Here is a 288,358-nt window from a genome sequence, read left to right on the forward strand (position 1 = left end):
AAAGGCTACCCAGTCCAGTATTCTGGCCTGGAGAATTCCACAGAATGTATAGTCCATGGGGTTGCAAAGAGTCGGACATGACTGAGTGACTTTCATTTATCTTTAAAAAAAAAAAACAACCCACACTGAAATTTGAAACAGTTACTCTCTTGCCTTTTTCAGCATAACTAGGTTCTATTAATTGTTTTTCATGTACCTCTCCTCCTTACTTTCAGCATCTCAAACCCCTATATTTTCTCAGGTTGTATCAGGTCAAGGGGTGAAACTGGTCAAAATGATTAAAGCACAGTCTGGCAGGCTCTTGCTTCCTACGAAACATACATGTGCAGCCCCATAACTGTCCCCCCGAAACTTCCCCCAGTTACTTTTAGGAGTTCCTAGGGAGTGAGTCCTAAGCCTGTCCAGTCTCTGCATGGCCTTCGTTCCCTGAAGGAGCTCCTTCCTTTTGGTATTCTTTCCTGCTGCGGCCTCTACTGCTTGTGAAGCCAGGTACCGCCACCTGGGTACCATCACCTCAACGGGGTGATTGATGCTGTCTCTTGCCAGGTCCCAGAGCCATGGATGCTATGTTACAGCCCACAGGGTCAAGGGAGGCACTGCCAAGGTGACTTTGCTCCCTGCACGAGCATGCCTTCTTCTCCATCTCCCTTCCACATTACATTTCGCAGATAGCATAAAAGAAGAGCTGTTTGTGCTCAATGCTGTATAGAATTTACAGTGAAATACTGATGGCAAGTTTTGCTAATAGCCACGTCCAATTTCCTGTAATGATTACATGGGGACTGGAACCTGGCAGATGAGATGCTAAACTTCAGATTGCCCCTCTCCCACCAGCTAGCCTTTGTTACCGGGTTGACTTCTCTTACAGTCTTTTACTTTAGGATGAATTTATTTTCAAGTGATGCCTTAGTGTTTCCTAAGGATACATTCCTGGTGGGTCCAACCAGACGCACTCAGATATATGTGAATCCCTGTAGGGGACGCAGTGGAGACCTGAGCTAGGACACCTTCCTTTCTCTGCCGCCTCCTCCCCTCTCTTGCTCCCTTCCTTTCTCTCTCCTACTGCCTTTTCTCTCTTTACACACACACACACACACACACACACACACACACACACACTATGCATCTACTCAACTCTATGCCAGGCACTGTTCTAAGTACTTCATATAGAGCAGCCAGAGATCTGACAATGGGCCACTCTCCTGAACATTCTGCAGTGGCAAGTGCTACAGATGGGAGGCCGAAGGTGTGCTGTGACCTACAATGACTAAAGGATACTCCACATAAGGCTATCAGGGAAGGCCTCTCTAACGAGGGGAACATGGCTCAGTGGTAAATATCCGCCTGCCAATGCAGGAAACACAGGTTTGATCCCTGATCTGGGAAGATACCCCAGAGCAACTAAGCCCACTGAGTTCAGTTCAGTCACTCAGTCGTGTCCGACTCTTGTGACCCCATGGACTGTAGCATGCCAGGCATCCCTGTCCATTACCAACTCCCAGAGCTTGCTCAAACTCATGTCCATCGAGTCGGTGATGCCATCCGACCGTCTCATCCTCTGTCATCCCCTTCTCCTCCCTCCCTGTGGCACAACTAAGCCCGTGTGCCACAGCTGTTGAGCCTGTGCCAAGAGCCCGGGAACCAAAACTACTGAGCCCACATGTGGCAAGTACTGCACTGCGCCCTAGAGCCTATGCTCCACGACCAGGGAAGCCAGCGCAATGAGAAGCGTGCACACTGCAACAAAATGCAGCCCCCGCTCACGGAAATGGGAGAAAAGTTCACGCAGCAATGAAGGCCCAGCACGGCCATAAATAAAAAAAATAAAAAGAAAAAAGAACTGAGCAACATCCTTTCCTCTATTAAAAAAGAAAGACACACCCATACTTAAAAACCTGGTACCTAAGCAGTCTGTGCAGAGAAAATGGCAGTACTTATACCTTTATTTATGGCAACCCACTCCAGTTCTTGCCTGGAAAATCCCATAGATGGAGAAGCGTGGTAGGGTACAGTCCATGGGGTTGCAAAGAGTTGGACACGACTAAGCCACTTCACCTCACATACCTTTATTTATTGTATGTTATCCTCTTAGAGAGCACCTCTTGTCCCTAGAGATGCACAAAGTGGGATTGTACCCTGAACCCACTCCCAGGTGACCTGTTCCCCTCACCCAGGTAGCACGCTGGGGTTCTTCTTGTCACGCTATGAGGGACCCTGACACACAGGGCCCTCAGCTGCAGGGAGCCTCCGTAGGTCCCTCCTGGGGTGCAGCCATACTCCCAGCTCACCTGCACACTCTAATGGGGCCTCTGGGCATATGGTTTTCAGAGTTTCTAACCTCATCCCACAGGGAGGGGAGCTTCAGGGATGTCCCAGCCCAGGCGCAGGATCGTGGTGAGAAGGCAGTGGAAGTCCACATCCTCCTTATTCTCAGGGAATTGCAGATGCCACAAAGTTCAGTGCAAAACGTTGAACAGCGGGGGTTTCTCCAATCACTGTGGGCTGTTTCCGACAGAGCAGGAGTATAGAACCTGGATTCCTCGAGATGGCTCTGAGCAGGAGGCTCTGAGATTCCTCAGAGTAGACACTGGCCACCACAGGCTGGACCTCCTCCGGCAGCCTCTGATTCCTCCTGGCTTCTGAGACTCTGCCATCCAGCATCACTGACCTTCACCCCAGGCTCCCCCAACAGACACAGGCCTCCCCACCCACCTTCTCCCAGGCCAGGCCTGGGTCAGAGAAGACTGTCTGCCCTTTGGATTCTCTCCTGGCTTATTTCTCCACCTTGTCTTTGCTTATCTTCTTTTCCTCATGAAGATCCCTTTAACTTCCTTTCCAGCTCTTCACTGTATCACATCCAGCCAATTCTTCATGGCCCACCTCAAGACTCATCTTCCCTGGGCGGCACCATCCAATGGCTATTGCTCCCATTCATCTCTTCTTTGCTGAATGCCCACAAACACTCCTTCCCAGGTGGTAAAGAGCCCATCTGCCAATGCAGGAGACATAAGAGACACGGGTTCGATTCCCAGGTCAGGAAGATCCCCTAGAGGAGGGCATGCCAACCTATTCCAGTATTCTTGCCTGGAGAATCCTGTGGACAGAGGAGCCTGGCGGGCTACAGTCCCTGAGGATGCAGAGTCAGATAGGACTGAAGCGACTTAGCATGCATGCCCAAACACTCCAAATCTTCCTCTTCCGCCCCCCTCCCAGTTCCTTTTCCTTCTCTTACTTCCCTCCCCCACCCCTCCCCCTTTCTTCCCTCTCTTCCTTCCTTCTAAATAAGAATTAGCCTATTTATTAATGTGAGTGTTCCAGCTTTGAGCAAATGGGTTAGGTGGGGGTCCATTCATGGAGGTAGGTATGGATCTTAGGAAAAGAGATTTTGAGGAAAATGTGAGCTCCTGTGAGCATTCTGAGTCCAGACTGCCTTTTTGATGGTCTAAGGATGTTGTCCAGGAGAAAGGATGGGCTGAGAACCACCTTCTACTGACTTGCAAGACTCAGTGGTTAAATTTCCAGGAATTTTAAACACGGTCATTATTAAAAATTAAATTGCATAAATGTACAATGAAGTAAATTAAAAAAACAAAGATAATAATGACTCAAAACTCATCACCACCTCCATTTTACTATTATCTCTGAGGTTAGATGTCTATTGGGCTTCCCAGGTGGCTCAGATGGTAAAGTGTCTGCCTGCAATGCAGGAGACCTGGGTTCATTCCCTGGCTCAGGAAGATCCCCTGGAGAAGGAAATGGCAATCCACTCCAGTACTCTTGCCTGGAAAATTCCATGGACAGAGGAGCCTGATAGGCTATAGTCCATGGGGTCGCAAAGAATCGGACACAACTGAGCAATTTCACTTTCCTTTCCTTTCCTTAGATGTCTGATGCATCTGTATGGAGGAAATACCATACCTATGACTACATACTCATGCCTCCAGGGATGTCAGATTGGAGCTGGAAATTGGCCCGGTTTGTGCTTCTGAAACTACAAAAGTTGGCAAATGTTGTGAATCAAGGCCTTCCCCACTCTGCAAACCAGTAGTTAAACATTTATCACCATATCACTAAGAGGCAACTGGATAAATGAGTCCAGGCTCAGGAGACAAACCTGGGCTAGAGGTACTGTTGGGGGAGGTATTAGAATACAGACGTGGGGCTGCCTCCTGGGCTGGTGACAAGGGTTCACGCTTGGAAGATCCTCGTGCTTAGTTTATTGTTCTGCTGCTTGAAGTTTTGAATTTTTGAACGAGAGGCCACGTGTTTTTATTTTGCTCTGGGCTGGTATGGGTATGGGAGCAGGGAGGTTTAAGTGGTCTGGGGGTTGCTAGACTTATTGCCATTCTCCCCTCAAAAGTGATTTTCTGTCCTATTTACCGCTTGACAGCACATCTTCACTGATATTTTCCTCTCAACCTGTGTATTCTTAATAATCCTTAAAAAAAAATTATTTGGCTGCATTAGGTCTTTGCTGTTGCCTGTGGGCTTTCTTTAGTTGTGGCTGTCCATTTCTAGAGCATGGGCTCAGTAATTGCCGTGCACAGGCCGAATCTTCCCAGAGGAGGGATCGAACCTGTGCCCCCTACATTGGCAGGCGGATTCTTAACCACTGAACCACCAGGGAAGTCCCACCTGTATTCTTCACAACCAGCTCACAAAATTTCCTTCCTCTATTTTCCCTCTGTATTCTTCTCTTCTCTTTGGTCTTTTGAAAACTGTTCACTTTCAAGGCATTGATGTATTAAGTAACTTTCCTTAATAACATTTCTGCCCCAGATTGCAGTGTCGCGTACATTCAGCTCTCAGATGGTTATGTCATGGCGGTTAAAGTGGTCCTGGCATCACAGAAAATTGGGTTTGAATTTTCCCATGTGACCTGAGGCTTCTCTACTTCTGTTTCCTCATCAGAGGAAAGAATGTTTATCTCTGAAGGCTCTGAACATTAAATGAGATGATCTATCTAAAACGTCTCACACAATGCACATGATACGTGTTCAATTAATGGTAGTCATTATGACCATACCTTTTATTCATAGATGCAGAATTAGGTACGGCCTGTAATGATATTTGCACGTAACACATAGTACTAATGTCTTAGGAGGAACAGCGGAACATTGGCAGAGACGAGCTGGAAGATTTCACCTTTATAAAGAACATTTTCTTGTTCCACAATATATATGTCCCAGAGCAGCTTGGACAAAGCAGCCCTTTACTAAAGTTCTCACCCCACACCCCAGCCTCCCTGTCCCAGGCGCTTCTTAACCCACAAGTTCAGTTCAGTCGCTCAGTCATGTGCGACTCTTATTCATACACGGATCCAACCGACACAAACAGCATGGATGTAGGCTCCTTTTCTTGCTATAGAATTACACACGCACATGGTAGGGACTCAAAAATGCTGGGTTTTTCTCTACACCGCTGTATCCCCCAACTCCTAGCACAGCGCCAGGCACCCAGCAGGCGTCGGTTTATAGAGTGACAGCTTGATACTGCGACCCGGGCTTCGTCTTCTTCCCCCTAAAACACTCAGTTTTTCGAGTCGCTCCCGGACGCCGAGGGCAAAGCCTAAGGGATCCGCGAGCGCGCCAGGCCTACTTTGCCGACTTCGCTCCCTGCGCAGGGCTGCAGTTACTATGGAAACGGCGGGAAATAACAACGCCGTTCCCCCTGGGATGAGGGAGGCCCGCAGAGACAACGGCTGCGGGAGGAACAGCAGCAGCGACGCGCGGCCCCCGGCGAGTTCACCGCGGTGCCAGCCGAGCCGCAGCGCCGTGCCCCCGCCCCACCCCCACCCCGCCCTCCTGTGTCGGTAGGTACCCGGGCCGCGGGCGCCTCCCGGGGACCCTCCTCTCCCCCAACCCCTGCCACCTTGGGACTTGATTGCGCGCTCCTGTTCGCTGTGTTCAAAGGATGCCCACGGGAGCTTCGCTGGGGGCGGCGCAGGTCTTGGCTGCGGGAGGGGCGGGGGCGAGGGGTCTCGGACGCTCGACTCTCCTCTATCTCAGTGCACTTTAGGCATTTGTTTCCCAGCGAGGAAAAAGCTGGGCAGTTTCAGCGCAAACCCTAATTACTTGATTTCGGGAACAAACAGGAGATTGAGAAGTGGGAGCCAGGAAAGAAGTTTCGGCATATTTATAATTATGTAGTTCGTGCACGTGCTCTGTGCTCCCACCTCTCGCCCACCCGGGCGCACGCAGTCTGCCTGTTTCCCGCCCCCGGCGCAGCTCCGGTGCAGAGGTGGTTACACCTTGATTCCGCCGGTAGCGAGAGAAACAGGTGTGCGCGCGCACGGCGAGCGCTGATTGGTGGTGCAGACTCGGGTGAACCACTTGAACGTGCCCGGTGAGTCCTGCAGCGGCAGGGTCTCCGCCCGGTGGACGCCGGGCGCGCGCGGTTGCTTCGCGGTGACCCGCGGGCTTGTCTGTTTCGCGTTCGTTTCAGGACGCGACCCCGCGCCGCGCGTGTGCGGTGAGGCCGCTGGGGCAACCGCGGTGCCTCCCCTCGGAGAAGCGAGCCGCGCGGGAGTCCCGAGGGGAAGATGAGCCGCACCAGTGCCAGGTCCGGGCACCTGTCGCAGCCGGTCGTGAAGAGCGTGCTGGTGTACCGCAACGGGGACCCCTTCTTCACGGGCCGCCGCGTCGTCTTCCACGAGAAGAGGGTGTCCAGCTTCGACGTCTTCCTCAAGGAGGTGACGGGCGGCGTCCAGGCGCCCTTCGGAGCGGTTCGGAACATCTACACCCCGCGGACCGGGCACCGCATCTGGAAGCTAGACCAGATCCAGAGCGGGGGCAACTACGTGGCCGGGGGCCAGGAAGCCTTCAAGAAACTCAAGTGAGTCCGTCTGTCCCCGCCGCCCATCGTTTCAGGGGTTGCTAAGGTGGAGAGGAGTAACCCCCATCTCGGTGGGCTCAGGGGCTGTGGCTGTGCGAGTTGGTGGCCCTCAAAGCTCCCGCTGCAGTTGCATTATAGGTTGAAAGCGTGGTTGGAGAAGAAAGCTCACTTAGGGAGCAGTAGGAACAGACTTTAAAGGTGTGATGATGGATGAGAATCTTTAAAAAAAGTATTCAATGACTAGCTATTTGGAAAGAGTAGCACATACGTCATGTTAGATATTTCTCATTTTATGTTCTTTTTCCACTTTTTTCTTGGGACCTATCATTTTATTTTTAATTTTGATTGGAGTATAGTTGATTTACAGTGTGGAAATCTATCAATTTTGTTGAAATAATGTTCTTAAAAATGACTCGGAAAAACTGGATACTGAAATGTCACCAGTGGAGAAAGTGCTCTCTGCACATTCTCCTCACTGTTGAAATTCTTTAGACTTCCATTCCGAGTAGAACTGACCACGCCCCACTTTGTGCGGCCCCTCCTCCCACCACCTGTATATTAAGGCGATTGCCTTGATGCTTGGAAAAATTTACTGGCTTACTATATTTGTCTGTAAGCCTGTCACCAGATGCTTGGTGGTTAAATCTTGAAGGACAGGAGTCGTTAGTGATGCTTGTCCCCAGTTCCTGGCTGGGAGCTCACTTACTGTGGGTGTTCAGTGTATTGGCAAACTGTGCCTTTGGTCTGTGAAGGGAACAGAGATTAAGACACAACTTGCTCTTTTGGAGGTCACAGTCTAACAGGAGACAGACTCTGTGCACACCAGCAATTTTAATGCAAAGTACAAAGGGGTGAGTGCAGTTGGAAAAGTAAAATTATATGGGAGTTGAGAAAAATTATTCCTCGTGGGGGTGGGTACTGTGGGACAGTTAGAATCTAATATTCCATGGTGTGTTTTTTTTGTGTTTGTTTTTGTTTGCAGTTTTACTGAGGTAGATTTCACATAACATAAACCACAGTGGTTTTAGTATATTCAAAGAGTTTTGCAACCATCCCCACGAACTAATGTTAGAACATTTCCATCACTCCCCAAAGAAATCCTGTACCTTCCCAATTTCCCCGTCTCCCCTTCTTCTGGTAACCACTGATCCGTAGTGATTAGTTTCTCTGTCTCTATGGATTTGTCCATCCTGGGCATTTTATATACAGACAGACCTTGGAGATATTGCATGTTCTATTTCAGACCACTGCAGTAGTGCACTACAGCCAGTCACAGGAGTTTTTTGGTTTACCAGTATATACAAAAGTTGCGTTTAAACTATACTGCAGTCTGTTATGTGTGCATATGTCTAAAAAAAGTACATGCCTCATTTAAAAAATATTTTATTGCTAAAAAATGCTAACCGTTATCTGAACTTTTAGCAGGTCATAGTAGTAACATCAAAGATTGCTAACCACAGATCACCATAACAATACACTAATATAAGAAGTGTGTAATATTGTGAAAATTACCAGAATATGAGACAGAGACCTGAATTGAGCAAATGCTGTTGGAAAAATGGCACTGATAGGCTTGCTTTATTCAGGGTGGCCACAAACCTGATTCAATTTGCAGAAAACCACAATATCGGTTAAGGGCAATGACACAAGGTCTGCCTGTAAAAGTAGTCATATGTGACTTTGTGTGTTTCTGTCTTCCTTCACTTAGTATCATGTTTTAAAGGCCCATCACATTGTAGTATGTATCAGTACTTCCTTCTTTTCATGACTGAATAATATTGTGTAATATAGCTATAGCACATTTGGTTATCCTTTAATCGACTGATGGATATTTGGTTGTTTCACTTTTGGCTATTATGAATAACGCTACTATGAACAATTATGCATAAGTTTTCATTTCTCTTGGGTATATACCTAGGAGTGGAATTGCTGGATTGTATGATAACTCTGTAGTTAACCACCCCCACAATAGTTTTTAATGTATTTTAATTAAAAGTCACCTTGGGCCTCAGGATGGTCAAAAAATCTTTACCATAAAATCTGTGCTTGTGAATTCTGGTTTTAAGTGTATAGAACTATTTCCCTAAATATCACTAAATTTGTGTAATATAGTGCCCATGTGTTTGTTTAGGTTGAGTTCTAAGTGTTCTGCTTTTTGTTATGCCAGCTATTCTTTTTATGGGAGGTGAGGGATGTATTTGGCCTTAAGTTCCCTTCTCTGAAACCTCCTTTAGTATGCTTTGTCTAACTTTCTTAGAAAAGCGCTAAATGAAACTATGTTTCAAAGAAACTTAGAACTTAAAACTGAGAATCAGGAGACTTGAGACTGAGCCGTTTATTAGCTCTGTATCGTTGTGTAGTTCAGTTGATAATCCTTGTGAATTATCAGTTTCCTGATACAGAAAAGGAACATAACCATTCCTACCTCAGAGGGTTATTGTAGAAAGTAAATGCTGTGGATGTGAAGGTGTTTTGTAAACACCAAAGTGTTCTACGAAGGCAAAGCATCTCGGCGTCCAGGCTCTTTCATCATATACTTCATTAATTTTTAAAGTTAAATAACTTTCATATAAAGCAATTTCATGGGGATGGAAACCTGCTTCAGAATCTATTAACAGCTCAAAGTTCAAGGCTCACTTTAATAATAATTCATATTCTCCTTTGTTTATTTAGCATTACCAGCTCAAAAGATAAAAACATGTACAGTTCCAAACCAAATAGAAAGTGCACTTCCAATCATTCTTCACACACACACACACACATACATATATAATAAGAGATTTACACGGCTATTTTTGCTTTTCACTCACACACAGAAACCCAGAGTTTGTTGTAACAGTGTCCATGGTGTATTTTCCATGCTGACAGATGAATAATTTATTTGTGTTAAAGTGGTAGTATCTATGATTATAGTGATAGAAGCCAAGAAGATTTAAATGCTGAATATATTTGCTGAATATACAACTAGCAGTTTTCAGTTGATATAACAAATTAGGAAACTGGCAGAACAACGGAAAATCCAAACATATTGAGGGTAATTCATGTCAGGTAGACCCCATGATGCTGGGTAAGATAGCCATGGTGGAAAATATTTTTCAAATGAAAGTGATCAACTTTCTTCTTGAATATCTTTTACTCATATTTCTTCTAAAATTTTTGAAACCATGATTAAACTTCAGGTAGCTATCAAACTGTTTATTTTATAGAAGAGACATCTAGAGATTGTTATTTTCCGCAAAGTTTTCCTTATGCATTTTGGGAAGTTGATCCTATTGCATTAATCCGGTGGATCTGAGTTGACTTTCCTGCACATGACAGTTAGAATGTGTTGTTATTTTGTCAGAAACCAGTCCCTGAAGATTTCCAAAAGACCCACTGTATGCTAAACAGAGGGAGAATTTGCACTGTCTTATGCAAGTAATAACTGTTTATGTAAGGGAAATAGATGATAATTTCTAGAGGCATGATTGACTGAAGCGTTCTATCCAAAAAACAACAAAATAAAACGTAGCCAAAATTAATTCTGATATAAGCTTTTTTGGGGGCGTCTCAGCAATTATGGTAGTTGAGGTAGAGAGTGTATCTTTCTATGGTTGTAAATTAAATGCTAGATTTACATTTATTTTTAATATTAAAACATTTATTTAGCACCTTCTGTGTATGAAGCACAATGGGACCAGATCACAGTGATGGATATATAGCTTGGAAGTTGACAAAGGTATAAAGCTTTTAGGTTGTGCTTATGCTATAGCTAAAGAATGGTCAGTAGTTAATGTATATAGCAAATAGTAATGGAATAATAGGGGTCTCCAGAGGTTAACTAGTTCACCCATCTGTCTCTTAGCTGAACCAGAGCCTAAACCATCCCACATGGCTGAGCATTTCTGGATCATTAAAGTGCTCTCCTAGGGAAAAAGCTTTCTCAGCCTTTCCCAGTTGTTTCTCGAATGTATGGCATCTGTATGACTGTCTTTGGCCTAAAGTCTGTGATTCATAGAACCATTAAGGAGCTTTATACACAAACTGCTCTTTGTATTGAAATTGATATAAAAATGAGAAATAATGTATATGCAGTAAGTAGCTAGCCATGGTGGGGAAAAATGTTCCACAACAGAACTATGTATCTCTAAGGCTTCAATTTCATTCAGGGTTAGAGTAGACATGTGTCAGCTCTGAAAGCCATTCCTGTGACTCTCATGGCTTTAAATTAGTAGCTATTGACTTTTGCTTTTGGCTTAAGCATTTCTTATGGCTTGCTTTACTTTTTAATAATTTTTAAAAAGAAATTTACACAGCTGATTCAAAAGTAATAAAAAGAATCCTTATTCTTTTTATTCCCCCTAGTTACTTGGACATAGGAGACATCAAGAAAAGACCAATGGAAGCTGTGAGTACAGAGGTAATGCAAATAATAGTAACAGCACCGCTTTGTGTTTCTCACGCTGTTGTCTTTTAGAGATTTGGATGGCATTCTGATCGTAAGAGATGAATTGTCTAATGTGTATGAATAGGACATTACATGCTTTAAGGCAAAGATAACTCTTCCTTTGGACCATTAGTGAAAACAAACAGGCCGAATAGTTGTCCTCAGACATATAGGACAAGATACAACATGCTTTTATTCTCCCATTTTCTAGCTGTGTATTATCTGGTTGGAATCTGTAGGTGTTTTCCCTGTCAAGTGGGAAGAGACTGTTAGTAACTGTGATACCAGCCTTTGCCAAAACTACACCCTGCGCCGCCCCGCCCCCCCCCCCCCCCCAAACGACTCCTGACAGCTCAGTGTCTGAAATGATCAGGATCACCCTGATTGACCCGGAAGCTTTCAGGGGAGCGTGTTAAGACTTGCTGTAATATCAGGAAAACACCTCCATTTTAACTGGCATTCAAGTTCACCTGAGCAGTGGTCACCAAAAACTGGCATGAAGACTGGCAATGAGCCTTGAGAAATAGGTGTTCCTAACACTACGTTCCCAGAGAAGGCAATGGCAACCCACTGCAGTACTCTTGCCTGGAAAATCCCATGGACAGAGGAGCCTGGTAGGCTGCAGTCCATGGGTTGCAAAGAGTCGGACACAACTGAGCGACTTCACTTTCACTTTTCACTTTCATTCATTGGAGAAGGCAATGGCAGCCCACTCCAGTGTTCTTGCCTGGAGAATCCCAGGGACGGGGGAGCCTGGTGGGCTGCCGTCTATGTGGTCGCACAGAGTCGGACACGACTGAAGCGACTTAGCAGCAGCAGCAGCAACACTACTTTCCAAGTAGCACCTGGGACCCCTAGTGGAATCATCCCTGGTGGGTATTCTACTGGACGGATTCTTAGCTCACGGATGGAAAAATAGATTAAAAACAAAGTTAAGGCAACAGCCTTAACTGTCCCAGTGAGAGGGAAAAAAGATAGTTAAACCCAGACTGGGATTCTGTTCACCAGACCGGACTTCGCTCTCCCATTTTGACCCCCACGTTGTTGATTGCTCCTGGTGGGTGTGTTCTGCCAGTGAAGAAATGGCTAATGGTGAAAGGAGGTCTTCCTTTTTCATAGTGCTGTGAAATATCCTCAGCGAAATATCCCCAGGGAATGTCCTCAGCTCTCTCCATTTCCTCTTATACTGTGTTTATGCCCAACAGGATCATATAGGCCTCTCCAGAAAAAAACACATAGGAAAATATTTTAATTGTGCAATATTTTTAATAACATGAGGTTAAGTTCATTATTTAAATAATTTGCGAGAAGAGGTGGTAACCCCAGACATTGTTTAAATAATTAATATTGTTTGTACTTTTGATTTTCAATGTGTGAAATGAATTGACCCAATGTGTGAGAAGCTGACACAATGTGTGAAAAGTTGAACATGAACGTGATAAGATTTATAGCTCAAAATAGGCAAAAATAGAAAAGTTTCAGGCAGTTCTTATGTTACAGGGAGAGAATGACCGATGGTTAGAATCTGTAGCAAGTAGTAAAAAAAGACATTAGGAAATTAATTCCGGATATAATTTTGTTCGAAGGCCACACAACTGGTTGAAGTAAGTCACCCTGCTTGAGGTTGGTGACTAAAGCCGACTTTCTGCAATAGGATTTAAAATGTGTGAATTCCTAAAAAATGTAGGAGTGTGTATTTATTCTGGATTCTAGTGCCTTTGATGAAGACGTTATGCCTGGAAAATGCAAGAGGTGTGCAAAAAAAATTAGGAATATACTTAAAAAAAATATTAACCTTAACAGAAGAAGCATTCACAAGGACTCTGTAGCTAATTAATTATTTGCTAATTGTTCTTCCACTTTGGAGCAGTAACTATTGATTTCTCTTTGGGCCAGTGCCCAGGGTACACAGACAAGGTTTTGGTTTATGAATACACATGTTACATGTGACAAACCCACCTCTCATCTCCAACTAGATGTTAGCATCTCTCCCTGTTCTGGAACACCACATCTCTCCCACTTTACTTCTTACTGGTGATACCCACCCCTTCTTATTTCCTCTAACTTCGTGGGATATGCTGGAGCCTTTCATGTCTCCATCCTTCCCCACACAGTCTTGCAAAGGGGAGCCAAAAAGAGACATTTTGAGGATGCAAAGGAGATGGGAGGAAAAGGTAAGAAACTGTGACCTTCAGCACTTTCCTTTACCTACCCAAGTCCCCTCTCTCTCTCTTTTGTCCTCCCTGTTCCCCCCCACCCCAATCTTTGCTTCCCTTGTGGGTCAGCTGGTAAAGAATCTGCCTGCAATGTGAGAGACCTGGGTTCTATCCCTGGGTTGGGAAGATCCCCTAGAGAAGGGAAAGGCTACCCATTCCAGCATTCTGGCATGGAGAATTCCATGGGGTCGCAAAGAGTTGGACACAACTGAGTGATTTGCACAATTTTTCTCCCAGTCTGAACAGTGTTTTCACTTCCCTCACTGTGCATTTCTACTCTTTTTTTTTTTTTTTCTTTGCCTCACCTTTGCTTGGCAAGCCAGATCTTAGTTTCCCACAAAGGGTCAAACCCATGCCCCTGCAGTGGAAGCTTGGAGTCTTAAGCACTGGATCACCAGAGAAGTTCTATGCATTTCCAGTCTTGGTCTTCACAGAGACCCTCCTCCCCAATATCCACACCACGACCACACTCAAAGCCTGCTTTGAGCAAAGGAACCCCTGCTTTCATTGTCAGAAAGGGAGAGTTTTGGGTTCTTGGCATCCAAAACGGGGAAGCTGAACGCATTTCCCGATAGAGATCTCACTGTCACTGTTGGTTTTATAGCCTTATTGCTGCTGTTTTAGGTGGAGCATAGGTCAGAAAAGCTTTCGTGGGCTGCACTGAGAACCTCACTTTTGTCTGTGGAATTCTTACTGGGCATAAACACCTCCCTTTTTTTCTACAGGTGATTTACCATCAAACTTATAGAGTTACAGGAGACACAGGTTTCGATCCCTGGGTCAGGAAGATCCCCTGGAGGAGGAAATGGCAACCTACTCCAGTACTCTTGCCTGGAGAATCCCATGGACGGAGGAGCCTGCTGGGCTACAGTCTATGAGGTTGCAAAAGAGTCAGATTCAACTTAGTGATTAAACAACAACTATAAGAACACCCACAACATGTTATAGTAGAAGGACCTTCACAGTTTTGTAGGGTATGCGGCCTTGGGTCCCAGCTGTGGTGGCTAGATTTTCACATGTGGAAGGAGCACCCAGCCAATGGGTGCTTGGAGTCAGTAGCATTCCTCCCCTCCTCCCAGAACACCAGAGTCCATAATATGATTTGGTTCTTTGTTAGATGGTTAATAATTTAGACGCAATGGTATCCACTTGCTGACTGCAAGTCATGAAATGGGGCATGCCACCTTGATGTCCTAGGGTCTATTGTGGTTTCTGCCATTGCTTTTCTGTTCCATGAGGCTCATTGTCGAAAAGACACTAAAAGGACATCTAGTCCTTCTCTGTACCTGTGTCATCAGGACAGAAAAAGGCAGAACTCTAATGCATCCATTCCACTAACCTGAAAGAAGTATGTGGTCTTATTTGGCCAATACTTTTTGTAACAGGAGGAAAGGAGAGAAAGCAGGAAGATGGATGGAGAAGAAAAGGAGATGGGAAAAAGGAAAAACAAAAAGGTGGCTGGTGGTTTGGACCTGGTCCAAAGTTGGGCAGCGCTGTGGGTTCTGAGCCAATGTCCTTTCCCTTGGAGAAGGCAATGGCACCCCACTCCAGTACTCTTGCCTGGAAAATCCTATGGACGGAGGAGCCTAGTAGGCTGCAGTCCATGGGGTCATGAAGAGTAGGACACGACTGAGCAGCTTCACTTTCACTTTTTACTTTCATGCATTTCTCCAATGCATGCAAGGACATGGCAACCCACTCCAGTGTTCTTGCCTGGAGAATCCCAGGGACAGATGAGCCTGGTGGGCTGCCGTCTACGGGGTCACACAGCATTGGACATGACTGAAGTAACTTAGCAGCACCAGCAGCAGTCCTTTCCTTTCCTCTCTACATATAGCTCTTGCTTTTACTAACAGCCAGCTCAAGAGATCTTCTAGGCTCTCCTTGGACTCCTGCCTCTATTCCCCTGTCATTGTGTTGAGCTGTATTTTCATCTTTCTTCCCACTTTCCCTGTATCAGTGGTTTTAATGAAGACTGTTCTCATCTTCTGACCTTGGTGTTCATCCCTTTATTTATGTCCTCTCAGTCCTCTCTTTGCCTCCTTTCACCTCCGCTCTCTCTCCGGTTTTAGATCTTGTTCTGTGCTTCCATGTTCCAGCTTCCCCCTTGCCTCTGTCAGGGAAGCAAGCAACCTCCTGCACTGGGAGCCTCTGGTCTGCATGTGGACACCTTTCCTCTTCCTTACCAGCCCACACTGTCCTTTTGGCCTTTTGCTTTAACTGAAGGAGGTTCTTGATTTTCTACTTTATCCATTTAGCTTTCACGTGATCACACTTCCGTACGGGCAGGGAAGCAAGATTAACAGGACATACATAACCTCTTCAGTTCAGTTCAGTTCAGTCGCTCAGTTGTGTCCGACTCTTTTCGACCCCATGAACTGCAGCATGCAAGGCCTCCCTGTCCATCACCAACTCCTGGAGTTCACCCCTACCCATGTCCATCGAGTCGGTGATGCCATCCAACCCTCTCATCCCCTGTCGTCCCCTTCTCCTCCTGCCCCCAATCTTTCCCAGCATCAGGGTCTTTTCAAATGAGTCAGCTCTTTGCCTCAGGTGGCCAAAGTATTGGAGTTTCAGCTTCAACATCAGTCCTTCCATTGAACACCCAGGACTGATCTCCTTTAGGATGGACTGGTTGGATCTCCTTGCAGTCCAAGGGACTCTCAAGAGTCTTCTTCAACACCACAGTTCAAAAGTATCAATTCTTCAGTGCTCAGGTTTCTTTATAGTACTCTCACATCCATACATGAATACTGGAAAAACCATAGCCTTGACTAGAGGGACCTTTGTTGGCAAAGTAATGTCTCTGCTTTTTAATATGCTATCTAGGTTTGTCATAACTTTCCTTCCAAGGAGTAAGCATCTTTTAATTTCATGGCTGCAATAGCCATCTATAGTGATTTTGGAGCCCAGAAAAATAAAGTCAGCCACTGTTTCCACTGTTTCCCCATCTATTTCCCATGAAGTGATGGGACCAGCTGCCATGATCTTAGTTTCCTGAATGTTGAGCTTTAAGCCAACTTTTTCATTCTCCTCTTTCACTTTCATCAAGAGGCTCTTTAGTTCTTCACTTTCTGCCATAAGGGTGGTGTCATCTGCATATCTGAAGTTATTGATATTTTTCCCGGCAATCTTGATTCCAGATTGTGCTTCTTCCAGCCCAGCGTTTCTCACAATGTACTCTGCATATAAGTTAAATAAGCAGGGTGACAATATAAAGGCCTTGACGTACTCCTTTTCCTATTTGGAACCAGTCTGTTGTTCCACGTCCAGTTCTAACTGTTGCTTCCTGGCCTGCATACAGATTTCTCAAGAGGCAGGTCAGGTGGTCTGGTATTCCCATCTCTTTCAGAATTTTCCACAGTTTATTGTGATCCACACAGTCAAAGGCTTTGGCATAGTCAATAAAGCAGAAATAGGTGTTTTTCTGGAACTCTCTTGCTTTTTCGATGATCCAGCGGATGTTGGCAATTTGATCTCTGGTTCCTCTGCCTTTTCTAAAACCAGCTTGAACATCTGGAAGTTCACGGTTCACATATTGCTGAAACCTAACCTCTTACCTCCAAGAAATTTACAGTTTTGCTGAAAGGACAGATATGTGAACATTTCCAGTACTGCGTACTAAGCAATTCAGGGGTCCAACCCTGTTTGTGTTGAGCTATTTATTTCCAGTGCTTTCAGCTATCAGGTGGCAACAAAGTCATCCGTGAACTCATCAAAGGAAAGCATCATTCCTGACTTGGAGTTGTAGCTGCTGCCGGCCGGCTCCTCCATGTCGCCTCCATGTAGCGAGTCCTTTAGATTACAACATTCTTTGGTGGTTATTTAGGGCCCAAAATCTGTTTCACTGTGTAAGAGGCCCTGAAGCACATTCTCTACAGTGGAGACAAGCAGACAGCGTGCAGAGCACTTAGGGTGTGCTAGGAGCTATGACTCACCAGGTGTAAAATGAGTACTTTCAGGAGTTTGGAGTCTAGAGGATGAGACAGGGAAGTAAGTCAATTATTATTATTGAGGGCACATGTGCTGGGCTGGAAGAATGTTTAGAGGACTGAACAAGGGTGGATGGGTTTACATAACCCATTATCCATAAGTTTATGGATTAAGTTTAAGCCAGTTTTGAAATGGTTTCAAATATCTTTCATTTTTGGCCCACTTTTCTTAGCTTAAAGTTTTGAGAATGTCCCTTTCTCCTCATTGATTAAGGAGGATAATTTAATATTTATGTCTGTATAGGGATCAAAGCCTGTCTCTAATAAAAATAGTGAAAATCAACTGGATAGAAAAGCAAGAAAGGCAGCCTTGCCATGAGTCAGGCTCGGAGGACAGACAGACAGCAGGTCAGCTACCTGCACTATCGCCCTCCAGACTCCTCTGTCTATGGGATTCTCCAGGCAAGAATACTGGAGTGGGTTTCCATGCCCTCCTCCAGGGGATCTTCCCAACCCGGAGATCAAACCCAGGTCTCCTGCATTGCAGGTGGATTCTTTACTGTCTAAGCCACTAAGGAAGCCCAAGAGTACTGGAATGGGTAGCCTATCCCTTCACCAGAGGATCTTGCAGGCAGATTATTTACCAGCTGAGCTACCAGGGAAGCCCACAGTTAACAGAGAACACTGCTTCTCCCAGTCATGCTCTCTCTGTAAGATGCCCTAAGGGCCTCCTTTCCTGTGATGACTGCATTCTTGCAGATGACACTCTAGACTTGCTGTACTGCTCCTGTTTTCTACTGGACATCTTTATTTTTTGGCCAGGCCACACAGTTTGCAAGATCTTAGTTGAACCCTGGGCCACAGCGGTGAAAGCACCAAGTCCTGACGGCTGGATCGCCAGGGAATTCCCTACCCGGCATCTTTAATTGCTAAACCGCCCTCACCTCATAACAGCCCCTAGTTAATCCCCACTCGTAACTTCACCTCCAAACTGCCCTCAGTCCAGAAGTGAATCTGCTTCCTCTAGATTCACCTTCAAATCCTCCAGTGAGAACCAAACCTTGGGAAAGATGATTCCCTTCGCCTCTTTCTCAGCATCATTTTGTGACTTCTCCAAGTGCCATCCCCCACTGCACCAAATCAACAAATCTGATTTTGTCTGACTACAGATTTGTTCCTGTTTCTGATAGTCTTCACCTGATGAGGCTTTAACACATGCATCAGAGCTGCTGGTTAGATTGGAGTCTCTGGGAGGTCTGCTCATTCTGTATAATACTTAGCATTAAGAGGCTGGTGTGTGTGTGAGTCGCTCTGTCGTGTCTGACTGTTTGCGACCCCATGGACTATAGCCCACCAGGCTCCTAGGTCCATGGAATTCTCCAGGCAAGAATACTGGAGTGGGTTGCCATTTTCTTCTCCAAGAGATCTTCCTGACACAGGGATCAAACTCAGGTCTCCCACATTGTAGGCAGATTCTTTGCTCTCTTAGCCACCAGGATTCTCTAATATGCTAGTAGTCATTTTAATTCTCTATAGCTTTGAACATTCCTTATCATAGTTAAGGGAGATATTTGTTTTCCTTGTGTGCCTGGTGATTCTGTGTTTCATGTATGAGTGGGATGTCTCAAATCACTTATACGTCTTCATGGCCACTATCTAGCATTTCAGGGATAAAATTAGTTGTAATTAAACCTTTGTGTATTTATTGTCTCTTAGAATCTGCTCAGTCACGGTTATAGCCTGCCAGGCTCCTCTATCCATGGAATCCAGGCAAAAATACTGGAGTGAGTTGCCATCCCCTTCTCCTTTAATGTCTCTGGTGTACATTTAGTCTCTAGTATACTTTGCGGAGAAGGTGATGGCACCCCACTCCAGTACTCTTGCCTGGAAACTCCCATGGACGGAGGAGTCTGGTAGGCTGCAGTCCGTGGGGTCATGAAGAGTCGGACACGACTGAGCGACTTCACTTTCACTTTTCACTTTCATGCACTGGAGAAGGAAATGGGAACCCACTCCAGTGTTCTTGCCTGGAGAATCCCAGGGACGGGGGAGCCTGGTGGGCTGCCGGCTACGGGGTCGCACAGAGTCAGACATGACTGAAGCGACTTAGCAGCATCAAGAGTATACTTTGAAACTGTATTGAATGAGTGCTATTTACTTAACAAGGATTTATTGTGTGCCTGCTATGTCCTCCCTGGTGAAAGGTTAAAGCGTCTGCCTCCAATGCGGGAGACCTGGGTTTGATCCCTGGGTTGGGAAGATCTCCTGGAGAAGGAAATGGCAATCCACTCCAGTATTCTTGCCTGGAGAATCCCATGGATGGAGAAGCCTAGTAGGTTACCGTCCACGGGGTCACAAAGAGTTGGACACAACTGAGCGACTTCACCTTCACCTTCACCTTCTGCTATGTCCCAGGGACTATATGCTTGTCACCCGAGAACCAAATAATGTGGCCCCTGTCCTCATGGAGTTGACTGCTCTTTAGCCGTCCTTGCTTGTCATGCCTTACTTTTAACTCTGCCAGCATTGATCTTTGCTGTAGGTCTTGTGGATTTCTTTAGCTCATAACCCTACATTTTAAGGGCTAAACAGTTTTTGAAGAAAAATCAGGGCTCTGTTTGGTTTTCTTCTTCATTTGCCTGCTCTTCTTCACCTGCTAGTGGAGAGCCAGTCATAGGTGCAGTAACAGCTAAACAGAGAGAGCTGGTCAGGTCTCACCATCTTCAAAGTGACCCATCCATGATGAAGTATGCTCTCTGCAGTTGGGAGAACTGCTATCTTAAGCAGAAATCTTCAGATTAAGATCTAAAGACACTAATGAATGTCTTCTCAAGGAGTGGATCCTCTTGAATACCCTTCTCTCATTTTATATTTTCATCAGTGGAGAATTTGGATAAACTTTGTTTCTTCTTTGTTGGGAGGAGTGCTGCAGAAGAACCTTGGAGAGGAAGAAACAAAGGAAGTGAGGTTTTGAAACCTCAAAACTTGACCTGGTCTGAAACTGTGGGAGCATGTGTTGTACTTTGGGTCAGTCACACCAGTGAATGTCTTTAAGATTTTGAATATCATTATTAAAACTTCACATTTCAGGTTAATCATTAGGCATCATCTCCATAAAACATACTATGAGGTTTGCTACTTAAAGGCTTTGGGTTGGGAATGGGTTTCTAGACATCAAATCAGGTGTAATTATTAACCTTACTGTGGGAAAGCTTGGGACTCTGTGGTTTAACTCACTAATCTTTAGCCTTGGAATTCTAGGTTCAAAGAGGGGACTATGAAATAGTTAAACTCTTAAATGTTGCTTTCTTTAACTTCGGGAAAGATTTCTAGATTATGTTAGTCAAGTTTACTAATTTATAAAAACATCAAAGAAAATGAAACTCACTTTTGTGAGTTCTTCCAACAATAATTGAAGCCCTTTTCCAGTCTTCTATTTTACATCTCCCCCCATCTCTCTAACATAACTGCAGAGTAAGAAGGATTCTTTTAAGGACAGCCAGTTTACATCAGTGGTGATGGCAATTCCAAGGTGACTATGACCTTGCCAAGGCTCTAGGAAGACAGAATTTTCTGTTAAAGAACAACTGACATATTTCATTTTTCTTTCACACTTTCCTGTCTTATCTCTTTTCTTGGTATTGAACTGTGTGTGTGGGGAGGGGGCGTGGGGAATAAGAGGAAGAAACAGAAGAGTGTTTGTGTCAACCTAGAAAATATTGATCTAATGAAAAATATGTTAGTAACCCATATCATATTCAAAAGCAGAGACATTACTTTGCCGACTAATGTCCATCTAGTCAAGGCTATGGTTTTCCCAGTGGTCATTTATGGATGTGAGAGTTGGACTGTGAAGAAGGCTGAACACCGAAGAATTGATGCTTTTGAACTGTGGTGTTGGAGAAGACTCTTGAGAGTCCCTTGGACTGCAAGGAGATCCAACCAGCCCATTCTGAAGGAGATCAGCTCTGGGATTTCTTTGGAAGGAATGATGCTAAAGCTGAAACTCCAGTACTTCGGCCACCTCATGCGAAGAGTTGACTCATTGGAAAAGACTCTGATGCTGGGAGGGATTGGGGGCAGGAGGAGAAGGGGACGACCAAGGATGAGATGGCTGGATGGCATCACTGACTCGACGGGTGTGAGTCTGAGTGAACTCCGGGAGTTGGAGATGGACAGGGAGGGCTGGTGTGCTGCGATTCATGGGGTCGCAAAGAGTCGGACACGACTGAGCGACTGAACTGAACTGAACTGAACTAACTGCCTAAAAGATTTTAGATAGGCGGCCTGTGCCAAGAAGAGAGCTATTACCAGAGATAACTTTTTATATCAGAAAGACTTCTCTGTATCATGGGGTCACAAAGAGTCAGACACGACTGAGCGACTGAACTGAACTGAACCCATATCAGTTCTGAATAAAAGTTAGAAGCTGGGGTCTTAATTTTTCCATTAAACATGTGCTGTGGGATTGCTCCATATATCTTGCATTCTCTGCTTGGCATTTAGGTATGATTTAGAATGTCTATGAAATTGGAAGACATACAAATTAGAGCATGTTTATATTTTTTATTTATAGTAATAAGCTGTTCTAAGCAAAGACAGACATTTAACAAGAAAACATTTATAAAATGATTATCAGCCTTTTAGGAAAAAGTATGAAAAGTATCTAATAAAATAGTAAAATTGCTAGCTAACTGTGAATATTTAAAAAAATCACTTAATTGAAGTATTGAAATACTCTCAATAAGACATTTTATTTGCCCCCAAGATAAAGTCCTTTTGGCAACACCAACAGCATCCCCTGTGGAACAGAGAAGAACATCTTGTTCTTATGATGCATGAGATTTAGAAACACAGATGTTGAATTTTAGGGATATGTATTATAATTTGAAGTTCCGCCAAGGAATACCAAACTTTTCATTGATGGATATTATGCACCTACTAGAAAATCAATACTTAGGTTCACATTTTAGGGTAATTGTAATGAGCTTATTGCATTTTCTCATGAGTCAAAGGGACAATTCATAATGGAAGCATGATTTTTCCATGTGGTAAGAATAATAAGAAAATGTAACCAGATAGCAAGTATGGCTGAGGAAGACAAATTGTGCTCAACCATTTATTGAATGCTGCTCAAGTATGCTTTTACATTGAGAATGTTTATCAAGAGCCTACTGAATGCCAGGCAGTGGGCTGGATTCTAGCCCCATTAAGACACTGAGTATGCACTAATCAGAAACAACAACAAAGGAATTGTCATTAGAAGAGACTGAAAAGAGTTTTGAAAAAGTATAAAAGGGTGGAAAAGTAATACCAGCGGTTGTTAATCTGAAGAAAGACAGCTATTTATTTAGACCTGATTAATAATTAGCTTCAATGCTTATAAAGAATGTGGTGACTAGATCTTTTCCATCACAGCTGGGTACCAAAAAAAGGGGAAACAAAATTAAGCTGTGGTGTGAAGTTTGAAGGATTTCAGTCAGATTGAAAGAAAGATTTTAAAGAATTGGTAAAGATTCCTAGGCATTTATTGAAAGAAGGTATCTTATCTCTTTTTCATCTATTTTAAAATATAAACCCATTCGTTCCTTTGGCTGGCACATTTCGGTTGTATACCAAGATGACAGGGTTAACTGAGGTTGCCCTCTCACCTAAGGTTTGGTGGGGCAGGTGGCTGTCAGAGTCTTCCTGGGAAGCCCAGGTTGTCACACTCCCTCATGGAGGCAGTTTGAATTGTCACTTTCTGTCATGATCTCTCAAGTTTCAGAGAGTTCTTCAGGGTCAGTAAGCAGGTGGTGCTGTGATTTGCTGGCACTTTCAGTCAGAATTTTTAAAAAGCAAGAAAATCTAAACCCGCACCACGAGAGTAGAGGGTTTGGAGAAGATTCCTGTTTTTGGAGTGTGGTTTTTGTATTTATAACTAGAGTTAGCCTAGTATCCTGATAGATATAACAACCATCCAAAGAGATGTTTCTGTTTTCTTCCACACATGGTACATCCAGAAAAGAAAACCTGAGAGAATGATGTGTTAAAGTGCAACGCATGTAAGAATTAAAGATTTTAAAATTTAAAAAATAAAAAACTAAAAAAAAATTAAAAAATAAAAATAAAGGAAAAAAAATAGGGCTAATTCCTGAAAAAAAAAAAAATAAAGTGCAACTCAGAAGAATCGGTAATAAGAAACTAAGCATATGAGGTCACCCTGTGGTGATGTCTCCATTTTTGATTAGGATGTAGAAACGTGTCAGTTTAAATTATATTTCTCTTTAATTTAGAACAGATTTGCATGTGTGTGTGTTTACTCTTCTTTTTTTGAAATTAATTTATTTTCGGCTGTGCTAGGTTTCGTTGCTGGGCAAGCTTTCTTTAGTTTAGGGGAGTGGAGGCTACCTTCTCCTTGGTGGTGCACAGGCTTATCATTGCAGTGGCTTCTCTCGTTGTTGAGCACAGGCTCTAGGCCCACAGACTTCAGTAGTTGCAGCATGCAAGCTCGGTAGTTGCAGCTCCCGGGCTCCAGAGCACCGGCTCAGTAGTTGTGATGTGTGGACTTAGTTGCTCTGAGGCTTGTGGAATCTTCCTGGATCAGGGGGTCAAGCCCGTGTCCACTGCATTGACAGGCGGGTTCTTATCCACTGTGTCACCAGGGAAGTCCCGGGTTTAATCTTAAACACCTAACTTGTAGAAACTTTGTTTCAAAGACCCAGAGTAGCACAGAGCAGCGATAAATTCGTGGACTATTCCTGGTGGAGCAGCATGGTGAGCACACCGTGCTGATGAAGCCAGGGACTTGGACTCGGACCCCACGGTCCCCTCTCAATTCCATTAGGTCCTTGGCCCAAGATTGTCCCCCTAGTATCCAGCTGTCACCTTAAGTCTGGCGTTGGTTAAAGCATAGATCAGAATATATGTGAGATTCAGCTTACATCTGTCACCATATTGGAGATCAACTAGAAAGGTCTGTGTCCCAAAGGTAGTATGCTAATAGTCTTATCTTTATGTACAAAATAAAGCATATTTCACTGTACTTGAAAATGGATGGATGGAGGACATAAGGCAGTATTTTTAAGGTTAGGGTGATTTGTTTGCATTTGGTTGATTACAGCATGAAGAATAAAGGCGTATCTAGCTTGGTCAACAATGAAAATTCCCATTTATAATTGTGAAAGGCTCCAAAGCAGCCAGCCAGATCCAGCTCAGATGTCATCGCATGATTACATAGTTTGGATGTTTGGTTTGTTGAAAGAAGGTTGATTTCAGTCCACCTGTTAGCTGGGGCCAAAACTAGATGGTGAGGGCCTATGGGAGAGTGAAAACTAAATGGATGCAGTGTATTTGCAATGTCTAATGTTTAACGTGGGACCTTTCTCTCTAGGAAATTTCTAATGGCAGTCAGTCCTTGATGCTTTGTGTTTTTTTCCTCCCTTTCTGCCAGTATTTTTGAGTTTCAAAGATTTATGAACCTCCATGCCTATCTTTGCTATTTCAAATTATAAAATGTAATGTAACCAGGCAGCCAACTTTTAGCAGTATTTATAAAAGGAGTTATCGAATGTTACCCAAGTTGTGTTTTGTAAATTATATGCTGACTGATAAAATGCCATAGTCACAGCTTGTTTTTCTAGAACTGAACAGAGAACTCAATTTCCAGTACTATGAGTTTTGTGTTAGCTTGCATGGGATCTCCCACAAATGATTTTTTAAAAAATGATTTTCAGTATCAAATTTAAAATTATATATATATATTTATTATAGCATAGAGAGTTTTTTTTTTGTATGGCTTTTGCAAATGTAGCTGATTTTTCATGAACTGTCAATTGGCTAATATTTAAATTAGTCAAATAGTATGTGGAAATTGGATTGAATTAACTTTCCTCTAGCTGGCACTTCTTCTAATCAGGTCGCTATTCCCTTGTGTTAATCCTATTTCAGTTATTTTATCAATAATATTAACATTGTCTTCTCTTCTTGCCTATTGTCTAAACATGCATACATAGATATGTGTATAATGAAGTACAGGCAATGTGATTTGCCAATGGGGTTTTCAGCATTTTTACTGATTGAGTCTTATTTATTCCTAAACTTTCCTCCTCTCCTCTGCTTTCCTAATTCACTTGCTTGTATAGAACCATATTCATATTATAGTTCCCTGATTAGGAATTTCTTTTTCTCTAGTTTATGGTATCAAGTTAGCGGAGTTGAGTGCATCAAATTTGGTGTCAAGAGAATATGTCCAATGCTTATTATAAATGAATTTATCCTAGAAAGGCAGTCTTGGTTATATGTCTAAATTGTTATCTGTACCAATGTCCGTTTAGCTTGTGTTCCAGGCCCTATGGGATTACTCCGAGTATATAGACAGAATTATAAAATCATAATGGCAGTCTTTCTACTCCATCTAAATGATCCTAAAGGATTATGTTAAAAGAAGAAGGCTTTGTTTGCAGAGTCTGGAGAAGGGGAGTCTGGCAATGAGTTGCTCCATGTCTCTGCTGTTATTTCAGTCCTCCTTGCATGTGGGAGGGTTTGGAGCTCAATGGAATGACACTAATCACAAAGTTATGGCTCTCACTTTTATTTTTTTAAACTTGGAATTGGCTTTTATTTATTTTTGAACTCACCAAATGGCATGTGGGGTATCAGTTCCCCGACCAGGGCTTAAACCCCTGCCCTCTGGGATTGGAAGCACAGAGTCTTAACAATGGGCCACCAGGAAGTCCCAGCTCTCACTTTTTGATAGTAAAAAAAATTAATATCACAGATTTTTTCATCAGAAAAGTTCTGACCATTGATTTATGTGCCAGGCATCATGCTAATGTGACTTACAACAGCAAAGAAGTCAGACAAGGCCTCAGGCTTCACGACGCTTGTGTAGTGGAGAAGACAGATAGGCAAGCAAGCACTTGTAATGGCATCTGCTGGATGGGAGAGGGCGGAAGGGACAGGGTGCTGGAGTGGCAGCTACCATTGGGAATCCTCAGAGCTTCCAGGAAGAAATGACATTTGAGGCCTAAAAGAGATGAGTAGATGTCAGCTAGGCAAACAGAGGGAGGAACAGTATTCCTGGCAGCGGGAACAGCATATGTGAATGTCTGCAGATGAGAGATTATGGCACATTTGGAAAACTTACACATTCTGCTTGGCTGAAGCATGGGATGGAAGGGTTGGAAAAATGTATGAGCCAAAGAGACTTAGTAAGTAGAGAGAGACCAAGTCATAAAGGTTTTTAAAAGGAGTTTTGACTTTCTCCTAAAACCAAGTTGGAAGTTGTTGATAGGGTATCAGCAAGGAATTGATATGATCACTTTTGCTGCCCCAGCAAGGTTGGAGGTCAGGAGACTTAATGGAGATAAATGTGGTGCTCATGATGGGCGAGGCTGTGGAGATGGTAGAAGGATCAGAGTCGAGAGACAGGACTGTGACTGGTTGGATGTGGGGTGAAGAGAGATGAGTCGGATGCTTCTTGGATTTCTGGCTCAGGCAACTGCATAGATAGTCATTGCCCTTCACTGAGATGGGGGAATGGTTTGTCTTTTGATAACACTGACAATCAGATATATTTGAAGTATTAACTGTTTGAACATTGAGCCAACATAAAAAAAAATGTTGGAAGATGCACCAAACCAGAACTTATTGTGAGTGTGAACATGTGTGTATTTTTCTTTACTGTGTGCTTGGGTAGTGTTCTTCTTGCTGTTTAGTTGCAAAGTTATGTCCAACTCTTTTGGGACCCCGTGGACCTTGGCCTGCCAGGCTCCGCTGTCCATGGGATTTCCCAGGCAAGGATACTGGAGTGGGTTGCCTTTTCCTTCTATAGGGGATCTTCCCAACCCAGAGACCAAACCTAAGTCTCCTGAATTGGCAGGTGAATTCTTTACCACTGAGTCACCTGGAAGCCCTAGTAGAGTTCTAGATACTATATAAAAATTATCTAGTTTAATCTTTACAGCAACCGTATCAAGTAGGGACTGTGATTATTCCCATTTTATGGAGGAAGAAATTGATGACTGAGACATGGTCTTATAGAGCTCAGAGTCAAGAGGGACTGTGAGTAAATATATTGTGTTAGTGCGAAGGGAAGCATATCCTACTGAGTTAACAGAATTTAATTGATGATGACCATACAGTGTCTTTTTGCTCTTGAAAGGGAATTTGGAGGGCAAAGGGTTTTGTTTATTTACTGTACTTTGATTTAATAATGATAGAAAGAAAAAGATATACAAAGAAGACTGAAGGAAGTAAGTCCAGAAGAGAGGCACAATTTTCTTTTAATTTCCTTAATATCCTTATTTAACAAGTTATCATTAACCACAAAATTGCCTAGTTATTTTAGCTGTATTCTTAATTGACTTTTTTTTTTGCCTTTGTTAATATTCCCTATAGTACAGATATTTATGTTGAATGTTTCCAATACAGTACTTGAAATGGCTTTGGCATGTCTACTCCTAAAAGGATTCCCACAGGAAACCAAAAATATCTTTACATGGAAATTTACTACAGAGTGGAAGAGATTGGAGAAAGAGATAATGAGCCAAGAACCACGAATGAGTTTTTAAACTTTCATCATGTTCGCTGGCAGAGGACCAAGCAAAGGTCACGTTCTGATGGCTTAGCTACAATAGGGCTGATGAAGTGAACATCAGCTTTTTTCACTTTGTGTGGCTGGTGGTGTGGGGTCTACCTCTCTCCCAGCTTCCTGTGGTGGGAACTGTATTCATTCATACAGAAAGTGCATTCAGATGCCGGAAAGCTGACATTTGACAAATAATTGTCACACATCTTTTAGTGGTCCAACGGCAGCATATCATTTGTTTCTGCCAAAATCAATGCTAATGTTTCTTAAACCTCTGAAAACATACAAATCTTCTTCTTCAGAAGGAGGTTATCCATGGTCTCTTTATCTATTGTATCTTGTTCCTAGTCAGGATATCTAGATGATGTTCTTTCTTTTCCTGGTTCTACTACTTTCTCAACTCAATATTTTGATATAAAGATAATTTATTATTACTTCATATAAGTCAATGAGATAAAGGGGGTGGGGAAGATGCAGTGATAGACAATATCCAAGATATACATGACATCACAAGAAAAGAAATGAAGGTATTTCTTCAGAGAATCATGAGACTACAGATAGTATTCATGACTTCCTTTCCTACCATCCTTAGCTGCCTGACCAGGGATTGAACCTGCACCCCTGGCACTGGAAGGGGAAATCTTAATCCCTGGACTGCCTGGGAAGTCCCTCATCCCTCTCACCTTTAGTTAACGCTTCATCTGCTTAGGATTCTTAACCAGTTGGGTGGTCCAAATATTTGTTCTGGAGGGATCTGAGCTCTTGGTAATGTTGTCATTACAGGATTGCTGATGCCTTCCATAACTTCACTGTTTTTTAAAAGAACTATAAATTACATTTAACATACAAAAGAGAAATCATAGCTACAGTTTGTAGAACAATAAAATGAACATCTGTGTGCTACATTCAGCTTAAAAAACAGAACAGAATATAGTTAAATCTCCTCTCGTCTCTCTCTCCTTAGTCCCATTTCTTGCTTCTTTCCAAAATGTAAACACTATCTTGAATTTTATATTTATCCTCCCATTGCCTTTTGTTTTTCTTTATAGTTCTACTACATATATATATAATCCTAAACAATATATAGTTAAATTTGGAATTTATGTAAATGAAATCATACTCTTTTGCAACTTGTTTTTTTTTCCTCAGAGATATTTGTGGTATTCATCCATTTAATTTGATTTTCTGAAATTTAATTTGTCAGTAGAACTGAGTAAACACTTATTACTAATATGTAGATTTATTTAATATTATTCATCTGATAAATTTGAACACTCACATGCAGATAATCTAAAAAAATGACTTCATATAATTATGAGGAAGTAGTTGAAAGAATTTAGATATTTCTAAATGTATTAAGTATTTTTATTATGTCAAAATGTATGTAGAGCAAAAGTAATTTTAAATCTAATTAATAACTATTGTGCTTAATTTTTAAAAATTAAGTCATATTTATATTCTTTCCAAATATTATTTTCCCTTCTTTTAAATGGTTTATATTTTACATTTTGGATATCCCCACCTTCTTCTCTCAATTAAAAAAATTTTTTTTTCATTTCTTTATCTTTTTTATTTACTGTTCTTTAAACTCTTCCTGTGTTCAACTTCTAGCCTTTACTTTGCTTATTAAACATGATTAAAAAAAAACTTCAGCTGCCAGCTTCTCAATTCATCTCTGTCCAGTGTGCTTCACGTCTTATTTTCAGAGATTAAAAATGTATGCTGTGATGTCTTGATTAATATGCAGATTTTTTTGATCAAGTGCAGGTGTCATTGGCCACCTCTTTGCCTCCCCACTCCAATCACCTTTTATTTCTTGATAATATTTTTATTAACATGTTAATTTTGGTGAAAAATACTCCATATCATTTTAGCAAGTGGCATTTGTGGTTGACTTGAATTAATGAGTAGAATAGGAAATGGGAAATGGATTTGAAATACCAGGGAGTCAAAACTATAGGTAAGATAAAAACAAATCACAATTAGCAACATTTAATGAATGAAAGAGCTGCTTAAGAAATGAATGAATCATTGAATGAGTAACTAGGTAACTCCTTGTAATACCAAGCTGAACTGACTGTCATCTGAATATCAGAGTCTGCACCATGTTTAGATAATTTTAGAGATTGTTATTAAATTAAGGATCCGTTTTAAACATTACCATTTTATATATGTGTATATGTATCATGCATTCTCATTAGAGGAAATATAATTTTCTGTTGCTGTGTTGAAGACTATTTTGCTAAAAATGGTTGGAGTCAGGTAGCTGGTAAAGAATCCACCTGCAATGCAGGAGACCTCGGTTTGATTTCTGGGTAGGAAAGATCCCCTGGAGAAGGGTTAGGCTACCCACTCCAGTATTCTTGGCTTCCCTGGTGGCTCAGCTGGCAAAGAATCCGTCTGCAATGCAGGAGAACTGGGTTCTATCCTTGAGTTGGGAAGATCCCCTGGAGAAGAGAACAGCTACCTGCTCTAGTATTCTGGCCTGGAGAACTCCGTGGACAGTATAATCCATGGGGTCACAGAGTCGGACACGACTGAGTGAATTTCACTATACACTATACTATAGAAGATGATACAAAATCTTTTCCAATGTAACTGGAAGACATACAGAGAATTCACTCTGTAATTTGTCAAAAGTAATTCCTATTTCCTTCCAAGAGGAGAGATGTGGATGTGATTTAGAAGTTAATCAGAGTTAAAGGGCCTCACATGGTGCAACTGCAGACAAGCCTGTGTCAGTTTCATTTGTTCTTTAAACCACATAAAGGTTTTTTTTTCTTAATTGATCTGAGATACATTTACTTTTCAGAAGCAAATACTTGTCAACTTTGTGATTTCTTCATTATTTAAAGAAATTGAAAACAAGACTTTACCATAGAATTACAAAATACAGCGGTTCATATCGACTCTTTGCACTGCACCCGCGCGAAAATCTGCTGCTTTCTTTTGATGTTTCTGAGTCATCATGCTGCCCTGCCAGACTACTTATCTAGAAGAGAGGGTGGCAGTCATTGAGGAGCTTGTAATATGAGACAGGTAGGGCTGATAAGGGTATAAGACAATTTAAGAAACATTGAACTAGGACATTGATTGATTTATTAACATTGTGTAAAAGCAATGGTCCCATCACTTCATGGGAAATAGATGGGGAAACAGTGGAAACAGTGTCAGACTTTTTTTTGGGCTCCAAAATCACTGCAGATGGTGATTGCAGCCATGAAATTAAAAGACGCTTACTCCTTGGAAGAAAAGTTATGACCAACCTAGATAGCCTATTGAAAATCAGAGATATTACTTTGCAAACAAAGGTCCATCTAGTCAAGGCTATGGTTTTTCCAGTGGTCATGTATGGATGTGAGAGTTGGACTGTGAAGAAAGCTGAGCACCAAAGAATTGATGCTTTTAAACTGTGGTGTTGGAGAAGACTCTTGAGAGTCCCTTGGACTGCAAGGAGATCCAACCAGTCCATTCTGAAGGAGATCAACCCTGGGATTTCTTTGGAAGGAATGATGCTGAAGCTGAAACTCCAGTACTTTGGCCACCTCATGTGAAGAGTTGACTCATTGGAAAAGACTTTGATGCTAGGAGGGATTGGGGGCAGGAGGAGAAGGGGACGACAGAGGATGAGATAGCTGGATGGCATCACTGATTCAATGGACGAGAGTCTGAGTGAACTCCGGGAATTGGTGATGGACAGGGAGGCCTGGCGTGCTGCGATTCATGGGGTCGCAAAGAGTCGGACACGACTGAGCGACTGAACTGAACTGACTGATAAGCAATGGCTCAAGGCATGTTATAGGACTGTGAGTGAAAGGAGAACTGGAGGAAGTTAAGTCACCAAGGAGAACTCTCTGTCCGTCTCTGGCTGCAGTTTCAGTAGCTCTTTGAGTGAAAGAAGGAGACATATGGAAAGCTGGGAGCCCAAGAGGACAAGCTGATGTGTGTGTTGTTGTCATACCAGAAAGAACAAGGGAAGCGTACCCAATTTTTACCTTCTTTTTATTTTAGTATTCCCTTCCCCCTCCCCCAATATTGTGCTTTTAGAGTAGAGAAAATGCTCCAGCTGCTTTTTATTGTAATTCATTTTAATAATGAAAATGCCCAATTTCTAAAATTGCAATTTAAGCCTTTTGGGAACACAAACAATCTTCCCCCTGTGCTTGGGAAAGTTGAAAAATATGATTAACCCACAGCCTGTGTATGCATGCATAGTCACTTCAGTGACTTCAGTGTCTGACTCTTTGCAACCCCATGGACTGTAGCCCGCCAGGCTCCTCTGTCCATGGAATTTTCCAGGCAAGAATACTGGAGTGGGTTGCCGTGCCCTCCTCCAGGGGATCTTTCCAAACCAGGGATCAAACCTGCGTCTCTTACATCTTCTGCATTGGCAGGTGGGTTCTAGCGCCACCTGCAAAGCCCAACCTACATCCTGACCTCTGAGTAGTGACCCTTTAAAGCATCATTCCGTTGGATCCTATTTCCCTCCGCCTCTGTGGCTGTGGTTCTTTCCTCTCTAGATGCTTTCTGTCCCTCTTGAGTTGTGGGATCCTACCTGCCCCCATCAGTCTCTAAAGAGGTGGCCCAATGTTGAATCAGGAAGATAGCCTGTCTTACACAATCACAAAGCAAATTTACAAGATTCAAATCCCTTAAGTGTTCTTCGAGGTGGTCCACTTTTAAAGGTCAATTTTTCAGATAGTTTGGGAGGCCAAATTCCTCCTCCTTTGAAACTAGACAGAATGATTTTACTGCAAGGTTGCCCAACCAATACTGTTTATACAGAGTGACTCTTTCCTTTGACTTATTATTCTACTCCCCACGGGTGTGAAGATTAGGATTTATCACTACATGCATATGGCAGATTTTACAATCTTTGGAACAGTATATCTAGAAGTTACATTGAGTCCAGGGTTGTTTGGTCGTTGGTAACCTGGAAACCTAATTGCAACAACAAGCCATCCAAACAGAGTTATTCTTCTGAGTGCTCATAATGAAAGTAATACCGGGAGGGATCAGCCAGGAATGGACTCGACATCCCTGGCAAACAAAACTGACTTCTAGCTTATGGTTATCGCTAATTGGGGTACAGTAATTCTGAAGCATGTTTAGTGGAACTTTAAAAAAGAAATAGTTCCACAGTTCCTGGTAATGTGTTCACTGAAGACTTCCTGCATGAAGAATCATTCTTTTTCATTTACAGGCTAAAATAGCTGGGTGTTTTCCTCCATATCCAAGCAAGTGTAAGGGTTTTGTTTTCTTAAATAAACGTACTTTATTTTCTTCAGTATTTCATACTATTTAAGCACTACAGCAAAATGGAAAGGAACACCGTATGGTAACTTGAATACCCCTTGCCCATTTTATTCATTCATGTCTTCATTTTGGCAGTATAAATACAAACCCAGGTGGAATAGAAGCTAATACAGGGAAGACAGTGTTCCATGTGGAAAGGATTTTGTGTCATCTCTTGGATTTCTTGAGCTATTTGTGTTGAATGTAATTAAGGCACAAAATAAGTGAGGCCTCTTATAAAACCTAGATTAATCATGGAAATAGATTGGTTTCAATTTGGGGGTGATAGAAGGCATCCCTCACCAATTTTCCATTCCTTTTGGAACGTTAGGTGGCTAATATTGTTGCTTACTTGTCTCCACTGTATTTTCAGTTCCAAGCTATCACCATTCTTCTTTACCTTTTCTTTGTAGTTTGGGGATTGCGGGGTATAAATGAGTTGAAATGAAGTAAAAATGCAGTGGTAGTTTTTTCAAGCTCATCTTCCAGCAAACACGAGTTTATCAGAGATGTCCCTGAACTTGTTTTTCTTGTTAATATAACAGCTGATGCTCAGGGAAACAGACAAACAAACAAACTTGGTAAAGGCTTTCCAAGAAGTCTGTTTCACGTGGCAAGGGAATGAGGGTAAACATTCTTCTTCAGTTGTATTATTTATTATTTCACTTGTGTTTCCTCCTCACTCCCTACTTACTGGCTCAGTGGTAAAAATCTACCTGCCAATGTAGGAGATGCAGGAGACGTAGATTTGATCCCTGGGTCAGGAAGATCCCTTTGAGAAGGAAATGGCAACCCACTCCAGCGTTCTTGCCTGGAAGAATCCCATGGACAGAGAAGCCTGGTGGGTTACAGTCCATGGGGTCACAAAGAGTTGGACGCAGTTGAGCTACTGAGCAGGCATGCATGCCCTACTCAGCTCTACATCTATATGCATTTTGGGTAATCAAACCTGTTGAGCCTGAATTGTCTGTCCACAATTTGTATGCTTCCATCAGTAGATGAGTGCCCATCCATTTTTATCTAAATGCTTCAGTTTAATGTTGTTTTTTTTCATTGAGAGAGGGCAGGGCTTAGTGGAAAGAGCATGAACTTTGGAACTAAATAGGCCCAAGTTTCAATCCTAATCCTCGGGCTTAATGTACTGTCTCCTCATTGGATAACAGGAAGAAATGATCTCTGTCTTGAAGTTGTAGTTATTAAGAAATATTAAGTAAATATCTACCATGTATCAGATGCTAAGCTGAACAATTGGGGTGAAGAATGAGAACTATGTTACCCTACTTTCCAGGGAAGAGCTTGTTGTTTTGCAGGAATGACATGCATGCAGATAACAGTAGTAAAATGTGATAAAGGCACACGGTGTGCAAGCTCACTGTGGATGAACACAATGGAACGCAAAGGAATGCAATTAATATTGCGTTGTAAGGGGGTCAGAGAAAGAACACTTCAGAGTGGAGCTAGATCTTGAAAAATCAGTAAATTCAATAGACATCTTGAGGGTGAATTATGAAGGCCATGAGCAAGTACACGTACGTATGTATGTGAAGTTGCTCAGTCGTGTCCGACTCTTTACGACCCCATGGACTGTAGCCTACCACACTCCTTTGTCCATGGGATTTTCCAGGCAATGGAGTGGGTTGCTGTTTCCTTCTCCAGAGGATCTTCCTGACCCAGGGATTGAACCCGGGTCTCCCGCACTGTAGGCAAACGCTCTTATCATCTGAGCCACTAGGGCAAGTACATAAATGCATAAAATTTCATAGCTGCATTTGCCAATAGTTTGAGCAATGACCTCTATGGTAAGCCATGGCTCTTGAACTTGACAAAAATGTGCTTTTGGCTATAATAAGTCCGCAAGGTAGTGATCCTCAATTCTTGGGTTATTCTAGCTATACAAATTACTCCTCTGCCCAAAGATCATTCAGATACTCATTTATGGACCCAATGAGTTGAATTCATAAGCATCGCATATTCAGATATCCAAAGCACAGCTAGTTTAATGTCCCTTGTAGTGTACTTTACAGGAATCCAAACTCTTTATTACCTTGAGATCTAATAACTGTAAAGGTGAATCTCCACAGGGGAATCCACTGTAAAATCCACAGTTGTCAACAACTCAGTGCCAATAGGCAGGGGACTTAGAATTACTCTGTGACTGAGCAGGCAAGCTTCTCAAGTTTCTGTAGATGTGGAGGGGATGTATGCTCTTGAAGAAAGTATTTCTCTTTGCTTCCTGAACAAATACTATTTGTTAGACATCTTCTGACATGCAAACTATTCTTGTTCATTGTCAGGGAATTTATACTACACTCAGAAGGTAGTCTATATTTTCTTCCTTGAAAATGGAAGGATATTCATCTGGACCTCATTTCTTTACATTTGCCATCTTAGCCATCTGTTGGAGAATAACAAATATGGGGCATTAAAGTATAAATCAAGCTAAATATATATTAAGCAGAGACAAAGAAATGTAAGTGGGAAGACATATTAGCACATTCACTAGGCTGTGTTTTCTTGTTGTTAAAAGAATATTCATTTTGTTTGCTAGTAACACCCCATATCTTCATTAGTGTTAAGGGATTCGTTAAAAATGGGTCACTGCAATGAAAACTAATGATGTATGTGAAATTCACATAAATCACATGCTGTCAGTTGCTAAAGATGCTGAAGACACTAGAAGAGATTAGTTTGAAGTAAGTGTAGGGTTCACAGAGAAAGTGTCAGTAGAAATGAAAATAAGATGCTTATTATGTAAAGTAGAAAGATCTCAGGAGTTAGAGTTCGAAGTCCTGGCTGGGTTGCTATATGGCCTCAGTGTCCTCCACTCTGAATTCTTGATGACAGCAGCACCTGTTCTAACCTGGGTTTCCTTTTAATTCAGTTCAGCTCAATTCATCAAACACATACTATGCAGTTAATTGTAAGCTCTCATAGTCTAGGAACCCTGACTGACTTGTTCAGGATCATGTGGGGGGCTCCATATGCTGTTGTTGCCTGCAATGTGCTGCAGAAACAGAGATGTAGAAAAACACAGTCCCTGGACTGACAGAGTGAACTGTCTGAGGAGACGGGGGGTAACAAATCCTATAACCAGAATAAGCAAGGGTTAAATTAGAATGTCAGTAGAAGTTCTGCATACATTCTTGGTTTTCACTGATAATGAATGATACCATTTTTTGATATCATGTTTTTTGTTTTTCTCCCACTAGACTGATTTCTTTATCTGCTCTCCTTGTAAAGATATATGTCAGTCCTTTTAATAGCTCTTAATGTCTGTGTAATTTTCAATGTTATGGATCATCTACAGTAAACTTTAAAATTTGGACTGGTTTTTCTACTATCCTAGAAGTGATGAGGGGACATCTTTTTGCTGGTTTATGTATTCTAGAAATAAACATTCATGTAGATGTTAGTTTCAGTCAAAAGGGGAGATAGTTAATACCTTGGCAAATTAAAAAAGGCTGATTTAGGTTTTAAATGACTTTCGTATTACTGAATGCTTTGATTATCCGTATCTCTTTTCTTCTCCATCAACAGGGAGAATTGGAAGTTTTGTACACATGTGCTTAGTAACCAAATTGCCAATTATGCATAGGTACATATGCTGCATCCATTATTTCAGGTGACCAGAACAGAAATTTTCTCTTTTTACCTTCTTTCTTTTTTGGGGGCTTTGGAACTTTGCACGAAACTTGATCAACAATTGAAATTGCACTGTCCCATGTGTGATGGTAATAAAGAGAAATTATATTAGTTTTGTGGCCTGAGTTTTGCCACAGCAGTGGAAAAGGGAGACCTGAAGTAATAGCAAGTAAGTATTATGGTATTAAGAATAGGGAGGTAGGACTTTCCTGGTGGTCCAGTGGTTAAAACTCTGTGCTCCCAATGCAGGGGGCTTGGGTTCGATCCCTAGTTGGGGAACTAAGATCCCACATGCCTCCCTCCCAGCACTGCCAGGAAAAAAAAAAAAAAAACCCCAGTAAATGTCTTTAAAAAAAGAAGAAGAAAAAAGGAATAGGGAGGTTGTGAGACTGACATGGTTTTTAGTCTTTTAAGTTTGATTTATAAATCAGAGATATGGTCAAATAAATGTGACTCCTCTCCCACTTAATAGTGTAGTCACTAAGTCGTATCTGACTCTTTGCACCTCCATGGACTGTAGCCTGCCAGGCTCCTCTGTCCATGGGATTCTCCAGGCAAGAATACTGGTGTGGGTTGCCATTCCCTTCTCCAGAGGATCTTCCTGACCCAGGAATTGAACCCAGGTCTCCTGCATTGCAGGCAGATTCTGTACCATCTGAGCCATCAGGGAAGCTCCCATCTCCCACTGACATGTATAGTATTTTTTTTTTTAAATAAACAGGGCCTTGATATAATGCTAATATAAACCCTATTGTAAGCTGAGATCTGAGTGTGGTAACAAAGAAGAGAGAGAGATGTCATGAGAAAAATGTGCTGGATTTTCTTTTGTCATTTATTTTAAAAGATAATAACAATCCTCTCCACCTGCTAAATGTACCTTGGAGTAACAAAATTTTGTGGAACACATGTGTTTAAAACTTTTGGACTAGGAGTGCTAATGTAACTGAAATCTTTGACTCATTCTTTGCATAACTGCCTTGTAGAGATGGGGACAGCAGGACTCCCCTGTGATGTCTTTAGGATGTGAGGGACATCTTGTCTTTCAGGGTAGAGGACAAAGCCTCCTCTGTCTTTTCAGGTGGGTCAAAGCCTAAGTTATCCTCCCAAGGTAGATGGTTTGAGGTTTCAAGACTTTCAGAGTTTCTCCAGAGGGCGTCAGGACCTACATTCCATGCTGCTTTTCCAATCAGAAGGACTTTATAATTTATTATTTATTGTAATGCACAAATTATTCTTGGAGAGAAGAGAATAGGAGAAAATATTTGCAAGCAATGTTACGGACAAGGGGTTAGTCTCCAAAATTTATAAACAGCTCATGCAGCTCAATATCAATAAAACCACAAATGACCCCATCAAAAAATGGGCAGAAGACCTAAAGAGACATGTCTTTGAAGAAGACATACAGATGGCCAAGAGGCATTTGGAAAGATGCTCAATATTTCTAATTATTAGAGAAATGCAAATCAAAACTACAATGAGTTATCACCTCACACCAGTTAGAGTGGCCATTATCAAAATATCTACAAACTGTAAGTGCTGGAGAGGGTGTGGAGAAAAGCGAGCCCTCTTACTCTGTTGGTGGGAATGCAAATTGGTATAGCCACTATGGAGAGTGGTGTAGAGGTTCCTTAAGGAACTAAAATAGAGTTAACATTTGATCCAGCAATCCCACTCTTAGGGGTGTATCTGGAGAAAGACATGGTTCAAAAGGATGCATGCATCCCAGTGTTCGTGGCACCACTGGGTTTACAATGGCCGAGACATGGAAGCAACCTAAACGTCATTGACAGATGAATGGATAAAGAAGATGTGGTGCACAGATACTGGGTTGGCCGAAAAGCTCATTCAGATTTTTCCACAAGATCTTACAGAAAAACCCAAACTTTTTGACCCAGTACAATAGAATAGACTATTACTCAACCATTAAAAAGAATGAAATGATGTTATTTGTAGCATCATAGATGAACATAGGGATTATCATACTAAGTGAAATAAGTCAGTTCAGTTCAGTTCAGTCACTCAGTCATGTCCGACTCTTTTCGACCCCATGGACTGCGCCACGCCAGGCCTCCCTGTCCATCACCAACTCCTGTTTACTCAGACTCATGTCCATTGAGTCGGTGATGCCATCCAACCATCTCATCCTCTGTTGTCCCCTTCTCCTCCTACCTTCAATCTTTCCCAGCATCAGGGTCTTTTCAAATGAGTCAGCTCTTTGCATCAGGTGGCAAAGTATTGGAGTTTCAGCTTCAACATCAGTCCTTCCGATGAATATTCAGGACTGATCTCCTTTAGGATGGACTGGTTGGAGCCCCTTGCAGTCCAAGAGACTCTCAAGAGTCATCTCCAACACCACAGTTCAAAAGCATCAAGTCTGACAAAGACAAATATCATATGATTGATAGCTTATATGCAGAATCTTAAAAAATAGTGCAAATGAACATATTTACAAAACAGAGAAAGACTCACAGATTTAGAGAACAAACTTATGGTTACCAGGATGGGAGGGGGACGAGGGAGGGATAGATCAGGAGTTTGGGCTTGACATGTACACACTGCTATATTTAAAATAAAATGCCTTTTCATTATTATTAAAAATTTCTTTTTAAAAAACCTGAACTGTTCATGGAGTAATTAAAGATGGTGGCCTGTGAGTGAGTCCCTTTACTTGAGAAGGAAAGGGGCAGTATATGAGGAAGTGAACATCTTGTTCCCATACTAGGTGGAGTGTTTGAGTTTGAACCACATGGGTTCTCTGAAGATTTTGGTTTTGGATTAATTCAATTCACTTCTGGGACCTCCTGATTCCAAAGCTTTCCTTGCAGCAGTCAGATTGAAGTAGAATGAACTTGGCCTTATTTAATTGCCTTTGATATGAAGCCCTTTCTTCTGTCCGTTGCGTTGCAGCCCAAATAGTTGAGATACCATGCTAAGTGTGTGCTAAGTTGCTTTAGTCGTGTCCGACTCTTTGTGACTATACGGACTGTAATCTGCCAGGCTCCTCTGTCCATGGGATTCTCCAGGCCAGAATACTGGAGTGGGTTGCCATGCCCTCCTCCAGGCAGTCTTCCCTACCCGGGGATTGAACCCGTGTCTCTTATGTCTTCTGCACTGGCAGGCAGGTTCTTTACCACTAGCGCCACCTGGGAAGCCCAGTTTAGATACCAGAATGACCCAAATGCCATTGTTCTTGAATGGGTTGCCCTCATCCAAGCAGTCCAGATAGAGAAGGAAATGAAGTATGAAAAAGATGGGACAAAGAGGGGACAGACTTTGATTTTCTTACTAACAGTGATTTACAAGCGAGACACAAAGGAATCATAAACTATTTTTTTTTTTTTTTTTAAGATCTTAGGTCTTAATACAAGGTCTGGGCCAAATATAGATTTTACTTCTTTGTGTGTTTTACTTAAAAGAATTACACCGTCATTTGTCTTGGTTCTCCAGCGAAGGTATTTGGTTCTCCGGTGAAGATATTTTTTTGCAGAGGTGGAGGGGGGTGATGGCAGGGGGTGGGAGGGGTGGGGAGTAGGGGTCTGGGTTTGGGGGGCCTGGAGATAAGCCCACAGAAGGGAGGGTTCCTTACAGAGGGGAGGGTCATTGTACCATCGATAGTCTTGAACTGCTTTTTGAGAAAGAAAACCTCACTGAACCTTGAACATTCTTCTTTATCTACATCATGGGCTTTGACCTCCTGCACGGTGCAATTTTGATGTGGAGGTGAGGTTCTTTTGACCTAGTTCTACCCTAAGGGATGGCAAATATTTTCCCAATTAAGTGAGGTTCACTGGTTAACAACAAACCATTGTTTCTTATTGTTCTGAGCTAGTAGGCCTGGTATGTGAAACAAGATCCTCCCTCCACCACTTTTTGCCAACAAGGGACAAAACTCAAGACTGATCTCAGAGATAACTGTGCTTGCTTCTCTGTTTTAGTGGTGCAAGAAATTATTAATTTAGTGTCAAATTTAGGGTGACTTTTGTTGTTGTTGTTGTTCTTCCAAATTGTGTCTCTTGGTTTAATAAAGTAATAGAGGGTCAAGTTTCTTTGAAAAAGAAACCAAAAACCAGATGTAAGCATATGACACAAATGCTTAAGTTTACTCTAGTTACAAGTGACAACCGTTGCTGATTACCTCAGGAAGTATTTTTGTACATTACATTTTAAGTGCAGAGTTGGGCATAGTTATTGAGAGAAAACAGGGTGAAGGAGGGGAAGACTGGGCAAGGGAGGACTCCTGTGTATCAGATCTTTAGTTGTTGTTCAATCACTGAGGCGTGTCCGCCTCTTTTGCAACCCCATGGACTGTAGCCCGCCAGGCTCCTCTGTCCATGGGATTTCCCAGGCAAGAATACTGGAGTGGGTAGTTATGGTAAGGGATATTTACGATTATACTTGTTTAGCTTTTTATTTTGAAATCATTTCAGATAAAGGTTGCCAAAGAGTACAGAGAATTTCTTATATGTTTTACTTTGCCCAGCTTCCTCAGTTAATGTCTCCCATAGCCATAGAATCACTACTGAAAGCAGGAAATAAAAATTGATACAATGACCTAATTTACAAATCTTATTCAAATTTAGGAGAGTTTTGCGCCAAAGTCTTTTTCTCAGGTCCAGGATCCCATCCAGAGTTCCTCACTGCTTTTAATTTATCATGTTGCCTAAGTTTTTACTAATGGGTTTACTAATGGCTCCTCAGTTTTTCATGACCTTCACAACTAAGGAAATGGCAACCCACTCCCGTATTCTGCCTGGAGAATCCCGTGGACAGAGGAGCCTGGTGGGCTACATACAGTTCACGGGGTTGCAAAGAGTTAGACACGAAAATGACTAACCTTTTCACAACTGTGAAGGACAGCTCTTTTGTAGGATGTCCCTTTCGTTTGGTTTGCTTGATGTTTTCTTGTGATTGGATTGAGGTTGTTTATTTTTTGACAAGAATTTCAAGGAATGATCTTGTGTCCTGCTCAATGCATCCCATCAGAAGGTACTGTTGGAGAAATGTAACATAAATGTTTTCAAGATAATAACTGGTCCAAAGTGTGAGGACTTGAAAGCACCATTGGTCACACACTGTTCATTGTCAATTCATCTGGTATTTGGGGTGACTATCTGGGTTAATTTGACTATCTGAGTTAGCTTTATCCAGAAGAAAAGCTATAATACTCATATCATTATGAAAGGAACTAGCTTGCAGCTTGAAGTAACGTATCCACTGAAATTCGGCTTCTGTGCCCCAACAGAAAGTGAAAGATAAGGGTGTTATCTCCCTTGATATTTATGTACTAGGTCTTTAAGAGAGACATTATCAGGTCATAAAGTTGGCAAAGGCCTATCTTAATCTTTAGAAAGATTGTGCATACCTTTCAAAGAGAGGAGAAAGTGCTTATAATTGCAAGTTTTCTAAAGTATATGCTCTAGGAAGAAGTTGGGAAGGGAAATTTCTTGATTGCATCATGGAGAATTAATCCTTTTTTAGTTTATATTTTTTCTTAGATTATATAATGCTGATATGTCTTCTGATTAATGATATCCGTTTTGATCTCTTGGTTAAGGTGGAATTTAATAGCTTTCTCCACTGTAGAGTTAGTGTTTTTCCTTTGTGATTATCAAATATTTTGAGGGGAGATGCTGTGAAACTATGCAAATATACTTTTTCTTATCATTCAGGATTTTACCCACAAATTTTATCATCCACAGATGGTTCCTGCCTGCGACAATTATTACAGTGCTGTTTACCTAATGGTAATTTCCTATGTCCCTAGTGCCTTCTACGTGTATTTGTTGGAATTCTAGCATATGGGAGAGTTGTCCTTTTTCTCACATTTATTTGTTCATTCATTCATTCAGTTATTTCTTTATACCAATATGGACTTGTGGATATTTATTTTATTCTCTGGGATAAAATCCAGCCCAACATGTTTCATTTTGTTACTTAAATTATTCCTGCTTTGCCCATGGGGACTCTTTCAGGATGGCTTCTCTGTGGCATGGTTCAGACAATAAAGAATCTGCCTGTAGTGAGGGCACCTGGGTTCATCCCTGGATCAGGAAGATCCCCTGGAGAAGGGAGTGGCTACCCACTCCATGGACAGAGAGAATCCCATATGCAGAGGAGCCTGGTGGGCTACAGTTCACAGGGTGGCAGAGTTGGACACAACTGAGCAACTAACACTAGGTTAACACTTTTTTGAGCACTTCATTACTTTCTTGGCTTCCCTGGTGGCTCAGATGGTAAAGAATCCACCTACAATGCAGGAGACCTGGGTTCGATCCCCAGGTTGAGAAGATCCCCTAGAGAAGGGCATGGCAACCACTCCAGTATTCTTACCTGGAGAATCCCCGTGGACCCGAGCCCGGCAGTCTACAGTCCATGGGGTCTCAAAGAGTCGGACACGACTGAGCAACTAAGCACAACACAATTACTTTCTAGCATCATAAGATGTAGGTTAATAGCTCTCTTAGTGCTTATGGAGGACTGCAGGTAGATCCTGTACAGTTGGCACATTCTTCAGTGGGAATCCTGGGGACTAAATGACTTATTTAAATGCAGGTGGAGGTTGTACTCTGCCCACCTGGACTGCTCCTGCGTGCTCCACATTGCTAACTTTCATCTTGCGTTGTTATGTATACACTTCCAGCTGCTCTGCATTCTTAGTGGAAATTTTACAGTCCACTGCCTGGATTGGTTTGGTAACCAGAATCCCATTTGGGAAAACAAACCAAACAAAAATGACAATGGTGAAATAGTAAGCAAGGGATAGTAAGTTAAGAAGAAGTATTAAAGAAAAGTCTGACGATAAAAACATTTTTTTTTTTTTCAATGCTTTGTTAGTGGTGGTTCCCGTAATTTCTCCTAAGGGTGCTCTTGAGTTAATTGGTTATTTTTTAACTTTATGAGGGTCATATTATTCTCTTCAGCATGGCATTAGGGAAACCCATGCTGACTTACTTATGAATGCCTTAAAAATGACTCAAGTCCTATTTGGTTTTGCTATAAGATAGAGTTCTCATTGCAAATAATTATTTTAGAATAAAGTTAGTAAATGAGAGGTTTAACAGTATATATTCAGAATGCTTAGGATTATCTGGTCTTTTAAAATATTCCACAAAGCACAGAAGAGAGAAAATTACACCAGAATGCCAATAGTTTAAAAATTTGTGATGTGCTGGGAAGTTAATTTGGTGGTTCAAAATTTGATGAAAACTGGTGGTCATTTGTTTTTGCAGACAAAAAGATTTAGCAGTATATACACATTTAAATATATGGTTACACTTGAGTTTTTCAAGAAAGGTATTACTAATGATGGATATATTATCTTTTGGGTCACTTTTAAAAGTTAAAAAAAATTTTAGACATTATGTTTTAAAGCAATTTTAGGTTCACAGCAAAACTGGGTAGGGGGTGGGGCGGGCAGTACAGACATCTCCCATATACCTTCTGTGTGCATGGGCATAGCCTCCCTCTTATCAATGCCATCCGCGAGAGTGGTAAATTTGTTACCAAAATATATAATGACTTGTAACTTTGTGGTCACTTTTATGCTAAAGAGAAATCTTTTACCTTGCTGTTTTGAATAGTCATATTCTTTGTGAATTTGAGTTGTTTTCCTGCTTCAGTGAAGAGAGACATTCATTTAAGAGAACAGTTCAAAAGACAAATATGCAAACTGATGCTAAGATATCTGTTATTGGCAGAAAAATGACCCTCTGAATAAGATGATAATTCACACCTGACAGATGAATCCTAACCTTTCTTCTGGGAATCAGCCCCTGGACTGGGTACAACAACATGGGGACCTGTAGAGTACCGAGGTAGAGATGAGTGGTTTCATCAGCTCAGAGAAACTAATTGGACCCTTCTGGGAATGTTCTAAACAGCTGGTTCATTATAATTAGAGACATCTCCTATAACTAGATTGTCGCTGAAGTTAGAGTGGTTGGAATTTTTCATTATTATATAACTATGCTGATGAAAATATTTCATTGGCTGTGCTGATTTTGTCACTGCCTTGCCTTTCTGGAATTTCTAAAATTTCAAGGGTTAACAGATTTCAATTTTTATTCCATTGAAGTCCCATAAATTGTACTGATATAATCATGTAAGGAATATTTTACAGGTAGCAGCAAAGGGGAGAGAAACTTGAATGATCTTGAGAAGATACTGGAACCACTGAATAAGGGTGGTCTAGATATGCCAATATATAAAAATGTTTATGGGTATTTAGTTGTATATAATTCAAGAAAAATCTTATTTAAATGGGTGCAAATATGTGTCTGCTATTTCTGCCTTGAGCAGCATTAGTAGGAATGCACTCTAGGCTGGAAATCAGAAGTGGACCCATGAGACTGTTGCTTTGCTTTCTGTGTGACCTTGAGGGGTGGATAGGGTCATCTTTTCCTTTCTATATAATTGGAATAATACTAACCTCTTCATATTATTTTGAGGAACAAACATCACTATAAATAAAAGCACTTAATAAATTCTGATGTATTTTACAATTATAAATTTATCTGAAAATAACTAACAAAGATATTGTGAAAAGTCAAGGTAAATATGGACAGTGTTTGATGCAGTTCTGGGCATGGTATGTGCTCAAAATAATTGGTCCTAATTTTATTTAATTTTTTTCTGAAGATATCCCCCTCCCACACCTACACATACACACACACGTGCACACACATACACAGTGGACTATTACTCAGCCACAAAAATGAATGAAATAATGCCATTTGCCACAATATGGATGGACCTGGAGATTATCATTACAAGTGATGATCATTAAGTCTGACAGAGAAAGACAGATATCATATGATATCACTTAAATGTGATATCTAAAACAATTGCACAAATGAACGTATCCACAAAACAAAAGTAGGCTCATATCCGTAGAAAATAAACTTATGGGTACCAAAGAGGAAAGGAGGGTAAACAAATTAGGAGTTTAACATTAATATACAAGCACTATTATATATAAACTAGATAAACAGCAAGGACCCACTGTATAGCACAAGAAACTATACTCAGTATCTTATGATAATCTATCAAGGAAAGGAATGTGAAAAAGGATTTACACATGTGTGTGAATCACCTTGCTGTACGCTTGAAACTAATACAACACTGTAAATTAACTATACTTCAATTTAAAAAAGTATTTACTGAGTGAATTCTATGTCCACAGCACCATGAATGGATATTTGAGTCACAGTTGAAGTTCTATACTAAAAATAAACAAATAAAAGAGAGATGCAGTACATGAAAATATTGATAATATAAGGGAAATATGTTATACCTGTGGAAAATGTCTGAGAGGTTCAGACAAGATGATATGGAATTTCTGAGGAGAGAATTATATCCAGATGAGTGAAGGGTAGGTGGTAAGATAGTTAGATTAGAGAAATGAGGTTAGATTATGAAGAAGTGGGGCCAGAGTATGAAGTGTGTGAAGAAATGAGGTTAAGAGTATGAAGAAATGGGGCGAGCTCAAATACGATCTCAAATACCCAAGTCCAGGATGCATGGACTTGGTCTAAAGTCAGTGGTGGCCTCTGGAGGAAGATGGAGTTGAAGGCTCTTTGTGTGGGTTGAGCTGTATGTTGCCAAGGAGTAACTTCAATATGTTTTTGTCTCTAAAAGCCTAAGTCTTCTGGATTTAGTTATAAAAGGACAGTTTTTATATGGACAGTTATAAAAACATGGTATATTTTTTAAAAAGCAGTTTAAAATTCAATCTTTTAATTGTATCGAGTTATTTATTTATTTTTTTTTTACCAGAGACCAGTGGTCTTTAGATTTTCATGAGGGTGTCCTTTAACAGCATCATTTCCTCAGGTCCTTAGCCTCACATTGGTTTACTTGGCCTGGGGTTTCAAGAGGTGGTGAGTGCTGAGTTTTGAGGCTGGTGGAGTCTCTGAAGCATTCAGCCTAACAGCCCCAGGGAGTGGTATTGCCGCTTCATTAATTAGCTCATGGAGCATCCCTTTGGGCAAGTTTAGCAGGATTATTCTTATTTTTACAGAGTAAGAAAATGAGGTGTGAGGCATTGAATTGGCAATCAGTCCTGGAGTTCAGAATTTCAGGCCTTTACTCAGTTCCTCAGTTTGTAGATCTTGATTTTATCAATCTGGGTATGTATTTTCACAACCACAGTTTTAGTTTCATTGAGTTTATTTTTAATAAAAATTAATATTTTTAAGGTCATGCAGGTTTTAACTTGAATTTGACCCAGCTGCAGTAAGGTCCAAGTGTCACATGGAATTTGACTAAATTAAATGATAGACATCAAATTCACATAACTTTTTTTTCCTGCTTATTATTATTATTATTTTGCTTTGGTATGGCCACTTATGATATAAACACAATCTAAATAAGATACCAGAGGGAAAGTGATATATTGGAAGGTACATGTGCTTTACGTCCAAAGACCTGGCTTGTTTCATTCTAGCAGAGTGAACACAAGTCGCTTTGCCACCTTGGACTCTGAAATATTTCCAAATTTATGTTTGGACTATTTCCAAAAAAATGTTAGCCAAGTATTTAGTCTGTCTGTCTATCTATTTCTTTATCTATCTACCTACCTAGTTTCCACTCAGGGAATGACTCCTGTCTCTGATTCACCAGGCTAAGCTCCTTCTCAAACTGGGTTTTTCTAAGACAGCGTTGAACCCTGTGCAGAATCAAGACGAGAGGAGCGCTATAAGCATGTCCTTCGTTTGCTTGGTAGTGGTTCCCTCACTCACTGGTAAAGCCAACCAGGAGTATGCATTCTGCTGGGTCCAAAATGAAAGTCTGGGTTTTGCATGGATGCTGTTTCATTTAACTTGCTTCCATAGTCACAGACCGCACACCTAACACTGGCCAGGATGGTCATCAACAAGACATTCCTGGTCCATTGGGGGTCCGAGTGGGAGCACCGGTACTCTGTCCTTTGGGGCAGGTGTTGATACTTAATGTTATTTTCATCTTTCAAACATTATTTTCAAAGGGCATGGGAAAGTGTACAGGCTAATAAGAAAATGTACATTTAAAAATATATATTCTAATTCATTATTACGCTTCTTATATCTAAGCCGCAGTATCTCTTCTGCTGCTGCTGCTGCTAAGTTGCTTCAGTCGTGTCCGACTCTATGAGACCAGAGAGATGGCAGCCTACCAGGCTCTTCTGTCCCTGGGATTCTCCAGGCAAGAACACCGGAGTGGGTTGCCATTTCCTTCTCCAATGCATGAGAGTGAAAAGCAAAAGTGAAGTTGCTCAGTTGTGTCTGACAGATTAGCACCAAGTGACCAACACTTGATTCCTGATATGAGCTCTTGGAAAGTTCCTTTTATATGTAGTTGATTTGCTTAATTCTTTTGTGATTTAAGTTATTATTTAAAATGACAATTAGAAAAATTGCATTTTTAGTGAAAAATGGTACTTTTTTCCCCTCAATAATCCTATTTGTTTTATACAATGGTCTTACATATTTTTTTCAATTCAAATATATTACTTGGATTGTGTTTTCAAATTCTTTTATTACCGTATCTGGAAACAGACATTAGTTAATTACATATAATGATTCAAAGAAATGTATATTTAAGGTTAATCTTCAATTCGCACTGGTTAATCATGAACATTTGGGGAATATTTTTGTCATACTGAATGAGGAAAGCAGCTTATTCAAGACAGATGGTTTGATTTAATTCAAGAAACAATATATACACTTAGAATAAAGTTATATAATTATTCAAAAAATCATCTATTTTTGAATTTCTGTGTATAGTAACTATAGACAAGTATGCAGTCAAGAAAAATAGCATGTATCAGACAACTCACAATGCATTTTCAAAGTTATTTGTTTTTATAATGTATTCACCTTCATCTTTAATTCAACAATCCAACAGGGTATTAAGCAATAAGGTCAAGCAACCATTTGAAAAAATGACAATTGGTATGAAGTATGTGCTTAGTACCTTACTAGTTAATATTGAGAGTTACTGTGAAGTAACAGTAGGGACAATAAATTAAAAACTACATTAAGTAAAGTGTATGATATGTTAGATGATGGTAAATGCTATTTAAAAAACAAAAAAGGCAGGGAAGGACAATAGAGAACCAGGGATGTGGCAGAAGTTTTAAGCCCAGTGGCCAGGGCGGAGTATTCAGAGATGGGCAGGGTGTCATGAGGAAGATACTGCACAGATGTGGAATCAGAAAGACCTGTTCTTTACACATGCAAAGGTTCATTTGCAGTTAAATAATTCTGGAATATTTTCTGGAAAATAGCATATCTATTAGTTCAGCTAAGTTGCTCAGTATGTTCAAATCTTTGCCTCCCCAGGGGTTGAAGCACGCCAGGCTTCCCTGTCCATCACCAACTCCTGGAGCTTTCTCCAATTCATGTCCGTCGAGTCTGTGATGCCATCCAACCATCTCATCCTCTGTCGTCCCCTTCCCCTCCTGCCTTCAATCTTTCCCAGCATCAGGGTCTTTTCCAATGAGTCAGTTCTTCGCATCAGGTGGCCAAAGTATTGGAGTTTCAGCTTCAGCATCAGTCCTTCCAATGTCAGGATTGATTTCCTTTAGGATGGACTGATTTGATCTCCTCGCAGTCCAAGGGACTCTCAAGAGTCTTCTCCAGCACCACAGTTTAGAAGCATCAGTTGTTCACTGTTCATCTTTCTTTATGGTCCAACTCTCACATCCATTCATGACTACTGGGAAAACCATAGCTTTGACTAGACGGACCTCTGTTGGCAAAGTAATGTCTCTGCTTTTTAATATGCTGTTTATGTTGGTCATAGCTTTTCTTCCAAAGCTATACTATAGTATGAGCTAAATAAATCAAGTGACTTGGGATCAATCAAGAATAAAGCTTGCAGTACATTCCATTAAACTGAAAAAAACTGCCTCTTCTTTATTGCAGCAGTTTCTCAATTCTAATAATGTATTCTGTAGATACACTGTAAAATAATGTATTCTACAGATACAAGAGTATATTCTACAGATAAACTCATTGCAAGATTCAGACTTAAGTAGAAGAAAGTAAGGAAAACCACTAGACCATTTGGGTATGACCTAAATCAAATTCCTTATGATTATACAGTGGAAGTGACAAATAGATTCAAGGGTTTAGATCTGATAGACAGAATACCTGAAGAACTATGGATGGAAATTTGTAACATTGTATAGGAGGCAGTGATCAAAACCATCCGCAAGAAAAAGAAATGCAAAAAGGCAAAATAGTTGTCTCAGGAGGTCATACAAATAACTGAGAAAAGAAGAGAAGCAAAAGACAAAGGAGAAAAGGAAAGCTATGTCCATCTGAGTGCAGAGTTCCAAAGAATAGCAAGGAGAGATAAGAAAGCCTTCTTCAGCAATCAATGCAAAGAAATAGAGGCAAAGAATAGAAAGGGCAAGACTAGAGATCTCTTTAAGAAAATTAGAGATACCAAGGGAACATTTCATGCAAAGATAGGCACAATAAAGAACAGAAATGGTATGGACCTAACAGAAGCAGAAGATATCAAGAAGAGGTGGGAAGAATACACAGAAGAACTATACAAAAAAGATTTTAATGACCCAGATAACCACAATGGTGTGCTCACTCACCTACAGCCAGACATCCTGGAATGTGAAGTCAAGTGGGTCTTAGGAAGTATCACTACGAACAAAGCTAATGGAGGTGATGGAGTTCCAGTTGAGCTATTTCAAATCGTAAAGGATGATGCTGTGAAGGTATTGCACTCAATATGCCAGCAAATTTGGAAAACACAGCAGTGTCCACAGGACTGGAAAAGGTCTGCTTTCATTCCAATCTCAAAGAAAGGCAATGCCAAGGAATGTTCAAACTTCCGGCACAGTTGTACTCACCTCACACACCAGTAAAGTAATGCTCAAAATTCTCCAATCCGATCTTCAACAGTACATGAACCGAAAACTTACAGATGTTTAAGCTGGATTTAGAAAAGGCAGAGGAATTGGAGATCAAATTGTCAATATCCGTTGGATCATCAAAAAAGGACAAGAATTCCAGAAAAACATCTGCTTCATTGACTACGCCAAAGCCTTTGACTGTGTGGATCACAAAAAAAACTGGAAAATTCTGAAAGAGATGGGAATACCAGACCACCTTACCTGCCTCCTGAGAAATCTGTATGCAGGTCAAGAAGCAACAGTTAGAACTGGGCGTGGAACAACAGACTGGTTCAAATGGGAAAGGAGTCCATTAAGGCTATATATTGTCACCCTGCTTATTTAACTTATATGCAGAGTACATCATGTGAAATGCCGGGATGGATGAAGCACAAGCTGGAATCAAGATTGCTTGGAGAAATATCAATAACCTCAGATATGCAGATGACACCACCCTTATGGCAGAAAGCGAAGAGGAACTAACCAGCCTCTTGATGAAAATGAAAGAGGAAAGTGAAAAAGCTGACTTAAAACTCAACATTCTAAAAAGAAAGATCATGGTATCTGGTACCATCACTTCATGGTGAATAGATAGGGAAACAATGGAAACAGTGACAGACTTTATTTTCTTGGGTTCCAAAATCATTGTGGATGGTGATTGCAGCCGTGAAATTAAAAGATGCTTGCTCCTTGGAAAAAGAGCTATGACCAAACCTAGACAGCATATTTAAAAGCAGAGACATTACTTTGCCAACAAATGCCCATCTAGTCAAAGATATGGTTTTTCCAGTAGTCATGTATGGATGTAAGAGTTGGACCGTAAAGAAAGCTGAACAGTGAACAACTGATGCTTTTGAACTGTGGTGTTGGAGAAGACTCTTGAGAGTCCCTTGGACTGCAAGGAGATCCAATCAGTCTATCTTAAAGGAAATCAGTCCTGAATATTCATTGGCAGGTCTGGTGCTGAAGCTGAAACTCCAATACTGATGCGAAGAACTGACTCACTGGAAAAGACCTGGATGCTGAGAAGAATTGAAGGCAGGAGGAGAAGGGGCTCCAGAGGATGAGATGGTTGGATGGCATCTCTAACTCAATGGACATGTATTTGAGCAGGCTCCGGGAGTTAGTGATGGACAGGGAGGCCTGCTATGCTGCAGTCCATGGGGTCACACAGAGTCAGACACGACTGAGGGACTGACCTGACTGACAGATACACTTACATATTCATGCAAATAAATATTGTGAGGAAATCTGTCATGACATTATTTGCAACAGCAAAAGTTTATTACCTATTTTGGCCATACCATGTGGCATTTAGGATGCCTTCCAGGGGTCCAGCCTGTGCCCCCTGCAGTGGAAGCATGGAGACTTAACCACTGGACCACCAGGGAATTCCCTGCGAGAGCAAAAGCTTAGAGGCAACTGGAAGGATTGTCATTGAGGGACAGATTAAATAAATTATGGTACATTCACAGTGTGGATATACATAACTTCTATAAAGAATGAAGCAACCTTTATCAATGTGGAACAGTTTCCCTGGTGAATTGTTAAATGAAAAAAAGCAAGATGCAGAAGAATAGGCATAGCAAGTGATCCCTGTTTTAAAATTACATGTATAAAATGTCTATGTAAAACAATATGCATATGGAGATGTAGGCTGTCTTTGAATGAACATCGTTAAGTTAGTTGCAGCTTTGTGGTTGGGGAACCGGAGGTGGGGATATTCCTCCTTTTTACTGTATCCTCCATTTTACCACTTGAATTTTGGTCAGGTGCATACATTATCTGTTAAACTTTAAAAAAAAAATCAACATCACTGTAAATGTTAGCTTAGGGCCAAGAATCTCTGGGTTTAAAATGAAAGAAAATTATTATGATTGATTAAAAATTTTTATTCTAAATTAGTTTTTTAAAAATTAAATTTCAATAAACATTTATATGCAACTAATAGGAGTTGCTAAGCACTGTTTTAGGCACTGGCAAGTCAAGGATTTTACCCCTTGTTCGTCTCAAAAAGGCATAATTTGGCAGAAGAGAGTCGCATAAATTATTTAGGGTTAATTTATCTCTAAAATAACTACTAAAGTGCAAAGCAAGTAGAGGTTCATAGGTATGGACAACTCTGACCCTTAGAATGTGTGACTTTAGGCAAAGTAAACGATTAAACTCTAGTTTCTTTATTTGTAAAATAGGGTTAAATAATAAGTACTTAGTTCAGGGCATGGTTTTGATGTTTTAATGATATAGAACGCATTTCCTTAGTATAGGGCTTGTCATTAAATATAGTGCAGTAAATGTTGGCTATTTTCATTTATCAGTTCCCTTTCAAATCAGGAAGAAAAAAAAAGCCCTCTAAGCAAGTGTGATCATCAATCCTGTAGTAGCTGTAGCAGTTTGAGACAGGAAGGTAAAGAAAGATGAACATGGAAGGACTGGTGATAACCAAGCTGGGTATTGATGAGCGAGTGCAATTTCAGAAGCTGGAAGAAAGGGGAGGGCATTTTAGGCAGAGGCAAGATGAGCAGAGGTGTGGAAGAGGATTCCGAGTGTGTTTGGACAATGGATTGGGACTCGGCTGGTTCGACCTAGAGCACACCTAGGCTAGGGGTTGGGAAGGAAGGAGCATTTGGCGGAAGATGAGGGAAGCAAGTAAGCAGTGTTGGTCATGGGGGGACCTTGTAGGCCAAGCTTAAGAGTTGGGATTTAGGGCTTCCCTGGTGGTCCAGTGGTCAAGGATCTGCCTTTCAAGCAGGAGACACAGGTTTAATCATGGTCTGGAAAGATCCCACACGCCACAGAACAACTAAGTCCATGTGCCACAACTGCCGAGCCCGTGCTCGAGAGCCTGTGAGCTGCAACTGCTGAGCCTGTGTGCTGCAAATGCTGAGGTTCACGCACCTTAGAGCCGGTGCATGAGCAAGGAAGCCCAAGCGCAGCCAAAAATAAATACATTAACTAATAAAAAAAAAAAGAGTTGGGATTTATCTTTCATTGGAATCCAAATTGTGGAAGACTGAGGAGAGGATGGGGTAGGAGGAAATAGGAAGAGGAATGATGAAGAAGAGAGAAAGGGCCACAGGGTCAAGGGAGGAATTGAAGACAATGGGGATGGAGGGCCTTAGATATTTAATGGAACAGGTAGCAGGGGACAAAATCAAGACATGCGGGCTTAGCTTTGTAAACCGGTCAGGATCCTTCTGAAACAGACAGCAAAGGAGAAAAGTGGTGAAGATGTAGATGAAGTGAGGATGGAGGGAAGTGAGGTTGAGAGCCTTCATGCCTGTTGAGCTTTATTCTCTTGAAGTTTGGAAGGAGATGATGTGCTGAGAGTAAATGTGCCTGGAGTGAGATTTTAGGATTTAGGGTGAAAGGTGAGGATTTGGACAATCCACTGTGTGAAATGTAAGAAATAGTTGATTTGGGAGGAGGAGAGGCTTGACCAATGCCAAAGCCTTGTCTTCCTCGAAGGTGCCTGAGGGGCCGTGTGGTTCTCGATACAACAGCTTGGACCCTGGAAACAAAAGGGCCCAAAAAGATGACCAGACCTACCCAGATGCAAGGGGGTTGGGAAGGGAACATGCTGTTTAGAGTGTGGCTGGTGAGCAGAGGAGGAAGTGAAGCTGAGAAAAGTTGATGGAGTCAGTCTTAGGAGAGCAGGAGGAGGTTAAGTGCCTGGCACGGACCCAGTGACTCTAGGGAGTGGGTGGATGGGCAGAGATGACCAAACACTCTGTCGTGCCTGGAGGGGGAGGGCACTTCATTCAAGATTTTATACTTTTATGTACTTTTATTTGACAGAAAGGAACTGTTTTAAAAATGGTGTTGGAATTCTCACAGTAGCTCAATAGTTTCAATTTTTGGTACAGATCATGAGCAATATGCCCCGGGCTTAAAGGAAATTTTTCTTGAGAGCTCTGTTAAAGGTATATGCCATCGATAGAAGGTAAGCACAGAGGGTTTATATAAGTAGGGGGGGAAAAAAGCAAGGTTTTAACAAAGGCATCTCAGTTCTCAGCCAGCTTCCTGGAAACCTCTAGTTTTTCCTCATAGGAAAAAAACACTAACGTAAGTACAATGATTTCTATTTCTTTATTTTTAAAGGTAAAACCAGTAACCCACAGCAGGATCAATGTGTCATCTCGCTTTAGAAAACCACTTCTGGAACCCTGCACTATCTTGTAAGCTGGAATCCTTCATGTTTTGGGTCAAAATTAGTGTGGTGGTTTCCTTTTGGTTTGGGACTTCTTTTGTAGTTTAAAGGCATAACTGTGTCAAATGGTTTACCTCTGGCTTTGCCTTTTTTTCAGCTTAATTGCAAATGGAGACCTCATAAACCCGGCTTCTCGACTCCTCATTCCTAGAAAAGCCTTGAATCAGTGGGATCATGTACTGCAGATGGTCACGGAAAAGATAACTCTGAGGAGTGGGGCTGTCCACAGGTATGTCAGAGTAATCTTCTTGCAAGTGTATGGGATTCAGAATTATTGAGGATATTCCCATGAGGCCCTGGAGACACTGGTCCCTAGATCTGAATTTCAGGTCACTAGTTTGTCTCTATGTGCCTCAGTTTCTCTGTCTGTAAAATGAGCATATAATTATTCATCCCTTGTAGGGTTATTTTCCAGTTTATATTTTTGTTACTTTTTATGTTGCTTTTCTCATGCAGTTATGTTAAATTTTGATGCAGTCAAATTTTCAGGCTTTCATTATGATCATTAAGTTGTATGATTAACTTAGGTTCTCTTCACTCCTAGATTATAAAAAATTATCCCACATTTTCATCTTTCAAGTTTTAACTTTCGTTTAAACCTTTGATCCTTTTGGATTTTATTTTGGTATCAGGAGTAAAGGCAGATCTCAATAGTTATGTACTGATTTTTAAAAAAAAGATATATCATTTTGTCTTTTGACACATACACAGATGTAAACACACTCAATAAATGCTCTGAAGCATGCAAAGATATATAAACACAATTGCATGCCCAGATACACCTATTCATACGTATATTGATGTGAACAAATTGATAAATAGAAATAAAATACAGGCAAGGACAAACACAGAAATGAGAATATAGTTATATGTCCCCTGAACATGTGAATACTTGCAGAGGCTTAATTCTTTTTTTCTTTTTTAACTTTTAATTTTGTATTGGGTAGAGCCAACGAGCAATATTGTGATAGTTTCAGGTGACATCAAAGGAACTCAGCCATATAGAAACATGTATCCGTTCTCCCCAGCCTCGCCTCCCACCTAGGCTGCCACATAACATTGAGCAGAGTTCCATGTTGGAGAAGCTTACTTCTTAGTGTAATGCCGGACATGAGTGAGATTTGCATGTTGCTCACTTGGGACACCCCCACCCTCCCTTAACAGAACATGGTGGGTTAAAAATATCTGCTGGTGGTTTAGTTGCCAAGTCGTGTCTGACTCTTGCAACACTATGGACCAGCCCACCAGGCTCCTCTGTCCATGACATTCTCCAGCCAAGAAGACTGGAGTGGGTTGCCATTTCCTTCTCCAGGGAATCTTCCTGTCCTGGGAATTGAACCTTGGGTCTCTTGTATTGCAGGCAGATTCCTTACAACTGAGCTAAACAGAACATGAGTAATTCTTATGGTTGGACCATTCCTGGGCATCAGTATACATATCAAAACCATCCCACACAAATTCGTTCAACTCCCTGTTTATAATTCTCATGTTTTGTATCAAAGGAAGAAAGCAGGTCAGCAACAGTCGCATAAAAGAAGGCTAAGCTCACAGGCTAGAATTTATTCAGTGTCCTTTACCGGTCTGTAGAGAAAACCAGTCAAATCTTGGCTGTTGCCAGATCCACAACTTTGCTGTCTTTTAATTTCTAGCTGTAAAAGTTAATGATGGATTCAGATCTTCCTATTTTGAAGGTAAATGAGAGAAGAAGAACATATGGGTCTAGGCCTCCATCTAGGGGCTGGTTTCCAACAGGTGCTCCACCAGGGGCAGATTTACCAGTAAGGGCTGCTGGCAGTGTCCAGAGTCATAGGGATTAGAGGTGGCTACTACTCCCATCCCATGGGAAGAGGCCAAGGGTGCTGTTGACATCCTACAGTTCCCAGGACAGCCTCCCACCTCTCCTACAATTATCAGATCCAAAACATCAATAATGTCCAGAGGCCTTGGTCTAGGTCAAGGCAGGAAAGCCAGATTATCTGGGTTAAGTGTTGGTATTTAGACTTGTAGGGATAGAAGTGCGTTACTTTAGCATCTTCATACTAACTCAACACTAACACACTTTAGGGGGTTAAGTGGCTGCTTTTATTTTACTTCTTGACTTCATATGATATGGACTTTCACATAATCAGTAAATAAACAGACAGAGCAATGGATTTATTTTTTTCTTTGCAAATGTCACTACCCTTAATTTTGTGATATAAGAAGTCTGAGAACTTTTAAAATGATCATCTTAAAATCCTTCCAGTTCCTAACTCTTTGTTTATCACCTTCAAAAACATGCATTGTCTTCTTTGTGGCACGGTTTTCTAAGCTGTCTGTTTTTTTCTTACTCTTTAAACAAACTGTGTGGACACTTTAAATTGTCTAGCAAGATTATCACTGTTCTCTTAATAAGTAACACATTGTAGTTTGCAGCAACAGTTTTACAGTAAAGGGAGGTTCTTGTGAAATCCTTTGATTCTGGGAAGATGACGGAAGGCAAAAAAAGAGAAGCATGCACGCTATGCAGTTCTGCATCATTAATGCTGGCAATGGGTTCTTTTACCTCCTGCCCTCGCACCGCTTGTTTTCTGACCTAGTTCTGTATGTTTCTATGTAAAATTCTGTCTGATGGCTGCTCTTGGATGTTAACCTAAACAGTGCATTAAGAAAATAAATTTTCTAAGTGCTCACAGAATATAAAGAGAAGAATCAACCTTCAGTGGAAGCCAAGCTTCATTTAAAGTATGACATTCTCGAAATAGCAACCCACTCCAGTATTCTTGCCTGGAGAATTTCATGGACAGAGGAGCCTGGCAGGCTACAGTCCATGGGGTTGCAAAAGAGTCGGACATGACCGAGCATGCGCACACACACACACACACACACACACACACACACACGCATTCTCTACAAGTTAATTCTCTCCCTCTAAGCTCTAAATATGGCAGCAATAGGGGATCCTTATGTTAGACTGTCAGGTTTCTGTACAGCTAGACCGTAATTGCATCTGCACTGGTACTTAGCTGAGTCTTAAGACTTTGAGACATTTATAATTCAGTGTTTAGCATAGTATCAAATGAGCCAATTTAGGAATAGAGTTTTTAATTGACTGTGATTTTAGCGGTTCTTGAAATGCTTGTTAACATTTGAATTGCTGGCATTCATATTTTGGCAGACTCTACACTTTAGAAGGAAAACTGGTTGAGAGTGGGGCAGAGCTGGAGAATGGGCAGTTTTATGTGGCTGTCGGCAGAGATAAATTTAAGAAGTTGCCTTACAGTGAATTACTTTTTGACAAGTCGACGATGAGAAAGTCTTACGGGTACGTTTGCATCCTCACTCATGTCTCATAGTTTAGTTATCACTTGAAATAGCATTGAATCTTATGCTGTTTTTTAGAATCTTGTTTATCGGTTAGAAAGGAAAGGATGTCCAATACATGTTGATCACTATTCATTTTGCTGTGATTGGAGGTTGAGAACTATTGCATAAAAATATAATATTGAGGAATCTGTGATAGACTATATAGTAGTTTATAGCCATTCACTTATGAATTTATAATAAATATAAAGATTTTTTTTGTGTGTGAAAAAGGTACAGGGCAGTGAGCTTCTCTACAACATATGCTTTTAGAAGTCTTAAAAATGTTAACTTTATTGAATAATTTTTCAGTTGATGCGTAGAGAAATATCTACAGGTGGTTAAGAAATAATATTTTCTACTTAAAAATAATAATGGTAAAATACAGAAATTATATTTCTTTTATACAAATAAGTCGAGCGCTGGGTGTATAGTTATTTCAGGCAAAATTTTAAGGGTTACCCTTATAATTGCACACAGTGCACAGAGAACCCTTTTGCTCTATGAGATGTCGTACATTTGTGAAGAATGCTTTCTTTCAGCCCAGCAGGTGGACTGCCCAGGCATGCGTTTGCATGAAGAGCCTCAGCCCCTGCTTGCAGGGACCCTTGGGCTTGCTCATGGTGCCCTGCGGTCCATCGCCGCTGCTTTTCCATGTCTACTTGGCTGGAAAACTGACTTTGTGTAGTTGCTCCTAATCGGATGGGTGACATGTGACAGAGATAGAGCAGCATGTCACCAGTGTGTTCTCCATCGATTTGTCATCCCGTGTAGCTTGATGGAGAGACTAATCAAGGGTTTCTCAATATGAAATAGGTGGAATGGAATTTCAAGGGTGGTGTTTGAAGTATCGCAAAGAGCACATTGCTTTCTAGCACTTTAGAACTATTTACCAGACTTACTGCCAACCATCCTTACCCATCCATGAGGTCAAGTACTTCACAGCATTGCTCTGAGAAGCAGCGCGGGGTTAGACTGCTATGGGTTGCAGTACGCACCGCAGTGAGAGCTTGTGCTTGTACGTGATGGTGGTGAGAAAACTTGCTCACGGGGGCCTTTCTCAGGCAGGTCAGTGAAGTTTGCCTTTACCTCTGTGGCTTCTTATTTTCAGAGAGGTTCAGCTGGGTTTTGACCTGGATCTTTTCCTATAAAAAGACATCTGGGAAATACTTAGGGCCAAAGAGCAGTTTTTAAATTTTTTGGTGAGAATGACTGGTTTAGAAACTCCCTGAATATAAATGCCAGTGTTTTACCATTCTGTGCTTCTACCAGATATGATAGACATGATAAAAAAATTTAAAAAAACTTTATCATTTTTAGTTTTGAGCACAATCTGGCAAAATCGTCACTCAGCTTGGGAGATGCCTTTTTTTTTTAAAAAATTTGAAATGCAAATAAAAAATTTAGGGATTTTATTTTAAGTGGTATGAAAAAGTTAAAGGTGGTACTAAATTTATTTGTAAGTATCAACTAAAATGCTATACAAGAAAACATTAAGAATCTTTTGGACAGCGGAAACTAACACAACATTGTAAAGCAATTATATTCCAATTAAAAAAATAATCTTTTGGAATGGAATTTGGAAATGTTTTGGTGGTCTTTGTGAAACTGGGAAAGTCAGTGGTACTTTTTGTGGAACACTGATGTCTATAAATAGTTGAGTTCCAGGTCGGGGTGACAAACAGAGGTTAATTATCTTGCTTTGTAAATTATTTGTGAATAATATTCAGATTTCTAAATTGTAATTTGTTTTTACAGGCAGAAAACCTCCTCACTACCTCCAATTGTAGGATCCAGAAAGTCTAAAGGCAGTGTGAGTATCGTATACTTTGCTCATTAATGTTCTGTTTTTCTGTACCGTAACAGAGAGGCTGTCTGTTGGGTTTCAATTAAATTCGAAGAAATAAAATGTAGCCACCTTATAGTAGATAAGCAATTATGTGAAACAACATTAGAACATTAATGTTACAACTAAGTTTCTAGAGGAGAGCCAATATTTTTTAAATATGGATTTCAAAAGAGATTATTTTTTTCCTAATATATAGACTTGATAAAATTTATACCAACTTGAAATCTAGGCAATAATGCATAAATGAGAAGAAATGCTGTTTTAGGTCACATCACTGGTCTGCCCAGCGCTGTTTTCTATCACTGACAAAGACTAAAAAGAAAATGTATGTAACAGAATGGCAATCCTCAGTTATATTTTTAAAAAAGATTGAGAATCACTCTAAATAGTTAGCTCCTTATCAGAATCTTTTTCATCCACCATTCATTCATTTATTTGTTACTTCAGCATCATCTATTGAATACCCATTACGTGGGAACTGTGACAAGCATTTAGTAGGTAACTTCTTAACCTGTTTGTGTGTTTTGTCTGTACCCCCTCATGAGGATGAGCTTCATGTCCTGCTGGAGTATTGCGTTGACAGGTCTTCTTAGCTGAAACTTCTCTTTCTGCTCTTTTGGTTGAATTTCCTGACCTGTAGAGGTCAGAATTGATCTGATATTCTCCCTTTCTGAATTAAATAAGCAGAACTCTTAACTGGCGTCTTGTAAAATAAGTGGCTGCTGGACAATGATATTGTCTCCTAATGATGAGTTAGATATTTCTTCCCCTCCCCTTTTTTCTGTAACATTGTGTGAAATTCTTGAAAAAAAGTTTTTTTTGTGTGTGAAGAAATAGTGCTGACCTTGGTCAAGTTTCTGAGCTTGGATGCCTGAGAAAATGGTGGTACTATAGCTAATTAGAGGGCAGCTGAGGAAAGAATCACCTGCTTAATTTCTAATGCATTGAGTTGTCAGTGTCTTCATGGAGTCTAGCTGCAGACTGTTCAGCAAGCATTTGTAAATGGCAGAGACTGAGGACATCAGATGAGAATTTGCAAGTTCATCCACGGGACGGTCATAGTTGAAGAGCAGAGGCGTGTCATGGTGACGTCCTTTCCTCACACTCATCACAGCCTGGCGAGGAGCTGGCTTCATCACACTGTTGAGTGGGAGGATGGGGAGGTGGCAATAGAGGGGGTTGGGGGCACAGCTTACAGTGAGAGCCGCAGAGTACCCATAACTTCATGAATATGGAGAGCAAGGGGAGAGAGAGTGTTCCAGTAACTGAAAAATATATTGTAACCATCATAAAGCTAAATGTGTGCTTGCATACTAAATCAGTTGTATCTGACTCTCTGCGACCCTATGGACAGTAGCCCGCCAGGCTCCTGTGTCCATGGATTCTCCAGGCAAGAATACTGGAGTGGGTTGCCGTGCCTTCCTCCAGGAGACCTTCCCGTCACAGGGAGCGAACCCGTGTCTCTTAGTTTTCCGCACTGGCAGGCGAGTTCTTTAGCACTAGCACCACCTGGGAAGCCGTAAAGCTAAATAAAGTCCAGGAATTTAGATTTGGGAGACTACCCTTCTTTTCTTCAGGACTATGGAGAGGAATCTCTTCCATGTACCATGCACAGAGGAGCTCATTAACCCTCACAGTGTAGCTGGAAAGGTGATGGTTAAACAGAGACCAAGTGTAGTTGAATAACTGACTCAGATCACAGGAAAGTTCATGTCAGAACCAAGATTAGGACTCAGGTCTTTACATTCACAGTGACTGAACTTTGAGATTAGGTGCCAATTATTCTTCTGAAATTTAGAATGATTTTTTAAAATTAAAAATGTGTTTCCAATTTTCAGATCCATACACAGGAGGCACGTGTGTACCTCTTCTTGATCACTTGTTTGGAAGTTCTTTCGAATCTGTGCTGTGAATACTGGGTCATCTAATGATGACCGGCTATGTCTTCCGTGTGTCTGGCCTAGAACTAAGCCCCAGGAAGATAGTATTGAGCAAAAAGACACAACACTCACTCTTAGCTCTGTCCTACTCAAGGAGACAAAGTTATACAAATGATACCACAAAGCAGTGTATAATTGCAAAGTGTGATTAAAATGAGAGAAAAGGATAGAACGATATGCAGGAAAATAAAAGGAGAATTTATTTTATTTTATTTTATTTTTTTCTTGTTGTTTTTAAAAAGGAGAATTTAGATATGTGTGTCAGGAAAAGGTCTCTTTAAGGAAGGGACCTTTAAGGACTCAAAGTTATGTTTTGAGATGAGTTTCTATCTCGTACACAAGCAAAGACCCAATGTTATATTGCCATGCTCTGATTTAGAATAACACAGTGATAGTAGAGTCTGTCTCTTTTCTCACAATGCTTTCTCACGAAGCATTCTGTAGATTCATCAAGCATTCTGTCCATTTATCCGGTCATCCAGCCATCCATCCAACACATGTTTAACAAGCACCTACTGAGTGCCAGGAATCCCTTCAAGCAGCTGGCAGAGTGGTGACAAGCGTTCAGACCGCACGGAACTTTTATTCTAGTGCCTGTATGTGTGTGGGGCGGGGAGGGGTGGGAAGAATGGGGGTAGACAGACTATCAGTGTCTAAACAAATATATAATTTCAGGTGGTGATCAGTGCCATGAGGACAATAAAATGTGGCAGAGCATTTGCTGATATAAAATGCTCTGAGACTGAGACTTTAATGAGGTAAAGCAGCCAGCCATACAAGGTGGGGGCAGGGGAGAAAGAGCCTCCATAGCAGGCCCTCAGGAAAGAGCTTGGCATAAAGAAAGGGGACAGAAAGAAGGCTGGGGTGGTCTGTGATGAGATTGGAGAGGCAGGCAGGGCCCAGTGGTGCAGGCCGTGTGTGAAGTTTGGATTTGATTCCTTACCATTTGAGGGGCAGAGGAACGGAGTGATAGCATTTGATTTCTGTTTTTGAAAGATCATTCTGGCTGTGGTGTCTGCAGAGAAGTGGGTGGGGCAAGAATAGAAGCAGGAGGCAGTGGGACGGCTGGAGTCCTGAGTGATGCAGGCGACTGGGACAGAAGGCAGCGGGGGATTATTGTATGTTGTCACTGATGGCTGCATTCATCCAGTAGCCATTTATTGAGTCCATATTATGTTCCGAGCACTAGGAGAAGGGGGACGACAGAAGATGAGATGGTTGGATGGCATCACCGACTCGGTGGACATGAGTTTGAGTAAAATCTGGGAGTTGCGTGATGGACAGGGAGGCCTGGCGTACTGTGGTCCATAGGGTTGCAAAGAGTTGGATATGACTGAGTGACTGAACTGAACTGAACTGTTTTAGTGCTTGTGGGGAAGGGGAGGCAGAGATTCCAGAGAAAACCATAAATGTCTGAAGCCTCCATTCTGGAGGAGGAAAAAGACAAACTAATACACAGTTGGTATTAATCAGGGATAAACTTGAAGAAACATGTATCAGGATATGGGGGGAGAAAGTTAGAGAGGGTGCAGTACCCCCTGGGTGGCCAGGGTGGGCCTCTTGTAGGAGATTATATTCAGCAGAGGGGCATAATCCTCTGGGCACACAGTGAGGTTCCACGAAACCTATCTAGTGGATTTGTGAGTGACTGGCCGTGAACCACACGGAGAGAATATTCTACATCGGGCATTCCAAAGTCACAAACTCACGAACTTTTTAAGGGAAGGATCAGTTTGCTCCTTTCGTTTAACTAATTGGTTCCCTGGAGAATGTACATATTTTCAAGATCCTTAACCACTTGGCATGGAGTTGGGGTGAGTGTGAGTGAAGGGGACGATGGGTGAGCTGGCTTACAACTTAAGGAGCTACTTACTGTTCAGTTCAAGGGAAGGCATCCCTGAAATCGTGATGCAAATCAAAGGGGACCCAGAGTTGGACTTTTAGGAATTCTTTTCTCCACAAGCTTTCTAGGAATGGCTGTATTGCATAAGGAAGGGAAGTGTGGGTGGGAGCCTGATAGAGCTTAAAAAAGAGAGAGAGAAAGCTGCTACACTCTCCATAGAGGACCTGCTGTGCAGAAGTGATGGGTCAGCAAGGCCCCACCCACCCTTGTGGAAGGAAGTGTAGGTAATAGGGTTTGGGGTAAAGGTGAGGAGGTTCGGTGGCGGGGTCCAGCAACCCTTTCAAAACAGCCAGGCAATGCCCTGTGCAAAGCAGGAAAAGACCAGAAGTCACCACTCATACAGACGCGGGGGGTCACAGAAACAAGTACTTTGAGATTCTAGCCTGGAAAACAAAAGGAAGCAATAAGGGAATCCTCTGAAGTTGTATTAAGTTTGAAAAATTAACCCACCAGAGGGAGGGTGTCTCTAGGTGTGAGGTTTCAGCGCACAGAGTCCAAGCGCCCTCTAGTGGAAGAGACATAAAATCAGGGACATGCTTGAAAGTTGGAGCCAAAGACTACCTTACATTGTCGTCTGCTGCCGCTGCTGCTGCTGCTGCTGCTGCGTCGCTTCAGTCGTGTCCGACTCTGTGCGACCCCATAGACGGCAGCCCACCAGGCTCCCCCGTCCCTGGGATTCTCCAGGCAAGAACACTGGAGTGGGTTGCCATTTCCTTCTCCAATGCATGAAAGTGAAAAGTGAAAGTGAAGTTGCTCAGTCGTGCCCGACCCTCAGCGACCCCATGGACTGCAGCCTTCCAGGCTCCTCTGTCTATGGGATTTTCCAGGCAAGAGTACTGGAGTGGGGTGCCATTGCCTTCTCCGTACGTTGTTCTCAGTTGTCCTTAATTCCCAAGTGGCTAATACATCTTGTGATCAACAATTTACAGATTCAAATATGGCAATTGCTCAGGTTTTGGTGAGAAAACATGATTATCCATGTATCACAAAGTCACAGGTCGATTCTGAAGTTTCCAGAACTCCATTTTGCCTTTTGGGAACCTGTGTCCAGTTTGGATAAAAAGATTTCTCACACTTCCCATCAGCAAATACACAGAGAAACACTAGCCTGAGTCTGAGTGTGGTCCCCTGCTCACAAGGTCTCCTGGATGCTCCGCTGAAATACACACGCTGTGAGTGCTGCTGTGTGCGGCAAATCCCTCACAAAATCACTTTACGAGGGATTTTGTGATGCATTATGGCTTTTGTGTCTTTGGCACATGTTCATGAAGGCTTAAAGTGAGTTTACCGTGGTAATGACAGAAACCTGAGTTGACTGGATCTTGTTGGGAAGAGCCTAGGGAATTATCCAAAACAGTCCCAATTTGAGTAGAGCAAGGGGGTGATCAAAGGGCTCTTTTTAGTTTTCTGTTGGTCTGAGCCAGAGGTTTGCTATTTCTATCAGGTATTTTGATATGTGTGTGAGGGGAAAAACAGGACAGTGCTTGAGTGATCACATAGGGTCTAGTGTTTGCATGGGATGCCCTGTAAAATGAGGCTGCTGCTTGATTTCTTCCACTTAGAGATAAAATCGTAATCTATTACTTCCAGGTGACTTTTTAAGGGAATCAAACCATATGATAGCTGTTTCTAGTCCCTTGGGAACTAGCAAGTGTCAGTGTAGCAGAAAAGTCAAAACTGGGTAACTTTGAGAAAGTTAATTCCTTTATCTGAAAAAATGCCTATCTATGCATTTGGTAAATATTTGTGTTTATGAGTATTTCACACACAAGCTACTCAGTAATGTTATCTTATCAACTGACATAGCAGTATGAGATGACAATCTTATTCCCTATGCCCCATAAATAGCAATGACTACCCCATTTATGAGTCATATGTAGAAGTCTCAAAAAAGAAAGGAAGATCCCTCTTCTATTCCTCTGCCCTTCCCTGTCTCTATATAATTTGTCTATGTATTATCTATAATTTATATAATGAACTATGTAAATAGATAAGTATATAATTTATACTATATAATTTATTTGTATTTGTATTTATTGAACATGTTTTTACTTTTTAGATGCATCTGGTTTTCTTTTTTTATTGTATATCGGCGTATAGTTGATTTACAGTGTTGTGTTAGATTTAGGTATAGCAAAGTGATTCAGTTATATACATATATCCATTTTTTTCAGATTCTTTTCCCACTTAGATTATGACAGAATATTGAGTAGAGTTCCTGGTGCTATACAACGTGCTTTCTTTTTAAAATAGAAAACATCTGACTTCTTACCCGTTTTCTAATTACAAAGCAATTATTTTTTTCTAAGTTTAATTTGTGTTGTGTTAGTCACTCAGTCGTATCTGACTCTTTGCAACCTCATAGGCTGTAAACCCTCCAGGCTCCCCTGTCCATAGAATTTTCCAGACGAGAATCCTGGAGTGGGTTGCCATTCCCTCCTCCAGGGGATCTTCCCCACCCAGGGATCGAACCTGGGTCTCATGCATTGCAGGCAGATTCTTTACTGCCTGAGCTACCAGGGAAGCTAAGTTTAGTTTAGTTCTTGTCAAGTGCCCGGCAATTAGTCATTAATCAGTATTTGAATGCATGAGTGTCCATTACCAAAGCTATGCCTCATATAGTTATTGGAATCAACTAGTCTTTCTTGATGCTCCAAAATCGGTCTTTTGAGTGTCCCTGGCAACCCAGTCCAGTACTCTTGCCTGGAAAATCCCATAGACTGAGAAGCCTGGTAGGCGACAGTCCATGGGGTCGCAAAGAGTCGGACACGACTGAGTGACTTCACTTTCACTTTCATCAGAAACGCAGTAAATCAGAACTTCTTGTACATTCAGCAAGAGAGTTGATGCTTAAAATCATGTGAATTCTCAGTCTCCCCAGGATGCAGTGTCTGCTTCTCCCTTGTTTTACCCCTTTTGAAGAAAAAAACAACAACCAGAAAAAACCCTGTCATGATGAGATCCAGAGTTTTGCTTTCTTTGTTTCATTTTAGTCCTGATAAATTGAACAGCATCCCTGAACATTCTAGTAGGCTTGCTAGAAGGGTTACTCCTCTCATTCAAGGCTTTTAAAGTTTTAGAATCTTGAGATGAATAGACTAATTTGAAAATAGACTAGAATGTGAGACCAGGCTGATGGTTCCTTCTCATATGATGGTTTTGGAATCTTCACTGTAATCACATTAGCCATTTCTCCTGCCTGGCAGTTTATGGCTTTGCAAGAAATAATCATTGAAGAAAAGGAAAGAAAAAAGACGTCAACTCTGGTTGCAGTTAATGCAATAATTAAGTGGAAACTGTATGTTTAAATTGCAGTTGGAATAGGAAATTAAATTATGCAAAAAAGTGTTATAGATTTGGACAAGTTTTCATACTGTTAATAAATCTATGCATAATTCGTTTTCTTGTAGGCTATGACAAAATAGCATAAATAACTTCATTTGTAAAGCTGTGAAATTTTCTATTCTTAATTGGCTGATAGCTAAAGCTATTTAAACACTTCTGGATGACTGAATATCTAAATGTTTGAAATGAGCAGTTATAATAGGTTTCTAGGCAGATTTGTTTATTTAACATTACTACATTTATTTTCAGATACTAGCATAGTACAGATGTTGCATAAAATTGCACCCAATATGGTGTAAATTTGATATGATTTTTAAGAAAAAGATAGTAACTCTCTGCTCTTGGAGGAAGCCCTCTGATAGTCCTTGAATAAAACTACATGCCAGACACTGTTTTTTTTTTTTTTTTTTTAGTTGGTAAGTCGTGTTCAACTCCTTTGCAAACCCATGGACTGTAGTCTGCCAGGCTTCTCTGTCCTCGGATTTCCCAAACAAGAATTCTGGAATGGGCTGCCATTTCCTTCTCCAGGGGATCTTCCCTATCCAAGCATCAAACTCACGTCTCTTGCATTGCAGGCAGATTCTTTACCACCAAGCCACAAGGGAGGCCCGCCAGGCACTATACCAGTTACTTTATAAATGTTACCATTTCATTTCATGTAAGAGACCTAACAGCAGGCACATTAACCCCATTCAATTGATAAGGGGTCCGTGGGGTTGCAAAGAGTCAGACACGACTGAGCGACTGAACTGAACTCAACTGAACTGATAAGGAAATAGGTTCCAAGAAGGTAGGAACTAGTTACCTCATGGTCCCATTGGTGCTTGGTGGCAGTGCAGTGACTCTGAGTCAGGGTCTCTAAAACTCACATTATTTCTGCTACCTGCAGCCTCACACCTCACACACTCGGGTAGGTGCAGCACCTGAGTGTCCTAAGGCCAAGGCTGTCTTGTTAGGAGGGAATTTCTTGCACTGAGAATCAGCACAGCTGTTCCCTGGGTACAGGGGCCACCACGGTAGTGGCTCTTAAGCGGCTCCCCAGGAACTGTACGTGCGCCCACCACAGCAGCCGCTGAGCTCAACCTCACCTTCATGCTGGGAAGCCCCCTTTTCAGAGGCAAGGTCTTCATTTTGAGATGCACGTGGGAATCAGAGGCAACCACCATAGGTGTGGTCAGCGGGGTTGTCTTGCAGGAATGGTGGCGGGGGGTATGTCGTCTTGAGCTGCTTGTGTCTATGTTGCTCTGGATTTGTGATTCATAGAGATGGTGGATGTCACCAACAGATGAGTCAGTATTGCAGGTTTTCTTTAAGCACAGTGCGCACCTGCTTGTATGATGATACCTGTGTGCTCACTGTGACAACTCGTTAAGAAGGTATTTCTCGATTAGCTGATCAAACTGGGTTTTGTCATCATTCCTCATCCAGTAGTTATCTGCTGATTCTTCTGAAAGGTGCAGGAGGAAGAGGATGGTTGAGACAGCGGACTGGCTCTGGTCCTCGCTGGCTATATGACCTTGGCCAGGCTTAACCTCTAAGCCTCATTTGCTTGTCTATACGATGGGGCAATAACAGTACCTGTTTCTCAGGGTATAAGGACTGAGTGAGACAGTTTCATAGCAACACCTGGTCCATATCAATACTCAGCAGTTGTCAAGTGCTATTACTTGTTTAAAAATATTTTTTGATGTGGACCGTTTTTAAAAGTCTTTCACATTTATTGCAATATTGCTTCTGTTTTATGTTTTTTTTGTTTTGTTTTTTTTTTTTTTTTACTGCAAAGCATGTGAGAGATTAGCTCCCTGATCAGGGATTGCATCTGTACACCCTGCATTGGAAGGAGAAGTTATAACCCCTGGACTGCCAGGGAAGTCCCTCAAGTGCTATTATTTTTATTCTCCTTCCCCTGGTAGACCCTTCCTCTGCCACTGGGAAGAATTTAATGTAGGTAATGGACAGAAGCAGAATCGGCACAGAACGCCCACCGCTGGCCCCTGCCCCCTTTTATCACGTTAGTGACTTGTACTTGTCACTCAAGGTGTTCATCAGCCAATAGTTAAGAGTTAATCTTTTGCCACGTAGGGAAATGATCGCCAGTCTAAGTCGACAGTTGGATCCAGTGACAACTCGTCTCCTCAGCCCCCAAAGAGGAAAGGGAAAAAAGATGCGAATTCAGAAAAACCCACGAAAGGGAAACAAAATGCCAAGTTAAAGAGTTCACCACAAACAATCCCAAACAGTGGTAAGTTTGTTATTATTATTATATTGTTATTACTGATGATCATTATTTTAAGGTTGTGATAGAGTTTTAATTTGTAAGTAGATCTGTTTGTTTTCCTGGACTCACATAGTATTTGTCACTTATGAGAGTTTTCAAAGAAGACTTTCTGTGTATGAGAGATTGCTGGTGTTTTTCACGCTTAATTTCTAGTTGTAATTAGCAATTGTGCTATGAGGATATGCTTCAAGAGAAAATATTTCTTGAGTGTTCTTATTGAGAAAGGTAAATTTTACCATCCTGTGTTCCAGCTAAAAATGCTTGATTACCATTTTTACCACCTACTTGTGATCTCTCTTATTTCTGTGTCTACAGCTCTTGTTCACATTTATTACTAACTGCTTTTAGTCACAGATCACTTTTTCAAAAAGATGTTTCACTGATATCCAAGAGAACACCCACACAACTTTACCAATAATGGTATGTACTGAATTATTAATAGTTACATACCTTGCATTACCAGGTGAGAGACAGTATAAAATAATTTAAAGCATTTTGCATTAATACAAGATTATAGGATAAAAGTGTGATAAACTAGGGCTTCCCTGGTGGCTCAGCTGGTAAAGAATCCACCTGCAGTGTATGAGACCTGGGTTCGATTCCTGGGTTGGGAAGATCCCCTGGAGAAGGGTATGGCTACCCACTCTAGTATTCTGGCCTGGAGTATTCCATGGTCTGTATAATCCATGGGGTTGACTAAAGAGGCATGCTGTCAGAATTGTGACCTTTTCACGTTAGCTTTTTATAAAGATAGGCTCTTTTTGGTTTCACTCCAAGCGTGGTCTCAGTTGGGTGAAGACATGAGTGTGGGGTGATCCTGTGGGCAGCTGGGCTGGCTGGGACACGGCTGGAGGAGTGACTGCTTCTCCCTCCCCCTGGGATCCACTCACCTCTGCAGGAAGACATGCTGGGCTGCTCTGAAAAAGGGGTGAATGGGATCAAGGTTCAGATTCATGGCCAGAGCTCTGTCTTCCTCCTGAGAGCTCCAGCTCATTTCAAAGTCCATACAAAGCGTCACATTAGAATCACAGCTCACATGGGGTTCACAGCTAAGGAGACAGCACAAATTTGTGTGAGGGCTTAGAAGATGCTGCTCAGATGGTTACAGGGTCAGAAGAGAGACGTGCAAGACGAAGTTAAAAGAGCAGGTGAAATGAAGGAGTCGATTCCACAAGAAGAAAGTGGAGGGGGCTTAAGGTTTCAAAGATTTAAATGATAATTAGCTGGAAGCCCAGAGTCCTAGATTCTTGTCCCAGTTCTGCTCTTGACTTTGGGCAAGTTATTTAACTTTCTTTGGCCCCATTAGCTTTCTGCAACATGTGGGTTCATATAAAGATTTATCTTTATAGTTTTAATTTTATCTTTAAGTTTGTTCAGTCCTTTCCAGTGACCATGAAATGTGGAAGCCAGGATAAAATGTAGTCAATGGATGTTTCATGAATGCTTGTTGTATGGAAAAAGTGAAAGTGTTAGTTGCTCAGTCGTGTCTGACTCTTTGAGACCCCGTGGACTGTAGCCTGCCAGGCTCCTCTGTCCATGGAATTCTCCAGGCAAAAATACTGGAGTGGGGTTGCCATTCCCTTCTCCAGGAAATCTTCCTGACCCAGGGATTGAATCCAGGTCTCCTTCATTCCAGGCAGATTCTTTACCATTGTTGTATGGCAGGCATCAAAGGAAAAAGCTAGCCTGAAAAAGCATGCCTTACATGTGAACATTAAAAATAATAGAGGGTTTATTTTAATCAGTATATATGAGACTGCAAAACCATCAAGGCCATGGGATATGTCTTACTAGTTTATTTTTTTCAATCCCCAATAACTAGGTCTGAGAGATGAGACACTTAATAGATACTGGTGAATGAATGATGGAAGTTACAAAATAGATGTCTCTGTAATATTTTAAAACCCACTAAGAAACAAGACTCATGTTAAACTTTTCATGAATCATTTTCGATTAAAGGCTTCCATGAAATGTTACTTGCTTATTTTCTGTGTGGCTCTTAGTAGCTTATGAAAATCCTAGGTCCTACTCTCATTTTATTTTTTGAAAATCTTTAGATTTAGCAGTTTTCCCTCAAGAGAGAGGGGACCATCATCTCTTCAGGTTATTTCACTCATGGAAATATGGAAACACAAGAAGCTGAATCAGCATTTCCATGTTTTACAGGAAAGTAACCATTATTAAAAAGTCAAACTATCAGTGTTTTTGCCTTTGTTTTCATAGTTTTCTCTTTTTTTAAAGATTTTTTCCCCCCATATTTTCAAGGATCTCTTTAAAAGATTTGTTGTTGATGTGGGCCATTTTTAAAGTATTTATTGAATTTGTTATAATATTGCTTCTGTTTTGAGTTTTTTTTAGTGTTTTGGCTGCGAGGCTTGTAGGCTGTTAGCTCTCCGACCAGGGATCAAACCCGTACCTGCTGCTTTGGAAAGCAAAGTCTTAACCGCTAGACCGCCGGGGAAGGCCCCACAAATAGTTTTCAACAATAGTTTTATCTGTGGGAGTGAAACTGACCAAAACATGTTGAACATGAAAACAAGTCACATTTTTAAAGTGCTAAGAAAAGGCAGAAGACCTCAGCTATTCTTCCCCAGTCTTCAGAGAATCTGCACTGGTTTTAATTGCCCACGTTAAGTGTACATTTTGCAATGTGGTTTTATAATGTGTAGATAGTAGGTTTTCACTGCTGTATCTCGGTGTTACATAAGACAATGGCTGGTGTCTTTTAAATGAAGGTTTGGGGAATTTTTGTTCCCAGTAAGAGGCTTTTGGGCTTCCCAGGTAGTGCTAGTGGTAGAGAACCTGCCTGCCAGTGCAGGAGACGTAAGAGACGCAGGTTTGATCCCTGGGTCAGGGAGATCCCCTGGAGAAGGAAATGGCAATCCACTCCAGTATTCTTGCCTGGAGAATTCCATGGATAGAGGAACCTGGCGGGCTACAGTCCATGGGGTCGCAGAGTCGGACCCGACTGAAGCAACTTAGCCCGTACATGTGCACAAGAGGCCTATACCGTGGATTTAGAAGCATATACAGGAGTTTAGATGAAGCATCTTGTATCTTTTCATCTTGATAGAAAGAACATATGACCTGGAAAATGAGTCTTGGCTTCCAAAACAATTTTCCCAGGGAAAATGAAAAAAAGCTTTTGTACCATTTATGAGATTAAATCATCATTTGATAAGTTTAAGGATATTAGCTTAAATCCCTACTTTTGAAAATTGAGCCATTTCTCCTTATCAGATCTCCCTCCAGATGTCTTTGGCTTTAGGAGATTTTCTAGGTTATATTAGCAAAAGTATTGGTCTTTATTTCTCTCTCTCTCTCTCTTTTTCCTCTTTCAATCTCCAAATTCAGTTATTATTGCAGTTGCTTTTTGCTTTAATAGCATCTGTTTTAGTAATTAGAACCAAGTGTGTGATTTTGGACATTTGTGCCTCCAGAGGGCTCTTATTCTTTAGGAAGGGAAAAGCAATAAAAACTTGAAACAAAATGAAAGGGAAGGTATATAGAGAGCCAAGATAATGAGCCAAAAATGCAGGAAATTAATACTGCATTGCATATTTGAAAGTTGCTAAGAGGGTAGATCTTAAAAGTTATTACAAGAATAAAAATTTTGTAACCATGAATGGGGACAGATTTTGACTAGACTTATTGTGATGATCAATTCTCAATATATACAAATATCACATCAAAGAATGCAAGAATTCTATTTTAGGGATGAGACAGTTTTTGATGCTTAAAATATTTTAAATTTGGAATGATGTAATCTATCCAATTTTATTCCTAAGTGTTAAAATTTTAGAGTTAAGATGCATAACTATGCTTCCTTCACAGCATATGTTAAATTGTGAAGATTTTTTATCAGTGTTCTTTAGTGTTCTCATATTAATTAAAAAAAAGAGAGACTTCATAGGCTATCTTGAATTTTGCAATCATTGCGATTATAGTTGTACATTTTGGCCTTTTATGTTTCTGCTGATATTTATTGATATTCTGATATCTAGTGCTTCAGGAATGAGCAGTGCTGATAACAGTCTGTAGATGGCAACCTGGGTCTAATTTTATTTCTTTTTCTATTTTCTTCATTTTTTTCCCCGACTCAGTTTCTCTCTATAATAGGAAAGCTTAATAATTCAGGCAGAGCTTTGACATATTTCTTCAGGGAAACAAATCTCATTTTCTTTTGGTAGCCAAGATGCAAAGTAAGATTGGTTGGTGATTGATGAAGTTGGGTGTGAAATGCATTTTTAGTGCTGCATTTAAATACCGGCTTAACTGACCAGCGTATGTTTTCCTTACACTTTCCACCTGAGTGGTGCCTGAAGATAGGTTACAGAGGCTGTTAACTAGTTATGGTCTCCTCTCTGAGAAAAATTTTAATAATGACTGCTTTAAAGTGTTTTGGGATTGATTGTATTCATTGATATTTTTAATAATTTTTACATTAAAAAATTTAGTGATTTTAGAACTCTTGGAACACAGGAAGTATAGTGGGTTTAAGGCTCCTTCGAAATACTGGGAAAGCTATAGAGAAAATAGCTTAGTCTGTACTGCTGTGGTTTATGTGGTATTGATAGCTATATATTTTTTAAAGCAGAGTATTAAAATGTAAGCTTCCCCGGTGACTCAGTGGTAGAGAATCTGCCTGCCAGTGTAGGAGATGTGGGTTTGGGAAGATCCCTGGAGGAGGAAGTGGCAGCCTACTCCAGTATTCTTGCCTGGGAAATCCCATGCACAGAGGAGCCTGGTGGTCTATAGTCCGTGGGGTCTCAAAAAAGTGGGAGATGACTAAAGTAACAACAATTAGAATGTAAGCAAAACCAAGACCTGTTCCTTCTTTTTCTTTTTTTCTTTTGCCACGCAGTGCAGCAGGCGAGGTCTTCATTTCCCTGCTGCTGCTGCTAAGTCGCTTCAGTCGTGTCCAACCCTGTGTGACCCCATAGATGGCAGCCCACCAGGCTCCCCCGTCCCTGGGATTCTCCAGGCAAGAATACTGGAGTGAGTTGCCCTTTCCTTCTCCAGTGCATGAAAGTGAAAAGTGAAGTCGCTCAGTCGTGTCCGACTCTTAGCGACCCCATGGACTGCAGCCCACCAGGCTCCTGGATTTTCCAGGCAAGAGTGCTGGAGTGGGGTGCCATTGCCTTCTACCAGAGAGCAAACCTGTGCCCCCTGTAGCGGAAGGACAAAGTTCTAACCACTGGACTGTCAGGGAATCCTCACGATTAGTTTTCTTTTGAAGGATGCGATTCCCTTTCTGTTTCCACGTGTGGGCATCCTTGTAGAAACACACGGGCTAGTACCCTTGATGTAGTTCCTGGCTTGTTCCCAGCATCGTTCAATGAATTTCCAAGGATCGTGTGATGTTTAGACTCATGAATGATGAGGGGCAGGTGCACGGCTGGGGAAGGATGTCTGAATATTGTGACTTTGCTGGGTGACCGCCCTTGGGTAGTCATGCTCTTGAATTTTTCTAATACTTACAACCTGCATGGGGTTTGCTGCGTCGCTCTGAGCCTGAAGCGTTACAGCAGTCCATCCTCAGAATCGGATCAGGGAACATGGAAACTTGAACTGCTTTTGTTCAGCTGATGAACCAGCTCAGGTGCTTGCATGGTTCCTCATCACAGGCGACTCAGGATAAAAATGGGAAGCAAGGGACTTCCTGGTGGATTCTGATATCAGGAATGTCTGTGATGCCGATAGTGGGAGGTGACAGGGTGGAGGGAGGGGGAAGAAGTAGTCATGGGATTTATTGCATTTCCTCCTCCCCAACTTCCTCTTTCTGTTGCCAGCCCTGCAGTGAAATAAAACCAGGAGAGGGGCTTGGTCTATTAGAGAATCAGCAGCAGCGAGGGCATCATTTACACTCGAGACACAGATGAGCTCTGGGTGGAGAAGATGCCCTGGAGGAGGAAAAGGCAACCCACTCCAGTATTCTTACTTGGAAAATGCCATGGACAGAGGAACCTGGTGGGCTACAGTCCACAGGGTTGCAGAGTCGGACACAACTGAGCTCACACACGTGTATACGTACACACACAGATAACCAGCCAGCAGAGTATTGTGCTCAGAGTAGCACACAGTGTGAGAGTGTGTGTGTGTTTGTGTGTGTGTGTTTAGGCTGGTCCATTATGCCTACACTTGTGGTGACGACTGAAATTATGGGTGACAAATTCCAAACGCAGAGTAACGGTGCAACTCTGAAGTTTATGTCCCATCAGCGTGGTGGTCTTCCTTCAGTCACTGTCCCTAGTTCAGTGTCAGAAACCTTGTGTGCACAGCACCAGGAAAAATAAAAATGCATTAACATCTCAGATCAAAAACAGAAGCAGAGTCTTTCTGTAGAGTCATTGAACACCAACAAATAATAGCAAGAAAATGGATTTAAACAGTACTTAGGTATTCAAAGGAAATGATAGTTCAGAATTCTAAAAAAATTTTTTTTTGTATGAGATGAAATTTCACAGTCTGAAAATGAATGATTATTCCTCCATAACTGTAAAGCTACCAAAAATATCCAGTTGAACGAATAGATAGTTCCCGTGTGAGATGAGCCCAACTTGTATTAAGAGCGAAAGGGAACAATGACTTTTACTTAATTAAAGAAGACCATCTTTTGCTCCTCACTGGCATCAGAGTTCTCAGTGGCTTCATCTAATTTCGGAATGAGTGGTATGGGCTGTCATTGTTCTGAAAGATGAGAGGGTTAGCCATCTAGGACAGAAACTTAAAAGGAACCAATAAGCGCTGTTACTAACAGACTCCATATTTTCTCTGGTGCTTTTCACCCTCGCATGTTTTGGATCCATTACGCTTTCAGCTTGGTAAGGTTTGCTACCTGAAACAAGAGTTCCAGATCTAATCACCACGACACTTGATAGCATTTGGATGGATGAGTTCACCCCTTAGGAATTTTTATTTTCTGAGCAAACATCAGATGGAAGGGACAAAAGGAATAAAAATTTTCTGTAGTAGATAGATATAAGGCAATTTTTCACTTGTGAGGCAGGCAGGTTTGCTGTCTAATTTTTAGAAATTAGTTGAGAGAATCATCAAATTCTCTTTAGACTTTATTCCCAGGTTCACCCTGAGGTTCTAATTTAGAAGAACGATTATGGTTATTTAGCATTTTCGTCATAATGAAATGTTAATGAAAATGAATGTGAAAACACTTCGATAAGGTACAAAGTGCCTGAAGAGGCTAGTGGTTAATAGCAGTATCTATGTAAGGAGATATGAATTAGTTTGAAATGGTCTCCACGTCAGAAATGAAGAACTTTAGTATCTAGAATTAGGGAGCCTGGAGATGGGGAAGTGAGGAGGGTCCTCATTGTTTTTTTATCCTTTAATTTTTAAATTTTATTGAAGTATAGTTGATTGACAATGTTAATTTCTGTTGTACAGCAAAATGATTTAGTTATATATATATGCATATATATCTTCTTTCTCATATTCTTTTCCATTCTGGTTTGTCACAGAATATTGAATACAGCTCCCTGTGCCAAACAGTGGGACCTTGTTGTTTATCCATCCTATATATAATAATTTGCATCTGCTAATCCTAAACTGCCAGTCCTTCCCTCCCCAGCACTCCTCCTCCTTGGCAGCCCCAAGTCTGACCCGTCATCTGTGAGTCTGTTCCTCTTTTGTAGATACATTTCTTTGTATCCTATTTTAGCTTGTACATATAAGTGATATCATATGTTATCTGTCTTTCTCTTTCTGACTTACTTTGCTTAGTGTGGTAATCTCTAGGTCCATCCATGCTGCTGCAGATGGGACTATTTTGTTCTCTTTTATGGCTGAGTAGTGTTCCTTTATATATATAAATCTATACCACGTCGTCTGTATCCATTCATCTATCGATGGACATGTAGGTTGTTCCCATGTCTTGGCTTTTGTCAATAGTGGTGCTATGAACATAGAATTGTGTGTATCTTTTTGAGTTATAATTTGGTCTGGATATATGCCCAGGAGTGGGATTGCTGGATCATACGGTAGCTCTATTTTTGTTTTCTAAGGAACCTCTCTATTGTTTCCCATGATGGTTACCCCAGTTTACATTCGAGAGGGGATCCATTATTAATTCATGTTGCCCCAGGTAACTGCCTTCTTGCTGCTTCCCTTCCTCTCCCTTTAAAGACTCACTCGCCACCCTGGTCTGAAGCTCAAAGCTAAGGAAATCTCTGCAGAATGATGAAAAGCTCAAAGAAGGTTGGTAGGCTTAGAAAGAAGTAGGAGGAAAGAGAAGAATAAAAAGGTCAGCAGGGGACGGGGTGGGGGAGGGGGGGAGGCGCCAAAATCATTCCTTCTAAAAACATTTTTAAAAGCCAAAAATATCCCTACTCATTCATTTTCTTCACTCCAGTCAGTTTCTAGGTTAATCTTACTCTATTTGCTCCATTGCATTTTACTCTCAGCATGATGAGTCTGATCCTTGGAGGAGAGGCGTAAAGATGGGGAAAAACATGGCTTTCTTCCCATGAAGATTAAAATTGAGTTGGAGACTCAAAAACTTCTGTAGGTCGAGGTCATATATTATGGATAGCAGAAGAGGGTTCATGGAGAGCAGAGGAGGGAGGCTACATATGACTGCTGAGATTGGGAATTGATATTTGAGAGATATTCTGGGCATAGAATTGGGGGTGGGAGGAAGGAAAACCAAGACTGAGTTCAGCATTTTTGAATCATGAATGCATTTTAAACCCAGAGTAGTGAAATGTCAATTGATCTTCCAAATTAGAAGAGTAATTTAATTTAACATGGGCAGGGAAGGACAGGGATTTCACAGATTTGTTTATTGGACAGTGGAGAATTGCTGTGATTTTTTGTTTGTTTGCTGGTCTTTTTTTCCCCCTCCAGGCTTTTCCTGGATGGCTTAATCTTATAATGTGATTTTTTATATCCTTTCTCAGAGTAACTCAGAGGTGCTTATGTACTCTTCTTAAAAATCATAATGGTGACAGAGAACATCACAGTTTACATTGAAGGCCGTTGCCCATAAAAACAACAAAAATGGTGACTTCTCCTTAAAGTGACTGAAGGAGTTCCATTATTATGTATCCCTCACCACGAAACACCCTTAACGCATCCTTATGGATAGGACACGGGAATTTGTCTCCAGGTTCAACCACTTTTCTTAGGCTAAGGGTTCTATTTCTGACTACTTGCAATGTCTGCCTTGATTTCTCCCAGGCACCCTACATGTGCATGTCTAAAAAAAAATTCTCCAAGCCTTGAATTGCCTCTGTATATTTAGTTTTCCTCACATATTCCTTGTCTCACCATACTGTGAAGCCAGAACGAAACCTGGGAATGATTGTTCGTGGGCAGGGTCAGAGGAGGAATCTATAGTTCCTGCCAGCTGGCAGTGGAAATTCAGGACAAGACCAGTCCCTGCTCCATTCCTTTCTAATCCCCTTCCCCTCATGCCTCCCATCATTTTAATCCTGTTAACGTTAGAGTCAGCCTAGACTTTTCCTTGTCCCTCAGTCTCCCTTGTCCCTCCTTGTCCCTTCAGTTCAGTTCAGTTCAGTTCAGTTCAGTTCAGTCGCTCAGTCGTGTCCGACTCTTTGCGACCCCATGAATCGCAGCACGCTAGGCCTCCCTGCCCATCACCAACTCCAGGAGTTCACTCAGACTCACGTCCATCGAGTCAGTGATGCCATCCAGCCATCGAGTCAGTGATGCCATCCAGCCATCTCATCCTCTGTCGTCCCCTTCTCCTCCTGCCCCCAATCCCTCCCAGCATCCCTTAGTCAGGGCTAATTTGCACAGAGTCTCTTGAGTCTGGTTCTGCTCCCCTGGTCCCTCCTGATTTAAGCTCCCTGTTTATCCTGTAGACTTCTGCAGCCTTCTAGGTGAGATCTCCTGAGTGCCCTCCCAGTCTGTCCTTCATAACTGCCAGCCATGTCCTAAAACCGCAAACCCGTTTCTAATGGAATTCCTTTAGGAGCGTCTCTTGTTCATGGCCTTCCTTTCCCACTTCATCTTCCACCAGCCTCCAGCATGCACGTCACAGAACTCATCTAGAGCTGATGGCGTGAGCTGCTGCATGTCCTCTGTATGGGCCTAGAATACCCTCCCAGTTCCCATCAACTTTATCGTCTGTAAGACTCACTGTGGCCTCGTGGCTTCTGCCACGTTGGTCCCGACACTCTCAGCGTTGAGTCTTCCTCTCTCTGGCTCCCACAGCAGTACGTGACTGTGCCACAGTGGATGTTACATGGCCTTTTCCCACTGGTCTGTGAACAGTTCACGAGCCAGGACTCCTCCTTATCAGTGCGTTATTCATCTTCTCCAGGGTCCAGCATCTGGCTCAGTTACTAACATATATTAATAGTTCGCTCTCCATAAAGTGTGATGAGAGCATGCTGGAATTTTTCCAAACATACTTTCCAAAGTATGACTTTTTTTTTTTTGCTATGCTTTTATTTGAATTTAGGCATTGTAATCATTTATGATGACATTTCTTGATGAGAGTTAGCTTGATTAAATCAAATTGGCTAATCAGATATCTCCCAGTAACATAGAGATTCACAAGGTCTCTGCCAGAGTGTCCAGGCAAAAGAGATATGCATCCATGTAAGTGGAGATATTTTGTTTAAATTCAAGGGGAGGTAATTGGCTAGAAAAAAAAGACTGCTTACTTAAGGAATCAATATTAAAGCTGAGGTGCAATATATGGCTCTATGTGGGGAAAACTGAAACATTAATCTCGTTATAATTTGATTTAGAAAATCCACCTGGTTCGATGGCCCCTGAATTGGTGTACTGTGCTGCCAAGATAACAGTTTTAAGAAGATACCACTAAAAAACTGAGGCTATTAAAACTAAGCTGAACTGATAAATTTTCCTCAATTTATAATGTGAAATTATTCTTTGTGTAGTACTGTCTACATATCGAATTTTCCATTAATAGAGGATTTAAAAGCCACTTTGGATTGGAGATTATTTACATTTCTATTTTCTCACTTTAAATGGTGGAGCATAACTTTCAATCGAGCGCCCCCACCCCCGCCATGAAATTTTACAGGAGGCTCGGTCAGCCTCCTGATGAGTCTCTTGTTCCCACACAGACCCAGGCTACTCACTCTTCTCTGTTTTTTTTTTCTTGTATTCTCTTCTCTTAAGCTCCAAGGAGTAGAAATGTCTGAAGTTTTGGAGATCTTTCTCTTTCCTTGAGCAGCCCAGGATCTGTCAGAAGAGTGAGTGGCTACATAGACACATACACTGTTATACCCTGGCCACATTTTTAAAAAATAAACTTCACAGGCACATTTAACATATAACATATTTGGGCTTCCCTGTTAGCTCAGTTGGTAAAGAATCCACCTGCAATGCCGGAGACCCCGGTTCAATCCTCCGGGTCAGGAAGATCTCCTGGAAAAGGGATAGACTACCCACTCCAGTATTCTTGGGCTTCCCTGGAGGCTTAGCTGGTCAAGAATCTACCTGCAATACAGGAGAACTGGCTCTGATCCCTGGGTTGGGAAGATCCCCTGGAGAAGGGAAAAGCTACCCACTCCGGTGTTTTGGTCTGAAGAATTCCATGGACTGTATAGTCCACGGGGGTTGCAAAGAGTTGGACAGGACTGAGCAACTTTCACTAACATATATACAGAAGAGTGCTCAAATAAGTCAACATTTTGATGAATCTTGAAATTGAGTGAAGTGAAGTTGCTCAGTCGTGTCCGACTCTTTGCAACCCCATGGACAGTAGCCCATCAGGCTCCTCCGTCCATGGGATTCTCCAGGCAAGAATCCTGGAGTGGGTTGCCATTTCCTCCTCCAGGGGATCTTCCCGACCCAGGGATTGAACCCAGGTCTCCTGCATTAGAGGCAGACTCTTTAACCTCTGAGCCACCAGGGAAGCAATTGAGTAGATCCATGTAACTCACAGCCAGATTAAAAAAACAGAACATTATCAGTGCGAGGTCTTTTTTTTTTTCTTCCTTTTTTTTCCCCCTTCTGACACCAAATACATGGTCTTTGCACACCATTTCTCCAACTCACCAACACCAACTGGGGGTCCTACGATTCAATTCAGTCCTGACTCTGACTGCCTGAGTTAGCATCAGACTCCATAGGTTTAAGGGATCAGCCCTGCAAAGCAGCTCTCATTTCAGGTGACCGTTGCAAGTATCAGGACCCTGGGTTATCTTCACATTCTGTCTGACTTGGCTATAAAGTTGGGGGTTTCTATACCATACCCTTGTACCCCCGCCCAGAACTCAGGAAAGTGCTTTGCTTACTATTACTGGTTTATTTTAAAGCATGCAACTCAAGAACAGTCAGGTGAGAGAGATGCAAGGTGAGAGGAGGTGGAGCACAGAGCCTCCCTGCCTTCTCCAAGGGCACCACCCCTCCTCCCACCCCAGCAAACTAATGGGTTCATCTTCCCAGAGGCTCTGTGTACCCGGTCATTTGGGGTTGCATTATGATTGATGAAATCACTGGCCATTGATGATTAACTCAATTTCCAGCCCCCCAGTAATAAGGACGTAAGGATATGGGGGCAGAATTTAGACATGAGGTGTCAGAATGGTGCCAAGACCAGGAAGTTAGAAGCACTGCTGTATATAGCTATGGATGAGATTAGACAGGCTCTAATAATGTATAAATGGTGTGGGTGTTGAGACAGGTTTTGGGAGGCAATGAAGTTGGTGTAGCTTGCCTAGAGTTGTCTTGAAAATAGCGGAGTTTCATGAAATTTCTGATGACTTCTGTCTGCCACTTCAGCTGTGGAAGCTCATGTAACCTGGCATTGCAACCCAAATTCCATAATCTCTAAAGTAACAGATGAAAATCCATGACGAGTTAGAGTAGCCCTAGTTGTAACAAGCGAAAAGCATGGCCCTGCTAAACCATAAGTGAGACTCATTTGTGACCATGTAGGGTTCAGTTTTAAAGGAGCAATCTGTTCTACACATACGTGCCTGTCCGTTCTGAAAGTTCTGCAACTATCCAGTTTTGCCTTAACAAAGACAATTTGCTAAGGAAACAGGGAAGAATCCTAAACTCCAATTAGTCCCCTGCTCTATCAGAGATTAATAACACTTTAGACCTGCTGGAAGCGACTTCACATTTGAGCCCCCTCCTACTGTGTCACAGCAAAGACTTGCAAATTTTAATAATAGATGTCCTCTTTGAGAAATTGCCTTTCCTTATGCTGTGGGAGTTTTTATGATTAGAACTATGCCTCTTCTCTTGCGGTTGTTTTTGAGGCATTTATGTTACCATTTTTGCTTATCAGGAATGGTTCAAACATTTTCTAACACAGAGCAATTAATATCTGTCAGTAGAAATAAATTACATTTTTCATCGCTTGTGACACATTCTCAAATGCTGTTTGAAAGTGCCATAATTATGCATCATGATGCTATGTAATTTTGGTGCCTGGCATAGTAGTGCTTTAGGGGTATGATTTATATTTTCTGGTTTTTTTTTTTTTAAGTACTGAATTAATAGGGTAGGTGTCAGGGCTGGAATGTAAGTTGGGAAATGACATTTTGCAAAATAATTTGTATTATTTCCATTCCAGTCTTTTTAAAGAATTGTTCACGTATCTTATATATATCTGTGTATGTAAATTATGTGTATTATGATGGTACCACCAATAACTTTTGCCTTAGAGCACCAAAATGCATAAATTTCCATTTGTAAAGTTGTCTCCCCCTCCCATACTGGGAAGAGAACAATTCTTAATCACTGGGGAAGGCTCATACCTCTGGAGAGGGCATTGACTTAAGGCTATATAAACAAACCTTGCTAAAATAACCCTTATCCTCCATTAGTTTTGCCTACATAGTTACCATCTACCCCTAGAAGGCCCAGCTCCTGGTTCTTTGTCTACTCACTTTACTGCCCTTTGTTAAAATGGTATACAAGCCCCCATCCTAAGCACTTTTTTTCCATTTTCACTTCTTTTTTGTGAAGCCTCCCCATGCATATGAATAAACCTTTTCCTTTGTTCATTTTTTTTGGTCAGTTTAATTCACAAACCCCAGTCACAAAAGATTAGAAGTGTCAACTGAAAAAAAAAAAAAACCAAATACAGTGTAGGAGTTGTGAGTTAAGTTTTATTTGGAGCAAAATGAGGATGGTGGTCTCTCAGGTAGCTCTGAAGAACTGTTCCCAAGAGGTCAAGGGCCGGTCAGTGATTTTAATGAAGGGGGTTTACGTGTAGTCAAGTACACATTTTGGGCAGAGGCTGGCTCTCGTAACAAGTCCCTATTGGTGATTTAGTGCTTTTCTAGATATGAGAAGATGCAAGAAACTGGGCTCTTGTTGGTGATTTAGTGCTTTTCTAGATATGAGAAGATGCAAGAAACTGGGCTCCTGAAATCTCCTGAAAATATCTATCTGTCTGAAGGCCTATTCTGCCAGTTTTCCCCAGTGCACAGCCTGGGAATCTCATTCCTGTTTCCCACCCTGAAGTCCTTTCAAGGTATGTTAAGGTCAGCTAGTGATTTCATTCTTACAGAACCTGGTAGCAAAGGACAATTTTTTAGTTGGCAGAGGGCAGAGTAAAAGTTCTTTTTCCTCCCCTACATAACGTATTTCATCCTGTTAGACTGTAGTCAGTGATCCCATTGAAACTATTTCCTATTGAAAATAGTGCTGTTTTCTATTATCACTATTAGAAAATAGTCTTATTTCCTATTGAAATAGGAAAAAAGGAGCTTTAACTCTTAAAATTGCAGTTCAAATAATTTTTGCTGCTTACATGTAGTTAGCATAAAGGGAAATGGGGTCAGGGAGGGACCAGAATCACTTACTCAACAAGTCTATCTCCAAGCACTGGGCTAAGTCTACAATATTTATGAGAAATGTGGTTCTCCAAGTAAGAAATGGTCAGTCCTTTCAGAGAAGTCTCTCCTCACTCTCCATCACTTAACTTTTTTCTTTTTCAATTGAATAATTTTGGTTGGGTTTATTTAGTTTTGGATAAAATATGCACAGGGGTATAATTAAGCTAGATACTTAAAATATAGGCATTTTGTAATGAACACATCCATCCCTTATGTTGAAACTGCTGAAATTATTCGTTCAGGAAAGGCTATGTTACTGTATGACATAGCAGCATGGCTGTGAACAAAGTTGGGGCTTTACTATGTGAAAATTTTAGAAAAGAAGCTGTATTGAACCTCTCAGTTGAGTAAGTTAAAAAAACAAAAAACTTAGTGAATAGAAAATTGTCTTCCTACAGGGAACTCAAACCATATGATCCCTATGTAGAATTTTAGTAGTTTATACTAGTTAAATAGGTTTCAGCAAATCTAACCCATCTCCACAGAGTCGTGATTGTAGTATATTTTTAATTATGGAGGCATTGAAAGCAATCAGCTCACATTAACTTTCTTTTAAATGGAATCGTACAGCACAGCCTTTCACGGTACTAATTCCTTTGTTTAGGGAATCACCCAGTATTGTTAAATGAGTCAATTCAGAATGAATGGTTTTTTTTTTTTTTTTGGTAGGACTGAGTTTTAATATATTGAATGAGCATAACGGAAATCAAAGTAGAGGAACCTTCAAGATTACGGTCACCTCATTTTACACCTTTCTATTTCATTCCTGAAAACAAACACCCAAAATGATTAAACAGAAAAAAAGAAACTAAAGCTTTTCACGGGATGGCACGTTGGTAATTGGCAGTTACAGTTTTAAAGGAGCGAGGGCACTAGGTTAATTGGCATTCTGTGAAGACAGATGCTTTATATTTTCAAACATCTTTCTAGCTATTCCCCCCTGAGCTCCCATTCTAATTTAACATGTATGCAGAAGTTCATATTTTGAAAGTGTTTATAGTCATTTTTTTTGGGTTGGGTTTTTTCTATGAGATGGATCGGCACATCTTTCTGTATGGGCTAGTCATCAATACATGGAGTATCAGGCATATAATAAACAGATGTTTCTGCCTGCAAGGGAATTACCAATTAAAATTTGCCTCTCAGTGTCTTACTATTCCAGAGGTCCTATGGTGACCCTTGTTTAATCACACATCCCCTGCCGCTTAAATTGGCTTTAGCGAATTGTGCCCACTACCGATTAAGGACTTCTGTGTGCCAGCCACTATGCTGAACTGCCTATGCATGTTGTTGTTGTTTAGTGATTAAGTCATGACCAACTCTTTGTGACCCCATACACTGCAGCCCGCTCGGCCCCTTTGTCCATGGAATTCTCTAGGCAAGAATACTAGAGTGGGTTCCCATTTCCTTCTCCCTCTATGCACATGGTATAATTTAATTTTCATAACAGTGCCATCAGGCAGTTACTATCTCAGGTTTATGGATAAGGGACCTGAGACTTGAAGAAGTTCAAGCTGTGTAACTTGTGTGAAGTCCTGGATCTGGTAAGTGAAGGGGTCCAGGTTTGCATTCAAAGCCCAGCTCCCCAGAACTCCCTCATGTCACGTCTTGCAGTAACAAAGACGGCTAAATGTTTTGAGCAGCTACTTAGTGCTGGTGTTCCGCAAAGTGCTTTCAATGTATTTTCTTTGAATACCCACAACAACTGAAGGTGTTTCATTTCCAACCTACCAATGAGTTGAAGAGAAGTTAAAGAGCATACTGAAGACTGCTATTAAGGGATGTAGCTGCATTTCAAATAGGTCACTGGCTTCAGAGCCCATCGCACTGCCTGTATTCCAAACTGCTCTCTTTTAAACCACTTTCTTTTTGTGTGTGATGATACATGACCAGTTCTCATTTGAATTCGAGAGAGCCCAGCATATATTCAGCTCAGGTTCAGTTGCTCTGTCGTGTCAGACTCTTTGTGACCCCATGGACTGCAGCACACCAGGCTTCCCTGTCCATCAGCATATATTGGGTTGGCCAAAAAGTTCGTTTGGGTTTTTGCATAACATCTTACAGAAACACCCAAATGATCTAATTGGCCAACCCAATATTTGTGAGTGACCGAATGGAGCTTTTTTTGGGGAAGTTTGGCAGATTCTCTTTTCTCTCTTTCGGTATCTGTTTCCATTCTTTAGTGCATCCATCTTTAGTATACCTCATCTTTAGATGACTAGAGCCCTCCAACCGACTGTTGTTCCTCCCCTTCCCCAATAAAATTACCTGTTGAAGAAGACTACGTTTAAGTTCAGTTGCACCAAATTCAAAATAATAATAATATCTTGCTGATTGGCATTTGCTGAGGTTATTTTAGTGGAATTCCAGATCTTGGGCACTGGCTGGAAAAGATTGTTCATGTGGTCTTCTTGGGATTCGTCAAAATGTAACTGTAGTTAACTCTTTTTATGTATATTAAGACCAGTCTGAGCCTCAATAAGCTGTTTTACAGAATGTTTTAATCTCTTTTGGGGTTATCTTTTTCTATGGATATGCACTTCTGATTTTATAATGAAAACTAGTGAGAAAATAGGACTTCACAATAGTTTCTCTTCATTAAATGTGCACTGTGAACCAGAGCAATAGGAAGCATATTTGCACATATAGGAAAGACACATGTTACTTAAAAACAAACAACCCCCCCCCCCCAAACTGGCTCTTTTCCATTTACCAGTCTGAGACTTTTCATCATGATCTAAGACAGATCTTACACTGAGATTCATCAAGTAAATATTTATATGCTGTTCAGTTGCTAAGTCATGTCTGACTCTTTACAACTCCATGGACTGCAGCACACCAGGCTTCCCTATCCTCTAGTATCTCCCAGAGTTTGTTCAAGTTCATGTCCAAATCATATGGCACATAATTACGTGGTTCAGTTCAGTGCAGTTCAGTCGCTCAGTCATGTCCGACTCTGCGACCCCATGAATCGCAGCACACCAGGTCTCCCTGACCATCACCATCTCCCGGAGTTCACTCAGACTCACGTCCGTTAAGTGGGTTAGGGAATTAATATTCCCTAAAATTTGGCTGCTAAAAATCTAGTCACTTGGAATAATAATTTTTTTAAAGAAATATAAATAATCTTTTGAGAGTAAGCATTACATACTTTCCTGATTTATAACTATTTTATGGGAAAGTATGCAACTTGCTCTTTTAGAATTTGGACAGATGGAATTTGACCTCTTGTGATTTTTATTCTTTTGTCTTGTGAGGCGCAGGTAGGTTAGATAACTTGTCCAGAATCACACAGCTAACAGGTGGAAGAGCCTGGATTAAACATAGACCGTCTGACTCTGCAGAGGTAGGCAGCTTCCCACCAGGCCTGACTTTGCTCCCTGTTACAGATGGGATAAGACTTGGTTAACCCTCAGGTATGGTGTTTCTTATACTAATTACATTTTCTAGAAGAGGAACTTGCAAGCCCAGGGTTTTCACCCTACTTACCACTTTGACTTGCCTATTCTGTTTTTGATCACTGAGAGCTTTAGTTTATTTCTGAGTCTGGCTCTCTTAAAATTTTTTTCTCCCTCATTTTTGTGTGTATATTTATTAAAAAAATTTTTTTTTCGCCACACCATGCAGCATGTGGGATCTTAGTTCCCCGACTGGGGATTGAACCTGCACTCTGCAATGGAAGTGGGGAATCTTAACCACTGGACTACCAGCAAAGACCTCCTTGCTATATGCTTAGACTGAGGAGATTCCTCAGAGGATAGACTCCAAGGCTGTTTTGACTGGAAATCTCCATGCCTGTCTCAACAGGACATTTTATTCATGCATTCATTCATCTCTTGATTGTCTGCCTCATCAGGCTTTGTGGTGGGTGAACAAGGGGCAGTGTCTGCCCTCTAGGAGCTGAGGGTCCCATGTGGAAAATCAGCTATGGCTTCCGTACTGTGGTCTGTGATGTAACAGAGGCTTGGTTCTGCCTAGAAGGTCGGTGAGGACAGGGAGAAGTCAGGGAAGACTCTAGAACTGAGACTGAAATAAACCTTCTCCAGGCAGACAGAGAAGGAAAGTGTTCCAGGCAGAGATCTGGCGTGTCGGGTGAATGCAGTGGGTTGGGGGAGCTGGTCAGGAAACTGAGGGAAGAGAGTGGAGTGACATGAAGCTGGAAAAGGTGACCACACGAGGAGCTCAACAGGCCCTGGGGACCCGACTGAGGGGATGGGATTTTATTTTGCAGATGATACTGGAGCTGTGAAATAATAACAAAATATTAGCTGACAAAATTGGGCCATCTCTTTTTGAGAAAATTGTATTTTCCAGTTGTGAAGCCAGTGAAATACGAAACATACTCATATCCTACAATCTTTTAGGAATAAGGCATTAAAATATAGAAAGACATACCATAAATAATCACAGATTGGAAGAACTTTGAGGAGGGTGGCCCATTTAAATACCTTCTTTTGAGATTACTCTCTGAGTGCTTTGTAACACTGCCAAAAGGTAGTTAGGTATTCTCCCTAGTGAACTTTTCATGAATATGGAAAAATAGTGGTTTTTTTTTTTTTGCCCTGGAGTTTTTATAGCTAAGGAATATATTTGAAATTATTTTACAATTCCAAAGGACATATGGTATTTTATGATTTACTGCATACTTTTTCTCCAAATCTTTTAATTTTTGCTTCTTCATTGAAGTCTTCCCATCAAAATATGAAGCAAGCTGGGTGCTTGTGCCTTTAATTTTGACAGATAAATGAGATGTGATTTGTCAAGCTTTCATGAGCAGTGACATGAAGTGTATTTTAAGTAAAATGTCCTGCCCTCCTGGAAACTCCACGTGGAAAACACCAACATTGTACAAGCTAAAGACTCATAGTTCTTTCTGTCCTTTTTTGGTCATAGCCTTGGAAAGGCCTACAGGACAATTATTGATACCAAAGTAAAACACAAGCCATTTTTGTTTTCCCTTTACATGTTTATGTTCCTTATGCATAGCTATCACAGATCATCAAACTGCTTCCTTTCCAACCGCAGCTGGCTGAAGCTCACAGACTTCTAAACTGATGGTGAAACTTCAGCTTGTATACTCTTTAAACATTAATTTATTTTTGGTTGCGCTGGCAGAGGCTACTCTCTAGCTGTGCGTGGGCTTCTCATTGTGGCTTCTCTTGCTGCAGAGCATGGTCTCTAGGTACACGGGCTTCAGCAGTTGCAGCACGTGAGCTCGGTAGTTGTGGCACATGGGTTTATTTGCTCTGTGGCATGGGGAATCTTCCTGGACCAGGGATCAAACTTGCGTCCCCTGCACTGGCACGCAGATTTTTATCCACTGTACCACCAGGGAAGTCCTCAGCCTATATTCTGTGACAGAGATGGACAAGCATTTGCATCCCGTAACTAGGGAAAAGAATGACTTACATTGTCTCTGATTGTCTCAATTCCAGTATCAGGCACTTTGTCAGCAGACATTCTGACTTCACACGAAACGTTGTGCACAAGCAGGAGCCCATTTTCTTGTTATAATATTCAATTTTCTTCCCATTCTCTTAATGGAGATGAAGTCGCCCCTGCTGCTTTTGGGCAGTGGAAGCTTTATGAGTATCGTTTATTCTCAGCTGCATAAAGGATTGGTTCTTTGTCTTCCCAGCTTTTTCAGGTACTTCCCTGTGGGGGCGATGTCTTATTTCTGCCCCCAGCATGATGCTACTAAACATATTCTATCAATCCAGCCCATATGTGATGGCAGAGCACTAATTAGCCCCTTTGGATTATTTTGATTTTGAAATGGACTGTTCCTCTAGTCTGTAAGTCATTTATTCCAATATGCCTTATAATCAAAGTAATAACATTAATGATTTTCCACCACCAAGGCCCACAATGTAAATTATCTCACAGAAAGAGCTTGAAAAGCAATGCAACTGAATAGGCCTGTTCTTACCTTGTTGACCAAAGCAGTTTGTCAAAGTCCACCTATTTCCAAATTTAGCCCAAAAGCCCCCATGGAAAAAACTTTACAGTTCAATTAGCAGGAGAGAAATTGCATGATGCCTGTAATCAGAAAAACTGGCATGAACTCAATGTTCAATTATTACCTCTCACCTCTTCCTACTTTCTGATGTATCCCCTTAAAGTCACTGAGGAGTTAAAGAGGATAATTAATTTTTAGGGTAAATTAAAAAAGTATTCTGACTCTAATCAGGGCTGATTCTCAGCTGGTACTTATCACTATGGGCAATAGCCGCACTAGTTGTTTATGGTTTTCTAACCGGTCAGTGCCGCTGTTGATTGGTTCTCAAATATTTTTACTCTTTAACCTACAAATAATGCCATGTATAATCTTTATGCATATTTTAACTACATGACATCTACACCAAAATCTTATATGCACTTACATTGTCTGTACCTGTACTGGCTGGTTTACATATCTGTTTTCCTTATCTCCAGCACCTACATATCACCTGCCACATTGTTCAGTTCAGTTCGGTTCAGTTCAGTTCAGTCGCTCAGTCGTGTCCGACTCTTTGCGACCCCGTGAATCGCAGCATGCCAGGCCTCCCTGTCCATCACCATCTCCCAGAGTTCACTCAGACTCATGTCCATCAAGTCCGTGATGCCATCCAGCCATCTCATCCTCGGTCGTGCCCTTCTCCTCCTGCCCCCAACCCCTCCCAGCATCAGAGTCTTTGCCAATGAGTCAACTCTTCGCATGAGGTGGCCAAAGTACTGGAGCTTCAGCTTCAGCATCATTCCTTCCAAAGAAATCCCAGGGCTGATCTCCTTCAGAATGGACTGGTTGGATCTCCTTGCAGTCCAAGGGACTCTCAAAAGTCTTCTTCAACACCACAGTTCAAAAGCATCAACTCTTTGGCGCTCAGCCTTCTTCACAGTCCAACTCTCACATCCATACATGACCGCAGGAAAAACCATGGCCTTGACTAGATGGACCTTAGTCGGCAAAGTAATGTCTCTGCTTTTGAATATACTATCTAGGTTGGTCATAATTTTTCTTCCAAGGAGTAAGCGTCTTTTAATTTCATGGCTGCAGTCACCATCTGCAGTGATTTTGGAACCCCCCAAAATAAAGTCTGACACTGTGCTCAAAAATATTCTTAGTTGAAAAATAGAAATACATAATTTATTTTGTTTCTATTTTTTGTGAACCTTACACCAGCTTGGGTTGGTGTGTTACTTCTTAAGTTTTGTTTTCTAGAATGATCTCTTTAGAGAGAAAGAGAAAGTTGAGAAAGACGGCTGCATCTTCCTACCCTGGTTACATTCTACCTGCAAACTTTTGGGTGTTTCAGTAGCTACCTTAATATGAGATGCCTGAAATGGAACACAAACATCCAAGGTGTGGTTTGATTTGTGCAGAATTTGCTATGGGCTGATTACACCCTAGGATCAGTCAGTGGTTTTGGGAGTGGAACTCTTCGGAAGCGGAACTCTTTCATTAGAGGAAATTTTACCAAAATCCCCCTTTGTATAAAACATAAAGGGAGATCTATTCTAATTGAAAGGAATTTTCTGAACAGGTGGGGAGGCGCACCTATTCATGCCGTTCCTCCTCATGTACTGTGATGCCGCTGAAATATTTTTATGGAACTCTGAGAATTTTGTGGCCAACATCAATCTGGAAAATGTATTATTAAAAATATATTACATGTTTCTATGAAAGGAGTCCAAGTTTTCAGACTCAATATAGGTTATATAAAGTTTAAGTGCTACTAAGATTTCCATTTATACTCCAGTACTCTTGCCTGGAAAATCCCATGGATGGAGGAGCCTGGTAGGCTGCAGTCCATGGGATCGCTGAGTCTGACACGACTGAGCGACTTCCCTTTCACTTTTCACTTTCATGCATCGGAGAAGGAAATGGCAGCCCACTCCAGTATTCTTGCCTGGAGAATCCCAGGGATGGGGGATCCTGGTGGGCTGCCGTCTATGGGGTCGCACAGAGTCGGACACGACTGAAGTGACTTAGCAGCAGCAGCAGCAGCAGCAGCAGCAGCAGCAGCAGCAGCAGTAGTAGCAGAGAGCTATCAAGTTATATACTCCCATCCTATAATGCAGGATTTTTCATGTTTTCCTATTAAATTTAATTTTGTTGATGTATATTTCAGCTTGACCACATCGTTTGGGTTCTGATTTTGTAACTTATCTTTTCCATCTGGATATTTGGCAGTGTGTTATCTACATAGTACCCAACTATTTTTATATGTTTTTGAAGCAAATAGGAGTCCATGAGAGAGACTTTGCTTCAAAATGACAATTGGATGTGGTTCAGCATTTTGTGGGGGGCGGTTCAAAGACTTTGTATCCAACATTCCTAACTCTACAACAGCTGTCTCCCACCCCAAGACTTTCTGTCTTGATCAACATCATCACTGTCTACCTGTGCCTGAAATTTAGGCACAATCTTGACTTCTTGCTTCCCACTGCCTCCTATTCCCAACTGTTCACATCCTGTTGATTTTACTTCCTAAATATTAGGACAGTTTCCCGATTTTCATCTCTCTGCTGCAGCCCTCGTTTAGGCATGTGTTTGCTCTCAGCAGGTAACAGTAACTTCTAACAGATGTCCTTTTCCTTGGTCTTTGCTCCGGAGTTCTATCCTCATTTCCAGTGTCACTTGTCTGAACCAAAATTTGACTGTGTGAGGTTCACATGCTTAAGACCCTCCGGTGGCCCCCTGTCACCTACAGGACAAAGCTGAAGGTCTTCAAGTTCATGACCCTTTTGGATCATCATGTTCCTATACCCTCTAGCCTGGGCTTGATACCCTCACAACATTAAACGGCTTGGAATTTCCTCCTTGCCCCATACTCCCTCTTTGTTTTTACTGGCTTCTTTGCCTGAGATTCTCCCCATTCGTGTGTGTGCGTGCTTAGTCACTTCAGTCATGTCCAACTTTTTGCAAGCCTATGGCCTGTAGTCCTCCAGGCACCTCTGTCCATGACATTTTCCAGGCAAGAATACTGGAGTGGGTTGCTATTTTCTTCTCCAGGGGATCTTTTCAACCCAGCGATTGAACCTGGGTCTACTGCATTGCTGGCAGATTCTTTACCACTGAGCTACAGGGGAAGCCTCTCCCTATTCGTACTGCAACCCAAACTTCTTTTTCTCAAAAGTTACTTATTTTAAAGATTTGGCCCACGTGTGCTCCTTCATGAGTTCTGCATCTGCATATTCAACCAACTGAGGATTGAAAATATATTAAAAAAAATTCCAGAAAGTTCCATAAAGCAAAATTTGAATTTGTGCATACTGGCAACTAGCATTGACATTGTTAGGTATTATAAATAATCTATGGTAGGTTATATGCAAATACTATGCCATTTTATATAAGGGACTTGAATATCCACAGATTTTGGTGTCCACGGAGGTCTTGGAAATATTCCCCTGTGGATACCAAAGGAAGGGTGACCATAATTTGCACTTCATCATACTAGATACTTAGTAAATACTTGTTAAATAAAATAATGGATGAGTAAACCCACTTAAATGCACATACTCTTGTTATTTCCCAACCTGAATTTTACCATCATATACACAAAGATATGGGCTTCCCTGGTGGCTCAGTGGTAAAGAATCTGCCTGTCAATGCAGGAGACATGGGTTCGATCCCTGGTTCAGGAAGATCCACTGGAGAAGGAAATGGCAACCCACTCCAGTATTCTTGCCTGGGAAATCCCAAAGGACAGAGGAGCCTGGTGGGCTACAATCCATGGGGTTGCAAAAAGTCAGACATGATTTAGGGACTAAGCAACAACACAAAGATATATAGATTAGTGAATCTGTTAACTGCTGTGTTGAAATGCAAATATTCTGTGTTTGGTGCTTTCTTCATCTATCAAACTAGCAGCCTTGTAAAAAAGAAAGAAATTCCCTCAATAATGAAATGCTATGTGAACTTACTTTGGACTTCTTTCCATTATTACTTCTTTCCTAAGCACACACAAACAATTCTGGAAGGAGTAGATTTCTAATTAAACTGCCTGACTGGAGAGCACTTTTTGCATAGTTCTTTCTTTCCAATAGCTTCAAACAATTAACCTGGAGGTAAAATAATATGAATTCATTGACTACTCCCTCTGATATTGTAAATGTGCCTCTTGACAGTAAGCAATTTATAATTTCCTTGGCAGAAGGAGCCGTACATATGAAGCAGGTAACAGTAAATTCAGGAAATGGTCCAATATCAAAGAAGAATGGCACTGATGGTAAGTGTTTGGCATTTTTATGAAGCAGTGGCGATTTAAACAAAGAGAAAACAGGTAACCAACCACGTCACGTATGAATGGGCAGAAGCTTAATTTACAAAATACATATATTATCTAGGAAGGGAATCTGGTGGAGGTCCAGGAAGCAGAACCTCTCTTGATTTTATGTTGAGGGAATGGTGAGGCTACCAGGGTTATTCTAGAAATGAGCACATCAGTGCACCGAAATTGAAAACTGGTATACTATTTGGAATTGGGCTTTATTTATCAGAACTTTCTCATGAAGACTGATACCACTGTAATCAAGTAAGAACCTCTTGCCAACTGAGTTTGCATCCACTTGAAACCCCTTTAGAAAGAGAGGAAAATAGTGAATTCAACATAGGGAGAGCCATCAAGTGCTACCCAGGAGAGTCATGGTCTACTGTCTTCAGACGGAGGAAAGCTGTTTGCTAGGCTGCTCCTTGGCAAGCACATTAAAGGGAAGTTTGCCAGGTTTTCCCCGTGGCCAGAAGGAAGTACACTTTGAAGCAAACAGACTTTTTCCAAGAACTCCATCACTTAGCTATCATTTACCAAGCGCTGACTCTCCAGAAGGCACTATGTTAAGCCATAGAGAGAATTCCATGGTTGCTAAAGCAACACCGTGAATTGATTTTCCATGTTCCGCACCCCTCTGCCCCCCAATAATATTTAGTCTATCAACCAGATACAGCCTCCTGTAAATTAAAGAGCATTGCCTGTGTTAAGTGAGAAATTTAGGTCTAGTCATGCCTTGGGCAAATTATCGCGCAATTCTGCTCTCAATTGGAAAATGAAAGGGTTGAACCATTTGCTTTCTCAAGTCCTTTGAGGCTCTAAAATAGAATGATCTAATTAATTTTGATGGCCTTCTGGCTTCCATTTTAGTATTTGTGAGTGTATGTAGTGCCCGAACATGCTGACTGAGTTAACTTTGTGAACTTGCGCAGAAGACAAAGTTCTGAAATACAACGGCAACAGTGTGTTCATTTAAATGGGAAAACAGCCTTCTCCTCACAGGGGAGGCATAAACCTCTATTGCTTAGGTGTTTGGAAACTTAATGAGTTAATATTTATTATGCTGTACAAGAATCATTAAAATATTTCCCTGCCTGGTTCGTTGAGATGTGGTGCTTTGATTTTTACGGCATTTTATATGAACAAATTTTTAAATGCACTACTTCACTGTATGGATATTCCTGACGCTTCAGACGCAGCTGAGACATATATCTTTTTGTATCTGTTACAGTGGATGAAATTGCTATAAAAAGTTTAAACTGCTCCATCAACGAAATTGAGCATTTTAGTGAAAGAAACTTAGTATGTGTGTGCATAAAATTACCAAAGTCACATAGCAAATATTATCTTGAAGTCATTTCTGAAAGGGAGTATTTTAATGTTCCCAGTGAATAATTTCTCTCTGCCCGAGAGCTACTCTTGTATCCTGGGAAATAATCAGAGGAGAAGATAAAATTATTTAGATTTGCAGCTTCTTGTCATGGGAGGTGAAGGCCTTTTTATTATTATTATTAATGCGATGGGAATAGTTTCATCACACCGTGTCTCTGCACAGCACAACCTTTTCATCATGTAAATAATTATAGTTCTGAGTTTCTTAATGCCTCCTGCTGATACTGCACCTCCATCTCAACCACTGTCTATCTGAGCGAGAAAGATGGCTCTCTTCTCAGATGAAGGTTTCTCCAGGTCCTGACACTTGGGGGCAGTGGCGGGGTGGGGGAAGGTGCTTTCTCTGCCTCAACACGGACCCAGGTCTGAGCTGACTGGAAAGGTGTGCACCAGGAAACAGGAGCTTGTTCTTTGCAGAGTAAACTTTTCTTCTTTGTAGAAATTGCAGTACTTTTTCCAGAGAAAGGCTGAGCTTGCGGTGTCTTTTCTTTGCACAGAAGCTTGCTTCTGTACCCAGGGCTCCTGGCCTGGTCTCAGAAAGGACAGCCTGTATATCCTGGGACTAAGGACTAGACCGGGCGGGCCAGAGTCCTCTTGGTGATCCAGGGATGTCAGGTACCATTTCTGCTCTTGGGGAGCTAATGTTCTCACATTCTCATGAGGGAGAGGGATGGCGAACCAGGAAATGGAGAAGTAAGGCAGGTAAGGGAGCAGGAATGCTGTCCATGTGACGTGGGAAGAGGTGCCCTGAGCACATGTCTCCTCACGGCTCCATCTCTGCATTTGGAGACCAAGTCATGGGTCAGGCAAGTGTGTCTTTCATACAACCCTCCCCCCAACCTTTTCTGTATCATTTTTGCCCCTGGGGCAATGACTTCTTCCCAGGTAACTGAAATGGTAAAGAATCTGCCTGCAATGTGGAAGACCTGAGTTAGATCCCTGGGTTGGGAAGATCCCCTGGAGAAGGGCATGGCAATACCCACTCCAGTATTCTTGCTGGAGAATTCCATGGACAGAGGAGCCTGGTGGGATACAGTCCACGTGGTTGCAAAGAGTCAGATACGACTGAGTGACTAACACACACTCAATGACTTTTTCCAGTTTCCCTTAGGTCCTTGGTTGAGCCCTGCCATTTTGGAATGGAGAATGGCAGGATATTTGGTGGTTAAAAGAATAGACAGTCTTCAGATTAAAAAAAAAAAAAAAGAAAACAATTTTAGGGGAGAATTTAAAAAAATCAGATCAAGTCTTTTTGCATTGAAATGAATTTTAGCCTTTTTGTTGTGAAAAATCTATACCCTCCTAAGACTTAGTAACTCCTTGTGTGTTCTGCCTCTCCTTAGGACCTTTGACCCAGCCACTCCCTCTCCCTGAAATGTGCCCCCCGCCCCCATATCCATTCCTCATGCTTTTTAAGTCATGTTATTTTTAAAATAAGGCCTCCCCTTAGTGCTTCAATATTGCACCCTCTCTCTAGCACTCCATGGCACTCATATGACCTAATATCTTGCTTATTGTATCCATTGAATGTTCACTGTTTCTCCTGCTCCCAACCTCCATGAGGCCTTTAGATTTCTGCTTATATTCACTTCTGAATTCCTAGTTCTTGGAAAAAAGCCTGGTGCATAGTAGGTGCTCAGTAAATGTTGTTGAATGGATAAAAGTTTTTTTTTTTAATTTATGATTAGTTTTTAAAAGGTTGATTTAAGCATCTGCAATGTTGACTTCAGCCTCCATTAGGGCTCAGTGCTGGTGGAAGTCACCTTAACAATCCCAGAAGGACCGTGCAAGTCAGTGAGTCACCGGTGGGTCCACCCCCTCCCTCTGAAAAGCACCCCAAGGCTTAGAAGCTACACCACAAGTTTTTCTTGTAAGTGATTCTCAGAGTTTCAGTAGGCGTCCGAACTGTTCTTTCACTTTGAGATTCTTTTCCTTTGTGCCTCTAATGGAATCAGCGCATACCTCCAAAGATATCACCTTGTCGCTGTTTTGGCTAATCCCCATCTCTGGTTCCACACGTGTCTTTCTGGTATCTTTCAAAGCCATGTGGTGAGGCCTGGCTGCTTCCTGAGGACTCGGTCCTGGGTGAGAGTGCAAAACAGTAAGGCAGGAGGGCAGGCAGCCCTGCACTCTGCCCCACCTCTTCCTTAAAGAGACAAAAGATTAAAAAAAAAAGAAATCAGCAAAATCCAAAACAACAGCAAAAAACCCAGTGAAGTCCCTTAGGAAAAATATCGCAAGGGCTGTTTGTTTGTTTGGGGGACTTAGGGGTTAGAAGCAAGTGCTCGTCTATTCCTGACCCAGGTAGGAGGGGGCACAGTATCCACGTGGCGGGGGTGGGTGGGGTGTGTTTGTGTAGGTAGAGGTGGTGGGGCAGGGAATCCAATGGCCCAACCCCGGGGCATCTCAAAGCAAAAATGGCATGAGTGGGAGCTGGCCATCTGCTGGGCTGGAGACCCTCTGATGTCTCCTACCGTCTTGAGGGTGTCAGGTCTAAGTGTCCACGGGAAACTCCTTCCTCTGTGGTTTGGTTCTAAAGGACATGACTCTAAAATAATGGAACCAAGATGCACTTACGATTTACCTTCATTTGCAAGTTGTAAGAAGACATGGTCATAAGCTTGGTATTTTTTTTTAATCATATTACAAGTGTGTGTGTGTGTGTTTTAAAGTTTATTTGGCCTTGTTGGGTCTTAGCGCTGCACACTGAATGTTCAGTGCATCATGGGATCTTTCGCTGCGGCTCGTGGGCTCTCTAGCTGTGGTGCATGGGCTTAGATGCTCCGAGGCCTGTGGGGTCCTGTTTTCCTGACCAGCTATGGATCCTGCGTCCCCTGCATTGCAAGGCGGACTCTTAACCACCAGTGAAGTTCCTAGTGTATGTTCTGAGGAGACTGCTCCTATAGATGAAACCAACCTTGTCTATTTGACCAGCTGATTTACTTTAGCTTTGACAAACTTTGGTGCTCCTTTCCTGAAAAATTTAGTGAGAGTGTTGCAGGCAGAATAATACCCCCCATCCCAAATCCATGTCCTAATCCCCAGGATCTGTGAATATGTTGTTTTAAAGGGCAAGATGAGAGTTAAGGCTGCTAATCTACTGACCTTAAAACAGGGAGATGATCCTCAGTTACCTTGGTGGGTCCTAGTGGACTCATAAGGGCCCTTGAAATGTGGAGTGAGGCAAAAGAGTTAAAATCAGAGAGATGGCATTGTAAGGAAGACTTGATGATGGGCCGCTGCTGGCTTTGAAGATTGAAGAGGACCACAAGCCACGGAATGCAGATGGTTCCTGGAATCTGGAAAAGGCAAAAAGATGGATTGTTCCCTGGAAACTGCATAAAGGATCACAGCCCTGCTAACACCTTGCTTTTTAATGCAATGACATACATTTCAGCCTCTGACCTCAGAACTGTAAGATGATAAAACTATGTTGTTTTAAGTCATCAAGTTTGGGGTCATTTGTTACAGCAGCGATTGGAAACCAACACAGAGAGAGTAAAGGGAAACTTGTCTTTGTGTACGGGCCACACGCGCCCTTCCCAGGGCTGTGGTTTTCAGTATTCTTCCAGGGAAAATGAAAAGACAAAGACAGAACCACAGAGCACATTAGAAGTCTGTGATGGCTGAACCTGGTGTTGACCACTATGACTTCCCTCCGGGGACTGGAGTCAGACCCTCACTTCAGGCCAGTGACCAGAGCTCGGGAAAACAGATTGCCGCTGGCAAGGCCTCAAGCCAAGATTCCTCCACCATGGCCGGGATTAGGGAAAGAGATGTATACGGGAATATTAAAAGTTAGTGCACAGTGCTGCTCTTGGAATTCTTCATTAGCAGATGTTTAAAAGTCAGCGCTCTAAAATTACTTGCAGAAGCTTATAAATATGAATTTCTTCTAATTCACATTTTATAAGAACTCCTATCAGCTGTATCACAGCTTGAAAAATACCAAGAATGCATTAGAAAAATCTTTCTGTTTAAAACTAGATTGATCCCACATTTACATGGCAAAAGAAGGCCATTACACGGCAGGCAGTAAAAGCTTCATTTCAGAGAGCTCGAGGAAAAAAACTCAAAATAATTCACTTCTACCCAGGCCATTTGACAACAGTTAGACTTTTCCTTACAAAATAAAATGAAATACCACCACCTGCTGCTTAAAATCTCCAATTAATGCTATAAAAAGTGCCTTCATTTAAAAAGCCAATGTGTAAATTTCTCCAAGCTGGGTGCAGGCGTTTCTTCAAATTTACTGTAACCTTTTGCTCCTGTCTGCTTTCAGATTCCAAAGAGAAGCCAGAACTGATTTTCACCTAATTACTTAAGAGTGAAACCCCTTCTTGTTCATTGGGTTCAGTTATTTAAGATACTGATAACTCACATATAATCTGCCGCTATGTGTGTTTAGTAGAAATTGCAAAAGATTATTGAAGCTTGCCAACATTCCACCTACAAATTAAAACAAGGATGTTTTTGCAGACCCACAGAAGAGAAAGAAGAGGCTAGGAGAAAAAGTGAACAGTGGTCTTTCTGACCTTGCAAAACTCTATGTTTTTAAATTTTGATTCTTTTTTAAATTGAAGTATAGTTGCTTTACAATGTCATGTTAGTTTCTGCTGTACAGCAAAGTGAACCAGCTAAGACTCCGGGCTTCCATTACAAGGCTCTTTTAAGATCAAATCAGCAGGTGTGAGATTCACCACCTTCTAGCAGTTTTTAAGGGATGAGGAAGCGCAGGTCTTTTCTCTCTCTTTCCCACCCCAATAGTCAGGTTAATGAGAACTTCCGAGGGGTGAGCCCCTGGACACCTTTGAAATGCACCCTTCTGTTTACCAGATGAATCGAGGGACAGTCAGCTTTAAACACTGGCTAGGCAGGGTCAGCTGAAAAATCGGCATAAGGGGTCATTTGCAGCCTGTGTTGAGAGCAAAGCCAGCAGGCCGATTCTGACATTCTGTTTCCTTATGTGGCCAGTGTGCAAGACAGGAGCTAGTATGGAAACAGTTGTCAAGAATCATTTGGAAAAAAAAAAGAAAAAAAAAAAAGAATTATTTGGGGCTGTTGCAGGAGCAAGGAGAAACTGGTAGACAAGACTGTGGATGGATGTACAGCTTGACCTAGGACAGTCCTGATGCCGAAAGCTCAGCTACTTTATACCCTGGTGCCAAATCAAATCTCAGAGACAGAGTTTTGTGTGAAGTAAAAAAGAGTAGCTTTATTGCTTTGCCCAGTAAAGGAGACACAGTGGGCTAATACCCTGAAAGCCAAGTGTCCCAACTTGGGGAAGATAGTGAGAAGTTTTATGGTAATTGTCCAAAGAGGGCATGATCAGCTCGTGGACATTCTTCTGATGGGTTGGTGGTGAGGTAAGTAGGAGTCAGCAACATCAACCTTCAGGTCCACCTGGCCCAGGGTCTGCATGTTTGTGGGTAGCATACCATTGTTAACACTTCTGCCACGTGGAGGGGGTTTCAGTATCTGCTGAACAGTTCAAAGATACCATTGTGTGTATCCTTTGATGGGGAACCTAGGATCTTGCCCCAAGGCTGCTCTTGACTGTTTCTCCCTGATCTTCCATCCTCTCCCTTCCATAATCAGCAACTGCTTAAATCTGCTCTTTATATCTCAGGGAAGGTCCTGGAGGCTGAATGAAGGCAGTTTTCTATTATCAAAGCAATGGGGTGCTCAGGAGCCCCACGGGGCCTTGCACGGTGGCAGTCCCAGCATCTCTGCTTGACCCTCAGAGCTCTTCATGATAGCCTTGGAGATGACTAGTACTCTTCTCCCACTCCCCCTCACCATTAATCCAAGAGGAGTGATCTCTTTAATTAGGTGCCTTGATGATCCCTGCCCCTCCAGTGCTCTGTTCTTATTTTTAATTCTTGCCTGGCATGTCCTGCCCTACCATATCTCTTTTCCATGGCTTCCATGCTCCAAGCATCCAGAGGAAGTGGTACAGCTTCCTCCAGGGAAGACTTTATAATCCTCACTTGAACTGACCTTAACCTTTCATGGTTACTTCCTGAGTCACAAAACTGGCATCTAAGCTAGAGGTTTGTTCTCAAAGAGGTATCCATGTTATTTTTTGCTTAATTAGATCAGTAGATCAAGCTGATATGTGGTGGGCACCCTGCCATCTTCTCCACTGTCTTCCGTGGGTTTTGGTGAGATTTCTGTCTGTTGCCTTTTCCTTTACCCTTATGTTCCTTCTCAGTCTGGGAGGAAAGGTCAACCCCTTTGTGTAACAGTCTATCTTTAAGTGTAGTGACCCCTCAGAGTTAGGTCAAAGGATCTCTCTTTGTATCTACATCTCTCTGGAACACGAGTCCTGTATCCCAGCTACCTCCTGCATGCTTTCACTGATGTCACAGAATTTTCAAGCTTAAATTTGGTTCTAAATTGAGCCCCTTTGTGGGTCCCCTCCAGTTATGTCTTCCTCCTATATTCTCCGCACATGCCTAAGTGAGAAACTTCAGAGTCATCTGTTGGCTGGGTTCCTTCCTTGCTTCAGCCCACAGGTGCTGTCTGGTCTGTTTCTAACATCTCTGGAATCAGTTTTGCCTTTCGCCCCCGACAGTCATTGCCCTGGGTTGTATCCTCTCTATCTGTGAGCAGTCCCATCTCAAGGGTTCTCAGTTTCCAGACTGAGTTTCCTTCTTCTCTTCTTGACAGTCACAAGTTATCATCTGAAATGCAGAGAGGATCAGGACTCTACCTTAGAAACTTTGGTGGCTTCTTGTTCACCAGAACCCACCCTGTCTCTTTCACAAGCTTATAAGTCCTGTTGAGTCTGCTCTCGTCTTCTTGGCTTGTACTCAAATAAGGATGGTCCAGCCGCTGGGATCCTGAGTGCCTTGCGAGAGTCTGCTTAGATTTTAGTGTCTCTGTCAAACCTTCATTGAGCCCTCAGTCAGAAATAAACATTCCTTAAAAAAAAATTATTTATTTTTTGTGGCGTGTGGGATCCTAGTTCCTGGATCAGGGATTGAATCCACGTCTCCTGCATTGCAAGGAGGATCAGTGGATTCTTAACCGCTGAACCACCAGGGAAGTCCCAGATATAAGCACTCTTCTTTTAGGGTACCGTTTGCCCTTGGCACAGACCTTCATTATGGTACCTGTTATATAAAATGTTATTTATCGTGAACATGATCTGTTCTAGGGCAGGGACATGCCTTTGTTCATCTTTGTGTCCTGAATGCTGGCTTTATACCGGGATCAGAGTGGGTGAGGGGCAGGTATCAACCGAAGTTTGTCAGTTAGCGGATGTCCACTTCCAATTAGAATACATATCCATTATTGGGAAAGTGTTACATGTTAAATGTCTTTTTATCCTTATACAATGCTAAGCACACAGGTGACAAAGAATGAATACTTGTTGGCTAATTTGTGATTAAAACTATAAGCAGGAGAAAGTGGAACTGTGGGACATAGACATGTGGCAGAAATATTGGATGTCAATGTTGCACAGCATTATGTGGGAGTGTATGGAGATTTGCTCATTATGCTTTAGTGTGATATACTGTTTTTTATTGCTTTGGTATGAATGGGAGCACATGATTTTAAAACAAGAAATTGCCAGGATTTGGGGAGGAATATATCTTTAGATGAAATTGGTCGAATTAAAAAGGAAAAGGGAGGCTTCCCTGGTGGCTCAGTGGTAAAGCATCCACCTACCAATGCAGAAGGCACAGGTTCGATCCCTGATCCAGGAAGATCCCACATGCCAGCCACAGAGCAACTAAGCCCAGGCACCACAACTACCGAGCTTGTGCTCTAGAGCCCTGGAGCTGCAACTGCTGAGTCCACACGCCATAACTACAAGGCCATACACCCTAGAGCCCATGCTCTGCAACAAGAGAAGCCACAACAATGAGAAGCCCACGTACCACAGCTGGAGAGTAGCCCCCTCTTGCTGCAACTAGAGAGCCAGGACAACCATAAATAAACAAAAAGAAAATCTAGAAATATCTGAGAATTCTAAGTTTCCTTGAAAATAAAAAGAGAGCTTCGGATTCACCAAAGGGCTACAGTCTCAGAACATGCATAATAGTGTGTGTGTATGTGTGCGAATGCACACACAAGTGTGTATGTGTGTGGGCAGTCATATAGGTAAACCCTCCTATTTACAAGTTCTTTTTATGCAGTATATAAAATGTAAGTAACTCATGGCATCATTAATTTGCCAGTGTGTACCCTCTCTGACAATTTGAAGGCCTTTCTAAATTTAAGGTAAAGTTGTTGGAAGCCACATGAATTTTGTAAAATATTGGGAAAGTGAGAGGGGATGTTGAATACACAAAAGGTAGTTTTGCAGTTGCTAAATTAACAGAACAGTGAATAGCTGTCTTTGTTGGAGTGGAGTTCCCCAGCTCACATGCATACAGAAATATCATCCTGGTCTCTGCTTCCTTTGTGGCCCCTTAAGACCATTGCATATGGTTTTATCATCTCACTTAAAAATGTGCAGCCTAAAATGTACTTAAGAACAACATGTAACACATTTAAATGTCAAATTGGACGGTATGAATATTCTTAGAATAGCATTCATAAAGAAGTCAATTCACTTCGACACAATCGCAATGATATCATGAGCTCTCTCTTTGCTTAAAAGCCCTTTCCGAAAGTTTTCTGATAGGGGATTGCTGGATTCCATTTATACCCAGGTGTAGATTTCATTAATGTGTGCTCAGTCCATTTGGCCATGGACTTTTTGTGGAAGAACCTCATGATCTTTTTTAATGCACACATACTCGTATGAAAATACACATTTTAATCAGTCCTTTTTTTTCATGAAAGTTTAGCTTTTGCTCCCTCCAAAAGAAAATATATCCAATAAGCAAATATTATTGGAAATAAAAATAACTTTGATTATAGTGAAACTTTGTGACGTCACTGTTTAAACGGTGATTTGATTTTTTGATTATTTTTATTTGTATTCTAGTTGATTCCACTGCCTTATGGATGTACTGTTATTTTATAGGGATCTCAGCTCTCCTTTCAATGAGAAAGGATATACAAAAGCTTCAGGAACATCTAAGGAAAACAGTTGGTTTTTCAGAATTTCTTTAACACTGAAATTAAATCTGTTGCTTTTCACTTTTGAGCTAAGAATAAAATCGTTATGGATGTTCTCGTACTGTGTATTAATGCCTGTTACACTCCAATCCCACATTAACATTTTTATTTCCACTGAGATTTCTGATATAATCAGGTATTAAACCTTGTGGTTATTTTGACAATTATGCTTTTTATGGAAGGAGTCTAACAGTTAAACCCTCAGTTAGGAAAAAATGTTGTTTTACTTCATCTGGAAGAAAAATTATTCTAAGAGATGGTTAGAAGATTCAATAGTAGGTTAAAGATTTTAAAGAAAAGCTCACAGATAGAGTCCTTTATTTTCCATTCATGAAACAAAACAGATAAAACATTTTTCTTTCTCCAGCTCCCTCCACGGCATATGCCGGGCTCAAGCTCATGCCTTGTGCTCTATGCCTGAGCCATCAATTTTAAAAAATTGACAGTTCTCTGTTATTCTTCCAGAGTTTAAATTCCCACACTATCCTATAATTTTTATTTATTTAAAAGAGTATTCTCTCCCTTTGTCTTGTTTGTCAAAACTACTCACCCTCCTTCACATGCCGTCCATCTTGTCACCCAGACCTCCTATTTGCATTTTCAAATTTGAATTTGCCTTTTTTCCATCCATAACTTAGAAGGCAGCCTTAAAGTTCAACAAACAAACAAACAAACAAACAGAAACAGCTCTTCCCTGTGACTTATAAAGAATTTGCTCAGGTTTGGTCTAATTAGCATGATTGTTGTTCATTACCTTAATATTTTTCCAAGGTACCAGTTAAAAGGCAGAAGCTTGGGAGAAGCTTAGGCCTTGGTCCTAGTGCTATGAAAGTTGGGCAAGTTACTTAAACCTCAGGTTCTTTATCTGTAAAGTCATCCACAGACACCTACTTCACAGGGTAGTCACGGGGAGTGTGGTTAGCATATTTAGCAGATGTTCAAAAAAACTGCATTGTTTCTCGGTCTCCTGGCTCCATACTGAGTGCTGTATGTAGCCCAACCACTTTGAATGTCACGGGATGTGGGAGAAATGAATATGAGATAATCTCATATCTTGACTAGGGCAACATCTGAATTGTCCATAATGTGGTACCGTTACGGTACAGGAAGTAAGTATAAAAATTTCAAACACGCGAAAGACAAAGACACTGGGGGAAGGGGCCCCTGAGTTGCGTCTGGAAGGAAGGAAGGATGGGCCTGTGCTGTGGCTGGGAGGAGACTGCTTGAATAGAGGCCGGGAAGTGAAGAGTACAGGGAAGTGAGTGCCATCATGTTCCCCTGGGGTTGAGGGGTCAAGTTGCAGAGCTATGGAAAGTCAGTAGGAAAGTCAGTCCTAATTATGAGGGTCTTTAGGAATTGAACTGGAGAAGGCGATGGCACCCCACTCCAGTACTCTTGCCTGGAAAATCCCACGGACAGAGGAGCCTGGTAGGCTGTAGTCCGTGGGCTCGCTAAGAGTTGGACATGACTGAGTGACTTCCCTTTCACTTTTCACTTTCATGCATTGCAGAAGGAAATGGGAACCTACTCCAGTGTTCTTGCCTGGAGAATCCCAGGGACGGGGGAGCCTGATAGGCTGCCGTCTATGGGGTCGCACAGAGTCTAACAGGACTGAAGCGACTTAGCAGCAGCAGCAGCAGGAATTGAACGGAGGAGTTTACATTTGAAACAGAACGTAACAGGGAGCAGGAATTCAGGTAACTACATTGTCCTCGTTAAGTGGACTATCTTCCAGGGTGGCAAGAAGTGAGCGTTTTTATGCCTTTTATTTTCTCTAGAGTAGTGAAGTGATTTTTTAAACTCTCTTTGACTCATCATATGAAAAAAACCTTTTTTTTACATCATGAGACAGTACACCTGCATATACTGTTTTGTCACTAAATTGTGTCTGATTGTTTTGCGACCCCATGGACTGTAGCCCACCAGGCTTCTCTGTTCATGAGATTTTCCAGGCAATAATAACGGGTTGCTGTTTCCTACCCCAGGGAATCTTCCCGACCCAGGGATCAAACCCGCATCTCCTGCATTGGCAGGCAGATTCTCTGCCACTGAGCCACCAGGGAAGCCCTGCATATTACTTGTGTATATTTGTTTCATGAAATAAAAGTTTTGTGAAACAGTGTTACCCCAGTATGTGTACTGCACAGGGCTGACGCTATAATTTGCAGGGTCTTATGCAGAATAAAGATGTGGGACCTTTTGTTTAAAATGCAGGAAAAACGTGCTGTTAAAGGTACTTAAATATATACTTTTTCCTTTCTTCCATGGTCTCTTTCTTTCTCAGTTTGTCACAATGTTTTGTTTATTCTGCTTTTGTTGTCATTCTAAGTAAAGAAAAATTAAATTAGATGTTTAAATTATTAAGATGAATTGTACCATTTGTCTTTATAACTTGCAAGGCCAGAATGTTATAGTATAAGATCACTTAGCTCATATATGAAATCACCAAAATTGTACAATTTGTATGTCTTAGCTCATACTTGCCTGTGCATTGTGTTCTTATCAGAACAGCGGAAGTACCATATAAAGCTAACACAACTATTTGTTTCATTTTTAATGTGCACATTCTCTAACGCTCTTTGCCTTAGGGGTACTGATGAGTAAGGAAGGACTGAAAAGAACAGGACTCTGGGTTGCCTTATGTTTCTCTTTCCTTCTATGTCATTTTCAGCAGAAGGGATTGACTACTACAGGAAAGTAACATGACTGCTACAGGAAAGTAACATGAGTAAGAAAGAGTAGGATAGGATTATCCTCGGTCATTCTTATTTCTTAGAAGGCCATTGCCTACTTCTTTGGAAGCAAGTTCTGGTTTTCTTGGAAAGTGTGGTCCCACCACACCTTTCTTGGATACAGACGTAATGTGCTTATCCTGTATTCACTTTGGGTCTTGACAGTCGCCCATGCATCCTGGGTCCACCTGAGTTCTGTGCTCACCGGGCATCACCTAAGACAGGGAACCATGGGCACACGTATCATGCACGCATCCTCTCCTCATGAACGTGCTGCATTGTCTCATTGGACTTCCCTTCAAAACTAAAATTACTCAGTTTCAAGATGCTGGCCGCAGATCGTTAAGCCAAGTTGGAGACTTTTCATAGAATGGGGTCTTATGAGACAGTATAGATCACAAGCCCATGAAGCTGACAATATATTTTCTGTTTTCTTCTACCTTATTAAAAAAAACATAGTTGCAGCACATTACATTGATGCCACAACTTACTAATGAGCCATGATCGGTAAATTGGGAAACCTGCCATTAAAAACATAGACTCTAGTGTCAGATTGCCAGGTCTGAATCCTGCTTCACTGCCTGCTGCCTATGACCTTTAGAGGACCTCTGTTTTTCATATGTAAAATGTAGGAAATATTGGTAATTACTTCATAAAGCTGCTTTGGTATTAAATGAGTTAATACATGTAATATGCTTAGCGTGATGAATGTCATATAATAAGCATCCAATAATTATTAGCTGATCATCACCATTAATATTGTTACCATTATTATTAATTTACATCTTGCTCTAGGTAAATGCTGAAGAAGAAAAAGTTTCTTTATTGAACAGTAAGCATCTCCGCTCATCCTAAAATAGATACTATCTTAGGTTTACCAAGCTTTGTGTTTTATCTTGACTGCACATATGTGAAATATTATAATAATCAAATGAAAGTTAATTCTTACCAGCCTTAATGCAATGAAAATACTTAAAAATTAAATGTAATGAAAAACTCAATGAAAGATTACTTTATTTCTCTTCCTTCTCTCCAAGATTAAAACAAGTAGATGATTGGTATTTGTCAATTACCAGTTTAATTTAAAAAAAAGCAAGGATGTCTGAAAGATACCATTCCTTAGCTTAAGGGACCAGAATTATTCCTTTTGGAGTGAAATTCTTAGATGATAAACTTCAATCATAGGTTAAAATGCTAGAGGAGAATGTTTTCTATCTTTGCAAACATACAGCATACATTGATTTTTGCTATAGACCCAAACTAAATCCCTAAGTCACAACATTAAATGAAAAGAGTGCAGAATCTGGTGGGTATTTAGTCAATACCTGTTGTCAGAACAACATCAAATCAAAGTGAGCAAAATACTGGCTGATTCGTTTTGATCTGTTTTGAATTTTGTTCCTTGATAGTTTCATAATAAATAGTACTATTTTGTAGCTAATTTTCATACTTCTCATTATTAATTGAGGCTGTTTAGCTCTCTTCCCATTGATGGTTGAGCGTTTTATGTTTACTTGAGTCTCTCAAATTTGGTACTAAGTTGATATATGGTCACTTTATATCTGATGGTCTATCAATTGCTGATACAAATTTGTACATGATATATGGACATATTTGTGGTTAGATAATCATCTTAACATGGAGTTCAACAGACTCATTTAAATGAATTTATCTCAGACTATTTTAAATAAAATTCGGGACACAGTAGATATTGCAGAGAAAAATGTATGCAAAAATTTGTTTTTATCTACCATTTATTAACAGCAGTTCCTTGAGTTGTAGACTGCATGTGTCTTCAAAGATATGCTAAATTGGGTATATTTTAACTTCCCATTTTATGTTAAGATGGAAGATTAGCTACCAATCAAAGCTAAGTTATATCTTTAGCAAAGCATTAGCTCTGATAACAATTTATCTTTCTCTTCAAAAATTGCTGAGGAACAGATAAAAACACCTTAAATGACAAGCATTTAAAGAGATCTCACTTTGATTCTCTAAAGCAAATGGAAGCATACAAACCTGTAAAATGCTGGGTTAAATTGAGAACAGCCTCACTCAGTTTTAAAGAATAATGCAGATCTATTACCTGTGTCAATTAGATTTGATCCACGTTCTTTTTTTCCAGAAGACTGATTTGCACATTCACAGTACATGTCACGACCCTGAGTGAGGACCACAGTTCACAGCATCACTAACACCCATCTCAGGATTAGGTTAGCTTTGAAAGTGGTGATATTATACTTACTTTACACTTCTAGCAGGATTGGTGTTTTTAAGCACAGTATTTTAAAGCATACTATTGCTAGTAAATGGAAAGTGAATGTTAGGGCCTTAGATGATTAAAACTGTAATTTAGAAATAATTGGGATTAACAACCAACTTTTTAAAAAAGGAAATTCAGTTCAGTTCATTTTTATTTGCATACCTGAGCTAGGTTTTAATCCATTAATTATATGGTATATATGTAATTTGGGAACAATTTTTAGAAGCAGGAGCTCAGTCTTCCACCTTAAGTCGATCAACTGCAGATGAGAGTTTGAAAATTTACAATTCTGGTTTCTCTTGGTTTTTAGATTCCTTGTATGAATTCTTAGTGGTTTCCTGAAGCTAAGGAGTTTTAATTTCTTTGTCTGAAATGATTCTGAATGACCACGCTAGTGTTAAATAGAATGCTTTCACTCAGGCATGCCAGTTGAAGGTGACTTGTTTCCTGGGATGGTTGATGCCTGTGGGCTTCTCTCCCCATATCCCTTACAACCTACAGCCAGCCTGTCATGTTGTAATCCTTTTAGGATTTTTGGCTAAGGTTCAAACTCCAATAAATGTCTGTATAGTAAGAATGGTGTTTTCATGAAATACAATTCCAGCTGCACGTATATTATCAACATGAAGATGATCCATTTGGGTTTAACTTGGCCATGGGTGAATGGGGATTGTTTGGGTTCCTGCAAGAAGGCTTGGATTTCATTAGACATGCTTGTGCATTAGGGACATAGGTTTAGCAACAACTTTATGGTGCTGACATCTGTGACAAATTCTTTGCAAGGCAGGAGTCAGAAGAAGTGGGATTTAACCCTATTCAGTTCAGTTCAGTTCAGTCGCTCAGTCATGTCCGACTCTTTGAGACCCCATGAATCGCAGCACGCCAGGCCTCCCTGTCCATCACCAACTCCTGGAGTTCACTGAGAGTTGGGTCCATCGAGTCAGTGATGCCATCCAGCCATCTCATCCTCGGTCGTCCCCTTCTCCTCCTGCCCCCAATCCCTCCCAGCATCAAAGTCTTCTCCAATGAGTCAACTCTTCGCATGAGGTGGCCAAAGTACTGGAGTTTCAGCTTTATCATCATTCCTTCCAAAGAAATCCCCGGGTTGATCTCCTTCAGAATGGACTGGTTGGATCTCCTTGCAGTCCAAGAGACTCTCAAGAGTCTTCTCCAACACCGCAGTTCAAAAGCATCAATTCTTCGGTGCTCAGCCTTCTTCACAGTCCAACTCTGTGGCATCAGGCCTCTGAGTTAGGATTTGTGACTATGGTCTCTCTTCTCCAGTTCATAGCTCATCATCTTCCAAGAGTGATTCATATTACCCTTGTTCTCTGATGGGCACACTCTTTTATTCTGCATCCTGATATAATCTGACTTTTATGTTCTGCTAAAAAGCAGAGACATTATTTTGCCAACCAAGTTCCATCTACTCAAGGCTATGGGTTCTTCCAGTAGTCATGTATGGATGTGAGAGTTGGACTGTGAAGAAAGCTGAGCGCCGAAGAATTGATGCTTTTGAACTGTGGTATTGGAGAAGACTTTTGAGAGTCCCTTGGACTGCAAGGAGATCAAACCAGTCAGTCCTAAAGGAAATCAGACCTGAGTGTTCATTGGTAGGACGGTGTTGTAGCAGAAACTCCAATACTTTCGCTACCTGATGCGAAGAACTGACTCATTTGAAAAGACCCTGATGCTGTGAGAGATTGAAGGCAGGAGGAGAAGGGGATGACAGAGGATGAGATGGTTGGATGGAATCACTGACTGAATGGACATAAGTTTGGGTAAGTTCTGGGAGTTGGTGATGGACAGGGAAGCCTGGTGTGCTGCAGTCCCAGGAGTTGCAAAGAGTCAGACACGACTGAGTGACTGAACTGAAAAGTGCTTTCACCTAGTTGACCAGATCATTGCGATGCCAAAGCTGGAGGACATTCTTTAATACTGACTACTCCTTTGCAGTTGTCTTTCACTTTGCCCATAGCTTTTCTCTTTTTTGGCTACTCCTCGCAGCTTGTGGGATCTTAATTCCCTGACCAGGGGTCAAACCCATGCCCCTTGCCTTGGAAGCTTGGAGTCTTAACCACTGGACCACCAGGGGAGTCCCCTCTATGCATATTTAGCAGTCTGTGTACCACTAGTTATGTTACCATTCTATTCTACTGGTTTTACCATTTAAGTTTCCTACTAGACAATAAGCCTCTTTCTGTTATATGCAAGTATGCCATTTATTACCATGATAGTAAAACCTAAGGTATAGTCAAAGCTATGGATTTTCCAGTTGTCATGTACGGATACGAGAGTTGGATGGTACAGAAGGCTGAATGCCAAAGAATTGATGCTTTTGAATGGTGATGTTGGAGAATACTCTTGACAGTTCCTTGGACTGCAAGGAGGTCTAACCCATCAATCCTAAAGGAAATCAACCCTGAATATTCATTGGAAGGACTGATGCTGAACCTCCTATACTTTGGCCACTTGATGCGAAGAGCTGACTTATTGGAAAAGACCTTGATGCTGGGAAATACTGAAGGCAAAAGGATAAGGGGGCAGCAGAGGATGAGATGGTTAGATAGCATCACTGACTTAACGGACATGAATTTAAGCAAATTCATGCCAGGAGATAGTGAAGGACAGGGGAGCCTGGTGTGCTGCAGTCCATGGGGTCACAAAGAGTCGGACAGGACTTAGCAACTGAACCACAACCATGATACATTTTCTATGGTAGAGAAGTAACTTGAGTATGGGTAGCTCTTTTACAGACTAAAATACACAAGGTCATTTGGAGGTAGCTGGATTAGCCAGAATTAAGAACAGGAATCGTGAATTTTAAGTCATTTATTAAGTAATTTCAAGTCACTGGGACCCAATGAAGAACAATTCAGTTATTCTGATAAACTAATTTGCAGTGTAATTTTTATATGATTACAAAATTAGAAATGAAAAAAATGAAAGCTATATATACTGGTTGGCTTAGGTAAGCCAACTCAGAAGTATCTTATTTTTCTCAGATCCATGTATCTGTTATGAACTTTATAAAGTATATCAAAATTGATATAGATTATAAAATAATTTTGTCATGAATTATAATATTTTATATATATGTGTTTTATTCTTTGTTCTTTGAATATTGCTGATTTTGATGAAAATCTAAAACATCTAAAAAGAATAAAATAGAAATGAAGGGATAAGAACAAAATTACCTTTGATCTGGGGAAATCAATGGTAATAATACTTTACTTTTATTTTCTGCCTACACTTAGCAAATTTTGTTATCCCCATTTAAAGTCAAGGTAAAATAATCAAAATGGTTAAGATTAACTCTATGCAAAGAGTTAATAGTCAAATTTAAACATCAATTGCATATCAGATGATAATATCTAGAGTAGGAGTCAGAACGCAGAAAGAAGCCAGATACCATTCAAGCTGCAGTTAAGAAAACTTAGCCTATTTAAGTGGATGGATAAAGTTATTTTCATATAATATTCTAAATTTCCAAAGAAAAATATCACTCACTTATGATATTCTTGTTCCTGTAAAGAGTTTCCATTTGAGTTTATGGGTCATAATGAAACATACGGGGAAGATTAGTGATTAAAAAGCATTCGGGTTATATGGCTGTACTAAATTAGATGTACTCAGAACATTAGCTGTTACTTGATTAGTGTTTCATTCTGCCTGATGATAATAAACTTTAATTCAGGGGAGCACTATAAAGGAGATATTGTACAAGTTGTTATGAGGATCAGAGAAGGGCTGGCCAGTACCCTCTTCATCAGGAAGTGTTATCACATGGGAATCCCTCTTCCTTCTCAAAATCACTACTTGCTAAACTTCATGCGGGGTCCACTTTCCAAAAGTGCCTTCTCTGAATTTTATTAAGATGTTGTGATGACCACAGTCTGGATCTGGGAAGGGTTTTATTGGAAATTAAATATATTTCACATATGAGTATAGTTCACATTAACCATATTAGCTATGAACATTATTTGAGTGTCACCTTCTTACCAATTTTACTTCGAATTCTGCCTCTAGTGATTGATGACACAGATAAAGACAGCATGATTTTCCTTATAAACAGAGCTATGTACTTTTCCCTTCTTGGAATATTATCTTATATACTGAAAGCCATAAACTCCTTGCTGCTCACATTTTCTTCTCAGTAATTTACTGGGTTTAATGAGCTGCTTTTTAAAGTCAATACTTTATAGTTAATTTAATATTTTTATGAGAAAGTCTCAGTAGTAAAGCATGGTAAAATGTTTATGGTCACGCTAAACTTTCTTATTTACATGTAGAGCTTCCACTTAATAGATATCTTGTATTTCCAGAAACTATTTAAAACTGGCCATTATTCTGTTATTTTTCTTTTTTTCTGTCCTGATAAGTTCTGGGTGAGTGAGTGAAGTCGCTCAGTCGTATCCAACTCTTTGCAACCCCATAGACTGTAGCCTACCAGGCTCCTCTGTCCATGGGATTTTCCAGGCAATAGTCCTGGAGTGGATTGCCATTTCCTTCTCCAGGGGATCTTCCCAACCCAGGGATCGAACCCAAGTCTCCCGCATTGTAGACAGATACTTTACCGTCTGAGCCACCAGGGAAGTATCAGTTTCAAATACTGAACACATTCAATTATAGTTTATAATATGATTTTAAAAGAATTTTTAATAAATCTGGTGAGAAAGTATCCTTTAAACAAGATTTTTGTTGCTATTTAGTTGCCAAGTCGTGTCTGACTCTCTTGTGACACCATGGACTGTAGCCCGCCAGGCTCCTCTGTCCATGAGACTTCCCAGGCAAGAATACTGGAGTGGGTTGCCATCTCCTACTGCAGGGGGTCTTCTCAACCCAGGGACTGAACCCACATTGCAGGTGGATTCTTTACCACTGAGTCACAAGAGGAGCCTTAAACAAGATTATTGGGCTTACATACTGATTATCACCAATTACATGAACATATCATTCATTATTTGGCCACTTTTCTTACTTAACATTTACAGTATTAACATATTAAAATTCTGCAATGTTACTAAACTAAATACTGATGCACTGAAATAAGGAAATGCTTTCATTTCTGCCATTGTAGTTGTGGAAAGGCTAAAAATGCATAAGCATTTGTATCCCATTTCTGTAGGGGAAACAGGTTCGTATTTATTACAAACTACATGATGATGACATGACTGCCCTACCTCAGCAGCTCTGCTTTCATTTTTTAGGCAATAAAATTCATAAGGGATAAGTGAAAAATAATTGAGGAGCATTTTTATTTTTACTAGAGTGTTTGTTATTGCTTTGCTGTGTAATATACACTAAAATGTCTATTCATGATTCAAAGGAAAAAGATTAGAGCTGAATTTCACTGTAGTGTGCATCCAAGCATTGAATTTGATCCTCAGTGTAGTAATTGAATGAAAGCAGTATTGTGTATCAAATTTATCCTCGCTTTAGTTTGTTAGCAAATGGCTTTTATAATGAAGATTTTAGGGTAGGGGAGGACTTAAAAAAATTGAATCCCTTTTCTCCTTTCTGGCAAATGTGTGGGTATCTTGGGGTGGGTGTTTTTTTGTACATTGTAGGGGAGTGAGAAATGGAGGTAATAACAGAGAAGGAAAACAGAAGGCTGCACACTTGCAGGAGGTTTTTTAACCAGTGCCTTCAGACCAGGAGGAACGGGGTGTCTGTCCTCCCTCAGCAGGTGTCTGCAAGAATCAGAAAGCTGATTTGTGAAAGCTCTTGCCCCCGCAATTCTTTCCAGATCATTAGTTTTGAGCAGTTGGTGTATTAGTTGCCTGTTACAGCTGTAACACATTACCACAAACGTGGTGGCTTGAAACAACATAGAAGCTTATCACCTTACCATTCTGGAGCTCAGAGTTTCCAAAGTGGCCCTCACTGGGCTGTAATCACGGTGTTGGCAAGGGCTTAGTCCTTCTAGAGTCTCTAAGAGGAAACTTTCTATTCTTTCCCTTTGCTGGTTTGGATGGGTTGGCTGCAATTCCCTGGTTTATGGCCTCCTTCCATCTTCCAGGCCAGCAATGACCCCATGGTCCTTCACCTGACACTGATCTCCCCGCCACTCTCCTTCATTTCCAAGGACCTTTGTGATGACACTGGGTCCACAAGAATAATCTAGGGTAATCTCCCCATCTCAAGGTCAGCTAATTAGCAACGGTTATTCTATCTGCGATCTTTATTCACCTCTGCTACACGAAGTGACTAACTGGGTGGAGAGATCTTGGGTAGCATATTATTTTGCCCACCACACATAGCCTCATTTGTATTGATCCTGTGTAGCTTTTATGCCAGTCTTCTTTCTATTCACTTCCCTCCATCCCTCTCCTCATTTAAATCCTATAGTGCCAAGTGTAGCCAGACTAGGGCAAAAACCCTGTAACAACACAAAGAATTAATGGACCGGGCTAGTGGCTTTTGGAGAAGGCAATGGCACCCCACACCAGTACTCTTGCCTAGAAAATCCCATGGATGGAGTAGCCTGGTGCGCTGCAGTCCATGGGGTTGCTAAGAGTCGGACACGACTGAGCGACTTCACTTTCACTTTTCACTTTCATGCATTGGAGAAGGAAATGGAGACCCACTCCAGGGTTCTTGCCTGGAGAATCCCAGGGACGGCAGAGCCTGTTGGGCTGCCATCTATGGGGTTGCACAGTCGGACACGACTGAAGCGACTTAGCAGCAGCAGCAGCAGTGGCTTTTACATTGTACTGTCTTTATATTCTGTCTCCATGCAGCAAATATTTTTGAGTGCTTGCTCTTCATTCTTTCAACAAACACCTTTTCAACTCCTGTGTGCCAAGCTCTCTTCTATGCTAGGTACAGAACCGTGAACAGTAGGGTGTGGTACCTGCTCTCTTGGAGCCAACACTTTGGTGGAGGCTGAGAAACACTAAGACACCAAATAAGCAAGAAAAATACCAGCTAGTAATAAATGCTAGTGAGAGAGTTAAAACCAAGCATTGTGGTGAATGACTTGAATTGGAACAAGGCAGGTTTCCTGAGATCTGAATGAGAAGGAACAACTAATCATGGAAAAAGGGAGGGAAGAGCATTCCAGGTAGAAGGTGTAAAAACAACAAAGGCATAAGGTAGCAATGAGTTTGCTGTTGGAGAAAGAAAATGTACCTGGAATTTAATGGGCAAAGAGAAACTGGTATGAACCGTGGTCTAAAAGGGAGTTCAGGACCAGATTACATCTCTGTAAACCATTGTCAGGAACCTGGATTCTGTGTATGCTGGAAAGTGTTAGAGAGTTTCTTAGTAATTCTGATTATTTGTTAATATTACTTGACTGTTGTGTGGAGAACAATCTACAGGAAATCAAGAGTAGAAGCAGAGGGACGCTACTTTGCAAGCTGTTGTAATAGCCCCTCCAACCAATAGTGGTGATTGAACCAAGTTGATAGTGGAGCTGGAAATAATATTCACATATTTGGGGTGTATTTAAAAGGATTGAATTGACAGGGCTAGAATGGAATGGATATAGGGAGTGAAAGCAAGATGGAAATGAGAATTCCCAGGTTTGAGATTGAGTGGTGGTTCTGTGTTGTGGGATGAGGAATATAGAGGATGAACAGTTTAGGCTTGGGACCCAGAGTTCTCTTATGACCATGTTAAGGTTGAGATGCCCATTAGACATCCAAGGTGAGTTGTCAAGTTAGGTCATTGGATATATGAACTTGGGGATCCATGAAGAGGCTGATATAGACTAGAGAGTCTTTGGCACATGAGCAGTTGAAAATTATGTTAAAGCTTGTGATAAGGGTTAGAAGAAATCTTGAATGTGGGTAAGATGATTATTGGTGCACCAAAATTTCACAGGCAGGCGATATATGACAAAAAGGGGCACTTGTTGATGTTGGGATGGAATAAGACTAAATTTCTGTTTTTATGTAAATTTGAGGGACGATAAAAGTAATTGTGTGTCCCATTAGAGGCTAAACCCCTTCCTCTCGGTGGATTGTATACTCAGTCTCTCAAGCATGTCTCTGCGACCCCATGGAGTATAGCCCGCCAGGATCCTCTGTCCATGGAATTTTCCAGGCAAGAATGCTGGAGTGGCTTGCCATTTCCTTCTCCAGGATACCAGGATATCTTCTCAACTCAGGGATAGAACCTACGTCTTCTGCATTGGGAGGCAGATTCTTTACCACTGAACCACCTGGAAAGCCGACCCTAGGTAGCACCTGCCCTTAATGAGTTGTGGTTAGGACATCTGAACTATTGGTAGCAATACCTATACAATCACTGCACATAATGGTTGCCATTATAATCTAACTTTACTGTGCAAGCTTAAATGAGCAGTCATAATAAAGGGAAAGTAGTTAGATTTTGAAGTGCTGCATAATATTATATTGAAACACTTAATATTTTCACAAAAATTTTAAATTTCTTGGGTTATCTATCCTTGCAAGCAGGTGTTTTAAGTTTTTAGTGTTTTATGTTTGCCTTTTTCCATGGGGTGTGTGTTTAGTAGCCTTTTTTTTTTTGTGATTTTCTTTCTTTAAAATTCGTTTTTATTGGAGTATATTTGATTTACAGTGTTATATGTTAGTCTCAGGTAAATAGCAAAGTAAATCAGTTAAACACATATTCACTTTTTTTAGGTTCTTTTTGCATATAGATCATTAAGAGTATTGAGTATAGTTCCCTGTGCTATAAGTAGGTTCTTATTATCTATTATGTATATATATGTATATCTATAGTAGTGTGTATATGTCAGTCCCCGTCTCCCAACTTATCCTCCCCATCTGCCCCATTTACTGTGGCACTTACAGAAAGGGAACATACTGTATCATTCTAATTCTTTACCATTGTATTTTGGCCTTGTTGGCAATTCTTTGGTGCTATTTTTAACTTTCTAGTTTTCAGGCCTGCTCTTGAACTTTTACCTTGAACATTCACATGCCTTTGAACACTCATCATGAATGTTTGTCATATTTTTGAACATCCGGTTTGGCCCTGAATGAAGTACAGTAGTTTCCCTTTATCTGTGGTTTTGCCTTCTGCAGTTTCAGTCACCCACATTCAATGATGATTGGAAAATATTAAATGAAAAACTCCAGAAACAAACAATTCATAAGTTTTAAATTGCATGCTGTTGTGAGAAGCGCGATGAAATCTCACGCCCTCCCGCCTGTTCCTGCCCAGGAGATGAATCAGCTCTTTGCCCAGCTTATCCCACTCTTTAAACACTTCAGTAACCCTCTTGATTACCAGATGGATTGTAGAGGTATTACAGTGCTTGTGTTAGAAGGAACCCTTACCTTACTTAATAGTGGCCCCAAAGTGCGACAGTAGTGATGCCGGGGACTTGCCTAGTGGTCCAGTGGCTAAGACAACTGTGTTCCCAATGCAGGGGGCTGGGTTCAATCCCTGGTCCAGGAACTAGATCCCACATGCTGCAACGAAAGATCTTGCATACCACAACTAAGACCTGGTGCAGCCAAATCAATCAATAAAAAGAAAATATTAAAAAAAGAAGAGTGATGCTGGAAATTCAGATATTCTCTTGTGCCTAATTTATTGATAGAAATTAAACTTTATCATAGATATGTTCATGTAAAAAAAAAAAAAACCGTAGTGGTTTCAATGAAAAAAATGTCAGTAGTCAATCTAAGAAAGAAGTGGAGAATTTTATTTGAGCCAGTCTGAGGATTTTAACCTGGGAGGTAGTCTCTGAGAGCTTTGAGAACTGTTCTGAAGTGGTAAAGGGGAAGGCCAGTACATATATGATTTTGACAAAGGGGTATGTTCAATCCACCACTCATCTTGGTAGAAGGTCAGTGCTATTTTTGAGGAACAGATAGTTAATGGTTTTATTTCTTTTCTAAGTATGGGAATATGCAAGAATCCAGGTTCATCATCCATTAATTACAGTATGGACCCATCAATTTATTATGTGTTCTAATAACATTTACTGACATGAGAAATACTCACGACATGGTTTTAAAGTAAAAAAAGTCTTTTGAAATTATATATACATTAGGATCTCAGTTTTATGAGTGTGTGTGTGTGTGTGTGTGTGTGAGCATGTGAGAGGTAGGGGAGAGAATCTCTGGGTCATGCGATGTTTATTTTCTTCATCTCCCAAGTTTTCTAAAATGCATGCATGCATATTAAATAATCTATAATCAAAAAATGCTATTTAAAAAATTTCCACTAGAATTCGTATTCCTCTATTTTAAATTTCATACATTTTTAATAAAAATTCAAGTCCTTTTTCTTATCATGAAGTAACTTTTTCGCTGTTCCTTTTTCCATCACTGTTTATTTATTTCCAACCTTCCTTTCTTGCTCCGTGCTCCTGAAGGAGGTGGCTTGCACATCTCCTTTCGGTGAGGAACAAATCCTACACCACCCCTCAACCAAACACTTTTACCTTTGTGTTCTGTGGTTTTGTCACGGTACACAATGCTGAGCTTTGTTGACTTGGCTACTTGCTGTTTCTGTCCTCATGGTTGCCATTTTTCCATTCCAGTGCCCTTTCCATGTTATTTGTTATTATTGATCTCATTCTTCTTTTCTTGTGAAATGTTTATCCTAAAACACATCTGTAAGCCGTCCAGAGCTCTGCTTGGATACACTTAAACATTTCAATGAATGTGAGCACCCACAATATGTTTCTTTAGTATCTGTAGGTTTCTCTTTGTGGTCTCTTTGAAAGCAAGTGCAACACTCGGATGCAAATATGTCATCCCCCAAAGTCACAGACATAGGTCATAGTCTACCGGGACCAGCATCTGTCTTTAGAGGACATTGTGTGGATTACTATGATTGTTGTCTTTTAAAGTAATTCAGAAGGCAGAAAGGAATGTCAAACACACTGAATTTTCCTTTTTCAACCATTTTGGAGATAACGTTTGATAAAATGTGCAGCCTTATTTGAAATTAGTTTATTCTGCCTTTACACATTCTCAGAATTATGAACTCCACATGTGAGTACAGGGGAATATATTTTTCTATCATTTAATTAATGTCTTCTACCATCAATGTAATGTTTATTATTTCGTTGAGTTTCATGTTCCAGAATTTGATGGAGAGACAAATATCCACTTACCCTCTTCTTGTTGACTCTGATTTTATAGACTTGGATTACTCCCTTTCACTTCTCTTCTTTTCAGACAGAATAATTATAAGCTGTTTTCCTTGCCCCTTGAAGTGTCCTTCCCTGTACTTTTCTTAGCTCAAGAATCATTTTGTTGAGCTTGTGACCAAAACTTTCTGCATTTACTCCAAGCTAAACATCAGTATGTGGTCATTTTCTGTTTTTCTGTATTCTTTCTTCTGATATGCTGAGCTGCAATTTCATTTTGGATCCACATTTTCAGTCATAAGAGTCAATGGAGTCAGGACATAACCATTAGACCAATTAAGTCAGACGGGAAAGACAAATATCACATGATATCACTTATATGTGGAATCTAAAATATGATACTAATGAATTTATTTACAAAACAGAAACAGATTCACAGACACACACACACACACACAAACAGCAAATTTATGCTTGTCAAAGAGGATAGCAACTGGGTAGGGGGAGATAAATTAGGAGTTTGAGATTAGCATATATATGCTACTATATATAAAATAGTATCGATCACTGCAAGGAGATCAAACAAGTCCATCCTAAAGGAAATCGTCCTGAATATTTATTGGAAGGACTGATGCTGAAACTGAAGCTCCTATACTTTGGCCACCTGATGAAAAGAACTGATTCTTTAGAAAAGACCCTAATGCTGGGAAGGATTGAAGGCAGGAGAAGGGGATGACAGAGGATGAGACGGTTGGATGACATCACTGATTTGATGGCCATGAGTTTGAGCAAGCTCTGGGAGTTGGTGATGGACTGGGAAACCTGTCATGCTGTACTCCATGGGGTCTCAAAGAGTCAGACACGAATGAGTGACTGAAATGAACTGATATATAAAATAGATAAACAACAGGGACCTAATGTATAGCACAGGGAACTATATTCAATATGTTATAATAACCTACAATGGAGAAATATGGAAAAGAATATGTGTGTGTGTGTGTGTGTGTGTAACTGGATCACTTTGTTGTATGCTTGAAACTAACAAACCATTGTAAATTAACTATACTTCAATAAAAAATGAATTAATCTATGTGAATTAATCTAACATGTCTAATCAGCTTTGAGGGCAGTACTGTTATTCCTGGTTTTTATAAAAGGATAGTAGAGAAGTAATTAAAAAGGAAAGTGGTTTCTCCAGGAGAAATGAAAGGACTTGAGTTTGGTTGTATTTCCTCTCTCCCTTCCTTTCTTCCTTTTTCACTTGGCCGTACCGCCTAAGCTTCCACAGGGCTCTATTATAGACCTTATTCCTTTTGCATCAGGGCACTTTATTGATAATGTGTGTATATTTCTATCTGCTCTTTAGTCTGTAAGCAACTTGAAAGAAATCTGAACCTCATTTATATCTTATATGGCCACATTGGTTCCTATTGTGTCTCACATACAACTGAGCCTCAGTGAATGTAAAGTTGTGTTTTATGCTTTATGAAGAGTGACTTCACAACTTGGACAATATGAAATATTATCATGTGGAATGTGTTACATATTTGTGCTCTGAGAGAGAAGTTTCCATTTGAGAAATAGAAGGGGTTTTTAAGACAAAAGATGAAAACATTTTCTAGACTGTAAGAGTAATCTTATATGCTGCGATAGATTATCAGAGAAGGAGGTGGGATTTCCATCCCTGGAGGTTGTAAATGACTGGGCAGAGAAAACAACCATGAGAATGACTGAAGCATTAGACCTATCCTGAGGCAAACAGATAGACAGAAAGACAAATGGTCCTGTGATTCTTTAATTACTTAGCCTGGAGAAGAGAAGACAGAGGGAAGACGTCGAAATGACTTCAAATATGGAGAACAGTCCTTATCGCTTTCCATAGGAGAACAAATCGAAGGAGCTTATCCTAACATCTTAAAGATTTGGGTTATGTTTTACAGTTAAGGATTTTAAGACATATGTTGTGAAAATCCTGTGGAAACCTGCAAAATAAAAGATTGATTTGTGTGAGATACGGAGTTAGCTCTGATTCTGTTGCAGTAAAAATATTTTTGATGTTACTCAGAATGGAGAGAATTGTTTTAATATATTAAAGGCAAATTGCTAAAAGTAGTATTTTCAAGCACCAAGCATCATCACTTGCTTCATGGCTAGGAGAAGAGAAAAGAGATATTAGGTGGGAAATCTTGCCCTTCTAAATAACTGTGCAGGATTGTGTTGTTTTAATCAGTACCAGAAGGTGAGGGGGAGGCTGGGACACAGCCCTGCTCCTCTGAGTCAGCCTTGTTTTGGTCACTGAACCTTTTCCCAGTGAAAATCTAGAAGAATTGGGGGCTACAAAAATCTTGCCAATACAAGGGGAACCAGAATACCTATAAAAAAGAATCATTAGGAATTTGATTGCAATTTCAACATTCAGCCACATGATGTCACAATTGGATTTTGATTTTCACTGTGTGTTTGTCTCAAATTGCAGATGAAGGCGTTTTCAAAGCTGGAGAGGAGAGATCAGAAACGCGGGGGGCAGCTGAAGTCCAAGAAGATGAAGACACTCAAGTTGAGATTCCAGTGGACCAGGTAGCCACCATGCCTTTAAAAAGACGTGTGAACCAATGACTACCATTTTCTTTCAAGTTTTGTGGGATGCTGTTCTCAGGCAGATATAAGTTAAACCTTCTCAGGTACTAGCTATGTGACTGAATGACCTTAAAAATAAAACACCTTCAGTTTTTCCTAGTATTCCTACAAAGAGGAGCCATTAGGGCAGTCTTTATTACAGAAAGTGGTATATCTTCAATAAACAGCACTGAAGAATGAGGTGGGTTGGAGTCAGGTATGAGAAACAGAGGGAGAAGGTTTGATACAAAAGAGTATTGGCTTGGGGGTTTTATCTAGAAAAAAAAGTCCTCCATTTAGAACAGCAGTTTGAAAGTGCTGTTGTCTTCTGTCCTTTAGGGTCCTTGAAATGGATATGGTTGGAATTTGTTTTTCGTGAAGGAATTGCTTACATAAATGCAGCTCAAATATTTGCTAAATGTGTATTGATTTTCTTTTTCGGCCGGTGGAACACTGCTGTAGAAGTGTGTGTGTGTGTGTGTGTGTGTGTGTGTGTGTACACACATGTTCTTAGAGAAGAGACTAAGTAGTATTCATTCTGGCTTAAATGACACAAGAAATAAAAGTCATTTAGGCTTTTTAATACAATTCAGTAAGGTTCCTTACAATTCTAAGTGGAGGATTGGAACTGAAGTGAGGAGGGGGAATTCATAATCCCAGGCTCAAGGGAATCCAAAATCACCAGAAATTGCCACTTGTTCTCTGACTATTACGTGATGTTTCCTTTTCAAAGAGCAAATTTCACAATCCAACAAATTCCAAAAATGATGTTCTCAGTTGTGTTTGTCTTAACAGTGCAGCAGTGAAGTTACTGCCTGATTATCCCACAGGCATTTTCTGTAAGCGTCGCCTTCCTGATGAAAAGCTTAGTGTGTTAAAAATCACACAGATTTCCAAAATCCAATTTATTACCCAGGATTAGCTACAACTAACAATTTTTCATAAACTCCAGTTGTAGGTATTTTTTCCCTGAGGGAAACTGGGATTTTAAGTCTTCGGTGAAGCTATAATTAAATATTATATTTTAAGACAAAGAAGAGAAATCTTCACGTATGTACAACACCTAATAGCAGTGGGAACCAAGACTAATTTATATCCAAGTAAAAAATGCCAAATATCAAGGGAAAGTCATAGCATTATTATGGAAGGGAGATCTCTCTGTTAATCACTTAAGTTTTATAATCTGTGATAGGTATTTCTTTGCTTGTGAGTTGGATGATCACCGGAAAGAGGAGGGGATGTAGGGGAAATTGATCTCAATAATACTTGAACAGCCTTGGAAAGAGTCCACAGAGCTTGATTTCTTATTTGACACAAGAATGCTAGCCTATTAAAATACAAGTATGCAAGAGAGACTGATTAAACAGATTGCTAAAGGCTGGGCCATTTCAACAAATTGATGTCAGTTTGAAGAAAAGAAAACCAGGTAGCAAAAGGTCAGAGTAGGTTTTGACCTATTTAGGTATTTCTTCGAACCTATTGGTAATGGAGCTAGGATTGTCTAGCTCTGGGGGTTGGCACGAAATGCTTATGAAGTCAGGTCTTAGAGTCATTCTCTCTGTGGCCTGGTAATCTTTGCTCCATAGATCTTTGTTCTAAGCAGCTATGTCATAAATACTGTGAAAAACTAAGTGAGAGTGTGGAGACATTAGTGTAAAGCTGATCATAGTAAGAACAGAAAAGAAAAAAGTGGAAGTGTTAGTCATTCCATTGTGTCTGACTCTTTGCAACCCCATGTACTGTAGGCTGCCAGGCTCCTCTGTCCATGGGATTTTTCAGGCAAGAATACTGGAGTGGGTTGCTATTTTCTTCTCCAGAGGATCTTCCCTACATAGGGATCAAACTCTGGTCTCCTGCATTGCAGGCAGATTCTTTACCGTCTGAGCCACCAGGGATGCCGAGGACCTGCCCTAATGGTGATGTTCGCGAAGCAATAACTACAATTTATTCAGTACTTACTGAGTGCCAGGCACTGTACTGGGCACTTTAAGCTCATAGAATTGTGATGACAACCCTGTAAGGTAGGTCTTATCACCCCTACCTTAGATATGAAAAGTAAGCTCCTACAGGTAGAATTACTTGCTCATCAGTTATACTGTTGAGTAGAAGAACTGGGATTTGTATCTAGGTCTAACTTCAAAGCACTGAAGTGATCTGGGGAAAGAGTATTAAAAGCCCTAAAGTGTCTGTCTACAATGCGGGAGACCCGGGTTCCATCCTGGGGTTGGGAAGATCCCCTGGAGAAGGAAATGGCAATCCACTCCAGGACTATTGCCTGGAAAATCCCATGGACAGAGGAGCCTGGTAGGCTACAGCCCATGGGGTCGCAAAGAGTCGGACACGACTGAGTGACTTTACTTTCCTTTCTGCAAAAAGTTAGTTATTTACCCAAGGAAGGGAAAAAATTCTTGCATAAGAAAGGAAATGTCCATCATATACTCCTGGGCTCAGCTATTTCCTTTTGGGGCCTCCCTAGTAACTCAGCTGGTAAAGAATCCACCTGCAACGCAGGAGACCCTGGCTCAATTCCTGGGTTGGGAAGATTCCCTGGAGAAGGGAATCTTTTACCCACTCCAGTATTCTTGGGCTTCCCTGTTGGCTCAGACGGTAAAGAATCTCCCTGCAGTGAGGGAGACCTGGGTTTGATTCCTGGGTTGCGAAGTTCCCTTGGAGGAGGGCATGGCAACCCACTACAATATTCTTCCCTGGAGAATCTCTATGGACAGAGGAGCCTGGCAGGCTACAATCTATGAGGTCTTAAAGATTTGGACATGACTAAGCACAGCCTGGAGAATCTCAGGGACGGGGGAGCCTGGTGGGCTGCCATTTCTATGGGGTCGCACAGAGTCGGACATGACTGAAGTGACTTAGCAGGAGCAGCAGCAAGCACAGCACAGCAGCATATATCCTTTTGGACCATATCTGCTTAATTTCCTTGGACTTGTTTCTCATCATCTCAATGGTTCGTGTTGTAACTTTAGTCAAAGGACCATGAAGAAGGGTGTGTGTGTGTGTATGTGTATGTAAATATCAAGTCCAAATTGGCCAAGTGCTTTATACATGTCTGAAAAACAGATCTAGATTCAGAAGTAAGGATTAAGGCCTATGTTGAGAGGTAGTTCACCATGGATCTCTGGTGTTTTTGCATGTTTTGTGAGTTGAGATACAGATTGCCTTTGTTCAGGACTGCTTTATCAAGGATATTTGCCTAGTGAACAGCCTCCAAACACAGACAGTGACTTCCTCTGGAACAGTCATCCTCAGCTGAAGGTGATTTGCTTCCAAGGGGACATTTGACAATTTCTGGGCACATTTTTGCTCATTATAAATGATCAAGTGCTACTGACCTCTAGTGGGTAGTGTGCAAGAAATCTACTCAGTATCTTGTAATTCCTCACAACTTGACTGTCCTCACAACAAAGAAGGATCCAGTCCAAAATGTCAACAGTGCTGAGATTAAAAAGTTCTGGTTTGGAGCAAGGGCTAGGTTTGTTTATGATTCAGTTTAATAAAGATAATACCTCCCTATAGTGCAAAGGTCAGGCAGGTTTACTATCCATTTTAAAAGATGTAGTGCCATTGAATTGGGAGAAGGCAATGGCAACCCACTCCAGTACGCTTGCCTGGGAAACCCCATGGATGGAGGAGCCTGGTAGGCTGCAGTCCATGGGGCCACTAAGAGTCTGACACGACTGAGCGACTTCCCTTTCACTTTTCACTTTCATGCATTGGAGAAGGAAATGGCAACCCACTCCAGTGTTCTTGCCTGGAGAGTCCCAGGGGTGGAGGAGCCTGGTGGGCTGCCATCTATGGGGTTGCACAGAGTCAGACACAACTAAAGCGACTTAGCAGCAGCAGCAGCCGTTGAATTGTATGCTGAACACTAGTTAAAATGGTAAATTTTAATGTTATGTTTGTTTCATGGCAATACAAATATTTGGAAAAAATGATTTGGATTGCCTAAGCTTGGGGTTCTTCTGCTGTAATGCAAGCCACCATGTGTATCGCCCCCTTCACAATGCCCTGTGGGAACGGAGCCTTGGGCAGTAGGTACAAATGCGAGTCCTCTGGCTATTGCCGTTGCTGTGAGCAGTAAAGTCCTTTGTCTCTGAGCCAGTAGTCTCTTGTCTTCTGCCAGCATCCATGGAAAGATGGCAGGCTAATGTGTCAGCTTGTTGAGTATGGTAAAATTTTAGATCTCTATAGCCTCTACATCCCATCTGGCTTTGTGTTTAAGTGTGTGTAATGGGGCGTTGTGTACCAATTTCAGCTAAATCTATATTTGAGCTCTGTCCTAAGGTCTAGATGCCTAATTTTTTTCAGAGACAAGTTAACAATCCTGGATCTAATACTGCCAAATTGGTGGGAAACTGAGGAATATCACATTCTTTCATGGATTTGGGGAGGCCAAAACCAACTTCTTTTCTCAAGGAGGAGTTTAGGTCTCATAGGAATAAAATACTGTTTTAAAAAATAATTTTTTGCATGCACATTGCAAATCAATCTGGCTTCCCATAAGCAGTGAAGCAAGTGCCTGATTAACAGTACCTGTGGTTGTGTGCCCTGGCACTGATGACGTATGTGTCAATATGCTCCATTTACAAACTAATGTTTTTCCAAGCTAAGGAGGCAAGAAATGAGACTGTTCCATTATAGATAAGTGTCTGTAGTAGGTAAAGATCAGGCAGGAGAAGCCACCATCTCAAAGACACAGGCAAATAAATACCTATAAAATAGGGCGAGAAGCAGTTATATTTTGGATTTTGTGCCGTTTGAGAAAAGAGAGCAGAAAACATAGATAGTAACTTCAGAGTGGTCTTGGATTGTTTTATAGCATTTTCCATCCATTTATAGTAGATTTTGAGTAAGAAAATAGCAGCCCACTCCAGTTTTTGTGCCTAGAGAATCCTATGGACAGAGGAGCCTGGCAGGCCACAGTCCATGGGGTTGCAAGAGTCGGACACGACTTAGCAACTAAAACCACTAAAACCAGTAATAAAATGAGAATTGCAAGATTTTTTTTTATGGTAAATAGTTTCTTTAAATGACATTTAAGCCAGCATCATGAATCCAGGAGCAGTGAAAGCTTTCTTTTTTTAATTGGAGTTTCGATATATACTATTTTCTTATTGACTAATTTAAAACTTAATAAATCCTTAATAACAAAGTTACACATATACTTTTCTAAAAAATCAACCAATCTAACAAAAATTATGACAAAAATAGCAACCACTTGCCCCAGTCTTTCCCACCTGGATTCCTGCTCTACAGATCTGATTTGAGCTATTAGCTATTTTTCATGGAATACATGGCTATGTTTCTAAACCACGTGTTCTCTTCACTCTATTTTAATACCTCCGAGATCTTTGAGCCTTACAAGTGATGACATGTCATAGTTTAATTGGCATTTTAAAAATTCTAAGACATATAATAGAGATCCTTCTAATTGGTGACATCTTAAATATCTTATTTTACTTTTCAAATTTAGATATTATTTATTAATTTTGCCTGTAACGATGATGTAAGATGATTATTTAGATCTCTTACCAACCCCTGCCTCTACCCTCCCCCCACCAAATCAGGCCATATTCACACACACACCTTTCTCGTTCTTTCTTTACATTCTAGTTTTATAATAATTTTTTTTTTCCAAATCAGTGCTCTATCTGCACGTTATTTTTACTCTGGAAGTATTATTTCAGCTGAGCCATATAGGATAGTCACTTTTTCTTTCTCGTGTAAGATTTTTTCCTCCTCCCTATTTTAGTAATTGCCTATGTTTAAAAAAATTTTTTTTTCTTAGTTTTCTAAGTTTTCGTTTGATTAGTTTTGTCATTTGTGTAGCTATTTCCAAGCCATCTGCAAACTACCAGGACTGGTACACGGTGACGATAATAAATAAATCTCAAGTTCGTCTTTTCCTCAAGCCTTTCAGTCATCTGCCTCAGTCATCAGGCTGGTTAGTTGGTTTTTGGATCTAGTGTTTTGAGTTCTCCTGGTATTTTTCTTCCCCATCATTCTGGGAAGCTCCTTTGCTTCTCCAGTGGGTGGATTCCCTGTTCGGTTCTGCATCTTCCTCTTTCATGATCATGCCTTTGCTGATTTTGTGGAGCTCACCTCTAGCAGCTGCTTGGGAAAAGCTTCACGGGAGGCACTGTCATTTCTTGAGACTCTGCATGTCTGAAAATGTCTTTTTTTTTTTTTTTCTTTACTCAAACTTGATTGTAAGCAGGACTAGATATAAACTTGTAGGTTAGACATAGCTTCTCTCAGAATCCTGAGAGTATTGCTCAACTGTCCTTCCCATCTAGAATGGTTGGGAAGTCTGATGGCATTCTGTTTCCTGGGCCTCTGTAAATAATCCTTTTTGTATCTCTGGAAGCTTTTAAACTCTTTTCTTTGTTCTTGGTGGTCTGAAAATTTTTAGTTACGTGCTTTGGTGCAGGCCTTGTTATTTATTGGACTGGGTACTTAATGGGCTGTTTTATTCTGAAAATGCTAATTTTTCAGTTCTGGAAAAAAATATTTCTTAGGTAATGGTCTTCTCTCCATTTCTCTACCTTTCTTCTGGAGCTCCAAGTATTTGGGTATAGGACCTCCTGTATCTTAATGGATTTTTTTTTTTTTTTTGCTATTTTCTCAACTTAAAAAAAATCAACAAGCTTCCGAATTTATTTTCCATCTATGGATTTTTTTTCAAGCCATTGTAGTTTTAATTTTTAAGAACTCTTTCTTATTCTGTGACTGTTCCTTTTTTATAGCATCCTATTCTTGTTTTATGTATGTGATATCTTCCCTTCTCTCTCCAAGGATTAATCTATTATTTTAAACTTTCTTTTCCTGAACTATGTTTGTTTCTTTTTTTTCCCCTCTTATTTCTTTCTCCATGATCTCTGTTTTCATGTTAGAGGTTCTCCTTGGCTGTCTGGTTAGACTTTTAAAAAATTGCAATATATTTGACATGTATCATTGCATAAATTTAAGGTGTATGTTTGGTTAGAGTTTAGAGTGAAGCAACTAAACTCTAGTTTAGTTTAGGGAACTCTGTGTGCATTGGCAGAGCTCATCAAGCTAAAGAAGTTTCACTCTCGTGGTTGATTTTGCTATATTTCATTGGCATACCTCCAGCTTTCAATATCTATGTTATTCCTTTGGGTTGGTCTGTTTCTGTTAAGTAGAATCTTTCAATCTCTTGTCATGATGGTGTAAGCTTGGCTGTGAGCATTTTGGAATCTCACTGTGGGAAGGAGGCATTCATGGATAGCTTAAGTAAAAGACTGTTTAAGTAGAGAGGTTTATTCTTCTGGGTTTCAGTTTGGTGCCTTTGTTCTCACTATGCTTGAGTCCAGCCTTTCTATGGTTCAACATCTTTAAAGCATTAGCCTCTTTTATTTCTCCAAGGGCAAAAAGGGTATCTTGGAAGACTACCTCCTTCTTTCAAAGACTCTGAGCCAATCCACCTGTTTCTAGTTACGCTTTATGCCCCTTCTTTCAGAGATGGATGGTGCCTCCAATCCCTTCTATAGTTTTTTCCAACATGCAAAGCTTGCTTCTTGGCTCTCCCTCCCTTCCTACAGACTCAAATTTTAGCTTCCTCAGTTCTGCTGTTATTGGCCCCATATCCACTGGCTTAGACAGTTTCCCAGGTTTGGGGGCTGTTATTTCCTTTTCAGGCTCCTGAGTCCCTCGAGGTTCGTCCCTTTAAAAATTTCCCTTACCTAAATTTTAGATGGGAATCAGAAGACAGCTAAGGAAAAAACCCCACACATTTGTTCAATCTGCTGTGTTTAACCAGAAATCACTTTCACACTAATTCATCACTGTGAATATAAACTGTCTTCATAGTCTCTGCACCTTGGATGACAAACTGGCAGCCTGTGACCAAGCTCCTATGAGAATCTTTTTAGCTGGCACAAGGCTTACAATATGGAATCTCCGTAGTTGGCCTTGTACACTCTGTCTCTCTCTCTCTTTTTAGAAAATTCTTTATTCATCCATTTTTGGCTGTGCTGGATCTTTGTTTCTGCACAGCTTTTTCTCTAGCTGTGGCAAGTCGGGGCCTACTCTCTAGCTGTGATACACAGGCTTCTCATTGTGGGGATTTCTCTTGTGGATCACGGGCTCTAGGGCATGTGGGCTGCAGTAGTTGTGACCTGTGGGCTCAGTTGTGGTGGAGCCCAGGCTCTAGAGCACAGCTCAATGTTTGTGGTGCTTGGGCTTAGCTACTCTGTGGCATGTAAGATCTTCCCGGCCCAAGAATTGAACCCATGTCTCCTACACTGGCAGGCAGATTCTTTACCCCTGAGCCACCAGGGAAGCCTTGTACTCTTCTGTTTACCACAGGTCTCAGTACTCCCTATTACCTCACACCGGTCCTGAATTACACATTTATGTTAATTGCTCAACCCCTGGGGGCATTTGAGTTTGTGATGCATGATCTACACACACAGAACACAATGGCATTTTAAAGAATCTGCAGCCTAGAAGCTATCACCAGAAATAGGAGGCTTGAAGTGCAGCTGTGCTCGCTGACAGTTTTGTCCCTTTTAGAGAATGAGAGGTCACTTACAGCTTCCCTTATGAATGATAAGGTCAGTGGAGAGCTTGCTTCTGTTACTTGTTCACATGCCATAAGACACACAGAAACGTGAAGAAGGCTATTGCTTCTGACTAGACCCCTAAATCTATTTCAGTGAAATGGATTTATTAAATCAGTGAAATGTGTTTATTCATTCCTTAAGGGGTTACAGAAAATCCTAAATGAACTTTTTGGTCAGTCAGCTCAGTCGCTCAGTAGTGTCTGACTCTTTGCGACCCCATGGACTGCAGCACCCCAGGCCTCCCTGTCCATGAGCTTGCTCCAGCTCATGCCCACTGAGTTAGTGATACCATCCAACAATCTTATCCTCTGTCGCCCCTGTCTCCTCCTACCTTCAATCTTTCCCAGCATCAGGGTCTTTTTCAAGGAGTCAGTTCTTCACAATGGGTGGCCAAAGTATTGGAGTTTCAGTTTCAGCATCAGTCCTTCCGATGAATATTCAGGACTGATATATTAAAATAAGGGCTTCCCAGGTGGCTCAGTGGCAAAGGATCTGCCTGCCAATGCAGGAGACGGAAGAGATGCAGGTTCAATCCCTGGGTTGGGAAGATCCCCTGGAGGAGGAAATGGCAACCCACTCCAGTATTCTTGGAGAATTCCAAGGACAAAGGAACCTGACAGGTATAGTCCATGCTGTCACAAAGAGTCAGACACGACTGAGCAACTGAGCATGCTCACATGAACTATAATATTAAAATAAGAATTATAAAATGTTGAGAACCAGAAGCGAGGCGGGTCTTGACTTCTTTTTTTGCCATGGAAGAAACAAAGCCCCTTACTGTAGTGGGAAAAGCCACTTCCCCACAGCCTGCGGGGGGCATAGGTGGGGGCCTACCTACACTGTTTGGCATTCTGTCTGGACACCTCAAGGAACAGAAGCTGGGAAATAAGGGGCTTCTATTTCATTCCAATCCCAAAGAAAGGCAATGCCAAAGAAAGCTCAAACTACTGCACGATTGCATTCATCTCACATGCTAGCAAAGTAATGCTCAAAATTCTCCAAGCCAGGCTTCAACAGTATGTGAACTATGAACTTTCAGATGTTCAAGCTGGATTTAGAAAAGGCAGAGGAACCAGAGATCAAATTGCCAACATCCGCCGGATCATGGAAAAAGCAAGAGAGTTCCAGAAAAAAACATCTACTTCTGCTTTATTGACTATCCCAAATCCTTTGACTGTGTGGATCACAACAAATTGTGGAAAATTCTGAAAGAGATGGGAATACCAGACCACCTGACCTGCCTCTTGAGAAACCTGTATGCAGGTCAGGAAGCAACAGTTAGAACTGGACATGGAACAACAGACTGGTTCCACATCGGGAAAGGAGGATGTCAAGGCTATATATTGTCAGCCTGCTTATTTAACTTATATGCAGAGTACATTATGAGAAATGCTGGACTGGTTAAAGCACAAGCTGGAATCAAGATTTCTGGGAGAAATAGCAATAAACTCAAAAAGCAGATGATGCCACACTTATGGTGGAAAGTGAAGAACTAAAGAGCTTCTTGATGAAAGTGAAAGAGGGGAGTGAAAAAGTTGGCTTAAATCTCACCATTTTGAAAACTAAGATCATGGCATCTGGTCCCATCACTTCATGGCAAATAGATGGTGAAACAGTGGAAACAGTGACACACTTTATTTTTGGGGGCTCTAAAATCACTGCAGATGGTGACTGCAGCCATGAAATTAAAAGACGCTTGCTCCTTGGAAGAAAAGTTATGACCAACCTAGACAGCATATTAAAAAACAGAGATATTACTTTGCCAACAAAGGTCTGCCTCGTCAAGGCTATGGTTTTTCCAGTAATCATATATAGATGTGAGAGTTGGACTAGAAAGCTGATCGCTGAAGAATTGATGCTTTTGAACTGGTGGTGTTGGAGAAGGCTCTTGAGAGTCCCTTGGACTGCAGGGAGATCCAACCAGTCCATCCTAAAGGAAATCAGTTCCAAATATTCATTGGAAGGACTGATGTTGAAGCTGAAACTCCAATACTTTGGCCACCTGATGCGAAGAGCTGACTCATTGGAAAAGACCCTGATGTTGGGAAAAACTGAAGGCAGGAGGAGAAGGGGACGACAGAGGACCTGTGAGATGGTTGGATGGCATCACTGACTCAACAGACAGGAGTTTGTGTTGGACAGGGAGGCCTCGCGTGGTGCAATCCATGGGGTCGCAAAAAGGTGGACACGACTGAGGAACTGAACTGAACTGAACTGAACTGAAGTATCTCACAAACGAAAAGAGGTTCCACCTGAGTGGAGGGCTGCTCGGCCTCCACTGCCTTCACTGAAACAAAAGGAATTGTATGCAAATAGCCTTTTCAGCTTCAAGTCAACCTCCTCTTACTGATTTGTATTGCTATTTGGTGCTGCAGGCATCTCACTCTGCAGGAGGAGTTAAGATGAGGATGCTCTGGCTTCTAAACTTCTCTGTGCATCTTCACTGAGGCTTTTTGTGACATCCCCTTGGTCAATCTGTTTAATTGATAGGAATGGTGTTAAAATGGTGTTAAAACATTAAAATGTTGCCTTCTGGAATTTCTGATGTAAGTGAAAGAAGATAACATTTACTTGCAAAGTGAGAAAACCTAATGGGATAGGTTTTTTTCAAAAATAGCTATCTAAACATAAATTCTCAAAGTATTATATCTTATCCTACTAGTGTCTGGGCCCTTGTGGAATTCAATGGGTCTAGGCTAGTCAGCTGTCAGCGGGTCGCCAGGCCAAACATTCCCTCTCCGCATCCTTACAGTGTCATATCTATGAATAGAGCCACTTTTTTTTTTTTGTAGGTCATTGTACTTCAAACCACATCCAAACCATTTTCCCCTACCTTGTGAAAGTAAGCCTCTGAAAGCTGAAAACAGGAAGCGGTACTTTGCTGTCATGAAAAATTGAAACTGATTATTTCCAAACACCTCATTCAGCTTGGGTAGGAGATGATTTTAGTCTCCATGGGAACAGAAATAAAACAAGTGTGGTAACTTCTTTACTTTCAACATCTCTGCCTGAATTCTGCCATCAAATCCACAGAAACACCTATAACAAATCCTACTCCCAAATTTCAAAGGTAGCAAATGTTACACCGAGAAATGAACATCTAAGTTGGTATTTTTATTGGGGGGGTAGTGTTCTGAGCTCCAGTTTCTAGGTCTAGGATGTTTCAAGGATGGAGCAGGAATGATAGGCAAGAATGGAGAGGATGTTTGGTTGTTTAATAGCAGGGCTTTTAAAGTTTCAAATACATTTCTTGGGGAATTCTGATACAAATATAAGAAAAATCAACATTTACTTCTAAAGTGGGTGGAACATCAGCTGTAGGCGCTATTTAGATGCTTTCCCATTTCTAATTTTTGGTGCCGTGGTTACGGTCAAAGGTGTGATGTGAGTTTAAAGTGTAAGTTATCTAAGCAGTCCCATCTGTCTATGAAAATGCCTTCCAAGTAATTGATGCTTCCTATATTTTGTGGCTTATTTCCATATGATTTCCATATTCCATCTTCTTTCCTCTTACCACTCAGGAATCCTAAGTTAACCTTTGTAGCTGAACACATATTATCTTGAAAACCTGAATACTTATGGTTTCCCCTGAGCCATCTGTGCTTGGATGCAACCAGCAGTAATAAGTACCAGACCTCTTCTGTCTTGCCATACAAATCAACCATTTTCTCAGGATGGGCTCTTACAAAATAAACAATCAGGTATGCATGTAGGCAAATGCAGGCAAAAAGGCACTTGGAATATCAACACTGGTGTCATGTTAAGAAGAAAATCTAGTATAACTTTTCTAGTAACTATTAAGAGCAATTGTTTGTGATAGATAACGTGATTTTAAGAAGGTAAAAGTCTCAACTTACAAAAACTTCTATGTATAAGGGTACATGTTTTCTGTAACTGTCCACATGTATGTAATATGTCTGTTAATCTAGCTGCACTCTGGATGTTCCTGATGTCAGTGAAACTGTGAGACTGAAATTTATCTGCATGATTTGTGTGATCATTATGTGTATCAGTTTAGTGAGTGTAGAGGGTGAGGTTTAATGAATACCTTTTCTTGACTCCAGTGAAATGCAAGAATTGTGCTTTATACAGAATACAGTATTACACAATTACTCATAGGCATGAGCTAACCTTGAAAGGTCAGGATGGAGCAGTTTTCAGTATCTACCTGAAAACTGTTCTCTTCAAATTTTAGTCACAAATTGGCTAAAGTTTGACATAAACACCAAGGGAGAAGATCTTTAAGCATAGGTAAAAATATCTTCCTAGTTTATTGCCTTGGCAATGATGTGTTTCCTTTTTATAAAGTGACTCTTCAGAAAGAGTGGCAGGGTGATGTAATTAGAATAAATCCTGCAGAGCTGTCTTTATGGCTGAACATTATTCTGTCAACAGTGCTGTGCTTAGATGCTCAGTCGTGTCTGTGTCTTTGTGGCTCTGTGGACTGTAGCCCTCCAGGCTCCTCTACTCATGGAATTTTCCAGGCGAGAATGCTGGAGTGGGGTGCCCTTTCCTACTCCAGGGGATCTTCCTGACCTAGGGATGGAACCTGCATCTCTTGCATTTTCTGCATTGGCAGACAGATTCTTTACCACTAGCACTACCCAGGAAGCCCAACAGTCAGTCCTATTTTCTCCCAGTGTTCAGTTAAATCAATATTTTTAACTTAAAAATATGATTTTCATCTCAGTTCAGTTCAGTTGCTCAGACCCCATGAATCACAGCACGCCAGGCCTTCCTGTCCATCACCAACTCCCGGAGTTCACTCAGACTCATGTCCATCGAGTCAGTGATGCCATCCTGCCATCTCATCCTCTGTCGTTCCCTTCTCCTCCTGCCCCCAATCCCTCCCAGCATCAGAGTCTTTGCCAGTGAGTCAACTCTTTGCATGAGGTGGCCAAAGTACTGGAGTTTCAGCTTTAGTATCATTCCTTCCAAAGAAATCCCAGGGCTGATCCCCTTCAGAATGGACTGGTTGGATCTCCTTGCAGTCCAAGGAACTCTCAAGAGTCTTCTCCAACACCACAGTTCTTTTGGGGGGTGGTGGTATATTTATGATATTGCCTGTGTTATACATGGATTAGAGCCTCAGAAAACTAAGATCATGGCATCCATTCCCATCAGTTCATGGCAAAAAGATGGGGAAACAATGGAAACAGTGAGAGACTTAATTTTTTTGGGTTCCAAAATCACTGCAGATGGTGACTGCAGCCATGAAATTAAATGATGCTTGTTCCTTGAAGGAGAAGCTATGACCAACCTAGACAACATATTGAAAAGCAAAGATATTACTTTACCAACAAAGGTCCATCTAGTCAAAGCTATGGTTTTTCCATTAGTCATGTATGGATGTGAGAGTTGGACTATAAAGAAAGCTGAGCACTGAAGAATTGATGCTTTTGAACTGTGGTGTTGGAGAAGATTCTTGAGAGTCCCTTGGACAGCAGGGAGATCCAACCAGTCCATCCTAAAGGAAATCAGTTCCAAATATTCATTGGAAGGACTGATGCTGAAGCTGAAACTCCAATACTTTGGCTGCCTAATTCGAAGAGCTGACTCATTTGCAAAGATCCTGATGCTGGGAAGGATTGGAGGCAGGAGGAGAAGGGAACAACAGAGGATGAGATGGTTGGATGGTATCACCAACTCAGTGGACATGAGTTTGAGTAAACTCTGGGAGTTGGTGATGGACAGGGAGGCCTGGTGTGCTGCGATTCATGGGGGTTGCAAAGAGTGGGACACAACTGACTCAACTGAACTGAACTGTTTTCATATCACACAAAGCAGAGGATAACAGTACACTGAGATTAGAGTTTGAATGGTGTTCTGAGGAGTGACAACTGGCCTGAGGGGTGACAACTGGCCTGAGGGGACAAGGAAGGCTTTGAGAGAAGGTGGGTCTATCAGAGGGAAGGTAAATCCTTCCAGGCAAAGGCAGAAGAAACCTGATGAATGGCTAGTGCCAATTTTTCATTACAACTGAAAAGTTGTCCATTGCTGAAGTGTACATGCTAATCTATGGAAGTCATCCTTTTTTGATATCTCTTGCTGACACATTTGTATTACTTTTAAGAGTGAATAGAGGTCAGAAACAAAGAAAGCTATTGAATGGTAAATTTGTCGTGAAAAGTGCCTGACATCGAACTCAGAAGCAAAGATAAAAGTGACTAACTAAAAGCAAGGGTGATTAGTTTATGAAAATCACACCCAGCCGTCTCAATGGACTGGAAGTTGAACATAAGCCTGCATTTTACCTGTATTAACCAAAAAGAGCAAGATGACTGCCGTGTCTTGCTGTATTTTATTTGTTTTCACCGTGAATGAGATTTAGAAAGGATACTGGTCTAAGTGGCTCACTAGAATACAATTTCATTAATGCAAATCCTGTACTATACTATCTCACAGACAACCTCTCAACTCCTTCCATTCAGTGTGAGAAAAATGGAGTGGTAACAGTAATAAGCATACATATATATATATATATATGCATATATATGTAGCTTTTCCAGTTTATAATGGTCTTTCATGTGCATGATCTCATTTGGTCCTTACTCAATTCTGTGAGGTCATTATTTCCACCAGACCATAGCTTTCTCTTCTTGCACAGTATATATTTTACACTGCCAGTTGACATCACCATTGTAGAAGACGTCAGTAGGCAGAAATTTTATCTAGGAACCACTGCCCACCCCCCATCACCACCCCCCGCCTCGTGATCTTCTTCAAGTCTGAACACAGTCCTTTGGGATCACAGGGGAATTGGCTCTTGCAGGAAGGAGAGGTGACGTCATGTATGAGAGCTCTGCTTCCCTTCACTGTAAAAGGGACAATGTGATCGGACCTGGGAAAAGGGCTCTTCCCTGCCTGTCTCTCTTCCTCCTTCTTCACTTTCTCAAGTTGAACTTGAGATTCTTACTCTCATCTTTTCCGTTTCTTTCTCCCCAGACCCTCTAACCCCGCCCTTTTGGTGCTGTGTGTACTCTCCTCTGTTGAAACTGTTAACTTCATCTGGATCTTGTAAGGTTCTTTGGGTGAGTGGCGGCATGGAACGTGGGCTCCATGTACAGGTCACCCCCGCTCAGTGAGCTGACACTGGCGTCTGGTGGATGTGACTGTCCCTGTTTAGCTAGGCAATCAGCCAGGTTCAGCTTAACAAGAAGAGGCTCAGAACTTGGGGATTTTGAAGAAATTAAATAGTTGCTAAGTTTTTTTTTTTTTTTGATGAGGTGGAATGAGAGCACACTTAAAATATAATGTGGCTGTCTATTAATGGACGCCCACTCTCTTATAGAAGCAGTGTTTTTTTAATTTTTTACCTCTTTGCAAGCCCTTACTTACTATGGTATAGATTTTATCCTTGTGTGTGTGTGTATAGGTATAAAACTCAGTGTTCCTTCTGGGGATGATTTGATTGATGTATACACTGGAAACATCTTTAATAATTGAATGCTTGCTTCAAAGGAGATTACACCAAAAAGCGCATTGCTTTTCATTTATTCATTACAGATCTGTCATAGAAGCATTTTTTCTTTCTTTTCTTTTTTTTTGCCCTGAATTGTAGTGTTGTAGTAATAGTAAATTTCGTGCACTCAGGATATTTTAAAAGATTATAAGCCTTTTAACTAATGTTATCATTCTATTTAAATTGATCAAATTGGTATTTCAGCCCCATAATCTTGTATTTCTGAAAGCTGAGCTAACCAGATATGGCTTCTTTTGATGACTACTAAAATAGCTGTGCTGGAGAAAGTCTAATAGAAATAATGGGGTGAAACATAACACTGCTTGTTAGTAGCTGTGACAATAACAGCAGAGAACAGAGCCTGAATTTAGGGCTGAGTATCTCTGTCCATAAAGGGAGATTAGTATATGTCGCAGCCCAGCTCTTTTCATTAAAGGGGAAAAAAATGAATATACATTTGGGAGTAAAGAAAAGAGTAGGATGAGAAACTCAAAACCAGAAACCAACACTCTATCATTTGGCAACTTTTAGGTATAAATCCAGATGTCAGTAAAGGAAAACAGACTTTTCCCCATTGAGACAGCAGTAGTCACCTTAGCAGACTTTAGCAAGCTCTTGTAATATAGTCTGAGAAGCAAGGGACCTATCTAGATTCCTGAATGATTACACTAAAATTTGAGTTTTCTGTTGTTATTATTAAAGATTTTGTGTTTAAAAAATGCTAACTTTTCTTTAAAACCAAAACCCAAAGTTGTTTTGAATAAGGCGAGTTTTGTTGTTGTTGTTTAGTGGTAAAGTCATGTCCGACTCTTTATGATCCCATGGACTGTAACCTGCCAGACTCCTCTGTTCGTGGGACTTCCCAGGCAAGACTACTGGAATGGGTTGCCATTTCTTTCTCCAGGAGATCTTGCCGACTCAGGGTTCGAACCCCAGCCTCCTGCATTGCAGGCTGATTCTTTACCATCTGAGCCACCAGGGAAACCCTAAAGCAAGTTTAGGCATAGTGAAGATCACATTTTCCAGGAGACAAATAGACAATTATCCAATTCTCAGAGACAATTTGCAAAGAAATCGTTTTATTCTTACTGGCTATTAGTGCTGTAATATTTCTGGATTTTGTCCTGTCCTGCTTCACATACTCTGCCTAATAATCTTCATAATGGTCCTTCCCTCGATCGGCTGGTCTTTAATAGAAATCCAGAAATGTTTTGTTCTCAGGTCAGTAATTCTTTAAACAGTAAAAGTATTATTGTCAGCCACCCTTGAGTGTGCTTACAGCAGCAACTAGGTAAATTATCAACTGCTTGTGTTATTACTGTGAGGAAGAATACAGGACTTTGGGACAAGATTGCCTTGGCTTCCACCTTAGCCCTGTGTATTCACCTGCTTTGTGATGCTGGCAGCATTGAGTGATTTCTCATTTTCCTAATTCATATAATGGGCATCAGAAGCCTATTTCGCAGGGTTCCCGGGAGGGTTTTAGGAAATGATGATGTATGAGGACTGAGAGTGACGTTTGGCTCTTACGGGTGATGGGCGCTTAGTGTGCTTGCTGCCTGCCTTTTGCTCTCCATCTGTAAATGCAGTTCATGCCGTCCTGTACAAATCTCTGTGCACAGAGGTGTGAGCTCTGGCCTCAGGCCACCTCACCCCACCTTGAGTTACTGCTCTCTTGCCCTGCCCTGGATCACATGATGTGTTAACTGCCCTGCTCTGCATTCTTTGATGTCTTTTCCTGTTCAAAATAATGTGTTCAGTTTTATCCAGAATTTTTAGTCTACTCTGCTCCATTTCCTCCCTTCTTTACTTCCAAAACTGAGTGCATAATGGTAACTTATAAGACTATTTATAGCCCCATAAGAAGAATTTGGGGCTTCCCTGGTGACTCAGATGGTAAAGAATCCACTTGCAATGTGAGAGACCTGGGTTCCATCTCTGGGTTGGGAAGATCCCCTGGAGAAGGGAACGGCTACCCACTCCAGTATTCTGGCCTGGAGAATTTATTCCATGGACAGAGGAGCCTGACGTGCTACAGTCCATGGGGTCGCAATGAGTCGGGCACAACTGAGTGGCTTTCACTTCACTTCACAAGAATAATTTGGGCAGTTAGAGGAGAATGGGCTTTCAGAGTTAGAAGGGAGGTCAGAGTTATTGCATCTCAAACCTTCCTTTTCCAGATTCCAGAAGATTAAGGGACCTGTTCAATGTCAGATAGCTGGAAAGAGGCAGGTGTGGGGTCATAACATAAAATAAATTCTATGTTCTTTCTACTTGATCCTTAAAAAAAAAAACTATTATTTTATTTATGGCAATGAAGAAATGTGGTAGGTTCAGCGAAGAATGAGAACAAAAATGAGAAAATATTTTATTATTATTATTATTTTTTAGGATCATGCAGTGCCAAGTGCTTTGCTAGGTACTATATATAACTTATTTACTCCCCATGGAAGTTTTATTACATTCTTCTTTTTTAAAAAAAAAATTCTTGTTTTACAAGTGGGGAATCTGAAATTCAAAGAAATTGGGTAATAGTACCTGGCCAAGACTTGAACCTGGGTCTTTCTCTCTCCAAAATCTTGCCTCTGGAATTTTGCTTCTTGTTCTCTTTTAAAATAGACTTACATGTATCCAAAGAACAGTAAAAACTCCTTTGGAGTTTATAAAGTACTTAAGCATTTTTATAGAAAGAACTTATTGTTTCTTGGCTTTGGATCTTCACGACAATCAATTTTTGTATTTGCAGATATACAGTTAGCTTTCTTAGGCATTATGTGGAAAGCTGTCCACATTTCTTTTTTTAGAAAACCTGGATTCACATCCTTGGCATCGTCGTCCCCTTTTTTCACACTTAGAAATTTAAATATATACCAAACACTAGTGGTGGGGATGATAACCTCTCCCCAAAGGATTTGTTTTTAATCTCCTCCTCTGGGCCAGACATTCCACTAAACATTGGCCAAGGATCTTATAGTTTAATTTCCTCTTTGCCATGGGGAGTAAGAACATTAATTTTGGAGTCACATGCTTTGTTTTCATTCTGGCTCTTCCACTTAAAAGCAGTGGAATCTTGACCTAGATACTTGATCTCCTGGTACCTTAGTTTTCTCACCTGTAAAATGGGAATACTACCAACCTTGTAGGATCATTGTGAGAATTCAATGAGAAAATATTTTTGAAGAGTGGTATCTATAGCTATTCAGTAGAGGTTACACAGGACATACTGTATATGTGCAAACGTACGGAAGTTTTACTTGACAGTCATACTATAATTATTATATGATTATAATGTGCCATGGAAAAATCTCTAGTCTGCTTCCTATCCATTATTTCTTTTGATCCATCAGAGGCCAGCAGAAATAGTAGATGAGGAAGAAGATAAAGAGAAGGAAAACAAGGAGGTGGAACAGAAGGAAGACTTCTCAGGAATGAATGGTGAAGTTAAAGAGGAAGGAGGAGACCAGCAGGAGCCTGAAGCTCCAGAGCAAGCAGAGGAGATCCTGGATCACAGGGAGGAGCAGGCGGGTTCTGCTGCTCGTGTGAACGGAGGGACCGATGAAGAAAACGGCGAGGAACTGGGGCAGGTTAATAATGAGCCTCAAGAAGCGGCGGAGGAGGAAATAAAGTCTCAAGGAGCTGGCAGTGGACATGAAGAGGTATTTCTATAGGATTATTTACAAGGATTAACTATTTATAAGGGTTAAAGACAATACTGAGTCATTTTTTTTCCTTGTAAATTTTATTGCCTCTGTAACTAAGGAGCTAAATATCTTTGTTTTCATCTATTTTTCCCTCAGGCTGATTTGGACCCTCAAAGACCACCAAAACCAGAAGTAAAAATCACTAGTCCACAAGAAAATGATGACAACGAACAAAACAAGGATAATTTGTCATAGCATGGATGATTTTTTAAAAGAAAGCATATTGAGTATAAGAAAAATGAAGGATTAAATACTTGAAGAAGTATATAGCTATTGCTAAACATAATGTGACAATGTGGTTGAATACTACCTACTGAAATTTAAAAGCAGAGGCCTGGCTAATGGGAAAGACTAGATAACTTTGAATAGCTACTAAAGGAGAGTGACTTCTTTTTATGAGCTATGTTTTTAAAAGTCATGTAGAAAAATTAAGCGTAATAGAGGGGATTTTGCACTGGAAGACAGTTAGCCACTTGTTTTTGTAAAGATGAAAAAACACAGGACCATACCTGTTCTTGAGAAGTGAGATTATTGGATGGCAGCTTATGCTAAAGCACTTATCTAAGAGGGCATAGAATTTTAAAAAAAGATAATAGGAATGCATGTACTATTTTTTTAAAGCAATAAACTCTTGAATAAACTAATTGCAGCTTAGTTTCAGAGATAATTTGAAGAGGGCAATAGACTGAAATGTTTCTGTGTCTTGTTGACATTCCCTTCTTTCTTCCTCCTTAGCCCAAATCCACCTTAACAGAACTAAAAGGAAAATGCAAGATATTCATTTTGGAAGGAGGAAGTACTCACTCAATGTATTCCGCCACAATATTGTCGTGCCCTTCCCTTAAGTACTGCAGGTTTTAATCGTCGGCTTAAATGATACACACTCAGGAAGGAACTACAGAAAGGAACACCTAATTCTATCTCTGAGCCTGTCTGGGTGGTTTACAAACTCTGGTATCCTATGGATTTTAGCTGATCCAGTCTACCATTACCAATAATACTCCTCTCTTCATATTATTATATTAGAAAACTCAATATTGGGTATTCCAAAGATTGAATTTTCTCCAAACAGTTTTTTTTTTTTTTTTAACAAAAAGAGCAAGGCCGTGTAGTAGGAAAAAAAAAAAACCTAGGCTATAAGATTTTATTATGCCTCGGTTTCTCTTGCTTTTTATGTTATTTTTTATTAGAACTGCCCTGTCATATTTTTTTTCTCTTAGGGGTATCAGCAAATACTTCTTTTCATGGTCAGTTATATTTAGACTTTTAAGGAGATTCTTTTCTCTATAATTTGAAGCTATAGGAGAGAAATTGTCGAAAAAAGTTTATAAAGTGTCATAATGAAACCAGTTCCTGATTACAGTTCTAGGGTTAATTAAACTAGATTGCCTCATCAGGTATATGTAGGGGAAAAAGGTCACGTTAGTTTTCAATTTTTAAGAGATGATGTAGTTCTTCCTTAAATATGAGAATAATATATTTTCTCATATTAAAGAATATTTTTTGTTAGTTATGTAGAAATTTGCAATTTTAACTTCTTGTGCTTTCATAGAATTCATTATTAATGATGATTTTGAAAGATTTACCCCCCCCCCAGGTTTCATAACCAATCATCTTGTAATTAAAGTTATATAAAGAGCTCAATAATACTATAGAAAACTGATATATTTTTCTTAAAAGCTATTTTAATATTTTCCATAAATAGGAAGTATATGCAGTGACTATAACAGTATTGGAAAGAGATACTGATATACAGGTGTATTAATTTAGGAGGATGAATTATAAATGGGGGACTATATTTCTAATATAAGCTCTAGATTGTTCTTTCTACTAGTAAGCTTATTTTTTCAAGTGAGACAGTATAAAGCTTTGCAGGTGATAGGCAATCATCTTAATAACCTTTGTTGCTAGGGCAATAGACTACTTTGTTTTTTAATGTTAAATTCCTACACTATTATTGGGTCTAGAGTTAATGATTTCAAATAGTTTATTAAAATAAAAGATTGCATATAAGAAATTATAACTAATTATCAAGGTGATTCTTCTTTCTTTAATGAAGATTTTATCTGTCTCTTCCTTCTTCAATAAAGATATTGTCTCTCATTTTTTTCCTGTTCTTTGCTTCATCATACTTAACATTTTGGAGAAGGGAATGGCAACCCACTCCAATATTCTTGCCTGGAGAATCCCATGGATAGAGGAGCCTGCTAGGCTATAGTCCATGGGGTTGCAAAGTAAGACATGACTGAACGACTAATACACACACACACACACACACACACACACACACATACACACACACTTAACATTTAGGTTTGGAGGAACTTTTTAAGAGTCATCTTAGTGAAGCACAATGTCACTTTAAATGAAACACAAAGTTTGGTATTTAAATATACTGAAGAAAGTGATAGGCTACAATAACTGTAGCAGAAAGTTTTAACATTGGGATATAATACTTGTACGTGAATAATTCACCACCTATCAATAAGATTGGAGAAGGCAATGGCATCCCACTCCAGTACTCTTGCCTGGAAAATCCCATGGATGGAGGAGCCTGGTGTGCTGCAGTCCATGGGGTCACTAAGAGTTGGACACGACTGAGCGATTTCACTTTCACTTTTCACTTTCATGCATTGGAGAAAGAAATGGCAGCCCTCTTCAGTTTTCTTGCCTGGAGAATCCCAGGGACAGCGGAGCCTGGTGGGCTGCTGTCTATGGGGTCACATAGAGTCGGACACGACTGAAGTGACTTAGCATCTATAAGATATAATTGTGACCTAACTTGGGGAATGAACAATCACTAATGACTTTAAAACACTTTGCAAGCATATGTTACTAAGGGAAAAAAAAATGTTGTCTTATCAAAGAAGAAATAATTAACAGATGATTTCTGTAAAGGGTCATTTTGGAGATGATTTTAACACAAATGATGCAAATTAATTCACCTCCCAAATGATATTTTTCTTTTGGGAATGGTGGCCTCTGTGGCAGATTAGCTCCACAAATTGAGACTCACTGACTGATTTGGAGACCATTTATGTGAGTGAGCAGAAGAGATCTTGGTTAGGCTTCCGGTATTGTTTTATAAAGGGTTCTATAAAAAACCAATGGAGGTTTTATGTGGTGACCAGTCATAGAATGTTTTGATCTGTTATTTCTTGTGACAGTTTTCCGTTTTAATTTTTTATTCTATTTTTCATAGTTTTAATTTTAATCAAATGCTTTTCTTAAATTTAATTGCATTTAACACACTTGTTAACAATGGGTTTGTTAGTTGAAATGGAACACTGGGAGTTATGTTGCCACCCCATGGATGGCAGCACTCCAGGCTTCCCTGTCCGTCACCAGCTCCCGGAGCTTACTTGAACTCATGTCCATCGAGTTGAACTAAAGTCATTTTTCACGCAAAGGACAGTTTATCTGGTTTAGGTTCTATTTAAATAGCATTTGAGCATCCATGGATTTCTCATATAAAACAAGGTACCCTGGCCATAAGATAACTTTTTACTCATTATATTTCTCTATGATCATAGGATGACTTTTTATTTAAGACATTTTTGGAGGGGTGGTATTAGAAAGCCAGACTCATAGGAAGAGATTAATACCCTCTTGTGCCTCCCATTTTATTCTGTGTTAATTCTTGTCATCTGTAAGCATAGACCCATATATATATATATATATATATATATATATATATATATATATATATATATATATATATGACTTGGAGTCAGTCAGGTCTCTCTGTAGGCTCACAACTGTGAAGCCATACTAATATGAACTTATGTTAACTCTTCTAGTTTATAGCTCATAAACCAACATCCCCCAAAATTTCACTGAATACCCCGTCTTCTACCCAAAGGATAAAGCAAATTCACCCAGCTAAAATTGTGGCCACTGAACAACAGGAAGTCTTCTTTATTTTGTTAACTGACTCTCCTAAAGGATCAGCTCTATCCTTTCCTTTTTTGCTCAACAAGGAGCCAAGGCAAAAATTTAGAAAGTAGACTAATTGCTAAGCAGAAAGCTTCACATCTGAACTGTTGCCAATCTGAACAGAAATAGACCACATAGATACACATAGACACATAACAGACAGTCACACAGATGCACTCACACACTTTAAAATGTTGAAAAAGACTTCCTCAGGCACAGCATTATTAATACAATAAGGCTCTTGAGAGAAGCAATGGATATAAACTGTTAGGAAATGCTAAGAAATGATGTATATCATGGTGCTTTAAAAGTTAGTTCCCAAAGACTATAGGATATTTTAAATTCTTCTCAAAATAAAAATCTACCAGCATTTTAATGGAAAATTCTAGGGAAGGGTGAGATATGTATCTCTCTATATAAGCTTATTTTCCCAAATTAACTACAGAGTACAGTTCTTCAGTCATCAGTCTTAAGTACCAAAAACTTTAGGTGCAGAATATGTCCTGCCAACACAGGATCTGTGGAAAGTCATTACTGCTTGTTAATGTGTGTGTGATTTCTATGAACATCTAGAGAGGACTCTGGTATCAAGTAGCCAAGTTCACTACAAAAAGAATAAAAGTCTGACTCGTTAATCTATTAGTTTATCTAATTTTCAAATTCAGGGCAGAAGATTTTTAGGTTCCTTGTATGAGTGATACATCCTGAAATGGAACAGTTTTTTTTTTTAAGGTTAGTCTGCTTTTCTGAGGTGACGAGCATGTACAGTTCTTCATTATTAAATATCATTTTTGTAAAAAGTGTAAGATTCTTGCTTTTCAGAAAATATCCTGGTATTTGGATGGGTCTGATTTTGTTCTTACTACATGAAATGTGTATATTTCTTACCATGAAGTCTAAGTGACTTGGATGGAAAACAAATATGTGCCCCCACATGTTGATGAGGAAGAAAAATACTGTTTTTGAAGAGGCACAATGTCCTATAGGATATGGGGAATTAGAAAAGAATTTTTAAAAGTCTTGATAACAATAAAGCATTCATAAAATCAGGAGATGACTAATGCAGGTTCATTGACTTGAGCCAACAACTACACTTAGCTTTAATCTATGAATGGGACCAAATGAGTTCTCTGTAGTTTCATCTGCTTAAACTATATATTTTAATTGAAGGTTTGAGTTATTGTTAATGTAATGGCATATGGCAAGAAGAAATGATAGTAGTCAATTTTAGAAGATAGCAGAAAACCTATTTTTTGGCTTCAATGTTTCTCCTTTGTCTTAAATCCTTAATATGTCCAAAGATAATGGGTGATTATTGAAGTTTTATGTAAAAATTAAGTTGAGCTCATCATTTTTGTATGATTTATGTTTAGAACTCTTCTTTATAAGGAAATTTATTTATGTTTTGATCAAATTATGAGCATTTAGGTTTTTACTTCTGTATCAGTGCTCACTCTAAAATATGTTTGCTCTATTTTTTCTCACTCTATAAGTTTGCTGTATTATTTTTAGCAAATAGATCTGTTTTATATAATTAAAATGTGTTTGAATAGTTGTTTGTTTATAATGTTGTGTTGCTAATATTTCATGTATTAATTTGTATATGATATTTTTCACCAGCATAATAGTAACTTTTGATTTGAACCATGTGGAAATTTAGCATATTAAAAGATACTTCTGTTTCTATTTGGCATAGGTATTAAACCTCATTATGTAAAGAAATTTTTTTATAGCTTCATATATATGTTGTTTAGCTGATAAAAATTTGAGGAATTTTAGGAAAAAAATTGTTTTTTTCTTTTATGAAATGATATTAGAGAAACACAGGTTCAGAATTTTTGCTATGATAAATATACATATCTTTAAAACAGAGAAAGTTACTCACATTTTTGTAGCTAGAGCTATAGGAATAAATTCAGTTTTACAAAGAGATTGGTTAAAATTCTGCTTTGGTTTGTGAGAGATTCACTGCCTTCATTCTATTGAGTTAAAATTGTTTTTTTCCTTTTGCGCTTGAAAAACAAAAGCAATTAAGCACACCCATTTTGCCTTCTTGACACATAATAACAACGTGTGTGATTCAGTTACCATAACAGAGAGCACATTTATGTACCTGTCAACTGTCAATGTGCAGTTGACCTCTGTATCTTTGTTATTCCAAGGGCAAACCTGAGCAATGGAGGAGGCATCTAGATTGCCAAAGTCAAATCTCTTTAGACCATATGACTAATTGTCACTAGAAACTTCCCACAACCAACAAGGACTGTAGTTTCTACAAGGTATTGTAAAATGGTTAGCATGTATTGGCTATAAAATTCTTATTTATGAAAATAAATATACAGCTTTCCTGCAGGTTTCTAAGTGTTTTTTTTCCCCTCGGAATGGAACTGTAATCTATTAGATCATTGTCCAGGTCTCTCAAATGCCCTCACAAATTAGATCTTTCATTAACAAGACAAATAATTCGGACATGTCCTACACTTCTGTTTCCATTTATTATGGGTTTAGTAATAACAAAAATGATTTTGAATTGCAAAAAAAAAATACACTTCAAGTTTAAAATTCAATGAGACACTCCTCTTGGTTTCATCGTATTTGTTCTTTTTGGATGCATAGAACTCTGGTGACTGTCCTGGCCTTCCCCTGACTCTGGTTCCTAATATTCTGACTTCTCTTCCTTCTCCTCAGAGTTTCTCTGAGCAATCTGCGGGACACAGTTCCCACCCTGTCCCCAGGCCACTAGCTCACTCAAGAACCAAGGGCCTGGAGAACCCGGGGGAGAAGGCTTTGATCCGACTCACACTGCACTCTCTGCAACGAGGACCACTGTCAGGCTGACCGTTGACGAAGTGGCTCTCTAATTACACTCTGGGTCTCACCCTAACTGTCCCCCCACCCAGGTTCTCATGGTATCTGGTCCAGCACTAACAGTCACTAACGGCTGTGGGCCAGCCCCGTCCCTATTGCACTAATACCATTGATTGAACATGCTATTTTCCCCTCATTAATTTGTAGTGGGATCTACCCCAAGTTCTCAGGTGTTTTAGGGAAGTTCTTGGCCCAAGATTGGAGGATGGTCCTGTTATAGACTAAGTTACATCCCTCCAGATTTGCAGATTGAAGCCCCCAACCTACAGTGTGACTGTATTTGGAGAGAGGGCCTTTATAAGAGGCTGCTGCTGCTGCTGCTGCTGCTGCTGCTGCTGCTGCTAAGTCGCTTCAGTCGTGTCTGACTCTGTGCGATCCCATAGACAGCAGCCCACCAGGCTCCCCTGTCCCTGGGATTCTCCAGGCAAGAACACTGGAGTAGGTTGCCATTTCCTTCTCCAATGCATGGAAGTGAAAAGTGAAAGTGAAGTCGCTCAGTCGTGTCCAACTCTTAGCGACCCCATGGACGGAAGCCCACCAGGCTCCTCCGTCCATGGGATTTTCCAGGCAAGAGTACTGGAGTGGGGTGCCATTGCCTTCTCCACTTTATAGAGGCAGTTGGGGTTAAATGAGGTGGGATTCTGTTTTATAAGTCTGTCCTTATAAGAAGAGGAAGAGGCTCTGGAGGAGCTTACTCTCTTTCTGTGCAGAAGGAAATGGCAACCCACTCCAGTATTCTTGCCTGGAGAACCCCATGGAGCCTGGCAGGCTATGGGTTGCAAGAAGTCGGATATGACTGAGCAGCTAAGCACATACACACACTCTCTCTTTCTGGACACGTGCAGAGGAAAGGCTCTGTGAGAACACAGCAGGAAGGTCACCATCTACAAGCCAAGAAGAGAGGCCTCACTAGAAACGCAATCTGCCAGCACCTAGACTGTGGAATTTGAGCTCCAGAACTATAAAAAAAATCATTGTTATTTAAGCCACTCAGTCTGTGATATTTTGTTATGGAGGCTGAGCAGCCAAGACACATCCTTTCTCTTTGTTGAGTCCTAAATTACATAATAGGAATTTTTTTTTGGTGGGAGAGTGGGGAGTCAGTGAATATACAAAAGAAGATACTAATTTAGAAGGTGTTTTTTTTTTGACAAATTCTGTTTATTTTATACTCAAGAAAACGTGAAGTTTTTATCTTCCGCTAATGAGTGCTCTTCCTTAGAAGGGTATTAGATTAGAGGCTGTGACTGTGGAGAAGCGGATCCAAAGGGAGCCGTGTGGGGTCAGGCTCCTCAGATTTAATCTGATGCTGCTTCTTCACCAGTGTGGTAATTATTATTTTATTTTATCTCAGGATGGCTGACAGTAATGAGATACAATGGAACGCATGTCTTATCTAAAGTATCGAAAGGCAGGGTTTTTGTCTAATGAAAAATTAGAAAATAACAAGCAAGCCAAAAATATTTATGACAGTATTCAATATAAAAGGGCATGTGCTGCTCCATGTTTTATTCCTTCCCTCTTTTAGAACTATTAGCTGTGATCTCTTGGGCTGGGAATGACCAAGCCCGCAGGTATCCAGCTCTCCTTGTGAAGCATATCTATTTCTTATATTCATAGATGCAGGAAACATTGTTCATGACAAATGGCCCATCAGTTCAGTTCAGTTCAGTCGCTCAGTCGTGTCCGACTCTTTGCAACCCCAGGAATCGCAGCACGCCAGGCCTCCCTGTCCATCACCATCTCCCGGAGTTCACTCAGATTCACGTCCATCGAGTCCATGATGCCATCCAGCCATCTCATCCTCTGTCGTCCCCTTCTCCTCCTGCCCCCAATCCCTCCCAGCATCAGAATCTTTGCCAATGAGTCAACTCTTTGCATGAGGTGGCCAAAGTACTGGAGTTTCAGCTTCAGCATCATTCCTTCCAAAGAAATCCCAGGGTTGATCTCCTTCAGAATGGACTGGTTGGATCTCCTTGCAGTCCAAGGGACTCTCAAGAGTCTTCTCCAACACCACAGTTCAAAAGCATCAATTCTTCAGTGCTCAGCCTTCTTCACAGTCCAACTCTCACATCCATACATGACCACAGGAAAAACCATAGCCTTGACTACACGGACCTTAGTCGACAAAGTAATGTCTCTGCTTTTGAATATACTATCTAGGTTGGTCATAACTTTTCTTCCAAGGAGTAAGCGTCTTTTAATTTCATGGCTGTAGTCACCATCTGCAGTGATTTTGGAGCCCAAAAAAATAAAATCTGACACTGTTTCCACTGTTTCCCCATCTATTTCCCATGAAGTGATGGGACCGGATGCCATGATCTTTGTTTTCTGAATGTTGAGCTTTAAGCCAACTTTTTCACTCTCCTCTTTCACTTTCATCAAGAGGCTTTTTAGCTCCTCTTCACTTTCTGCCATAAGGGTGGTGTCATCTGCATATCTGAGGTTATTGATATTTCTCCCGGCAATCTTGATTCCAGCTTGTGCTTCCTTCAGTCCAGCGTTTCTCTTGATGTACTCTGCATATAATTTAAATAAGCAGGGTGACAATATACAGCCTTGATGTCCTCCTTTTCCTATTTGGAATCAGTCTGTTGTTCCAATGACCCATACATGGTGCTAAGTCACTTCAGTAGTGTCTGACTCTCTGTGATCCCATGGACTGTAGCCCACCAAACTGTAGTCCATGGGATTCTCCAGGCAAGAATACTGGAGTGGGGTGCCATTTCCTTCTCCAAGGGATCTTCCCAACCCAGGGATCAAACCTGCATCTCTTTTGTTTCCTGCATTGGCAGGCAGATTCTTTACCACTAGGGCCACCTGGGAAGTCCATGAGGGCAACCGTACAGGGTGGTTTTCCCCGAGATTTTCTGGTCTGATGGTCTGCTTCCATTCTGTTTTAATTGGGCTCCCCATGCCAAAACTTCACTTTTTAAATTACTGACTGTAGCTTTATAAAAAGAAGTGATGTCTGATTGAGTGATTCTGCCTACTCAATTCAAAAATATCTTGGTCCTTATAGAATCAGCTTGTCAGGTTCTGTGAAAAAACCTGTTGAGATTTTGATTTGAACTGCATGGGTCTTTATAACATCGAGGTATCTTATCTATAAATTTTATTTTATTTAATTTATTTTATTTTATTTTTATTTATTTATTTTTTTGCCCTCAGATTATTGCATCATGGTAAACATGCACAGACAGACAGAAAGGACACACATTTTCAACAGAGAATCAGAGGGGCCAGGGGCTGAAGTGCAGACAAGGCAATCCAGAGCGCCGCCATCCAGGCCCTACCAGAACATGAAGAGATTTTTGTATTGCAGAGTAAGCTCCCCAACAGTCAGAATTTGTCCCTGAAGAAGGTTAAACCTTAAACACCTGCTTCAAAAAACCAAAACAAAATAATCGGAAAAAAGGGAAAAAAAAAAAAAGGAAAGGAAAAAAAAGGAAAAAAGAAGAAAACCAAAAGAACCTCTAAGCCTAAGGGCTTAAAAATTAGAGGCATAGCCTTTTCTCTATTTTCTATATTTATATGAAAATAATTCATGCTTCATGCTAAATACATTATTTACCTTACAAGAACTTTGTTATTTTTGAATAAAAAAAAGTTTGTGTTTTTGTGATTTTTTTTTCTTTTTTCAAAGGAATTCCATGCATTGAGGATCAGAAATTTCTGCTGGCTACACGGCTGAATGTGGAAATCATTTTGATTTTTGCAAAGATGAATACTGACTGACGTTAATTGCAAACTCCATTTTGAGGGCAGTATAGGAGTTTTGTTTTTCTTTCTTTTTTTGCCATGTTTTACTTTAGTTTGTCCATCAATGTGCCTTTCATCTTTTAAAAATACACCTCAATACTAATGGCAGGTCCGAAGCTTTTTGTTTCCACTTGGATCAAATGATTTTGACAGGCAGAAGAAGTTTTGTACCATTATTTCCTTGACAGCTATGGTAATTTCTTGGAACTTGATTTTCACTTGGGCAGTTAAGAAGACATAGCTTGTTTTTTGCATTTTTTTTTAAACAACCATTTACCTAAGTGTTTAAAAAGTTCCTTCCAAACATTTGTAAAGGTCTTGAACATCTTTTAATATGTTCACCCCCAGTCATCTTATTTATTGTTGTTACTTGGTCACTAAATCGTGTCTGACTCTTTGTGACCCCATGGACTGTAGCCCACCGGGTTCCTCTGTCCATAGAATTTCCCAGACTAGAATACTGGAGTGGGTTGCTGTTTCCTTTTCCAGGGGATCTTCCTGACCCAGAGATTGGACCTCCCATCTCCTGCATTGGCAGGCAGATTCTTTACCACTGAGGCACCAGGGCAGCCATCTTACAGTTATCTTACAGTTCTGTGGCTATTGTGAATGGAGTAACTTAAAAGATTGTTTTCCAATTTTTAATTAATGGTATCTAGAGATGTCACTGATTTCTGTGTATTGATTTTGTATTCAGCGCCATGCTAAACTTTCTTATTAGAGGTAGGTTTGTTAATTTCTGCAGGACTTTTATGAAGATTACAATACTATCTGCAATAGTAACATTTGTTTTCTTCTGTTACGGTCTTAAGCATCATCTTTTTCTTACTTTATCCAGCTAGCTAGAACCTCTAGCATTTCTTCAATGGAAGCAGCGATAGTAGTTAATTTTGTCTTCTCCTGATGTTAACGGAATTCTTCTAGTATTTGCTTAATATTTGCTTATTTTTTAATAGATACCTTATATCCAGGTAAATTTCTCTTTAATGCCTAGTTTTCTAAGAGGTGTTTTATTTGAAGACTGAAAGAATGAACTATGAATGAATTTTATAAGACTCTGCAACCTTTAAGATTTTCATTATTTTTCTTCTTTAGTTTATTAAATGTTATGAACTTCATTAATTTCCCCCTAATAAACCATTCTTACATTCTTAGGACAAACAGTAATAATTGGTAGTATGTATATTCATTTTTACATGTTGTTGAACTTGCTTTGTTAATATTTAGAGCTTTTATATAGATGTCTGTAAATGGAAGTGATCTATTTTTATTGTTTCTCATTTGACCTCTTCCTGGTTTTAGTATTATTATAGTTGTTCATAAAATGAGGAAGAAAGCTTTTCCTCCATTTCTACTCACTGAAACAATTGTAGGTATGGGTGATATCTTTCTTGATTACCTGTAAAACCTTTCAGCCTGGGGTTGTGTTTGTATGTTTGAAGTAGTTTTTTAAAAAACTCAACTTCTTTTAAGGTTATATATCTATTCAGGTCTTCTGTTTATTGAATCAAATTGGCAATTTATATTTATCTAGAAAGTTCATTACTTTCATGTTTTCAACTTTATTTGCCAAAACTATGTATAGTATTATTTTAGAACTTTTAAAACTACTTGTGTAAATCTAGTCATATTCTCTCTTTTTTCATTTCTAATATAGTTTATATGTGCCTTTCTCTTTTTTGTTCAATAATACTGGTTATTTCTTTTAATTCATGTTTTTAAAGTATAGAATTTTTGATCCTCTGTGCTATTTTTCTATTTCATTATTGCTCTCTTTTCTTATCACTAATATTTCTTTCCTTCTACTTTCTGTGTGTTTTCTGTAACTCAAGTTGAATGCCTTTCTAATATATTTTGGCTTTATTCATTTCTAACATATGTTTTTGAGGCTGTAAATGAACCAGTATGTATCACATTAGCTATAACTACAAGCTTTGATAGAGAATCCTTTTTTTTTGCTGTTGTTGTTGCTGTTGTTATTTGGCTCTAAATAGTTTTTTGTAATTTTATCTGTTTCTTCATTGACTCATGGGTAACCGGGTATGTATAGGAGACACTGTTGGGGCCCCATCCAGACCCCATTTTCCTTGGCCAAGGCACCTGTCCCCCAAATGCTATGAGTGCTGACTACACAGAGAATTCCCCTCAGCCAAACAGAAGCTGCCTTTTCCGGGAGGTTATATTCTCCCCCTGGTGACTTATAGTCAATGACTGACTGACATGGGTGGAAAAGATGGCCACTCTCTCTCTCAAGGTGGGACTAACTCTGGTGCAGTCTGTGCTCCAGAACTCCCTGTGGGATCAGCTTACGTGTTAGCTGAGATATATCTTTGCTCACCTTTCCCCTCTGCCCTCTCCTGTTTTCACTATTCCTCTTATTCTAAGAACCTTCCCTCAACAAAGCAGATGAAAATCTCCATATCGGGTTCTGCACCTAGGGCGGCATAGCCTAAGACAAAGAACTCAAAGCTGAGGCAAGTGCCCTGGGGCATTGTCAGGTCCTCGGTGGGGAAGAACTAGGACCCCAGGAGTTGCTGCAGAACCATCTTTGGATTCTTTACTTCCCGTGAGACGCAGAAGCCATGGGTGGACACATGTGGCCTTGGCTCTTGGTGTGCTGCTGAGCCAGAATACCTCATCCACTGAGGGCCCGGGTGACCAGGGCTTGTCCTCCGTCTGCTGCCTCTTCTACTCCCTTCTCTGAGTCACTTCAACTTTCCCTAGAGCTTAAACATGGCTTCAGCACCAAGCAGATCTGGTGTGAATTTTGTCTTTGAACACTTACTATGTGACAACACTTCCTAGACAACGTTTTCAACTTCTGTGAGCCTGTTTGCTTATCTACATAAAAGAGAAAAGAATAGCAGCTACCTTGTTGACCTGGGAGGCCATACAGAAAGAGCGCACGTACAGTAGTCAGCAGAGAATAACCATTCCACAGCTGTTAGATATTAGGATTATTAGCTTTCTAACTTGGATTTTGGCTGCTGCTTTTGAAACTCCTGCCAACTTTCCCTGGCTTCTTACTACATCTTTACTATCTGTCTTTGAGCCAGAATTGATTTCTTTATTGGTACTTTTCCATTATTGACAAAAATACTTTCCAAAGCTCATATTTTCAGTCTTGCTGTACATAGATTAGCTTGGATCAGCTAGGTTCACAACTTTTGACTAATACTAAAGTTGCTGATTAACTTTCAGGATGTTTTATCTTGAAATGGCATGGATGGTGATGCTAGTGTGTATCTCTGTGGATGAGAGTGGGGTGGATCAAATTGCTTGACGTTTTATCATCTTGGCATTAATTTTGGGAAGATTTACATTGATCACACTTCCCTGGTGGCTTGGTGGTAAAGAACCCACCTGCATACAATACAGATGAAGTTTTGATGCCTGGGTGGGGAAGATCCCCTGGAGAAGGAAATGGCAACCAGCTCTAGTATTCTTGCCTGAGAAATCCCACGGACAGAGGAGCCTTAGTGGGCTACAGTCCGTGGGGTCGTAAAAGAGTTGTATAAGACTTAGTGACTAAACAACAACAGTGATAACACAAGCTGTTTATATGTAAAATTCAGAGGTTTCATCTTTGTATTTACCTTAGAGCCTTAGTTGGGGCTTCCCTTGTGGCTCAGCTGGTAAAGAATCCGCCTGCAATGCGGGAGACCTGGGTTTGATCCCTGGGTTGGGAAGATCCCCTGGAGAAGGAAAAGGCAACCCCCTCAAATATTCTGGCCTGGAGAATTCCATGGGCTGTATAGTCCATGGGGTCACTAAGAGTCAGATATAACTGAGCGACTTGCACTCACTCACTCACTAGAGCCTTAGTTACTGTTAATTCCAACTCATGAGCCCAAGTGAAATAACCACAGGATGCATACTGGAAACTTTCTGTTATGTGAATGTGGTTATCTGTGAAATGACCAGAGTGGCAGACTTCCTATGAAATGCTAGTGAGTAACCAGATACTGCTATGGATATCACATTAGTGTGACGTTTTAAAACTTATCATCTTCATCATTAATGAAATGTTTATTTATCCTTGCATGCTTAGTCTTTCAGTCACATCTGCCTCTTTGAGACCCTATGGACTGCAGACCGCCAGACTCCTTTGTCCGTGGGGTTTTCCAAGTGAGAATACTGGAGTAGGTTGCCATTTCTTTCTTCCCAACCCAGGGGATCTTCCCAACCCAGGGATCGAACCCACATCTCCTGTGTTTCCTGCATTGCAGGTGGATTCTTCACCTGCTGAGCCATAGATGTCTAGTATTTAAACATACAGATATAGATGTAAATTATGGTGTTGCTTAAGGAGTTTTGTTTTAATTGTGTAAGGGTTAATCACAGGGATAATACTTTAAATGGAGCATTGATCAACAAAATACAAGGAAACTATTCGGGACTAAAAATAACAGCAAGCATGGCAGTTGGGGCAAATTATGAACAGGAAAGTATGAAAAGGCCAAAAACCTTGGATTCTGGGCATGATCCTTGTACACGGCACCACCAAGTGGGTGGGCAGACCATCTAAGCCATCCCTCCAGCCCGACCCTCCAATCTGCCCTTATCTGCACTCCAGTGAAGGGACCAGCCCTCCCTCCTTACTTGTTTTTGCTCTGTTGTGCTGTGGCAGGAGTCCAGATAAAGCCTTGCCTGAATTTGTCTGGCCTGTTACCAATTTCTAGTGATTAAAGTGTCCAAAGACCCTAAATAGGTAACACCTGCATTTATAGCACTGTGCCTCCAGGCTCCATCCTAGCCTCCCTGCTCCTGTACATATAAGTGACCCCAACGCAATGAGGGCATCACCAGGGGTGCACACACTTTCCAACTGCAGCATCAGATCCTCCTTTGGATTTCTGAAAGGCAACCTCCAGTTAGAAATTAAAACATAATCATGATGACGAGTTGGGCTATTCAGGTGAAGTGGAATTTTGCCCTTCATTTCTAGGAGTGAAACTTTTAAGTCCACTGAGATTATTTCAAGGTCCATGTTCATTATATCCATTTTCTGAAGAAAATGTCTTAGCAAGAGTGTCTGGTTACTTCTGCCACGGAAATTGCTTTCCTCTCTTTGGCTGGAGACCATCGTCCTCTAACTAATTTCCTGTTTAGTGTTCAATATTTGAAAGCAGGAAATTGTCATAATAAATAGGAAGCTAGAGACGATGGTGGAAATGCATTCAGAAATTTGGTTGCTAGGGAAATCATTTTTGCCTACTTTAGTTTATTAAAAACCCAGACCTTTTTTGGCATTTTCTCCCCTCTTTCTTATCCTCATCAATAGCCATTATCCAAAGAAGCTTATTAAATATCTGTCTCTGCTTGGCCCTATGAATGGGTGATTGGACCCCTGCCCACCAGCAGCTTGTGACAATAACAACTGCAACAAAACTGCAACAACAAACCTGATAGTATTAAAATCTGATACTTAACTGTTGATGAACAGTCTTTCTAAGCACCTTTAATTGGTTTTTCAAAAATTTAATACAACAGCCATATGAGGAAGGTACTATTATGACTTCTACACCATTGTCAAAGTGTGAGAGACATGAATTAAATAATTTGCTAAAAGTCACAACTAGTAAAAAAAGTGTCTGGATTCTTCCCCTCTCAGCTCACTTTATTAACCACCATGTTTTACTGCTTCTAAAATCACTGCCGATGGTGACTGCAGCCATGAAATTAAAAGACACTTTTTACTTGGAAGGAACATTATGACCAACTTAGACAGCATATTGAAAAGCAGAGACATTATTTTGCCAACAAAGGTCCGTCTAGTCAAAGCTATGGTTTTTCCAGTAGTCATGTATGGATGTGAGAGTTGGACTATAAAGAAAGCTGAGTGCCAAAGAATTGATGCTTTTCAACTGTGCTGTTGGAGGAGACTCTTGAGAGTCCCTTGAACTGCAAGGAGGTCCAACCAGTCCATTCTGAAGGAAATGAGTCCCGAATAGTCATTGGAAGGACTGATGCTGAGGCTGAAACTCCAATATTTTGGCCACCTGATGGGAAGAACTGACTCATTGCAAAAGAGCCTGATTCTGGGAAAGATTGAAGGTGGGAGAAGGGGACAACAGAGGATGAGATGGTTGGATGGCATCACTGATTCAATGGACATAAGTTTGAGTAAATTCTGGGAATTGGTGATGGACAGGGAAGCCTGGTGTGCTGTAGTCCATGGGGTCGCAAAAAGTCGGACACTTCAGTGACTGAACTGAACTGAGTCTAACCAGAGAACAATAGAAAGAACAGAGAGGAAGCATACCTTGACAAACAATGCAAATGCAGATTTACTATTGCCCACTGGAGTTAAGCACAATTTTCAGGTTGGGAATTGAAGAAGCGAGGTGAAATCTGTTCAGTCGTATCTGACTCTTTGCAACCCCATGGACTATACAGTCCATGGAATTCTCCAGAATAACTGGAGTGGGTAGCCATTCCCTTCTCCAGGGGATCTTCCCAACCCAGGGATCAAACCCAGGTCTCCTGCATTGCAGGCAGATTCTTTACCAGCTGAGCCACAAGGGAAGCCCTGGTGGGTATGGGGGTAAGAAAGAAATTTGGGGAATTGTATATTGAAGAGAATTTCTGCTGCTTTCAAAAACAAACTAGCAGGAGACATCTGCAACTTGATTGAAGAGATAGGGTGAGGCAGATGGGGAAGCAGCTGAGGTCCTTTTAGAACTGGACACAGTCCGATGGGCTAAATGCAGAGGGGGGTGAATTAGCTGGAGTTTAATGGGTTCAGACAGTTGGTCTTCAGGAAGCAAGGTCAGCACATCCCAGGAACCCAATCTCCCTGGCACCGGATTCCTCAAACACCAGCAACACTCCATAGCAAGGAGAAGCAGGAGAAGGTTCTAGCCTGACGGCCTCACCTTGACACATCCACAGCCTTCTGCAGTCACTAGAGGCAGGTGAGTTTTAATCAAGCTCCACACTTGCTTAAACTTTTGATCCTCCTGTTGGAGTAACATGGTCTAGAGACTCAAATGCCAGCCTAGGAAGTCAACCCGGTCAGATTCTATTCTTGGCCTTCACTGGGAGAAGTGGCTGGTTGGAAAGAGCAGTCATTCTGAGCAGCTGAAAATAACTAACAAGACATTTTAATGAGTTAATAAATCTTTCTCACTGAACTACATGGAAAGACATGAAACATTTCATGTTAGCTCCTCACCAGCCTTAATTAAACTTGATGTTGAAAAGGTCAGTGCCCTGTCTGGCACATTCCAAATCACTTCAGTGGGACAGAAGGGGTGACTGGAGAGGTGTCTGCAAATGTGTGGAGAGGAGCCTCCTGCCTTCCCTTGGAGCCTTCAACAGGGCATTTTAAATGAGCCACACCTCATGAATAACAGCTAGCTTTTAAGAAGTGCTAGCTCTGCGAAGAAGGCAATGGCACCCCAGTCCAGTACTCTTGCCTGGAAAATCCCATGGATGGGGGAGCCTGGAGGACTGCAGTCCATGGGGTTGCTAAGAGTCAGACACGACTGAGTGACTTCACTTTCGCTTTTCACTTTCATGCATTGGAGAAGGAAATGGCAACCCACTCCAGGGTTCTTGCCTAGAGAATCCCAGGGGTGGCAGAGCCTGGTGGGCTGCCGTCTATGGGGTCGCACAGAGTTGGATACGACTGAATCAACTTAGCAGCAGCAGTGGCTCTGTGTAAGTCACTGTTCTGAGTTACTTTAGCTGCGTTAACTCATTTAATCCTCCGCAACAACCTTTGTAGATGCCTGCTCTTGTCATTCTTGATAGTGGAGGGAATTGAGGCATGGGGATTTGTAGTGATCTGGCTAGAGTTCTGTAGTCTACAGAGTGATGAGGTCTGACTCCAGAGCCTGTGTCCAGAACCTGTAGGCTCCCATGCGCCCTCGGTTAGCGCTGGGCTTTACTCACATAGTTAAAGAGGCACAAGCCTTCCATGGGTTTCAAGGCTCTGATACCTTTGGAAGTTCCAGCAAATACACTTTAGGACAGAGCAAAGCATGCAAGGCGCTCAGGTGCTGCTGGGGATTCATGATTCTTACCAGTGCCATCTGGAGTGGTGGAGGTCACCAGGAGGTTAGATTGGAGAGAACAATTTTTTTTTGGAGCTAAAACACCTAGCTTCAGCAAACTTTTATTGAGTTTCTAAAGGGAACTAGATACTGTGTTAGATATTGGAGAGGAATACAAGTTAAGACAAAGTGTTGACCTCAAGGAGCTCACAGATTCACAGATTTGCCCTTTACCAAATTTCTGGGAAAACTGAAATAGCAATCTGGATGGATTTTTAAAATAAATTTAGTGCTTGAGTTCAGAGGGAGTCTTGCCTTGCACAGGTTTAGATTGAATTCCATGTAGTGGTAATGTACGTATATAATGTTTCCTGCCCATTTTTTTTTAATGCTCTATAGAAGTGTAGAGCTCTGTGATGAAGAGCGTGTTTAATCTGGGACATTTTGAACAGAGATAAGATGCACCTACTTTCTCATCCTTTTCAGAAGAATCTGTCCACAGGGAGGGAGATCTTTGAGTCACTGTGTGTTCTTGTGTGCTAAGTTGCTTCAGTCGTGTCCAACTCTCTGCAACCCCTGCTGCTGCTGCTGCTGCTAAGTCACTTCAGTCGTGGCCGACTCTGTGTGACCCCATAGACGGCAGCCCACCAGGCTCCCCTGTCCCTGGGATTCCCCAGGCAACAACACTGGAGTGGGTTGCCATTTCCTTCTCCAATGCATGAAAGTGAAAAGTAGCCCTCCAGGCTCCTCCATCCACGGGATTTTCCAGGCAAGAGTACTGCAACCCCTACCTGGGAGTAAATGCTAGTTTGATCACTTTCTGTCTGTCTGTTCTTGGGTGAATTACTTTATCTCTCTGAGCCTAGATTTTCTTATTTGTAAAATAGAGGAAGTAATAGTAGACAGCCTTAAAATTCTTTCAAGAATAGATTAAATAAAATGCAAAAATGTGTAAGTATGTTGTCACATTGCAACATTCTTGCAATGTGCAAGAACTGCACAGAGAAAGGGCTGCTTTCTGTTTCTCTGCAACAGAGAAAGCTCTTAATATAAGCTTTGTTTATTTTCTGGGCATTGTTTCATTTCTTAGTCCCATGGCATCATGCAGGACTCTGAAAGTGTTGCTGTTTAGTAGCTAAGTCATGTCCATTTCTTTGTGAGGAGGACTGGGGCCTGCCAGGCTCCTCTGTCCATGGAATTATCCAGGCAAGAATACTGGAGTGGGTTGCCATTTCCTTCTTCAGGGGATCTTCCTGACACAGGGGTCAAACCCGTGTCTCCAGCATTGGCAGGCAGGTTCTTTACCACTGAGCCACCTGGGAAGCTTCACTCTGGAAGAGACTGTTCAACAAAACAAACATGATCGGTTCTTTGTTCTTTTGACCCTCCCCTGGAGCAGATAGTAGATTTATCCAGGGGCAAGATATGGGCATGACAAGCTCAGAGTTTCTTACTGGCATTTTTCCTATGGACTAGACTCTGAGGTTGGCGTTGTGCTGGAGACGGAAGACTGAGAGGAAGCCAGAGTCCTCCAGCACTGGGGCACCGGTCATCTCCTCCATCAGGTCCCTACTCACTTCTGATTGACCCTCGGCTGCTTTCCCCACAGTGGCTGCTCTAAATTGTCCTCTGCAATCCTCAAGCTGCTCTTGCCTCTTCTGGCCTGATCTTTGTTTTCTGTAGGAAACCTTACCCTGCACCACTGCTTACTCTCATCATCCAGTACAGCCTGCTGCACAACTCTAGGGGGCGTTGTTCATGTTGGAGGTTGGGGGCATGTAGCTGGGTGGCCTTGGCATCCCAGACGCTCTGTGCAGAGCATGTGGGCTGTTTCATCTAGAACACGGTTCTTTCTTTTTCCTTAGTTCATGGCCCCCTTCTCCCAACACAAAAAGAACAAATTCCTCCTTAGGCCAGGATCACTCTAGTTAACTTCTCATATTTCAAGATACAGATTAAATATCATTACCTCAGTGAGGCATTCCCACAACCTTAGTTTAGGAAAAAGCCTTTTGTTTAAACAATATATATCCCTTGATACTCCTTTTTTGTAACATCTAACACAACAGTGATTTGCTTACAGTCTATACAAAGGCCGCAGTGGCAGAAATAGAGGCTATCTTGTCTTCATTATGTGAGTCAATAGAGTCTGACCTTACCCCTGGCCTCCCCCAGTCTTTCTCAGAGGCAACCGCTGTTAATGTATCCTGTTTGAAATTATTCTAGTGGCTTCTTCCATGACCCTAAATAGTGTACTTATTTATAGCATCTTGATTGAGGGCAGGAGGAGAAGGGGACGACAGAGGATGAGATGGTTGGATGGCATCATCGACTCGATGGACATGGGTTTGGGTGGACTCCAGGAGTTGGTGATGGACAGGGAGGCCTGGTGTGGTGTAGTTCATGTTGCAAAGAGTCGGACACAACTGAGTAACTGAACTGACTGACTGACTGACTTATTAACTGATACATTAATGATTGATTTCCTATAATGAAACATGAGAGGTTAATTTACTTTTCCTACATCTCATTTTATTTCATCTCTTCTTTCCAGTGTTATGTTTCATTTTTAGTAGCTTTATAATCTCTAATTTGCAGAAGGAAATAGTAACCCATTCCAGGATTCTTGCCTGGAGAATCCCATGGACAGAGGAGCCTGGCAGGCTACAGTTCATCGGGTCGCAAGTGTCGGACACGACTGAGCGACTAAACCACCACCATCATATACTCTTTCAGGGTGCTGGCTTTTCCTCAGGTGTCTGATGATTTGGACTTTACTTTCATGTTTAAGGATGAAGATCTGATTGTTTATTCAGGACTGCAGGAGACAACTTAACTTGCTCATGACTAGGCAGGTCTATCTTTTCCATCTGTCTCTCCCAGGATTGGAAAGTATAACCTGCTCTGTGTCCAAGAGCAGGGTTGGTTGGCTGGAAAATTTTGCTTTTACAAGCAAAAGTAATATAATACTTTTGTACTAAAGTAATGTAGTAATAACCAGCTTTGATCCCTGGGTTGGGAAGATCCCCTGGAGAAGGAAATGGCAACCCACTCCAGTATTCCTGCCTAGGAAATCCCATGGACAGAAGAGCCTCATGGGCTAAAGTCCATGGGGTCACAAAGAGTTGGACACGACTGAGCAACTAAGAAACAACAACATCAAATGACCAGCTAAACATTAGACCAAGCTCCCAGCAACCCAAACGTTAGATCAAGGAGAGTTCTACGCATATGTACCCAAGCCTATGCAGTTTTTAGTCCTCTCCAAAAATCCATTTTCACCTCTGTACAGACACACACACACACACACAGACACATTAGATATGCAGAAACTTTAGTGCCCTTATTCATCATCTTTTTCTGTAGTGCCAGCACAATGCCTGGCTCTAAGTAAAAATGCAGTAATTGTTTTAAATGACCATATAATAGCACATAGCTTTTTATATGTTCACTTCTGAGGGTTCACCACTCATTAAGACACACTCCCTGTACGGAAGCAGCTAATAGGCTAGCTTCTAATGGAAGAAGCAGATATGTAAACAAATCACTATAATAGAGATAAGTGCGATAGAATGTGTTTGCACAAAATGCTGGCACTTGAGGAAGAGACATTAAGTCTGAACCGTGGGGAGAGTAAAAGAGAAAGAGAGAATGAAAGCCAGAGAGAGAGAGAGAGAGAGAGAGAGAAAGAGAGAGAGAGAGCGCATGCATGCAAGAGAGAATGAGAGCCAAATACAGAGAGAGATGGATGAACAGCTGCATAGAGAAGGTGACATTTCTAGAGGCAGAAGAGAATAAAATTGGATGAAAATGCAGCCCGTAGCCTCTGGAGCCAGGCTGCCTCTGTCACTTACTAGTTCTCCTTGGACAAGTTATCCTCTCTTTGCCTATTTTCTCCCCTGTATCATGGGCATATGATAATAGCCCCAATCTCACATGGTTTTTGTGAGGATAAAATGAATTCTATACACAAAATGCTTCAATGGTGCCTCCCACTCAGTATGTATTAGTTCTTCCCAGTGTTGCTGTTGTATCTTGATGTGGTCTTGAAGGAAGTGCTCAACAGTCAGAGACTGGGCAGATGGTTATTTCTGGTAAAATAAGCTTGGTGAGTGAAGGCACACTTAGAGCAGAGAGTGGTTGAGTATAGCTATTGATAGAACGTAGGGTTCCAGGGTGGAGAAGGCAACGGCAACCCACTCCAGCACTCTTGCCTGGAAAATCCCATGGATGGAGAAGCCTGGTAGGCTGCAGTCCATGGGTCACTAAGAGTCGGACATGACTGAGCGACTTCACTTTCACTTTTCACTTTCATGCATTGGACAGGAAATGGCAACCTACTCCAGTGTTCTTGCCTGGAGAATCCCAGGGACGGGGGAGCCTGGTGGGCTGCTTGTCTACGGGGTCGCACAGTCAGACACGACTGAAATGACTTAGCAGCAGGAGCAGCACGGTTCCAGGGCAGATGCCAGAATAAAGCTAGAAAGGAGCTGGACCAGATGACAGGAGGCCTTGGAAGCACATGGAATTGCTGCTCACACAATCTCTCATCATCAGTTTTCCATCTTGAGGTACCGTGCACATAGTAAGACAATTAATGACTTCAGGGAATCTGCAACCTATTGAAGATCACTTGGAGAAGGAAATGGCAACCTACTCCGGTATTCTTGCCTGGGAAACCCCATGGACAGAGGAGCTGGGTGGGCTTACAATCCACGGGGTCACAAGAGTCATGACTTTCTGACTAAACAACAACAGGGATTACATGTAATAGGTGGCATGTAAAGCCGAATCCAGCCCCTCTACCCTGACACCAAATAAAATCTCGGAGACAGAGTTTTGGGTGAAGTAGAAAAGATACAGCTTTATTGCTTTGCCAAGCAAAAGAGACCACAGCAGATTAAAGCCCTTAAAACTGTGTATCCCGCCTTGACATGGTGGGGTGGGGGTGTAGTGAGAAGTTTTATGGTAAGGGTTCAAAGAGAGTGTGATCAACTTGTGGACATTCTTCTAATGGGTCAGAGATAAGGGAGGAACCGTCAAAAATAACAATAGTGCAGCTTTGGGGGCAGGATCCTGGTTTCTCCTCAGTGAGTGAAAGTCGCTCAGGTCGCATCTGACTCTTGGACACACATAACAACACCTATGAGCTGTCCTGCAGATACTGAAGCCTCCACCAGTTGGGAGAATTCAGTGGTGTATTGCCCACAAGCACTAGAGACCAGACTGACTGGAACCAGAAGAATGTATTTTTCATCCTGGAGGCTCTTAAAAGTCAAGTCTCATTCCTTGAGGATTCCTTGCTACACATCACCGAAGTCAACATGGAAAGCCTCACAGTGTTACCTTGCACAGGTGCCTGGGAGCTTGAATGAAGCTTGAATGAGGCTTCTGAGAACACAAGTAAAATGGGATTGCCAAGGGAAGGTAAGAACCCGAGGAAACTAGAACAGTTTCTCCCAAATGTGGCCAGCGATCCTTGTGAAGGATGCTGATCTGCTGCCTGTTTGATGCTGGACGATGCAAAAGAAACCATGTGCACAAGAGCACTAATTGCTTCATTTATTCTTCCACTTCGCCAGGGGACCTGCAGAGCTCACTCAGCCTCAGAATGGAAAATTACATGTTGGAGAGAAACAGCCACGCCGAAGGAATGACAAGGCAATTCAGGTTCTGCTCGTTCACATGTTTTATTTATCCAGTGAAGGAAGGAAAAAACAAAAAGACAGAATTTGAAGGTGGCACAGGTTCTGAGAGGGTATCAAGTTCACGTGTTCTGTTTTCCTCAGTCTAATTTAAATCCACAGATTAAATAGAAGTGCAAAGGGATGAGACGAACACTTTACAGGAGAAGAAAGTGTCTTTTTCGAGAAAGAAAACCCTCTTAAGGTTTATATCTACTCAGGGGTTTCTTAGTGGAGGATGGCTTACTTTTGTCTCTATAAAAATATGACAGCATTGTATAAACTGCTGGGGTTGGATATTTAGGAGTAGGTGGCATGGAGGATCCTGACTTGGCAAGTTTCTGGGAGTCCAGATCTGAAAGAATCCCACTGTGGCAAGAGCCACAGGAACACTGTAAACATCCTCGGTCATGGACACACAGCGACATGTGGCAAAACAAGACATCACAGACCAGGACCCCCATTCTACAGATGGGGAAACTGAGGCCTGGGAGCTTAGGTGCTTTCCCCAAGATCACGCAGCTAGTTAGTAACAGGAACTCAAATTTCTTGACTTTTACTTCAGTGCTTTTGGTCACTGCATAAATAGATTCTCCTAATAGTAATTTCTTTCCCAAGATTCAAAAGTGGGCAATTTGAGCTCTTGAGGTGGAAAAAACTGGAGAAGACAAAACAAACAAAGAAAGGTTTGTGGAGAATCCTGAAAAGTTTGTTTCTGATCTTCAGTTCAGTTCAGTTCAGTTCAGTCGCTCAGTCGTGTCCGACTCTTTGCAACCCCATGAATTGCAGCACGCCAGGCCTCCCTGTCCATTTCTGATCTTAAGGACTCATATTATGTTAGAGCTAAAAGACCAATGTTTGGGTCAAAATCAGGGAATTTGATTTTTCCATGAACACACACGACAATATCTTACATGTAGTGAGACCAGGAATAGAAGGCAGCACCACACAGGAAAGGTTAGAAAATTAGAAAAAACAACACAGGAAAGTAAAATGGACCACGTTAGCCATTGGTAGGCTGGTCTGAACTGTTGAGTGCTTTCCAAGAACACGGGAAATGTCACAAAGTCACACGGTGTGAGAGAGGAGATCCAGAGAGCTCCTGGTGGGCACCCAGCCGCACCTCTTTAGGCAGCTGGGTGCATGTGCCCACGCTGACCCACTGCATCAAGGGTCCCCAGGGCCACTGAATGGAATGAGCCTGAGCTCAGTCACCACTCTGCCCACTGTCCAGCACAGCTCTGGGGCAGATCAACGCCAAAGCCTTGTCATCTCCAAACTGGCCTGCTCCCTTGCAACACTGGGTGTAAATTAGAGAGGGGAGGGTTGGGTGGAAAAGATTTCAGGTTGCCGCTAAGGGCTGGACATTGTGAACCCTGGACAGAGTGACTGGTATCTTTGTTTCTCCCGGGCCTGGAGCTCTTGTAATGGGCTGAGTGTGGGCCTTGATGTCTGCGATTCGCTCTTTAAACCTTTGCTGAAGGAATTTCTCTTCTTTGGAGTAGCTTTTTGCTAACACTGACATCAGCAGGCACCCTGCCATGGACGTGCCCCCGATGCAGAAGAGCACGGCGCCCGCCAGCTGGCACATGTCAAGGGCTCCGTTAAACTGGACAGCGTGTGTGTCCACCACCACGAAGTTGGCCTCGCCAAAGGCTTCGATTTTGGGGGGCACAAGAAAGCCCACTGCCAGGACAGTCAAACCGAGAATCACGAAGACTGTGCCCGAGATGAGTCCGACCTAGAGAAAGACACAAATAAGATAGAGTGATGTGGTACTTCAGCTCCCTAGGGCAGGGCGGGTCTTGTTTGAAAGGAGAGATTTTTCCCAGCTGAAAGCCGACATGATTTTCTTTTTAAAAAAGATGAAAGGACTTTTCTGATTTTGATACCAGCCAGGTGCTGCCTCACTGACTTGATTTTTCCTTCGAGTTTTCTGTTTGTCTGATGCTCTGCAGTTGACAAAGCCCCTGTGGCTTATGTTGTCTCATTTGGTCTTGAGCAAGAGAAGAACAGCCCCATACCTAAGAGCTGGCATCACTCTCCCTACCAGAAGCTGGCCTGGGACCCCCATGGGTGCCATGTTGTTCTGTTGGCACCATCAACCTCGCAGAACCTCAGCATCAGACAAGCTCATTCTGTACTCATGACGAAGTGAGACAAACCAAAACCGCTTCACAATTTTGTCTAAGCACAGACAAAAACAAGGTCATTTACAAACCAGAAAATGCTATGCTCTTCCCACCCTGCATAATAAGAATGATTATTGATTCTTTACCAATTACAGTTTTATTTAGTCTTACTCTAGTCTGCCATGGAGAAGAAAATGGCAACCCACTCCAATATTCTTGCCTGGAGAATCCCAGGGACAGAGGAGCCTGGTGGGCTGCTGTCTATGGGGTTGCACAGTCGGACACGACTAAAACAACTTAGCAGCAGTCTGCCCTTGGGATAGATAAGATTTATTATCTTATACCTAATCATAGAATTGTCCCTGATAATCCAAAGTAAACTCCGGCTCCTGTAGACTCTTCAGTCCCCCATGCCTACCCCACCCCCCTCAAATCACCCAACTAAAGCCCACACCCTATAATCCTTTCTCACATTCTCTTATCGAAATGCCCTTTGGTGTCATTTTCTCTCACTGTGATGAGCAATACACTCAACTTGTTCAACACAGATGTGTGTTCCTGGTGATTTTGGCTGGAGGCCATTGACAGTGTGGAACAACTCACCCTTTCTCCAAGTTGGTGGAGAAAGAACCATGATTACCAGTTAAAGGCAAGGGAATGTAGCCTCTTGGAGGGTAGGTCACTGCCCCAAGGAGGGACAGGGAGGACAGATAGTGAGTAGCACAGGATGGGCTAGAAGCCACAGGTCTGACCCCAGGCCAGTGCTCTTTCTCCTCTAATATATAGCTGTTTGGATTTCACTTGTGCAGAGGTTGAGAAACGTTAAGAGCAGCAGATGGAGATGAAACTGCATTAGCTCAAGTTCCAATTAAGTGTAACCCACTGAAGATGGAGAGTGATATACCATTTGGTGGTTTAAGCTCAGAGGTTTGGAATGAACAGACTCAGGCTTGGATTCCAGCACTGCCAACTAGTACTTGAATCGTAAAAGGAAAGCTACTTAAACACTCTCATTAACTTTCCCATTTATAAAATGATAAATGATAATAGTACCTACCTCATAAAGTTGTGAGGACTAAATGAGAGCATGCATGAAAGCTTTCAGCCCTGGGCCTGGCTAAGTCACGCATTGCAATAAGTAGCTATTACTACTATTATTTGGAAATGTGCCTCTTGTTAAATTATGCTACATTGGCAAGAGCATTGCAACAATCTGTCAGTACTTGGGATAAAGAACAGCTAATATAGCTTATTTTTTAAACACATTTTTCATTTCCTCCTGTTCCTAATTGCTTTTAGTTAGAATAACAAGGTTGGAAAAATAACCAAATGCATAACACCATTTAATCTTGAACATCTAAAGTATATTTATCTAACTTACTTATTATAATTCAAGGAAATACACCTCATTAGATACTTCTTTAGTAGAAAGTTGGGATAACAGAAGGAAAACATTCACAAATCCATCACTCTAACAAAGAGGGGAGGAGAGCTAATGTTAGTGAGCACTGATCATGACCCAGCCACTGTGATTGTCTCTTAATCCTCACTAGCGTCTCATGAGATGTAGATATTTTTACCCCTATTTCACCTATAAGAAACTGAGGTTTATAGGGTTGAAGAAACATAGTTCAAAGTCCTTTTATTAAGCAGGTGGTGTGACTGGACTCTACCAGCTCGGTGTGACTTCTAAGCCCCACTTCCCACTTTCTTTCTTCCATGAGACTTCGCCAACTGATATTTTGTACATTACCTTTACTATTTTTTTAAAAAATTACGATAGACTTTGTCACCATATATAAACAAATTTCCATTATGTAATATTGTAAAGAAACTGAAAAGCAAGAGTCAGTCGTCTGAAAAAAAGTATTCTACATAAGATATAAGTATTGCAGGAAAAAATTGGGTTGTAAAATATCACATTTTGGATGGCTTTCTACATTTTTCCAAGAATGGTGGCAAATCAATTCACCTTCAAAGACTAACCATTATTTATAATGTTTAAAAAATGACTCATGTTGGAAAATTCTGAATGCCCAAACTAAATTAACTTAAATATCCATAGTGACATGCTTTGTATGTCACTAAATTACCTCCCTCCTCAAGAACTGGCACTAATTCTCCAAAGTTGAGGGCAGCAAAAACGTATCCATCTTCGTTTCTAAGGTTCTTAAGAGCAAGGGAGGCCAGGGCGCTCCGTCTTCTATTTCTGTCCTGTCTCTCTGCAGCAGTCGGTCTAGTCTTGCGCCCAATAAATATTCCTGACGGACTAACTTAAACCACCAGGCTGCTGAACTTGGAGCCAGGTGATTGATTCTCAGAGCAGTTTGCTCCTCAACCGAGCAGTGTTTTATAGATTAAAATCTACTCTTGGAATATCAGTCAGAAGCTAAAAGGCAAACTATGCCTTGCAGATGGCAGAACTGCTCACTTCAAGAACTGGAAAGTGGCTGGCCTCCCTAAGCCTTGCCCCGGTTCCCGGTTATATCAGAGGATTGGAGAGAGAGGCTTGCCATCTGTGGAGGGGAGCATGACGTAATGAATAGTACGTAATCCCCAGGATTCTGAGGGTGCCACCAGTGCAAGTCTAATGAGGATCTCCAAAAGAGGTGCCCAGAGAGTGACTCCAAACCTGTTCAAACACATCAGGGAGAGCTTGGGGTGGTAGACATGAAGGAGAAACACTGAGAACACTGAGAGCGTCATAGTGGTGAGGAGGGATACTGAGACACATCAGTGTAATCCTGGTGCCATCTAAGCGTGCTGAATGGAATAAGAAAGAACTTTGGAGTGATGCCATACAGTATCAAAAAATTTGTCTCTAGACGTGGCTCTGACTTGAAGTAGTTCTAGGTCTAAGAGAAGAGAGGTTCTATTAAATAAAGTTTAAGAAAGGCAACACAGGCTTTTCTTTTAAAGGTTCTAAGAGAGTAAACCAGCTCTGTTTGGGGTCATGCAAAAGTCTTGCAGGGCTGCTGGAGAGGGGCTGCCCAGAGTAGCTGGGTGCTGTGGGATGGTTAAGTCAACACCCCTAGTGAGAGAGAAGGGCCTCTCCAGGTGATGACACACTGACTATAGAGACAGCAGCAAGGGCAGGTTTCCCTGGAGAAGGAAACGGCAACCCATCCAGTATTCTTGCCTGGGAAATCCCATGGACAGAGGAGCCTGGCGGGCTACAGTCTATGAGGTCACAAAGAGTCGGATATGACTGAGCGACTATACACAAGGGCAGTTTTTGTGCTGTGACTTCTGATGACTCTGTTGACTCTGGGGAGGAGCAGTGAAAACCCAGTCTCTGCTGCTGGAAAGGAGGACTGGACAGGGAAGAGAGCTGGGATTCCAGAAATTCTGCTGCTGGGGGCCGCGAGCCAGAAACTGCTGTTATTTTGACCAACGTCCCCTTCGTTGTTCTGTCTGTGAGCTGATGAGATCTGAAAATGCAGTTTACTCCAAGAAGCAGAGCTGGCAGCAGGAGCAAGGCAGCTGTTCTGGCAGAGAGGAGGCAGTCATGACTGTTGGAAGCCAGAACCAGCGTGGCAGGGAAGAGCAGCATGTGGGGGGAGTTTGCTGGATGGAGCTAAATGTGAAAGGAGCCATCTGGATTTGAAGTAAAATCCAGAAGAGGTGCAGCAAGAGTGAAGACGGGCTTTCCTTCATCCTCCTCTGCCCCGAGGGCTGTGGCTGACCTCTCCTTAGCAGCACCTGAGCTCAGAGTGGTGTCCCCTGCCAGACTGATGGCAGATTATAACTCATCTGGCCTGACCCTCTTGTAGGGACACTGAGATTTACAAAGCAATGACCAATGCAAGGCTGGGATCCAGATCCTTCTGTGTAGGCCTCACCTGGTACAATTTCCACAGCCCTTCTGGGCAGTGGGATCCCCCACTAGTTCCTCTAGCTCTGTCCCTCCGGCCAGTCAGCACATTCAATCACTTCCATCTTCAAAAGCTATTCCAGAACCCTGCGTTCCCCTCTAACTACTGCTTGAACTCATTCCTACCCTTGGCAGAAAAGCTTGGTCCTCTCCCATTGCACTGAAACCCGTTTCTCTGAGGTCACTGATGACCTCCCAAATGTCAAATCCAATCTTTCTTCTCCATGTGTATATCCTATAGTCACTGATTTTCAGCACTCAGGCATTCTTAAAACCATCACCAATGGTTTTCCCTGACACATTTCTCTCCTGCATCCATGTCTACATCTTAAACGACTCACTCTTAACCTGCTTTGCCAGAAACTCCTAAATTATTGGTGTTCCCCAGGGTTCCAGCCCTGACTCACATTGCTTACTCAATATGTTCTCTCTAGGGTTTAATTTTGTGGTCACAGTTTCAACTCCCACCTATATACCAATGGCTTCCAAATCTCCAACTCCAGTCTAGATTTCTCTCCTGGGCTGTAGCCCCATATTTATGATAGTCAATGGGAGGGTCTACACAAAGATGATCCAAAGGCTTTTCAAATTCCAAATATTCAAAATGATATTTTCTTCTTTTCTGCTTAATTTCTCTGCATTCCTGCCATCCACCCATTCATTGAGTCCCTCCTCATGCTGGTAGTCAATGGACAATTAAATCTTGTTAATTCTACCTCATCAGATTCTCTTGAATCTTCTCTCTCCACCACCACAGCTGCGCTAATGGTAACAGAGCACTATTAACTCTCGCCCATGTCATTGCAACAGCATTCTGACCGTGCCCCTGGCTAGACTCATCTTTCCTCATCCATTTTTCACATGCCATCTGAGAAAAATGCTTTTTAGAAAATAATACCACGTGGTTTCTCTTAAGGGGTTCCCTTATTCATTTTTAGCAAGACTTTGCAAAGAAATCCAAGATATAGGCTTAAATTCTGATTTAGCTTATTCAGAATAAGGGGGGAATCTGGAGAGACTGGAACAGAAAGGAGGGGGCGTCTAGGGAAATGGGAGAGGTACCGGGATCATTTTCACTCTTACTAAGTCTGGGGAGGAAACAGTCTTGCCTTGTACCTGCCCACTGCTGTTGAACATCCTTTGAAAGTGAAGGGCTCAGTCGTGTCTGACTCTTTGCGACCTCATGGACTATAGCCTCCGTCCATGGGATTTTCCAGGCAAGAGTACTGGAGTGGGTTGCCATTTCCTTCTCCAGAGGATCTTCCCAACCCAGGGATCGAACCTGGGTCTCCCACATTGTAGGCAGATGCTTTACCGTCTGAGCCACATCCTTTGGGAAATTTCTCATATCGGCTGAGGAGGATAATCCTGGGGTGAGGAAAGAATAACTGGGGTGAGAAGACTGCTTCCATTAGTTCATACCTGCTGTGTTTTGGCTGTTTGCTGCACAATGATAGTGGCAGCAGTCTTAGTCAAGGTCAAGTGCAAGGATGAAAAAGAAAAATTCTACGCCAGCCTGTTAGGTTCTTGGCCAGAGGCAGTGGGTGGCAGGGGGTAGGTGGGACCGTGTCACGCAGGATTTTGCAGACCCCAGCAGTTGCAGGCACTGGGAAAGTTAGCAGTGCCAGAGGCAGTCATGCAGGCATCTATAATGTGAGGCCCAGAGCGTGGGTATAACACTGTGTGTGTGTAGTGTGGTGGTGATGGGGTGAGGCTGTTTGTTCCTGGTTGTGAGTCAACCTTCCCAAGAAAGTCTTGATTTATTCCCTTACCCTCTCACTGTACTCAATCAAGCTGGAAGGTTCTGGAGACATTTCTACTTCACAGCCTTTCAAAGTCTCTGTGATCCAGCTCTTGTATACATTTCCATGTTCTTCTTTTGGTTCATCCCTTGGCCTCTGTGCTCCACACTTAGCCCAGCCACATTGAACTGCTGGCATCTCCCAAGCCTGCCATCTTCTCTCACGATGCAGCTTCTGCAATGCTTTTCTTTCTCTTGGGAAGGATGCCCTCTTCCTGTGAACTCTGTGGAGTCACTTCCTCCCCAGGCTGCATCAGGTTCTCCCTGCCCCAAACCCTGGGCTCCCAGTAAGTACTGCGACGCTGTCACAGTGGATTGTAACAATCTCCGTACACAACCATCTTCCTTATTTGACTGTGAACTCTGTCAGGTCAAGGCTATACCTTATTCACAAGCAAAGAAATGTCGTGTTCACAACTGAACCCAGAGCCTTGTGCATGGTAGACATATAAATATTTGTTTTGTTTTTGTTTTTTAAAAGAACAGCATTGTGGAACAAGGTTATGTCAATCCATGGATAGAGCAAAGCTTCTTTGGGACCCCATGGACTGTATGGACTGTAGCCTTCCAGGCTCCCCTGTCCATGGAATTCTCCAGGCAAGAATACTGGAATGGGTTGTCATTTCCTTCTCCAGGGAATCTTCCCAATCCAGGGACTGAATCCAGGTCTTCCTTCCTTGTAGGTAGATTCTTTACCATCTGAGCCACTAGAGAAGTCCCATAAAGTTTCTAACTCAAGCCCGACTGATTCCAGTCTCCATTCTCATTAAGCCCCCTCCCATTGCTGCCCACACTAAGGAGCTGGCTCAGCAGCAGAGTCCTGCCGAGGCTCTGTGAATGTGGCCCCAGTGAGAGACCCCTTAGCAACACTATAGTGGAAGAGGGGTCAGGGGGAGCCCACATCTTGAACTACTTACAAGATGCAGTTTGAAATGAAAAAGAAAAAAAACAAAACATAAAAAAGAATCATAATGGAAACATGCATCGTCAGTGCCTTTCTCTGTGTTGATACCAAGTACTTCACACATTCACTGGCAAGAGTTCCCTTATATTCCCTAGGAGGCAACCCAGGAGTGGCTGGGGTATTCCCTTGGTAGAGATGAGGTCTCTAAGACAATCCATTCTTGGGTATTTCTGGTTGACTGTAGGCTTCTCAAAGCCCCACCTGGTATTTTATGATTAGAATGTGAGTTTAGGATTTGGATTTTGCTGGCATATAACCTCTATGAGGCCATGGATGTTTGCTCGGCTTTATTCTCTGAACTAGGTCCAGTACCACAGGGAACAAATATTTTTGGATCTTGTTTGTGTGAAACAGAAGAGAGAAAATACTGAAATCTGAATTCTGGGGTTGGTAATTTACTGAGAGTTCTTTATTGTAAATCCATACCCATATATTATTTGATGGATTTATAGCTTCACAAATCGTATAACCACTAGTGCTTTGGAACCACCAGCACTTGCAATTTTCTGTATGTCAGAGGCATTTTAGGCTCTTGGCACAACAGACCTGTCAGGCAAATATTTGTTTTTTTGACACATAGAGAAGCAACCACCCACTTATCTGGGTAAATACAAGATGTGCCAAGCTTGGCTGTGTATTTCATTGGTCCAGGCCAGTACCAGTTCCTCAGAGGTAACACTTGTACAGAATAAAAAGGGTGGCTTGACCAATTCTAATACAGGGAACCTGCCAGTAGTAAGATTTTGAATCAACAGAGGTCTTGGGTAAACCATAGTAACAACTATATTACCCAATATTTTACTTATTAACTAAATTTCCAGTTTTATTTCTATTTCAGACCTCAGTGTTCCATATGACATCTGATAATAAGAGCGAATACATCAAATGCTTATTGAGTACCTGCCAGACATTATATGTTATCTTACTTAACTCTCACAAGTGTGTGGCAGGTATTATACGTATCACTGTTAGAGGCTCATTAAGGTTAAATTTCTCATGTTCGTGCTTAGCCATGTCCAACTCTTTGTGACCCTATGGACTGTAGCCCGCCAGGCTCCTCTGTCTGTAGGATTTTCCAGGCAAGAATACTGGAGTGGGTTGCCATTTCCTCCTGTAGGGGACATTCCTGACCCAGGGACCAAACTCACATCTCCTGCATTGGTAGGTGGATTCTTTACCACTGAGTTACCTGGTATAATAGTTATAGCTATTAAATGAAAAAGTTGAGATTTGAATCCATGTCAGCCGAGTAATTGATGTCTTTGAACTGTGGTGCTGGAGAAGATTCCCAAGAGTCCCTTGCACAGCAATAAACTCAAACCAGTCAATCTTAAGGGAAATCAACCCTGAATACTCATTGGAAGGACTGATGCTAAAGCCGAAACTCCAGTATTTTGGTCATTGATGTGAACAGCTGATTCACTGAAAAGTCCCTGATGCTGGGAAAGATTGAGGGCAGAAGGAGAAGAAGGCATCAGAGGATGAGATGGCTGGATGGCATCACCTATACAATGAACATGAACTTGGGCAAACTTCAGGAGATGGTGAGGGACAGGGAGGCCTGGGGTGCTGCAGTCCACGGGGTCACAAAGAGTCAGAAATGACTGGGCAACTGAACAACAACAGCCGAGGACAGAGTCCATGCTTATAATCATTACTTTGTTAACTGCCTCTTGTTGAATTCTATTGCCAGTACATTGGAGGTTTATGTCAGTATCAGTGTCCAAATTTCTGTGATATTTCGGGAGAAAGTTGGGGATGATTGGAAATCTCTAAAACACAGAATTATAGACTGGAGGGAATCTGAGGCATCATCTAAAGCTGAACCTTCTCAGTAGCCCTTCCTACATCCTTGTCCTTTTCCTGATTTATAAATGTTGTAACATCCGATGCCTTCTTCTCTTTTATGTCTGTACTCTCTTCTTGGATGACCTTTTCTAGTCTGGTACCTTATATACATTCTATAGGTCAGTGACTCCCAATTCAGGAGCTGAAGACTGGTATATTTAGATACTTCTGTAGATCTCCACTTGTGTGACTAATAGGCACCTCCAATGTGGTGCTGTTGCTTAGTCACTAAGTCGTATCTGACTCGCCAATGTAGCAATGCCAAAGTCAAACTCTTGGTTCATCACCCACCCCATTGCTCTCCTGGTGTTCGCCATCCCAGTGAGTTGTAACATCATCCACTAAAGATCTCAGGCTACAAGTCTTGGAGTCAGGCTTGACTCTTCTTTCTCTTATGTCTAATTCGCCAGTGTGTCTTAACAGCTGGCCTTCAAACTTCATGTTAAATCTGACTACACTTTGCCATCTCCATTAACACCACCCTAGTCTAAGCCACTATTATCTCTTGCCCCTGGGTACTTCAATAGACTCTTAAATAATTTAGCTACTTCTATCTTTGTGTTCTGTAATTTATTTTCTGTGCTATAGCCACAATGATCCTGCTAAAATATTGGTCAGGTTGCATCACTCATCTACTTGAACATTCTGGTGGCTTTTTGTGTCTCTCAAGGGGAAAGCCAAAGTCTTCACAATCACCTCCGAGGCTCCATGCAAATCATCTGTGTCCTGTCATTTTTCTGAAATTGTCACCTGTTCTTTCCTCCCTCTCATTCCTCTCCACCCAGACTGGATCTCTTGATGTTTTTCAAACACACCAAACTTGTTCCCATTTCAGAGCTTTTGGACTTGCTATTTTCCCAGCTGAGAATGACCTTCAGCCAAATTATTTTATGGTTTCCTCCCTCAGCTTATCCTGGTATTTGTTCAAAGGTCATCTTCTTTGAAAGGTTTTCTGTGATCAGCATAACTAAATATCAGTTCTCTATCCCTCCTTAGCCTCTTATTCTGATTTAGTTCTCTTCATAGCACTTGCCACTATTATTCTTGCTACTTGCAAGACTAAGACTTGCTACTTGCTACTATTATTGTGTGGTTTATTTGTTTATGGTATGTTTTCCATGACAGATTGTAAATTTTGTGAGGGCAGGGACTTTTTCTTCTCCCATTTACCGCTTTAATTTCCAGCACTTCGCAACTTTTTGAATGGAGTAGGTACTCACTAATTACATACTGAATGATTGAATTTCTTGTCCAGCAAGTCTCCTACCTTTCAAGGAAGCTGAAGCTCATAGAACTTTATGACCATATATCTAGTGAAAGTAGGGCAGGTAGACTGACCACTGTACTATGCCTCAGCATTAACTCTCTCCAGTACTCAACTATTTCTTTTAATAATAATTATTGTAACTTTTAAAATGATACCATCCAAACCTGTAGGGGAGGCTTAAAGCATGTTTTGCCTTTGAATGGCTTTCATAGTTGGTGAATTTATGTGGCACATTAATAACAGTAGCAAAAATAATAATGATGGTGATTATACTTATTTACATTTCACCTGAAAATCAACAACTGGGCTGTGTTTAGAGGCTTTCTTCCCAAGATTTACAGTCTCCTTTCCTAAGGAAGAAAACTGCACTTAGTATCACCGAGAGGAATGCACATACAGAATCCCAGATCTCTCTGTTCTCTGCAGCTGAATTACTTACCGTATGAAATGACTTCTCCATTTCCTGAGTTAAATCCGTGCTCTTTACTTACCTTCCAGAATACTGAGCTCCACCTGTTGGGTGATCTCTGGATCTGGAAATCATCCTCATACTCCCAGATGGAAGTGGTACAGTCCTCATAAAACTGGTGCAGGTAGGACCGGACTCCGTAGCGCTGGCGCCCGGCCTCTGTAGCAGCCTGTGCCTGCCTGGACCCACAGACGTTGCTGCAAGAACTCATCCTTCTTGGCTGGAATGACAACATCCACAGGCATCAGCCCAGTGAGCTCTGGCCTCAGGGTCAAAAGGCATATTAAAGGTAAGAACCAGGCTGAATAATGTCAGCCTAATTGAACAATGCTCTTTTTCTGGGCAGAAAAGATACCTTTAAAGACTTGTCTTTCTTACCCAAGCTGGTCTTCTTTACTGAATGCAAAATCACCCCAAACACTCAGTGACCTGAACTGGTTCTCCATAAGTGAAATGAGACATTAACAGTGCAGCACACTTAGATAATGCAAAAATTTAAGCAGGAAGCGCATGAGAAATGCAGCAAGGAAGCTGAGATTTTCAGTTGTCTTGACAAGAAATCTTCAATCTCTTAGAATCCAGTAGTGTTTACACTTTCATGTTAAAGAATTAGGCAGGTACGCTCACTTGCTACAGATGAAATTTGTCTTGGACTGTCCCTTTCAATGCTTAACCACGTTCCCTTGTGGAAGCTACATGGTGTTACATAGCAGTTTGAAATTCTGCCTTTGGATCTCATGTATCTTCTCCTAACAATTGAGAAATTGTACAGAAGCTTCATTTAAAAGTTGCTGAGCAATTTGTGCTTCATACTTTATTAATCACAAATGGCTTGGTCAATAATTAACACCTCACTGACTCTAACTCCAGATATTTCAGGCATTATTTGTTGATACATCTGATTACATGCGATGCTAGAGTATAATGTAGAGAGTAGACCTACTTTTTACTATTTCCATTTAGTGTCTACTATAAATAAAAATTCATGTAACTGTTTAATGAAACTAAGCTCTAGGTAGGTTGTTTAGGATGCTGCCTTCTTCAGATGGAAATTTCAATTTAATTTGATCTAATTTGACCTTAAAGAGAGGCATTTGTTATTAATACATGGCGAAAACAGACAAACAAGGAATTACTGAAGGACAGAAATTTTGGTAAGAGAATTCTCATTCTGGTTTTTCTTTAGTTTTCTGATCTTCATATAAGCAGACCAATAGGTAGCTGGAAATGTGAAATACTTTTTTAGATTTTTCAATTATCCTTTAGACGGTTTTCCCTGTATGGGCACAGTTTAAAATCTAGATAATTTTCCCTGTCTCAACGTGACAAAGCAAGGAACAACATTCAAAGGTATCTTCCTACTGGACCAGGGTTTCTCAGGGCCTATGTTACATAATACAATAAAAAGACACATTAAGTGTTTTCAATTACTTGTCATGAAACCAAAGCAGTATTGTTTATATACAAGAAAAACTTAATCTAAAATTCTAGGAGGTGTTCCTGTGTGGCCACTTAGTTTGGTTGGATATTATCATGGGGCTAAAAGCAAAGTTGAACCAAGGGATTCACTGACCCACAGCCACAAAGTGAACCCTTGAGAATAGCTTGCAACTGAGTGCCCTCAGCCACAAGTGGGTTTTGGCTAAAAGTTGTAGTCCGATTCAGGAAAATATGGCCCTGATCTTAGAAAAATGATGCAAACAGGTGTCACTGATGGTGACTGATGACCTCATCTCTTTAAGTGTTGGTCAGTGTTACGTTTAGTGCCTGCCTTCCAGTGGCTTCTTCCTGTCTCAGGTCCAATTACCTTCTAAAGAAATCAACCAGGAGGATAGAGCAGGGAAAGAAATTTTTTTTCTGTGTGTGTGTGTGTGTGCTTGCTTTTTAACATTTCAGAAGGATATTATTTTGTAACAATATCAAGATTTCAGAGTGTATTCTGCCTGATTAGAGCAATAACATCTAATAGACCAAATTCTTTTGTTAACCTAGTTTTCATATTTTAAATGCTAGGATGACCTCTTTAGTACCTTTTATTTCATGCTTACACAATGAAGATGATTAATAAGAGCCTATTAGTGATATAGTGATATAGAAGTAGAATAATTTTAAAGGTACTTTCTTCTAAGACATTCTAATAAACTTTCAGTCAAGGGAAGAAGGGATTAGTATTACTAAGTCTGCTTTGTCATTGAGGAAATTGAGGCATAGAAAAGTTATCTACTAAAGGTTATATGAGTCAGGGAGTAGATGACAGATGACAAAACAATAAATGGGAGTATGGATTGATTAACAGATTTGCATAATCAGAACCAGCTCATGCAAATACATATGTTCAGGTTTTCTATAAAGCAGTAGAGACTTTAACATTAAAAAAGGCCAAAAATAGATATGATAGGTATAAAAAAATTCCCTCATAACAGTAGTAAGAGTTATCTTCCTTTGATGCTGAAGTTGTCCTTTCTCAGGATTTAGCTTTGGTGCAGAGCAGGACCTTGTGGCATACTGGAGTCATTCCCTGCACAGCTTGTTTCCAGAGCTCTAGGTTAAATGTTTCTGCTTTAGAGGATGAGACCCAGCAATCCAACTTGGCTGAACACGATATGAGTAACATCATAAAAGAGAGAGAAGATGTCATAAAACAAATGCTTTTGAGCCTGAGTGATAGATGGCTCTACTCTAAGTCAGAATGGATTTTCAGTGATGTTAGATACATTTCAGAAGAGAAATCCCAAGGAGTCTTATTCTCTTCTCTGGGCATACAAAGTACAAGAACATGGCTTTGGCTGTGACAGCCACACAGAGCAGAGAAAGGGCTCTAATGCTAGTTCTTGATTTGCAGCTTACTGGTATTGACATCTTAGGCAAGCTTGGTAACCTCTCTGGGCTATGGTTTCATCATCCTTAAAATAAGATGGCTGGACCTGATGACCTCTAATTCCTTCCAGATGCAATTTTTTCAGGAGTCTTTGGCCATGAATTTACAAAATGAGTTGATTTTTGTTGGATAAACAACTAGGTTTGGGAATTTCCCTCCTCCTCCCAAGTTCTGAATGATTGGTTGTTAGAGTGGTTTATTATCATATGCGTGAAGCTTCAGTTTAAAAGAGCATATAAGCTACTAGTTAGATTAGTTACTTGGTATTCAGGAGACTGAACAGTTGTGTGTTTGTTTAATGTTATTTCAGTAGAGGTAGTCCCTGGGTTTCATACATCTTTCCAAATATATCATTTGTTGGGATTCACTCTTATAGGAGATGGATCACTTGGTAGAACATGATTTTTAAAATATAACAGGTTATAGTAGAAATTTTGCACCTACAAAATCTCAACAGAGAGTTATATTCCTCATAGGAAAGTCAGTAACTTTTAGTCCTAGTATAGAAAATGTCACAGTTATACTTGGTTGATTGACACCTCCAATATTATAAAGAGGATACACAAGGTCATTTCACAACATCACTTTAAAAGCTGCGTGATGATTACATGATAAAGTAGAATTGAGAAGAAAGTGATGGTATGTGCAAAGGCACTTTAGCTTGTCTTAGCATTTATTTAATGAGTAAGGTTTCATGAGGATTCTGGTTTGTGTTTCGATAGGTATAGTAGCATCAGCAAAAACAGTAATGTTAAATCTATGACTGTTGTTAAGTGATGGATCCTAAAGGGGCTCCTTTCTTTAGAGAAAGCTTTAACATCCCAAGAAGTGTATGCATAGGGGAGGTGAGTGAAAATATTCTCTGATAGTTTATTTAAGTGAGTCCTTATGAGTATTCATTTCATACACATTCTAGAGAAGCCTGCTACATCCTCACTGCCAGCATGGCCTTCATGATGGAGAACAAGCAACGTTAGTGTCTGGTTACTTGGTCATCTATGGAGTGGGAACTGCCTTCATTCTTCCAGAAGGACTTTCTGGGTGTGGCTAAGTGAGGATACATCCATAGTCTTCTTCTTTTTCTTGTATATGGTATCTATCTTAAATGTTGTACATTAAATGGATATTCAATTCTTAGCAACATATCCTACCTGTTATACACCAGGGGCTCATAGAGACAGAAGAATCATTCCTTAACTGCCCCCACTCCCCAACTCTTCTGAGAGGCTTTCAACAGTGAGCACAATAAATATCAGCCCACTATCACTCTCTATCCCCTTATCTAGATTTGTTCATAGCACTTGTTATTACCCAGTCCTCTGTGATGTGGTTTATCTGATGGTCTAATAGACTGTGTACATGATAAACTGAAAACTTCTTGAGGCCAGGGACATTTTCTATCCTGTTTACCATTTTGAAATTTCTTGGCACAGGGTTCTAAATGAGTCGGTGTGGATGACGGTCTGAGTGGTCCTTGATTTTTCATTCCTCCTTTCCTTCGGTGCTTTTAAAGCCCTAGTTATATGCTAGATTATGTGAGACACTGGTTACAAAGATGAGTGGGGCACACATTTTGCCCTCAGTTGACCCTTGGGCTAGAAGAAGAAACACTTCTGAAGTATTATGTGCAACAAAATGGGCGCTGAAACGAGGTATTTACAGCAGGAAGAGGTATAAATACTGAGAATCCCTTGAATGACTATTCAGCTAACAAACCCATGCATGTGTTCCCATGATCCTTATGTGTACCACTACACTAGATATCAGTTTTTGGAGATTTGAATTTCAGTCTAATAGGAACAGTTACTTTTTATTTTACTTGAAAAATGTTCACAGCCATGAAAATAGAAATAAGGTTTTATGCCTCATGAAGCCTTAAGAATACCAGAGATTTTATATTACTTGTCTTCATGGTCTCCTCGAGAGAAGTGAGGGAGAAAATTGAGGCCCAGAAAGTATGAGTGTTTTCCCATGGCTCTGTGTGTGAGTCAGCTGTGAAGCCAGGCACAGGCCTTGTTCTTTTTATTCTCTTGGAAAGATCATTCAATTTTTTCATACTGTTTTTCTCTCCCATAAAATCATTCTGAGGTAATGAGAGTGAAGTTCTCATTAGAGCCACTTCTGGGCCACAGATGCAAGGTATATGTACAAAGCTGATTTAGATAATTTATCCAATACCACACCAAAGGGTCAATTCACTTAAAAGAATCAGTTAGACTCAGAATGGATGCAGGATGGCATGAAAGCCTGCTAACAGCTTTTTCACTTTTAAATCAAGCATTCTGGAATTATATAAGCATGAACTTAAAACTTGAAAATGTGTTTCTACTAATAAATGATGGTTCATTCAGAGATACTTCATTGTCTTGGGACAGTGATAGAGATTGCGGCTCTCCAGTGTTAATTTTTATTCCTTCTAAGTTAGTGGATAAGCAGTCACTCCTATAATTTTTAAAGAGGGAGAGGGGATAATGAAATGCAGTTATCTTATGACTTTACCTCTTTGAGATGTATTTTTAAATTAGATAAAACAAAGTCCCAAACCAAAGTGAGCTGAGCGAAAGAATCCATATTCGAGCTAAACTTCTTAATCGGTGTGCAGATCACAAGGTGCTTACCAATTTACGTGTGACAAAGTTTGAGTCTTACCTTTGAAATTTTCCTCTTCCTCTTCTTGTTGTTTACTCTTTGACCTTTCCTTTTAATGGCTCATTCTTCAAACCTAGTTAAGAATAAGAATCTCTGCAGAATGTGATCCAGATAAAAGTCTAAATTTCATAAGTCATTCTTATAACTTGTAAGGAATCATTTAACATCAACAAAAACATTGACAAAGGACTTCCTGTTCAAGAGCAGAGATAGTTTTTTCCTTTTTAGAAAAGTACAACATATTTTATAACTTTTTAATGGGCTCTCATGAGAGTTTATAAAGGAGATAATGTAAATGAAAAGGACTTTGTAAACTATAACACATTATACAAATATATTCTTATTTTGATATAATTCTATTCCATGCAGTCAATAATACCAACTAAACTGACCCACTTGTGTTTTACAAATTCTAAAGAAAAAGATTACCAGCTTCTGATAGAGACTCCAGACTTGATCTCTTTGGTGCCTGTTCCATTATAATGTAAAATAATCTTATAGCCATTGTGTTTTCTAATCTATTTACATACATTTTAGACTTATTAAGGCTCTTTGGATGATTTACTCAAGAGGTCGATTTTTTTACTCCTATATCCATTTTCTTCCTATCATGATCATTTTACTTTTCATCTGCCTAAGAAAAGCAGGTGCCCATGCAAGATTTAATTAAAAAGCCATTGCCAGCTCTAGAGCTATTGGTTTCCTACATTACTCTAGTCATGTGAAAGAAAATAAGAACTGGGGCGATATTTCTCAAGAGGCGTTAAGAATTCTTTCTGATGAACAGTTCCCCATCCATCTTCAGGAGAGTCTCAAAGGCTTGAGGTGGGTAAGCATGGCTGAGGCCTGAAAAACTGTTTTCAATATTTTCCTGGTTCCCTTTGTATGTACCATGGCCAAACCAACGTTCTTCAAGACATTAGTTTGTTCTGAAATTTTATTGTATTTCTGGGTCTGGATAAGTAACAGGAAACAAGTCTGTCTATCTTTCATCTGTGCCTCTCTCTCTCATTAAGTGATCCCCCCCCCCTTTTTTTTAAATCTGTCGTCGTCCTCTCTTTCTTTGAAAAAAATTGACTCCACACATGCCCTTCACCAGAGGCTGGCCTGGTCTGGAGTCCAAGGAGCTGTTCAAGGTGCTGAAAATATTTCTGCTACAGAGCCAGGAACCAATTAAGTAAATAAAAGCTGTTCAGCTGTTTTCTTTGAGGTCATCAGCTTTGGTCGGACCCGCACCCAACGCCCCATTCTAACAACACAAAGAAGTAGGTGCTGAGATCATATAAAAAGTCAAAGATCTTTAGATAAGGCGAAGGAGAGGAAAGGGCAAGGAGCGGATATATTCAGCCTGGAAAAGAAATCAATTCAGCTTTGCAAACCCCCCAATACATATCTTTTTACTCCCATCTAATATTACAACTTTTTTTGTCTCACGGGAAAGAAACTCCTGAGTTCACCCTGTATACCTCCCAAATTCTTACATAACATAAACCACAAACCGCCAAAGAATGGAGTTGGTTACTCCTAATTTGTACATATTGGTGGATTTTAACACGCATGGATTTCATAGAGATTTGTGCCCATGTAATAAACGTAGTCGAATTAGGTGTGTGTGTGCGTGCTTGCCTGTGTGTGTGTGTGTGTGCGTGTGTGTGAAAGACAGAGAATATGAATATTTGTGCATGAGGAGAGAGAAAGGAAAGAAAAAGGGAGGAGAGGGAGAAAGACAAATCGAGCCTAGAAAACCTCACCCCTGGGCTCCGCAAGGCTTTACCTGCCCCCTTGCGATCCCCTGACCCATGGAGCAAATGCAGCCAGTTAGCCGCAGATCTCTCGCTGGGGTCCCATCGCCGCCGCCGTCGTCACCGCCGCCGCCGCCGCCGCCGCCGCCGCCGCCGCCACCGCCGCCGCTCCCGCCTCGCAGAACTCAGCCTGCGCGTGATTGACAGCTGGGCGTCCCGCGTGCCCGCGCATCCGAGGTCCGCGCAGCCGCTGCCGCCGCCGAAGGGGCGCGGATGTGCAGCGAGTGGGCGGGGCCTGGACTGGCCGGCCCTGCTTCCTGCCTGCGTCCCCAGTCTGGTGGTCCCTGGGCCTTCTGGAAGCCGGGGTCCTGGGCTTTGTGCAAGCGCGGGGCTGGGCACCCTGTCTACCTTGTCCAGGGTTCTCCTGCCCAGCACCATGAATGGACCTAGCAGGCTCCACACGCGTATTTTTTTAGGTGGTCGGAGAGGCAGACTCACACCACCCCCATTGGTAGAGGCTTCTCCGGAGCCTATTTTTTTGTCCTTGATGAGACACGAGGTGAGGAACTGCGCGGCTGGCGAAGCGCTGTCCACCTGAAAGAACCTTCTCACTTCTGTCAGCGGTTGGACACTTTCAATGTCTCCTCTTGTCCCTGACCCCAGGGACTTACGTGGATGAGATGGAAGAATGATGAAGAAAATGAATTAAATGATGATATTTAAGAAACACACACAAATACACGAAGGCAAACACCCTAGAAAATTACCTGTGAGCACCTCAGAAAAATGTGTGTAGGTATGGCAGCTTAGCATATAAATACAACGACCCCTGCTTCATGAGACTTTCTGGAGACCCCTGGTAAGTGGTCTATGATGAAAATGATCACTAAAATAGTTAATATTTGCACAGCCATTCTACACATAAAATAACATCCAATATTTGCACAGTGTTTTCTATGTCCCTTTGGATTTCTTTCTATCAGAAGTGACTTGAATCAGTGAGATAAAGTAAGATATCAGTTACATATGCCAAGATGTCTTTAAAATGTGAATTATCAGCATTATTTTGCCTTGTACAATCCATGGTTTTTATTTATCAGCTTAACAAGCATTAGGGAACAGAGAAGATAATTTTGAAGCAGCTAAGTGTTCACTTCAAACACACTGCACAATTTCCCTGAGTTATATTACATAGAAACATTTACCAGTGAATATCTTATTAATTCATTATTCAACACACATTTATTGAGTGTCTGCCATTTAGAGCACAAAAGGGAGAGATACAAACAGAAGCATTTTGGAAAGTCACAGAGAAGAGAGGTCAGGCGAGGTTGCAGACTCCTGAGCTGTTTTCCAGAGGGAAGCTGTGATTTGGCCTCAGCCTGCCTCTGTAACTTTATATTTCATGGCTTGCCTTTCAAGTTCATTTCTCATCTCACTGAACATATTCTGTGTTCTTCAAGCACAGCTTGCACCTACTTCCTTCCCTTTATTTACTTCAGTGGTTTTCTGTGCTTTCCCCCTCATATCTGTGTCTCCAAGTGCTGCCCATTTGGTCCTAGCATGACCAGCATCTTTTTCATACAGCGTTCTTTGATACACTTGAGTACGATTCCTTGTTCTTTATTTTGACTATATATACACACATATATGAAAATCTCTATCCTTACCTGTCTTGTACTGCTACGTTTATTTTTGCCGTGCATTCAGTTCAGTTCAGTTGCTCAGTTGTGTCCAACTCTTTGTGAGACCATGGACTGCAACATGCCAGGCCTCCCTGTCCGTCACCAACTCCCAGAGCTTACTCAAATTCATGTCCATTGAGTCGGTGATGCCATCTAACCATCTCATTCTCTGTTGTTCCCTGCTCCTCCTGCCTTCAATCTTTCCCAGCATCAGGGATTTTTCCAATGTTCTTTGCATCAGATAACCAAAGTATTGGAGTCTCAGCTTCAGCATCAGTCCTTCCAGTGAATATTCAGAACTGATTTCCTTAGGAATGACTGGTTGGATCTCCTTGCAGTCCAAGTGACTCTCAAGATCTTGTTTTCTCCAACACCACAGTTCAAAAGCGTCAATTCTTTGGTGCTTAGCTTTCTTTATAGTCCAACTCTCACATCCATACCTGACTACTGGAAAAACCCATAGCTTTGACTAGATGGACCTTTGCTGGCAAAGTAATGTCTGCTTTTTAATATGCTGTCTAGGGTGGTCATAGCTTTTTTTCCAAGGAGCAAGTATCTTTTAATTTCATGGCTGCAGTCACCATCCACAGTGATTTTGGAGCCCCCCAAAATAAAGTCTCTCACTGTTTCCATTGTTTCCCCATCTATTTGCCATGAAATGATGGGATGGAATGCCATGATCTTAGTTTTTTGAATGTTGAGCTTTAAGCCAACTGTTTCACTCTCCTCTTTCACTTTCATCAAGAGGCTCTTTAATTCTTCTTTGCTTTCTGCCATAAGGGTGGTGTCATCTGCATATCTGAAGTTATTGATATTTCTCCCGGCAATCTTCCAGCTTGTGCTTCATCCAGCACATTTCATATAATGTACTGTGCATATAAGTTAAATAAGCAGGGTAACAATATGCAGCCTTGATGTACTCCTTTCCCGATTTGGAACCAGTCTGTTGTTCCATGTCCAGTTCTAACTGTTGCTTCTTGACCTGCATACAGATTTCTCAGGAGGCAGGACAGGTGGTCCTGTCAGAATTTTCCACAGTTTGTTGTGACCCACACAGTCAAAGGGTTTGGCATAGTCATTAAAGCAGAAATAGATGTTTTTCTGGAATTCTCTTGCTTTTTCAATGATCCAGTGGATGTTGGCATTTTGATCTCTGGTTCCTCTGCCGTTTCTAAATCCAGCTTGAACATCTGGAAGTTCACAGTTTGTGTACTGCTGAAGCCTGACTTGGAGAATTTTGAGCATTGTCCTGCTAGCGTGTGAGATGAGTGCAATTTGTGTGGTAGTTTGAACATTCTTTGGTGTTGCCCTTCTTTGGGACTGGAATGAAAACTGACCTTTTCCAGTCTTGTGGCCACTGCTGAGTTTTTCAAGTTTGCTGGCATATTGAATGAGGCACTTTAACAACATCATCTTTTAGAATTTGAAATAGCTCAAGTGGAGTTCCATCACCTCCACTAGTTTTGTTCGCAGTGATGCTTCCTAAGCCCTGGACTTCGCATTCCAGGATGTCCAACTCTAGGTGAGTGATCATCATCATGGTTATCTGGGTCATTAAAATCTTTTTTGTACAGTTCTTCTGTATATTCTTGCCACCTCTTCTTGATATCTTCTGCTTCTGTTAGGTCCATACCATTTCTGTCCTTTATTGTGCCTATCTTTGCATGAAATGTTCCCTTGGTATCTCTAATTTTCTAAGACATCTCTAGTCTTTCCCATTCTATTGTTTTCCTCTATTTCTTTGCATTGGTCACTGAGGAAGGCTTTCTTGTCTTTCCTTTCTATTCTTTGGAACTCTGCATTCGAATGGGTATATCTTTCCTTTTCTCCTTTGCCTTTAGCTTTTTTTCTTTTCTCAACTATTTATAAAGCCTCCTCAGACAACCATTTTGCCTTGCGTTGGCATTATTTATATATCTGTTTACTCTCCCTTGTTATGCTTGTAAACTCCTGAAGCAAGGATTTACCCGTCATCCACTATGTAATCTACACTATGTCTAGTACCGTCAATTTGTAAAAATTGAGTACTCACTTATGGTAAATGAATAAATTAGTAAATGAGTGATGGGATCTGGAGATGAGCCTTGACAGGTTGATATGGTTTGGATAAATGGAGGAGAGAAGAGAGTGTTGTGACAGGCTCAGGGAATGAAAAAGCAGAAGATTCAGCTTGCAGGCTCAGTTCTCATTTTTGCTCCTGGGATGTAGGATCCTTAGGAGGATGGAGAAGGGGCTCCATATAATTTGTTTACTCACTGATGAAAGTCAGAGCCTTCAGCCACTGGACACTTTGGTGGTGGCCTCAGTTGCTCCTGGGTTGGCTGCAGCCTGGTCAGTCTCTGCCTGCCTGGCAGTGAGCCTGCCACACCAAGGCCGCAGTGTTCTGTACCAGGCAGTAGCTTGTGATTAGTATGCTGTCTGTGTTCCTGGACAGAACAGATGTCTTGTCTGCTTTTTTCTGCTTCACTATGATGGCAGGTTCCCAAAGATCAGGATCCAGTTTCACATTTTCTGAAATCCTGGGCTGAAAAATTCTGTTTGGTCAGTTCTGAGACCCAGCCTCCCTCTTTGCAGGAGATCTTCACAGATTTGTGTGGACAGAGGGTGCAACAGTGCTTAGCCTTGAGTGAGTGGGGGCAGGTGACAGGATGGAGCACTTTCTTCTCTTTCAGAGATTTCACTGTATATAGTTACACCCTGAAGATACTGCAGATTTGCTTCCAGCCTATTTCAACAAAGCAATTATAGCAATAAAGGAATCCTAGCAATTTTTTGGTTTCCCAGTGCATGTAAAAGTTATATTTACATTAAACTGTAATGTATTAAGTGTGCAGTAGCGTTATATCTGAAAATATAAATAATTTTAAATGCTTTATTGCTGAAAAATTCTAGCCATCATTTGAGCCTTTAGCAAGTTATAAGTTTTTTGTAATAGTAACATAGAAGATCACCAATGATAGATCACCGTAACACATGTAATAATAATGAAAAAATTTGAAATATTGCAAGAATTGCCAAAATGTGACACAGAGACACCAAATGAGCAAAGCCTGTCGGAACATGGCGTTGATGCACTTGCTGGATGAAGGGTGGCCACAAACTTTCAGTTTGTAAAAAATGTAATTCTGTGAAGCACAGTACAGGAAAATGCAGTGAAATGAGAGGTATATCTGTATGTAAACACAACTTACTTTAAAATTTTAATTAATTTATTTATTTGGCTTCCTCTGGTCTTAGTCGTGGCATGCTGGCTCTCCGATCTTCTCTGCAGCATGGGGGAGCTTTAGCTGTGGCATGCAAACTCTTAGTTGTGACCTGTGGGATCTAGTCCTCTGACTAAGGATGGAATCTAGGCTCCCTAGATTAGGAGGGGACGTCCCACAAGGGAAGTCCCACAACAAACTTTTGTAAATTTATTTTGTCTCCTAAAACTTTACTGAATTTATTGATCAGTTCTAACATTTTTTTTTAAATTTTAATATCTTTAATTCTTACATGCGTTCCCAAACATGAACCCCCCTCCCACCTCCCTCCCCATAACATCTCTCTGGGTCATCCCCATGCACCAGCCCCAAGCATGCTGCATCCTGCGTCAGACATAGACTGGCGATTCAATTCTTACATTAACATTTTTTTTTTTTGGTAGAATCTTTAGAAGTTTATACAAGATCATATCACTCTGAAACAAAGACAACTTTACTTCTTCCTTCCCATTTTTTTCTCTATTCCTTCCTTCCTTCTTCTCTTCCTTTCAGTTCTAATAGAAACTGATAGTCTAATTAGTGCTTTGAATTCTTGGAGAAATGAAAGCACGCTTGTATCATGTAAAATGCCTAAGTGTGTGTGATAGCTTCATTCTCCCAGCTTACCTTGGCTCCAGCTTTGCTGGTTGCACACACAAGCCCTAAAAAAATGCCATCTAACTAAATGACAGACCTTGTATAATGCAGCTTCTCTAAGTTCCAGAGAATCAGTGCCAAAGGCTTCCTCTGTTTCAGATTGCTGTCATGGAGACAGATAAACATAAGCTAGGTGCTTTTCAGCAGGTGTCCAAATACCTGGGTGGAATACTTGGTCCTCTAAAGTGTTCAAACAATGAACATATAAAACCTATTTCACAATAAATAGCAATTCAGTTAGACTTAGGGGGAGTAGTGGAGAGTCAGTGATGTTAAAGTTTCTTGGGAACACATTTTAAAGAGGAGCTCGTCAGGGATGACTGGAGGGACTTTTGCAAGAGTTCCTCACTAGCTAGAGACAAACCTTTAACTAAGACCCACGCCTCCTGATTCATAATCTACTTCTATTTCCACTGCTTCCTGGTGTGGTATCTGATTCATTCCACACCCAAGGAGGAGGAGGTGTCATTAGTCATCGTTTGCCCAAGGTCCGCTTGAACCCACTGTAATAACAACAGTACAAGAGGGTTACGTATCACTGTGATGAGGCCCATATGCCCAGAGAGACACTACTGGAGAAACGGGACTTTGGAGGGATGTCTCTTCTATCAGGAAGCAGCAAATTTGAAGAGCAGTGTGATTTGCACAAGTTAGAAACAGTGCTGTTAACTTGTCCTGTCAGAAATAATGAATGTGGTGCAGAATGTAATCCAGTCAGGGTCCCCTGGTTTCACAGGCTCAGAACTTGAATACTGTATTTTTGAAATAACAAAAAAAGAGTATTGTGACTTTAAAAAAATGTTTTGAGTTTCTATCAGCCTCATTTTCCCAGGACTGAGGAGTTATTCCAGCTGCTGTAACTGCCATTCCACCTTTTGCCAGATGGCTCAAAACATTGGCATAAGGACCACATCTTTGGGGATATTTAAATAGTCTTACAGTTGCCTAGCCAAATATGGGTCAAAGTAATATTGCTGTATACTGCCTAGAACCTTGGCATTAGAGAGAATGATAGAGGACTATTTATTCTTCTTCATAAGTGTTCATAAATCCATCTAAAACTAAGATTCATTCCTTCTCGACTTCAGATTCTATGCTCTTTAACATATTTTAATGAAATCTCCTTTATTCTTAGCTCTAATTATTTCCTTCCTTGCACTAATACTTTCTTTTCTAGGTCTTCCTTTTGATATTTATTCTTTCTATCTATTAGCCATCTCCCTTCTACTATCCTTCCAGTTGAGGTTAGCTTAACTCAGTTTGAAAGCATTTATTAAACAGTGTCTATAAAATACTTATGCAGATTGTTTTGAAAGACATTAAGGAAAGAAAGATGGAGTCTCTAGCTTGTCCTGTGAGATCAGAACTAAGGCAAACTACACTAAGCATCCATATAACATTTCTGAAGCCATGGATGACCTGCTGTAGGGGTGGAATTAAGGCAGATACATGGATCTTAACAAAGTGCCCCCAGTTCTGTACATACTCAATGTGTTTGCTGAATGAAAGAAAGAATGATTGGAGTCAAAGTAGAGAACAGACCACAGTCCAGTGACTATGCTCATTATTCATCATCATTGTGCTCAGTTACCTAGTTGTGTCTGATTCTTTGTGACCCCATGGACTGTAGCCCACCAGGCTCCTCTGTCCATGGAGTTTTCCTATAAGAATACTGGAGTGGGTTGCCATTTCCTACCTCAGGGGATCTTTCCGACCCAGGGATTGAACCTGAGTCTCCTGCACTGGCAGGTGGATTCTTTACTGCTGTGCCACCTGGGAAGCCCTCTGCTCATTATTGGTGAAGGGCTAGTCTGAAAAAATGCTTTAATTTTTTGTATCTTTCCATTGTGTCCTCTGCCCATCTTGTACTCCAGCCACAGCAAGCGAATTACAGTTTTCCAAAGACTTGCTTGTGTACCATCTTGTGCCGGTTCTTGTATGATTCCCCCTCCCATTTGATGAAATCATAATCATCTTTTAAGGCTTAATTAAAAGGTCAGCTCACATGAGAGACCTTCTCTAAACTGTTCCAACTACTGCACCATAAGGATATCCTGATTATTCCTGTACCTCTTTCTACATGCCCCAGTTTTGGACTGAAGATGTTCAGATTAAGCTTTTGATAATTTTTTTCAAAAAAACAAAAGAACATTGAGTATATCGAGCACATACCATGCAAGATAAAGCCAGGAAGACACAATATTAGTAAATCATGATCCTGAACCTAAGAGCTCATAGTCTAGTATGGAAACCTATGCATTACATCAAACCATGTATATACATAAAGCAACACAAAAGGGCTATAAGGGTTTATACTCGATAGCTACTTTGAGTATTCCCAATTTGAGAATCATTAGTTTGGGATTAAAACTGATAATAGGTTACTTGTGAAAAATTTTAATGATTGCTGATTATATTTAGAATATAATATTCTAAATATAGGAGGGTGTATAGTTTGAAGCTACTTATCAAGCAACTGATACCATAAAGTATCTCCTATAAAATGATCATGCCCTGCCCCCTTATCAACAGCCTTGCCCTGTGGCCAGCTTCCTCTGGGGAGGGAGAGGGGCTGGGGCTTGCTGAAGATGGGAAGGGGCCTGGAGCAAGGCTGAAGATTCTCATGCCTGTGAGTTCCCACTCCATAGTGCTGGGGTTTGAGGGTAGAAAACTTGTGTGAAGAAGGAAAGGAAGGGAAGGGTATCTGCATCTTGGCCAACTGGACCTATCTTAAATTCCAAGGAAGTTCAGCCAAAAGCTTGACAGCAGTGAGTCCAATCAGGCAATTTATGCAATGTTGAATTCCAAGCTATGGTACTTGTATTGACTCTGTAGTCCTGGAACCGGAAATGTGTTTGAAACACTGGGAGTAATTTAAACTAAATAATTTTGCATTAAATCTGTTCTGTGCCAAAGAGGAAGCTCAGGTCAGTGACCAGACCAGCTCTTGGAAGGGAACTAAGAGGCAATGGAAACAAGATTTTTAACCCTCAGAGCGTTGAGTTCCTGCTCTGAGTAGAGCAAAGGAGACTCGAGGGGCTGGCCAAATGGTCACCCCTGGAGTGCCCAGAGCCCTGGACTGGAGTGCTAACTCTCAACCTCAAGAATTACCTGTCCTGAAAGTGTGTGAACAGATAATTCATGTAAGAAACCAAGAGATCCAGTAAATATATGGTGAAAAATACACTAATAGCTCACCAGTTAGCAAATGAAAGTGGTGGTGTTTTCTATTTCTTTTTTTCATTTAATGATATGTGGTGAATGTATTAGTTTCCTAGGGCTGCTGTAACAAAGTACCACAAACTGGATAGCATAAAGCAATAGAAGTGTATTCTGTTACAGTTTTGTAGACTGTTTAAGTCCAAAATCAAATTGTCAGCAGGGCCTGTGACTCTGGATGGAATCCTTCCTAGACTCTTCCTAGTTTCTGGTGATGGCTGGCAATTGGCTCTACTTTCTTTGCTCTACTCAGAGCAGGAGCTCAATGCTCTGAGGGTTAAAAATCTTGTTTCCATTGCCTCTTAGTTCCCTTCCAAGAGCTGGTCTGGTCACTGACCTGAGCTTCCTCTTTGGCACAGAACAGATTTAATGCAAAATTATTTAGTTTAAATTACTCCCAGTGTTTCAAACACATTTCCGGTTCCAGGACTACAGAGTCAATACAAGTACCATAGCTTGGAATTCAACCTATGACTTCTGCCTCTGTCATCATATAACGTTCTGTCCCTGTGTCTGTGTCTTCACTGGTATTTTTCTCTTTTTATAAAGACACTTATAATCACTGGCACTCACCTTAACTGACCTGATCTCAACATGATTGCATCTGTAGTGATCTTATTTCCAATCAAGGTCACATTCACAGGTAGTGATGGCTTGGGACTTCTACGTGTCTTTTTTGGAACACAATTCAATCTGTATCAGTATTGTCTTCTGTCCCTGTTTTTTCCAAAATTCGATTTTTAATGGCTGAGTGCTATTCCATTGTATGGCTTGAGCTTAATTAAAATATCTACTGAAGTGAAAAATTAAAACGATTGTCCTCAGTCTTGGTAAAGAGTTGGAGAAATGTGCATATTTTTATTTTTATATTGCCAGCGCATATAACACTTGATACAGTTCTCTTTGGCTGATTAATTTTAATCTTACTTCCTATCAGAGATGTGGCTTGAGGACTGGGCTGGGAGCTGATAGGCACGAGTGAAAGCTCATTTTGCAAACCAATCAGGCCCTGAGACTCTGACATCTGTATAGGAGCTTTGCAATCTTTGAGACAGAAAATAGAATTAAAGTTATCTAAGTAGTAAGCAAAGTAATCTCTGTTCCCTTGCCCATTCCAATTCCAGCCTCGGAAGACTTAGGTCTGAAGAAGATGATTCTCTTTGTTGTCACTGCCAGCCCTGGGAAGCTCTTCTGCTCCCTGCCCCTGTCCCCCCACCCTGCCTTCCATGAGAGTCCAGACGAGTCCCTGCTTCGTCTCTGGATCTTGCACACAGCCTGAACTATGTGAGCAACAGGTAAGCGGGTGGACCTTCTTCTTTTTTGACCGCACTCCACGGGGTATGCGGTATCATGGTTTCCCAACCACCAGCAGTGATTGAGGCCTTACCTCCTGCAGTGGACGGAGAGTCCTGACCACTGGACTGCCAGGGAATTCCAAGAACCTTCTTGGAAGGTGAGTTCCTCAAGGGCCAGGCCTGGCTATGCTCATTTTTATTTTCTAGGGTTAAGACAATGATCTGTGCATTTAGTGTCCTAAAACCAGAACTTCTGTGCTGGTCTTTTCAGGAATATTGCTTGGAGACTACAGCAGACATCTCATGGAGAGACTATTGGAAGCGGCCACCCTGTATGCTCTTACCTTAACAATACTCAGCCAACTCTCTCTCCCTCCTCACTGGCCTCCTCAACCCTATGGCTTTCTGCATTAATATGTATCAGATTCCCAGGGCCTCTAATGCCCTTAAAACAGACAGATGACCACGTGACCCTACTCCCTGATAAAGGGTAGGCAGCCACCGCTGGTCAGTGCAGTCATTCCCCATGTGTGCTCATCAGAATTCTGGCAGGCTGGTGAGGAGTATACCACAGCTGCCCTTGTTTCTTTTTTGGGAAGAAAGAGAAAGCAGCAGAAATTTTGCTGGAGATATGCTCGATTTATGAGCAAGGGTGCTGGGGAGGCTCATGATTGTTCCCCTTCCTCTCTGTTGCCTGTGCCACTCCATGACATTTTTGAAGATCTTGTGTTAGAGGATTGTAGTGAGAATGATGGCCCAGCCCAGGCTCTGCCCTCTGGTGCAGCCTGCTCAGAGTATCATGGCAACATTGCCAGTGGGAAAAATGCAGCTGAGTCCCCGTGATTGGCGCTGCTCTATTAACAACGGGAATGTGAAGGATCTCAGGTGGGAGATGAGAGTGATAACAGAAAAGCTATTTCTTTTCATTTCCCCAGTGTTTATAGACTCTGAGCAAAATTGCTAACAGAGGCATCTCCGATTTGAAGTGCTAACACTTTGGTACCATGTTGGAATAGAGACTCTTGATTAACAAACGTGATTGAATCACAAAAGCACAGCAAATTGTGGCATCGCTTTCATTCTTTACAATAATCAGGTAACGAAACATCACTACTTGGGGGGCTGAATGATGGGACAGCAAGCTTCCAATTAGAATGCCTTCTTCCTACAGGAGTCCCGATTGTTCCAATGTGTGTGAAAGGATGTTAGAGAGGCCGCTCAGGTAGGGAAGAGCTGCCTGGGGCGACTCCAACCTTTAGTCTGGGCCTGAGAACTGTCTTAATGGTTTTCCAAAAGGGCAGTAACACAGTTTGAGAACCTCTCTCTTCAGGAGCTTCTTTGAAATAGCCTTTTTTTCTGTTACCAAACACACTAGACCACCTCTGCTTAGGACCTTGGCTCCTTGCTCTCCTTAAACACACACACACACACACAAACACACACGAATGTATACACGTGCACACACACATTTGTACACATCCATCTTTGCTTCATGTGTTCTCTGCAGAGTTTCTGTGATATTTTTGATGTTTTCCCTACTGTGTCATAATTAGAAACTAATTGCAAACTACTGAGTGTTTGCCAGGTATCAGATACTGTCCTTTACCTACATGATCCCATTAATGCTTCATATACCTGCTGGGTAGCAACTGTGAGCATCTCTCTTTTGCAGATGAGCAAACAGACTCAGAGAAGTTACAGGATGTGCCTCCATCCATGAAGGTAGAGGGGAGAGAGCAGAGTTGTGAAGTCAGGTCTCTGCAGCACTCCCCCCCCCCCCCCCCCCGTTTTGATGCAAGAGGCATCAAGGAGTAGGTGGGAGCTAGGACTCACAGAAATGGCTGAGCCCGAGTCTGTCCTGTCGACATCTGTTGGCCTACGTAAGCCTGCACCTTTGCTGCAGAGGTGCTCAGAACTAGGTGCCTTTGCTTCTGCCCTACAGAGTTTGGCTCTCACTACTGTAGGGGATAGGTTTGAGGCCGCCGGACATTCTGGTTTCTGTTCCTGTGATCTTGTCTCGTAGTGATCACCTCCTGGCTGCCTGCCTCCTGGCAGTGGTGCCAGCAAGTGGAAATGGGATAGTTTAGGACCTGGGACCCTTTACTGGAGCACTTACACCTAGATCAACATCTTCTTGAGCAGCAGAATACAAAGAGGCTATAGGGAACTAAAAATAATTGTATTTATGATAACTAATTATTTACAAATAATTATGAACAGTAAGATACAAAAAGGCCAAAATCCAACAACCACTTCTGAGGCGCCAGGAGCCAAAGCAGGGTATTGTGCATGAGCCCTGCACATAGCACCTCCAAAGGGGTCTGCAGGCCTCCTAAGTCATCCCATCCCACCTTCCCAGTCTGCTGATCCACTCCCACTTTCCCCTCTCGGGGAGCCAACAGGGTCCCTGTTACTTGTTTTCACTCTCTTGTGCTGCAGAAGGAGTCCCAATAAAGCCTTGCCTGAGTTCCTCATCTGGCCTCTCATCAATTCTTACTGAAATTTCTGTTGGTTAGAGTCCAAGGGCCCAAGTTGGTAAGCACAAAGAGGTTCTGTCGACTGATGGAAGACCTAGGGGTTGACTTGCTCACTTTCACTCACTCACTCATTCACACACTCACCAAATGAATTTTTGAGTGCCTCCTCACCCTTTTGCGAGGTACAGTGATAGGAGCCTGAGGTCCTAGGGGGGGAACTGATCAGGTTTGATGTCTTTCTGGAGTTGACATATGTTATCCATTTCGCCTATTGGAAGGTTTCCTTGTCACAGCATGAGGATGACAATGCCAACCTCCAGAAATTGATGAGAGTATTAGATTAAATGAGAGAATACATGTGAAAGTATCCCATAAACTCTGATGTCCTGAAGAAACAAAAAACATTGCTGTCATTTATATCTTAGTGGATTATCAAGATGGGACCTTGCCTCTACTCCTAGGATTCCTGCCAAGAACCAGCGTCTGTCCTCTTAGCATTCCTGAAAGTGTAGTGAGTGTGCATTCATCGCTCAGGGCATAGTTTAGCTTCTGCCTACTTTGCCCTAAAGTAAAAATAGCAACGTTTTATGTTTATTTTGTGCATTGTGCTTTTTCCGCTTGGTTATGTATCATGGACAACTTTCCAAATATAATCCTTTCTTTGCTGCTCTAAGACCACTTTATTCTTTTTAACAGTTGCATAATACTTCACTATATGAAGTTTCAGTTCAGTTCAGTTCAGTTGCTCAGTTGTGTCCGACTCTCTGTGACCCCATGAACCGCAGCACGCCAGGCCTCCCTGTCCATCACCAACTCCCGGAGTTCACTCAAACTCACATCCATCGAGTCAGTGATGCCATCCAGACATCTCATCCTCTGTCATCCCCTTCTCCTCCTGCCCCCAATCTCTCCCAGCATCAGAGTCTTTTCCAATGAGTCAACTCTTCGCATGAGGTGGCCAAAGTATTGGAGTTTCAGCTTTAGCATCATTCCTTCCAAAGAAATCCCAGGGCTGATCTCCTTCAGAATGGACTGGTTGGATCTCCTTGCAGTCCAAGGGACTCTCAAGAGTCTTCTCCAACACCACATTCAAATGCATCAATTCTTCGGCGCTCATATGGTTTAGTGCCATCTATTTAATCTGTTCCTTCTTCATAGGCATTTATAGTGCTTCCAATTACTCTCATTTCAAACAACACTTTAATGAAAATCCAAGGATATATGGCTTTGACGATTTGTGCTAGTATTTCTGTACAATGAAAATGGGATTGTGAGTTGGGGGGAATTTATGTTTAATATTTTGATTGACGGTGGTAAAGGTGTGTCTAACTCTTGCGACCCCATGGACTGTAGCCTGCCAGGCTCCTCTGTCCATGGGATTCTCTAGGCAAGAATACTGGAGTGGGTTGCCATTTCCTTCTCCAGGGGATCTTCCTGACCCAGGAATCAAACCCGGGTCTCCTGTGTTGCAGATTTTTTACTGACTGAGCTATGAGGGAAGCCATTTTGTCTTTCCAAAAGGCTATGCCAGTTTGACCGTCTTACACCACATATATGAATAGTCCACATTCTTGCCAACATAGGCTGTTATCTGTGTTTAAAAACATTTGACAAACTTATGGACAGAATTCGTATTTGATTATTTGCTTTGTGGTTCTTTAACTGTTAACAAGCCTGACCTTGTTTTTTTTTTTTTTGTTGTTGTTGCCTTTTAAAAGTTTCTTCTATAAATTGACATTTCAAACCTTCTAGCCATTCTTCAGAGGCTTTTCTTCACTGAGTTGTAGGAAGTCTTTATATCTTTTGGAGGTTAAGATTTGTTAGATCCGTTGTAAGTGTGTGCTTTTCCCTAATCCTGCTAATGGGTATCAATCTCTTCCCTGAGAAACTCTGCAGGTCATAAAATTTCCTTCTTCTTTTGGAACACCAGATACAGAATCTTGGTACTGAATTTTGGGGAACAGAATGATGTCATAGAGTTACAGAAAAGAGCATCAACTTTAAAGACAGATAGTCTGACATTGAATAATTGTTCTATCATTTACCAGCTGGGTGACATTGAGAAGGTTGTGTGATCCCTCCGAGCTTTTGCTTCCTTATTGTAAAATGAAATACTAATTATCTGCCTTCTCCAAAGACCATATCTATCCTCAAAACCTGGAGATGTTGAGAAGTTCCTCTTCTGGGAAGTTTGGGGCATATAAAAGGTTTAAGAAAGAAGGACCTCTTGGTGGTAAAGTTATACAGACTAGAATGATCTGGTGACTCGGAATAGAGTTCCTTTTGCCCTATTGGCAAATAAGGCTTTTTTTCTTTTTAACTGAGAAATAAAATAAAACTCGCAGATTTAAGACAAATTTGATGAATTTGAAAAGTATATACACACTTACCTAGTTATCATCTAACATAAGATGTAAAATTTCCACCCGCTCAGAAAATTCTTTGCATCTTTTTGTATTTTTGGTCATGCCATGCAGCCTATGGGATCTTAGTTCTTGGAGCAGGAATTGAACTTGGACCCCCTGCATTGGAAGGGCAGGCAGTGTCTTAACCACCAGACCATCAGGAAATCCCTCTCTGCATCTTTTTCGTAACTTGAACTTGCCACAGCTTTCTGATTTCTTTCATAACGTGTTCATTTTTCCTGTATTTATGTTTCATATAAATGGAATCCTTCAGTGTATACTCATCATCTGTGTTTTGTTTCTTTCACTCAACATAATATTCTGAGATTCATTCGTATATCAGTAGATACTATTTTAAATCACTGGGTAGCTTTCCATTGTAAAGATTTACCACAGTGTATCCATTCTTCTGTTAGTAGACACTTGAGGTTGTTTCTGGCTTTGACTGCTTATGAGTAAGAAGGCTATAAACCTTCTCATGCAAGCCTTTTGGTGGACATATATTTTCATGTCTTTTGGGTACCACGGTGTGCTTTTTGGGTCAAGTATACGTTTAGTGTTATCAGAAACTGCCAAATAGATTTCCAATGTGGTCGCACCATTTTACAATCCCACCAGCGGTGTAAGGGAGTGCCCCTGGATGTTCTGAGCCTTTTTGACTTTAGGCCTCTGGTGCTTGTGAAATGGTATTTTACTGCCGCCTGGCAAGTTGGACTACCATGCTTTGTTTTCCGCAAATCTCTCTGTGCATATGTGCGTATATATCTTTCTCTTTTTCATGTGTATTTGCTCTCCAGTGAGATCTGAAATTCTGTGAGGGCATAGCCTCTACTTTTATACTTTCCTTAAATACTGGACTACACTAAACACAGGGCCAGGTATGTAGTGGATGCTTAATGTCTTGTTGATGTCTTGCTACTAAGATGTGTTTGTAGACTGTTTTGTAAGGAGAGCAGATGAGGAAGGGCTGCTACCACCAAGGCTCTCAAACCCTTATAATTGCATTGGTTCCTTGCAGGTAGTTAGGAAAGACTGGCTGTGGTTCTCTCTGTCTGTCTCATTCTCTCTGACAATCAGGTAATTAGTCAGGGCTTCTTAGCAGCTGCTGGATGTGGGTGGCACTTTGTTGAGACAAGGTCTGCTAAGCAATAACAAGTTCAAGAGAGCAGAAAAACAGGCGAGTTGGGCTCTCTTACTGGCCAGCTCCCTTCTTCTACCTCAGCTGGCCTCTTCCCTGCATTCGCCCTTTGATTAATGCTATAGAGTGTCAGGAGAAGGCAATGGCAACCCACTCTAGTACTCTTGCCTGGAAAATCCCATGGACAGAGGAGACTGGCAGGCTGCAGTCCATGGGGTCGCTAAGAGTCGGACACGACTAAGCAACTTCACTTTCACTTTTCACTTTCATGCATTGGAGAAGGAAATGGCAACCCACTCCAGTGTTCTTGCCTGGAGAATCCCAGGAACGGGGGAGCCTGGTGGGCTGCTGTCTATGGGGTCGCACCGAGTCGGGCATGACTGAAGCGACTTAGCAGCAGCAGCAGCATAGAGTGTCAAGAAAATGGTTCTTTCTTTGATTTTTAGATTTTTATCTCCTCTAACCTTAATATATTCCCATTAAAAAATGAAATGGACAAATGAAACTCTGCAATGTGAATTTTTTTCTTCCAAGAATTTGAAGAAAATGGAAAACAGTTGACAGCCTAAAAATTCTCTGAAGATAATCGTAGATGGCATGGTGACTTCTTTTGCTCCTTAAATGTTATGTGCGTGCAAGAACACTGTGAGGCTCTTCTCTTTGCTAGAAGTCAGATTTTCCCATGTGCAGCAGTGGGGAGGGGGGGTGGGCATCTCAATCAGGACTGTCTAGCACAAGCTCTAGGAAGACCTTGCAGAGGACTTGAGGCAAGGTACAGCTCTCCTAGCTTTCATGCCTTGCTCTTGGAGGAGTTCATTGGGAGGATGTGCCCACCAGTTGACCTTTGAGCAGGAGCTGGGTAATCACAGCCTCCGCAGCCCCTATCCTTGGAATATACTTTCTGTCCACTGTTTCCACAGTAGGAGCTGTTTTCAAGGACACAACCGAGAGAGAGCAATTGATGAGTGAATCAACATCTGGGGTGACTATGTGACTGAACTCAATTAAGGGCTCTATATAAACTTTTAAGATTCTGGTGTGTATGGTGAGGGGGTGGGATGCATCCATCAGAAGAGCCTTGCTAGTGACTCTCTTTGCTTACTAGACCTGCCACCTACCGATCTGGATGGTTGGCCTCTTCTTTCTGTGTCTCCTTGCCTCTGAGCATAAGGGCCAGTTTCAGACTTCATCTGGGGGTAACTCCTGAGGTTGCAAATGAACACTTGGCCGCCAACCCCCTCAACTTAGCTGTGATTGGATCAGAGATTTATGCACACACACACAGTCAGAAAAAAAATGTTGAGGTTTCATTCAAGTGTTACTAGCTTTCTTTAATTCCTGGGGATAATGCTTCCTTTTATTATATTTATCAAAGGTTCTTGTTTTCTTTTGTATATTCAGTAGATATTGATCATACATGTACTATGTGCAGGCTTTACGATGCATGCTGGAGATGCATCTATGAATCAGACCAGCCCTGTTCCTGACTTTTCAGAGTTCAGATAGTGTGGCCATGACCCCCCACTAAGCAATCAGAGCACATTAGAAGGGAGTATGTGTCAAGGGCGGTGGCAGATGTTGGCCAGTGGTGCCGAGTGCCTCACTCAAGTCTAGGGATCAGGACAGGCTTCCCAGAGTAAACTGTATCCAACTTGGAAGGAGTGAATCAGACTTAATTAGGCAAAGATGCAGGAGTCACTGTTTCACCCAAGGGCACAGCAGATATATAAGGTCCAGAAATGGAATGGAGGAGGGTGCTCCAGGACCTGACATTTAGTGTTGCTAGAGCATGGGGACATGTGATGTGGACAATGGTGAGAGAGAAAGCTAGGGATGAAAGCAGAGGCTAGATCATGTCAGGTTGAGGAGTCGGTCCCGCATCTTAATAGGAATTGATGCTGTGGTTTTAAACAAAGCAGTCATATAATCAGAGGTTGTTCTTTAGAATGATCACTCTGCGTTGCTGTGTGGAAGTTGGGGAGGGATGAGACTGGATATGGGAAGACTCCTGGAGAGGATGGGGGTCAAAGTTAGGGGGTGTCAGGCGGCTGGGGAGAAGCAAAGGCTTTGAGAAATGGTTACAGCTTAGATTCTTGCCTGATTTCCTCAGCAGTGGTGTATTGACCAGAAGACTCAGGAGGACTGGAAATGCTGGGAATCCAAATGACCTCTTTCAGCCCCCTGTGGTGCCATTTCTGAGCTCAGAATCAGTAATTTAGAGCTGAGTGAGACTTAATAAAATCACCAAGATGAATTCCAGAGTGTATCTGACTGTGTGAGATTTTTCTGAGTGTGCAGGAGGCATGCTAATTGCCAACTTTCTTCTTTTCTGAGCTGCATGGGGCTAAAGACCAACAGAATTTATTCCTATGAAAAAAAAAATGCAAGTGTTTCAAAATAAGCAGCCCTCTCATAAGTATATTGCTCTTTAGTTCATTGTTCTCTGTGCAGAGGGGGACAAAAAGGACCCCAGATGGCCAGACGTGATACTCCTGGTCCATGTTATAGTTGCTGTGGGGTTTCTTGGGTATTTGGTGTTCAGTAAGTCTTGGTTTTTATTTTGCTGATCATCAAATTTTCCATTAAAATATTCCCCTCTTCTCACCAAAGCTATTATAGTGTGTTCTCCTTTATGGTTTCCAAAGGTGAAAGATAGTCACCTATTTAGAATCAGCAGGTTCATCACATGGGATGAATTAAACTTTTCAATTGACGGGAACTTCTTAAAAATTGGCTTCCCACAGAAAGGAAAAAGATTGATGATGACTGGTTGTCCACTTGTAGTTTAATCAGGGAAGTTATAGCCTACACCGTTGCCACATGCCCTGAAAGCAGAGCTCAGGGACCATGAAAACCACCGGAGAAGACTGTCAGCTCTGGCCACAGGCTGTGATCCCCACCTCTCCCCAGCAGTCCTCCGCCACAAGCTGGCTTTTGCTCACCCATGTGGAGAAGAGGGATGCCCACGCCTGGGCCAGGAGCATCCGCTGCTGTTTTGATGATGAGCATCCAAGTCCTCGGACTTCCCAGGTGGCTCAGTGGTAAAGAATCCGCCAGCCAGTGCAGGAGACATAGGAGACTTGGCTTAGATTCCTGGATTGGGAAGATCCCCTGGAGGAGGAAATGGCAATCCACTCCAGAATTCTTGCCTGGAAAATCCCAGGGACAGAGGAACCTGCTGGGCCACAGTCCATGGGATTGCAAAGAATCAGACATGACTGAGCGACTTAGCACACATGGACGTACATACCCAATTTCCTGTCATCCCACCAGGGGGAAGCTGTCTCTTTAGCTCCTGAGCCATCTATTGGAATACTGACCTCTGCCTTTTGCTTCTGCTGAGTCCCTAGTCCTGGAAATACTGCTAATTTATCTTCAGCTCACTAAATGTTTGTCCTACTCAACTGTATTGATTTTCTGGACACAGAATCTTACTTGCCCATTTGGAAAACCTTGCCCTCCTATTTCTCCCTCACCCATGCTTGCTTCTTGGACTTTGGTTCAGATCTGTTGTTCTACTTATTTCTTGGCCACATACTTTGCTTATAACCAACTTTATTTTCTGCTAGGTTCATAGCAACTGACTCTGGGACTGACTCTTCCAGTCTGCCCTGTTTTAATTTCATTTTATTTATTTATTTCTTTTTGGTGTCTAACACATGATACATAGAGGCGAAACATGAAAGAAAGCAATTTATTTTGATTCTAATACAGATATTCACTGAGATCGCACTGGCTTTTAAAGGTCAAATGGAATTCACCTGAACCTTTATTTTTCTGGCAGTGGGATGCTCCCAGTCTCTAGAGGAGGGATGGGGGGAGCTTCTGAATGCATAGGGTGAGATGGGATGTTTTCCTTCATTAATTCTGTTTACTTGATTCTACTGAATTCATCCAGTTTATTGGGCTTGTCTCAGCCTCAGCAGCCTGTTGAATTAATGAATATCATTCCATGCTGGAAACCCTCTGGTGTGCTTTTGCTCTCAGAAATACCATCTCCACTGGATTGAGAGGGAGTCTGCTCTTACCAAGAGCTTCAGAGTTATAGAGGGAATTTGTCTTACAACATTGCAAATCACTGAAATCAAATGAACATATCCTGCCTGATTATGAAGTCCTCAGAGGAGATCATCACAAGCATTTCCCATTGGCTTGCTCTCCTCCCCAAACTCCTCCATTTACTGCTTTAGTTACTTGTGTCGTCTGCCAGCTTCAGTGAACAGATAGATAATCCTGTTGCTATTTGTTTTTCTGCCTTTGGGGCTTGCCTTCCCTATTTAAAGAATCCAATCAGAGTCTTCTATGTGCTGGAGTTGGCCCATGCTGGCTAGAAGGAGGTGATTGTTAGATATTCAGGAATTCAGGGCCCAGAGGTATTTTGAGGTTGGCCAAAGCAGGAGTGTTTACACCACAGACCTTGGTTCAATTCAGTTCAGTTCAGTCGCTCAGTTGTGTCTGACTGTTTGTGACCCCATGAATCGCAGCACACCAGGCCTCCCTGTACATCACCAGCTCCTGGAGTTCACCCAAGCTCATGTCCATCGAGTTGGTGATGCCACCCAGCCATCTCATCCTCTGTCGTCCCCTTCTCCTCCTGCCCCCAATCCCTTCCAGCATCAGAGTCTTTTCCAATGAGTCAACTCTTTTCATGAGGTGGCCAAAATATTGGAGTTTCAGCTTCAACATCAGTCCTTCCAATGAACACCCAGGACTGATCTCCTTTAGAATGGACTGGTTGGATCTCCTTGCAGTCCAAGGGACTCTCAAGAGTCTTCTCCAACACCACAGTTCAAAAGCATCAATTCTTCGGTGCTCAGCTTTCTTCACAGTCCAACTCTCACATCCATTAATGATCACTGGAAAAACCATAGCCTTGACTAGACAGACCTTTGTTGGCAAAGTAATGTGTCTGCTTTTGAATATGCTGTCTAGGTTGGTCATAACTTTCCTTCCAAGGAGTAAGTGTCTTTAAAAGGTGCTTAAAAGACAGACCTTGGTAATCTCTATGAATTCATTGTTATTTTGGTTTGGTTTTGTGTTCTATTGACACTGTGTCTAAGCACACTGTGTATTCAGAAAGCTTACTTTCTGAAGAAGCATCTTTTTGTCCCTCTTGCCAGCAGAGATGGCTATTGTAAATTGTGATGTTTTTCTTTTCATCACACAGGCAGAAGTAAGAAGGCTTGTAGTTGAATCTGCTGCCAAGTTAGTGAAGATCTTTAGAGAATGTGCTGGGGTTTTCCATCTGGATAGATCTGGGCCTTTGCTGGTGTGAGGACAAACTGGGTCTGTTTCCAGAGTCACGTCTCCTCTGTGCAGAGGAATCGGGGTGCTTAGCACCAGTGGGGACAGGCTCCTTACAAAGACACTCGTGTTTGTTTGGCTTATTTTTGTTCATTTGATTTTGTTGTTTATATTCCACAAAGAACACAGTAGAGATTACCAGAGCGGAGGGAGTGAGGGGGAGTCAGGATGGATAAACGGGGTCAGCAGATGAAATGAAACTCCTCCTGGTGAGCAGGCTGTAGTGTATACAGAAGTTGGATATAATATTGTGCACGTGAGACATTGTTATCAACCAATGTTACGTTAGTTAGGAAAAGAAGAATAGATCTGTGAAGCTCAGAGATGTAGCCACATCCTGCTTCTATGGAAGAATAAAGGCAAAGACCACAAGGAGGGGAACCAGCAGAATGAGAGTTGAAAGTCAGATGAAGGGACTGTATCCTTATTTCCTGGGATAGTGAAAAACAGGGACAAGATAGATCAAATGGAATTTTACCAAGATTTATCTTGCGAATTGATTGTGATGAGAAGCCCACTAGAGGGAGGAACACTGGATAGTGAGCTGTTTTGATACATAACTCTCCACTCCCCCACATCCTATACTCTTCTTAACCTGTTTCTTCAAAATTGTCTTCCTTTACTCCAGATGAGTCCAACAGAGGTTCTGTTTTCTTTTTGCTTCAGTTCAGTCGCTCAGTCATGTACAACTCTTTGCAACCCCATGGACTACAGCATGCCAGGTTTTCCTGTCCTTCACTGTCTCCCAGAGTTTGCTCAAACTCATGTTCATTGAGTTGGTGATGCCATCCAGTCATCTGATCTTCTGTCGTCCCCTTCTCTTCCCACCTTCAATCATTCCCAGCGTCAGGGTCTTTTCAAATGAGTCAATTCTTTGCATCACGTGTCCAAAGTATTGGAGTTTCAGCTTCAACATCAGTCCTTCCAATGGGCTGATCTCCTTTAAGATGGACTGGATGGATCTCCTTGCAGTCCAAGGGACTCTCAAGAGTCTTCTCCAACACCACGGTTCAAAAGCATCAGTTCTTCGGTGCTCAGCCTTCTTTATAGTCCAACTCTCACATCCATACAAGATTACTGGAAAAACCAAAGCTTTGACTAGATGGATCTTTGTTGGCAGAGTAATGTCTCTGCTTTTTAATATGCTGTCTAGGTTGGTCATAACTTTTCTTCCAAGGAGCAAGCATCTTTTTGCTTGGCTCATGCTAAATAATTCATTAGTGTTTCCAATGAGACTTAATTGTTTTGCTTCTTTATGATGCATCACTGAGAAAATTGCTTTAATAGAACACCCAATTAAAACTGACTGCCAGTTGCTGCAGGGCCCCTTCAGTGGAAGATTAACACTGTTAGGCCTTTGACTCTCACTTCATGGATGTCAACCATCACCCCATTGGCCCAACGTTTGTGAAACATCAGTCTGGGACTAGAATGAAGTTTTGTGATAGAATATATGGGGTAAGACAGTGACCTGGAACTCTGGGACCAACTAGTCTTCCGGTTCCTGGGTCAGAGTCTCCTCCTCAAACAACCAAAAGAGTTAGTTTGGTATAAATTGATATAACAACCTTGGGGAGTCCAGTTGACTTAATCTGTTGAAGTTCCATCTGTGTGTACTTTATGACCCAGCAATTCAAGTTCCTGGTATCTATTTTAGAGAAAGACTTGGGTGAAACCAGGAGACATGCTATTGCCAAGCATCATTTAAACTCACTCTAAGAGAAAGCAAAAAGACCCATAACTTACTTTCTCCTGGACTCAGCTTTCTCACCAGTAAAATGGAAATAGTAACACATGGAGGCTTGTTTTGAGTTTCAGATGAAGTGATGCCCATAAAGCACTTGGCACAGTGCCTGATATAAATTTTCAATAAACATCAAGTAAAAGTTTTAGTTTTAAATTAAATTTTAATTATATGCAAATATGTCATCTCATAAAAATATTGAAATGTTTCAATAAGAACAAGTGTTCTTCAAGCCACTTCTCCTCCTTGATTTCATTCTTAGCCTTCTACTCCTCTATTGAGAGGTAATTAGTTTTGCCATTTTTGGTGTATTTTTCCTGGCCCCTTGCTATGCACTGAGATATATAAAATTTCTTTTTTGCCCCAGAGAAAATACATAGTATTATTCTATATCTTTTTTTTCTATTCAGCTATGATTTCAAAATCTACCCAAGTTAATAGATGTTAAATAACTTTATTATTTTTAACTACTGCAGAGTCCCTTATTAAGTGTGCATGATATGTTTTAAAGCCATTTCCCTATTGATGGATATCTCAGTGAATTCTAGTGTTTCACTTACATAAGCAATGTTGGGACAGATACCTTTTCAGCTCTCTTGTGCAAGTATTTCTCTGGGGAAGCCATCAGGAATTAGATATGTAGGATCATAAGATGTGCATATTTTTAGCTTCAACCAGTTCTGCATAATGACCAGCAAAGTGACTCTACCAGCTTAAATTTCAAACCATGATACACGGGAGTACTTCTTTTCCATTCTCTCTTGTCAAACTTGTCAACACTTTTAACAAAAGCTAATCTTAAGAGTGAAAAAAGAAAAGGTATATCATTTGCGGTTTTAACGTGCTAATGACCAGTGGGGCTGAGTATTTTTCATGCCTTTCTTGGCCATTTATATTTTCCTTTCTGTGAATTGCCTGGTAATATATCTTGCCCATTTTTCTACTATTAATAGGAATACCAATCCTTTGTTCTCTGTGTTGCAATTATTTTCTTCCAATTTTTGCTTATGTTCTTCCGATTTTGCTTATGTTCTTTGCTTATGATGTCTTTTGATAAATAGTTTAAATTTTGATATAGTTGTATTTATAATTCTTTTGTCATTAAAAAAATTATTTTGCATCTTGTTGAAGAACTTTCCCTACCCTCAAAGTCATAGCAATATTCCTTAATTTTTTTTAACACTTTATAAAGATGTTGTTCAGTCAATAAGTCATGTCTTGACTTTTTGCAACCCCATGGACTGCAGCATGCCAGACCTCCCTGTCCCTCACCATCTCCCAGAGTTTGCCCGAGTTCATGTCCATTGAATCAGTGAGGCTATCCAACCATCTCATCCTCTGCTGCCTTCTTCTCCTTTTTCCTTAAATCTTTCCTAGCGGCAGGGTCTTTTCAAGTGAGTTGGCTGTTCACATCAGGTGGCCAAAGTATTGGAGCTTCAGCTCCAGCATCAATCCTTCTGGTGAGTATTCAGGGTTTTAAAGATGTATATAAGTTTTCTACATTAAAAATATACTTATTGTTCATTTGGCTGTACCAGGTTTTAGTTACGGCATGTGGGATCTAGTTCTCCAACCAGGAATTGAACTCAGGTCTCCTGCATTGGGAGTGCAGAGTCTTAGCCACTGGACCACCATGGAAGTCCCTAAGTCTTTAATTTATGTGAATTGTCTTAAATTCATATGAATCTCTGTATGAATAAATTTTCTTTTGTTTCAGAAAATGTTTGTTATTCCCAACATCACTTATTGACTAATGTTTTTCTTCATAGGTTTACAAAGTCATCTTTATCAAATATTAAATTCCTACATATTTATCACTCTGTTTTATTTTTGATTCTCCTCAAACAATCCATTTACTTAGACACTGATACCATATAATTGCTATAGTTTTTAATCTCTTGACACTTGGCGGGGGTGGTTCCAGTTCTGCCCTTTCATAAAATTGGCTCTTCTTGACCATTTGGTCTTCCAAATGAATTCTAGAATCAGTTTGAATGTTTCATGAAGAAACCTACTGGGCTTTGATTGAAATCATGTTGAATACATAGCTTTATTCTAGGGAAGCTGATGAGGATAATGATACTGTTGATGAAGATGACAAGGATGGATTTCTGATTTCTGCTAGGGTATTTCTTAGAGTTCCAAATAGGGTCCTGTTGGGACAAGTGGAGATGATTGTGATGGTGATGAACCATCTTTTCTTTTTACCATTTCTCTACTTAGATGACCCCTTTCCCCTGAATTAAGTCCTTCAGAATACAGCACAGATGAGATCTGAAGAGCCCTTTGATTAAGGAGGTCAAATATAATTCAGGAGTAGCTGATGCCTATCGTGTATTCTCCAGTATGACATCTGACCTGTTCACTCATGTCCCGAGGGTCAGCTGGAGCTCAGGAAGCCAGGGCCCATTCCAAGGTCTTATCCTGGCTCTTGGGCAGTGAGACCATCTACCGTATGAGGATCCCATATAAAGGCTCTCATGGGAAAGCACTTATTCTTGTAGGAACTGTTTTTTTTGAGACTATATGTATGAAGAAAGGCTGAGTGACCTAATTCTTAACTGTGATTGTATATATTAGAAAAGCAAAAGTGTTAGTCACTTAGTTATGTCTGACTCTTTGTGACCCCATGGGCTGAAGCCCATGAGGCTTCTCTGTCCATGGAATTCTCCTGGCAGGAATATCGGAGTGGGTAACCATTCTCTTCTCCAGGGACTCTTCCTAACTTAGGGATCAAATTCTGGTTTCCTGCACTGCAGGCAGATTCTTTATTGTCTGAGCCACCAGGGAAGCCCCATATGTTAGACACACTCCTTATTCAGCTATAGATGGTTCTTGGTGTCCACAAGGTTTGGAGAACCCCTTGTGCTAACAGATAAGGAATTTCTCTTTCAGGGAATCCTGCAAACCTTTCAGCTGGATTTGCTTGAAGACCAAGGCCAATCTTAAGTAATCTCATTTTTTGTCACATCCTTTCATACTCCTGGGAGGTATTTTAAGCTAAAACTTATATTTAAAATTCTGCAAGCCTTTAACTTGTATATAGTTCACCGGTCACAAAATTGTGGATATTTTCTTTTCTTTATATGTGTTATAGATACCTAGTATCTATCTATCTGTCCATCTAAAATACGGATTAGCTTTTAATAAAATGGACGAATCATCCACAGACAAAGGAGCATTCATATATGCATTGAACTTTGACCACATGAAATCAGAATAATAATAGTTCTCACTTCTCGGGGTTGTGGTCAAGAACAAATGGGCTGAGGTACAAGGAGCCATCTGTAAGCTAGGAAGCCCTATACAAATATTCTTTTACTGCCCAATCCTGTAGAAAGTTACAAATGAAATGGCCAACTTGGTGCCTGCCCTTGAGACATTAAAAACCAGCTGGAAGCTCAGATCTAGGTGAACAATTAAGGGGAAATTGCATGGTAACTTGGAAGCAAGCTCCTGCAAATATAATGAAAGTTCTGGCCCTAAGGGTTAATATGACGCAGGGACCTGGCAATCGCAGGACCAGCTCTGACAGCCTGCGCAGGTGCAGCCTCTCCTTGTTCTGTTCCCAGCGAGGGTAGGCAGCTTCTCCATGGCAGCAGGTCCCTGCTGCGCCACCTTCTCTTTCTCTTGCATCTTTAAAAAAGTTCTCCCTCTCTGCGAAAACTTTCCAGGCCGAACCTCCCAGTTACACAGGGCCTCTCTCTAACAGCTCCTTTGCCTCTGTGTCTTTTCTTTCCTCCCACACGGTAATGTTACATCTATTCTGCTGGCGGTCCTGGGGCTGGTGTTCTCTGGGCCTTGATGCGGAGGAAAACAATGTCGAAAAGAACCCACAGCAGGCTCCTGTCCTTGGCTCCGGGTCAGAGCCTTGTGTTTGGATCACTTCATTTATTATGCTCTCATTTTGAACTGGCGAGCACGGGTACCCACTGTTCCTTCATCTTAGAGAGTCCGGAGCTGCTAGGAGGTATTCTCAGGTAATTAATTTGTCAGGGTAGGGGAAGCAGTCTTGCCAAATACAAGCAAAGAAGCCCAAATTCACACCTCATCTAGCAGTTGATTAGTTCTGCAAATGACCACGAATAACATAAAAAGGTGTGGGGTGCTGGGGGAAGGGATGGTAGGACAGACAGACCTGCAAATGCTTGAGGCTTTACTGCTAAGCCTGGTGTACTCATACTTTTTGCCTCTTTGAGGGTTGTAATTTCCCTTTGTAAATGAATCCCTTGTGGCTATCACATCAACCTCCTGGATAGATGAGTGTGCTGCTTGCCTGATGTGGTCCATGTGTGGGTGAAGGGAAAGGTTTTTTTTAATCTTTCTTTCTTTCTTTTTTAGAATTTTTTGGGAAAGGTTCTTTTTCTCTTTTTTTTCTTTCTCTCTCGTTCCTCACTCTCTCTTTTACTTTTCTTCTTTCTCCCTTCGGTCCTTCTTCCCTTTTTCTTTCTATCTCTCCTTCCTTCCATGTTTCTGAGAAACCCATACTTTAAATTGGCTTTAAAGATACCATGCGTACATTTTTCAAACTCATAGTTGGGAGACATAGTCTGATGATAAGAGAATATTTGAAGTTACTATAATTATAGATGAGAGAAATCTCTGCACATAGACTGTTTCTCCGGGTGATGACTGACATGATCCCAGGGTCTGGAGTTATCAAGAGTGTAGTGTTTGTGGTAATTATGAGTGAAGCTGCCTCGTGAAACTTGCATAATGAACCTAGCACATGACAGGTGCGTGGTATAGTTTCCTTCACCATTGATTTGAATATTAAATAATAGAGTGATTAAATTTTATGTTTCTGATGATTTGTTTTGAAATCAGTTTTTAAAATCTAGAAATGCAAGGGAAATGTATCGTTTCAATTACTAGACTTCTGGTGCACTTTGCTGGCTGAAATAAATGTGCCTGGGAAGCTGTATAAAGTTAATATTTATAAACTAAATTATATTTTATGCACATTAAGAACATCCTGCTGTTACTGGTGTCCTAGAGGAATTCTTTTCTTTGGAAATGAAAATATGAGTTTCGTTACCTCTAATTTTGGCATATTAGTTTTGGTTTCCTAAGGTGAAATATACTTATTCAGTTCAACTTGTTTCAAATGAGAATCTGTTACATTCTATGTATTGCTTTGGCACTTTTGTGACATGAAATATAATGTAATACTTCTTTCTAGAACCATCTCCATTTTGTACATAAGGTCTGTGTGTTTAGTGACTTGCTCAAGGCTCATAGAGTTAGCAAGTGGCACCCCCGAGAGCTGAATCCAGGTCTCATATATTGTTACTTGTTCAGCCACCAGTTCCCAGGTCTAAGACGGCTATCTTTTCTCTTACTGTGAGCAATATGAGCCTTTTAGAGGAGGCATTTTTCTTGGGGCCTTGGAGTTAATCTGGGTTTGAAATTAATCTGGGTTTTCTACTTACTAGCTGTGTCATGTTGGGAAAGTTTCTAAACTTCTCTGAGTCTTGGTCAGCTCACCTATAAAATGCAGTTAATAATATCTGCCTCAGAGTATGTGTAGGCATTAGGGGAAATAAAAGATAAAACACTGGTCACATAAAAGGTGGTCCTTAGGTATTATTATTATTGTTAGTAGTGGAGAAGGCAATGGCACCCCACTCCAGTACTCTTGCCTGGAAAATCCCATGGGTGGAGGAGCCTGATAGGCTGCAGTCCGTGGGGTTGCTAAGAGTCAGACACGACTGAGCGACTTCACTTTCACTTTTCACTTTCATGCATTGGGGAAGGAAATGGCAGCCCATTCCAGTGTTCTTGCCTGGAGAGTCCCAGAGACGGGGGAACCTGGTGGGCTGCCATCTATGGGGTTGCACAGAGTCGGACACGACTGAAGTGACTTAGTAGTAAGTGTGCTTACTTAGATGTTTTCCTATCAGCTTTGACAAAGGAACCCACAGGAAAGGGGACACATCTTGTTCACCTAGTAGGCTTTTTCTGGGGCAACTAGAGCTTGTGAAAGTGGTGTAATCATGTTGTGTCTTAGAATCATAGATGATTTTCAAATACCTTCTGTGTCATCTACATAACCTCTCATCATGCCTACCAGGCTCAAAGGAGAAGGCTTATTAACATTTGCTCTATTGTTGTTCTTTAGTTGCTAAATTACTGAATCTCTGTGACCCCATGCACTGCAGTGCACCAGGTTCCCTGTCCTTCGCTATCTCCTGGAGTTTGCTCAAACTGATGTCCGTTGAGTCGGTGATGCCATCCAACCATCCCAACTTCTGTTGCCCTCTTCTCCTCCTGCCTTCAATCTTTCCCAGCATCAGGGTCTTTTCCAGTGAGTTGGCTCTTCACATCAGGTGGACAAGGTATTGGAGCTTCAACTTCAATATTCAGGACTGATTTCCTTTAGGATTGACTGGTTGGATCTCCTTGCTGTCCAAGGGACTCTAAAGAGTCTTCTCCAACTCCACAGTTCAAAAGCATCAATTCTTCAGCACTCAGCCTTGTTTATGGTCCACCTCTCACATCATACATGACTATTGGGAAAACCGTAGCTTTGACTAGACGGACTGTTGTTGGCAAAGTGGTGCCTTTACTTTTTAATATGCTGTCTAGCTTTGTCATAGCTTTCCTTCTCAGAAGCAAACGTTTTCTAATTTTGTGGCTGCAGTCACCATCTGCAGTGATTTTAGAGCCCATGAGAAGAAAATCTGTCACCGCTTCTACCTTTTCCCCTTTTATTTGCCATGAAGTAATGGGACGGGATGCCATGATCTTAGTTTTTTAAATATTGAGATTCAAGCCAGCCTTTTCAGTTTCTTCTTTCACTCTTATCAAGAGGCTCTTTAGTTGCTCTTTGTTTTCTGCCATTAGAGTGGTATCATCTGTACATCTGACACTGGTGATATTTCTTCTGGCAATCTTGACTTGACCCCGTGACTCATCCAGCCTGGCATTTCATGTGATCTGGTCTTCATATAAGTTAAGTAAACAGAATGACAATTTGTAACTTTGTGGTTCTCCTTTCCCAATTTTGAACCAGTCAGTTGTTCCATGTAAGATTTTAACTGTTGCTTCTTGATTGCGTGCAGGTTTCTCAGGAGACAGTGAGGGTGGTCTGGTATTCCCAACTCTTTCAGAATTTTCCATAGTTTGTTGTGATCTACACAGTCAAAAGCTTTAGCATAGTCAATGAAGCAGAAGTAGATGTTTTCCTGGAACTCCCCTGTTTTCTCTATGATCCAATGAATGTTGGCAATTTAATATCTGGTTCCTCTGCCTTTTCTAAACCCAGCTTGTACATCTGGAAGTTCTTGGTACGTGTGCTGCTGAAGCCCAGGTTGAAGGGTTTTGAGCATAACCTTACTAGCATGGGAAATGCATGCAACTGTGTGGTAGTTTTGAACATTCTTTCTCACTGTCCTTCTCTGGGATTGGAATGAAAACTGACCTTTTCCAGTCCTGTGACCACTGCTGAGTTTTCCGAATTTCCTGACATATTGAGTGCAGCACTTTAATAGCATCATCTTTTAGAATTTTAAAAAGCTCAGCTGGAATTCCATCACCACCACTAGCTTTGTTGGTAGTAATGCTTCCTAAGCCCACCTACTTCATACTCCAGGATGTCTGGCTCTAGGTGAATGACTACATGCTATATATCTGGTACACTTCTAAATGCTTTGCATGTGTTAACTCAGTAACCACATAGCAATGGCAATAATTGTCATCTTGAAGTAGAGTATTGTCTCTCCCCTGAATATGGGGCTAAGGAATGGTGTGTGTTCATTTGTGTGTGTGTGTGTGTGTGAGAGAGAGAGAGAGAGAGACAGAGAGAGACAAGCAGACAGACAGATATACACAAGGATGAAAACCTATTATATCAGAGGTTAGATCTCAACCCAGGTCACTAAGTTAGGATATTTCTTTCTGCAGCCTTGTTATTGCTGATTTTCTTTTTGCCTCTGGTGTTTTCCTGACACTGCTCCCTGAGCTTGCTTATCTATGCTTGCCTTCTCTGAGAGCAGCCATGATGTACACATTTTATTGTCAAAATTTATCCCTCCTGTGTCCCTCTCTTGATGCCCTGCTAGGTGACTGGCAGCTCAACCTGATAAGCAAATTAAAGCTACAGTAGCAATGTTTGATAATGCATAATTCATAAAGTTCCCTTTTCATATCATATGTGCATTAATATAGATCATCAGTGCTTGAGTCTAAAACAGGGACTAAGTTGGGAGTATTTTCCAGAGAAACTGTCAGAACCGCTTACAGTGAAGGGAATTGAAAAACTTGTAATGGAAATAGGACTGGGGAAGTACGCGTTTGGTATTCTTCTTGAAAGCTTAATATAATAAGCCCAAGAAATAAGACCAGAAGCAAGAATGATAGAAAGAGGTGGGAGACCCTGAAAGAGGTGAAGAGACATCCCCTAGGTGACAGGTACTGCAGTAGAAGATGGCGTGATATTTGTGCAGCTAAGCACTGGCTTGCGGCTGGCCACAGTAATTAGAGAAGAGTGTTTTAATGCTTTGTAACAGTATTTGAAGATCTATGACTATTGCTTCTAGGACAGTTCTATCAGAAGGAGTTCTAGTTCGTTTTTATTTGAGTTATGTACTGAACAAGCATCGTATGCAGTACCCTGAGGCGAATGTTCTAATAATTGGCACATTTTTTTGCAATGAAAACAGTATATATTGTACAAACTATTAAGTCTGGATTTGATTTGAAAGGTTCAGTGTTACCTTCAGTTATTACCAAATGAAGCAGCCGTAACTTCTAAAGATTAGGATAAGAGGACATGACAGTTTTTTGGCATAGGTAGGAAATTTACATTTGTCGCTCCAAAGGACAGGTAGCATATAGTAACAGAAAAAGTTATCTAGAATATTGAATTATGTGTTATCTAGAATACTGAGTTCTAAATATACTTTAAATGCAAGCTTACCCAGATCACTTATTTTTTTTTTGTCTTCAGTTTTACAAAACTGTAAAATCAAGAATTTAACACTTCAAGACCTTTCATTTTTCCAATAACATTCTAAGTCATTTCTTCATACTTTGCAAAACTATAAAATTTCCTTCCAAAAGGCACTTATTGAAAAAAGCAATGGTTGGTTTTAGTTGACATTGCAGTGATTGACAATAGAATGTGTTTGTCGGTGTTCAGTGGCCAAGTTCTGTCTGACTCTTTGACGACTCACGGACTGCAGCACGCCAGGCTTCCCAGTCCTTCACCGTCTCCTGGAGCTTGCACACACTCATGTCCTTTGAGCCGGTGATGCCATCCAACCATCTCATCCTCTGTTGCCCCTTTCTCCTCCTACCCTCCAGGGTGTGTTTTCCAGGGTACAAAAGACAGTTTCTATGTTGAACAGGATGACCAGGGCCTTGCTTCCTGTCCCTCAAACCCCAGGGAACTCTACAGTGTGAAAAGGGAGATCCTTCTTCTACAAAGTACTTGTTTAAAGTGGACTGTAACTGCCCCACGTGTCCTCATCCTTTCCCATTACATTTCACCGATTCCAGTGTCCTCAGATTCTGTTGCTTTTTTGATCTTTCCAGAAATTGTCAAAAGAAGATTTCCACAAAAGTCTGGCATAATATTTACCTCATGATCATAAAACTTTATCAGTTGTCTGATGCATCCTGATATCAGAGCATCTGAAAGATGTCTCTGAAAGAATGTCTTAGGCATGAGGAAATAGAGTGTCTCTATAATCCCTTCTTTTTTATCCTTTCTGCTTATATAGTATCCCAATTTCTCCCTTCTCTTCAGGGACCCTAATGTGAATCTGAAAATTGTTATAATGTACTGTTAATTATGATACTTTTAATGATAACACTTTCTTTTCCTTTTATTTTAAAAACACTGAAGTTGAAATTATTTTAAAAGCACTGAAGTTTTTCTAAAATGCCTACAAAGTAAATTTGTGTGTGTATGTGTGTGTGTGTGTGTGTGTGTTATATTGTTTGTGAGTCTTCCTTCAACATTCCTGACGGTTAGTGTAATTCAATAGCAAAAATACTTAACTCAGTTTGGTAGGATAAATTTGATGCATTTCTTAGAGGGTGCATATGCAATGTTGATCACAGGTTGGTAGACAGTCATGGAAAAGTCATAGTATCTAGCAGGTTGGTTATATGTCCTTTGGCAGTTCCAGCAGAGGAACACAAATACTCAAATTCTTGGCCAAGGAATTGTGAGAACAGTTGTATTGAACATAAATATTGCTTCTGTGGAAAGCCTTCCAAGCCTTTCCTAATGCTCTGCCTTGTGACCCAGGGGTTGAGCCCATGTCTCCGGTGTCTCCTGCATTGGCAGGCCGATTCGTTACCACTGAACTACCTTGGAATCTGAGTTGTAATACAGGATGTAATATAAACATCATTGCTTCTGTGGAAAGCCTTCCAAACCTTGTGGGTTCCCACCACCTTTAAAAAAAATGAATTTGTTGCACTTATTACTGTATCATGAACCTTTACCCCCATCTCTGTGTTCCATGTTACTTTCATATCAGGGTTTCTCTGAGATAGGACCTGTGTTTTAGCCACCATTCTATCCCTAGAAGTTATCCCATTTACATACTGAGAAAATTGTGTTTATGAAGCATGAAAGAATTAGGAAATTTATCATCTCACCTCCCCGAAAACACAAGTGTGAATCAGTAGCACTGCTTTGTATCCGATGGGAAAGAAAATCTAGGGTTGGAAACTCAGATAGTATTTTCTGCTCTATCTATGACTGCTGGTTACAAGAGGCATTTTTAGAAGAAAATCTTGGATTAAATCACCCACATCCTGTTTGGCTAGAATCTGCTGAACTGCAGGCAGATCCAGAAAAGGAATGACCTTTCACTGATTAACTAGAGTAATATTCTGCATCTCCTGCTACTTGCTTCTGGATTGCTAGTGTCTGGTAAACGATTGAATCTGTGGCTTGGTAGCATCAAACATTTCCTGTGTAGCTTGGAGGTTGCAGTTCACAATTATCTAGTCTGGACTCTGCTGAGAAGTGATAATTAGGTGCTAAATGTTAACTGGATTACAGTAGGGACTGCTCCCACCCATCATTTAACACCTCATCAGGAGTTGGACCTTGAATATTGTTTTCAACTCACTCTTCCTGGGCATCTGCCTCTTCCTGACCTTTCTTCAACTCTGTATTTTATCTTTCGGTCCAATTTTGGGACAGCAACATTTTTTCACCTACTCGATAGAATCAGTACCCATACACAAGTGGGGATCTGTGATGCTTCTAAGAAGATGGAAGGAACCAAGAGACTGAGTGTCTTTAAATTTTTCCCAGAAGAGATAGAATTCACTATAATCATAATGACAACCATATATTGCTGACTTGTGGGTGCATGATAACCCATCAGTTCTGTGCAAAGAGTATTCTGTTTATGGTCTGTTTTATATTATTACCACCCCTATGCTACAGATGTGGAAGCTAGAGTGATAACAGATGTGTTTTCACATAAGCTGGATGGACTAAGAGGCTCTGTTCTTAACTACGGTGCTGTGCTGTGGCCTCTAGCTTCCTTTAATTCCGGGCCCTCCATTATACTCTTTTGGTACTAAGTATGGACAGGGAGTTGGACCATAAAGAAGGCTGAGCACCGAAGAACTGGTGCTTTTGAACTGTGGTGTTGGAGAAGCCTCTTGAGAGTCCCTTGGACTGCGAGGAGATCAAACCAGTCAATCCTCAAGGAAATCAACCCTGAATAATCATTGGAAGGACTGATGCTGAAACTGAAACTCCAGTACTTTGGCCACCTGATACAAAGACCCAACTCATTGGAAAAGACCCTGATGCTGGGAAAGATAGAAGGCAGGAGGAGGAGACGACAGAGGATGAGATGGTTGGATGGCATCACTGACTTGATGGACATGAGTTTGAGCAAGCTCCAGGAGTTGGCGATGGACAGGGAAGCCTGGTGAGTTGCAGTCCATGGGGTCACAAAGAGTCAGACATGACTGAAGGACTGAATAAGAACAACGGTGAGCAGGGACTCGCCATTCCACAGTTCCCATTCAGTGCTTGAGGATCGAAGAGGTAAATGTCCTCAGTTGCAAGAGGATAGAGACGCAGAGTGTTTGGTGTGTCTGAGAAGGAGTGTTTCCCTGAAGCTAGCTTGGGAAATATCTCAGACAGAAGGTCAAGCTGGGGAAGAAGAAATTTTCCTCTACAATCTAGGTTCTTCTGACTGGTCTAAGAATTACATTGACATGAGATAGATTGATCAGAGAAAATCAAACAAAATTTTATTAACATGTATACATGGGACTGCTGTCTATGGGGTTGCACAGAGTTGGACATGACTGAAGTGACTTAGCAGCAGCAGCAGCAGCATACACGGGAGAGGGCTTCTCAGGTGACTCAGTGTAAAAAAAAATCTGCCTGCCAATGCAGGGGACACAGGAGATGTAGGATCAATTACTGGGTTGGGAAGATGCCCTGGAGGAGAGCATGGGAACCCACTCTGGTATTCTTGCCTGGAGAATCCCCTGGACAGAGGAGCCTGGTTACTGGCCACTGTCCATAGGGTCGCAGAGCGGAACATAACTGAGCATGCATGCACACAAACATGGGAGAGGATTGCCCCACCAAAAAAAAAAAAAAAAAGAAAAGAAAAAATTTAATAACTGGCCAAAATGGCAGAAACCAGCGCCTTAAATACATTTGCTAAAGACCAAAGAGGATGTTGGAGGTAGTGGTTTGGGACTTTGAAAGGGAGAAAGGCAATTCATTTGGAGATAGAAAGCAAGTTTTTGCTAAATAAATGGGACACAGAGTGGACTCTGCTGTTCAGGCTCTACTGAGTTTCCCCACCACACTTAACACATCTTCTTTGCAGATACCTCTGGTGATAGCTTTAGTCCAGAAATAGGCCCTCTATCTAAATTCTTTTAGCTAGTTAGGGGGAAAGCCAAAGTTTCTTTCTGGGTCTTTTGGACCTTGATTGTTTTTAGCTGAAAATAATCCACATGCCAGAAGGACCCATTTTTGGGGTGGCAAATTTTGCTCCCCTACAGCCACTACCTGAAATTTATACAGATGCCAGTCTCTTCCCGTCCTTCTTGTTCTCTTTGAAAATCCAAAAATGCAGGTTGTAACAAAGGTGTGCAAATCCTGGGGTAAAAATTCCATGGAATGTGAGCTGATTTAGAAAAATTGGAAAGCCACAGAAAGGGACTTCCCTGGTGGTACAATGTATAGGAATCCCCCTGCCAATGCAGGGGACATGGGTTCCATCCCTGGTCTGGGAAAATCCCACATGCCATGGAACAACTAAGCCCAAGTGCTGCAATTGCTGAAACCTGTGTGCGTAAAGCCTGCGCTCCACAATAAGAGAAGACATTGCATTGAGAAGCCTGTGCATTGCAACTGGAGAGAGCCCCAGCTCTCTGCAACCAGAGAAAGCCTGCCTACAGCACTGAAGACCCAGTGCAACCAAAACCAGTAAAATACAGAAATGAATTTTAAAAAGATGAAAGCCACAGACAGGTTGGAGGGGATCAATTCAAATATCATGCATACAGTTGTCCCTGGCATCTGAGGGGGAGTGGTTCCAGGACCCCCATGGGTACCAAAATCCACATGCCCGAGCTCCTTATGTAAAACAGATGAGTAATTGCATATCAGTTCAGTTCAGTCGCTCAGTCGTGTCCAACTCTTTGCAACCCCATGAATCGCAGCACGCCAGGCCTCCCTGTCCATCACCATCTCCCAGAGTTCACTCAGACTCACGTCCATTGAGTCCGTGATGCCATCCAGCCATCTCATCCTCGGTCGTCCCCTTCTCCTCCTGCCCCCAATCTCTCCCAGCATCAGAGTCTTTTCCAATGAGTCAACTCTTCGCATGAGGTGGCCAAAATACTGGAGTTTCAGCTTTAGCATCATTCCTTCCAAAGAAATCCCAGGGCTGATCTCCTTCAGAATGGACTGGTTGGATCTCCTTGCAGTCCAAGGGACTCTCAAGAGTCTTCTCCAACACCACAGTTCAAAAGCATCGATTCTTCAGTGCTCAGCCTTCTTCACAGACCAACTCTCACATCCATACATGACCACAGGAAAAACCATAGCCTTGACCAGACGGACCTTAGTCGGCAAAGTAATGTCTCTGCTTTTGAATATACTATCTAGGTTGGTCATAACTTTTCTTCCAAGGAGTAAGCGTCTTTTAATTTCATGGCTGCACTCACCATCTCCAGGGATTTTGGAGCCCAAAAAAATAAAGTCTGACACTGTTTCTATTGTTTCCCCATTTATTTCCCATGAAGTGATGGGACCAGATGCCATGATCTTTGTTTTCTGAATGTTGAGCTTTAAGCCAACTTTTTCACTCTCCTCTTTCACTTTCATCAAGAGGCTTTTTAGTTCCTCTTCACTTTCTGCCATAAGGGTGGTGTCATCTGCATATCTGAAGTTATTTTTATTTCTCCCTGCAATCTTGATTCCAGCTTGTGTTTCTTCCAGTCCAGCGTTTCTCTTGATGTACTCTGCATATAAGTTGAATAAGCAGGGTGACAATATACAGCCTTGACATCCTCCTTTTCCTATTTGGAACCAGTCTGTTGTTCCATGTCCAGTTCTAACTGTTGCTTCCTGACCTGCATACAGATTTCTCAAGAGGCAGGTTAGGTGGTCTGGTATTCCCATCTCTTTCAGAATTGTCCACAGTTTATTGTGATCCACACAGTCAAAGGCTTTGGCATAGTCAATGAAGCAGAAATAGATGTTTTTCTGGAACTCTCTTGCTTTTTCCATGATCCAACGGATGTTGGCAATTAAGCTGGTTTAAGCAGAGGAACCAGAGATCAAATTACCAACATCCGCTGGATCATGGAAAAAGCAATTGCATATAACCAGCCAGTATCCTCCTGTGTACTTTAAATCATCCTTAGATTACTTATAACATCTAATACAATGCACATGCTGAAAAATAGATGTGAATACAGTATAAATGGTATTTAAATTGTTGCTGGTGTATGACAATGTCCAGTTTTGCTTTTTGGAAATTAAAAATATATATATATTTGATCTATAGTTGTTTGAACTCTTGGGCTCCAAAATCACTGCAGATGGTGACTGCAGCCATGAAATTAAAAGATGCTTACTCCTTGGAAGAAACCTAGATAGCATATTCAAAAGCAGACATTACATTGCTGACTAAGGTCCGTCTAGTCAAGGCTATGGTTTTTCCAGTAGTCGTGTATGGATGTGAGAGTTGGACTGTGAAGAAGGCTGAGTGCTGAAGAATTGATGCTTTTGAACTGTGGTGTTGGAGAAGATTCTTGAGAGTCCCTTGGACTGCAAGGAGATCCAACCTGTCCATTCTGAAGGAGATCAGCCCTGGGATTTCTTTGGAAGGAATGATGCTAAAGCTGAAACTCCAGTACTTTGGCCACCTCATGCGAAGAGTTGACTCATTTGGAAAGACTCTGATGCTGGGAGGGATTGCAGGTAGGAGGAGAAGGGGACGACCAAGGATGAGATGGCTGGATGGCATCACGGACTCAATGGACGTGAGTCTGAGTGAACTCTGGGAGTTGGTGATGGACAGGGAGGCCTGGCGTGCTGCGATTCATGGGGTCACAAAGAGTCGGACACAACTGAGAGGAATTGAACTGAACTGTTTGAGATCAAGGATGCGGCAACTGCACATATGGAGGGCTGACTGCATGTTAATTGATCAGTGTCTCAGGTCACTTTAAATGTCACTGGCAAGAGGTTTGTGATTTTATTTCTATATTCATTACACAACAAAAATGTAAGACATTGCATGACTACAGATTTTTTTCTAATGGTGTTTTCTTTTTTTAATTCTATCACAGTAATATTTGGTAAATAATAAATTTCCATTGATCTTGGCTTTCAGTTGTGGATTTTGGGGGAGAAAAGCTCTGCAAGACTCAAAGCATAGTTATTCTTTTGTAGTAGTAAATCTAGCAGTTCTCTTAAAGTAATTTTTGGTTTCTAAAAATGTTGTTTATCAACATGTATTGTATCAGAAAAATGGACTTAATTATTGTTCTTTCTTTTTGAACCAAATCCACTGTGAATATACCTGTTAAGTTGTTTATCTGGCTGCATATTTTTTTCCTAAATACTACTGAGCAATTATACTTTCAAAAAGGTAATTTCAGCCCCCAATGAGTGACTCGCCATTCAAGACACTTTCTCTGGTACCATTTGTTATTCTGAGGTTTTTCTCTAGGTGGTTGTTTGTACACTTTTCCTTCACCATGTATTTTCTTAGTGTTAACTGTATATTTGGCTTGATCTTGGTACAAACTCACTTAGCATTTTAATCTGAGTCTCACTTAATCCTTGTCACTCAGTTGATATAGACTGCACATTTACAATGCCAGTTTAATCATTCTGGAAACATTTGGTCATGAATAAAAGAACACTGTAGATGTTCCAACTTGCAAGCTGGATGAGACCCTTCCTTACAGGGCTCTTTCAGGGGGCTACTGTAAATTCACATTGATCTTGATTCCTTGCTTGTGGGAGAGACGAATAGGTTGTGATTTTATTTTAAGCTGTTGCATCTCCCAAGCCCATCAAACATTTTATTAAAATACTGCTTATTTGCTGAGCTTCACTAGTCAATGCCAGGAAACTTTTGTGGTCTTTTAGGGTCATTTTATCTTTTCCTCTTTTCCTTATCCTAAAAAAGAAACAATTTGCACTTGCTGAGTGTTGGAGGAGCAAAATGGCAGGGATGGAAAGACAGACAGATTTAATCAGAATTTTTCCCCCTCAGATTCAAATGTATTTGCTATTGAAACTATTACAAGGGAACCCTGCTATAAGGCTATATTTTCTGAGGTTCAGTGGTGAATCGTTGTTCTAAATCAGTTAAACAATCCTCTGTGGGCTTCCTCTAACCCATCTTGTCTTGTGTGGGAGGCTTCTTCCTCATTATCAGACATTGCCATGCACACTGTTTCTTCTCTCTGGCTGTCTCCAAGTATTGCAAAGGATCCTTTGAGAATCTGTTTATGACCCTCTGCATCCATCAGGGTAGGCTAAGTTATGGGAGAAAATAACCCCACAATCCCAGTGGCTTAAAATCACAAACGTTTATCTTGCTCACAGAGCAGGTTTATTGCATATTGTCTGGGGGGCTCAGTCTTTCTTGGGGACTGGCTGAGGGAAGCTCCATCTTGACAACCCAGCCAGGAGCAAGGCAGCTTGGTGCCTGGAGCCCTAGCCTCTACACCTTTTGCCCAGATGTGACATCATCACTTCCTGCTAACATTTTATCAATGACAAGTTTTGGTTCAATCCTACCTGTGCCTGGAAGGAGAACCCAAAATGCTTGGTTTGCAGCACTAATGACTAGCGCACCCGTGGGGTACACAATCTCTGGGAAGGTCAGAGGTCACAGCTGTCTTGCTGCAATATTTCCTCCTATCCCAGGTTCGGCTTAAAACATACGTCCAGGGATGGCTATGTGATTTGTGGGGCCCACTGTAAAATGAAAATATGTGATCCTTCAGAAATTATTAAGAATTCCAAGAGAATGGCGTCAGAGCATTAAGCCAAACTTGGGGCGTTTCTAAATATGTTGCCCTGTACCACTGTCTAGGGCACTGGACCTGCGTACTTCAGGAAGGGCTGAGGAAGACAGGATCTCCAGGGGAAGTACCGGGGGATGCCAAATTACATGTGTGCGCTTGCCCAGAGAGGCCGCGTAGAGCAAAGCAGACTGTCTGCCTGCCTCACAGGAGGTGCTGTCAGGATGAGTAAGACAATGGAAGGGTGAGGATTTTTCCTTTGTGAATCCCTGCAGGGAAGTGACCTCTAAATTCAAGGCATAATCATTCCCCAACAGTGATTTAATGACATTAATTACACTCCTGTAACTGAGCTGTCTCACTCTTATAATTTCCTTAGAGAAGGAAGGTTGGGAACACTGTCCCCCACCCCACCCGCCCTGCCCTGACTTTCTCTCAGGCAGGAAATATGGTAGCCTGCAGATAAGAGACGAATGATTTTCCATTTGCCTGGGTCCATTTCGGCCTGTCAGAAGAATGGATTTAGTCAGGGGCCGGGCAAGAGGTCTGTTAACTAGAACGTCTTGTTGGAGCCCCAGCCTGTTTTGTCCCCTCCTAAAACAAAAAACCTTGGAGAGTCTGCCTGGCTTGAGTAGATTTTTAGGATTCAGAAATTTTATTTTGTTTTTTTTAAGAATAAGAAGGCAGATTGACCATTTAATTCTTCTGGATGAAACTCTATGGAGTCCTGTGCCTGTGTAAAGTGTATGAGGGCAGGGACTTTGTTTCTATAGTCCTACTGTCTGACTATCGTAGGTGTATTGGTGCCCTGCCCAAATCCCCTGGGTCATGTGGGCACTGACTGCTCTGGGCTCACAGCCTCATCCTCTGCCTCTCCTGGGGAATTACCCTTGGCTGACTACAGCTGTTTCACCCTGGAAGCACCTCAGGACCAATGACTCACTATTAGGAGGGTACCAAAGAAAGAAATCCAAAGGCACCACATTCTTTGCCTCATGGTGAGAATAACTTTGTGATGTGACTTATGTTCTAGAGTCTTCCATGGATCAGGCTAAGGCCACAGTTTACCTGAGATCACATCCTTGCTCAGTTCTTTACCTTTCCCTCTCCTGATTCTTTTCCTTTTAGATTTTCCCCTGGGAGCACCCTCTCAATAAATCATGTTCAGTAAGTCCTTCCTTCTAGGGAAACCCACTTGAAACAAAAACTATACTTACTTTATTCCCTGGGAGATTCATCCTGAATAGACAATTACCACTGGGTCAGAATTTGCACTTAAGGACTAGAACTGTGAGTGTATTCTTTTCCTAGAAACAGGGATCTGATTTTAGTGATAACAAATAGCATCTTCTTGCCTTTTTCTGGTATGGGGATGGCTAAACAAGCAGCAGATGGAAGGAAGGATGAAGATGTTTGTTAAAATCGCTGATGAGGGCTGTTCCTCAGTGTTAACCATCTTGGCTAGCAGTGCTGCTTTGAGCTGGGTCTTCAGGGAGCCACTGTATCACACCTCACTTCCCGTGTTCCTGCTCTGTGGCTCCCAGTTAACCATTGGTGGTATGGTAGTAATTATAACTAGCCTGTACATTGAGTGTTTTTTATAAGTCCATTCCCTGAATCATCAAAACCACTCCATGGGGTAGGACCAAGGCGATAGAGCTGATAGGCAGCACAGCCAGATTTGAACCTAAGCAGTTGGCTCTGGATTCCCTCACTTACTTTGCTTGACTGCCTCACAGGTAGGATAGAGGGTCCTTCTCACCTGCTTCATGGGGTTGCAAGGATTAAACGTGTTGATGTGATTAAAGCACTTAGTAAAATGAATGCCTAACACATACTAGAAATGAAGTGAAAGTCGCTCAGTTGTGTCTGACTCTTTGCGACCCCACGGACTATACAGTCCATGGAATTCTCTAGGCCAAAATCCTGGAGTGGGAAGCCTTTCTCTTCTCCAGGGTATCTTCCCAACCCAGGGATTGAACTCAGGTCCCCTGCATTGCCTGGAGAAGGAAATGGCAACCCACCTCAGTATTCTTGCCTGGAGAATCCCATGGACAGAGGAACCTGGCGGGCTACAGTCCATGGGGTTGCAAGAGTCGGACACGACTGAGTGACTTTCACATTCACTTCACCCCTGCTTTGCAGGCGGATTCTTTACCAGCTGAGTCACAAGGGAAACCCAACACATACTAAGGGTTCTGTAAATAATAATCTTTGCTATTATGACTTTGTGGAAGAGTTTCCAGAGATATGAATACTTCGAGAGCTGGAATCAGTGTCATCTTAGTCAATTGCTTTGAAAATACAAACGTTCCTTTTTCAATACCTGTTCCTTGCCTCACTGACCTCAGCTCCTCTCTATACATGTGCACACAGCCTAGAGAGAGGGATAGTTTCTGTCAGTATCATATCTCAGCAAGGTCATGGTGAAGAGCATAGTGTTACCACTCCTCAAGTGTGGTAATGGTTCCAGTAGCACTTTCTCATAATCATTGCCCTTTATGGTCTTGGGGTAACATCAAGAAAGACACAGCCTGGCGAGAAGGGGCTTGGATATTTTTATTGTTTTCAGGCCATAAAGAATCACACAGGAAATGGGCAATGCAGCCTTCCAATCTTATAACTGAGCTGGCAGATTGGAAAAACATCACTAGACAGTCATTTGCATCATTGGTATCTTTGGATTTCACAGTGAGTCATCTGCATTCTTCACCAAGTGAGTCAGCTATGCCCTGAGCAGCACTGAGCATCTATATTTTGGTTGAGTGTGGAGACCATATGACACCTGTCTTAGTAGATTGCACACTTGCCATTGACGCCACTTACAGGGACACCTCACTGGAGTTTGAGTGAATGGATTAGCTGTTAGTTAGGGCACTTTTGAAAGACCATGAAAGTTATAGAGAAATTGTGACTTTGAGAAATTTGCTTCCTGGGAAGTGGTTAACAAAAAAGTCATACTGACTAGTGAAAGCCAGGGCATTCATGAGGACACAGACATACGCCCTGTTGGCTTAATTGTTCATGGATGCAAATTAATTCAAGTGAGGAATAGCTGGGCAGTGGGCTAATTTTAAGGTTGTGTTGCCTCAAATTTGCATCTGCTCTTTGAACATAGACTCTGTAGTAGGCTCAGAGTGAGTGTAGTGTGGTGGAGGCAGCGAAGGTGGTGATGGGACATAGAAGTCATGTGTAGTAGATGATGGAATTTTAATGGCAACAGTGAATTAATTAAAATATAGGTAAAGAAGACCCTTAAGATAAACCATTGACATCCCACACAGGCCAGTTTAACATCTTTCTGTTTTATTATCACAATCGGAAGACCTAGTTAGGATCACAGGACAAGAGAGAGAGTATGAGTGGAGCAACTGAAAGTGATTGCAGGAGTTAGGAGAAAAGCCAAATCAGATACCTCTGCCAGTTTGCCATTGAGATTCGTGTTCATCATTCATGCTAGGAGAGAAGACTGTTAGGTGAAAAGGTTAAAAAGAGGTAAAGTACGGATTGGGCCAATGACTGGTTGGCCCTTAGATTTTTGCTTTTATTTGTTTGTTGGCTTTTCTCTAATTCCATGTGTCTGAGCAAGAAATGAGTAGTCTCTTTTGACTATCTGGGAATGTTTCTTTGTTGGTAGCCTAAAAGAATTAGTTTGCCTGTTATTAAGGTACCCAAGTACAAGTGAGAAGTTATAGGACAGATGTTATTTCACTGAATGCAAGTTGGAATGTTGGTGGAGGGGGCATTTCTGGTAGGAGCATGAGGTTTGTAATAAAACCGCTTAAAATATAGCTGGAGTTCCTCATTTTCTGTGTGACCTTGGAAGTGTTATTCAGTCCTTTCAAGTTTCTTAATCTGGAAAATGGAGATTATACATACAACTCTTGTTAAAGAGCTTCCGGGTATTGTAGTGCTCAATCAGGACAAGTCAAATGGAAAGTAGCAATTAAGCCTTTATTAAGTACTGTGATCATGTAAGCAAGAAGCCAAAAAAGAAAGTGCTGGTTCCTCTAATGTCCCGTTTCCCCCCATGGCTCTGGTCAAAGGTCAGATCAGTACAGATAGGGATGAGAAGGTGGTCTCACTGCTAAGGGAGCCCCACATAAAAGGATTTTTGCCATTTTATGGACCTGGGGCCTAGGAGAATGGAGATACCCCCTGCCTACCAACATAAACAAAAAGACTTGTGAATGGAGATGCCTAGGCTAGGAATGGAAATATGAGCATGGCTAGGGGAGGGTGGGATGGGTGGAGTCTGTGAAGGCAATTGCCTCCAGAGCCTGCAGAATGCTGCCTCTGCACCAGGTCTAAAGTGGTCGTGGATGCTTTCTCAACAGGAGGCCTGCCAGGCAAAGTCTATGGTTGGGCCCAAGAGATTACATTTAGCATTCTGGCATAGAGCAGGATGCATCAGGACCTTTTGAACACAGTCTGAAAACTACTATAATACTTGATAGAACCTAGGGTTGCTTGATAAAGGAAAGATGTAGTCACTTAGCTTTTATGGAGAATGGAGTTTAATATATTCTATGCTAATAAATAATTTATGCCTAATTGGCTTAGTAAACTCAGTTTAATATACCAGTTGATCAAGCTTTTGAAAGCATGCTGTTTATCTTGCTGGTGGAAGCCAAGTGTCTAGTTCCTAGAAAGTATTATTGCAATTCATTGAACATGCCTCAACTTATGTGACTCCTCCATGAGGTGTGCTAAATAAGGACTGTCAATATAAGCATAAATGTTATAGCCTGAAAATATGAACGCTTTTGTAAATAAGGCATCAGTCATTTATAGTCAATTTCATGGTTGCTCAGTAATTAAGAGCAGAGGAACAAGGCTTGGCAAACAAATGCTTTGCCTCTCAAATCAGATTTGAGATAATGACTTATAATTATTCAGCATTTACATGGCATTTTTGTATGAATAAAATGCATTCTAAACCCTAGTCATTTTTATAAGTGATGATCATGTAATCATGTACCTTTTTTTTTCCCCTTTGGGATGATTTTGGTCACTACCTCCTGTACAAGCTTATGAAACTGTTCTTCAGGCACTCTGTCTACCAGATCTAATCCCTTGAATCTATGTATCACCTCCACTGTATAATCATAAGGAATTTGATTTAGGTCATACCTGAATGGTCTAGTAGTTTTCTCCACTTTCTTCAATTTCAGCCTGAATTTTGCAATAAGGAGTTCATGATCTGAGCCACAATCAGTTCCAGGTCTTGTTTTTGCTGACTGTGTAGAGTTTCTCCATCTTAGGCTTCAAAGAATATAATCAATCTGATTTTGATATGGACCATCTGGTGATGTCCTTGTGTAGAGTCATCTCTTGGATTGTTGGAAAAGGGTGTTTGCTATGACTAGTATGTTCTCTTGACAGAACTCTGTTAGCCCTTGCCTTGCTTCATTTTGTACTCCAAAGCCACACTTGCCTGTTACTCCCAGTATCTCTTGACTTCCTATTTTTTGCATTCCAATCCCCTGTGATGAAAAGGACATTTTTTTGTTGTTGTTGTTAGTTCTAGAAGGTCTTATAGGTCTTCATAGAACCAGTCAACTTCAGCTGCTTTGGGATCAGTGGTTGCAGCATAGACTTGGATTACTGTGATGCTGAATGGTTTGCCTAATTGTGTTCATTTCACATACTAGTAAGGTTATGCTCAAAGTCCTTAAAGCTTGGCTTCAGCAGTGTGTGAATCAAGAACTTCCAGATGTACAAGCTGGTTTAGAAAAAGGAGAGGAACCAGAAATTGCCAACATTCATTGGATCATAAAGAAAGCAAGGGAATTCCAGAAAAGCACCTACTTCTGATTCACTGACTACGCTAAAGCCTTTGACTGTGTGGATCACAACAAACAAGAAAATTTTTAAAGAAATGGGAGTACCAGATCACCTTACCTGTCTCCTGAGAAACCTGTATGCAGATAAAAAGCAACAGTTAAAACTTTACATGCAACAAATGACTGGTTCAACATTGGGAAAGGAGTATGTCAAGGCTGTATATTGTCACCCTGCTTATTATCTTATATGCAGAGTACATCATACACAATGAGGGACTGGATGACTCATTAGCTGGAATCAAGATTGCCAGGAGAAATATCAACGACTTCAGATATGCACATGATACCATTCTAATAGCAGAAAGTGAAGAGGAAGTAAACAGCCTCTTGATGAGGGTTAAAGAGGAGAGTGAAAAAGTTGCCTTAAAACTCAATTTGCAAAAAACTAAGATCATGGCATCTGGTTACATCACTTCCTGGCAAACAGGAGGGGAAAAAGTGGAAGCAGTGACAGATTTTATTTTCTTGTGCTCCAAAATCACTGCCGATGGTAACTGCAGCCATGAAATTAAAAGGCACTTGCTCCTTGGAAGGAAAGCTATGACAAACCTAGACAGCATATTAAAAAACAGAGACATCACTTTGCTGACAGAGGTCTGGATAGTCAATAAAGTGGTTTTTCAGTAGTCATGTATGATGAAAGTTGAACCATAAAGAAGGCTGAGCACCAAAGAATCGATGCTTTTGAATTGCGGTGCTGGAGAAGATTCTTGAGAGTCCCTTGGACTGCAAGGAGATCAGGTCAGTCAATCCTGAGGGAATCAGACCCTGAATATTCATTGGAAGGACTGATGCTAAAGCTGAAGTTCCAGTACTTTGGCCACCTAATATGAAGAGCTGGCTGATTGGAAAAGATTCTGATGCTGCGAAAGATTGAGGGCAAAAGGTGAAGGTGCGGCAGAGAATGAGATGGTTGAATAGCATCACTGATTCAATGGACGTGAATTGATCAAACTCATAGTTTGATCATAGTTTAAAGATAGTGAAGGACAGGGAAGCCTGGCATGCTGTAGTCCATGGGGTCAAAAAGAGTCGAACATGATTGAGCACATACAAGCAGAACAAAGGTTAAAATAAATAGAATTAAGTGGAATTCCTGCCAACTTTATCTTATTTGTATGGGGAAGATCAAAAAGATCTTTTCAGAATGAAGTTCAAAATGCTCAGTTCAAAAATACTCAGAAAAGATGAAAGGTTTAACCGTTCACTATTTGAGAAAAGCAAATGTGAGTTTGTGTTGGTAAGGTAGTTTAGCAGGAAAATAGAATATAGGCAGCTATTATCTAGTTCTGTTTATATTAATAATTGGTCACAGTTGGATTCAGGGCTGGTTTTTATAATAGGCTCCGCTACAGGGTAAGTTCAAATGAATTTGGAGAGTTCCGAGAAGGTCAAGAGTGCTTTAATGTGGATAACACTAATAGTAAGAGCAAAAGAAACCACCATTTTTGGTCTGAAAAAGAGGCTAATCATTAAATGAGTAAATGTGCAAATGTAGGATAGAAACTTGACTTACTCAAATCCTAATTTACAGAATCATGTTTGAGTGGACTCCTGGGACCTGTTATCTAATGTGTTATTTTATGAAGGTATCTCCCAGATAACCTCCCTTATCCAAGTATGGTTCCAGGGATTAGGATGTAGACATCTTTTGGCGGGCGATTTTCTAGCCTACAATTAATACCGTCACGTCAACTGCTTTTTCTACAAAGAAAGAAAAAGAAGCCCTGAGAAAGTCAGTCTCTGGCAATGGGTTTCTATTTTTCAAATGAATAGCTGGAGCTAGAAGACTCCTTCCAGCCCCTACTGTTGTGGAAGGAAGGGACTCTTAATTTCTTGCCTGTGATTTATACACTTGATATTGGGAGGCAGTAAATATAGGGTGTTATAATAATCTTTATTAAATTTTTCTATATTTGAATCCTTATTCTAATCAGTTCATTTATGTCATGTTTCTCAACATTGGTACTGTTGAATTTTTGAATGGATAATTCTTTCCTGGTTGATGAGGGCAGGGGTGGGGCTGTCCTCTGCGCTGTAGGGCGTTTATTAGCATCTCTGGCCTCTACCTGATAGAGGTCAGTAGCACCACTTCACACCTAGTTACGAAAACAAAAAATGTCTCTGGGCATTACCAAATGTGTTTGGGAGGGGGTGCAAAATCAGCACCAGTGGAGAAACTACTAACGTCTCTGAAGACTTAAGGATTCAAGGTTTGTTTTAAATTTTAACCTTATCATCTGCTGATCTGATCAATATCATTCTTGTAGTCAAACGTTAAAATGTAAATGTCATAATAATGTTAGAAAAAGGACAGCGTAGTCGTAAAAGCACTGCAGATCACCCTCTTCTTCTCGATGGACCACAAGTCCACTTTTTGGAGCCAACTGTCGAGTCACTTATCAATATCATCTAGCTTATTACTTTGTTCATAAGGATATTTTGAGCGTCTTTGTCAAATGCCTTGCTGAATTCCAGATTCTAAGTTCTGACACATTTCCTGAGTCTGATAATTCTTTTAACAAAAGGATTAGAATGAGTTCGACAAATCTTTGTCCTGTTTTGGCACCTTGTAATTATGGTTTTCTTTTCGATGAGCTCAGATATCATCTTATTATTTTTCTGTTCTAGGTTCTTTTGGTAGTTAACTTTGAACTCACCAGTTTATGTTTGTAGAATCAGTCTTGCTCACTTCAAAATAATTGTGTTTCCTCTTTTGGTATTTAATCATTTAATGCATGATTCTTAAAATATTTCGAACCATAAATACAAGGTTATACTTTCTCTTGACACTTGAATGAATATATCCAAACGTCTCCATTTCTCTATCTGCATCTACAACTCTATCTATGTAGGAGACTTTAACATCCTTGAATCAGTCTAAAAGACTTTCTTAGAATTTCCTCTCTGATTAGAAACCGTGTCTCTCAGTGCTGGAATTACCTATCCAACTGCTAATTTGACATTTCCACTTAGATGTCTCAAACATAACTCAAACTATCTTTAACTTAGGATTTCCAGCCCCAGTTGTGGTCTTCACTGTTTCTTAGCTTGTTGAAGGGCACCACCATCTGGTCAGTTCTACAAACCAGGACCCTGGAAAATAGTCAAATCAGTTCAGTTGCTCCGTCATGTCTGACTCTTTGCGACCCCGTGGACTGCAGCACGCCAGACCTCCCTGTCCATCGCCTACCCCCAGAGTTTACTCAGACTCATGTCCATTGAGTTGGTGATACCGTCCAACCATCTTATCCTCTGTCGTCCCCTTCTCCTCCTGCCTTTGATCTTTCCCAGCATCAGGGACTTTTCAAATGAGTCAGTTCTTCGCATTAGGGGGCCAAATCCATCAAAAAAAAAAAAAAAATTAAACGGATTATACCTTCTAAAAATACTTTTTGCATTTTTGCTTTCTTTTTATTTTCACTTTTCCCACACCCAGTTCAAAGTACATTGTTTCTCACTCTGGCTAATGAAACATTTCATAATTGGGTGCCATAAGTCTAATGCTGATAAGCATAGTGGTCTTTTTGAGATATAGATCGGATTATATAGTTCCATCGACACATTCTCTTTGTTCTGGGATACAAGTTAAAATCTTGACTGTGGTTTAGAAAGTAAAGTCTGGGGTCAGGGTGGGAGGAGCGGGATGCTGCCTACGGCATTGCGCTCTGCCTTCTTCTTTATAGCACTTGGGCAGGCACACCTTACTTCTCTATTAACAGGTTCTTGCATTCATAATTCCCTGTGCCAGGCACGCTCTTCTCTGTCAGGCTTTTATCTGATTTAGCATGCATACATCTTCAGATCCCAGCTCAGTCATCCCTTCCTAAGGAGGCTCTTCCCAGCCTTCCTTGCATATTTCTTTGTTCCTCTAAATCAAATCTTCCTAATACATGCTGTCATGACATTGTAAAATTCTTCTTCATAGCACTTTGGAAATATCATTTTATATTTGTTTGGGTGACAATTGAATTAACATGTCTCCCACACTAAATTGGTAAATTTTTTGAGGAAACAAATGCCACCTGGTTTTGCTTACTTTTAGACCTTTTAGACATTTTTATTTTCTGTGCCATATTTATGCCACTTTTGTACCTTTTGCCAAGTCCTAAGCATATTGCATAAGCCTAGTATTTTACTTGATGCTTTCAACATTTTTTGGTAAAGAGTCTGCCTGCGATAGGGGAGACCTAAGTTTGATCCCTTAGTCGGGAAGATTCCCTTGAAAAGGAAATGGCATCCCACTCCAGTATTCTTGCCTAGATAATCCCATGGATGGAGGAGACTGGCAGATTATAGTCCATAGGGTTGCAAAGAGTCAGACCCGACTGAATGACTTCACTTTCACTTTCTTTTTCAACATTCACATGTAGGTTTCTGAGTTTTGTTTTTTTGCATGCGTTTTTGTTTTCAAATTGAAGTATAGTTGATTTACATGTATGTTAGTTTCTGGTGTACAGTAAAGTGGTTCAGATAGATACATATATAGATACATATAGATCAGATTATATAGTTCCATCGACACATTCTCTTTGTTCTGGGATACAAGTTGAAATCTTGACTGTGGTACATACATACATATATATGTATCTATCTGAATGTATATGTGTATATATTATACTTTTTCAGATTCTTTTTCCATTGTAGGTTATTACAAGATATTGAATATAGTTCCCCATGCTGTACTGTGAACCTTGTTGCTTACATGGATATTTAGTGTTTATTAGAAATTGCCCAACTGTAGTTCAGAATGGCTGTACAATTTTGTATTCCCATCACCGGTGTATGAAAGATTGATTTTCTGTGCATCTTTGCCAGCATTTGGTGTTATCATGAGTTTCTGTTCTAGCTGTTCTAGTGGGTATGTAGTGATGTCCCTGGTGATCTTGATTTGTATTTCTCTAATGACTGGTGATACTGAACATTTTTTTCACTTGCTTGTTTGTCATCTGTATCCTCTCATTAGTAAAATGTTTCTTTATCTCTTTTGTCCTTTCCCTAACTGTTTGTTTTGTCGTTGTTGAGTTTTGGAAGTCTTTTATATATTTTAAATACTAGTCCTTTGTCAGATATGTGGTTGGCAAATATTTTCTCATCTTTCCATCCTTTTAATGGGGTCTTTCACAGAACAAATATTTTAAAGTTTTGATTAAGTCTAGTTAATTCATTTTTTCTTTTATGCATTTTGTTGGTTGTGTCAAATGTAACAACTCTTTGCTTAACCCTAGGTCCTAAAGATTTGCTCGTATGCATTTTTTTACAAGTTTTATAGTTTTTGTTTCACGTATATGTCAGTGATTATTTTGAGTTAATATGAGCATAAGGTTTGAAGTTTAGGTTGATATTCATTTTTTTGCCTGTGGATATCCAATTGCTCCAGCACCATTTGTTGAAAAGACTATATTTTCCCCATTGAACTGTTTTTGCACCGTGGTCAAAAATCTGTTGAGCATAATTGTGTGGGTCTATTTCTGGGTTCTCTATTCTATTCCACTGATTTATGTGATTATCTCTGTGTCAATACCACATTCCTTTGATTACTATAGCTATATAGTAAGCCTTAACATAAAATAACTAAAATGATTTGTCCTATTTTATTCTTCTTTTCAAAGATTATCTCAGCTATTCTAGGTCCTGTCTTTTCTATAAATTTTAGAACACTTGTCTATGTCTACAAAATATGTTTCTGATATTTAGATGGAAATTATATTAAATCTATAGATTAATTCAGAGAGATTTGACATTATTACTATGTTGAGTCCACCAATCCATGAACAGTATTCCTGTAGGCCTTTTTTGATCTCTTTCATCAGCATTGTGAATTTTCTTTATATTTGTTTCATTAGATTTATACCTAAACATTTCATCTTTGAAGATATCTTAAATGATATTGTGTTTTAAAATTTTGTTTTCTGTGTAGTCATTATAAGTGAATAGAAATGGAACTGATTTCTGTGTGTTGATCTTGATTCCTATGACCTTACTAAACCTAGTATTGGTCCTAGAGCTTCTTTGAGGTACTTCTCTTGTGATTTTCTATGTAGGCAATCATGACAATACTTTTTTCTGTACTTTTATGTTTTTTCATCAACTGGATTATGAAGGCCTTTGGGCACTGTATGTTTGTGTGATGCAGATAGTAGGGGCTAACGTGTATATGCATGAGAGGCCCACCACCAATAGCACTGTGGTCTGTGAATCTCAGTAATGTTAATGATAACTCACTTTTATTTCTCTGTTTTTCTTTTTCCTAAAAGAGCTAATTCACAATGCATTAATCTACATGCTGGAACCTCTTATTTTTCTTTGGAGTGCAGTGTACTTAATCTATTTAGAACAGTTCATATTTACAACTTCAAGAGAACAGTGCCTTAGTACAGATTGAAACTAGATTTAATTAATGTCTTTACAAAGTGCTAGGGTACTAACCTCTTTTAACTATCAGAGAAATGCCTATATGTCGGATTCCACTTAGCCTTTAGCAGGTTCACAAAGTGCTGGAAACAGGATTTGTTTGTTTTGTGTAACAGATGATAATTAAAGTTCTTAAAGCTGTGCATTGGCCCTTTTCTTAGTTTATTTGTCATTAATTGCCTCCCTATGCTTATAGTTTGGTTGAGGACTTTCATATAGTATTTTTTATTAATCATACTATGTTTTTGTACCTATAACATAATTTGCAAATGTGTCATCATTTCACATTTTACATAAGACTCCCTTTCCAGTCTTTACCAAAGATACTTAATACCTGGCAGAATGGAAAAAGGAAAAAGGGGACAGATGTGAGTGAAGAAACTCTTATGATTTAAAGTTAATAAAGAAGGGAAGAAGTAGTAACTATCTTTTCAGACTACCAGCTTGTAAATGATTAATAATATTAATAATTTTTCCTTCAACTTTATTAAAGCTTAATATTCTGCAAATATGTGCAACCAAAAGTTAATATCTAGTTTTGTCAAAAGCAAGACTGATGGCATTAGACGATAATATCTGAAATGTTCTTTTGGTTTGCTGAGACTCTATTAATGTAATTATATATTGTAAAGAAATGTAATAGAAAAGCAGGAAGTCATAGCCCAAGACTGAAGGGTAGCAGAACACACCACCCCCAAAGGTGCCACTTTGGCATGTGGATTATTTTGAGTTGAAGGCATTCAAGGCCCAGGAGACTCAGAAAGGGCTTTTTACCTTCCCCTTAACTGCCCCCAAAAGATGTCCTTTTCATTATATGGGACTGGAATGCAAAAGTAGGAAGTTAAGAAACACCTGGAGTAACAGGAAAATTTGGAACGTGGAATGAAGCAGGGCAAAGTCTAACAGAGTTTTGCCAAGAAAATGCACTGGTCATAACAAACACACTCTTCCAACGATACAAGAGAAGACTCTACACATGGACATCACCAGATGGTCAGCACCGAAATCAGGTTGATTATATTCTTTGCAGTCAAAGATGGAGAAGCTCTATACAGTCAACAAAAACAAGACCAGGAGCTGACTGTGGCTCAGATCATGAACTCCTTATTACCAAATTCAGACTTAAATTGAAGAAAGTACGGAAAACTGCTAGACCAATCAGATATGACCTAAATCAAATCCCTTATGATTATACAGTGGAAGTGAGAAATAGATTTAAGGGCATAGATCTGATAGATAGAGTGCCTGATGAACTATGGAATGAGGTTTGTGACATTGTACAGGAGACAGGGATCAAGACCATCCCCATGGAAAATAAATGCAAAAAAGCAAAATGGCTGTCTGGGGAGGCCTTACAAATAGCTGTGAAAAGAAGAGAGGCAAAAAACAAGGAGAAACGGAAAGATATAAGCATCTGAATGCAGAGTTCCAAAGAATAGCAAGGAGAGATAAGAAAGCCTTCCTCAGCGATCAATGCAAAGAAACAGAGGAAAAGAACAGAATGGGAAAAACTAGAGATCTCTTCAAGAAAATTAGAGATACCAAGGGAACATTTCATGTAAAGATGGGCTCGATAAAGGACAGAAATGGTCCGGACCTAACAGAAGCAGAAGATGTTAAGAAGAGGTGGCAAGAATACACATAAGAACTGTACAAAAAGGATCTTCATGACCCAGATAATCATGATGGTGTGATCACTCACCTAGAGCCAGACATCCTGGAATGTGAAGTCAAGTGAGCCTTAGAAAAACATCACTACGAACAAAGCTAGTGGAGGTGATGGAATTCCTATTGAGCTGTTTCAAATCCTGAAAGACGATGCTGTGAAAGTGCTGCACTGAATATGCCAGCAAATTTGGAAAACTCAGCAGTGGCCACAGGACTGGAAAAGGTCAGTTTTCATTCCAATTCCAAAGAAAGGCAATGACAAAGAATGCTCAAACTACCACACAATTGCACTCATCTCACATGCTAGTAACGGAGGAGGCAATGGTGACCCACTCCGGTACTCTTGCCTGGAAAATCCCATGGATGGAGGAGCATGGCAGGCTGCAGTCCATGGGGTCGCTGAGGGTTGGACACGACTGAGCGACTTCACTTTCACTTTTCATTTTCATGCATTGGAGAAGGAAATGGCAAACCACTCCAGTGTTCTTGCCTGGAGAATCCCAGGGACGGGGGAGCCTGGTGGGCTGCCGTCTCTGGGGTTGCACAGAGTCAGACATGACTGAAGTGACTTAGCAGCAGCAGCAGCACATGCTAGTAAAGTGATGCTCAAGATTCTGCAAGCCAGGCTTCAACAATACGTGAACTGTGAACTTCCTGATGTTCAAGCTGGTTTTAGAAAAGGCAGAGGAACCAGAGATCAAATTGCCAACATCCGCTGGATCATGGAAAAAGGAAGAGAGTTCCAGAAAAACATCTATTTCTGCTTTATTGACTATGCCAAAGCCTTTGACTGTGTGGATCACAAGAAACTGTGGAAAATTCTGAAAGAGATGGGAATACCAGACCACCTGACCTGACCCTCCTGAGAAATTTGTATGCAGGTCAGGAAGCAACAGTTAGAACTGGACATGGAACAACAGACTGGTTCCAAATAGGAAAAGGAGTACATCAAGGCTGTATATTATCACCCTGCTTATTTAACTTCTATGCAGATTACATCATGAGAAACGCTGGACTGGAAGAAACACAAGCTGGAATCAAGATTGCCGAAAGAAATATCAATAACTTCAGATATGCAGATGACACCACCCTTATGGTAGAAAGTGAAGAGGAGCTAAAAAGCCTCTTGATGAAAGTGAAAGTGGAGAGTGAAAAAGTTGGCTTAAAGCTCAACATTCAGAAAACGAAGATCATGGCATCTGGTCCCATCACTTCATGGGAAATAGATGGGGAAACAGTGGAAACAGTGTCAGACTTTATTTTTGGGGCTCCAAAATCACTGCAGATGTGACTTCAGCCATGAAATTAAAAGACACTTCCTCCTTGGAAGAAAAGTTATGACCAACCTAGATAGCATACTCAAAAGCAGAGACATTACTTTGCCGACTAAGGTCCGTCTAGTCCAGGCTATGGTTTATCCTGTGGTCATGTATGGATGTGAGAGTTGGACTGTGAAGAAAGCTGAGCACCGAAGAATTGATGTTTTTGAACTGCAGTGTTGGAGAAAACTCTTGAGAGTCCCTTGGACTGCAAAGAGATCCAACCAGTCCATTCTGAAGGAGATCAACCCTGGGATTTCTTTGGAAGGAATGATGCTAAAGCTGAAACTCCAGTACTTTGGCCACCTCATGCAAAGAGTTGACTCATTGGAAAAGACTCTGATGCTGGGAGAGATTGGGGGCAGGAGGAGAAGGGGTCAACCGAGGATGAGATGGCTGGATGGCATCACTGACTCGATGGACGTGAGTCTGAGTCAACTCCAGGAGTTGGTGATGGACAGGGAGGCCTAGCGTGCTGCGATTCATGGGGTCGCAAAGAGTCGGACACTACTGAGTCACTGAACTGAACTGAACTGAACTAACTGCCTAAAAGATTTTAGATAGGCGGCCTGTGCCAAGAAGAGAGCTATTAGCAGAGATAACTTTTTATATCAGAAAGACTTCTCTGTATCTCAAGGCAAACATCTTCCTCCTGGTTGAAGCCCTGGATCCTTACTCTCGTCCTCCTTGCTCGGGATGGCATATAAGCCTCAATTGCCTGAATGCCTTTGAGTCTCATGTCTGTATGGGGATCCTCTATGCACATAATTAAATTAGTTTTTGTTCTGTTAATCCATTTTATGTCAATTTAGTTATTAGGCCAGCAAAATAACCTAGAAGAGAAAAAGAGGGAAAAAAATCTGCCGCTATTGGATTGTGCTCTCTAAAATAACTACCCCCTCTCCCCAAGTAAAACCAAGCAATACTGACATTATTTAAATATTGGTCTTTCAAGATAGAATGTAAATCAATTCAGTTTGACAAATGTATGCTGGGTCCTTATTGTATGCCAGAATCTATAATACATACTGTGGGTAGAAAGAGGTATAAGACATAGCCCTTCCTTTAGGTGCCTTGATACCATGTTTTCCCTGTAGATTACTTGGGAGGAAAGATACCTAGAAGGCATGATATTCAAGTTCCAGCTATTTCAAATATGCAGTATCAAGGATAATCAAATTGAAAACAACTAGGCCAAACAGAATCCGATATTCCTGAGATGAACTGGCATTAATAATGAATGAAGGGAAGTTAAAAATCAATAATCACTGTAAATCTTGCGATTCTGAATATGAATCAGACTCATAAGGCTTTTGAAACCTTTGTCATAGGTAACAGAATCAATCAGCATGAGATGATCTTGACAGTGCAAATAGCAGTTCTGTGTTAATTTTTGTATGTACTAAATAAGCCGATTTTTTTTTCAAAGTACTATAATTGATAGTTGGAAAGACCTAAATCAGATGGATCTTGGTATGACATTGTTGAAGTTTATTAAACTGGACCTTTTAAGATTTGATACATAGGACAACTGGAGCAAGCATATCTTATACCCTGTTTCCCAGCTGGAGCCAAGTAAACGTGCTTAGGTGAAGCAGTTATTCATTCAATGGACAGGATCTTTGTATGGTTGAGCATCTCCTTTGAATGTAGAAGCAAAGACAAATAAGTCATACATAATTGATGCTTTCAGTAAGCAGATAGATTGAAGTATGAGGTGTCTGATTCCAGGTTAAAATCCTTGGTGTAATTTTTTTAGAACATTGTAACAGAATCTTAGAGTGCTGTTGACATGAAATAAATAGACTACCAGATACTTCTACAGCACAGATGAGTTTATTTGGAATTAGCAGAGAAATGTTGAGTGTGATGAGAATTCAGGAGACCTTCAACTGCATGAAGTACAAAAATGGTTAAAGTTCCCACAATTATCTGCTCAATGGTATTAACCAAAAGGTCAGCAGCCATAATAGTTATAAGGCAAAGGAGTATCCCACTGCCACAGAATAGTTTCCCTCATAGCTCAGATGATAAAGAATCTACCTGCAATGCAGGAGACCCCGGTTCAATTCCTGGGTCGGGAAGATACCTTGGAGAAGGGATAGGCTACCCACTCCAGTATTCTTGGGTTTCCTTTGTGGCTCAGCTGGTAGACAATCTGCCCGCAATGTGGGAGACCTGGGTTTGATCCCTGGGTTGGAAAGATCCCCTGGAGAAGGGAAAGGCTACCCACTCCAGTATTCTGGCTTGGAGAATTCCATGGGGTCGGTTGCAAAGAGTCAGACACGACTGAGTGACTTTCAGTTTCACTTTTCACTGCCACAGGGCCAATTGCTGGTGCTAATATTCTATGAGTAAATGGAGGTGCGTTGTTTTCAACTGAGTACCTCAAGGTACCTCAAGGCATTCCCATCCTTTTCATATACAAAAAGGAAAAAGTAAATCTGCTAATCGAGATGCCTAAGGGCAGGTGGATTCATCAAACTCTCCTTTAAGGCCTTAAAGGCTCTGTCTTCTGGTTCTTTCTGTAAAATTGGATCAAGATTATTATTGCTTAGTAAAACATACAGAGATTTGGCCATAAGAGATAAATTTAGAATCCAGCTTCAACATTAACCAACTAGTCTGTGAATCCCTTGCAGTTGGTGCATAGTTTTGGGTTTTGAGAAGTTTAGACACTGTGAAGTCTACCTGGATGTCAATGTAGCTCTTGTTCTCATATCAGATGCCCTAAGTATTGAACCTGGGTTTGGACAAACTGCAAGTTTTTTTTTTTTTGCAATCTTACATCCTGTTAAGACTAAAAGCTTTAACAAGTAGATTCTGCTTTCCTGTGAGGAGGCTTGAGAAAGAGAGCAAAGAAGCAAATCATCCATGTATTGCAACAAAATAGAATCTCTAGGGAACTTTAGGTTATTCAGATCAGCCTTCAGGATTTGTGAGAAATAAGTATTCTCAGTAAAACCATGAGACAGTAATATCTAGGTGAATTGTTTTTCTTTTTGAGTGAAGGCAAAAAAGGTATTGGCTAGCTTCATTAGCTGGAATACTAAGGAATGCTCTGCATAAATCAGTTACAAAGAATTTATTTCTGATGATAATGGATATTGGTAATGTATGTTCATAACAACTGGGTGCTGAGGGATAACAATGTCATTTATTGCCCAGAGGTCCTGGGCAAATCTCCAATCTTGGCCCTTAGATTTTCTTCTCATGGGTAAGATGAGAATCTTACAGAGGTTAGTACAAGAGATAATGAGGCCTTGAGCCTTGTAATCCATGTGGGCTCTGTGCTTTGAAGGGCTTCTTTACTTAGAGGGAAGAGGTTTTGAGGGATCTATTTTAATCTTGATAGGAGGTATACTGTGAATTTTGACAAAATCAGTTGGATGTTTTGCCCACAAGAAGGGGAGTAGCTGATTTAATAAGGACAAATAATTAATGTTTTCAGAGTCAGTTCTAGTATCTTCAAAGATGGCATAAATAAAAGATATCAAAAGGTCATTTAATTCAACTTGCTGGTTACACTGATGACTAGTGTCAAATCTAGAATTGTTTCCTGTTTTTAGGAGAAAGAAATTCTGACATGATACTTCTCTAAGAAGTCTTAGCTTAATAAATAAGAGCTGAGGGACTATGTAGAAAATGATGTGTATCTTTCAAAGGGCCTAATCAAAGGGGAACAAATTCAGAGACAGGAACCTCTTGAGGTTCATTACAGATCCTCAATATTTGAACTATTTTAGTACTCTGAGGCAGAGACTGTTTTATAGGAGTGCGATTGAGCATGGAGAGTGGCTTCAGTGTCATTTAGGACTGTAAGAGATTCATTCCCAATCTGGAGAAATGTTTCTCCAAGCTGAGTGAGAGAAGGGATTGGAAAGGCCTCCTATAGGTCCTTGGAGCCCCATCATTGAGAACTGGGAGCACATTGGAAGGCTGATTAGAGGGCTGAAGGTGTCTAAAATACTCAAATTTGTAACAGTCTCTTTTCCAGTGCCCTGAAAGTGAAAGTCACTCAGTCATGTCCGACTTTTTGAGACCCCATGGACTTTATTACAGTCCATAGAATTCTCCAGGCCAGAATACTGGAGTGGGTTGCCGTTCCCTTCTCCAGGAAATCTTCCCAACCCAGGGATCGGACCCAGGTCTCCCATATTGCAGGCAGATTTTTTTACCAGCTGAGCCACCAGGGATGCCCATTTCCAGTGCCCTGGATCATTGCAATAAAAGCAGAAACTAGAAGTATTTTGATTTCATTTAAGAGCCTTTATTTTTTTGGAGTTGAAGATTAGAATTTTGGCTGTCTTACTTTTAGGTAACTTATCTAGAATGTAAGAGAGCTGGTTTGCCAGATTAACTAAATCTGGAATGAACAGTTTCCAATTCCATTGTTTCTTTTTACAAGAAGGGAAGATTCCAGTTCAGTCCATTAATAACACAGAGTTGAAACTACCCTGAAAGAATCAATACGTGAAGGAAGACCAAGATTAAAAAAAGAAAAATCATCTGAAGTCAGTTGTAATAGTCACAAACAGGTTCATTAGAATTTTGTGTGCAAGCCTGAATTTTGTTCTACTCATCAGACTTTGAAAAAGCTCTGACAACTGTGCCATGAAGTCACCTAGCAGTTGCCTGAGCTTATCACACAGTAAGTTAGGAAGCTGGTCTTTTCAGCTGTAATTCTAGAAATCTTCCAGGATTTTCCAAGTTAGTGGTTTTTATCCAGTGGTTGGGATAGCCTTCACTGAGAAGCATATGAACCTGGTATATGTCAGAGAAACCAAGTTGATAAGTGTGACTGACTCTATTAAATTCTGCAGCAAATCTGTGAGACTCCTCAGTTACTTAGGGAATAATCCCTAACTACAACTTGCAGTTCAGCTTTATTTCAAGGAATGTAAGAGATTAAAGATTTAACTTCTGGATCCTCAGAAGGCTTCATTTTATAGGGACAGGTTCTGACAAGTTCAGAGGAAAAAGGAGTGGGGAGAGATTCTGCAAGAAGGGACAATTTGTGTGGAGGAATTGGGGCTACAGAGGAGGTGTAGACAGCCAGAGAGGAAGGAGGCAGAGGGCGCTGGTGGTGGAGTTCGGTCACTGGGAGCCAAGACAGAGAGAAAACATGGGGCCAGAGGCAGAGCCTGAGACAAAATAGCCAAAGAAGAGCCTGAGGCTCCGGGAGCCATTTTGTTTTCAATTGTTTGTTTCCCTCAGTTAATCTTAAAATCTTATTTGGCAGGGACACAATATTATACCCCTGAAAATGCTGGGAGGGAGATCTCCAAATACCAAGTGAAATAAGCATTCCACCCAGTGTGGAAATTTCTGAGCTATTGTAGTCCAATTCAGTTTTAAGGAAATTAAGTTTGGGGATTTCAAAAGTTCTCTATAATGGCTATTGATATTCTCAACTGCCTTTGGTCAGGTCTGTTCATTTAGTTGGAAATGTGCCCAAGGAAGGACTGTGGTTTTTTTAAACACAAAATTACCCAGAGCAATTGTGTGTGTGTTTGGGGGAGTGGGGTGAGGGGGAGGAGGGGAGGGGAGGGAGGTGCCCTCAAAAGGTTAAGATAACTAGGATCCCATTTCTCACAGGTTTTTCTCTAGAGTAAAAGAACAACTTTTAAACAGTTCAAACAGCTCAAGCAACACAATTCAAACAGCTTGTAGGCTAATCCCAGCAGTTCCTAGGAGATAGCTTGGTTCTCAAGGAGCCTGACCAAAGTCTTTATCAGCCAGTTTCCCAGGAATAGCCCTTCCAAAGGAACAGACTGAAGGCTTAAAAACTGGCAGTTTCAGGGAAGCAGCCTGTTTGCGAAAAAATGGGCTGAAGACATTTTCACTCAGCTTTGATTCAGTTCAGTTCAGTTCAGTTGCTCAAGTGTGTCTGACTCTTTGTGACCCCATGAACTGCAGCACACCAGGCCTCCCTGTCCATCACCAACTCCCAGAGTCCACTCAAACCCATGTCCATTGTGTCGGTGATGCCATCCAACCATCTCATCCTGTTGTCCCCTTCTCCTCCTGCCTTCATCTTTCCTAGCATCAGAGTCTTTTCAAATGAGTCACCTCTTTGCATCAGGTGGCCAAAGTATTGGAGTTTTAGCTTCAACATCAGTCCTTCCAATGAACACCCAGGACTGATCTTTAGGATGGACTGGTTGGATCTCCTTGCAGTCCAGGGGACTCTCAAGAGTCTTATCCAGCACCACAGTTCAAAAGCATCAATTCTTTGGTGCTCAGCTTTCTTTAGAGTCCAACTCTCACATCCATATGTGACCACTGGAAAAACCATAGCCTTGACTACGACAGTTTAATCTCAAAATCAGACCACAGTATCAAATACAGTAAGTCCCCTACATATGAACCTTCAAGTTGTAAACTTTCAAAGATGGAAAGGTGTATCTGGTTCCAGCAAGCAACCAGAACCTGTGCCAGCAATATCAAACGTGAGTGAAATTGCAGTGTTCCCTCCATTTCCTATTGTTGACGATCTTTCAGCTCTACTATCTCCCACCTCCACTCCCTCCTCCTCTTCTTGCCTGTTGACTTGAGGCCAGCCCCTGGATACCAGCTGTTATACTGTATTACAGTACTTTTCAAAGTACTGTACTGTAAGATTAAAAATATTTATTTTTTGTTTGTTTTTTACATACTGTTTGTGTGAAAAGTATTAGAAACCTATTACAGTACAGCACTATATAGCTGATTGTGTTAGGTACCTAGGGTAACTTGATTGGACTCAATGAACAAATTGGACTTAAGAATGCACTCTTGGAATGGAACTCACTCATATGTAGGGGACATATTGTACTCACATGTAGAATAAGGCCTTTCTCATAAAGACAAAGCCTTTAAGTTGATACTGAATAAAATCTGGAGAGCTTCAAATGTTAATAGAGTGTGTTCTTGAGATCCAGGAGAAAGATGTACCTTCAGACTCCAGGGTTGGCGAGAAAAATAGTGAGCTCAGAAAACCCAATTTGTGGATAATGTATCTGTTTGCTCACCAGCCCTGGAACCTGTAAGGGTCTTCTCTGGTTCTTGTAAAGGCCACCAAAATGCTGACCTGAAGTACATAGACTGCCAGATGCTTCTCTAGCCAATGTGAGTTTATTTGGGACCAGCAGAGAATTACAGTTTGAAGTCTGCAATCACAGCGAGATATGTGCAAGCCGCTGCATGGCAAGGGAGGGAGAGGACTTTTATAGGGAGGGAAAGAAGTTGGGAGGGTTCAACAAGACAGAGTCCATGGTTCTTCATTGGCTGCATCCTTGCCAGGAAAGAAGAGGAGTCTTTCTTTTTCCTGTGGGGTTCTGCTATCATCACAGGGCTTGAAAGCTTACCCTTCTGGTCTCCAGACTCTTATCTAAATGAGGTTTCTGTTTATTAATTTTTTACTGTCCTGAATATACTTATCTCCTGTGGCACTGTACATCACACACACAAGATTGTGGAGAAGAAAGTGTCCCATGCTAATCTCCAACGAAAGGCATTTTGGCATGACAGTCAAGGTCATGCACCAAAGGTCAGAAAGCCCAGGCTATCCGCCCCACCGGATTACTAGCTGTGTGACTGTGGACAAGTTATTTGACCTTCCCCAGCCTTGATTTTTCCCTTTTGTAAAGTGGGGATAATAATAGTACCTATCTTATAGGATTGTTGGGGTAATTATGATTATGTGTGTTAATAAAAATAAATAAAGCATTTAGAATGGTCTAGAAGAGAAGAAGCGGTGGCTACAGAAAGAAACAGAGACAGATTTCTGTTTGTGTAGAGGTTAGTGCTAAGCCACCTTAGATTTTTAGAAGCGGCAAAGTAGAGATGAGAGCAGAAGTCATTGCCAGGGGGAGAGGACATGGAGAGATAAAGAGTGAATGTAATTTTGGGAAAGGCAGAAATGATCTGGATTCCTTTCTTGAAATTTCAGGGTTTCAAGAAAGATAGGGAGATAATTATAGCTTCTGGAAGCAGTGCTATTCAGAGAATCTTAGGACAGAAGAGGCCAGCTTGTTTGAAGGCGGAGGGTGGGTGAACAAATAGAGGGAGATTTAAGATGTTAGAGAAGGGGAATGATTTTTAAATAATGATTTAAGAAATATTTTTAGTTGTTTCTGTCTGAGAGGAATAAATTTCCCTCTACCTTTCTAGGTTCTTCTGACTTGTCTAAGAATTAAATTGACATGAGACAGATTAATAGGAGAAAATCAAACAAAAGTTTAATAACGTGGGCACATGGGAGAGACCCAGGAGAAGTGAGTAATTTGCCAAAATGGCTGAAGTCCTCACTTTAAATACCATCTTCAGCTAAAGACAAAAGAGGATATTGAGGGTAGTGGTTTGGGACTGTAAAGGGGAGGAAGGCAATTCACATGGAGATGGAAAAGCAAATGTTTGGTTAAAAAAAAAATGTTTGCTGGTCTACATTGGATCTGGAGTGGACTCTGCCCTCTAGGCTCTGCTGAGTTTCTTCCACCACACTGAGCTCATATTCTTTGCAGATACCTTTAGTGATAGCTCTATTTAAAGAACAGACCCTTTATCAGCTAAGAAGGATGTGAAAAGAAAGTCTTTCTATGTCTTCTGCTTCTTAAAAATAATCAGCCTAAAATAATACTCATGCCAGAGAGACACATTTTGTGGCAAATTTTGCTCCCTTACACTTTGCTTTTTTTCAGAATTTTCAGTCAATATGTATATTTGCAAACATACACAAGAATAGAATCTATAATTTCCCAGTTACCCATCACCTAGCTTTGACGATTGTCAACACTTTCCAAAATTTGTTTCATCTATTCCCCACACAGGGAAAAAAGAGTCACCAAAGTATTTTGAGACACATTCCAGGTAACATGTATCATTTCACTCATAATAATTCAGTATGTGTCTCTAAACTAGTAAGGATATTTGTTTTCATAACTGTAACAGTATTATCAGACCTAAAAAGTTAATATCAATTTCTCACTGTCATTTAATACTCCACATTTAATTGTCTTTAACTGTCTCCAAATGTCTTTTTATGTGTATACCTTGTTTGCATTGACATCAATGTAGGGTCTACTCATTGCTTTTGGTAATTATTTCTTTTAAAGCTCTTTCAATCTCTAACAATCCTTTTCTCCCATGCCATTTATTTGCTGAGAAAAAGCAGAGCCATTTATATTGTAGAATGTCTCATATTCTGGATTTGACTGATTATTTTCTTCTTGTGTCATTTAATTTGTTGAAAGGTGATACATGATGGTCGAGATTCTGAGATGAATCGTTTTTCTCCCCCTAAGGTGGATGAAAGAGAAAAAAAATGATTGAGATGAGGAGGAGAAAACTGTGCGTTTCATGTTAAAGGGCTTCAATCACTTTGGTAAAACTGAGAGTGAACGTATTGTTGAGATAAAGATATGAGGGATTGTGGCTAGAAGCTGGAGGGCAAAAGTTTGGGAGTAGAGTTTGAGAATGTAACTGGAGATGAAATTGAGTTGTGTTAAAGGCTTACCACAGTGCAAAGGGATTTTTCAGTAGCTCAGACAGTAAAGAATCAGGAAGATTCTGGGTCAGGAAGATCCCCTGGAGAAGAGAATGGCAACCTACTCCAGTATTTTTGCCTAGAGAATTCCATGGGCAGAGGAGCCTGGTGGGTTCCAGTCCATGGGGTCACAAAGAGTCGGACATGATGGAGTGACTTTGACTTTGACTTATCTGCAAATGGTTCATTTGTTTTCTTGCCTTTATTCATTGTTGGCCAGTGGCCTCCAGGTGTAGGATTTACTCAGGGTTGGTAAGTGTCAAGGCGGGTACAATTGGGGAATTGGAAACAAATTTGTAGGAATCAAATGTGCAACAGAACAAAAGCTAAACTGGTCATGCTGGGAAGGATTTTGTGCTAAAGATGCGGATAGATTATGACAAAGAAGGGAAAATGGGCCAGAGGACTCAGAAGACATGCAAAGATAAGAAATATGGTGTGAGTTTGGGATGGACATGTACACATGGCTGTATTTAAAATGAATAACCAACAAGGATCTACAGTATGGCACACAAAACTGCTCAACGTTATGTTGATGGGAGGGGGTTTGGGGGGAAAATGGATACGTGTATATGTATAGCTGTGTCCCTTTGCTGTTCACCTGAAACTATTACAACATTATTTGTTAACTGGCCATACCCAAATACAAAATAAAAAGTTAAAAAGAAAATAAATACAGTGATCAGAAGGAGGGCTCATAGGGGAATATCTTTGAATGCTTATGAAGTGACTGCAGTTCTGGGAACCTGCCACAAAGTTTGGAAGAAAAGAGTGTGGGCAGTAATAGGACCTTCATCTCATTCCCACTTTGCTGTTGCTTTGCTGTGTGACCCAGGGAAGTTATTTAATCACTCTGAGCCTCAATTTCCTCTATTATAAGTAAGGTGAAAAATCTATACCACAAAAGGCTGTGGGATATTTTATGTATATAAAATATCAGTGGCTGTGACTTAATGTTGTTTAGTCGCTAAGTTGTGTGCAACTCTTTTGCGACCTCATGGACTATAGCCTACCAGGCTCCTCTATCCATGGAATTCTCCAGGCAAGAATATTGGAGTGGGTTGCCATTTCCTCCTCCAGGGGATCTTCCTGACCCAAGGATGGAACCTGGGTCTCCTGGATTGGCAGGCAGGGTCTTTATCACTGAGCCACCAGGGAATAGGCTATCACAAAATATTGATTGCATGGAGGTTGTCAAGAAACCATGAGGTCAGTGTGTCCTGCATGGTAAAGAGATAAAGTGTTTGTTTAAGGACTTTGTCCATTAGAAAGTCATCAGTACTTTGTAGAGAAAGCCCATTAAAATAATTAAGAACTCTAAATAATAATCATCAGTACCAAATCAGGCAATTGGAGATATAATAAAGCTTAAAAAAGGACTATTTTTTATGCCTATTCTCAAACATACATACAGTGTGCCCATCTACATTGCATCCATGCCTGCAAACCCTCCATGTTTTAATATGTTCCAGACAGATGATCATTGCTTTGTAATCTCTGATTTATAGCCATGCAGTTAAAAATTAGGTATTCTGGCTGGGTGAACCAGATATTCATGAATCTAATCAAGGCTGTTTTTAAATAAAACACATTGAACCAAACCTATTTTCAGATTCCACTCTCCTATCTATCAATATTCACAGTCTAGCAGAGAAATTCAGAAGAGCCTCCTTGTGGTAAAAGAGTATTGAATATTCAGTTTATATGGGAAGCCAGAAGTAGTGCTATGACTTAAAGTCACCTCTGATTATGGGAAACAGTCCACAGATCATCTGCCAGAAAAGCTTATTTCTGGCTAATGCCTGGTTCTTAGGAAAGGGTTAATAAGGGAGGAATGAGATAAATTCTACTGTTTCTAGCTCAAGCATTTTTTGAAACACTTAAAGACTGATCTGCAAATTTTTGAATACAAATGTACCAGACAGTCATCTCCTAAGCTTCAGAAATGGCCTTGGCTGCCACTAAGTGGGTGGAAAATGAATGGGGGAGAATGAGAAGGGTGCTGCTTTGTTTGTGTGGTGCACAGTATTACTCTGATGAAAAATGCTGGCAAGCTTCCGCCTTTCAAGATGCTTGTGAGACTCTCCTGCCTGTGTTTTATCTTTGGGTGTTACCATGGCTACTGATGAAAGAAATGAAAACCCAAAGGTGGAGGGAGGTAGACAGATCAGGGGGTGGAAGAAACGGGGAAAACAATCTCACCAGCCAAGTATCTGGGAAGATTTATTGTTGAAAGTCTTGATTGCCCTTCCTGATGCATACACTGTATATCCAAACATATACTCTGAAGCCAATTATCTTTTTGAATAAGGCTCCATAAAGGACTACAACTAGAAATCAGTTGACTTGCTCTTGTGCAACTTCCTTGTATTTCTTATTGGGGAGTGTAAGGAAGTAAGGAATTTACCTTCCAACACCAACTCTGCACTTTCCAGCTATGTGGCTTGGGCCAAGTTATTCAACTTCTTAGAATTCCAGTTTATCTGCCTGTAAAGTGGGTGTGACATATGTATCTCTTTGTGTAAGAGAATCCCATGTGTGTGTCCTAGCATATAGTAAGGTCCACTTTAAGTTAGTTTTTATTCTGTTCCTTATTGAGGAAGAATTGGTTTTGACTAGATGATTTACTTTGGAGAAGGCAATGGCAACCCACTCCAGTGCTCTTACCTGGAGAATCCCATGGACGGAGGAGCCTGGTAGGCTGCAGTTCATGGGGTTACTAAGAGTCGGACACGACTGAGTGACTTCACTTTCACTTTTCGCTTTGCATTGAGAAGGAAATGGCAACCCACTCCAGTGTTCTTGCCTGGAGAATCCCGGGGACGGGGGAGCCTGGTGGGCTGCCATCTATGGGGTCGCACAGAGTCAGATACGACTGACGTGACTTAGCAGCAGCAGCAGACGATTTACTTTTCTGCTTTTCTCAGTCTTCCTTTGGGGAAGCGCACATGTGGCATCAGTTTCATTGAAGTGATGTATTATGGCTGATAAAAGCCAGTGAGAGAAAAAACTGTGTGTGTGTGTGTGTGTGTGTGTGTGTGTGTGAAAGTCGCTCAGTTGTGTCCGACTCCTTGTGATGCTATGTATTGTAGCTCACCAGGCTCCTCTGTCCATGGAATTCTCCAGGCAAGAATACAGGAGTGAGTAGCCATTCCCTTCTCCAGGGGATCTTCCTGACCCAAGAATTGAACCCAGGTCTCCTGCATTGCAGGAAGATTCTTTACTGTCTGAGCCACCAGGAAAGCTGGAACAAACTATATCCTTAGCTTATTCATGGGCAACTCTTGCCCCTCTCACCAGACCTAACTGAGGAGGAGCAAGGCAAATTCTATCATCACTGACTATAACATCTCTGCCTTATCCTGGTACTTCAAAAAAGTTGACTATAAAAACAGTTTTATAAATGGAGACATCTTTCCTTGGAACATCTTTCCTGTTTCAATGTTCTATTTTCTTCTCTGATTAAAAGGAAATTGACAGGGATATTTTTTAACCTAGTTCCCCTTTAGCTGGTTCTGTCAAGTGATCAGTTACTTTTATTAGTGACTTAAGTGCATTAGGAGAATTATTTCTATTTAAATTTATTGAAATAATTCTTTCATTAAGTGAAGGTTGCCTTTGAAATGTGAATGCTCAGCTTCCCCATCTCAATTTATTTTTAGGTTATAAATATGAGTTCATATACAGTACTAAGTTTTCATAAGGTACGCAAATGAACTGTGTCTAATACTTTGAGCATCTGGTTAAAATAGACACAGAATATACTTTTCTTCTCTTTAGTAGGGGTAGTTTTCCATTATAGTAAGGCTTGATATTTATGTGTCTTACATTTGTGGACAAGTAAAATATTCCAGAGTGTAAGAAGGATGCATTCTGTCTACACATGTTTTCATCTTACATATGGTAAAAAAATGCTCTTCCCTTTCAATACCATGTCCATAATTGCTGAATCTTCCTGCTCATGGCAGTGATTTTTAGACTTTGTGATGCCACCCGTTAGTGAGCCATGGAAGCAATTTGGTGGTTGCAAGTATTTTAGAAAGTGAAACGGAACAGAATAGGAAATATCAGAGTGCATTATATGTGGGAAGGTTAAGTACAAGTACTCCTTGACATTTTGCTTTAATTATATATTTACACTTTCACATGTGAATTGAGGTAAAGAAATTGATAAGCATTGACTTCAGGGTTGTAGTCCAAGTTAAATGGAGCTAAATAATGGAACCACACAAAGTTAGGATTTTATGACAAAATTTTCATCTCCCTGATGGTGCAAGAATCCTTGATACCCAGGATATTTGTTAGAACTTTCCACATTCCTGTTGAAAATGCTGCTGTCTGACGAGTCACTATGGTTCAAAATGTCAGCGTTCTTTTTTCTCATCCCTGTCTCTCTCACATTCTTGACCTCAGTTCTGGGTAATAATGATTCTCCCCTATATTATCCATCACAGCACGACCGCCCCCTCCCCAACTGCTCTCTTCTTACTGCCCTTCCCTGGTTTCTTTCCCCTGTCTTGGGCTACTATAGTAGCTTTCTTACCATCTCCAAACGTTCTGCTGCCCAATAAATTATCCTAAAATATCATTCTGAATGATCATGTCTATATGCAAAAACTTTCATAGCTCTCCTGCTACCTAGTACATTCCAAACTTATTTGTTGCTTTTTAAGGGCCTCATGATCTAATGCTAGTTTACCTTTCCCATCTTCCTGAACTCCAGCCAACTGGAACTGCTCGTCATTTTTCTATGTGTGTCTCTCTCTGACTTGCATAACTTTTTCACATGGCTATCTCTTCCTGGACACATATTTTTAGTCTGTCATTTCCCTTTTATACTCCCAATTCCTTAAATCCATAACCTTATCTCTTGGTCAAGTTTATGCCTAAATGTTGCTTTTTCTTGATTTGTTTCTCCAGGTAGAAAATATTCTTCCCACTGTTAGACTCTCATTGCATTTTACCTGTATCATTCTGAGGATGTGTTTAAGATACTTTGACTTTAGTTATTCATGTACATGATTGCTCTGCCTTTGGATGAAATAATTTTCTTTCCCCCCCAACCCCACCTCCTGTTTATCACAGTGTCTTGAAAGTAGTAGTCACTTAATACATATTTGCTGAGTAAACTCTAAAGTGACACCTATCAAGTAGTGGATTTGTGGTCTAAAAGGATTAAATCAGCTTCTAAAATTATCTCAGATAGTCCCAGGAATTGTTCTTTATAGTGGAAGAAGAGTCATGGAAATCTGAGAAGAATGTTAGTCATCCTTTTACTTGCTTTCAGACACCTTAAAACACTGGAAAAGGCTTGACATAGTGGTCCTGCATGACCCAATCACTCATGTCATTAGCAGTGAGTCAGTAACATGACATCCTTAAGCATCAGGATAATGTATAACTAGCCTGGCTAACAGTTGTGCCTGCTGCAAGACTTTAGTGTTGTTTCTAACTTGAACCTTTTGTGTTTTGAATAGTTGTTTTCAAGATGTTCTTCCTAAATCGGTAGCATCATTACCTGGAGCTTGTTAGAAATGCAAATCTCTGCCCAATCCCAGATCTATTGATCACATGATCTGGCATGAGGATCAGAAATCTATGTTTTGTCAAGTCAGCCAAGGAATTCTTTTTTGTTGTTCAGTTGCTCAGTTGTGTCTGACTTTGCGACCCCATGGACTGCAGCATACCAGGCTTCCCTGTCCACCATCTCCTGGAGGTTGCTCAGACTCATGTTCGTTGAGTCAGTGACGCCATCCAACCATCTCAACTTCTGTCACCCCTTCTCCTTCTGCCTTCAATCTTTCCCAGCATCAGGGTCTTTTCCAATGAGTCGGCCCTTCGCATCAGGTGGCCAAAGTATTGGAGCTTCAGCTTCAGCATCAATCCTTCCAATGAATATTCAGGACTGATTTCCTTTAGGATTGACTGGCTTGATCTGCTTACAGTCCAAGAGACTCTCAAGAGTCTTCTCCAGCACCGCAGTTCGAAGGCATCAGTTCTTCCGCACTCACCCGTTTATATTGTCCAGCTCTCATATCCATACATGACTGCTGGAAAAACCAGAGCTTTGACTGTACAGACATTTGTAGGCAAAATAATGTCTCTGCTTTTTAATATGCTGTCTAGGTTTTCTAGAATTCTAGAATTTTCAAGGAATTCTGATGCATGCTAAATTTTGAAAACTTCTGATTTAGAACTCTCTCTTTTCTCTTACTCACCCATCACCCCCGCCAACTCTCTCTGTACCTTGCATGAGTTCCCAACACCAACACCACCTTGAAAAGAGCCCTGAGTCAACCATCTCTAGTCATGGGCAGTTATGCATCAGAAGAACAAAAACAAAAAAACCAACCAACCAGACAACACCCCCAACAACAGTATTGTAGCTATACCAAGAATAAAGAGGGCCAAAATTTATAAACTAAAATTAGACAATAGCTAATTAACCTATTCAATTATTCACCAGAATTTTAAAAGTTGCCAGAAAACCTCTTCAGAATCCTCCTTAATAATCCTTCATAAACCTTGATTCCTTCATGCAATGCCATTTAAGATAAATTGCCTTTCACTCAGCATTTAAAAAAACGTATTCCCTAGTTGTATGACTGAACTCTGTTTTTCACTGTTAGTTTGCAGACTCTCAGCAGCATTTTAAATTGGGCAGGCTTTTGTAAACTTGCTGAGGGGTTTAATTTGCAATTAATTTCACTGCTACTACAGGGAAATGTAGTCTTAGTTCCAAAAATCCAACTCACAAAGCATTGGAATGTGGCAGATCGGTGCATTGGGAACTTACTGTGCTGGGAACAGATACTGTGCCTTACCGAGTTCTGTAGTTCCTATTTCTGATACAAAAAATTAGTACCAAAGTGTAAGTCTTTCACCGAGAATCTTAAGGAAACATGAGTAGAACTGGATGGGCAATAGTCTACGACAGGATTGTTTTTCTTAGGGGCAGAGAGATGCTGACTACCTCTTCAATATTTCCCCTGGAGTAATTTCACTCTTGTAATTTCCCCCTTTATATATATGTGTGTGTGTGTGTATATATATATATATATATATAATCTTTTAATTTGATTTATTAGGGCCTCTGACAGGGGTGACATTTTCATGTCTTTTTAGTTACTTTCACCTGAGGTTTTTCAAAGAGGGAGAAAATGAGAACCAACTGGACATCTGAGGTGCTAATAGAAAATGAATTACTTTCCTAACTACTTTACCTTGACTAGCTCTTGCTTCCCATTTTATTTTCCTCATAACATTTATCTCTATCAAAATGGGTGTATTTTCTAATTAGATTATTGTTTTTCTTTTGCACTGTCATATAAAGTTCATGAGCACAGGAACTTTGCCTATGCCATTTTCTACAACTTTTCTAGAATTTAGAAGATGCCAAACCCATAGTAAATGATCAATAACTATTTTTTAATTAATACAGTGGTCTTCCCTAATGGCTCAGATGATAAAGAGTATGCCATTTAATGCAATAGCCCTACTTGAGTCAGATGTAAATTTCATGACATACATATACTGTGTTTAGACAACGAAAATGTTCCTCCATAGAACTGGTAATAGTCATGGCTCTGGAATTTCACTTTTACGAGAAATTTGGAACAATAATGTAGTTGAAATTGAGGACTAGGTATTGTTTTGAAGTTTCATTTGCATAAAAATTACATTATTTATGTACTAAGATCTTCTTGATTGAAGATAATAAGATAGATATACATTATGAGTGTAGATTAAAGCCACTTACTAAGCAGCCCTTTGTCTCTATTCCTGGGAGTAGTCAGATCAACTAGAGGTTGCTTGCAAGAGATATATGTTCTGGTTACACAAACAGATAAAACATACATGATTCTAAGTTCTCCATCAGTCAGTTAGTTCAGTTCAGTTGCTCAGTCGTGTCTAACTCTTTGCAACCCCATGAACTGCAGCATGCCAGGCCTCCCTGTCCATCACCAACTCCTGGAGTTCACGCAAATTCATGTGCATTGAGTCGGTGATGACATCCAGCCATCTCATCCTCTGTCGTCCCCTTCTCCTTCTGCCCCCAATCCTCCCCAGCATCAGAATCTTTTCCAATGAGTCAACTCTTCACACGAGGAGGCCAAAGTATTGGAGTTTCAGCTTTAGCATCAGTCTTTCCAATGAACACCCAGGACTGGTCTCCTTTAGGATGTACTGGTTGGATCTCGTTGCAGTCCAAGGGACTCACAAGAGTCTTCTCCAGCACCACAGTTCAAAAGCATCAATTCTTCAGTGCTCAGCTTTCTTCACAGCCCTCAGCTTAAATGCTAAAGACAACAAGTATATGAAAATCTCCTAACTTAAATGGTACATAAACCTGCAGTTTATTAAATAGATGCTGAGAAGTATGTAACTAAATCCAATACCTTTCATGATAAATCTTTTAGCAATGTATCAATAAAGGGAAACATTTTAATCTGATAAGCACACCTACCAAGCCCTACAGCAAATGTCATAATACCAAGCTATTGAAAATGTTCCTTTAAATATTAAGCATAAGAAGATCCCACATATCATCATCTCTATTCAACATCTTATTGGAGAACATAGCCAGTGCTATAAATCATGAAAAAAAAATTAAAGTTGTAAGAAATGGGAAGGAAACTTTATTGCAAAGAAATCAAATAGTACCTTAAATTCTAAAAATAGCATAGTCCAATGTAGATCAATAGTAACAGAGGTTGGTGAACTGTTCTCCACAAATTACTCTGGGTTGCAGGCATTCTCCATCATTAGGATCTATCACCTTCCAGGGCCTGTATTCCTCTGCATGCAGGTAACAGATGGGGAACAAGAGAGAGTAAGGTCATAGATGGGAGGTCTTTGTAAGCCAGACCTGGAATTGACTACATTCTGTTGACTAGAATACAATGATAGCTAGTTATAAGGGAGCCTGGTAGATTTTGCCTAATTCTGTGGCTCGGAGGGAAAGAAATTGGGCTTTGATCCACACAAAGCAAATTTTACTGTGACTTCTGTTTGCAGTTTTATTATTAGGTATATTACATGTACATATCAGGGGAAAAAATACTGTCCCTGTATGTTTGAAAGAAATAGAAACTTTACCCAGCTCACTACATTTGTATCAATTCTTCCATAAGACTCTGGTTCTAATTCCAACAGTAGCTGAGTTTTCATGAGCAGGTGAATTAGTGTGTGGGCCATGTTGTCTGTTTCAGAAAGAAATGAAAGCTACTTCTGTTTGACAGTCACCATGTATAGATTTTTTTTGTTGGACATTAATTTCACAGTGGCAAAAACATAGATAAATGTGTTACTTTAATTTCTTTTTTAATGTACTGAGAGCACATTTGCAGAGTGAAACCATATGGTAACTGTCTTGCCTTTACTACTGAATGAATTAGCTTGTGATAGTGTTTCCTGAGCTAATGAGGCAAACATTTTCTTGGATTCAGCTGAAGAAGAAATCCTTATTACTGTCACTTCAAGGATAGGGAGAACAGTGAGCATAACATCATCAAAATTTGCTGAAGCAACCAGCGTACTTAGGGAGATAAGTTTTTCAAGAATACCCATATTGAACAGTGAGAATGTACAATTGTCACTTTGTGGTAGTAACTAGAAAACTTCGTGAGCAATTTACAAAACCTTGTTAGCATGAGAGGGAGAGAAGAAAATGATAAGATATATAGCACATTGAGATAGTCTCTATAAATCCTTGGAAGTAGGAGGTTGTTTGTTTTAAAAGATATTAGAGATTTTGAACCTATTATTTAATCTCTGGGTAGCTTATTTTTCTCATATTTGAAAATAAGGTGTTGAGTGGAAAAAAAAAAACTATGTGATCTTTTCTAGTTTTAGCATTGCATGACTCTAGGACAGTGTTCCAGTTAATAAAGGACTCAAAGAACAAAAATACAGGAGTTGCTATGTTACTTATGAATAGATTGGTTCATTAAGGCTGTAAGATTAGGGGATGGAAACATTACATCTACAAATCCTCTGTTTGAAATTGAATCAGAATGTGGCAATTTTGCTCTGCTGGCACAGAGGTAAGAGTTCAAGGCCACAAAGCAGTTGATCAGTATCCAAGGGGGGGTTTCCGCCTCTCAGTGAATGAGGGAAATACAGAAAAGGAGACCCCAAGTCTGTGTGCAACTTTCCCTTAAGTAGTCTACCAACTCTTTAGCTGCACTTGTATGGTGAATCTCAAAGAGACCCCACAGAAAATAACAGCTAGGAGTTGAAAGATCTGAGACTTCAGCAATAATTAGGTACTGGGAAAAAATGGGTTCAAGTTTGTGTCCCTCAAGATAAACACCTTGGTAAATCCTCTGGTCTTAGAATTGGGCCTCCAGAAGCTCTCGAAGTATTGGCCACAGTCCAAAAGTAAAGCAAAATTTTTAGGAGTCAGTGTTGCACTCCAGTAATAAAGGGAAACTAAAGTGTCCCAGCACTAATAAAACCTAAAACAGATGCTTGGCAGGATCAGATTATCTATTCCTATGCTAGGTAAAGAGCCTCTTGATAAAAGAGAAAGAGGAGAGTGATGAAGTTGGCTTAAAACAGCATTCAGAAAACTAAGATCATGGCATCCAGTGCTATCATTTCATGGCAAATAGATGGGGAAACAATGGAAACAGTGACAGTGATTTGGGCTCCAAAATCACTGCAGATGGTGACTGCAGCCATGAATGAAAAGCTATGACCAACCTAGACAGCATATTAAAAAGCAGAGACATCACTTTACCAACAAAGTTTCGTCTAGGCGATTTTAAATCATTAGTCATTAGGGCTATGGATAGAATTTAAGTCAAGTAGATTAAATTTATCTGAAAATTCAGATGTTTTGATTTGAAATACTATTAGTTTATTCTTTGCTTCCAGACCTTTTTGGATGATATTCTGTTTTAGTATTCTGTTCACAACTGCTTCAATAGTTCACCCGAAGCTCTCTATCACTAGTGAGCATTCAAAGTTCTCCCAGCTTGTGAAAAAATAATTTGTAATCATTTTGTAAAAGAATATTAACCAATTTCATCAGACTATTTTAAGCTATTTCAAGCTGTTTCTAAGACATATATATATATTTAAAATAATTTCATTAATTTTTTAATGGATACAGTGACTAAAAGATATGAATTATGACATCAAAAACATAAGCCCCATGGTAACTACAAAGCAAATCTATAGCAGATACACAAAAGATAAACAGAAAGAAATTTATACATACCATTACAGAAAATCATAAAATCACCAAGTTAGAGAATAAGAGAGGAAGAAAGGAAAAAATAAATTACATATCTGCCAGAAAACAATGGGGTTAATATGTCTGTATCAACTGATAATTACTTTGAATGTAAATGGATGAAATTCTCCATCAAAGTGGCTGATTTCTCCATGAAAAACAAAAAACAAGACCCTACTGCATGCTGCTTACAAGAGACTCGCTTCAACTTCAGCTTTAAGTAAATGGATAGACTGAAAATATAGGGATGGAAAAAGATATACCAGGCAAATGAAAGACAAAAGAAAGCAAGTATAGCTATACTTATGTCAGACAAAGCAGACATTTCTCAAAGACTAAAAAAAATGTGAAGAAGGCCAGTGTATGATAATGGGGTCAGTTCGTCAAGAGAAGACGTTTGTCAATGTTTATGTACCCAACACAGGCACATCTAAATACATAAACGACCCCGATGCTGGGAAAGATTGAAGGCAGGAGGAGAAAGGGATGGCAGAGGATGAGATGGCTGGATGGCATCACTGACTCAACAGACATGAGTTTGAGTAAACTCTGGGAGTTGATGATGGACAGGGAGGCCTGGCGTGCTGCAGTCCATGGGGTTGCCAGGGGTCAGACACGACTGGACAGAACTGAACAGACCTGAAGGGAGAAATAGACAGCAACATAAACTAGGTGACTTCAAAACTCCACTCTGAACCATGGATAAGTCATCCAGATAGAAAGTTAATAGGAAATATTGAACTTAAACGACACATTTCCCAAATGAACTTAATGGACATTTAACTCTAGTTTTATTTAAAATCTAGAAAAATTTGCATTTCTAGTTATCTTTGTATTTGTACTTCTAAATTAAGAAAATATCTTTTTTCCTGCTTCATTTAACTCTTTATAAAAATATTAATTATAAAATCCTATTTTGTCAGAACACATATTATTAATATTACTCTGTCACTTTTGTTTCTGTCTTTAGATCTACTATTAAACCTACATGGTATTTTTTTTAAGCCCATGTAATTAATCCATTGTTTTATTTATAGAAGTGTTTTAGGCTATGAATTTTCCTTTGATCAATGCTTTAAATGTAGTCAGAGTCTGATATATACTATACTCATTATTCTCATTCTTTAAAATTTTGGAAACTTTGGACAAGGTTTCTTTAGGCATTTCTTAGTTGGATGAAACTCATCTGTAAGAAAGGGTCATGGATATTCCATTTTCTCAGTTCTTCCAAATTCTAATTCTGCGGCCTAAATACTTAAAAGATAGCATGGATGAATATAAAATTATTAGTTCAAACTTTCCTTTCTTGTTCTTCATATAATGTTACCTTATTCTGTCCTTGCTTTGCATATTGATTTTGAGAAATATAATTCTAGTTAAATCCTCTTGCCCTTGTAAATTATTTTTTTTTCTGGAGGCCCTGAGGATTTTTAAATTTCTAACTTTGCATTTACTAACTTTTACTGAGATAAATTTTAGAATTGGTCTTTCTAGATCAAATTTCCCAGAATTTAGCTCTTTCAATATTTAAGCTCAGGTCTTCTTTTATTTTTGGAAGATTTTCTTGAATTATAGTCTAAAATAATAGTTCTATTTTATTGCATCATCTTTTTTCTTTACGATCTCCACTTATACCTATGTTGACTTTTCATTGCCTATTTTTAAATTTCAGCCAATTTCTCTCTGACTCCTTTTACTTCTTTTTTTAAAAAAACTTCCAAATTCTCTTTGTTGTTTTCTTACTTTAATGCTCCTCATTACATTTTCATTCAAATCCGTTGTGAGTCCTACATAGGCACCATATAATTGAGCTTCCTTTGTGATATGCTGTTACCTTCCTCTATTGGTTTCCTGAAATCAATGAACTCTTGTTTCACTTCTTCTTGTTTTAGCTCCCATTTTGGTTCTTAGATTTGGGGTTTTTAATTTTATGTGTCTTTTTGTATCTTCAATAGTTTGAGGATAGATAATTCAATTTTGCTTGTTGGGTTACACTTTTCTTCAAATTCATGATAACTTATTTGGGAGAATTTTATCAGTTTGACATTTAAAATTTTAATCAACTGTTTTTTTTTTTAATAGTAGATTTGTTTAGAAGAAATGGCACGTATCTATATATTTGATTGAATTGGCTCATTATAGTTTTTCCTCCAGATTTCTTGTCCAAGTTTGCCATCTTCTGTCAGAGTAGAAGACTGCAGTTTATAGGTGGCTTGGGGGCATGGCTGGGAGGGACAGTAGGGTGTAGTGTTGTGTGTAGGATTTTTTTTTTTAATATTGTTTGGAAGGATCCTAAAGTGACTCCACCCATCTCCCCTCACCAATCTCCAATGGATGTGTCTTTCTCTTTTTTCTTCTAAAATGTTTCAAGATTTTCTCCTTAAACACTGCATTCAATTTTAAGTTCCTTCCCTGTAGTTAGTGAGCTGATCTTCCGGTAGTCTTTAATCAGTATCTTATTACCTAGGATGATTTTAGCTTAATTAATACCCTCTTCTATGTTCTGCCTACTTTTTCTAGGTTTTCTTCTTTCTCTCCTTCTGCTGTCCCTCACCTTCAACTTTCTGAATAGATGGGAGATTTGGAGAAAACTTCGCTCAAGTTTGATATTTGTTTTTCTAAATGCAGACAATTTATAGTGATTTTTACCTTATGCGTATGCTAGAAGTGTGGTAATTGTACAGATACATTTGTGCTTATTGATCTGTGTAGGTTTCCTGGTAGATGTGTGGTAGGCTTCATATTTAGGTAGCTGTGATTACTTTGACTTTCCAGAACCAGCACTCATAACCAGTTGTTGCTCACTTGTGTCCAGCTCTTTATAAACCCATGGACACTAGACTCCTCTGTCCATGGAATTCTCCAGGCAAGAATACTGGAGTGGGTTACCATTTTCTTCTCTAGGGGATCTTCCCCACCCAGAGATCGAACCCTCATCTCCTGTACTGGCAGGTGAATTCTTTATCACTGAGCTACCAGGGAAACCCTCATAACCACTATGTCCCTCATTAACATTGTCCCTTTAGATTTTGCTCACAGTTTCTATTTTGATGGGCTCTGATATAATTTTTTTTGAGCTCTGTTTATGAAACTGGAGAAACTGCATAGGTGTGAGGGTGTATTTGTTTTCCCCATTGTCTCTTTACAGGAATACATGCAAAGTTGCTTCCTTTGTAAGCTTCGGACAAAACACTACACCAAAATACACAAGCACATAAGAAAGCAGATGATGCCGATTAAAGAAATCCCTCCAGTTCAGAACCCACATGCAAATCTCACCTACCAGTTCAGAAATATCCAGAGACTTCTGGATGCTAGTTTAGGCTGATGCTGGGCCCCTGTGGTACAGAATCATGAACTTCACCTGACTGTGTGACAGATTGCTAGAATGTGGGGGGATTAGTGAAAGTCTTATAGAGAAGTAACCTGTTTTTTTTTTTTTTTCCAAAGCAAATAGGAAAGGAACAGGAAAAGCTCGTTAAAACAGAAGTTTTACTTGATCAAAATCATGAAGGTATTAAATGGTTGAGTTGTTTGCCCAGGTAATCTTAAGTGGCTTTAACACACATGTTTGAGAGTGTGTTGGCAAGGGGTCAGTCTGGGGGGAAGAAGTGATGAGTGATGGGGTGGAACAGTAGCTGGAGTCAAATTTGAAGGACTTTGCTTGCCATGTGACTCATTCATAAAGAATAATATGATTAAGAATGGCCTCTTTTACTAAGAAAAATAAAGAAAATTCAACACCTGCTGGTGAAGCTGATCGATTGTTGAGAAGATACATTTGTCCCTTGTAACACAAACTGTTTTCAGGGGGAAACCAAAAATGTATCAGATAAGTTTATTTTCAGAACTATAGCCTCACCAGTGGCTATTAGTTCATTGTTTTCAAAAGCTGGTTGATAAAGTAGAAGAGTTTATTTAAAATATTGGTTTAAGGATATCAGAATGACCAGACACAGGCATAGAGGAGTTTTCTCACTTAATCAAGAATCCTCCACTGAATGGTTATGCATGTTCTCCAGTGCTGACATCTTCAATTTTGTTTCAATGCCCAGCTTGATGTAGTCACTAGAAGAATAATAAATACATGTTGAAAAAAAGGGAGAAAAAAGAGAGAAAGAAAGAAAAGAAGGAAGAGCTTCTCTTGGTAGAGCAAGATAAGTTGATTGTTCAGCCCATGGTTGTCACATGACAATCTTTCTTAAGATCCTTCCAGTGTGTTCCTGCTTAAGAACATACCACAGGTAGTTTATTTCGGTAAGGCAACAGCTCTCCAATCCATGTGCATGTAAACCACGTGCTTAGTCACTCAGTTGTGTTGAGCTCTTTGTGGGCCTTATGGACTGTAGCCTGCCAGGCTCCTCTGTCCATGGGATTTCCCAGGCAAGAGTAGTGGGATGGATTGTCATTTCCTCCTCCAGGGGATCTTCCTGACCCAGGGGTATAACCTGCATCTCCTGCATTGGCAGGAGGATGCTTTACCTCTGAGCCTCCTGAGACGCCTCCAATTTTAACTAAAATGTAAACATACCTGAGAGCTGTTAAACCTTATCACCCAATGAAATATATAGATAATTAGTAGATAATAACAAAATGGGGCTTGAGATAGGTGCTGAAAGTTACCTTCAGAGCCTCTGACTCAAGGATAGGGCATTTCATTTCACAAGGGCACTGGTGAGGGAGGCTGAAAGGATCCAAGGACAGACATCTCTGTTTTTTTAGCATTTTTTCCATCTGGGGCACGGTTAAAATAATGCCTCTTATTCAAGCTCTGAAATAATCTCAAAAACAATAAAAATATAAAAGTCCTGTGCTCAATTCTTTCCAGAGAACACTCTGGGGACAAAGTTAGAAATAAAGCAAAGTTTAACCAGAGTTAAACGATGACTTTATTCAAAGAGGGTTAAGAAATTGTTTTGATACTCACTGCTGCTGCTACTGCTGCTAAGTCGCTTCAGTTGTGTCCAATTCTGTGCGACCCCATAGACGGCAGCCCTCCCTGGGATTCTCCAAGCAAGAACACTGGAGTGGGTTGCCATTTCCTTCTCCAATATGTGAAAGTGAAAAGTGAAAGGGAAGTCGCTCAGTCGTGTCCGACTCTGTGCGACCCCAAAGACGGAAGCCCACCAGGCTCTTCCATTCATGGGAGTTTCCAGGCAAGAGTACTGGAGTGGGGGGCCATCGCCTTTTCCGTTGATACTCACTAGCTACCCATAAACATGAAACTTGGGGGTTTTATTTGAAATTGAACACATCAGAGCCTACAATGAAGAAGGCAGTACTTAACTTTGTGTTTGACATGTTTTTCCGTACTTAGTCCATACAAATACTCTTGTGTCAGTTTTTAGATGTTAAGGCTATTCCTCAAAATACAGAGTTCAGTCATTCCAAAGTAGGCTGATAATCTGATTTTTAAATATTGGACCGTATGGAATTTTGTCTAGTTAACTGTGTGTGTCTGGAAGCAGAGTAGCTCTATGAAGGGGTGTTACCCTTAGCGGATAAACACGGAACTCAGAACTGTGGCCTGAATGTCAGAATATCTGTGAGTAAATCGTGGAGGGAATTGGTAGTGGTGGTAGTCTCTGGCCAGCTACTTTCTTAGTACTGGAAAAGCACCATTGCCAGGCTACACACTGAGAAAAAAGCTCAATATATACACTGCCTTTAGTTGTTGATGGCAAGCGGCCCATAACTCCTCTGTCTATCCCTTTCCTATCCCCCCAGCCCTCATCTCTCTTCCTAAGGGAGAAGTAGGATATAGCCTGGTGATGTTTAGAACAAATTCACTGTTGTCTTTACTACTTATGATCAGATGGTGAGTGTACGTGGTCGCTTCAGTTCTTGACTAAAGGAAGTTGATTTGGGGGATGAGGGAAACCTAGGACACGAAAAAGGTATAGGGGTTGTGTGGTTTCCTTCCGCATTCCCTTTTTTAGTTATTCATAAAGCACGGAAAAAAAAACAATATTCCAAATGAATTTTACACAATTGAAAATATTATGAAGCAATCAACAAGATAGTCACCAAATGACTCTGGTTGTGGGCGATGCAGCCGACCATTTGTGTGTATGTATGTGTGTGAAAGAGGGAGAGAGAAAAAGAGAGCGAGGGAGAGAGAAAGAGGCAAGACATCTATTTCTGGACTGTCGGGGTAATGTTTGTCACCCAGGAAATGAAAGCTTGTCTTACGCTGCCTGTACTGCAGATTTGGTACTTAACAGTGTCTGACACTTAGGCTGTTTGTAACTGCGCCTCCACTTCAGAGATAAAATCCCATTGGGTTCAATACCTGCTTTCTCCTTTGACCACCGAGGAGGAGCTTTTTAGCTTCTTCACAGGCTGCATTATTGCTCTGGACAGCCTCTTGTAGTGAGATGTAACCCAGTTTCGTGACATTGCTTTTATTCAGCCTACTCAGGAAATCATGGTATGGTTTCTGTTCTCTCTCTTTTCTTTTCTCTATCTCTCTCAGTGCAGGAAAAAAAATGATAAAATTATAGAATTAACGGGCACTGAAAAGATGGAGAGACTGAGATCATAAGTTACTAAACCAATTTTTTTGCCATAAGGGTATAATTCAGGGATTTTTTATAAATGTGATTCAAGCTGTGGCTTTTCTGAAAGATCAGAAGTCACATTATAAAAAAAGGAGAGGTGGATCATAACTTCATAACTAAGAATCATCCAGATGACCCTGCTTTCACTGGTAAGATTTATATAATTTTAGTCACTCTAATTCTTGAGAGAAATTTATTTGTAAAATACTTAGCTGGAAAACAAAACAAAAGAGGAACCCAGGACACTTAAACAAATGAGACAGTTACATAGCTCTGTCTTTGAATGTCAGAAACAATAGGAAATCTTTAGAATATGGGTTGTGTGTGTTCTGAGCAGAATACGGGGCTTTGAGTTGGAAAATCGAATTGTGTGACCTTTAGACATGGAATGTAACCTCTTTTGTTTTTAATTTGGCTTTATGTTCATTTGGTCAAAAATCAATCATGTTGGTGCAAGAAAAATTTTAAAGTGATAAATGACAAGCTTATGTTATATTTTTGAAGTCAAGAGAGTTAAGAGTTGGCTGCTTTGGGTTCTCAAGGTGGTCTTATACCTCAGAGTGGGCCCCTGCTAACATCCTAGAATGCATCTCTTTTACAAAAGACCTGGGTTTAAAAACTGGCTGACTTTGTAGTTTTGAATAAATTCCTCAATGTTGATGAATTTGGGTATCTATAAAAAGAAAATTTTAGGCACTGCTTCTGCCTATAACCATTTTAATCTCATGGTCACAACATGGGTTTGCAGTTAGACAATTAAACTTAGCATAAAATTGGATTCTGGTTTTGAACCCATTGCTATACAGTTTTAGGTTTCAGTATCATTAACTGCAAAATGAAGTATTAGGTGCTTGGTGCCGAAGACCAGTTTGGCTTTAATATTTGCATGATATGGCTTCCTGTGCAAACCTCCATAGCCCTTTTTGCAATGAGCTCCTTTGAGAGAACCTTTCCTTCTGATGAGTGCCTCCAGTGCCAGTTCATGCATCTGTAAGAAAAAAGTAAGCCAGCCGCTCTGTTATTATTCATACTGCAGGAAACCCTGAGAGAAGCTCAATGAAAGGAATGGCAGCCTAAAATTAAAGATCCACTGGGTGTGCGTGGTGTGTGTTTTTAACACGTGGTTCTTTCCCCCTTGCTATCAGTAAACTTGATGACTAATAGTGTGTCCAACTGCGCAAATATAGAAAGAAAAGCTGGAATTAGTATAAAACAAGATGGTAAAAACCATTCATAAATACAGAGATTCTATAAATAATGATGCTGCTGAAACAGTTTGTAAAGATTACTCTGATGTTTCTAGGTACCATCTTTTGAGCTACTACTGGGCTTACTGATGCTTTGTTTGAGACTGTGTCAAAAGTAATTCTAAATAGCTCTTCAGACTCTGGTCTTAGCTTTCTGATTTTTCTTCTTCTTCTTCTTCTTGTTTTTAAAATATATGTATGTGTAGTCATATGTCAATATATGTATGTGGAGAAGGCAATGGCACCCCACTCCAGTACTCTTGCCTGGAAAATCCCATGGATGGAGAAGCCTGGAAGGCTGCAGTCCATGGGGTCGCTAAGAGTTGGACACGACTGAGCGACTTCACTTTCACTTTTCACTTTCATGCATTGGAGAAGGAAATGGCAACCCACTCCAGTGTTCTTGCCTGGAGAATCCCAGGGACGGGGGAGCCTGGCGGGCTGCCGTCTATGGGGTCGCACAGAGTCGGACACGACTAAAGCAACTTAGCAGCAGCGTGTGTAGTCATGGTTTGAGTTGGGTGAACAAACAATGCAGGGAAATGCTAAACAGCTAAATCTTTTAATATCAAAACCTTCTGTATGTTCAGCACTTTCCAGTTTACTAACACTTTTAAGTGCTAGTCTTTCCATAGGACACAGTAAGAGATTTATTTATTTATTTAATGGATGGCAAAATTAAAAATGAGAGAAATTAGATGGCATTTAAAACCATGTTGCAAAAATAAGAGTAAGACAATATAAATAACAGCAGTAAGAACAGTATGTTAACTGAATGCTTCCTGCGTGTTAGATGTTCTTCTGAGCCTTAATCCTACCACAACCTGGAAGAGTGTTCATCAGAAGATATAAGTGGGGACAGGGGCACTCCAAGCACAGGGAGAAGGCTGTGAAAAGTTTTTAAACAAATAGGCTGGTGCTGGGAATGAGGATAGTAGTCAGAGTGGAGGATAAGGCTGAAACAGAAGCAGGGCAAGATCATGGAGCGCCTCCTATGAGGTGCTGAGGAGTTTAGATTTTATCTTCTAAGATAGGGTCAGACGTGCTTTTTGTGAAGAGCTGGTTAGTCAAGGCTTTTGGCTTCGTGGGCCATATGGTCTCTGTTGCTAGTACTGAGCTTTACTGTGGTAGCACAAAAGCAGCCACAGACAATACATAAACACATGTGCGAGACTGTTTCGATAAAATTTTATTTAGAAAAACAATGACAAGTGAGCAGAGTATGGCCAATGGGCTGCTCTTTGTTGACCCCTATTCTAGAAAACTGTGAAAGACTACACTTTTAAAGGCAATTAAAACATGAGACATGCATTGCTGCTTCCAAAAGGTCCTCCTCACCTGATGTCAAATACAATGATTAAACTGAACCAAATATCAATTATTTCCCCCACTCTGTCAAGGAGAAATGATTCCACGGGAATAAGGGCTTTCTCCTGCGAGAGTGAACATTGGTTCCTGGCTTGCCTGGGATAGGCTGCTTTATATCTGTTGCTCAGCATTATAACTAATAGTACCCCTTTCACTTTTACAAGTTGCCCTGTTGGGTAAGTTATGTATGGTGACCTTATTTTGACCCTAAGAAGAGCTTCATTTTAGAACTTCCACAAAGGGATAGGCATAGTCATAATATTTTGTCGATGGTGTGATAGGTTGAGAACTTTACCATCCGGAGTGGAATCCTGGCTCTGCCCTTGTTATCCGTGTGGCTTTGGGCTAATTGTCCATTTTCTCCCAAGTCAAGATTTCTTTCCTTGAAAATTGAGAGTGATGGGTTCTTTCTATGTAACAAGGGCTATGTGAATATAATACAATGATGTTTATAAAAGTTCATGGGGAAAACAATTTGTCCAGTATTGCCCATGGTGATAGGGCTTTGCACTCAGACAGAAAGGACATTACCGAGCATCCACAATTACCTTGCAGAATTTATTGCTTCTCTTTGAGCCTCAGATCCTCTTTGGAGCTAATAATACCAGCTCTTCAGAACTATTGTAGTTATTAAAAGATAATATGTGTAAAATGTCAAGCACAATAAATAGTTAGCACTTAATGAAAAAATGCAGTTTTAATTTTTTGATCAAAATATGATGATGATGATAATAGTAACTTATTGAACAATTTTTGTAGGCTTCTCTAGATGAAGTATATCTCCTGTGTGATCTTATATGGTTAATGCTAATGTCGTCTGACTTTTGGGGCTCTGGTGCACTTTCAAATCCTTGATTTCCGGGGCCATTCTTTAGTCATGGCAGAGCTCCCTGTGGTTTTTCGTCAATAGGGAAGGCCAAATGAGATCGCTGCCTGAAGAAGCAGGGCTGTAAACACCATGCTGTTTCTCTCCTACTGCTTTGCTTATACCCTTCTATCATGTTTGCTTGAAGGCCTGAAACTAATTGGTTGAAGCTGCTACTCACTTTTAGCCTTCTATCCAAGTCTGACAAGTATGTTGCTTCAAATAACATGCACTATAAATGGCTTGAATCTAATAAGCAGTTCTGTTTGGACATACAATCTGTTGTCCTTCTTCCTTCCTTGAGAGGGAAATTACAATCTTCTAAGACTCTCCTTCCATTTCTATAGAATGTGGATGCTAATTTGAAAGCAGTCTCATAAAATGGAAGCAAACGGGCTAATTAGAAATAGTTATGGGCCTGTTAGTGAATATATGTCTAATTGAAATAACAAGGCTCTCCCTGAAGGGGAAACATTACTTTGGTTGTAGGAATAATTAACTTGTGCTGTTACATTGGAAGAGGATAAAACCCTATCTCTCCTGATAAGATCCATTTTTACTTCATCAGACCAAGGTGTCTCCAAAAGGACTCATTAGTATTTTTATTATTAAATTTTAATTAAAAAAATCAAACTAGACTTTCATATGTCTTATTCCCCTGAGATAATCACTTTCAACTCTTTCAGTTGATTATTTTCATACTTACCACCATGTCTCTAATAATAGGTTTGTATTATTCTTTTAAAATAATTTAAATTTTTTTAAACAAAGTGATATACAGGTATATAGTTAAAAGAATCAGGTATTTCCACATTGCCTGTTAGTAAAACCAGCATATCTGCGGCACACCTTATGTTTCTTACCTTCCTAGAGGAAATCACGTTTTGCATTTACATCCATAATTCTATTTAACATGATACTATTACTACTTCTTAACTTTTAGCTTTAAAAATGACCTATTAACTTTGGATTCTGGAAGATGAGAATTTGGTTTTCTTTTATACAAATACCAGTCCCACTCTGTACATGGACCCTTTCTACTTTCCATCCTCTCAGTATAGTTTAATCATAATTTTGGATAGATTGATATTCTACATGTACATTATCACAACTATATTAAAGCTATTCATGCCTAAGTCATGTAATATACTTTGGTTATTTTTGCTATCCTGCATAATATTTAAAAATACATTTGACTATTTTCTTTGAACTTAGTACTAATTCTATCCCAAACTCTGCACTTCAGTATGTAAGTCTGTGGTGTATATGTTCTTTAAAATCTGACATTTTTCAATTTTTCTTCTGGAAGAAACATCTTCTAGAGCCTACTGGGACATTCTCATCTTAATCGTATTAATTAGTATCATCATCCAGAGATTAATTACTAACATCATCCAGAGATTTTATTTCACCTCCTTTGTTTTCACCTTTGACTTTCTCATGTATTGAACCCCCTGTTTCCTGGACCCAAGATCTTTGGCTTTATTGATTTATTCTGTCATTTTGCCTGGGTATATCCCCCAGTAGTTTCTTGAGAAAAGTAGAAAACTATGTGAAGGATGAGTTAATTTATATTTTGCATGTCTGAAAATGTCTTTATTTTATTATTGCATTTTAAAAAAATTTGAGCTCCACATTGTCCTTCCCCCAGTCTCTGGGAACTTCTGTTCTACTTTCTGTCTCCATGAATTTGTCTGTTCTAATATGTTATGTAAGTAGAGTCATACAATATTTGTCCTTTTGTGTCTGGCTTCTTCCAGTTAGCATAACGTTTTCAAGGTTTATCCTTGTTGTAACATATATCAGAGCTTCTTTCCTTTTTTATGGATGAGTACTACTCCATGGTATAGATATACCACATTTGTTTATCCATTCCTGGGTTGTTTTCACCTCTTGGCTGTTGTTAAGAATGCTGCTATAAACCTTGCATGATGCTGGGAAAGACCGAGGGCAGAAGGAAAAGTGGGTGACAGAGGATGAGATGGTTGGATGGCATCACTGACTCAATGGACATGAATTTGAGCAAACTCTGGGAGATAGTGAAGGGCAGGGAAGCCTGGCATGTTGCAGTCTATGGGGTCTCAAAGAGTTGGACATGACTGACTGACTGAATAACAAATAAACATTGGGGTACAAATATTTGAGTTCCTGTTTTCAGAGTTTTTGAGTATAAACATGGGAATGAAATGGCTGGGTCATCTGGAAGTTCTATGTTTTGAGAAACAGAGAAGAGCTGTTAAGAGTGAAGTTTATCTTTTTTTTTTTTTTAATTGGGACACTAAAAGGGTGAGCTTTTGCAAAGTTATCTTGGCAGGCAATACTTGGCTTTCAAGAACTTTCTTTTTGAACACATGGCTATTGTTGGGTTTTGGTGAAATGACATTATTTGTATAGACTATAACTGGAATCAACAAGAAGGTCTCGGTTGATCAGGATCTTTCACAATGACCTTTACTTAAGATGGTGAGAAAGGATACCTGGGCACAGGCTCAGAGGAGCTGCCATTGTGTTTCCTGGTTCCATCTGGTATTTGCCTTTCATGCCTGGTCATTTACTTCTGTGTTGTTTAGGAGCAGAAGGATATGCTGGCCATCTGGAAATCCTGGTGTGCATAGCTTTTCTTTTTTTTAAAAAAATTCCTGTGTTCTTTGAGCATTATCTTAATTTTCTGATTCAGTTTACCCCATAATATTCCTGAGCCATGATTCTGTTGATTTGGTGGTGAGAATACTATAATTACTATTCGCTTTGGAACAGAAGTGTGATGACTACATGATAGTCATGGAATAGAGACTTTCTTTATCAAGATACTGCCAACTATGGCTGATATAAGTTAGTAATCACCTTAATTGGTATTACCTTAGAACCAGAGTTGCCAGATAAAATACAGGATTTTTGAATATTTATATTTGGATAAATAATGAATACTTTTTAAATTTTTTTACTTTATTTTACTTTACAATACTGTATTTGTTTTGCCATACATCAACATGAACCCGCCACAGGTGTACATGAGTTCCCAATCCTGAACCCCCTTCCCACCTCCCTCCCCATACCATCTGTCTTAGTATAAATGTTTCCCAAGTATTGCAAGAGACACACTTACTCTAAAAAATTATTCATCGTTTGTCTGAAATTCACATTTAACTATGTATTCTGTATGTTTATTTGCTAATCTGGCAACCTTCCTCAGAGCACCAAATGCTTATAAGATCCTTCCTTTTCTTCAGAGTATTGTTCAGCAGATGTACTGCCTGTCTGTGTGACTTTGTTCCTCATGTATTTTGCAACTGGCTCCTGTCTCTCACGGAGAAGGCAGTGGCAACCCACTCCAGTACTCTTGCCTGGAAAATCCCATGGACAGAAGAGCCTGGTAGGCTGCAGTCCATGGGGCTGTGAAGAGTTGGACATGACTGAGCAACTTCACTTTTGCTTTTTACTCTCATGCATTGGAGAAGGAAATGGCAACCCACTCTACTGTTCTTGCCTGGAGAATCCCAGGGATGGCAGAGCCTGGTGGGCTGTTGTCTATGGGGTCACACAGAGTCGGACACGATTGAAGTGACTTAGCAGCAGCAGCAGCAGCCTGTCTCTCATGATGCCAGTGCCCTGCAGGATATAGGCGGTGAGTGTCATTAATGAAGAACCATGGTGGATAACTTTGGCAAGTCAAGGGTGCAATTGCCTGTATAATCTCTGTGGGGCTGGAATGCATACTAGACAGGGAGGTGAGTTTCAAACCTGGGAAAAGCATGCCTGAATGGAATGTCTCAGGTAAAGTCCTGCTGAAGTCCTGAATGAATGGAGAATTTGATTGTCTGGATCTTAGATGGTTGGGGAACTGGGAGGAGGGGATACAATAAACTGGAAAATCCTGAAAGCAATGGGAATACCAGACAACCTGACCTGCTTCTTGAGAAACCTATATGCAGGTCAGGAAGTAACAGTTAGAACTGGACATGGAACAACAGACTGGTTCCAAATAGGAAAAGGAAGACGTCAAGGCTGTATATTGTCACCTGCTTATTTAACTTATATGCAGAGTACATCATGAGAAACACTGGACTGGAAGAAGCACCAGCTGGAATCAAGATTGCCGGGAGAAATATCAATAATCTCAGATATGCAGATGACACCACCCTTATGGCAGAAAGTGAAGAGGAACTAAAAAGCCTCTTGATGAAAGTGAAAGAGGAGAGTGAAAAAGTTGGCTTAAAGCTCAACATTCAGAAAATGAAGATCATGGCATCTGGTCCCATCACTTCATGGGAAATAGATGGGGGAACAGTGGAAACAGTGTCAGACTTTATTTTGGGGGCTCCAAAATCACTGCAGATGGTGATTGCAGCCATGAAATTAAAAGACTCTTACTCCTTGGAAGAAAAGTTATGACCAACCTAGATAGTATATTCAAAAGCAGAGACATTACTTTGCCGACTAAGGTCCATCTAGTCAAGGCTATGGTTTTTCCTGTGGTCATGTATGGATGTGAGAGTTGGACTGTGAAGAAAGCTGAGCGCCGAAGAATTGATGCTTTTGAACTGTGATGTTGGAGAAGACTCTTGAGAGTCCCTTGGATTGCAAGGAGATCCAACCAGTCCATTCTAAATGAGATCAGTCCTGGGTATTATTTGGAAGGACTGATGCCGAAGCTGAAACTCCAATACTTTGGCCACCTCATGAGAAGAGTTGACTCATTGGAAAAGACTCTGATGTGGGAGGGATTGGAGGCAAGAGGAGAAGGGGACGACAGAGGATGAGATGGCTGGATGGCATCACCGACTCGATGGACATGAGTTTGAGTGAACTCTAGGAGTTGGTGATGGACAGGGAGGCCTGGCGTGCTGCGATTCATGGGGTTGCAAAGAGTCGGACACAACTGAGCAACTGAATTGAACTGAACTGAACTGATTGAGTACTGGGACAAGGAAACCAGGAGTCAGACCAACTGCCTTTTCCCCAGTTGTGTTCAGAGGGACTGTGAGCCCAGGCTTAACTGGTGATGAGTCACTGCCGTTAGTACTACTGTGCGTGTATGCTCAGTCGTGTCTGACTGTTTTGTGACCCTATGGGCTGTAGCCCATCAGGCTCCTCTGTTCATAGGATTCTCCAGGCAAGAAGAGTGGAATGGGTTGCCATTTCCTCTTCCAAGGGATCTTCCGGACCCAGGGATCAAACACATGTCTCCTGCCTTTCCAGTATTGGCAAGTGGTTCTTTCCCACTGAGCCACCTGGGAGGCCCTTTTAGTTCTATTGTTCAGCTCCAAGTCAGAAAGAACTGCTACCCAAAGTTGACTCTTTCTACCTTTACGACTTCTGCCCCCTAGTGAAAATTCCTCCTGCTATTCTTTCTAGCTCCAAGCTTTCAAATATCTGAATCTTGCCCTGCTTTTATACTAATATTTTAAGCTCAAAAACTATAGCCACTACAGCTGCTAGGTGAAGTTAGACAAATTTCATTGTGTCTAGATTAGCTTTCAAATGAGGTTTGATAAATTAAATTATGATAATCTATAGAGGAGTGGATGAGAAATAAGGATTTGGATTCATGTCATAATGTCACAGCAGCACAGAGCTCTCTGGATCTTCTTTCTTTCCTCTCTCTCTCTCTTTTCCCCAGATGAAAGAATTATCTCTTTTTCTACCCAAACCCCCACAAGTCAATGTCCAGTATATTGCAGGAAAGGGTTACTTTTATAAACCAGAGTTGTACTGTAAAAGGCATTTGAGGGCCTCATCTAGATAGTTTTTCAGCTTATTTTCTTTTTGACAGTTTTAAAGGGCCTTTAAAAATTGCCAGGAGAGTAGATTCATATTTTTATCATTCCACCTGCATAGCATTTTAGACACATTTATATTCCTGAAAGCATAATAATACATAACATTTAGCATTTAATTTATGACTCCTGCCACATCTGGTAAAAAACTCCTTCTGAAGCAATAAATCAACCTCTTCATGTCAAATTGCCATTCATTCTTTGACCTCCTCCATAATTTATGGTTTGTGAGTGCAAAATGGGAGAAGCAGCTTAAATCAAGTGGATTTTAATTAACAATCTTAGAAAATTCAGAAGAATATTTGCAATTTATTCATGAGGGGAGAGGACTTGGTTGCTAGAAGGAAGAGAAAAAAAACTGCAGCTCATTTCCATGGGTACAAATTGAAGTCTATTCTGGGTGCTTCGAAACCACAACATGAAGATTTTTCTCTGCTTTGAGTTAGAAAGACAAAGTGATTCTGATAGAAAAAGCTGTCCAAGCTCCCAGGACAGAATCAATTTTCTCGTGGAGATTTTGAGGGAAAAGAGTAGGGGGAGACATGTAGCCATCTTCTGCTTATGCAGCCTTTAACAGAGTTGCCTGGCTGCTGACACGGTGCCTTTCATGTCAAACAATTTTATTTCTAAGCTTTTCACAGTGTGTCCTAAGTAGCTTCTATTAGCATTGTCCTGTCCGTTTCCTTGGCAACAGAGCTGGTCAATTTAGACACCATTTAAGAGCTGTGGAAAAAGCAACAGCCAGCAGTGTGTTGGGCAAAATTACAGAGAACAAGCTGAATACAATCCTCACTGGAGGAGATGCATTTTCTTCCAGGGCCCATTTTATTTTAATTAAAATTGAAAAGCTCTTTTAAACAGGGCCCTAGATTAAGTACAAACCAGAGTCATCTACTGTACAACCACTGCAGCTGCATTCCTTAATGTTATCTCTTTAACCTTAATGGATTGCTTGCACTTTTAAAAATAAACAAGGAGGGAAAACCTCGGGGCAATATGGTAACTTCTTATTATTCATCTTTAGAGTAAATATAGAATGGAGAGAGACAAATCTTTTCCTGTCTGGAGTCGTGTTTAAATGGAGCACGAGATCCTCCAGCTTTACATACAATAATTCTAGTTTATACTGCCTGAGAAAATCAACTTTTACTTAAATGTCATCAGTAGTCTTGTTTGCTGTTAATCTTGCTTCATTACTTGTGGTGACTTTATGTAGCCATTTTCCCCTGGTAAATTTACATGAGTCATTTTGAACATGAACGCAACTAGAACTTTGAAAAATTTCAGGACTGAGTTTTATGTTGGTATTTGGCTTTGCACTTACCATTGCACTCACAGCTTTTTGTATGTAGGATAGGATGGAACATAATTTGAGGTAGGGGAGAACTATTCTCCTAGTACAGGATATGTTAAAATCCTTGTCCTCTGGGATGAAAGGAAGTTGATTTATATACTATGTATATTTGCAAATGAGACAAGAAGATTGATTACTTCTATAGGAACTTGTTCAGTTCAGTTCAGTTGCTCAGTCACGTCCAACTCTTTGTGACCCCATGGACTGCAGCACACCAGACCTCCCTGTTCATCACCAACTCCCGGAATTTACTCAAACTCATGTCCACTGAGTCGGTGATGCCATCCAACCATCTCATCTTCTGTTGTCCCCTTCTCCTCCTGCCTTCAATCTTTCCCAGCATCAGCGTCTTTTTCAATGAGTCAGTTCTTTGCATGAGGTGGCCAAAGTATTGGAGTTTCAGCTTCAGGATCAGTCCTTCCAATGAATACTCAGGACTGATATCCTTTAGGATGGACTTGTTCTTGCAGTACAAGGCACTCTGAAGAGTCTTTTCCAACTCCACAGTTCAAAAGCATCAATTCTTTGGTGCTCAGCTTTCTTTATAGTCCAGCTCTCACATCCCTACATGACCACTGGAAAAACTATAGCTTTGACTAGACGGACCTTTGTTGGCAGAGTAATATCTCTGCTTTTTAATATGCTGTCTAGTTTGGTCATAACTTTTCTTCCAAGGAGCAATCGTCTTTTAATTTCATGGCTGCAGTCACCATCTGCAGTGATTTTGGAGCCCCCCGAAATAAAGTCAGCCACTGTTTCCACTGTTTCCCCATCTATTTCCCATGAAGTGATGGAATTAGAGACCATGATCATTTTTTTCTGAATGTTGAGCTTTAAGCCAACTTTTTCACTCTCCTCTTTATTTTCATCGAGAGGCTCTTTAGTTCTTCTTCACTTTCTGCCATAAGGGTGGTGTCATCTGCATATCTGAGGTTATTGATATTTCTCCCCTCAATCTTGATTCCAGCTTGTGCTTCATCTAGCCCAGCATTTCTCATGATGTACTCTGCATATAAGTTAAATAAGCAGGGTGACAATATACAGCCTTGATGTACTCCTTTCCTGATTTGGAACCATATTCTGCTCCATATCCAGTTCTAACTATTGCTTTCCGACTTGCATACCGATTTCTCAGGAGGCAGGTCAGGTTGTCTGGTACTCCCATCTCTTTCAGAATTTTCCACAGTTTGTTGTGATCCACACAGTCAAAGGCTTTGGCATAGTCAATAAAGCAGAAGTAGATATTTTTCTGGAACTCTCTTGCTTTTTCGATGATCCAGTGAATGTTGGCAATTTGATCTCTGGTTCCTCTGCCTTTTCTAAATCCAGCTTGAACATCTGGAAGTTCACAGTTCACGTACTGTTGAAACTTGGCTTGGAGAATTTTGAGCATTACTTTGCTAGCATGTGAGATGAGTGCAATTGTGCGGTAGTTTGAACCTTCTTTGACATTGCCTTTCTTTGGGATTGGAATGAAAACTGACCTTCTCCAATCCTGTGGCCACTGCCGAGTTTTCCAGATTTTCTGGCATATTGAGTGCAGCACTTTAGCAGCATCATCTTTTAAGATTTGATATAGTTCAACTGAAGTTCCATCACCTAGCTTTGTGAGGAACTTTAAGATAGCTTTAATTTCATTTTCTCTTTAAGAAGTTTGGATAGAGAGTTTGTATTTAGGAATAGGGAGTTTTTGATACTACTGCCTTTACTATGGTGAGTTCACTGGGGCACTTCAGAGTTTGCATGCTTCTAAATTCAGTTCAGTTCATTTCAGTCACTCAGTCGTGTCAGACTTTTTGCGACCCCATGAATTACAGCACGCCAGGCCTCCCTGTCCATCACCAGCTCCCGGAGTTTACCCAAACTCATGTCCATCGAGTCGGTGATGCCATTCAGCCTTCTCATCCTCTGTCATCCCCTTCTCCTCCTGCCCCCGATTCCTCCCAGCATCAGGGTCTTTTCCAATGAGTCAACTCTTCTCATGAGGTGGCCAAAGTACTGGAGCTTCAGCTTCAGCATCAGTCCTTCCAATGAACACTCAGGACTGATCTCCTTTAGGATGGACTAGTTGAATCTCTTTGCAGTCCAAGGGACTCTGAAGAGTCTTCTCCAACACCACAGTTCAAAAGCATTAATTCTTCGGCGCTCAGCTTCCTTCACAGTCCAACTCTCACATCCATACATGACCACTGGAAAAACCATAGGCTTGACTAGATGGACCTTTGTTGGCAAAGTAATGTCTCTGCTTTTTAAGTTAGTCTCATCTAAATGGAACCTTGTAAGGCAGTGGATGCCTATTTACAGAAAACATGAAAGCAGAGACATTTAACTTGCTGTTGGAGATATCTTAAGCAGGGTTCATGCCCCAGTAGAATGCTCAATTTGATGACTTCTAAAATCCATTTTTATGCTGACACTTCATGGTCCTGCCCTTGAATTTGGGACCAAATATATATTCCCCTAAGTAGTCCAAAAGTTAGTGAGAGAAAATGACCCCTGAACTTTGTTTTTCCACAGTTATCTGGGAATATGCTTTATTTCTTTCTATAGGCTCCTCTGTTTAGGGGGAGGGGTGGAGAAATACAGATATGTTCATTTCCAAGCCTTTTGGATCCCTTTCTGATCTTATCAACAAATATAATAAATGACTCTGTTTCATGAAAGTTCTTGATTAAATGTTACTAGGATCATAAAGTTTCTGAGATTTATCCATATCTTTTTTTTTTTTCCATTCAGTAAGAATCAGCCTGAATCATGCTTCCTGTTGAAAGGGTTACTGGAGCCTTAAAGCCATTCCAGTCAGGATCTCCATGACTAGATAACAAAGATGCCAATTAATGCTGGTTGTAAAGGGGAACAGCAGGGCCCCCCAGTCATTTTCCCATATGGCACACAAGAACAATTAGATACATAGGCTGACATTTCATCTTTGGTATTTACATAATGTATACTATGGTGATTGATAGGAAAGAGGTGCATAGACGTGACAGACTGACAGAGGATAAGGGCAGGAGCCGTCCATCTTTTTCATGATGATGACCATTTTAACGAACAGACTAACTCATTTCTGCAGTCCATTAAATCATTTGACAGTGTAAACATGTGAAGAATAGCCCTGGAAATTGGGTTTGTCAGGTGAGGGCTCTTCAGCTAGCAGGGAGGAGTTGTGAGACTCTTCTGGGGCTGCTGATTCTGGGGAGAACCACTGCCATTCATCACAGGAGACCCTGCTTTTCTCATCACCAGAGGCTCAGGATGTGGAAAATATTCGTGCCTCCAAGATGGCCTCTAGCAGAGAGCACTTTTCTGTCCTTTTACATTCTTTTGGAATTCTCTGCAATGTCAGGTCTCTGTTTCCTGAGCTCTGAACCTGATTCATTGAATAACCTTGAGCAAATGACAGCCCCTCCTAGCCTCCTGTTTTTTCATCTGTGAAATGAGGCTCGCTCCTACTCCCAGTTCCCTTTCCCGATGGAATAACTCTTTCTGAAAACCATTTTGATCTCCATAGGGAAAGGTGTTATACAGCAGCACAGAATTGTATTTGATTCTGTGCCACCCACAAGTTCAATTTGTGTGGTCCCAGCCTGACTCCATAAGCAAGCTAAGTGCTTCTCGGTGTGTGTAGGTAATAAACACCTGAGAGAGGAAGCCGTTTACATGTCAAAGTGAGGAGCACGAGATACCATGTTTCTCCTGCCCTTGATCCAGTAAAGCAGGGTTTCTAGTTTTGGCTCTGTTGGCATTTGGGTGTGAATAATTCTTTTCCGTGAGAAGCTGTCCTATGCATTGTTTACTAGATTTACTGTGCATGTTTATTAGATCCTAGTATCACCTTCCCCTCCTTCCCTGAGTTGTGACTAGCAAAAAATGTCTCCAGGCATTACCCAGTTGAGACACTCTGCTCTCAAATGTGCTTGGATAGTCACCCCGCAACTCAAGATGGGGCTTGTACTTGAATCTGGCCTATGCTGGTGCTTATATAAACTTCCAAGGTTTGAAGCAAATTCAAGAAAGAAAAAAAAATCCCTTTTTTTGTATTTTAGTACAGCTAGTTACATGAGAGTCTCCTGGCATTTCCCCCCACAGGATTGCTGCTGCCTCTCACGGTGATAGAACGAACAAGGAACGCTGGTCTCTGTGCTGTGAGCTTTTCTTAGTTGAAGCCTAAGGAAACTGTTGGGTCTATTTAAAGTCTATGGATTGAAAAGCAGACACCCAGTCATGCTATATGAGATACAGTCTTCTCTACTAACGATGCTATATGTTTTCTTAGAAAAGCGTCCGGCTTAACAGTTGTGGCCCATTAGCTGGTTTTGTATCCAACAAGCATACGCATCGACTGTTCGCATATTCAGGGTGCTGGCCCACTCTGCTGGGCCGGTATAGTCTAGAAGCATAACGTAATCATCATAATTAAGTCATAAAACAATCAGAAAAGACCTTGGCCCGAATAACTAAGAGATGAAATACTTCATCTGTGACAGAAGGCCAAGGAACAGAAAAGTATTTGGAGATATGGTTAATTATTCTGCCACCTGAAAATGCTGGGTGTATTTTTTGAAAAGCAAAATTAAATGTTATCAGAAGAAGGTCTTTTTTTCTGAAAGAAGCCAAGCATTTAAGAATTTAGAATCCTTTTTTTTTTGCTGTTGTCTCGGAAAGTGCCATGGTCACACATATGTGTTCACTGAATGCTGTTTTCTGCAGTGTAATTTATCAGATACTTTACAGAATTGGAATTTGATAGTTTCTTCTTTCCAGGAAACAAATATGGAATCAGGGGGTTAAAAAATTCTCTTAACAATCAGAAGAGATCCCCCAAACTTAGACATCAAGATTTGTGTGTGTTAATTGATCAATTAAATCATTAATTTCACATCCATGCAACTATGATCAGTTCCCAGAGAAGAAGCTCAGGTCTGGGAAACAGGTTTCATGCTGTCTACTGAGAGTCTAGAGGGGGAATGTGGGCTCCAGGTGGGCATTTTATCTTGTCTCTTTGGACTGCGTGGCCTACATGGTGAGGGGCACTGCTGGGAAAGGGGAAGAGTAAAGTCCTTTAAAGGCCAAAGACCAGAGGAGGGACTCTCTCACCTACTTGTCTTAATAATCAACCCTGTGCCAGAATCTGGTTGAAACAAGAGCAGATATTGCTGGCCTGAGTTAGGTGTGTTAATATACATGAGCCACTGGAAAGAGTATCTGGCACAAGTAGGCACTCTGTAGATGTGAGCTACATATACTGTTATTAGTGCTGGAAAAACCAACCAATTTCTGGCTCTCAATTTATTTTGGCACACTTGAAAAAAGTGTACAGAGATCACTTGAAAAAGGAAAAGTTTTAAACAAATTCCATTGTAGCCATTGCATTCCTACAAACAGTAGCCCTCTTGGTAGTATATGCAGCCTGTTGCTTTAGGAGTTCCCTTGGGGACCTTGCAGATAGCCCTTTCCTGTAGATATTCATGGATGGCCTCATGCTGTCCCTAATGTAGGCTCCAGACAGGTATGGTGGTACCTTTGGAAAGCCCCTGGGCACAGTGACCAGGGTCCTCATTGGACAAGGTATAATGCCCATCTGTAACAAGCTGAAGAACAAAGAACATGTGATTGAGGCCCTACACAGGGCCAAGTTCAAGTTCTCTGGCTGTGGGAAGATCCACATCTCTAAGAACTGGAGATTTACTGAGTGTAGTGAGGATAAATTTGGAAGCATGGTGGCAGAAGAGCAATTCATCCCAGGTGGCTACAGAGTCAAATCCATCTCAAATTGCAGCTCCCGGAAAAATGTCAGGTCCTGCACTCATGAGGGCTGTGGTGGTGTCCCTGTCTTACTCATACCCACCAATAAATCCTACTCTGCTGTCAAATAAATAAATACATGAACACAATTTTAAACAAACAAAATTTCCAGCACTGCCATCTTCAGAGGGTTGCTTCCTTGCCATGAGGTGAAGTGAAGTGAAGTGAAGTCACTCAGTTGTGTCTGACTCTTTGTGACCCCATGGATTATAGCCTACAAGGCTCCTCTGTCCATGGAATTTTCCAGGCAAGAGTACTGGAGTGGGTTGCCATAGCCTTTAAATGGTGCTGCAGACTTTGAGGATTGGTGGCTTACTGAAAAACTGTTGAGGGCTCAAGATCACACCTGCGGCCCGTCCCACCACGTCTCTGGATCAATGCTTCTGTCTGTCATTCACGGTGCCCAACACCTTCCACTGGACCTTGTTTTACCATCTAATAAATATTCAGCTTAGTCAGGGGAAGAGTCTGATGACAGAGTAGACAAATCAGTCTAAGGTCACTGGTGCTGCTGGGAAAACTACTCAAAGTATATCCTGTAAGTGGCTGATCTGTTGCTTCCCTTCAAGGATTAACTACGATTTTGACCTTAGAGCTCAATTGTTTGGTTAGGTGCTTATTGATCTATTATTTAGACTTTACTTCCAGAGCAATAGTTGGCTTGCTTGTTTTTTCTAAATGTGTAATAAATTAAAACAAGTTCTGGCTATATGAGTAACTGATTTTCTTAGTAATCTGCTTCACGAATCCTTTAAGAATATTGCTGGCTAACTGTGTCAAAACATAGATGATAAATTGAGTTTTAAAATTTTAAAAGTAATGCAACTTTTTTTCCTCTTCATCACCTTTGCATCATTGAACTCCACATGAATCCAGAGTGGGACTGACTGTGGATTTTCTGAGTTAACAAATCAAGGTGTCAACTCAGGCTCATTTATTACTTCTGAGTGCCAGAAATTCTGTCCAAAAGTCTGAAAATAGCAAGGGCCTCCAGAATGAATCATCTCAATTCATTTTCGGCTTTCAGCTTCCACTGAGTAATTTTTACAATTCAGTTCATCTAGTTGGGGAGAAGTCTAACCGGTGGGACTGTGACAAATCAGGGTTGGAAACTTGATAATGAAAAGGAGGACTTGGTAATGTCAAACTTAAAAATTTTCGGTTTTCACTGCTGGGCAAAATGTGTTGCAATTCA

General features: G+C 40.9%; 2 protein-coding genes across 6 annotated transcripts; one reads left to right on the forward strand and one right to left on the reverse strand.

Moving 5' to 3' along the window:
* Positions 1–4,115: 4,115 nt before the first annotated feature.
* DCDC2 (doublecortin domain containing 2) lies at positions 4,116–145,730 on the forward strand. 3 transcript variants are annotated; one of them, XM_069563827.1, is made up of 12 exons: positions 5,311–5,812; positions 6,445–6,834; positions 11,179–11,233; positions 54,911–54,987; positions 55,117–55,248; positions 58,177–58,323; positions 60,120–60,174; positions 69,481–69,640; positions 94,626–94,700; positions 123,725–123,825; positions 143,274–143,582; positions 143,724–145,730. In XM_069563827.1, exons 2-12 carry the CDS (start codon positions 6,542–6,544, stop codon positions 143,820–143,822), a joined length of 1,503 nt encoding a protein of 500 aa, XP_069419928.1. In that variant the 5' UTR covers positions 5,311–5,812; positions 6,445–6,541; the 3' UTR covers positions 143,823–145,730. The 3 variants fall into 3 exon arrangements, with proteins under 3 accessions (XP_069419930.1, XP_069419928.1, XP_069419931.1); XM_069563829.1 differs by lacking the exon at positions 94,626–94,700 and having other exon boundaries at positions 4,116–5,812; XM_069563830.1 differs by lacking the exons at positions 5,311–5,812; positions 94,626–94,700 and adding an exon at positions 5,940–6,345.
* A 22,134-nt stretch (positions 145,731–167,864) lies between these two features.
* On the reverse strand, positions 167,865–187,778 carry NRSN1 (neurensin 1). 3 transcript variants are annotated; one of them, XM_069563832.1, is made up of 4 exons: positions 187,534–187,778; positions 185,760–185,832; positions 180,255–180,452; positions 167,865–169,618 (listed from the first exon to the last, which is right to left on the reverse strand). In XM_069563832.1, exons 3-4 carry the CDS (start codon positions 180,441–180,443, stop codon positions 169,220–169,222), a joined length of 588 nt encoding a protein of 195 aa, XP_069419933.1. In that variant the 5' UTR covers positions 180,444–180,452; positions 185,760–185,832; positions 187,534–187,778; the 3' UTR covers positions 167,865–169,219. The 3 variants fall into 3 exon arrangements, with proteins under 3 accessions (XP_069419933.1, XP_069419934.1, XP_069419932.1); XM_069563833.1 differs by lacking the exons at positions 185,760–185,832; positions 187,534–187,778 and adding an exon at positions 180,611–181,009; XM_069563831.1 differs by lacking the exons at positions 185,760–185,832; positions 187,534–187,778 and having other exon boundaries at positions 180,255–180,487.
* Positions 187,779–288,358: the final 100,580 nt, after the last annotated feature.

The sequence above is a fragment of the Ovis canadensis genome, chromosome 20 (assembly GCF_042477335.2).
Source record: "Ovis canadensis isolate MfBH-ARS-UI-01 breed Bighorn chromosome 20, ARS-UI_OviCan_v2, whole genome shotgun sequence".
Lineage (NCBI taxonomy): Eukaryota > Metazoa > Chordata > Mammalia > Artiodactyla > Bovidae > Ovis > Ovis canadensis.

Coding starts and splice junctions, on each gene's coding strand:
- DCDC2 (XM_069563827.1), top strand. CDS start 6,542: ATGAGCCGCACCAGTGCCAGGTCCGGGCACCTGTCGCAGCCGGTCGTG. Junction 55,249..58,176: donor AGGAGTGGGGCTGTCCACAG/GTATGTCAGAGT, acceptor ATATTTTGGCAG/ACTCTACACTTTAGAAGGAA. Junction 94,701..123,724: donor AAAGAAGAATGGCACTGATG/GTAAGTGTTTGG, acceptor CTCAAATTGCAG/ATGAAGGCGTTTTCAAAGCT.
- NRSN1 (XM_069563831.1), bottom strand. CDS start 180,467: ATGTTGTCATTCCAGCCAAGAAGGATGAGTTCTTGCAGCAACGTCTGT. Junction 169,619..180,254: donor GGAGCTCAGTATTCTGGAAG/GTAAGTAAAGAG, acceptor GTCTTTCTCTAG/GTCGGACTCATCTCGGGCAC.